Source organism: Setaria viridis, chromosome 2 (genome assembly GCF_005286985.2).
Source record: "Setaria viridis chromosome 2, Setaria_viridis_v4.0, whole genome shotgun sequence".
In the NCBI taxonomy this organism is placed as follows: Eukaryota; Viridiplantae; Streptophyta; class Magnoliopsida; order Poales; family Poaceae; genus Setaria; species Setaria viridis.
Genome location: NC_048264.2, coordinates 33,691,092 through 33,944,785, shown reverse-complemented (window position 1 = coordinate 33,944,785; position 253,694 = coordinate 33,691,092). Strand labels below are relative to the sequence as shown.

At 47.6% G+C, this 253,694-nt stretch overlaps 29 protein-coding genes, 1 long non-coding RNA gene, 2 other non-coding genes and 3 pseudogenes across 44 annotated transcripts; 14 read left to right on the top strand and 21 right to left on the bottom strand.

Moving 5' to 3' along the window:
- Window positions 1–6,613: 6,613 nt before the first annotated feature.
- LOC117844306 (uncharacterized) lies at window positions 6,614–7,114 on the bottom strand. Its single transcript, XM_034725043.1, has one exon. The coding sequence runs from the start codon at window positions 7,112–7,114 to the stop codon at window positions 6,614–6,616; it is 501 nt and encodes a 166-aa protein (XP_034580934.1).
- Window positions 7,115–14,018: 6,904 nt separating this feature from the next.
- On the bottom strand, window positions 14,019–16,409 carry LOC117842470 (aspartyl protease family protein At5g10770). Of its 2 annotated transcripts, none has more exons than XM_034722936.2 (2): window positions 16,021–16,409; window positions 14,019–15,396 (listed from the first exon to the last, which is right to left on the bottom strand). In XM_034722936.2, the coding sequence occupies exons 1-2, from the start codon at window positions 16,220–16,222 to the stop codon at window positions 14,141–14,143; spliced, it is 1,458 nt and encodes a 485-aa protein (XP_034578827.1). In that variant the 5' UTR covers window positions 16,223–16,409; the 3' UTR covers window positions 14,019–14,140. The 2 variants fall into 2 exon arrangements, with proteins under 2 accessions (XP_034578827.1, XP_034578826.1); XM_034722935.2 differs by having other exon boundaries at window positions 14,019–15,399; window positions 16,021–16,408.
- A 555-nt stretch (window positions 16,410–16,964) lies between these two features.
- Window positions 16,965–19,506, bottom strand: LOC117842471 (aspartyl protease family protein At5g10770). The gene is made up of 2 exons (XM_034722937.2): window positions 19,268–19,506; window positions 16,965–18,598 (listed from the first exon to the last, which is right to left on the bottom strand). Exons 1-2 carry the CDS (start codon window positions 19,470–19,472, stop codon window positions 17,349–17,351), a joined length of 1,455 nt encoding a protein of 484 aa, XP_034578828.1. The 5' UTR covers window positions 19,473–19,506; the 3' UTR covers window positions 16,965–17,348.
- An 18,787-nt stretch (window positions 19,507–38,293) lies between these two features.
- LOC117846174 (plant UBX domain-containing protein 10) lies at window positions 38,294–40,317 on the top strand. Its single transcript, XM_034727289.2, has 4 exons — window positions 38,294–39,200; window positions 39,294–39,509; window positions 39,599–39,787; window positions 39,943–40,317. Exons 1-4 carry the CDS (start codon window positions 38,628–38,630, stop codon window positions 40,171–40,173), a joined length of 1,209 nt encoding a protein of 402 aa, XP_034583180.1. The 5' UTR covers window positions 38,294–38,627; the 3' UTR covers window positions 40,174–40,317.
- Window positions 40,318–40,439: 122 nt separating this feature from the next.
- On the top strand, window positions 40,440–42,607 carry LOC117846175 (uncharacterized). Of its 3 annotated transcripts, none has more exons than XM_034727291.2 (5): window positions 40,440–40,831; window positions 40,928–40,964; window positions 41,078–41,199; window positions 41,324–41,387; window positions 42,448–42,607. In XM_034727291.2, the coding sequence occupies exons 1-4, from the start codon at window positions 40,589–40,591 to the stop codon at window positions 41,384–41,386; spliced, it is 465 nt and encodes a 154-aa protein (XP_034583182.1). In that variant the 5' UTR covers window positions 40,440–40,588; the 3' UTR covers window position 41,387; window positions 42,448–42,607. The 3 variants fall into 3 exon arrangements, with proteins under 3 accessions (XP_034583182.1, XP_034583183.1, XP_034583181.1); XM_034727292.1 differs by lacking the exon at window positions 42,448–42,607 and adding an exon at window positions 42,084–42,304; XM_034727290.1 differs by lacking the exon at window positions 42,448–42,607 and adding an exon at window positions 41,802–41,988.
- A 5,315-nt stretch (window positions 42,608–47,922) lies between these two features.
- Window positions 47,923–51,666, top strand: LOC117846105 (probable WRKY transcription factor 2). Its single transcript, XM_034727212.2, has 7 exons — window positions 47,923–48,144; window positions 48,229–48,381; window positions 49,101–49,578; window positions 49,978–50,148; window positions 50,326–50,714; window positions 50,792–50,995; window positions 51,083–51,666. Exons 3-7 carry the CDS (start codon window positions 49,123–49,125, stop codon window positions 51,582–51,584), a joined length of 1,722 nt encoding a protein of 573 aa, XP_034583103.1. The 5' UTR covers window positions 47,923–48,144; window positions 48,229–48,381; window positions 49,101–49,122; the 3' UTR covers window positions 51,585–51,666.
- Window positions 51,667–52,109: 443 nt separating this feature from the next.
- On the bottom strand, window positions 52,110–53,368 carry LOC117846106 (uncharacterized). Its single transcript, XM_034727214.2, has one exon. The coding sequence runs from the start codon at window positions 52,997–52,999 to the stop codon at window positions 52,418–52,420; it is 582 nt and encodes a 193-aa protein (XP_034583105.1). The 5' UTR covers window positions 53,000–53,368; the 3' UTR covers window positions 52,110–52,417.
- Window positions 53,369–54,760: 1,392 nt separating this feature from the next.
- Window positions 54,761–56,125, top strand: LOC117842309 (caffeoyl-CoA O-methyltransferase). The gene is made up of 5 exons (XM_034722705.2): window positions 54,761–54,951; window positions 55,035–55,114; window positions 55,241–55,385; window positions 55,458–55,592; window positions 55,713–56,125. Exons 1-5 carry the CDS (start codon window positions 54,856–54,858, stop codon window positions 55,983–55,985), a joined length of 729 nt encoding a protein of 242 aa, XP_034578596.1. The 5' UTR covers window positions 54,761–54,855; the 3' UTR covers window positions 55,986–56,125.
- A 431-nt stretch (window positions 56,126–56,556) lies between these two features.
- LOC117842308 (WPP domain-interacting protein 2) lies at window positions 56,557–59,818 on the top strand. Its single transcript, XM_034722704.2, has 2 exons — window positions 56,557–57,789; window positions 59,025–59,818. The coding sequence occupies exons 1-2, from the start codon at window positions 56,787–56,789 to the stop codon at window positions 59,669–59,671; spliced, it is 1,650 nt and encodes a 549-aa protein (XP_034578595.1). The 5' UTR covers window positions 56,557–56,786; the 3' UTR covers window positions 59,672–59,818.
- A 479-nt stretch (window positions 59,819–60,297) lies between these two features.
- On the bottom strand, window positions 60,298–60,995 carry LOC117842310 (photosystem I reaction center subunit V, chloroplastic). The gene has a single exon (XM_034722706.2). It carries the CDS (start codon window positions 60,923–60,925, stop codon window positions 60,503–60,505), a length of 423 nt encoding a protein of 140 aa, XP_034578597.1. The 5' UTR covers window positions 60,926–60,995; the 3' UTR covers window positions 60,298–60,502.
- A 509-nt stretch (window positions 60,996–61,504) lies between these two features.
- Window positions 61,505–62,985, bottom strand: LOC117842312 (GPI-anchored protein LLG1). The gene is made up of 3 exons (XM_034722707.2): window positions 62,405–62,985; window positions 62,243–62,305; window positions 61,505–62,136 (listed from the first exon to the last, which is right to left on the bottom strand). Exons 1-3 carry the CDS (start codon window positions 62,484–62,486, stop codon window positions 61,760–61,762), a joined length of 522 nt encoding a protein of 173 aa, XP_034578598.1. The 5' UTR covers window positions 62,487–62,985; the 3' UTR covers window positions 61,505–61,759.
- Window positions 62,986–63,100: 115 nt separating this feature from the next.
- Window positions 63,101–68,433, bottom strand: LOC117842307 (phosphatidylinositol/phosphatidylcholine transfer protein SFH6). Of its 5 annotated transcripts, none has more exons than XR_011897367.1 (16): window positions 68,171–68,418; window positions 67,678–67,830; window positions 67,309–67,585; window positions 67,118–67,217; window positions 66,751–67,017; window positions 66,567–66,644; window positions 66,385–66,486; window positions 66,249–66,298; window positions 66,051–66,150; window positions 65,748–65,849; window positions 65,524–65,637; window positions 65,238–65,397; window positions 64,625–64,977; window positions 64,023–64,106; window positions 63,802–63,926; window positions 63,101–63,358 (listed from the first exon to the last, which is right to left on the bottom strand). XR_011897367.1 is itself a non-coding variant. In XM_072291467.1 (15 exons), the coding sequence occupies exons 2-15, from the start codon at window positions 67,682–67,684 to the stop codon at window positions 63,906–63,908; spliced, it is 1,815 nt and encodes a 604-aa protein (XP_072147568.1). In that variant the 5' UTR covers window positions 67,685–67,830; window positions 68,167–68,417; the 3' UTR covers window positions 63,487–63,905. The 5 variants fall into 5 exon arrangements, 2 of the variants coding, with proteins under 2 accessions (XP_072147568.1, XP_034578594.1); XR_011897368.1 differs by having other exon boundaries at window positions 63,813–63,926; XM_072291467.1 differs by lacking the exon at window positions 63,101–63,358 and having other exon boundaries at window positions 63,487–63,926; window positions 68,167–68,417.
- Window positions 68,434–72,517: 4,084 nt separating this feature from the next.
- LOC117845663 (BURP domain-containing protein 15) lies at window positions 72,518–74,041 on the bottom strand. Its single transcript, XM_034726727.2, has 3 exons — window positions 73,757–74,041; window positions 73,512–73,635; window positions 72,518–73,406 (listed from the first exon to the last, which is right to left on the bottom strand). The coding sequence occupies exons 1-3, from the start codon at window positions 74,000–74,002 to the stop codon at window positions 72,745–72,747; spliced, it is 1,032 nt and encodes a 343-aa protein (XP_034582618.2). The 5' UTR covers window positions 74,003–74,041; the 3' UTR covers window positions 72,518–72,744.
- A 2,680-nt stretch (window positions 74,042–76,721) lies between these two features.
- Window positions 76,722–77,775, bottom strand: LOC117842144 (nuclear transcription factor Y subunit C-6). The gene has a single exon (XM_034722506.2). It carries the CDS (start codon window positions 77,622–77,624, stop codon window positions 77,019–77,021), a length of 606 nt encoding a protein of 201 aa, XP_034578397.1. The 5' UTR covers window positions 77,625–77,775; the 3' UTR covers window positions 76,722–77,018.
- A 5,352-nt stretch (window positions 77,776–83,127) lies between these two features.
- Window positions 83,128–83,921, bottom strand: LOC117842640 (uncharacterized). Its single transcript, XM_034723130.2, has one exon. The coding sequence runs from the start codon at window positions 83,748–83,750 to the stop codon at window positions 83,490–83,492; it is 261 nt and encodes an 86-aa protein (XP_034579021.1). The 5' UTR covers window positions 83,751–83,921; the 3' UTR covers window positions 83,128–83,489.
- A 3,249-nt stretch (window positions 83,922–87,170) lies between these two features.
- LOC117845313 (probable galacturonosyltransferase 4) lies at window positions 87,171–91,812 on the bottom strand. Of its 2 annotated transcripts, none has more exons than XM_034726311.1 (7): window positions 91,665–91,812; window positions 90,537–90,611; window positions 89,985–90,409; window positions 89,380–89,651; window positions 88,901–89,258; window positions 88,031–88,606; window positions 87,171–87,753 (listed from the first exon to the last, which is right to left on the bottom strand). In XM_034726311.1, the coding sequence occupies exons 1-7, from the start codon at window positions 91,795–91,797 to the stop codon at window positions 87,478–87,480; spliced, it is 2,115 nt and encodes a 704-aa protein (XP_034582202.1). In that variant the 5' UTR covers window positions 91,798–91,812; the 3' UTR covers window positions 87,171–87,477. The 2 variants fall into 2 exon arrangements, with proteins under 2 accessions (XP_034582202.1, XP_034582201.1); XM_034726310.2 differs by lacking the exon at window positions 91,665–91,812 and adding an exon at window positions 90,723–90,955.
- Window positions 91,813–93,563: 1,751 nt separating this feature from the next.
- Window positions 93,564–95,799, bottom strand: LOC117845314 (uncharacterized). 3 transcript variants are annotated; one of them, XM_034726312.2, is made up of 2 exons: window positions 95,008–95,799; window positions 93,564–94,321 (listed from the first exon to the last, which is right to left on the bottom strand). In XM_034726312.2, the coding sequence occupies exons 1-2, from the start codon at window positions 95,152–95,154 to the stop codon at window positions 93,875–93,877; spliced, it is 594 nt and encodes a 197-aa protein (XP_034582203.1). In that variant the 5' UTR covers window positions 95,155–95,799; the 3' UTR covers window positions 93,564–93,874. The 3 variants fall into 3 exon arrangements, with proteins under 3 accessions (XP_034582203.1, XP_072147567.1, XP_034582204.1); XM_072291466.1 differs by lacking the exon at window positions 95,008–95,799 and adding an exon at window positions 94,393–94,989; XM_034726313.2 differs by lacking the exon at window positions 95,008–95,799 and adding an exon at window positions 94,542–94,987.
- A 422-nt stretch (window positions 95,800–96,221) lies between these two features.
- Window positions 96,222–99,316, bottom strand: LOC117842385 (pentatricopeptide repeat-containing protein At3g24000, mitochondrial). The gene is made up of 2 exons (XM_034722805.2): window positions 96,947–99,316; window positions 96,222–96,779 (listed from the first exon to the last, which is right to left on the bottom strand). The coding sequence occupies exon 1, from the start codon at window positions 99,066–99,068 to the stop codon at window positions 97,182–97,184; it is 1,887 nt and encodes a 628-aa protein (XP_034578696.1). The 5' UTR covers window positions 99,069–99,316; the 3' UTR covers window positions 96,222–96,779; window positions 96,947–97,181.
- A 20,204-nt stretch (window positions 99,317–119,520) lies between these two features.
- Window positions 119,521–120,132, top strand: LOC140222001 (uncharacterized). The gene has a single exon (XM_072291969.1). It carries the CDS (start codon window positions 119,682–119,684, stop codon window positions 119,880–119,882), a length of 201 nt encoding a protein of 66 aa, XP_072148070.1. The 5' UTR covers window positions 119,521–119,681; the 3' UTR covers window positions 119,883–120,132.
- A 2,451-nt stretch (window positions 120,133–122,583) lies between these two features.
- Window positions 122,584–123,464, top strand: LOC117842789 (BTB/POZ domain-containing protein At1g55760). The gene is made up of 2 exons (XM_072291876.1): window positions 122,584–123,066; window positions 123,390–123,464. Exons 1-2 carry the CDS (start codon window positions 122,584–122,586, stop codon window positions 123,462–123,464), a joined length of 558 nt encoding a protein of 185 aa, XP_072147977.1.
- Window positions 123,465–124,557: 1,093 nt separating this feature from the next.
- On the top strand, window positions 124,558–125,351 carry LOC117846412 (uncharacterized). The gene is made up of 2 exons (XR_004638295.2): window positions 124,558–124,725; window positions 124,878–125,351. It is a non-coding gene; the product is annotated as an uncharacterized lncRNA (long non-coding RNA).
- A 1,646-nt stretch (window positions 125,352–126,997) lies between these two features.
- On the top strand, window positions 126,998–127,618 carry LOC117844301 (BTB/POZ domain-containing protein At1g55760). Its single transcript, XM_034725040.1, has one exon. It carries the CDS (start codon window positions 126,998–127,000, stop codon window positions 127,616–127,618), a length of 621 nt encoding a protein of 206 aa, XP_034580931.1.
- A 1,941-nt stretch (window positions 127,619–129,559) lies between these two features.
- On the top strand, window positions 129,560–132,885 carry LOC117843225 (BTB/POZ domain-containing protein At1g55760). Of its 3 annotated transcripts, XM_034723790.2 has the most exons (5): window positions 129,562–129,864; window positions 130,007–130,115; window positions 130,900–131,046; window positions 131,238–131,317; window positions 132,081–132,885. In XM_034723790.2, exons 4-5 carry the CDS (start codon window positions 131,261–131,263, stop codon window positions 132,717–132,719), a joined length of 696 nt encoding a protein of 231 aa, XP_034579681.1. In that variant the 5' UTR covers window positions 129,562–129,864; window positions 130,007–130,115; window positions 130,900–131,046; window positions 131,238–131,260; the 3' UTR covers window positions 132,720–132,885. The 3 variants fall into 3 exon arrangements, with proteins under 3 accessions (XP_034579684.1, XP_034579681.1, XP_034579679.1); XM_034723793.2 differs by having other exon boundaries at window positions 129,560–129,864; window positions 130,007–131,046; window positions 132,048–132,885; XM_034723788.2 differs by having other exon boundaries at window positions 130,007–131,046.
- A 642-nt stretch (window positions 132,886–133,527) lies between these two features.
- LOC117842089 (subtilisin-like protease SBT5.3) lies at window positions 133,528–141,744 on the bottom strand. Its single transcript, XM_034722438.2, has 9 exons — window positions 141,286–141,744; window positions 140,945–141,158; window positions 140,648–140,815; window positions 139,060–139,177; window positions 135,504–136,038; window positions 135,314–135,411; window positions 134,984–135,229; window positions 134,661–134,775; window positions 133,528–134,556 (listed from the first exon to the last, which is right to left on the bottom strand). Exons 1-9 carry the CDS (start codon window positions 141,388–141,390, stop codon window positions 133,732–133,734), a joined length of 2,424 nt encoding a protein of 807 aa, XP_034578329.1. The 5' UTR covers window positions 141,391–141,744; the 3' UTR covers window positions 133,528–133,731.
- TRNAI-AAU (transfer RNA isoleucine (anticodon AAU)) lies at window positions 134,868–134,941 on the bottom strand. The gene has a single exon. It is a non-coding gene; the product is annotated as a tRNA-Ile (tRNA).
- Window positions 141,745–142,524: 780 nt separating the features above from the next.
- On the bottom strand, window positions 142,525–151,335 carry LOC117844300 (uncharacterized; annotated as a pseudogene).
- A 1,774-nt stretch (window positions 151,336–153,109) lies between these two features.
- LOC117844299 (disease resistance protein RPM1) lies at window positions 153,110–155,860 on the top strand. The gene is made up of 2 exons (XM_072291875.1): window positions 153,110–154,196; window positions 154,431–155,860. The coding sequence occupies exons 1-2, from the start codon at window positions 153,110–153,112 to the stop codon at window positions 155,858–155,860; spliced, it is 2,517 nt and encodes an 838-aa protein (XP_072147976.1).
- Window positions 155,861–166,646: 10,786 nt separating this feature from the next.
- Window positions 166,647–169,925, top strand: LOC117844298 (disease resistance protein RPM1-like; annotated as a pseudogene).
- A 10,506-nt stretch (window positions 169,926–180,431) lies between these two features.
- LOC117844295 (uncharacterized) lies at window positions 180,432–184,421 on the bottom strand. Its single transcript, XM_072291465.1, has 3 exons — window positions 183,874–184,421; window positions 182,676–182,874; window positions 180,432–181,591 (listed from the first exon to the last, which is right to left on the bottom strand). The coding sequence occupies exons 1-3, from the start codon at window positions 184,379–184,381 to the stop codon at window positions 180,652–180,654; spliced, it is 1,647 nt and encodes a 548-aa protein (XP_072147566.1). The 5' UTR covers window positions 184,382–184,421; the 3' UTR covers window positions 180,432–180,651.
- Window positions 184,422–190,535: 6,114 nt separating this feature from the next.
- Window positions 190,536–194,411, bottom strand: LOC117842966 (uncharacterized; annotated as a pseudogene).
- Window positions 194,412–195,791: 1,380 nt separating this feature from the next.
- On the bottom strand, window positions 195,792–198,893 carry LOC117844294 (uncharacterized). Its single transcript, XM_072291874.1, has 3 exons — window positions 198,497–198,893; window positions 197,518–197,716; window positions 195,792–196,761 (listed from the first exon to the last, which is right to left on the bottom strand). The coding sequence occupies exons 1-3, from the start codon at window positions 198,891–198,893 to the stop codon at window positions 195,792–195,794; spliced, it is 1,566 nt and encodes a 521-aa protein (XP_072147975.1).
- Window positions 198,894–207,421: 8,528 nt separating this feature from the next.
- On the bottom strand, window positions 207,422–210,218 carry LOC117844293 (uncharacterized). Its single transcript, XM_034725032.2, has 3 exons — window positions 209,825–210,218; window positions 209,083–209,281; window positions 207,422–208,283 (listed from the first exon to the last, which is right to left on the bottom strand). Exons 1-3 carry the CDS (start codon window positions 210,216–210,218, stop codon window positions 207,422–207,424), a joined length of 1,455 nt encoding a protein of 484 aa, XP_034580923.1.
- A 1,937-nt stretch (window positions 210,219–212,155) lies between these two features.
- Window positions 212,156–213,391, top strand: LOC117844292 (uncharacterized). Its single transcript, XM_072291873.1, has 2 exons — window positions 212,156–212,615; window positions 213,015–213,391. The coding sequence occupies exons 1-2, from the start codon at window positions 212,156–212,158 to the stop codon at window positions 213,386–213,388; spliced, it is 834 nt and encodes a 277-aa protein (XP_072147974.1). The 3' UTR covers window positions 213,389–213,391.
- A 10,878-nt stretch (window positions 213,392–224,269) lies between these two features.
- LOC117842488 (uncharacterized) lies at window positions 224,270–228,236 on the bottom strand. The gene is made up of 2 exons (XM_034722955.2): window positions 225,029–228,236; window positions 224,270–224,934 (listed from the first exon to the last, which is right to left on the bottom strand). The coding sequence occupies exons 1-2, from the start codon at window positions 228,024–228,026 to the stop codon at window positions 224,468–224,470; spliced, it is 3,465 nt and encodes a 1,154-aa protein (XP_034578846.1). The 5' UTR covers window positions 228,027–228,236; the 3' UTR covers window positions 224,270–224,467.
- Window positions 228,237–247,960: 19,724 nt separating this feature from the next.
- Window positions 247,961–248,033, top strand: LOC117846697 (small nucleolar RNA R66). The gene has a single exon (XR_004638423.1). It is a non-coding gene; the product is annotated as a small nucleolar RNA R66 (small nucleolar RNA).
- The last annotated feature ends 5,661 nt before the right edge of the window (window positions 248,034–253,694 follow it).

The window sequence follows — 253,694 nt, the reverse complement described above, 5'->3', positions numbered from 1 at the left end:
CTACAAGCTACATCGTCTATCTGCAGCTATCCATGGATACTGAATAATCTACTAGTGACTGCGTATTTTGTGATTTGCTCGGTTAATTATGATGTAATGATGATCGTGCATGTATGGGTACGTGTGGATGATTGAGTAGCGCACGAGTATATATATTTTTTTATGTATGGTCCCATAGCATGGTCGATTCCGGTGTGAGAGGTAGTCATAAAAAAAGATAGTTATGAAGCAATTTCTGTAGTCTTTGATGACAAATGTGTATCACATATTGCACCTTGATAGTTACGTACTTACATATGAGTGAAAACGGCTTTCAGTTGAGATCACTCCAATGTTCGTCCTACTCTCCTATCACACAAGTATTATGACACAACTAGCCACACAGTTTGGTCGATGAGTGGACGATCAAAACAGAACACGATGAGCGTACATGCTCAAGATGACGTGTAACTACGAAGCACCTAGACGTCATCTAAGCCCTTTCGCACCTTTGGTAAGGGTGTGTTTTGATAATAAATGATAACCGTTCACTTGTGACTAACCTATATGTTTTGAAGCGAATCTATATATTAGTTATCATGTCATGATTTTATTGGAATATGACCCATCAATTTGAATTGGAAAGCGGTATGGAGCTAAAGCGACAAGGCTAAGCACCTTTCCAGTACTAAGTGTCATAAGGAGATGAAGGATACTTAGTGTAGTATAAATTTTTTCTAGTTTGTAGCTCATGGACCATATTATTAAGACGGGTTTCAATGATAGTAGCTTGACCATACAAGGCTAGCCATGAATATAATGCATACTTAGTACTTTCTAGCACTTGGTAGCTCGAACAACACATGGAAGAACTCAAGAAGCAAAGAAATCGATGAAAAACTCAAAGGAGATTGAATTGGATGAGTTGAAAGTTGAAGGACACCGTCGGATGTTCCGACGCCCAATTTTATAGTTGCGTCGGAGCAATTTTCTCAAGCTGGAAATCTGGAGTGAGGCATCAGTTGTTCTGATGCCACCATCGGATGAATTTTTCCATAGCACCGGATGTTCTGATGCTATGTCCAAAAAAACATCGGAGCAAGCATATTTACTTTGCCAACTTCCAGAGAGTTTTGGGCAAAAATGTCTTCAACACTAGATGTTCCGACGACCATCGAATGAATGCGTCAGAGCAAGCATATTTTTTTATTCCTTCCAGAGAGGTTTTGGCCAGAACATCTTCAGCACCGGATGGTCCGACACCTACCTCAAGACCGTGGGACGAAGAATAGGATGAGCTTTTCACTGTTACTTTTCTAACGGTCAAAATCTTTATCTGTGAGAGACCGGATGTTCTGACGTCCCGGGGAGGAAGGACCATTGGAGGAGGATTGAGCGAGGCAGCATGGCATGCATCGGTGATGGCCAGTGCAAAAGCTAGGCGAGATGGGTGAGCTCGTGTGCGGCGGGGCTATCACTGTCAACACGTGTGGCGCGTATGCGCCCGCGGGAGGAAGACGGAGGCACAGTGCCTCGGTGTCATTAGCGAGCGGGTCCCGGCTGGAAGCAGCTGCAGTGCAGATGAATCCGGAAGACGGGCTAGTGGTTGTGGGTTGGGCTGGCTAAGCAGGCCTCCGACCTGGCTTGTTTTCGTAGGCAGAGCGGGCCGGCAGGGTCGCGGTAGCTGGGCCTTGCGGCCTGGCAGACCGTTGGCCTGGTTTGGTTATGCAGGTTGGCCTAGAGAGTCTAGGTGGGTTGGCTGGGCTGGTTAGGGAGGTAGGGCCCAGGTTAGTTTGGTTAGTTAGTTTAGGTTCTAACTTTGAGCCAAATTGACTTCACAATGAAATCCAAAGAGATCAGATCGAAATCCAAATCATTCATGCAAGGTTCATGATTAAATATTTTTAGTGTACAATTTTTATCTACTAGGAATTTGGGAAGGAGAAATTTTAGCCTTAATTTGCAAATTATTTTCTTGGCTCACTCAATCCAAACAATTTTTTTTTGAAATTCACCTTTTTGCTAAAATCAAACATCTTGCAAATTTGCGGGATGTTACAGGACCAATCTAATAGTTGCTGCTTTCACTACAGGATTGAAAGTATCTTCATAATCAATACCGTATCTTTGTTTGAATCCCTTTGCAACAGACCTTATATCTATCAATTGAACCATCTGATGGCCTTATATCTATCAATTGAACCATCTGATTTCTTTTTAATATTATACGCCCATTTGTAATCAATAATATTCTTGCCATGTGTTGCAGAAATTAAATGCCAAGTTTTATTTTAAGCAAATTCGTATACTCACAATCCATAGCTTCTTTCCATTCTTCATTATTAAGAGCTTCAGCTAGATTAGTTGGTTCACCAACTGCTGTTAAGAGGCCATACTTGACAGTGCCATCAGTGTAGGTCTTTAGCTTTCGAATTCCATGTTGAGCCCTTGTTGTCGGACGATGAACAGAGCTTGGAACTGGCTTAGGCATCATGACCACAGGATAGGCCACAGCTCTTGTAGGCAGATCCAATCCGGTAGGTTCCAAACCCAATGCGGATCCTGCAGGAGGAGCAAACGGCCCGGCGCCTGCACTTAGTGCAACAGATGTCCCGACGCCATCATTGCCGCTATCATGAGTAGCAGGATGATGTCCCCCTGATGTTGCGTAGGGATGAGGACGTGTGGCGACAGTCGGGCACCAAACCGGCCGACCGGAGCAGAACGGCCCAGGGAGGATCCCGGAGATGCTCCGTACGTAGGATCGCTGCCCGGCGGCAGAGGATCTTCCTCAGGAGTGCCGTTGGAGCCCTCCTGCATAAAATGATGGTTTGCAGCACTGTTTGAGGCTTCATTTGCACCGAAATTTTCTGCAGAAAACACAGGATCATCAGTAGCATCTGTATGATTATTAGTCACAGGGTGAGGCTGTGACGACTGACCCCAAATCTCTCGAGTTAATCTTAATCCGAGTCCCTTATCCCCGTCTCAGCTTCCCCGAGTTTAAGTACTCAACCTCCAGCCCCGGTTCCGACCCCTGAGAACCGACCCCTCTCCACCGCTTCCCCAGTTCCGACCCCGCCGACCCCAACCCATACCGCCGGATCTTCGAAGTCTCCCAACAGTGTCTCCTTTCAATCTGAGCAGTGGACCAACCGAGACTAACCGGTGGACCCACAAAAATCGTTCCCCCAGATCTCCCGAGGCAGACGCACTCGAGTGGCATGCCCGCTTCAGAGTTCCTCCGCCGGGTGGCTCAACTTCTCCGACCCCCGCCGCTCCGCCCCGTCGCCGGCCGCGACCAGATGGATATCCGTGCCCTCTTCCCCAATCGCAGCGGAAGCTCCTCTGCTACCCTTTCTGCAGCGTCTCACGGCTCGCGCCCATCATCACCTCGCCGGACCCCCGGCTGTGGAGCCCGATGCCTCCCGTCTTTTCCGCCGCCTCTCCACCGTCGCGCCGCCCTGGACCGCGCTACGCGACGATTCCTCCTCCGCCAACCCCGACCCCGGTCGCGACAGCTCCTTTTCCCACCTTGTCAGAGCTACGCCCCGACAGCCTGTTGCTTCGCGCTCGCCCACGCGACTGCAGCCGCCTGTCTTCTCACCTGTGCGCCCTCGCTTCTAGCGCCGTTTCCTCGGTCACATCCATCAGATCCGTCGCACGACGACGCCCGCCTCCGCCAAATCTCAACCACCGGCAAAACCGCGCCACCCTGTCTCTGGTGCCCAATGACCGACGGTGTTATCCCCGAAGTCCTACTCCGCCGCACCGCTGCTCAATCGCCGCCCCAGTAGCGCACTCCATCGCTTCTTCCCGGTCTTCGTGCCGCTCTAACCCTCTTTCCTCCGCGCAGCTATAAAAGGGAATGCCGGAGCCCCACCGGAGTCCCCTTCGCCATCGCTGCCCTCCCACCTTGCTCCCTGTTTCGTGCTCGAGCGCTACCGCCTAAGTCCCTGAGGAACTCTCCTCTCTGCTCCCCGCCCGCCCTTTCCAATCCACCCAGCCGCTTGCTCCTCCGCGCTGCGCAAGAGCTTGCTTGTGGTCCACAAGAAGCACCGCCGTCGCCGGAGCACCACCAAACATCGTCGCCTGCCCAAGTCCTAGTGCTTCCATCCTTCCGCCCAAGTCTGCTCCTTCCCGACCCCAAGCTTCACCTGTGAACCGAAGGTAAGCTGTCGACCCTTTTTCCGCCTCGTCCGACCCCTTCTGTTCGTCCGACCCCTTGTCCGCCTCGTCCGACCTTGTCTGTCCGCCCGACCCATGTTCCATCTCGCCCGACCCTATCCGCTCGACCGACCCCTTCCTCCGTCTCGCCCAACCCTGTCTGTTTCGCCGATCCTTCCTCCGTCTCACCCGAGAGCTCGGCTGTATCCTTTTCCTTGACCCGAGGGTATATGTGTAAAAATCGGACTACTCTGCGTTAAGTCTGAGGACCCCCAGCATATCTATTCCTCTAGTCTAAGGGTCAGATCATAAGTTCCTCCCCATCCGACCCTTATATCTTGATCTCCACCAACCCAAGTATACTTCCCCACCTTTTTCCGTAGCTTTGCTACAAAGTTTCTGGGCAAAAACTCGCAAGCGTTGCTGTTGAAATAATCATCTAAATGCTAACCCCCTGCATTGCATTTCGTGTAGAGTTGCATCTCGCCGACGGCTTCTACAAGCTGTACCCGGCCCCAGAAGACGAAGCTGCAGCAGAGCTCCCGCCTCCAGAAGCCGAAGCCGCCCCCGCAGAAGACCCCTTCCCTTCCTCCTCGCTTGAAGGCAAGCTCCGGAGCATGAATCCTAGTTTCCCAAACTTGCGCATGTCTTCTGTTTCTTGTTTGTGCATTTACGTATAGGAGTTGTTTGAAACCGTAGATGCATGACTTAGTTCCCTGATCTGAACACTAGCTGTTGGACCGAGTAGTGGCTATGCTTAAATAAGGAGCGGTAAAAGTCGAGTGATTTCCTATCACTCGCGAGTTGTAGGAGTTGGTTGGTTCTCCTTCTGTTACAACTATAAGGACGATGGACGGGGCAGGGTTTTGGGTTAACTCTTTGGTGGTCGGCTGATCGCCCCGTCTATCTATGGAACTTGTTAAGGGCCGACAGTGGTGGTGTTCGTGATCAAGTGTTTGAAAGTACTATCCTCATACTTATTATGGGATGAGGAAGCCGAGTACCGGATTGAACCTAGACGTGAGCGGTCGCCCCATTATCCTTGGAACGGAGTTCCCCTACGGCCGCACGTGGTGGCAAGTGTGGTCACAGAACGGCAGAGGCCGGGTCTGTGGAACATTGCACCAAAGGAAATGGGCCCGACATAGGTTAGGGAATTGACGAGGAAGGCCGACACAGGAAGCGACCCTCGGTGGTGCGCGGATGTCGTGAGGATAGGTTCACCATGCATGGTTAAAGAACTCGAATCGATTCGTCTGCCTCTCACAGTTTGAGACTACTTGATCGCTATGCTACACTGAGTAATAATGAAATATGATGATGACATGGTCTTGATGATGTTATATATATACCCTTTGGTTGGTTCTATGTTTGCTTAGAGTAAGTTGCTAACTTAGACCGGATAATGAACTTAGAACCTGAGCTAAAACTTTGAAAATAGGGATCTACATAGCGCTTTTGGCAAACAAAACCCCTCAGCCAAAGAGCCCGGCATGTCTAGAAGTGGTGGAGTAGGTTTACTCCCGGTCGGTTAAGTCTTGTTGAGCTTAGTAGCTCAGCCTTGTTGTGGCTCTTCTTTTTCAGGTGAAGTTGCTGCTCCCGAGTCTTCTTCTGTTGGCACTTGGCCGCCCCAACTCCCTCCGGGTTGGACGGTCGAGTGGGATCCCTCCTCGGACGGCGAGGAGAGGGATCACTGACGTCCTGGCTGGCCTCACCAGGGATGTCCGACCCCGCCGAAGTAGCTTCCGCTTGTTTTTACCTTCTGTTGTTTCCTTTTGAACTTGTAAAACTCTGATGTCTGTTTTGTTGTTAAACTAAATGGTCAAATTGTTTAACTCAGTGGACTTGTTGTATTCTTTGGAACCGCTCACCTTCATGTGAGTTTGCTAACTCGGTCCTGTCAAAGTGGTTAAATCGGATGAAATCCGACGGCATCTCGAGTTAGCACGATTAAGGTCGAGTGTCGCATGTTAGGCGACTTAACCGTGCCTTAATTAGGCTAATCCGAGGTGGATCCGCCACAGAGGTAGTGTTCTATCCCTAGAAAAATTATGTAAGTGCGGTGGAAGGAGAAGGATCTCAGCACGTAGGCAAGCACCAGCATTAGGATTAAGTACATGGAATGGATAGATTGTTTCATCAAAGATAACATCCCTAGAGATGTATATGCGCCCAGTAGCAATGTCAAGGCACTTGAAACCTTTGTGTAGGGTGCTGTAACCCAGAAAACCACAATGTGTGAAATGAAATTCTAGTTTCTGAGAATTATAGGGACGGACGTGAGGCCAACATGCGCATCCAAAAATGCGAAGGGACTTGTAGTTTGGTTGCTCATGGAAAAGAGTTTCCGGAGTTGTTTTGTACTAAAGAAGGGGTGTAGGCATGTGATTTATAAGATAAATAGCAGCAAAGAATGCCTCATCCCAGTATTTGAGGGGCATACCCGCATAAGCAAAGAGAGACAACCCTATCTCCACAATATGCGGGTGCTTACGTTCAGCGGCACCGTTTTGACCTTGGGGTCGGGCTGCAGCACTGTGGGCGTCGGCTCCGTCTCTGGGATTGCGAGATGGTCCTGGTCCACCTTCTGGGCCTCGACGAGCATGGCGGTGGCTTTGGTTGAGCACTCCAGGGCTTCAGCGACCTGTACCACCTCTGTGTCGCACTTGTATGACATCTCAATGTCACCGTAGATGGAGAGGATGCCATTTGGAGCTGGCATCTTGAGGACGAGGTAGGTATGATGCGGAATCGCCATGAACCTTGCGAGCATGGGCCTACCAAAGATGGCGTGGTAGGAGGTCTTGAAGTTGGCCACCTCGAAGGTGAAGTACTCCGTATGGTAGTTTTCAGGCGTGCCAAAGGTGACTGGCAAAACAACTTGGCCGATAGGATAGGATCCTTTGCCGGGCACGATACCGTAGAAGGAGTCTTCACAGGATTGGAGGCGGTCGAAATTGAAGTCCATGTGCTTTAGGGTTACGGTGAAGATGATGTTGAGCCCACTGCCGCCGTCAATTAGCTTTTTGGGGAGGAAAACTCGGTCTATGGTCGGGCAGATCACCAACGGGTAGGACCTGGGATTTGGAATGTGTACCTAGTGATCTTCCCTGGAGAAGGTTATGGGCATCTCTAACCAGCGCAAATATTGAACTGGTCATATGGAGATGAAGTGCACCTCTTGCTAGTGCAGCTTGTGTTTGCGGTTGCTGCAAAACACCTTGGGACCACCTATGATGATGTTGAATTGACAGTTTGGTTGCTGGAACTCCCCGTTCTGGTTGGCGTCTGGGTTTGGCTAGTCACGGTGCTCCTTCCTATGTTGATCATTTTGGTCATCACGTCGGTGGTCATCACGATCGTCGTGGTGGCGGTCGCGATCGTCACGGTCATCACGGCGGCAGTCGCGGCCGTCACGGCGATGGTCACCGCGGTCATCACAGTCATCGCGGCGGCGGTTGTCGCAATGATTGTTGTCCTTGTGGTAGTCATTGTAGCGGGGTCGCTTGTATTCCATCGGGGCGTCGACCTCTTTTTTGAGAACTGTGCAGTCCCAAAGATTGTGACATGTGTCCTTATGGAAGGGGTACGGAGCATTTAGGGTGTCATCAAACTCTTCCCGGAGGAAGGTGGTTGATCTGGCGGGGTCGGCTTCGGCGGTGAGGACCTCGAGGGCCTTTTTTCGAAGTCGGGAGGACTTTGGTCGTGCTTGGTGCTCCTCGTAGGTTGGTTCTTTATGGTTGTCGTTCTGGCGATGCTTGCCGGCTTGGAACTATACTTGCGCCACCTCCTCCGTGTCGGCCTGAACGTTGATGAGCTGCATCATCTACCTGACCGTCTTGGGGGCAGCCTCACATAGCTTGCAGAACATGTTGTGGTTCGACAGGCCGGAGCGGAAGTACCAGATGATGTCATGGTCCTAGACGCCGGCCAGCCTATTACGGTTCTCGAAGAAGCGGTTCACGTACTCTCGGAGAGTTTCGTTCTTCCGCTGGCGGACTTGCCCAAGATTTTCTGTGTTTCCAGGTCGGTTGTAGGTAGCCTGGTAGTTCTGGGTGAAAGCACTAGCGAGCTAACCCCAGGAGTCGATGCTGCTCAGCGGGAATTTCTCTAGCCACAGGAGAGGGGCGGGACCCATCACAACCGGGAAGTAGGTGGCCATCTGGTCATAGGTGCCGTTGGCGGCTTTCACCGCGGTGTTGTACGTTTTGAGCCAGATGGTGGGGTCAGAGCGGCCATCGTACTTTTCGTTGATAGCTGGTTTGAACAAGGCAAGCCACTCAACGGCTCTGAGACGGGGAGTAAAGGCGGCAAAACCATCGATCGCCGTATCGTCATCATCCTCGAGGTTGTACTCGACGGGTGGTGCCCTGGGGTGTCCACCATTGTTGCACCTGAGTGGGACATAGACATCTTCAGGGACGTCGTACATACGGTCGTAGTCGGCATGGTGGCGCATCTCCTTCTTGGCATCAGCGGTCCTCCCGTTCCGCGTCGCGGTTGAGCCTGCTAGGAGCACCGTAGTCATGGTCGTACTTAGCGCGGCGGCGGAGCTCAGCCTCTTCCCGCTCTTGGTGGTGTTTGTTGAGGTCGGCGCGGAGGTCGCGTAATTCTTCGCGGAGGTCATGTTGCCGACCTTGTCTGCCACGGTTCTCGCCATCGCCTCTCCTACCACTACGGTGGTTGTCGTGGTTGTTGAGTTGGTGGGCGTTGTTGGCGGGTGGGTTGGCGGGTTACTCCACCTCATCTTCACGGACGGGCTCCAGCCGACCTCCCGCGTGGTTGCCGTGGTTGCCATGGTTGCCTCAGCGGTGACCGGATCTGTTATGAGCGGATCAACTTTGAGAGTGCTGGGTAGATGTGGATCGGGAGTATGCCGACCGGCTGTGGGCTCGCTCTTTGATCTGGGCGTTGCCGATGCGGATATGTGCTTGGATCCACCGGAGTGACTCCGAGTCTGGAAGGTTTTCTAGGTCAGCGAAGGCAGCCCCCAGATTAGCCTGGGGTGTGGTGAAGACGTTGTGGCCGACCTCCTCGAGGTCAGCTTGTAGATTGCGGGTGCGCATAAGGCGCCTGCGTCTGCCCCGGGTGCCATTCTGGTCGGCGTTGTCACCATCATTGGCGCACGGTGGGTCGACGTTGGTGGTGGGCGGTGGTCGTCGCTGGTCGACGTTGGCGTCGCTAGGCGTCGGCTTGCTCCCGTGGGCACCGTACTGCACGGTTCTGGTTTTTGATGTTACGACCTGCTTCTTGAGAAGTGGTTTCGCTATCCCTGGGTGGATCGTCAGCGGAGACCATGAAGGCTTCGCGATCTAGCGTGGTGGAGTTGCTCTCGTCGTTGCTTCCATAAGGGTTCAGAGTCAGAACGATGCAGGGGATCTGGAACTCACAATAGCCTAGAAACTAGGTGGGTTCGGGTGGGTTTCAGATTGGATTTAAAGAGACTGTGCGAGTTTCACGGAAAATGCGACAGCCGAGTTCCTTAGACCAAAGGGGACGCGGGAAGAACACTGCGTCGACCTTGTTCAGCATAGCACTACCTCGGAGAGATCGATGCACTCAACAATCATGTTGTTGATGCGATCTAGCCCCGCGATCAGGTCGGAGGGCGTAGGTGGGCGGGTCGCAGCAAGGATGTTGGGAATCCTCTCGGAGAGGGAGAGATCGCCGACCTGCTGGGCAAGCAGCGTGATGATTCTCGGGTGAAGATCTTACTCCATCGAAGTAGATTCGATGGATGCTAAGCTGGCAGCGGACGCTGAGTCGATGACGAAGGCGGTGGAGTTAGAGTCTACCCGCATGCTCCCGAAGCGGAGCTGGATTGGATTGGTGAGAAAGTCCTTCATGCTCTCGGGGAAGATGATGCCAGAGCAAGATGCCATCGAGCTCGGTGGGGAGGATCTCACAATCACCCCTACCTGGCACGCCAACTGTCTGGATTTAGTAGCTCGGCAGTCCACCAGGAGGTTATCCAAGTGGTTGATTTGTAGGCAGGGAGGATTGCGAGACCAAGAACTTAAATGTGATCACGAGAACACGAGGGTTTAGATGGGTGCAGGCCTCCGGAGAGTAATACCCTACATTCTGTACTTTGCTGGATTGTATTGCTGGTATGAGTTGTGTTACCCTCAGGAGGCATCCTTGGCTGCCTTATATAAGCTGACGACCTAGGTTTACAAGTTGGTTTGAATCTAATCCTAGTCGGTTGTTACATGGAAAGCAATCTGAGTCAAATTACAAAAAGTATCCGCAATATCCGGGCTGATTTGAATTGTCCGGCCTTCTTGACTTGCGCTCCAAGTATCTTCACGTCCTTGACCCGCACATTCTGGTCGGGCGGGCCCACTTGTTAGGACCGGCCAGTATCCTGGTCGGTGGGAACCCGTGGGATACCCTCACCACACTTTTCTCACTAGTATGTTGTAAGGTAATTAGTAATTGATGTTATGTTTTTAACATGACCTCGAGTTCACATGTTTGTTTATGTGAAATAGTTTAAATATTATTTTTCAGTACTTACACACTTTTCTAAAATTTAATTATATTTCTGGTCTTTTATTGGAATTACTCAAAAATTGAACTACATATGTGGAAAAGGATAACATTAAACTAAAAAAACCATATATATCAATGTATTCATACATTTGGACACCATATGCTAATTTATAAGGAAACATCCAAAATATTTATATACTTTACACTTTAGTTTTCTTAGTCACTTATAATTTCTAAATTTAATAATACTAAAATGTTCTTTGAAAATTCTCAAATTTTGCATGGGACCGAACCGTATGAAACTAATATCACAAAAAGGTACCAAGAAAATCAGATTGAGATAATCATTTTCTTCATTTCGTGTTCATTCAAAGCACATGTTTTAGTCAACCCTATTCTCTCTAGAATGCTTAAAGGTGACTAATAGTTAACTTTACCTATTTCACATGAATTTTTAACAAAATCTTGATTTTATACGTTTAGTTTTCAAAATAATTTAATATGATTTTTAAGCATGTATATTTCTGAAAAATTTACTTTTTTTTTCCTTTTATGGGAAATATTATTTAACATATGATTCACATGTGTTGTAATTTGCAAACTAGAATGTAATTTGGGCTTAGTGCCCAGCAATCTAGGTTTGGGCTGGCCTCTCGGTGCACTCACGCGGCCTGCTCGGCATCAGACTGGCAGACTGCCGCTGCCCATCCGATCCTCTCTCCACCAACGCTGGCTACCTCGGGAGGCGTAGTCCTGGCTGGTCGACGAGCACGAAGGTGAAATTGCAAGAGCGATTCCGAGCTTTGCTACTCTTACGTTGAGGTGATGTGATCTGTCCTTTAGTGATCCCCGTGCTCGTCATTTTTTTTCCCAGACTTGAATTGAATGCTTTCACAGAAAGCAGCAAGTTCAGGAAAAAAATTGAATGTGTTGCTCTCAATTAAACAGCAAGTTCAGTCGAATCGTGTGCTGTTAACTTTTTTTCTTTTTCATACAACGTTGAACTGTGAAAAGCTTTAGTTTCAGGCATTCCGCATCAGGTCCCTTGTGACCCTGAACCGTAAAAACCTACATGTCTGAATTCTGAACAGCAGCATCAGTGCCTACTATACCTTTTTTTTTGTTGCAGCAAGTTAGTTTGTCTTTTTCTCCCCTTACTTTCTCATTGGCAATCTGCAGATTACAAAAAAGATCATATTGGACAAAGAAAGATGGTAAGGGTAGGCCTGTGATGCATCATGTCTTTTTTCCGTTATTTTGTTCCATGTGATCAGTTATCATAAGGGTCTACCTAGCCATTGTTGAGCTTTACAATTTACTGGTACTAGTGTATTAAAGAACTAGATGGAGGAATATTGATGGTGTAAAATGTTAACTTAAACTGAACTATACATGGTCCGGTGATTTGTGTCATAGAAATGTTAACTGAAAATTAACTGCACTGGCCCCAAATTTCTTGATTTTACTAACCTGACCTGAATTCCAAATTCTATACCTCTCTGAATTTCCTGATCTACTTCTCATTGATTGCATCGTTGACAGCACATCACAGCAAGCAGCAGCTAGGACTAGGAGTGATCCTTTCCTCTTGTTCCTTCCATTTCTCAATTTAGTACATGGCTGATCCCAATTTAGCAATAATCACTGCTCGTTTGTTTATTCCACAGCTGATCTCAATTTAGTACGTGATTAGTTTAATCATACCTGAATTAGCTCTTCGGATCCTTTCTACAGCAATGTATCTACAGTATAGCTTTTGCTTGCACTGATTACCCTAGCTTTGGCGTGCTCTCTTTCTTGAGGGAGGGATAAGCTGTCGATTCTCTCACTCATGACAAATTATGTCTTTTCATTTGCAGGGATGGAAAGCTAGTGAATGATGATCAGAAGCAAAATTTGACAAGTCTTTGGTTCATTGTGAGAAATAGGGAATTTTTACATATGAATACTTTTGTTAGAGATGGAATTGTAATATGAATAAACATGAATGCATGCATGTATAGATGGAATTGTATGTATGAATAATGGTATATTTTTATGAATTGGGCTTGAAATTGTATATGAGTCATTTCAATGGACCTGGGCCATACCATTTATTTAATGGATATTGCCAAGCCTGTAAAATTCAGCCCAAAACTTAATGGATCATTAAGAAAAACGTAATGGGCTGAATATAACTGGGCTATAGCCGTATTGTCCAGAATATAAAATGCATATATGAATCTATGTCTCTACACTATTCAACATGCAACAAGGTGTCATTGAACTTGTACTAATATGTCTATATTAGTAGACATGTTTTATAAATATATCTAAGAGATTGTCTCTACATTTCTTAATAAAAACTGAAGCATTACTATACTACGTAACTACATCACTGGACACGTTTTATATACGTGTCTATAAAATTGTATCAATATGTGTAGACATGCATCTGACGTGTCTATGAAATTTCTCTTTCTTTTATAGAAACGCTTAAAAATTTTTGTCTCTATAAGATTTGACACGGTCCATACGAAGACGTTTCTAACCTCATTTATGAAAGCATGCCTACCTTGATATAGAGATGAAATAAAGCATGTTAAACTCTAAATATGGCGTATCCAGGGGTATTCTAGTAGTGTTAAGTCATGCGAGGAACCGGTGGACCACACGCGTGGCGTGACGTGACACAGCTCCTTCCCTAAAAATAGCTATGGGTCTTGTACTTAAACTCCCTACCGCACCCGCCTCATCATCGCAATACAGAAAACAACCAAGCAATCAAAGCAAACCATCGGCCTTGGTCCCACACTCCCATACACCACAACCCAACAGCACCCACCCCCAAGCTAGAGCCAGCAATAATGGCCCGTGCCATGTTCCTCGTTGTGCTCCTCCTCGCTGCTGTCGCGGTGGCGCCGTTCGCGGCAGAGGCGCGCGACGTCGCCGCCGATGTCGAGGGCAGGTCACTGTCCGCCGACGCACCAGCCTCGGATGCGCCCGCCCCGGGACCCGACGCCGCCTCATCCCCATCGGACGCGCCGTCTAGCAGCAGCTCTTCAGACGCGTGACTGCTAAGTCCCTACCATCCAGAGATCTGCAGCGGATTTTTGGCACGATCCGGCGCAACAACTTCTTTCTTAATTCTATGGAATAATGTGCACATGATGATATGTTGGTGCGGCAATGCATCGAATGTTACGGTTGCCTAATTGGAAATTTTCACTTTATTTTTTTACCTTTTATGGTGACAAGTGACAACATTTTTCCCTTTTTTATCAGAAATGAATCAATGACACGTATGATCATTTTCTTATCGGGTCTTTGATAATTTGGTGTTCGGCCGTACGTAGTAGTACCTTCATGATGTCATGGCAATACATTGCGCGGTTCACTGTTCACCACACAAATATTAGTAACAGTGATATTTCTTTACGAAAGCACAACGGGTGATCATTATGAATCATGGCAAAATGTCAGTTGCTGATCACATCCAACGGGTGGTCATTATGAAATGTCAGTTGCAGCCCTTGGCGCCGAACCCGATCCTCTTCTTGTCCACGTCGTAAATTACCGTGAAGGTCTTCTGCTGCGTGTTCCCGAGGATGTTCACGGTCGTCTCGTCCCCCGTGGACGCGAAGCCTAGGCACGTCTGCGACACCGTGGACACAAACAGCAGCCCTCTGGCGTTGAGGCTCACGGTGGTGCCGCCGGCGAACACCAGCGCCGCCGACGGTATCCTCACCCTCGTGTGGCCGGTGAAGTTGTAGCACGTGTCGAGGAGGGACAGCGCAGGCGCCCTCCTGTAGGCGGCCATGGAGCGGACGAAAGCTGATCGCAGGGCGGCGTAGGCCCGCGGGGGCAGTCGGCTGATCACGCTGCCCGTGTCGATTATGGTGCCGCCCGCCGCGAACACGGCCGGCGGGATCTCGAGTTCCCGGCCGGCCACCTTGATGCCGACGAGGTCGAGGTAGTAGGACGACGGCTCGGCGCCATTCACCATCTCCGTGAACTGCGCGTTCGGAGGCGGCGCCGCTCCGCCGAATGCTAGGTACCCCTCGGCGCTCGGCGACGATGGCAGGCAGTAAGAGAAACCCGCGCCGCCGTATCTCGCCGCCACTTGCGAGGGTAACGACACCTTGCCGCGGTTGAGGCCGAAGATCCCGTCGATCTTGTCGTACGGCCCCATGTCGTTGTCGTGGCCGCACCCGAAGACGAAGCCCGGGAGCGCGTGCGACACCGCCAGCGTGAGCGCGTCGCGGACGACGGTGCCGTTGGTGTGCGACTTGTCGGCGTAGGTGATGTCGTACCGGCACTTGTCGTCCGCCGCGCACCTTTGTGCCTCGACTTTTTGGCACTCCCGCGAGCCGCAGGGTACCGCGGAGTGCGTCGACGACTGCGCCGGGTCGTAGAGCGGGTCCTGCTGCTCGTAGCAGCGCGCGCACGGCTTGCACTGAACCCACGACAGGTCGCTGCCGGTGTCGATCTCCACGGACAAGTTCCTCGGCGGCGTGCCGAGGCCGACCGTGGTGATATAGTTGGTGGTGTCGAGAGGTATACCCCAGCGCGCAGGCAGAGACACGGTCTTCGAGTCCGCGACGCGGTCCGCGTCGCTGATGATCGCCGAAGCTCCGGCGATCCTGCGGCGTATGGAGTCGACCCTGTCCTGGTCCCGTTCCAGAATCTCGGCGTGGGACGGCGCGTCGCCGCGAGCGTGCAGCGGTGAGCAGGGGCCGTGCCGGTGCACGACTCTGAGAGCCGACGACTTTGATGCTGCTGCAGGACGGCCATTCAGCCATAAGGCGAGTTTTCTATCATAATTGAATCATAAATAAAGCAGTGAGATTTAGCAATTCCGTTAGCAGCACAAAACTGCATAGAATTTTTTTTCCCCTTTGGCATGGCTCCTATGGGCTCAAGCTCCACCTAACGTGCTACTGTATAATTGTTCATTAGAATTTTTTTTCTCTATCCTCTCCCTCCCTTCATAAAATCACAAGGAGTCGATAAGGGTTCCAGCTCCTCGGGTGCTCCCAGAGCCATTTGGAGCCCGGCCAAAGGAGCCCCGTGGTGCTTCATTGCTCTTTGGCTCCTTACACTTGAAGCAAGGTAACATACAAGAGATGGAAAACTGCTCATTACACTCACTAAAAAAGCATCGGAGAATGTTTGAAAATAATATACCATCAGTCTGTCCATGAGGTAGAGCTCCACGACCCAAGCCCCAAGCTAGATAGTACCTATGGTGTGTTTGGCAACTAATGGGAAGGGGTATGGGACCTAGGGTACCTATGGTCCAATTCTTTATTTTTTTTCCAAAGATAGCGTCCAACTCAATGGAGTAAAAAGTTTCCCAACCGTAAAACACGAGGAGGACCGATGCTTCCTAGTTCCTACCTTTCGCCGCCGTGCAAGCCGTGCTCGGCAGCAGCGAGCTGACGCTCACGACGTGCCACTTTTTCGGCTCGCTGCCCTCGGCCGCCGCCGCCGCCGCCGCGCCGTGGCGGCAAGGCGAGGTGAGAGCGGCTAGCGCGAGAACAGCCGCGATTCCACATCGTCCATGACCATGACGCGCGGAGCACCGCGCGCCAGAAGCCATATCTCCAATGATTTCGAGGAGCCCTGTCGATCTGTGCACGCTCGACGTCCCTGCGCTCGCCGCTTATATAATGCTTGAGCTCAAGTTATTAGTGAGCGAGCACCACCGTAGGGCAAGCACTGGTCAACAAGTCAACATACCTACCACTTACTAGCTTTGAGATTTCTATGACCGCGCCTTCCGCAAGGCGAGAGGCATATATTCTTACTTTTCCAGTGCGATGCGCCTTTTGCTCGCACCACGTATTTAAGCTGATCAAGATGCGAACTTTTCCTCGGATGGATTCATCGAGGAAACGCCGTCGAAGGGTCGGACATCGCCCGAAGACCAACCTTTGCGTGACACGCATTCCTGAAACGACCGGTGGTGGGCAGGTGAGTGCCAACGGTCGGCAGATGTGGGAGCAGGAAGCTTTTGTGCATGCTCGCGCCTCCACCAGGCCACCACCATGGAGGAAAGAGGAGCCTGACAGCCACTGTGAAACGTGCGCCATGATGATATACAATGGAACCTTGGTTGTACTCATATATAGCTATCTAAATTCCCTATACATGGTGTAATCATATTGTTGCAATAAAAGTTTGCAAGTGAATGCCAGGAACATACTATTTGATTGTTTGCATGTGAACAGAACACGTTATCTGTTTGCATTTTCAACATATGAAGAACTTTTTTTTTCTAACTGTTTGCATTTTTTTTCAACTTAATTAAAATGGGGGATTCAAATGGATCACCAACCAAAGAATTAAAAATATCTTTCAATAAAAAGATAGAGAAATGAATTTGTCCATGATAAAAATAGTTTATTTAGATTACAACTTGAAAGGGTGACCTATAGAAACATTCCATATCGATCGTGGGCTAAAATGGCGATCCATGTTTTTTTAGATAAAGGAAAAGGTGTTCCGGCCAAAATGATGATCCATGTGGATCTGTGCTTCAGTGGATCGCCGGCTAAAACGATGATCCATATAGATCGCCAGTGGAGCAAAATGGTCTATATGGATCACGCCCGCCTAATTGGTGATATTTTGCACACATGGCACGTCAAAGCCACTTTCCATTTTTCCCATTTCTGAATCATCACACTACTGCCGGTGATCGTGTAGGAATCACGGCAAAAAATTCAGGCGCAGCCCTTGGCGCCGAATCCGATCCTCCTGTTGACCACGTCGTAGACCACGGCGAACGTCTTCTGCTGCGTATTCCCGAGGATGCCGACGGGCTTGTCGTCGCCGGTGGACGTGAACCCCAGGCACGCCACGCCCGGCTCGTCCGACCCCAGCTTCACCAGGACCCCGCTGACGTCGAGGTTCACCGTGGCGCCGCCGGCGAACACCAGGGCCACCGACGGCACCCGCAGCGTGTCGTGCCCCGTGAAGTTGTAGCACGTGTCCAGGAACGACAGCCCGGGCGCCCTCCTGTACCTCCCCATCATCAGGCGCGCGAACGCCGACCAGAGCGCGGCGAAGGTGCCGTCGGGGAGGATGGTGAGCTGGGTGCCCGAGTCGACCAGCATGCTCGCCGCTGGAACCTTCACCGCCCGTCCGGCGACCTTGACGCCGACGAGACGGACGAAGTACAGCGACGGCAGGTCGCGGCTGGGCACCATCGCCGTGAACTGCGCGTTCTCCGGCGCGGCTCCGCCGAGTGCCAGGTACCCGGTGCCGCTCGACAGCGACGGCAGGCAGTAGGAAAACCCAGGGCCATACCTGCCCGCCGCCTGCGAGGACAGGGACACGCCCCTGCGGCCGAGGCCGATGAGCCCGTCCTCCGTGCCGAATTGCCCGGTGTTATCGCGGCCGCACCCGAAGACGAAGCCCGGGATCGTGTCGGACGGCGCCGCCAGCGTCAGCGTGTCGCGCGCGAGGTCGCCGTCGGTCACCGAGCCGTCGGCGTACGCGACCTCGTACCGGCACCTGTTGCCCGACGACGAGCGGCGCCGTAAGTAGCCGAGTTCTCGGCACTCCCGCGCTCCGCCGGGCACGGCGGAGTACGTCGGCGACTTGGCCGGGTCGAAGAGCGGGTCGTGCTGCTCGTAGCAGTCCTTGCACGGCGTGCACTGCACCCACGACAGGTCGCTGCCGGTGTCGAACTCCAGCGTGAAGTACCTCGCCGGCGTCCCGAGGCCGACCGTGACGACGTAGTTGTTGGTGCCGAGAGATGCAGTGGCCCAGTGCGCCGGCATGTGCACGCCCTTCGAGCCTCCGTTTGCGTCGACGGTGGAGGCGCCGGTGATCCTACGGTGTATGGACTTGGCCCTGTCCCGGTCACGGACCAGGATCTCGACGGGAGACTGCGCGGCGCCGCGTGACTTCGGCGGCGAGCATGGCCCGTGCCGGTGCACGACCTTGAGAGCCGACGTGTTAGATGGCCCTGCAGGGGCGGGAGGAACGAAAATGAGCGTCTATACATGCGAAGTAGGGATGCAAATTTTGTGAATTCACGCAGACGAATTAATCCGGATTTAATTTTAAGAAAAGCGATGAATGAAAATAGTATGAATATGATCTAGCTGGTGATCCAAAACAACCAATTGGATGCCCACTTGCACTTGTATATACATGTACTATACATCTGTACGAGCATATATACAATTCAAGCGTTCCGATTTTAACAGACGGGGTTTGATTCATTTCAAAATTTTCGACTCAAACTATTGTCTTTTCCCGCTTTATGACTCGCTCATCGGTTTTTGTAGAAGCTACAGACAGGCTTAACAATTCTCTGCTCATTCTCAACCTACACGTTGTAACCCTTGTGAACAGCTAGTGTATTTTTTAGATATACTCCATCTGTTCGTATATCAATGATTTCGAGCTAGCCGGCGTCATATGAACAATGGAGAAAGTATGTTTCACCCTGCTACAATATCCAATCATATAACACTCTCCGTTCGTAGCATAAAACGACCTAGGCTACACCTACGTGTCAGCTTCCTTTTGGCTTGGCTTGACACGAAGCTATGCTATCTGGAGTACCCGCTTCTTTGTACAGTAAAGAAACGCAACGAGCGGAAGCAGGGCGGAGTGAGAGTGACCGTACCTTCCGCAGTCGCGCAGACCGTGCTCGGCCGCAGCGAGCTGACGCTCGCGACGTGCCAGTCGCCCCGCCCGCCGCTCTCCTCCGCGCATAGACGGCCGAACAGAGAGGCGAGCGCTGCCGCCGCCGCGAGGACAACCGCGAGGCAGCTTCCATGGGACAGAGCGCACCGCGTCACGAAGGCCATCCCCAATGCCTGTGAGGCCATGTCCGTTCCCTCACGAGATAAAAGACGACGCTGCGTGATCATATATATGTAGCGCCTTGGATAAAGGATGATCACCTTTGTTGTCCTTTTCGTTTGCGGCCAAATTGAAAATAGCAAGGAATATTCTTGCAATTGCATTAGTTAGTGGCACGGCCAAATTAAAGTTTGGTCGCTCCAATATTTTGGTGATCGGTCAGCAGCATGTAATCACACTTTATTGACACGACTTATTGGTCCCGACGAATGGGATCGGGTCGACTTCGATAATGGGGACAAAATGCCGTTTACAGGGGTCGGGAAATCATCAGGCGAGAGACCAACATGTGTGTCACGTTGTTGCGACCGGTGTAGTGGTCTAGTGAGTGATGACTGTACATATACGAAAATTCTCGATGTTGGATGCGTAGTCTGCCCACACTATCCGGGACCATTGCTCGGCGAGCGTTCGCTGCTGCAGGTTAGCAGCGACTGAAGATACTATCCTTCTTCCCTCTCCTATCTTTGTTCTTCCTTCATCTTTCTTCCCTCAAACAGCTCCGGATGACCCCGACCATCCTTAAGGCCGTGGGTGATTGGAGCCCTCAAACTCCGATCCCTAACCCTGTTCCGCCAGCCTCCGCCACCTCCCACGGCCAGCGGCAACCCGCCACCAGCCACTCCGCCCACAACTAAAGGGGGTAATAGATCATGACCCTCATACCTCCTTCACAGTCCAACTCAACCCTATATTTATCTCTACTCCTAATAATTTCCTAAGGGCTTGTTTGGCAGCCCATTTCCCCACCGGGTTCCCGACCTTTTTCCCGTGGAGGAAACCCATGCGGAAAGTTTCCACGAGCTAACTTACCGGTGCCTTTGGAAGCCTGCTAGGCGGGGGAGTCCGGCCCGTCTCAACCTATTTTTCCGCGCGGAATACCTCCCGGCCTCCAGACATCGGGCGCCACCCCCCGTCTCGCCCGTCCCTCGGGCCTCGTCTCGCCCGTCTCCCCCTCCGCCAAAAAGCCGCCGCCGCCACCCCCGTCTCCTCCGCCACCGCTACCTCCAAATCCAGGTTCAAATTATAGTTTGGGAGTTAGGGCTATTAACCCAGCGTGGAAACTCCTACTAGAATCTAGCGAGTTAACATTTCCTTTTGTGTTAGATGTGAATACAGTTGCTATTTCCATCTACTTGGATGGAAACGGGAGCAGCTGCCTAATTATAACCGGTTCCTATGGGATTAGAGTGGAGATCAGCCTTTTAGTACCTTCTCTTTTTGTGTCCTTTTCAGAGAACTAGAAAGGTTTGTTAGATTTTCTTCTTTTGTTTGAAGGATATATGCATCCTTCCCCACAAAGAGATGCTACCTGTGATCTTTGGGATTCTCTGCGAATCCGTGGTAGTTTGGGTATAGCTTAGTAGCTTACGTGTGACGTAGTGGCTTCTTACTGGTGTCGGATCGAGCAAAGGTTAGCTGAGATCATCAAGATAATGAGAGATCTCATAACGAAATGAGTAATCCTGAGATTCTAGTTCTGTTTTCTTTTTCATATTTTGTTTCTTAAAATGATTTGAGATTATTTTTCAATATTGAATGATTAGCTCGGCATTGGTGTTAAAAATATAATTAGACTGTTGCTCTCAGGAGCAAAGCCATGCAACAGGTGTACCTTTATTTGAAATGATTGGATATGTACCATAGATGCACTTAACTATATAGATGGTGATTATAATTTAAAATATGTTGGTTCAGTTGTCAGTATTATATGTCAAATATTGAGTTTTAAACATTACTGCAACTGTAGCTGGTTTGGTACTATATTAATTGGTTGAATCGGTTACATTTAGCTTCTCTAACCTTCATTTATATTTTTTCTGTCCTTAAATCACATCTTTAACAGCAGAACTATAGTTTATGCCATTATCTTTTGTCCTTTCTGATAATTCATGATTTATGAGGTTGTAGCCTTGTATGGAATCTTTTAGGAACCTATTTTTCTAGAGACCTAGGATATATGGTGAAATCCAAGCTGAAAGTTATTAACTGGTTGCTGTTGTTGATTTATTGTTCTATTTGATGGGTTACTATATTGGTTTGTTAGCCTGATTTCTCTTATTACTCTATTTGATGGGTTACTATACACTAGATAATGGGATCTTGGGAGGAGCAAGTTAGGCAGTTCTTGTTAGAGGAGGAGGAAGAGGTTGATGAGCTATTTTTTGTACTTGTTCCTGCCATAATTCTGTACCTATAAGAGAAAATGCCTGTCCACACATTTTCTCTTCCTGATACCAAAAAGGTGAATAAAATCCTTAAAGGACACCCGAGTTGGTGTAAAGTTAAGTTCCAGATGGAGCATGAAATATTTAAAGCCACAACGGATTTTCTTAGAAGAGAGAATTTGCTCCGTGACACACGAGGTGTTGCTGTTGAGGAGCAGCTTGGCATGTTCATGTTTATGTTCTCACACAATACTAGCAATCAAAGGCTACAGAAATCTTTTCAACACAGCGGCGAGATAATCCATAGGAAAATAACATAAGTTTTCAAAATAATTCCTGTCTTAACTTATCGTTTTGTGAGACTTCCAAGTTCATTCCAAACATTAGTCTAGTTTGATTCCAAACATTAGAGGGGTGGCTGGATGACCAACTAGAGTATATCCCAACAGATCAATATGTTGATGTGTCGGAGGGGGACAACAATTATCCAAGTGAGGCGGAGTCAAACGATGGCAGTAATCTAAGAGATCAGATTGCACACCAAATGTGGGCTGCTTATAATAATAATAATAATTAGTCTAGTTTGATTCCTCTAGTTTGTGTATGTTTTGCTTATGTAATCTTTGGAACTTTCTACTACAAACATTATTGTAATAAGTGCCTTTTTTAATGCAATTGTTATCTTTGTACTTGAATTTATTTTTTTGAGGCACCTTGATCTTGCTTATGTTTCTTTGTACTTCATCTTAACATGTTTTGAGAAATGCAGCCATGGCAAGAGAAGCTGATAGGACTGCTTGGAACTCCGCTTATGAGAAAGATTTTGTTGAAATATTACTTGACTACAAAGATAACCCCAAATATAAATGTCAAAATGGTTGGGTATCGGAGGGATGGAGGATTATCACCAGCAAGTTCAATGAGAAGTTTCTCGTAGCTCATTTCTCAAAGAAGCAGGTGCAAAAGAAGGAGAAGGAGCTCAAAACTAATTACAAGTCACTAAGAGATGCTAAAAGAGATAGTGGTAATGGTTGTAATGAATCTTTGTGTATAATACTAAAGGAACCACAAGTATAGGAGAAACTAATTGCAGTAAGCCATTTGGACTCTATATAAATATGCTAAGAAGTAGCTAAGTTATTGTTGTTAACTAATTATCCTTTTCTGTTACATTCAATAGAATCATCCAAGAGTAGCAAAGTTTCACAAAAAGCCATTTCCCCTCTTTTACCAATTGGAAGCACTATATGAAGGTGAAGTTCCCTCACTTGCATAGCTTAATTTATTACTTTCAGTATCAAACAATTTTGTGGTTCTAATATGAGTTCGAATTGTCTCTTGAAAATAGGAAATGTTGCTATAGGAAATCTAAACTTCACATCAACCAAGCAAGTGGATCCACCTTTTACTCTTGCACCTCCTGCTCTTTCTCCTCTTGCTATTCCTCCTCCTACACCTCTTGTTGCTATTGTTGTTCCTCCTCTTGCACCTACTGTTGAAAGAAGTAACTCTGAACAATGCAGCAGTCACTTTGGTGTGAATCCATTTGCTTCGAGTTTCGATGGCCAAGAGACTTCTAGTGCACAAAATGAACGCAATGAAGCTCAAGATTCAAGATAGGAAGAAGGTGGAAGTGGGAGAAAGCGTAAGCAAAGTCACATTGGCTCTGCTCTTGAGGGATATGCGGAGTATAAAGAGAGCCAAACCAACAAAACTTTGCAAACTCTTGAAGAAAGGAAAAGGCGTGAGAAAGAATTTTCAGTTGAGAAGTGTGTTGATCAAGTGGATGCTATTGTCGAATTAACCGATGAGGAGAAGTCATATGCTTTGGATGTCTTTGAGTCTGGCACACACAGGAAGATATTCATTACAACTAAGAATCCTAATGTTCGATTAATGTGGTTAAAGCGAAAAATCAGGTATGTCTCTTTGAATATGCTCAATGTATGATTCATGATTAACTTACTTGTATCATCATGTCTAACCATGTAAAATTTTGCTTTGTGTGAACCTTCTGCTGTTTACATGACTAAATTATTTCACCTTTTTATTTGGTTAATTGCAGACCCCTAATGGGAAGCACTACATGATGGGTGTATATAATTCAAGATTTGAAATGGTTTTATTCATGTAATATAAAACACTATAAGCTATCTGTCATTGCTCATGTAGCCAAACTTTTGTGTCAGATGATTATTAGATTCATAAGTTTAGTCAAACACTATAAGATTTGAAATGATTATAGCCAAACACTATAAACTCATGTAGCCAAACACTATAAGATTTGAAATGATTTTCTAAATTCATAAGTTTAGTCCTTTTGTAGCTTCTATGACAAGGCCATCCTGTTGATGTAATGTTGTCTATCAAGCATGCCTGCTTGTCTGTTTTGAATTATATGTTGAATCTAAGCCTTTAATTGTTAATCTGACTGTAGATCTCTCGTGGACCATACTTCAGTGAGCTAACTACTACACAATCAGAACCAAGTTGGTGTCATTGGGATGGAATGAACCATCTGTGCTATGTTTTTTTATCGATGGGAATAAGGATGTGGCCGGAACTGGCTAAACCATATGTGCTATGTTTCAGTACTGTTTTAGCTAGAGTTTTATAGTATCTAAATATTTGATATACGGTGATGGTGACTGCTGGTGGCGATGTGGTGTCATCTGCCGTGGAGTCATGGAGGTGTTATTGTGAAGCATGTGATCAAATTGTTTTTCTGCTAGACATACATGTTATTATTTATGTGCAACATCCATGCACTAGCTCAAATTTATATAGATTAAAGTGAACCATAATCTAAATTTATGGATGGTGCTGGTGCGGGTTTTTGCTTTTTAGATGTTTCGATGCATTTCTGATTTTTTAAATATTTTTTATTTTTCTCTAATTTTTTCTGAATTTTTGAAGTATTTTTTCTTCAGAGGGAATTTGGCCTCGGGGTTTTTTTTCAAACACCAGCGGGGAGATCCTTCCGGAAAATTGATTTGCCCCACCAGGAAGTTGATTTGCCATCAAAATCTTCAGTGTGGGAATTCTTCCATGGTTTTTTCTACCCTTGCTGCCAAATTAGCCCTAAGGGAGATCTTTTTTTTCCGCGTAACCACTACCCCTTTTCGTCGCCGGTCCGCCCCTCGCTCCGCCCGCTCTTTTTCTTCCTGCGATACGCAGCGCCGGTACGTGGGCCTGCGGAAATCCCGCACGCGAAATTGGCGTCGTCGCTCCGAGCCTCCGACTCTCACGTTGCGTACGGTTTTTCCTCTACTTTCCAAATCGTGTCGTGCGATCTGAACGCCGCCAGGAACCATCGCCATCTCGGCGATCCCTTCCGTGCGTCTCTGATCCCTTCTCCACGGCGGCACATACCTCGCCCTGGCGACTGATCTGCGTGATGTAACCGTCCGTCCGCTCGCCGGCACGTACCTCGCCCTGGCGACTGATCTGCCCGATGTAACCGTCCGTCCGCTCGCCGTCTGCCCGTCCGCCGCGGTCATCCTAGGGAGAAGGTCCGTTGGCTGCCGGCGGGGGCCATCCGTCTGACGTGTCGCAAGATCACCGCCCATCGGCTGCATCGACGAGTACGCCGCCTGTCCTGATTAATCCCTGCTTGCCTGCTGCGATCACCACGCTTGCCTTCCTCGCCATCACGTTGGGCGGCAGCAGCTGCTCGGCAGGGAGTACTCTGTCAGGTAAAAGGTTGTTATTGAATCAGGACAGTTCCCTTTTAGCTATTCTGTATGCTCGTCTTTGATCCGAACACATTTAGTCTGTCACTGCAAGGAGGGCCTGCACAATTGTTTTCCATATTGCTTTGAAATTGTTCATAACGTGTAGTCATCGTGGGAAGATATCAAAATAAGCAGTGATAATAGTTAGACTCCTACTGTACTACACCATCTATTAGCTTCGTTGAATTCATTATTCCCACCTCAATTAAGCTCTGAACAATAAGAGAGCAGTATGCATGCCTTTTATTCTTTGATTTAATGGATTCCATTGGACATATATTTAAAGAAAATGACCTTGGTGAGGTTAAGGCCCTGTCCTGCAAAATGGTGTAAAAATCAGGAGCTTGGCAACTCTATTGACCTTGGTATGTGTCATTAAATTAGTGATCAATTACCTTGGCATTATTTTGCTGAATATCGGTGGCCAAATAGCTGGTATATACGTGTAGTAGCTATTACACAGGTATTAAAGCAGGCCATATATGTTTGCATCTCTGTTGTAGATTGTTTCATATTCAGAGTATTATTCTTGCCATTGACAACACAAAGTTATTATGTGCCCTGTGTTCTGCAGTTGTTGAAACATGCGGTACACGATGGATTCAGCATGAAAAATCTATGTTAGATCTCCTTTTGGGCAACTGCCAACTACAGTTAACCAAGGTAAAATTACAACTCGGTAAATAGTCTGGTTTCAAACTATTATTTTGCCAGAACTGCTGTGAATCCGCACAACAGCAAATTGATCCCCTGAAGCTTCAGAACCTTAACATATACTGAAACTAAAACATAAAAGTTCAGCTACTAAAATTAACGCAAAAACTTGCCGTTGTGCCAGGCAGTTCTATTACTGAAACTGACCTCATTAGTGTTCCATCTAATACAAATAGTGACAGAAATGGAAGACCCACCATATTTCTGCAAGTAGAACTACATACAGCTTTTGTCAGTTTAATAAACCAAAGTACTGTGTGATTATTTGTGCTGCCAATGTCATTCTAGGTCTACAAGATGTTGACCCTAAGGAAGCTAAGAGGCAGAGGGATAGAGAACATTTTGCACGGATGTCATCTGACCAAAAGGAGGAGAGGAACAAGAAGAAACGTGAAATATCTGATGACAAACGGGAGGCGACCAACAAGAAACGTCGTGAAATATCCGATGAAAGACGGGAGGAACTCAACAGGAAGCGTCATGATCAGTATAAGATGAAGAAAGGACGAGAAGACAACAAACAAAATGTGCCATCTAATGATCAAGATGATGTCAATGGGGGGTTACCTATCCATTCATCAGGTAATTTGATCATGTTTCAATTGTGAGTGCATGAACCAGTGTGGACTGTTTGAGCATGTCAGTATTGTTGCTTTACCTTCCTTTATAGTGTTGTAAACGAAATTTGTAGATGTGGAGGTCGGTGAACACAATGACAAACATGATGAAATGCACGATTGGCTCCATAGAAACCATTTGTATGGGCCACCCATCAGTGAGAGCTGCGACCTGTCCAACCAGATACCAGGTACTGTTATACTTTTATTTATTGTGTTTTGTTGGCGTTCACATGGTTAACCCATTCCTATTTTGTGCTTGGCAATGGCTTTATAATTGGGGACGATATTTTTCAGAAGTGTTGGCATATGTTAGTATTCACTGTTATTAGTTGATGAATAATGATCTTTGCGGTGTGTATAACAGGCTCTGGAGACAATGGCGAGATTGTAGACCTCACTGATACAATTCCTCAAGACACTCCAGGTTTTCTACATCTACCTCTTGTTTTCTTCTTTACTAAAGTAGACCACATTTATTCTTATCCATGTACAATATCGCTGCTTCGACTACTTTGTAATTGCCATATTCCGATGATCCAACAGTTGTTGATCCTAAAGAGTGCAGGAGGTTGCAAGCTAGAGCCCTTCGGGTGGCTTTGACTCCCGACCAGAGGGATCTAAATAATCAGCATAGACGTGAAGCATATCACGCAAACAAAAAAGCCAAGGCACAACTGAGTGATCAACAGAGATTGGAGAATAGTAGGGAGAGTAAGAGAAAGTATAAAAGGAATATGAAAGAGTTCCGAGAAAACGTTTTGCATCCGGATTCCATCGCCATGGAGAGCCCGAATCTTACCCTAGGCTTATATTCCCTACTGAAAATGATTCTACAGTTAGGGCTAGCGAGTTGATTATTCCGGAATTCTCACGCACGCCACATAGCTAGTTTTTTACAAGAGTCAACCGCTGTGGATAAGATTCTCACAGCCAATGAAGGAGAGAGAAAAGGGTCGCCGATGAAGCCTTGTTGACCAAGACTAACTGCAATTGATCAGAGTTCCGAAAGCCGATAGAAGATCAGGTGGGCTCAATCCGAAGCGAAATCGACTCCACCAAATAAGGGAAAGCGTGGAGATTTATCTTTAGTAGTTTTAGAAATAGCTGTAATAGTTCATGTCGTATTCGACTAGGATTTTAGCTTGCTCTAGGGTATAAATATAAACCTGTAAGCCTTGTAACGAATAATCATCAATCAATCAATACAACCTTTCGGCACCACGCTGCCAAAACCCTAGGAGTAGGAGTAGAGTAGTTTCGACGAGTTCCTTCCTGCACGCACAACTATATCAGCTTCAATCTCAGGCGAGCTTGTAAGTTCCGTCACTCGATCATTACGGCCTCTATCAGAACTTTCTAAGTTAAGTCTTATATTCTGATATTCGGTTGTGTGACTAGTTATCGAGTTATCTTAGATTGCAAATAGAAATTTCTAGGCTTTGTCTAATATTCTGCTTGTCTTCAACGGTTGCTCACAGTTATCAAACGGCTTAGATCTGGTTAGGTTGTCTCCATCGTCTCCTTGACCTTGTTTAAGCGTTCACCCCTTGTCTGATCGTATCAGCTGGTAGATCTTGCATGCTTTTACTGCTTTATATATGCTAGGTACGATAGATCTTTACTCCTGCTCCTCGTATTGCTAACCATCGGGCATTTGACGTCAGCACGCTACTGTCGAGAGCCGATGCTTTAGTCGGGTCTTATCCATTTCTCTCAGAAGCGTGGTGATGTCATTGAGCCGATAGGGGCACATAAGAGGCCTTGCTACCGTGAGCTAGACTAAGTTAGTGGGCTGAAGTTAATGCCCTCTCACCGTGTTACCTTGTCTAAGTTCAATTACACGATCATGAAATTGATTAGGATTCCATTAGCTTAATTAGCTTGTAAGCGATAGGCAAGAGGTCCTTGTTTGTTATGTTCTAATCTCTTAGGTTAATAGATTGATGTCAATGCCCTCTCATTCGTGTTACCTTGTCTAAGTTTAATTACACTTATCAAGACATTAACTAGATATGTTAGTCTATTTGGTGTGCGCATGGTTAGCAAGGGCTCCTATTATGGCTGTTGCTTTACAATGCTTTATGTTAGCTTGTCGACTCATATAGCCGATGGCACATGCCATTAATACTTTATTTATTTACACTGCATGATTACATTGAATACCTATCTATTGTGGTGTTTATTGCAAAAACGCCTACCATGAGTTCGAAAGGCTTCGCTGCCGATCGGCTCAGGAATTTAATGTTTACCTTGCCAATTTTCATGTCAAATTGACAGGCACGCCTTGCACCACTCGTGAGCCGATTTGGATCCTGCGTGTTGTTCAACGCAGAAGCCTAAGGTCCAAATTATGCGTCAATACGCTCTTGGCACGCCTGATGGGACACAGATCATTAGATATTAAAGCCAATACAAATAGTTGGCTCGTCAAAAGTAGCTTCAATGGATGCTACAACTGATGACATTGAAGGCAAGCTAGGACAAGATTTTACATCGGCTGACCTGCCGGAAGAAATTGACATAGGACAAGGTGATCGACCAAGGTTGACGTTTATAAGTTCCAAGCTGCCTCCTGAGTTCAAGCAAAAATTGATAGCACTGTTAAAGGAATATTGAGATTGTTTTGCTTGGGAATATTATGAGATGCCAGAATTGAGCCGTACCATTGTGGAACATCGACTACCTATCAAACCGGGTTATCAGCCGTTCAAGCAGTCGGCAAGAAGATTCAAGGTAGAGTTGTTTGAAGATATCAAGGTTGAAATCACCCGAATGTATGAAGCTAAGTTTATCAGACCTTGCCGTTATGCGGAGTGGGTTTCAAATATTGTACCCAGTGTCAAGAAAAATGGAAAGTTGAGAGCTTGTGTAGGATTTCGCAATCTGAATAAAGCTACACCGAAGGATGAGTACCCAATGCCAGTTGCAGATACAATGGTTGATGTGGCATTAGATCATAAGATCTTGAGTTTCATGGATGGAAACGTAGGATACAATCAGATATTGATGGTTGCATTTTGATGTCCCGGAGCTCTTGGACTGTATGAGTGGGTGGTCATGACCTTTGGTTTGAAGAATGCTGGTGCGACTTATCAACGGGCTATGAACTATACTTTCCATAGTCTCATTGGTAGGATTGTGGAGATCTACATTTATGATGTGGTAGTGAAATCCAAATCTCTTGATGAGCACTTAGCCGATTTACACGAAACACCTGGTTTTTGCTGTCGCAATGGAAAGATGCATCTATCCACACCAGAAACACCACCTAAGCTCATGAGACTGTGGTCAAGTTTTGATGTTGATGCTCGACACTTTCATGCAAACATTAGGTTTTTCAATGGCCATTTCTCATTCACTTCCCTCTATTGCCACTTAGATCGTATGACCATCAACATGCGGAACAGTGCTGTCTACACATTTCATGCCCATGGCCAAATCTACCACAACATACGATCATTTGGAAAGGAAGAGGGTCCAGAGCTAAGACACCTTGAGCTTGATTTCCACGATGATGATCCATCTCTCGAACATCGATATCGCAAGTGCCGTGAAGAATGCTTACAAAAAGACAAGGAAGTGATAGAGAGATTGGTCAGCATCCTTCGCGGCAACCCCAACTCTAAAAATCTTAGGCCTATGGGGCAGATCTAGCACCTTGAGGATTACCAAATCGCATTGAACGTAGACCAACAGCTAGACCAAAGAACTTATAATGTGCCTACCACGTCTGAGGTGGCCGCCGTTTGGATTGAGGTGGCCGCCGTTTGGATTGAGGGGAGTGAACGTCGTGGTCAATTCGATCATAGTGTTCTCCTCCAAGGAAAGGATAGGTCTATACATGGCATCATATCATACCAGGGGTGCTATGATGCATTGTCATACCCACTATTATTTCCAAGGGGTGAGCTTGGGTGGCACAACAACATCCCAAAAGTAGGTGTGATAATGGACCAAGTAAAGGCCGCAGCAGCAATCCGTGCGGCTCGGGCAGAGGGTGGGGGTGGTGATGATTTAGGTAACGTGACTTGTTTTGATACTTATAACATTGTCTAATATTTATATTTCTATGAGTTGTAAGACTAATTTGTACAATGTTCATGTGCAGGCCAAGCTGGACATAAATGTGTATCTATGTGTGACTACTACTGCTACAAATTCCAGATGCGGTCAGGGATATTTAATCCCATCAATTTTGGCAAGAGTCTCTTCCAACAGTTTGCGGTTGACACATACATAAAGATTGAGATTTCTCATCTAGACTACATCCGAACCCACCAGGATGATTTAAGGGCTAATCTATACCAAGGTCTGGTTGACAACTTACATGCTGGTGAAGGTCGAGGTGATGCTGTTGGGAAGCGGATTGTGCTTTGTACGTCATTCATCAGAGGCCCTCGGGATATGAGGCACCGAGGTATGGTAAACGAGACATCTTCCTCACAATGACATGCAACCCTAATTGGGATGAGATCAAGAACGAACTCTACCCCGGTCAGACAGCACAGGACCGTCCAGATCTTGTCACCCGGGTTTTCAGGGCAAAACTGGAGGAGCTAAAAAATGAGGTTGATGAAAAATGACATCCTTGGGAAGGTTAAGGCCTACGTATATGTTGTGGAATTCCAGAGGAGGGGTCTACCGCATGCTCACTGGCGTGTCCCGAGCAGCATGATCTTCTTATCTCCGCAGAGCTCCTCGACAAGAATAAGTACCCAGAGATGTACAAGATGGTCACAAAGCATATGATACATGACCCTTGCGACTCTCTAAATCCAAATTGTCCTTGCACCAAGGGACACTCTTCATGCAAGAACCGTTACCCGTGCCCTTTTTGTGAGACTACTTCATAGGGAAAGGACTCATACCCCGTTTACAAGCGGAGTGATAATGGTCGCAAGGAATAGATTCAAGGCCATTTGCTGGACAATCAATGGGTCGTCCCTTACAACCCTTACCTACCGTGCACGTTCAACTGTCACATAAATGTCAAGGCATATGAGAGCATCAAATCTGTTAAATACCTGTTCAAGTATATATACAATGGCTACGATCGGGCGTCTGTGGCCATGAGCGAGGGCGACAAGCTTGATGACAAAGGTAATGTTGATGAGATCAAGCAATATAGAGACGCACAGTGGGTGACCCCACCAGAAGCATTGTGAAGGATATACGGCTTTGACTTGAGCAAGAACCATCCTCATGTACAACAGCTACAACTTCATATATACCAGACATGCACATGGTGTCATTCCATCGACGTGAAAAAAATTGAAAAAGTTGTTAAGAGACCAAGTGCTGATGAGTCAATGCTTACAGTGTACTTTGATGCAAATAGGTTGGATGAGAGTGCTCGTAACATCTTGTACTGTGACTTCCCTGAATTTTATACCTGGTAGTCTAATGGTAAATTCTAGCAACGTAGGAAACGTAAAAAAGATGGCTAGGTAGGTAGAGTTGTCTCGACTCATCCTAGTGAGAGGGAACGCTCATTTCTCCATGTCCTCCTTAACCACGTTGTTGGTGCTACCTCATACGAGCATCTGCGGACCGTTGATGGCGTAATTCAACCTACGTTTCATGAAGCTGCTGAGAGAAGGGGCCTTATTGAGGAAGACAACATGTTGGATGAGTGTCTTACCAAAGCTGTTGAATTCGAGATGCCGTCGTCGCTCCAACAACTTTTTGCAACGATATTGGTATTCTGTGAGCCAAGGGATGTGTTCGGACTATGGCAGAAACACATGGATGCAATGTCAGAGGACTACCAGCGCAATAATCCATCCACGGTCCTTGTGCAACAGATGGTTTTGATCGATATTAGAAACATGCTGCAGTCAATGAGCAAAGACATAAAGTCATTCCCTCTTCCTGATGTCGATGAAACATATGATGACACAAGCCATGTTCCTCGGGAGATATTCGAGGAGGCAAGCATCGAGCAGAATATTGATGATGTGGCACTATCTGAGTCCCTTAACAAGGAACAAAGGGTTGCATACGATGAGATCATGTCTGTCATTGGCACCAATCAGGGTGGAATGTTCTTTGTGGATGGACCTGGTGGTACCAGGAAGATTTTTTTATACAAGGCTCTGCTCGCGAATGTCCGAAGTCAGAACAAGCTTGCCGTGGCAACAGCTACATCTGATGTTGCAGCCTCCATAATGCCTGGTGGAAGGACAGCCCACTCGCGCTTCAAGATACCCCTTACCATCGAGGACGGCACTTGTTGTAGCTTTACTAAACAAAGTGCTACCATCAAGCTGCTATGGCAAGCAACTCTGATAATTTGGGATGAGGCATCCATGATGAAGAGGCAAGCAGTAGAGGCGCTGGACAACAGCCTACGTGAGATTATGGATCGACCACAACTACCGTTTGGTGGGAAGACTATTGTCTTCAATGGAGATTTTAGGCAAGTCCTTCCTGTTGTCCAAAAGGGGTCGAGGGCCCAGATAGTCGATGCTTCATTGAGGAGGTTGTACCTTTGGGATTCAATGCATCACCTAAAGTTGGTGCGCAACATGCGGGCGCAGAGCGACCCGTGGTTTGCGGACTATTTGTTGTGTATTGATGGTGGTACAGAGGAGGTTAACGCTGATCGCGATGTATGTCTTCCAGATGAGATCTGTGTCCCATATACCGGTGGTGGTAGCGACCTTGATAGATTGATCAAATGCATATTCCCAAATCTCAACGAGAATTTGTTAAACACAAATTAACTACATCACCACAAGAGTGATATTATCTACACGCAACGATTGGGTGGATGAGATCAACATGAAGATGATAGGTAGATTCCAAGGTGGAGAGGTGGTGTATCACAGTTTTGATGCCGCTATAATGATCCACGTAACTACTACCCATCAAAGTTTCTTAACACTTTGACTCCTAACGGGCTACCTCCACATGCTTTAAAGCTCAAGATTGGATGCCCAGTCATACTTCTTCATCATCGACCCTGCTAACGGACTTTGCAACGGTACAAGGTTGGTGGTTCGAGGTTTCTAAAGAAATACAATCGACGCAGAAATTGTGTTGGGGCAGCATGCTGGAAAGAGAGTTTTCTTGCCTCGTATACCCTTATGCCTCTCCGATGATGAGATGCTCCCATTCCAGTGTAAGAGGAAGCAGTTCCCTATTAGGCTAAGCTTTGCCATGACTGTAAACAAAGCACAAGGGCAAACTATCCTCAACGTCGGCATGTACTTGCGCTATCCAGTCTTTTCACATGGTCAGCTTTATGTTGCTCTATTTAGAGCTACCGCTAGATCAAACGTTAAGGTTCTCACCCTCCCTCCTAATAGGGAGGAGGATGAGGGAAATGATGAAAAGAAGAAGCAAAAAGCCAATAAGAATGCAAAGAACAATGCTAATAAGAATGAGAAGAAAAGGGCAAAGACGGATGAGAAGAAAAGTAATGCAACATAAATTGGCACATTCACAAAGAACATTGTATATAAGGAGGTCCTAACACCATAGAAGAGGTATACACATTTTTCATTTATTTATCTAACGGCTTACATATAGTAGTCTTAAACCACTGATAAATTGTCTTATGAAACTATTTAAATATATTATGTTCTTATCATCTTGTATTGTCGTTGTCTTGTTTAAGATCGACATGGGTACTATCCATGTTGGCGAGGGTACAGTTGGATCACTTTTGGACACTATTGGTATTCTTCTTTCCTATACTGTACTTCCTCCGTTCCAAATTGTAAGTCATTCAAAGAATCTTGGAGAGTCAAAGTATCTTAAGTTTGACCAAATTTATATAATAATATAATAACATTTATGATGTCAACTAAGTATCATTAGATTCTTTATCAATTATATTTTCATAGTATATCTATTTGATGTCATAAATTTTTATTTTTTTTTCTATAATGTTGGTCAAACTTGAAATACTTTGACTCTCCAAGATTCTTAGAATGACTTACAATTTGGAACGGAGGGAGTAGCTTTTTTGTTTTCATATTTTCTTACAGCCAAGCATCTCAATTAGATTAGGTTCACACTTTATTTGTGACTGCATATTATTCTTACAACCGGTTAATGGTTGATTGGGTTCATACTCATGGATACTTTGTTGTACTGAGAAAGCAGCTTCAAAAAGCATTTGTTGTTATCCTTGGCTGCGTGTCAGCTGCTATAGTGATAGCTGAAGCTACTTTGCTTCCAAGTGGTGTTGATTTTCCTCTATTTTCCATTCTTATAAAACCTGTAGGAAAGCAAGAGGTTTTAGTTCAGGTAAGGGACCGAACGCTTCACGAAAAATACTTACAATATGTTTTCTACCCTATGCTCGTTTTGTTTTAATTCATTGTTGTTTATACGCTATTGGTTACTAACATGATTTATCTTTCTTCGAATTATTTTGAAACTGCGAACCGAAAGCGTAAATTTTCCGTGTGGTCTGTTTATCGTTCTCCGTGTATCATTCCTGTACTATTTACATCTCATTTATTTGAAAAAAAATATGGTCTCATTTGAGTTAACTATTTACATGTAATATGTTTGCTTGATTTCGCAATATTATTACCTAATGATATTGTGTATTGCATTATAAATATTCTGTAACACGTGTGCCCTATTTATCATGATATGCATATCGTACCCGTAGCAACATACGAATATTTACCTAATTTAACTAAAAATTATATAGTATTTCAACTCTGATTCTGAGTGAACCTGGTACTTAAATTTACTAAACCTTTGCCACCGCTACCCACGACCCGCCGGCCGCCGCTGGCGCTGCGCTGAAGTCTGAGCGAGATGCGTCTGGACTCCGGAGGAAGACAATGCGCTCGGGGACAGACGTCCGCTCGGGAGGATAAGGTTCCGGTTCCGCCCCTGCTCGTGCGACGCGTGTCCGTTCGTCGCTGCTGGTTTAGCGGCACGCTCTCTAAGATTTTCGCACACTACCAACATTTGTGAAGCCAGGTCCCGTGCCCCCGAAACGGCGCTGCGGAAGACGATGATTGTATATACGTAGCGCCTGGATCGGATGGCTACCTTTGCTGGCGGCCGAATTAGGTAGTGGCACGTACGACCAATAAAGCTTGGTCGCTCGTGAGACGACTGTTCGGGATGAAATCGTCAGGCGAAGACAAACATGTGTGTCACGTTGTTGCGACCGGTGTGGCCTGGTGAGTGATGACTGTATATACGGTTGATGTTGGATGCGTGGCGTGACTCCACTACGAATATGAGACGTAGGAAATTCAAGGAAAGGCATCGACGACTATGGGGCAGTGACTCTGCCACTAGCGGGAATAGTATGGCACATTGTGGAAACGTATGTCATGCATGGCGCTTTGCATTGTCTGCTTGAGATCACGCGGAAACTGGTCACCTGAAGGCAGCGGAAATTTGGCGGCAAGCACCGAGGTCCGCTGCTGCGCGTTCCACCCTGAGCAGGACTCGTCGTGTGTGCAGGTGGAATAAAGGATTGCAGCCGGGTTTCGCGATAATATCCCTGCCGCGCTTCCTTCACGTAGCTAATGCGCAGGAGCTCCTATATGCCTTCCGGAAGATAGGTAAACAACTTATCTTTAAAGTCTATATCAAGCACATGTACAAGATTTTTTTAACATCCATCAACATTTTAAGAAAATCTAACTTAATTGTTACCAACATTTCTTGACTTAGCCAACATTTTTTTATATGTACCAAAAATTCTCTTTAACTTTTTAACGTTCACCAACATTATTGCTGAACAATTTCTCACACACACCCACTTTTTATTTTGCATTCACCAACATTTTTGGCTCAACATTTTTCTGCATTCACTAACTTGTTTGCGTAAAAAATGTAAAAAATGTTGAGGTAGTTCATCTAAAATGTTAAATCGTTGAGCCGTTGTGCGCTTTAGTTATTGGGTTATAAATGTTTAGTTATCGAAATCCGAGTTGACGTCACCAGTCGGATGGGCCCATGCGGTCGGTCGATAGCCGGGCCAGGCACGCATCCGCCATCGGCTGGGCTTTGTCGCTCGGCGACCCAATTAATGTGTGAACTACGAGCTCGCGACCCACCCAGCCGGCTGCCTGCATTTGCGCGGCCCAGATTTGTTGTACTGGTAAATGCAGTGCCTCCTTTACATTCTGTTACCTTCCATTCTTTAATTCAGGTATAAACAGTAACTTCTTACCTGAATTACTTTCCCAGCTTAAGTAAATTCTCAAACCTTCCTCTTGTTAACCGAAGAGAGCATGTTGCTCCAGGATTTTAGCTCCTAGTTAGCCTTTAATCAGCTCCTAAAACACTCTTTGGTTCAGTAACTAAAACTGACTAAAGTCAATAAATGCTATGATAAAAAAACCATGCTGCCTCCTCCATGCTCTTGCTCCTTCTCTGCCTGACGCCTCTTCTTCCCCGCCCCACCCCACGCACACACACCCGCCCCTCCCCTCCCGACCCCGAGCCCTCTCGCTACCCCCCGTCGGCGGCGGCCGGCGCCCTCCTCCCGCCAGCGCCCCTCCCCTCTCTCCTTCCCCCGACCGCCGCCCCCTCCCCTCTTCTTCTTCCCCGGTGCCACCCCCTACCCTCCAATCAAGGCCGTCGCACCCCTCCCCTCCCCTTCTTCCTCGGCTGCCGCCCCCTCCCCTCCTCCCGCTGGTGCCGCCCCCTCCCCTCCAATCCCGGCCGCCGCGCCCCTCCCCTCTCTCCTTCCCCCGACCGCCGCCCCCTCCCCTCTTCTTCTTCCCCGGTGCCACCCCCTACCCTCCAATCAAGGCCGTCGCACCCCTCCCCTCCCCTTCTTCCTCGGCTGCCGCCCCCTCCCCTCCTCCCGCTGGCGCCGCCCCCTCCCCTCCAATCCCGGCCGCCGCGCCCCTCCCCTCTCTCCTTCCCCCGACCGCCGCCCCCTCCCCTCTTCTTCTTCCCCGGTGCCACCCCCTACCCTCCAATCAAGGCCGTCACACCCCTCCCCTCCCCTTCTTCCTCGGCTGCCGCCCCCCTCCCCTCCTCCCGCTGGCGCCGCCCCCTCCCCTCCAATCCCGGCCGCCGCGCCCCTCCCCTCCTCTTCTTCCCCGGCACCGCCGCCCCCTCCCGGTCCTCCCTTTCCCGAATCCGGCGGCGCCCCCTCCCCCCCTTGTAGGCCCTCCATCTCCTGGATCCGGTGGCGCCGCCCCCCTCCCGACCCTCCCTCTCTCAGATCCGGTGGCGACGGACGTGGTGGTGGTGGCGGATGTGGCAGTGGTGGCGGTTGCGGTGTGTAAGGCACGGGGGAGCGTGCAGTCGGGATGTGGGTGCGGGGGTAGTGGTGGTCCAAGATGGGTTTTAGTCGGTTTTAGGAGGGTGCGGAGCTCTTAAAGGAATTGAAGCCTCCTAAAATTTTTTAGTCACTTTTAGTCAATGTGTTTGACTCTTTAGTAACTTTTTAGGAGCTAAAAAATTTAGGTGGTGGAACTAAACATGCCCTTGTTATGCCCTTGTTATGTTGAGTCAAAAGTTCTCACCACTAAATAAATATTTTTCTTAAAAGGAGGGGGAAAAACAAAGGCAGAAGCTCGCCTTCAGTAGGCATCGTAGCTAGCTTCAGGTACACTCAACAGCTTCCTCACCACCACCGGTGTTCGAAAGCAGCAACTCCTACGCGTCTGGCAAGAACCAGATGTTCTTTTGCATCAGAGAACAAGACATAAAGCTCCCAAAGCATCCCGATTTCCCCTCCCTGCCGCTTTAAGAAAAGCAAAGCATAATCCATTCCTTAATAACCCGGTGTCGTGGCCGCCGCCCACTCGATCGAACCAGCTGCAGCGTTGCAGGACGAACAAAATGCACATCAAGCGGATGCTTCCCCAGCACGAGCACACCACCTGACTGATCACAACCCTCGCGGAGGCCGGCAGCGCACATCGCTGGAGAGTCCAGCCATGTCGTCGGGTCCGGCGAGGGGGGCCAGCAGTAGCAGCGCGGGCGAGAGCCTCCGGAACTCCTGCAACGACTTCGCCCGCACCCTGGCGCGGCTGCCGGCCAGCATCATGGAGGGCTTGTCGAGGTCGATCCCTCGCCGCCGGAGCCACCACTACCCGGCCGCTCCCCACCGTCTCCAGCCACCGCCGCAGGCGCCGCCTCCGCTTCTTCCTCCGCCGTTCGTCCCCGAGGAGCTCGTCTTCTTCAGCATGCTCGAGCAGCAGTACGGCGCCCACCACCCGTTCTTCTACGGGTGCCGCTTCGCCGACGCCCTGAGGGCCGCGCGGAGGGAGGGCAAGCTCGTCTTCGTCTACCTCCACGACCCGGCCCACCCCTACACCGAGCCCTTCTGCCGGAGAACGCTCTGCAGCGACGTCGTGGTGGAGTTCCTCGACGCCAACTTCGTGTCCTGGGGAGCCGTCGCCGGCATGGGGGAGGGGCCGGGCATGGTGGCGTCGCTGCAGCCCGGAAGCTTCCCCTTCTGCGCCGTCGTCGCCCCCGTCTCCGACGAAAGCATCGCAGTCCTACAACAGGTATGGATCTCGACATCTGTGGACTGAACCTGTTCTGTGTTTGCAATTGCACTAACAGCTGACAGTGACGGCACCTTATGATCTCTCGTGCAGGTGGAGGGGCCAGTGTCGCCGACAGAGCTTGTGGAAATCTTGCAGCGCACCATTGACGAGCAGGGTGCGGCTTTCAGAGCCTCCTCCAGGCCTGACGAGCAGGCTGCAGCCGTCAGATCAGACAGAACGGCCGAGGAAGAAGAGAGGAGGAGATCCGCTCAACGACTACGACAAGAGCAGGACGCAGCTTACCTCGAGTCGCTTCGCAGGGACCAGGTAGGCGGTCAGCCATGCCAGGCCGAGGTCGATCATAGTGCTCTGAACATTCCCCGGATGAGCTTCTGAACTCTGTTGGTTGGTTGCAGGAGAAAGAAAGATCCCGCAAGAGTCTGCAAGAGGGAGCTGCCAAGCCGAGGGCAGGCAGCCAGCTTCGCCCAAAACATCCTGGCCATGGCCAGGCAGCACGACAACCTACCAAGACGACTCAGAGTCAGATCAGAGCATCCCCTCAGAAGGAACCTGCAGCTTCACAAAGAACTGAACCTAATACCAAGGTATATATGGTAACTGGGATCTTTCACAGACAGTTCTGCATTTGTTTTTTTTTAAGAGAACGTGCCAGTTCTGCATTTGTTTTGAGCTGCATTTTTATGCATACAGATCCTCTGGCATGTGCTGTCTGATATGAACTGTGGGCATTTTTATGCAGATCATGATAAGGTTTCCCAACGGTGAGAGAAGGCAGCAGAGCTTCCGTCACACGGACACCATCAGGGATATCTACAGGTATGTGGACTCCTTGGGCATACCAGGCATCGGAAGCTACCAGCTCGTGAGGAGCTATCCAAGGAAGACGTACGGTCATCAGCAGCTGGGGATGACTATTGGAGACGCAGGTTTCTATCCGAGTGTGGCATTGTACATTGAGCAGCTTCAGTAATCATGCTTCTAATCGTCAAACTGGCATAAATTTCAAGCAAATTATGCGCTGCAAGATCTGAAGATACACATGCAAAAATTTAGATAATTATCTCTGTATACATATTTATTCACTGAAAAGCAGGTAAAAGATGTCCCATATCCATATGTATGTTTGATTCTACAAGTACTTCCTCTGAAGAAAAGTCAGATATTTGCGACTTGGTTGGGCCAACGTTAGTCCAGCCCACATGCCTCCTTAAAAGTACGGCCCGTTAACAACCAGTCCACCCCAATCTGGGCCAGCCCAATTTCGTAGACGTCAGCAAAAGAAAGGAATTGTGGCCAGCATTCCTTCCTTTCCAACTCCGAGACAAAAAGAAGATAAGGAGGCCCACCCGCAGTGATTGTAGTCTGCACCCGCAATCCCAACGGCCATGGCGTTCGCCGGCGTCCTCCGCGCCGGCGTCCTCGCGGTGCCCCCTCCGCTACCCGCCTCCTCGCCGCCGCCATTCTTCGCCACTTCGGCCTATGCCCGTGTACCTCGCCCCACGGCGGCAGCACGCGCCGTACGATACCGGCGACGGGGCCGGCCGAGCCGCGCTGCCGCGGCGATCACCGCGTCGCTCGACCTCACCGAGGACAACGTCCGGCTAGCCCTAGAAGAAGCCAAATCCGAGGCAAGGAATCTGAACTTATTTCCCTTCTCCCCAACCCCCAATCGACATGCCGTTGCAGCCTCAAGCTAATGCCGCCGCTGGTCTTGTGCGCCACAGCTGGGGCAGCTGTTCGACACGTCGGTGGGCATCACAGGTGAAGGCTACCCGGGCCGAGCGCTTAACCTACGTCGCAGTGCCAATTGTATCAAGATCTGATTTGTGAGTGTGACTTCTCCTTTCCGTGGATGGTTCATTGGGTTGTAACAGGGCAAGTTGATCTCGCGGAGTTGGACGGGCCGTTCGTGAAGCTCCGGCTCAAGGGCAAGTTCTGGCACACCCGCGCCACCGTGGTCGCGAGGATCGGCAACTACCTCAAGAACCGCATCCCGGTGAGGATTTCTCAGTTCTGGGTTGCTCTTATTCTTTCTTCAGTCAGTGAGGGCCGGTACAGCAGATGGGGAGGGTGTTAATTAAAGTGTAGCTGGTAATCGATGAGGCCTTTTGTTATGTCAGGAAATCTTGGAGGTGGAGATAGAGGATGAGAAGCAATTGGATGACAGCCCCGCTGCTTTCTGAGGTATCAAATGGTCACAATTCACAATTTATCACTATGTGCCAATTGAGGTCCTAGAGAAAGGAACACACTTTCAGTCTTCAGGATTAGTCCTGAAAAAATGTGAGTGCTATACCTAGTATGGCACTTACACTGTTCAGGAAAAGCGTATCTTAACCATTTTCATTCTTCTGTGACGCTATCAAAACTACGAAACGTGAATACATGAACTCTGCCTTGATTATCATCACTGTGGCACACGTGACGAAAACACTCACCATCTTCAGTGCGAAAACCTGAATTTTGAAAGTGAATTTGAAGGACCAAATGTACTAGACCTGACTGTTTATATTCTTTCGTTAATAGTCACTGTTTCAGCTTCAGGGATTTGCAGTTACCTATACGGTTTGGTTTATACCAGCTACACATTGGTTGCAGATATTCATTATTTGGATGTGCTTATTATAGCATTACGAAGAATATGCATGGTATTGTTGAGGGGACCTACTTTTGGAGAAGTGTAGTGGTTTTCCTTTCTAGGATCATCATCTTGTGTTTGAAAAATGTCTAACAATGATGCACTCCTGCCCCTGATTATATATTTTAGTCATCACTGTCCTGCAAATGATGTGTTTAAGTTGCTGCGATCATCATGTATTTTTTGAAATACCATTTTCATCGGTACGGTCCTGTGTTGATTTTGTCCAGTGATGTGGGCAGACAATTGGCAGGACGAGAATATACCCACAAATATAGTCTACTCGCGGCATTATCTGCCATTTGGTCGGTCAAGCATCACGCTGATTCTGTTTTCATTCCTAATGACATCAATATGCGACATTTCGCTCTTCCTCCCACCTTTTCAGGCTTTCAGCACCTACTCATGTTTATGTTCATGATCCTACTGAAAATAAATGGCATCACATGTTGACCTCCACAAACCCTGTGTGTTAAGTATTTATGTATATGTTGTGGACACAACAGCAAATGTTTTCCCATTGTCTTGAGCACAAAAAAGCCCTGCATTGGGAATCTCGGTTGCCACTTCGCCTCTCACGGTTCAGCATTCTTGTCATATATCCAGGCATCAGGATTCAGGCGAGGGGGGCTACTTGAAGAGTGAATAATTACAACTCCTAGATACTTTCTATCTGAGCTATCCTCTACTTAAGGCACCGTTTGTTCTGGCACGTTTAGTTCCTGGTTTGCATAGAGACCAATGGGAAACCAGCAGCTTTGGTTTTGGTTCGGAGAAGTTGGAATCTGCTGTTATCAAGTACAAGCGGCAGAATGATGTGCCCCCAGACCAGAGTGATGAACCTTTACTTTGTAGCAATGGTGCTGCAGGATGCCGAGCAGCCGAGTGGCGCATTTCGGCGCCGAAGTGACACGTCCGGTCAGTGACGAGGCTGTGCCCACTGGCCACTACTAGTGCTCTGTGCTCACAAGAAACCATGAATGCTACTCCCAGACAAGAAAACCAGGAATGCCCAAACAGATGTCAAATCTGCACGGGTGATTGAAGCCACGTACTACGCTTAATTAAGCTTCCTTCATCGATTCAACACCTTGGACTGAAACTGCTCAGCAAAGGATGGCCTTGACACCACTGCCATGAGCATCAGGAGGTCGGAGATGGTAACACATGACTTGCAACAAAACACGACGCTACTGAAGAGTCTAGTTTCGTACCAACGATCAAACGAATTTCTGAACAGCCTAGCTCAATGGGCAGCAATCCTGAACGCCGAAGTCGAAAAAGCCCCAGCTTGCTTCTCTGACTGCCCGGTTGGGCAACAAGAACGCCGGGTTCACTTGAACGTCTTCACCGCCATGGCGCGGCCAGGCCGCCAGCCATCCTCCCCGGTGCAGAAACATCCCATCCTGGCATTGCGACTCTGACATCTGACAGGCATATGGTACGGACCAGGCGCCCATCTCTGGGCCATGCAGATTCGCCTGCCTCTGCCTGCGAGGTCCAGTCCAGCCCGCCATGATCGCTCTCGGGATCAATGATAACCCTCCCGCTCCGCTGTGCACTGACTCCACTGGTGACTGGACAGGCTCGTTCCAGAGCTCGATGATGCCTCGGGCTCACAGCTAATCATGCGGTTAGTGGTGCGTCCAGAGAAGGAATCTTCGCTTAATAGCGCCCAAATCATCATTATCTTTCCCTCTCTGTTTTTTAATTTTTTTTAGAAAATGGATAAATATCCGGACCGCACGCAGCAAAGTTTTACAAGTTTTATAGTACTCAATTCTTAACTGATTATCACGCAAATAAGATCCGTGCGAGGCAAACCGCATCATTGAGCTGAATTCCTTGCACGGGGAGGAGAGAGAGGATCATTGCTACGGTTGGGCTCTCCCTCTCGTCAGGTTGCTTCTGAACAATTCAGCGCGGGCCCAGTGTGTGGTACTATACTAGTAGACTGCACTAGCACTACTTGTTTAGCCGGCGTAGGCTCGGATTGTCGGCCAGATTAGCGAGGATCCGGTTCCATGCCAGGCCAAAACAAAAGGCCGCGCCGGGAGTAATCAACGAAAGGCGCCACGAGACGCGGCTTTGGTCCTCGCTCCCTCGTTGGATTGGATTGACGGAGAAGCCACACCAAAGATTATTGTAATTTGCAGTAAAGGGCTGTTTGCAAGCTCCTGTTGCATCGAATATTCGAACACTAATTAGAAGGACTACACATGAGCTAATTATAAAACTAATTGCCGAAGTACCAGGCTAATTCGCGAGACGAATCTATTAAGCCTAATTGTTTGGATACTGGACTAAAGTTTAGACCTTGCCACATCGGATGTTCGGACGCTAATAGGAGGACTAAACATGAGCTAATATAAAACTAATTGCAGAAGCCTTGGGGTAATTCGCGAGAAAAATCTATTAAACCTAATTAATCAATCGTTAGCAAATGGTTACTGTAGCACCACATTATGAAAGCATGGACTAATTAGACTTAATAGATTTGTCTCGCGAATTAGCCTCCATTTGTGCAATTAGTTTTATAATTAGCTCATGTTTAGTCCTCCTAGTTAGCATCCGAACATCCGATGTGATCTGCTAAAGTTTATCACGTCGTATCCAAACAGCCTTAGGTAAGAGTCTCGGTGTGAAACGATGATGGCAGCCAAAGACTTTGCCCGCGCATGTGACACCACGTGAGGCGATCCTGCGTTCGCAATTGCTTCCAAAGACCAGAGAGTAGGATCAGGAGCTGCGAGTGGTTCGTTTTGTTATGTTAAATTTCCACTGCTAGTGCTCCATGATTGAGTTGAGGTCATCTCGGCCGTATTCAGTTCCTGTTTATCATGTCAAGTCATCTTCCTTTTGAGTCTTTGACCAAAGGAGGGTTTGCTGCATCATCACCTGTTTTTTGGGCGATGCTTTGCTAACCTAAAGCACGTCATCCTGGGCGGATACCGGAGTTATCAGCCAGGGAGAAAGAAACGCGAGATAACGATCTTTATAGTCAAAAAATGGTTTAGTCAGCTAAGAATTTTTTCCCCGTTATTAGAAGCTTTCTCCAGGTAATTGCGGCTGCCCCATGTGTGCGCTCTCCAACTGGACAGACCAAAGGAAACCGTCGCATCAGGTAATCTTGTGACTTGTGCAAGACACCAACTCGTATGAATCATCCTATCAGATTCAGAAATTGCAGGTCACTAACAAAATATGCACATAGTATGTATGTATGCATGGAGTAAAACAAGCTCTTGACACGAAGTTTCTTCTTATTTCCTGATGCCCGATACGTAGTGGCGTGTTTTCTCTTCTCGCAAGAGGAAATCATATAGCGTGTTCTTGCGCTTCCTAGGATCCATCAAATTGGCGCCTCCGAGGAAGATTAGACGTGGATTACAAGGCCCAATTGTTTAGTTTTGTCGCTCGTGCGCCTGGAATCCGGGTCGCGATTCCAGCAAATCCTTGTTGCCTTGCGCAGGGGGTGCGGGTGCGCGTCGATCGATAGGTGGAACAAAGAAAGAGTCCGAGTCCATGTCCATCTGTCCTCCAGCGCCTCCATGGCTGGCGCCAAAATACTGCACGCCCACTACCAGCAGAAGCATGATGAACCACAGTAATCCACATCCCAACTCCCAACCACCACCCTGTTCTCTATAGGATTTCGCAGTAGCTAGTCCCTCGCATTGCTTTTTTTTTTTTGAACGAACGTCCCTCGCATTGCTAATGATGCAGTCATTGCAAATATTTGCCATATGCGCTGGTAGTAATAAATACTTTTCGAAAAGAGTAATTGTTTTGTCATTGTAATTTAATTGGGTATGGATGGTCATTTCATATTGATCTTCTTTTTGGAACTTGTATTTTGTTGTTTAGTGTGCGCTGTACGCTATGGATAAACATAGTCAAACAGAAGCAGAAGTATGATGAAGTTTCGTGCTATTGTCACCCATTTGGTTATTATAGCTACTGTCAAATAAGAAAATTGGTCAAAATTGAGACGGTAGCTAGTTTGAAATTGGACTATTTTCTATGATATTCCTGCGAAATTGAGCAAGCCCAAGGGTTTTTAAATCATCATCCGAAATCCAATCAGCACTTTCATCTTGTCAGTACGATTTATTCCCTTTTTGCTGTTCTGAACTCTGAGTGACAGGTTGGAGCCCAGGTTCGGTTAGTTCAGTCCAGTTGTGCGCAGTCAGATCACATGAGCTGCAGGCTTTGCACTTTAATTTGCAGCACGGTCAGAGACAAAAAGCGCGAGTCAGTCGAGTCTGCACTCTGCAGGCGGCAGCGCACTTTGCTTGGACATGAATAGTTCCACGCTACAAGCTTCTGATTCAGGTCTCGTGCTGGAGCTGCCCGTTACTTGCCTAGGTGTACATGATATCTGAACATCTGATTCTGTTTCTCTCATCCGAAGTTTGGCAGATGAGCTTTGGGCAGGATTATAGTTCAGCTCCAATAGAATGCTTGGAAACGAATTATAGATGGTCTCAAGGAGATTCCTACATAATTTAGTTTATATGTTCACCGAATGTCATAGAGATTTCACAGGATCTTGTTGGGAAAATACTACAAACTTTTGGGTCACTTGACACAAGTTTCTATTCGTTCTATTCTACTTTCAGCGTTTATGAGTTATGGCCAGCAAAGGTAAGAGTGCAAAGGTCAAACTTTGTCTCCTTGAAGTAAGATTGCATTTTTAAAATTAAGTTCAAATTTTATAAAGCGCTATAGGAAAGTATCCGCTTATCTCCTGCCTGACTGAGTTAGGCTCACTAAATAACAATTTAATCTTTTCCAATTCGGATACATCATCACATTTATCGTGTTTGTCTTTCCAAAACATGACACCTACTCCCTGCTACAAATAAAGTTGCCAATTTCACACCAACCGTGTACTCATGCCAAGAGGCATATTTTCCATGCCAAGAGGAAGGCATGGACCCAAAGAGGGACTTTCCCCACCTAATTTGCTGAAACTTGTCGCGGAATCAAGAGAGTTCCTTTTGCATTTGGACAAAAACATATCTGAAAGGTACCTCCACATTCGCAAGCAGCACAACAACTTCACAAGGGGTTATCCTGCAGAGGCTGCTGATAACTGAGCTTATTTTTCATCGATGCCAACAAAACACGGTTCCTTGGAAGATGACTGTTTTTTGTGCGGTCAAATTTTACAACTTCGTAAGAATTAGCATTGCGCACGCATTTTTTGACAGGATTAGTGATGATGTCGAGCGCAGCTTTCATTTATTTTATTTACAGAGCCATCAAGGGTGATGCTTCCAAAGTAATGTTAGTTATAGATTTTAAATTATTTGCTATATCAGCTCACTTGATTATTACTTCTTTTTCATGAGAACCCGCATACCTTTTTCTGCTAAAAAAAATCATTCCATTGGTTACAATGATTCTTGAGACACATTGCTCCATTCTTTTTTTTTAAAAAAAAACGCAACACCCTAAATATCTTTTTACGAGAAACACCCTAAACATTTTGTTATCTTGATTTTGTCTCCCACGTCTGGCGAGTGACGACGGCGCCGGAGAATCTATTGAGGTGCTCGGAATCGTGGGCAATGACGACGGTCGAGGCAAGTACGCGCTCGTAACGAGGACAAAAATGAGGCAACAATGGTGGTCAAAGGCAATACGAGCTCACAGCTTGGACGAAAGTGAGGCGACGGTGGTATTGCCACAACAAGTCCATAGTTTCGAGTCCTATGACTGTTTTTCAATGATGTCTACTGAAGAGAATGACTGGTTTTCAATGATGTCTACTGAAGGGAAAAAAAACAAACAAACAAAAAACACTACTGGAAATTATACATGCCGCAAAAAATATGTGAACTGTTTCCAACTCCATTGTCCATCGGAAGGTGAGGGGAAAAATTGAGTTTTGAAACTGAAGCCCTACAGGCTACAGAAGATGAGTAGAAGGCTGTAGCCAGTAGAGGACAGCATTTTGCCATTTAGAGCACATCACTGGCACAAGCACAAAGAATCCTCCAAGTCTCCCTTCCCACCTCTTCCGGCCTCCTCGGTCAAACCGCCTTTCTCTCTCCTACTCTTCGCCCCCCCGCCCCCACCCCCCGGCTCTCCCTCTCCCTCCCTCTAAAAAAAAGTAGCGCCCGGAGAACCGAGAGGCTGCAGAAAGAGAGGCGGAAAGAGGCAGCAAAATCTTGCTTTGTTGAGAATTCTTTCCCCTGTTCTTTTAGGGTTCTTGGTTGGTGGAATGGAAGCTCGGCATCTCCATTTGTGCCCCCGAGATCTTCGTCGTTCCCCTCGTGCGTAGCCTTTTGGAAGGTTGGTGAAAGTGCGAGGAACATCGATAAAAAAGGGAACCCACAGAGCTTGGTCCCAATTTTTCGCTCTCCATGTTCTTTGCAGGAGGAATTTCGGTTCACATGATCCGTTCCTGTTCCTGACGGCGTTGTCGCCCTCTATTCCAATCCGCCCACCCTGCTGCTGCTTCGCTTTTTTCGGTGGAGAGAAGAGGAAGCAAATCATTTGGTCTCGGAGAAGTCGTCCTTCCCAGTTCAGGTGCCAGTTGGAATTTCTATCCTGCTTTATTTTGTTGATTGTGCCTTTTTTGTCCATCTATGTTGATGATAAGGGCGGCTAGGTTGGCATCGAATTTTGCGTGTTTCAGAGTTGTTGAGTTTTGATGAGATCGTTTCGGGATCGCAAAGCTTGCGTCTTTGGAGTTTATTTGTTTCTCATTTCAGATGTCTTCTCTCCACGTCGCATCGAAATTGCATCTGTGTTGATTCAGTTGCAGGGACTGAGTGCTCTGTTGGGGAAAGTTTGCAGTTTGGTTTGCAATTCTCTTGCTTGAGCAATAGATTGGATTCTGCATTCTGTATGGAAATTTATGTTTTGGGTTATCGTAAATGAATTTACTGGAAATTTGTAAAGGTTGCCGTTTGTTGCAGTTGATTTTTCAACTCTTCGACTCCTGTATTTGACTTTTGTCATCTCTACAGACTGTTAAGCTGTTTGCCAATGGAGTTTATAGTTGGTCTGTGTACTACTGGTCAATGGTCATATATGAATATGATTTATTTGTTTTTTGTGTTCTGCCTTTGGCTAATTTTTCTGCTGTAGGATCCTGATTGGTTTTCAACATTTGTTTCGCTCAGTATGTAAAATTTGTAAAGAGGGCAAGAGAAGGGGGAAAAAAGAACTTTAGCTCAGTTTCACTATCAAGCAACCTGATATTGCAACAGGACTAATGTGGTATTACATGACAATTATTTCAGTTGAGATAGATTACCGGCACGCATGGCCGGCACAGGCAACCACGGATCGCTCATGGAGGACTGGTTGCCTCCCCCCACACCAAGCCCAAGAACACTAATGTCAAGCTTCCTGAATGAAGAGTTCGGCTCTGGGCCATTCTCTAATCTTTTCAGTGAACATGGCACCAACAAGCCTCATGATCAATGTGAAAAGAGCAGAGAACTTGTGAGTTTGAGTGAGGAGGTGCCTGCTCAAGCTGTCAAAGACAGATTTCAAAAGGGTTTCTCCCTGGAGCCAAGTTTGTTCGGTGCTAATCAGAAATCAAACTCCCATGGTGGTTTGGCGGAGCGCAGGGCTGCGAGAGCAGGTTTCAGTGTTCCGAAAATTGATACTTCTCGAGTTGGTTCATCTGCAGTTATTCGATCACCCGTGTCAATTCCACCTGGTCTTAGTCCAACTACACTTCTTGAGTCTCCTGTTTTTCTTTACAATAAGATGGTATGCAATGTTTCCTTTATTGGTTTGCTTGTGCTCTCAAGATTTATCTATTAGATTGCAATAAGTCATAATTGGAGATAGCATTAAAGACTTGCATTTTCCAGTTTTCAGACATGGGTTTTGTACAGCATATAAGAACATTGATTGGTGTTTACTGTGTAGAACATGGTTTTGTGCAGTATACTTCTGCATGTGACTACAACACTGATTTGCTGCCTAGTGTGCAAAAGCATTGGTATACTAGAAATAGATCTCTGATTGGTGTCTTAGAAGCTTGGCTTCTGTTTTGATTTTATAGCTGCTAATATTAGATCAACACTCGGAACCTCATACCTGTGCTTGCCCTGTTTTGTTTGCCATGCATGTGAATTTAGCTGAATTGGTAATGGTCAATTGCAGGCACAGCCTTCTCCAACTACTGGCACATTGCCATTTTTGATGGCTACGAATGATAAGTCAACAGTACCACCAGCTGCTATCATAACTGAAGATTCTACATTTGATAATGATGTTTTTTCCTTCCAACCCCACTTGGGTTCTAAGCAGCAAAGCTTCTGTACTGCAGAAAAGGTGCTTTTCTTGACTGTTAGTATCTATCAGTATTTTCCATCTTTTTCCCTTGCAATATTATAATACTATTTGGCTTCCTTTTATTGCCAATCTCACCACTAAATTCTCTTTTTTGTTTCTTCAAATAAAAGTATATTTTTATGAATTCATGTGCCTGAAAAAAGTTTCTCTGTACAGGACTACGGTGCTCATTTTCAAAACCAGTCCTTGTCGAATATTCATCGGCAGGAATCCAGTCTTCAGTCAAGCTTTACTGCAGTCAAGGATAACACTAATGCAACAATTGTTAAAGCTAAGGCATCAGACTCCATGTTCGGCAACAGTCACTATTCAGCTGGCCAACAGCAAGATGATGAGACAAACCAAAATGCGCAAAGCGAAGGTGTTGACATTAGAGCAGCTGCTTGTGTTCCTGTATCAACTCACTGTGACGCGTCTCTTATGGAGTCTCAAGATGCAGTTGATGTCTCATCAACGCTATCTAATGAGGAGGATGAGAGGGCAACACATGGCACTGCTTCTATAGAATGTGAGGGTGATGAGGATGAGACTGAATCTAAAAGAAGGTTAATATTGTCCACCACTTAACTACTTAACACGGACTGCATGCAGTTATATTGAGCTCACTGATACTGTTTTTCAGGAAGCTGGATGCATTAGGAACTTCTACTATTACTACTGCTGTTGCGACCCCCACCAGTACCATTGACATGGGAACTGCAGCCTCGAGAGCTGTCCGGGAGCCTAGGGTGGTTGTTCAGACCACAAGTGAGGTCGACATCCTTGACGATGGGTATCGGTGGCGCAAGTATGGTCAGAAGGTCGTTAAAGGCAATCCAAATCCAAGGTCACACTTTCACTACCATTTCTTACTTTATGTGGTATCCTCCATCCCCTGAAATTAGTAACATCATTTCATTTCATTTGTCTGCAGGAGCTACTACAAATGTACACACCCTGGCTGTTCAGTGCGCAAGCATGTAGAGAGAGCATCGCATGATCTGAAGTCAGTCATCACAACTTATGAGGGAAAGCACAACCATGAAGTTCCGGCTGCCAGAAACAGTGGGCAAGCCGGTTCCAGTTCTGCCAACGCTCCATCCGCTTCACAAGGTAGTAGCTCTCACCGTAGGCAAGAACCAGCACAAGCCAGCTTTGCTCATTTCGGTGCTTCCGCTCCTTTCGGCTCCTTCGTTCTCCCACCGAGCAGCCAGTTGGGGCCAGCAACAGGCAATTTCCGCTTCGGGATGGTCCCGCCAGGCATGGCGATTCCGATGCCCTCTCTAGGATCTCTTGCTCCAACAAAGATGGTTGGAAATTCATCAGCTATGCAGGGGTACCCAGGCCTCATGATGCCAGTAGAACCGAAGGCAGAGCCAGCCCCACCAGTTTACCAACAGATGATGAGCAGGCCTCCATTTGGTCATCAGATGTAAATAATAGGAAAGAGAGAAGGGGATAGATTTGCTTCAGCTTGTATACATGATAGTGACGCTGCAACATTGCTTTGTTCTAGTCCGTCCGTCCCCTCCCGCCCCCCCCCCCCCCCCCCCCCCCCCCCCCCCCCCCCCCCCCGCGCATTTCTTTGAAGCAAAAAATGATGAGGATGGTACCCTATCTTCCTGCTGTCGTCGATGGAACTTGGAAATCAATTAATCGAAACTTATGGTTGTGAATACGATCTGCTCAAATTGTTCTGTTAGACTTTTTTTTAGATCATGGAGTTGTGCTGTCAGACTTAGTCCAAGCACCTGAAACAGCAAAGAAAAAATGTGCACACAAACGACTCAGCTGCCGCTGCGTTTTGAAGGCATTTTTGTTTGGATTTGGCAGTCTGGTGCTGGTTCTCATTCTGATGTCAGGATTGACCTTGTTCCTAGATTTAGTCTTGGACTACTGAAGCCTGCCTGAAGACTGTGTTGTCTCCATGGAGGCACAAGTCAGAAGAAAACCCGGACTCGCATGGCTGCTCCATTCGGATAACGGCGACGGCGCGCACGTGTGCAAGCGCCGCCCATTTTGAGCGCGCAGCGTACAACGAATAGGACTTCCAAGTTCCAACAGCCATCTTTATCAAAAAAAGTTCCAACAGCCATGCATGTGTACACACAAGAACTGAAAGCAATCTAGGAATCGATCTCCAGTTAGTTGTAGTTAAGCTCGAATTGCAGCAGCTAAAGTTATTGCCGTCCATTCTGAATCGTGTCCACTGTAAACTCGAGTTAACAGCAGGTAAAAATGGCGGTGTGTGTCATGCCGTGTTTCTGGCTCAGTACGCGGGGGCCCTCGTCACGGAGCCGTCGAACACGACGACCTCGTCGCCGGCGGCCACGCCGTGCCACTGGAATGACCGCGCCTCGTCCATCACGCTCTGCCGGTGGATAAAGAAGTAGGCGCCGCCCCCCGGCAACGGGAACCCGGCCCCGCGCGCGCGCTCCAGCTCCGCCCGCAGCGCCGACACCGCGGCGCGCGCGGCCACGGCCACCTCCACGCGACCCGCGCCGCACCGCGACACCACGGTGACCCGCAGCGGCGGCGGCGCGCCCTCCTCGCCCACGCCCCTCCTCTTGCTCGCGGGTCTGTTGCGCTTCACCTGCCGCTGCTGCCGCGGCCCGTCGGGGACGAGGGCGACGTGGATGACGGAGCCCTCCACGATGCCGTGCCGCTCGATGCCGCCGCCGCCGCCGCCGTCGTCGTCCACGAGCACGTCGCCGTTGTGGAGGAGCGACATGGTGGCGGCGGGCCAGCCTCGGCGGCTCTGCAGCTTCTCCTTGATGTCCTGCACGGTGTCGAAGAAGCCCACCTCCATCTCGAAGGGCTCCTCCCCTGCGCACACGAAGCTCACGTCCATGTCCAGCCTGAGTTACCAATCAAAGGTCCTATCCTGTTAGCAGCAGGGTAGCCGCAGGCCGCAGCCACGGAGATGGCACGGCATATATGCCATGGATGGATCATGGAATGCACTAAGTGTGAACCATGGATTCGTCTGTTCGATCTGTTGGTTGCCCGAAAGAATTTCCAATGAGCACTGGCCTGTGAGCATTGGCCATTGGCCGGCCTTCAGATTGTATTCGCGAACAGATTGCTCCTGCAGATGCCATGCAAAATGAGGTGACTGTGACACTGTCCTCATCTACCCTCACAAGATGGGCATGGCTGCTAGATTGCTTTTCAGCGCTAGTACAGCAGTAATGCAGGAAGAAGCTTCTCATGAGCAGGCTGTGACAGAACACGAGTCCTTCATTTTCAAAGGGGATGTGCCGTTCTTTTTTTTTATGGGATCCAGAGGATAAGTATGGAAAGCTGAAAACAGTTTACGGAGCTCCTATACATCCCGTGGAAAGCTCACGGAACTACGGAAGTCCATTATAGTTATAGCCCAGCCCAGCGCCTAGCAAAACGATCATGCGCATGACTGAAAGCCTAACAAAACATATTTAACTGAAAAAATATTATCAACATTTTTTTTCAAAAAGTTGAACCAACATTTCTACCAACAATTATTTGAAAAAAATTGGGCAAAATACTTCTTTAGAAAAAGTTGAATCCAACATTTTTCAACCTTCTTCTCCGATGGTGCGTGGCCGGCCGGACATGAGCCCGCGCGGGGGCGGGGCATCAAGCGCACGCGCGTGCTGGACTGGCCGCGGAAGCGGGGCCAGTTGCAGCGGCAGTGGGCTCCACGCAGGGGGCGGCTGCGCAGTCTCCTTCGTCGCATGAATTTCAAACATTAAAGGTTGACTTAAAAAAATCTTCAGGGAGATGGATAGGATTTCCGACAGTGTACCCCTTTCGGCCCACGCTAGCTAAAAGCCCATCACATCCACTATGGGCCTACCCAGCCCAACAAGTACAGCGTAGCTTTTCTTTCCTCGACGGTGTCGCCGTGCCGCCGGCTCGCCGCCGCTAGGCAGCTCTCGACGCGCGCTATGGTCGCCGCCGACACCCGGGCGGCGAGGGCGCGAGGCCGTGTGAGAGTCCCGGTCGCCGACGGCGCCGCCCCCGGTCTGCCGTGGCCTCGGGCGACGTATCACGTAAGCAGCGAGAAACGGACCTAACTGGAGGGCCACGGGTTTCAACGGCAATTTTGCGATCAGACTTTTTACAACGACAAATATGAGTTCGAGGATGAAACTAGTGGTATAAACTTACAATTTATTTACCCCCCCCCCCCCCCCGGCGTTGCCTCGTATTAGTGGATTCCTGCCGCTACCGCGTCACTTTCAGTTTTCTAATCTAAAACGAGCATGTGGCGTCACGTACCAATACTTGGGGTGTTTGATAGCACCTGTCACATCGAATATTTGAATACTTATTAGGAGTATTAAATATAGTTTAATTATAAAATTAATTGCACAGATGGAGTCTAATTCACGAGATGAATTTATTGAACCTATTAGTCTATGATTTGAATGGATTAATTAGCCTTATTAGTCTATGATTTGAACGGATTAATTAGCCTTAATAGATTCGTCTCGCGAATTTAGACTCCATCTGTGCAATTAGTTATAATTAGCTCATATTTAGTCCTTCTAATTAATATCCGAACATCCAATATGATCCTGCTAAATTTTAGCACCTCGTATCCAAACACCCTCTTAAATAGAATTTAGGCCACATACTCAAGGGAATCCCCTTGTTGCAAAAAGAGCCAACGGGCTGCCGCTAGCGACAACATCGCCGGCGAGCAAAAGCGGTCGTCATAGGATGCCCGCCACCGGCGCCGGAGAAGGCGGCAAGGCGGCCGCCGGGTCGGCCAGCCTCCACAGCAAGACCCTCCTCAAGAGCGAGCCGCTGTACCAGGTAGTTGATCCATCCGAATCGCCAGCATCGATCCTTCACTCCACGGCGAGACTAACGCCTCCGATCTCACCTCCTCCTTCTAGTACATTCTGGAATCCACCGTGTTCCCTCGGGAGCCCGACTTCCTGCGGGAGCTCCGCGTCGCCACCGCCTCCCACCCCATGTGAGTCACGCCGTCCTCGGATTCGCGACCCGCTCATTCAGTGCCTGCGTTGCAGCGTTGGTGTGTGAGCGCTTCTTGCACGGTAGGTGTTTGATGTTTGTCCCCGCGCGCTGAGACGCGCTGCAGGGCTGTCATGGCGGCGTCGCCGGACGAGGTGCAGCTGTTCGGGCTCCTGCTCGAGATGCTGGGCGCCAGGAACGCCATCGAGGTCGGCGTGTTCACCGGGTACTCGCTGCTCGCCACCGCCCTCGCGCTCCCGGACGACGGCAAGGTTGGTTTGCAAGCCTGCGCCCACAGCATGGGCCTTGCCTGTCGCTGATCAATCTCCGTGCTCGGTGAGCAGATCGTGGCCATCGACGTCACCCGCGAGAGCTACGACCGGGTCGGATCGCCGGTGATCGAGAAGGCCGGCGTGGCGCACAAGATCGACTTCCGCGTCGGGCTCGCGCTGCCGGTGCTGGACCAGATGGTCGCCGAGGTGAGATACTGAGATGAGATCCCTCTTCGTCTCCCTGCGCGCAGAACGCGATCTCTGTGCAAGTGTTCTTGCAGCGCGGAGATGAGATGATGCCGCTGCGTCTGATTTTGGGCTTTGCAGGAGGGGAACAAGGGCGCGTTCGACTTCGCGTTCGTGGACGCGGACAAGGTGAACTTCCTCAACTACCACGAGCGGCTGCTGCAGCTGGTCAGGGTCGGGGGCCTCATCGCCTACGACAACACGCTGTGGGGCGGCTCGGTGGCCGCAACCCCCGACGAGCCGCTCGCCGCCGCCACCAGGGAGTTCAACGCCGCCATCGCCACCGACAGCCGCGTCCACATCTGCCAGCTCGCCATCGCCGACGGGCTCATGCTGTGCCGCCGCGTCGCCTGAATCACCGGCGTCCTGTGCCCGCCCCGAAACCGCTCTGGTCTGCAGTTCTTCACTGGAAAATAATGTCCATTGTTTGGATTTTGTAAAAATAACGAACTGACCGCGAGCGAAATAAACCGCGAATGCGCTTGTGTGTCTCACTCTCATCGTGTTCAATCTATTCGTATAATCTTTGTTCAGCCGGTTGGCCGGCGGGCGCCATGCCGGCGACGCTGGTGTCCGTCCGGTGTCGCATGCCGGCCTGCCTCTTCTTCGAGTCTTTTTAGGGAGACCGAATGGGGTCGCGTAGCACAAATTGCACAATACCCTTTGCTCCTCCTGGGCCGTCAATGAGTGTCTGTAGTTGGGCCCGAAATGAGCTAAGCGGCGCTGGGGTCAACTACTTCATCGAGAGGCCCAAATGGGGCAACAGGCGTCGCGCCGGCGGGCGGCCAGCGCGACCCGGACTCACTCTCTGACATGACGCGGGCTAGATGTACTTTGTAGGGCCCGCCAGCTAGGACGCGGGTCCCACGTAAAAATTCTGGCCACGTACAGCTAACGCCGCGACGATAAGAAGTGGGGAACGAAAAAAATCAATCTTTTCCGGTTTGTTTACCGATACTCTCTGTTTCCTCTCGCCTTCCACTCCCTGGATCTCCCAGCTCCAAGCCCCGGGCCGGAGAATTCCGATCCCGAGAGCCCCCACCACAGGCTGCCACCGATCCCGAGGGCTCGTGCCTCCAGCCCTCCGAAACGGCACCTGATCCAATCCGGCTTCTGAAGCCGCGGCCTCTGGCGCCAATTCCGGCGGCGGGCGGCATGGATTCCGGCGCCAACAGCGTCGGCGAGTCGGTGGGCGAGTCGCCGGCCCCGGCGCCGGAGCCGGAGCCGGAGCCGGAGACGCGGCCGTCCGAACCAGTCACCAAGGGCCGCGGGCTCCGCCGGTGGCGCCGTATCCCGCGCGAGCAGCAGCACCACGAGGGGTCCCCGGCGAGCCCCGGGGCTGTGGGGGCCGGCGTAGGTGCTGGCGCGAACGCGGCTGAGGACTTGGCGGCGCAGCTCCACAAGCGCCGTCTCTTCCCCACCGCCGACGCGCCCAAGGGGAAGGAGGACGCGGCCGTCGAGGAGGTGGAGAGCTCGGTCGCGTCCGTGGAGTCCAGCTTCGTGCCGCTGGTGGCGTCCCCGCCGCCGGCGCCGACTAGGCTCGACCCGAATCTCGGCCACCTGATCGCCACCGCCGGGTTCTCGCTGGGCGCGGGCGGCGCCGACTCGGACAACAGCGACGACCGGACCAGCAAGTTCTCTACTGCCGCCAGCGCGCCGCGCCATGACTTCTCGTCCGGCGGCTTCGGCCGGGACCGCGACAGGCCACGATCCCGAGCCCCCGGCGGCGCTGCTCATGGCAAGAACCTCCGCGCTGCGCGCGGGCGAGGCGCCAGTGCGCGCGCTGCTGCCTCTCCTGTGGAAGGAGAGAATTCGCGCTCCAGTGTTGAGTCCAACCTTCGCAGCTCTAATGCTGCTCATGCGCGGCGATCCAGCGCCGGGATCACCAGCAACGGTGTTCACAAGGTTCTGTTCCCTGATGACCATCAGAGTGACGACGAGGCTCCAAGTGAGGAGGTGAGGTATACCACCGGAGGTTTCTACAAGGAGAACGGGAGTGTAGTTGGGAGATTGGGCAACTGCGATTCCGATGCCAACAATCATATCTTTGATGAAGCGAGTGTCGGCAAGTTCGAGAATGGAGGGACTCATTCAGGTCTTGATCCATATATTGAGTCGATTGCATTGCTTCAGTCAGCACAGGAAGCACTTGAGAACGGTATTGTCAGATTTCTCTCTACCATCTTAACTTTTGAACTTGATATTACTTCAAAGCTTGCCTTTTAGAGCTAATTAAATCGTATTGGAACTCTGCTTTCTGTAGAATTTCTTGTAACTTTGAAGAGATGAATTAATTGTTGTTTGATATGCTTAATGAAAGATGTAATTGTCATCATGGTTCGTTAGTACTTTTGGGCGGACAAGAAGTCCATTTTTCAATTAAGTTAGGGGTTAAGTTCTGCATCTTCAATTTACTTTAAGCTTCATTTGTTTTGCGCTTGCATTTTGAGATTCATTAGTTCAGGTTCGTAATGTGGCCTACTCTATCTGCTGGTATGAAATGAGTAATTGTTGTACTTAATCAATCATTGATTGAAGGGACAACGAATAAAGGAATAGTGCCTGCCGAGGATAATCTTTAGACGAAGTTCACGTCACTCTATGCTTCTTTCATACCTAGCAGTGGTTAATTCAATAATTCAGTACTGTTTGAATGAATTTGCTTTAGCAGAATAGTTTGTCATACCAGGTGTAGGAAGTAAGTTAAATTTCATCCTGCCAAACGGTCCTTGTTTGCTGTTTTTTTTTCTGTATGTAAGATGAATTGGTCCAAGGTGAATCATGCTTTATTCAAAAGCAAATGCAGACTTTTTGCTATTTCGACATATGACAGGCAGCAAGCAGTTAATTAGTGAAATTATCAACCACTTCATTCAATGGCTATGTTATAATTAACTGCCACAATTGTTGACCTGCTCGATTTGTGAGACACCTCTCTTTAATTTACTTGTGCTGTGACATACTGTTCGCTTTAGAATTTTCAGCGGAAGCTGAATAACTGACTTGCTTCATCTCCTACTTCTGAGGAGTGGAGTATTTATTATCTTCAGCTAGCAATTTTTCTGTTTAGCTATTGTTGAAGCCTTTATAACTTTGAAAATCACCTGTGCACACATGGGCAGGTCTCATAAGCAGAGCAAGAATTCATGCTTATTGTGCGTTCTGAGAAATCTAATTTGTGTATGCTAGCTAACCTTTTATTTTTTTTTAAAAAAAAGCTGCTAGCTAACCATATCAGTAATCACGCCACGGTATAATCCATAAGTATATTTTTGATGACCTGCTTAAATCTTCCTTTTATTCTCGTACAAAAGCTTGTTTTTTTTCTCCTAAGAAAATCTTCTTTGCCCCAGCCGAGTGTTTTTCCAATAACAAATTGCTGCTATATTGCAGAGATCCAAAAGTTTGTGGAGATCAGGAAAGAATCTGATGAAAATTCCACAACTCACCACAGTGAAACAGAATGGAGCAGCTCACCCCATCCTGACGAATCTGTAGAAGAACTAAGTGAGAAGATAAAGGTACTTGAGTCCAAACTGGAAGAAGCAACCATGCTCATCAACGAGCAGGATTCAAAAATACTTGAACTGGGTGCACTTAGCCAGAAACAACCACAGGATACTGCGCCATGTAACAACGATCTGTTGTCTCTGCAGTCTGATGTAGACCAACTGTTCTTGGAGAAGATGGAGACAGAGATTCAATGCTTTATCCTTACAAGAGCTTCACAGGATTGGATGCCCCTGACCAAGGATCAATTTGCTCTTTACGAGGCTCAGAAATCCCTGACGGGGGATTACGAATCCTTAGAAACTAAGCTGCGGCACACAGAGAACAGGGCGATGATGCTCGAGGAGATGGTGGATAAACTAGAGTCACAGTGCAAGGAGCTCTCTGAGACTTCAGAAGTCTTGAAGCTGCAGGCCAGAGCAAGCAGAGCCTCCTTGTTCTGCTCCATCCAGTTCGTGCTGCTGTGCATCGCCATGGGGACCCTCCTCGTTCGCTTTCTGCCCTCTTCTCCGGAGATTGTACCTACTTGAGGTTAGAAAATTCGGCCAGTCAGTCTTTGTGTAGACATTGTTAAAATATTGTTTACTGTAATTTATTAGGCATCAATCGCCTTACAATTTTTCGTTTTTGTAACATCAACTCGATTTTGCTAGTAATCACTTTATGAATTTACTGTACTTTTGGGTTCTGGAAATGCTACGTGTGAAGCTTTGCCATGGCTGGCATGATGTTCATGCTGAACATGTACCATACTGTTTTTTTTTTCAACTCATGTAGTTGCACAATATAACTGTGCTATGCGATACACCACATGCTGCGAATGACTCAAGTTAAAAACACATGGGGTACATGCCGTACTGAAAACAAATACACCTCCTGTGGCAATCCTGAAAGAGAAACATAACATAGACAGTCCTGAAGAATTATCTACTGTAAATCCGTAATTTATTGGGCACAGACCCCCTTAACCACTTTCCACTATTGTTATATTGTACTAGTCATTAACATATACATATACATATACTCCCATCTTGCTACTAGTACTTAATTGCAAATCTCTTTTGGTTTTATCTGGATTCTTTTGGTTTTTCTGGACTATGGAAATGCTACTTTTGCTCTTCCCCATGGCTCGTGTTGCTCGCAAGTCATGCCTGGCTGCCATAATCAGAATGTACTCATAACCGAAAGCGAAAAGTAGCTGAATACACAGAGATCGACATAGATGAAGACCAAATTCATGCGGCAATATACACACGCAGTAGCACTACTTGTCCAAATTAACCAATCTTTCCGGCATCAGATACAACGCAGTAACACCAACACGCCGAGCAGATTACAGCAAGAACGAACGCGCCCGTCGCTCAGAAGAAGTTGGGGTCGTATCCGTTGCTGGAGGTGGCGAGGATGTAGTAGGCGACGATGTGGCCGAGCGAGCCCCAGGCGAGGACGTCGACGAGGTTGAACCCCACGGGGTCGTTGGACTTGAGCAGGCCGGCGTACTCCTTGGCCCGCTCGTCGCCGGCGTCGAAGTGCGTCTTGCCGTTCTGCTCGGGGACCTGCTTCGCCACGTTCTCCCGCTGGAAGTTGAAGAAGACGAAGCGGCCCAGGAAGAGCGAGACGCCGGTGCTGAGGCTGATCACCAGCGACGGGCTCAGCTCCGCCCGCGCCGCCACGGACCGCCGCGCCGGCGTGGCCCGGAACGACACGCGCGCCCTGGGCGACGGCGCCAGGCGGAGCCCGGCGACGGACGGCGGGGACAGCACGGCGGCGGTCGAGGTGGCCATGGCTCGCTGCTGCTGGCTCTTGGGGAAGGGCTCTGGGGCTCGTCTCGGTGTCCTTGATCTAACGTGCTGCTTGGTTAATGGAGTTGGGTATAATGGTATATAGCGGGGTGCTGACTTGGCAGATATGGTGGGGGCGCGGGAATGCGAGGTTAGTGGTGGAGAGCCGAGAGCAGGAGGATTTGGTGGCGTGGCCATGGCGTGTGCCCATTGGAGGGCGCCGGATAAGGTATCCGAGCCAGAAACTCCTTTTCTCCGGTAGCTGATGTCACTGTCGTTGCATTTGGTGAGCTACTTGGGTGGCCAGGGAGTCGGGAACGGGTTGAATGCAGTGGGCTGTGCATTTGTGCAGCGCTGCAGTTTATTTGGCTGAGCTTGTTCAGAACTTCAGGGCAAGTAGAAAGTTCAATGTACTGTACAGATGTACGGTATGAACTAGTGGCTACTCAGGCCTACTACCATTTGCAAAAGCTGGAAAAACTCAGCGAAAACAACTAATCCTAATCTATTTGACAAAAAGCAAATAGAGACTAGGTAAATTCGTAAAGTGGCAGCCGTTCTTCAGAAGGGACTGCACTCAAATTGAGCCTAATCAGAACACCCAGTAAAAGTAAATTCAGAGACTGTTACAAAATCTTCACCCTTGACAACAGCGCGTGCTCTACATTTCAACAAATCCTGATACCAGCGCGTCCATTTTCAGAATTCAAGTACACATCATGCAGGCATATAAACTGCAAAACCATTCATGCTGCACCAGCAAGCGGTCAGGAACACGGTCGGTTACACACGGTCACAGGCTCCCTGCCCTGATGCCCACAGCCGCCACCCTGGGTCTCAGCAGGACACCAACAACGACACGGCCAGCGCGGCCGCCAGGGCTGCAGCCGCCGCCGGCGCGGCGCCGGCGACGGCGGCCGCCGCACCGGAGGGCTTCTGGCCGGGCTGCACCTGCGGGGTGTCCTCGGGGCACGACAGGCCCTTGTCGCCCTCGTGGCAGGTGTTGGCGAAGAGGCCCGGCGGGTACTTGCCGTAGAGGTTGATGTAGCTGAACATGGTGGCGGCGCAGGTGGTGGTGACGTCGTTGATGTAGGTGGAGTAGGGGCACGCGAAGTCCTTGAGCGCCCCGCAGCACAGCGCCGGCTGGTACAGCGGGCCCTTGCACCGGCTCGTGATGATCGTGTAGTTGGCGCCCTCGAAGCTCACCGGGCAATCTGCAATCGGGGAGCAACCATTCGCAGCAGAAGCCAGGTCAGACGGCCGGCCGGCACGGATCGAGAACAGAGCCGCCGGAGAGACGCAATGCATGTCCCCTCTCACCTTTCTTTGCCTGCAGCAGGTTCCGGCCGGTGGCGTCGCGCCCGTGCTCCAGCAGCGCGTCACCTGCATCCACGGCGAGACGCCGGGGGGCATTGTTAGTATAGATCAGTCACGAACCCAAGACCAGATCGGCGGCGCCGCCGTAACGGGAATGCGACTGACTCGAGATGAACCCGGCGGCCGCGAAGCCGAGGACGGCGGCGAGCACGGCCGCGCGCAGCGCGACGCCCCTACGGAGACCCATCTCGATCTGGCCACGCCTCCTCCCGATTGGATCGACGGCCCTTCTCCTCCTCCTCCGGCGTGCCCGTCCGTGGAAGAGAAAGCAAGGGAGGGAGAAGCGGAGGAAGGTGTGGCGATGGGCCCGGAGGGCGCGAGGAGGGGGTTAACCGACACGGACGCGCTGGGGTGCAGGGAGGCGGAGGGAGGAAGATGCGGAGGCGCGCGCGGGCCGTGTCCGCTCCAAATGGGCATGCAAGGTTTCAAAAATAGACAGTGGTTTGGACGGTCAGAAACGTTCGCGAAGAAGCTTCTGTGTCCATTGGCGTCAACATAGAAGGTAGCACGGCAACAGCCAACAGCTGTGTCTAACGATGCAAGTGGGTTGGTATTGGGTCAACCAGTGACTGACCCAACTACCCGTCAAGACTATTTATAGGTTTTGGGTTGCACTGACCCAATACGATGACGAAACCAGTTGACCCAATTGTTGTTATTACCCAAAAAGCTGATCGCTGTTATTACTGCCGCCGCTGCATGCAGTACTCGAGCGCCGCTGAATAGTAACCTGCAAGCGCTTGTCCGCGTGCTACCAGTGCACTTGCTGCCACAGTAGCAACTACTTCATGAACAAAGAAAGAACGCCATCTCAAATTTTCAATCTATTGCCAGTAGATTACAGTGGCAAGATTACATGGCATTGGAAGATTACACGTCTATAATATAGATCTGCCAAAAAAAGAAAGATTATGTTGGTGTGACAGTAGTCTAGACTGCTTGCCATGAACTGAAACTTGGAAGTCACAAAGCGAAGCCTGAATCTTTTTTCCATCGCCAGCAGCAGCCGTGCTTCTTCAGACTCAATCTGTATGACGGATTGACGGGTAGCCTCTTCTGCTGCATTAATAAAAACAGTATAAATTAATTAGAGCAAACATCTCACTAGTGCTGCAATAATTCATTGAAGCATTTTACATAGACTCCATTCAGACTCTACTTGGAGGAGTTAAAAGGACAAAAAATGCTAGATTCAGAGCGAATTAGCTCTAGACAAATCAACAGATTGCTGCTGTTGAAATAGATATCCAATTATACAGAACGAACTAATGCTAAAAAAGAGACTATTGCTTCATTTGTTCATTGTAACTCCAATGGTGTCAACTGCTGCACTGCATTTACAGAGAAGGTAGTAGCACGGCAAAAGCTCTGTCATTCGGCTCATTCTTACACCCCATGGAGATCATAGTGTAGCAACAAAATGAGGCTAGTGCTAGCAACTAGTCAACTACAGAAGCTGATTGATCTCATGTGCGTCCAGCCAGCTACATGGCGGGGGTCACCTTTCACGCACAGGGTTGAGAAGAACTGAGTCAAAAATTGGCGCCGGCAGCTTCAGGTTCGTCAGTTAATCCAGACAGCTTACGGCGTAAAGATGATCCTACTTTTATGAACAGCACAATCTCCTCTGCGCAAGTAATCAGAATGGTATGTTCAGTTTCATCAAGCAAGTTGCACCAACAAAGTTAAAAGAAATTAGGATCTAAGTTCATCAGTGAATTACCCTAACAACACTAGCCGACCGGTGCTGCAGAGCTTCCACACTGTCCTCCAATTCCATTTGCTTTGCCACGGCAGCCTCCAACGCCTGATGAGATACAAAGCAGGAGTTAGAGCAGTAACTGCATCTATGTCCGATGAGAGAAATCTCAGCCACGGTATGCGGCCTGATGAGTTCAATAAAATCTCTCTGCAGGCACAAGGTGACTGTAACGCAAGTTCAGGTAAACGAACACATGGTAGGATCAGTTGAGAAAGCTGAAAAGGCACTAGAAGTAAGGAAGCAAAAGCATAACAAGTTGAGGGCCTGTCAGGGATGGTAAATTTCTTGCTAATGGAGCAAGCTGAAAATGTCCGTTCTTCTGAAGCACATGAATTTCAAATGCGCTGCATGACCTATCAATCATACACTAATGTACCAATAAAGACATCATTGCCAACACTATGTGCGGGATCAGAAAGAAAACTAGAAGATTAACAAAGGAAAAGCAATGGGGATTGCTATGCCAGTGAAGTTTTGGCTGGGAATGGATTTTTGACTCATCTAATATTTATGCCATTCATATCCTATAATTCTGCAGAATAACTAGCAGGGGAACAACTTACTGTTTTAGTCCTCTCCAGATCAGCTTCAAGGGATTTTATCCGATCGAAAGCCTGAAACAGTACAAGTTCTTTATCCTTTGGCATATCTGGAGGTTTGCTCATTAGATGATTGCACAGGGACTCGAGCTTTTCAAGGCGTTGTAAAGAAGCACTCATGTCCTCTTCTCTTACAAGTTGAGGCTTTGCTTGCTCTGCGTCAGCACAAGAATGGACATTTTCTAGCATCCTTTCTTGTCTACAGACGAAAAAGTGGAAGAAGGATGATATCCTGATCAAGACTGTGGCCAGTCCTCTAGCAAGATCTTCCAAAGTCCTTACAGCAGATGTACCATGAAGAATAAGAGCAATGTTCCCTGAAATTAGTTATGAGAGGAACAATAATTTGCAAACAAAGTTAGAAATCAACAGCGAATAAAGCGATGGTATGAACAGGATGTAGGCAGAAATGACAAATTCAGATAAGAATTATACTGAGAAACATTTGTTTAAAACAAACGGACAGTCTTTACTGCTCTAAAGGTGAAGAGAAAAGCTGAAACAATATTGACAAGCAATTGTATTTTGGATGGCACAAAACTTATATCACAAAGTAGAAAACAAGAGATAAAGATACCTAAGCAATGTATCCATCCAAAGGTGGAAAAATGTTTCTGACAGATCGATTGAATTGACACCCTCTCCACTTGCTGGGTGCCCTGAGGAGAGCCAGGATTCATATCTAGGAGATGCTTACCATCAGAACTACAAGAGGCTGAAGAATCTGATCCCTTAACCTAAGAAAAACATTTGATACCAAAATCAGCTTACAGAAGGTACCGTTGATTAGCAACGGGGACAAATAAGACAAAGCTTATTTTGGCTAGGTAAACAATGATCCCATAAATTAGCAAGACTCATACTTCTTCGCGAACTGGGGTAAGCAAACTGTGGTCGGTAATCTTCTGAGAAACTGATAAACCAATATCATCAACATCTGACTCAGATTCAGCATTTGATACGTCACTGAGCATGCCCTGCTACCAGAGGAAATAATATGCTTAACATCAGTGTCATCGTGAACTTGATGGTAGTAAGCTCTTTAAAGGTCATAATGGTTTAAGAAACTGGAATTTCAGAACCTTGCCTTCAGGTTTTCTGCCCTTAGGGAAGAGCCACTTCTTTCGTACCCATCAGAAATTTGCTTGGTTTCTCTCATACTACCACCGCCTTCCATACTGTGTATCAGCTACAAATGAGAAGTTCATATTTTGTAAGTCTTGGGACGACCAAACTATTTCGTCGTGAGGATTTGAAATTTGAAACAAAGCATCATTCCCGCCGCACGAAAATATTGTCCCCAAAACATTTCATATGTTGAGCATGCCCAACAATGTATTGAAAAAGCAGGAACCTATATAAGTCATGGTTTACAATTTAGTGGTAGTACCTTCAAAATGGCAGGATCATTCCATGGCCCTTTGTTAGATCCAAGGCAACCACCCTTGTCACTACATGTGCATGAACCACCAAGAAACTCTGGCAATTCACTGCAAAAACAAAAAGATTTTCAAAACGTGGTAGGGCAACTATGCAGTCTTATGAATTTAAACGCAAATATTGCTAGACACAATATGGTGGCACCAACCTTGAGTCAATAACTTCAATTAGCCTGCTCTGGTAGTTTGAACCAAGAACCTGAACAGATGAATAGTAACTAAATTCCTTTTCTGTAGCATGCATAGTCATGAAACATGAATCACCTTGAATGTTATGGAGCTTACATGAATCTTGGAAGAAGTTTTTGGGTCAAGAAATCCTTTAACACTATTCCAGATCAGCTTGAATCCACTGCCAGCATTCACAACATACATCTGATGTAGTGTCTGCAAATTATCTTCACTTAGAAAGCCTGCTCAACCAAAAAACAATATGCCACAGCAAATACATTGAAAGGCAAATATACCTCAGGATAGTAGTCACTGTCTATTCTCTGCATTCGTTGAACAAGCTCCCTTGCAGTTTTTGAGAAATTCTTAAACCCCTGGAACAGCAGGAAGAAACTGAATCGATGACAAATCTGACAGTACTGACAACATAGACATATGAAAACTGAATGTTGCGGCTCAGTCACTGCGCCATTAGCATACCACACCATGGACATCCAATATGGTAGTAGTGGAATCAATGTGTCTCTTGGCTGCTAATGTGCAGGCAGGGAACTTCTCCCTGAATGCCCTCTCGAACTCCTGCACATGGTACTTGATGTACCGGTCCACCGAGGTGATCTGCATGAGCTTGTTAGGATCAACCTTGCCGAGCCTCTCGATGTACACTGGCCGGCCTTCCCGATCGACGCCGTGGTAGCCCTGAGGGTAGTACCGGAGAACGTCATCGAGCTCGTTGAATTCAAAGTCCTGACAGTATTTATCCCAATTATCCATCACGAACAAACCAAAAATCAAAGGGGTTTGGCAACTTGTGAAGTGGAATTGTGACTCTGAAGTCTCTGGTCACCTCCAAGATTGTGTCAGCTCCAAATTCTTTCCTCCATCTCAGCATCTCTGCCCACATTTGCGTTGCCTTCTCGGAATCGAACTTCCTGGCCTTCAGAAACCTGCATTGATCATGACAACAAACAAAGACGAACTTACTAATGGCAGATGAGGAATTGCTAAAATGAGGGTTTCCCCCCTCTTTAATCGAACCTCAGCATCATGTGGTAGTCATCGTGCTTGTAGGGGAGGAGGCCGTGCGCGGCTAGGCGGTCGCGGAACGCGGCGACGGCGCGCTCCTCCTCGGCGTCGCGGACGTCCTCGATGGAGATGGCGGCGGGGAAGCGGAAGTCGGTGACGCGCCGCCTGCCCCGCTTCTTCCGGAGCGCGTGGATGGCCTTCCGCGGCAGCGATCCGATCTTCCGCCGGCGCCGGTCGTCCTCGGAGTTGGGGTCGCACAGCGATATCTCGTGCTCGTCGGCATGGCTCACTGCAGAGCGCAGAGCGCCGCGTCACTTCCACTGCTTCAGCCAGGAAACGCAGGAAAGATGCCAGCTTTACTGAGACGAATCGCGTTGTTACCTGACATTGTGATTCCGCGTCCAATTTGAGATTGCGCGCAGCACCCCGAGCTCTCAAGAGTCGAGATCAAATGGCCAGTCTTGATTCTTCAATGAATGTAGGAGAGGAATGTAGGATTTCTTCCCTATTTTAAAGGGTGCCAACCGGCAAGAACTGCAGAAAAGGCATCTTTTGAAAGCTGGAGGATGTAGAGGAAAAGAACAAATTCCTGCTCAAACTTGCTAAAGAGAGACTTGCATCTGCTAGAAAGAAGCTGTGAACTCTCATCCAAAGAAACAGCAGATGGCTCTACATTTATGCATCAAACTAGGAACTCCCAAAGGAAATATAAGAAACGAGAACTGATGAAAGAAACAGCCCAACTATTTGTTCCAGTACCAGCGTCCCACATATCCGTAGAACCAAATGCAGAACCCAAACACCAAAAAATTCTCATTTCTGGATCCACTCCCCGAGACCCTGATAGTAGGTTAGCAACTGGTGGCGCACCTACCTCCCTAGCTGCCGTGCCGTCTGCTCGCTACCTCCAGGTCGCCGCCGCGGCTCGGCGATCCGGCTCCGGCCTCTCTAAAATCTCTCCGGAGACTGCGAGGGTGAAAGGGCAGCGGCCGCCGATCACAAGGCCACCACTTGTTTATATGTACCCCCACTGTTACGTGGGCGGCGTGCATGCGGCGCGTGCGTACACGGCGCCGCGGTGGCTCGTGTGCACACGCAGGGGCGTACGTGTACGAGGTGGGGCCTCTTCTTCGGCGTCACGTCGGAGCTCGCGCTAGAAAAATGCCTCGCTTGCTTGCGACGGTGGCGCACCGGTCGATCCGTCCTCTCAAGAGCCTCGCGTTCTCGCACGCATGAACTGAAACCGACGCTTGCTCGATCACGGGCGACGGCACGGCACGCCGTCCCACTCCGGTGTCAGAATTGTCTATATGGAGCTGAAGGATGAAAAGACTCGAAGAGCATCGCTGCATCAGACAACGTTGTACTGCTACTGGTATCGTAGGGGGCTTAGGGGCGTTTGGTTCCTTTGCTTATTTTTAAGCAAGTGTCACATCAATGTTTAGATATTAATTAAAAGTATTAAACGTAGGTTATTTACAAAATCCATTACATAAGTGGAGGCTAAACAGCGAGACGAACCTATTAAGCCTAATTAATCCATCATTAGCAAATGTTTACTGTAGCAACACATTGTCAAATCATGGACTAATTAGGCTTAATAGATTCGTCTCGCCGTTTAGCCTCCACTTATGTAATGGATTTTATAAATAGTCTACGTTTAATACTCCTAATTAGTATCTAAACATTGATGTGACACTTGCTTAAAAATAAGCAAATGCAACTAAACCAGGCCTTAAGAACAAATTAAAGCTGCTCGATTAGCAACGTTTTGTTTGCGGTTTCTATCTCTATTTTAAGATGGAATCGGAGACCGAGTGGAAGAGCTTGTCTCTCGATCGGCAGAACCAACTGATTACACTCGGGTACGTATTTAAGTGGAAACCATCTACCCGTGCAACCTTATAAACTATTAATCAAAATCACAAGATGCTAATAAAAAAAATATGGCGGTGAAGAATCAGCATGCGAGAGCGTGAGTTTTCAAAAAAAAAAAAAAACATGCGAGAGCGTGAGCAGCGAGACGACACTCGACAGGCAGCGGCACACCGCCTGCCGCTTCGTCTCGTCGTCGGGGAAGAGACGCGTCGGGCGGTGACCATGCTGGCGCTAGGCACTATAGCATGCTAGCTGACGTGCGACGGAGCGGGGGACTGTGCCGCCGGTGCTTTCCGAGGACGACGACGTGAGCCGTGGGCTGGGCGCGCCTACCGTTCGAGTCAAACTCGCGGCTGCCGAGGGTAATGTTAGTATTAGGCTGAGATCAGCGGTAGGGTGGGGGATTAATTAGGGTCGTCAGGGCTTGGACTGGCGCTGTAACAGGGGTCATCTTTGTCGCGTTACGGCGCGTTGTGGCCTCGTGACCGCACAGTGCACGCGCCGGACTATTCTATTTTACGGTCCTCAGATCTCACGTACCTGGCTACCTGCTCGTGTCCTCGCATCGAAAATGTGCAGCAGTAAAACCGATGCGAGACTTGGGGGCATCAGAGGCGCATGTGACTCCTTGGGTACGAGCGCAGAGCGGCACGTGCTGGCGGGCTGCACTTGCCGGCCGCCCCAGCCCTGCCCAGTGCCCTAGTTGCCAGTGCCCTCGCTCGCATCGCCTTCGCCATCGCGCACCCGCGCGGCATGGGGAGTGGGAACCCTCTTGGCCTCCTGGTTGGTGAGCTTCGTTCGTATCAGGTCCGTGGACAAACAGATGAGCAGGAGGCCTTCCTCTGCTGGACCGTGATGAGCGAGCCTGCTCCCCTGCTGAGGAGGCCTGTCATTGAGGCGCTGCCATGGCTGCTTGTCGTCTTGCCGGTGGATTCACGCGCCGGAGTCAAGGACACCCATCATGGGCCATGGCTGCGGAAAGATGGCTCGGAAGGCTGTGCAGAACGAACGCTCTCTCCAGCGCCTGGCGGTTGCGACTCGCGAGACTTGTGAAAAAGGTCAAACTCGGTCTCGGCATCTTGTGGGTCGTGGCAACAGGCAACTAGTATAGCAGGCATGGGGTTGCCGACCAGTTCTCAATTCAAGCACTATTAAGGCCCGTAAGCCCCACCCCATGTGTTGGCATGGAGCTAACAAACTTACTTGCTTGGGAACTCCCTTAAAGCCATCTGAGCTTTTTTTTTTTACAATTTAGAAGAAGTATAGTATAGTAGACTGCGGGGTGCGATATGATGATAATTGATACTTCCTTCGTATCAAAATATTTATCGCTGTAAATTTGTTTTTCCAACGTTTGATCATTCGTCTTATTCAAAAATTTATTGCAGAAAAAATAAGTTGTACTTTAAAAAAGCTATGATGGTACAGTAAGCCACTACCAAAATAAGTAATATTTACAATTTTTTTTAACAAGATGAATGGCCAAAAGTGGTGATAAAAAAAATCAACAACTCTAAATATTTTGATACGATGCACTCCGTACTACGTACTACGTCTTAAATTGGCCTATCGTCTCACGTATGCAACCGCAAAGTAAAACAAGCATACGAAAAGGAGTAGCCGGTAGGCATGCATGCGTCTCACGGCCCCATTCTCCGTTCCGTCCAAACGTAGCTGCAATAAAGTGATACGGTGTTCGCAACCGCAGCGCGCACAGTACGTACGTACGTACACGTGCTCATCCCGTCGCGGCGTTGCTCGCCACGGTTGCCTCCTTCCCTGGCAGCTTCGTATAATCGTATCGTAGCCGTACCTGTACGGTGCGCGCCAGGGCCCATCCCGAAGCGGCGCAGCAATGGCCATGCGTACACAAGTATACGAAGAACCTGCCGCGCGAGCGGCCGGCACGAGGCCGCGAGCAGCGGCTTTCGGGGCTCACTCACTGCGCGCGCGTGCTTTTCGCTGCGGCGCCCATGCCATGCATGCAGGAGCAGGGCCTGCTTCGGCACGGCTTTTTGCCGGGCCGCCGGGTGCCGTCTGTCTCGTGATGTTCAGAGCTCAGCGCGCCCTGGGCTCTGGGCGCTGGCCGGCCGGTAGGTAGGATCGTGGAGAGTGAAGCGCTTGATTGGACTTGGCATTGCAGGTCTCACGTTATCTTTTCATCAGGCTTAGCAGCGGCCAGCCTCCAGCTCTCTCGTGCGCGCGCGGCCATGTGGGGGCTCGGCTCCGGGTAGGTACGTACTGCACCGCGCCATCGTGCGTGGCTGCGTGCCGAACGAAAGCTCCGTCGTCGTCGTCAATTAATGCAGGCATGCACGCCCGTGGCCGGCCGGCAAAGGGTGTCAAGGTGCCAGCGGAGAGTCACAGATTGAAGACGGGTGTTCACAACCGTGTCCTGGTCGATCGACCACGACGGAATGTGCGCGGCCGGTTTCGGCTATACGAGGTGCGCCTGGACACCACGGGTGGCCTGTCCGTGTATGTATCGCTTCCAAGTATCAAGTTCCGAGGCCCTGTATGTACGTACCAGTACCACGGTCCACGTACTACCTAGTCTACCTGTGATAAGTCTGCAGCTCTAAAAGGCATCCTGTTACTTTCCGATGCATCAGATTTCCTTTTAAAGAGGGGACCTGGCAATTACCAATCTCACCTTTTCCCGGTTATAATAAGTAAAACACAGTGGGCTGTCGTCGCCGGAGGCCCAAGCGGAGATGGACCGGACTCTCAGACATTTCGGTCTAGTTCGCATCCGGGCTAATTTATTTTCAGGCCCACTATTGCATACTACCATTTCGTTTCAGCTGATCTAAAAAAAATCATGGTGAACCAACGCAACATTTCATCCTATGCCAGAGATGATGAGGGTGACACCCTAGAGCTGTAGAGCATCTCTTCCAACAAAGCCCCATCTTATAGCAGTGCAGGAGCCTTACTGGTTTACATTTGACTTGCTACTATTGCTAACATGCAACTATATCAAGCTGTTCCGGATTCGTTTGACAGGCAGCTTTCACAGCCGTTATTTATGGAAATATCGTGAATTCATGATCCTCACGGCCTAGAGCATCTGGGCAACACAAGAAATGGAATGGTTTCATCTTCAACCAACAACGTAATGTACTTCTGTTGAACTCTGTAAAAAGCTTCCTTCAAAAGCACGATTTTGCAGGACCAGTCCAAGGCGGATTTTGTGATATCGTTACCCTTTCGCAGATATCGATTTACTTTTGTATTCTTTTTAGTTCATATACATGCATGATCGGTTGGTTTTAATTGCAAGGGGCTGAAAAACTGCAAGGATACTATCATCACTGTGACTGAGCTCTATCTGTGCGCTCTATTTCTAAAAACTGCATATGCATTTCGTAACTTCGCAAGTAGATGGGCCCTTTATTTTTGACATTCCTCACTCAACGGAGCACATACGCTCGACCAAATTAAACAAAAAAGTAAATCGACAAGCACACTGACACACATACTTTTCCTCAAAATGAGGAAAAAAACCCAACACCGTACAAGTACTAGCAGTGTTGCATCACAAGTTCTAGTTCGTAAAACCAACACGTATTACGCTGAGGAGGGGACCTTCTCGCTCTTCACCAAGAGTATCTGCGCGTCGGGCACGGCATAGCAGACCGCCGCACCCACACCGCCGCCGACGCCGAGCAGACGGGACGCTGCGTGCTCCAGGTTACCATTGGACGCGCCGTCGTCACCGTGGCACACGACCGTCGCGGTCACCGCATCACCGCGCTCTCCGGCAACGTCCACCGCGTACGCCCTCGCCGGGCCGACCCCACGGCACCCGTACACGGCGCCGCCGCCGTCGGGGCGGGCCTCGCCGCGGCACACCACGAAGCTGGACCCCTCGACGGCCCGAACGGCACGGACGGTGTACAGCTCCAGCGGGGGCTGACGAGCCGCCGGCGCCTCCTCGTCATCGCCGGACGCCGCTCGCGGGAGGAGGCCGCGGGGGAACGGCAGGCTCCCGCCGACGCGCACCGCGTCCTCAAGGAAGAACACCGCCGGCGGTGACGCGCGAGCACGGTCATCGTCGCCCGTGGCGGCGTTCCGGGCGCCGACGTGTTCCGGTGCCTTGGCGAAGGTAGCGACGACCAGCTGGTTCCGAGGCGAGGGCGAGGCCCTGTAGTCGTCGTAGTTGAAGTTCATGGGCGGCGGCGGGTCGTCGTCGCGAACGTCAGCGTCTGCGCTTGGAGCTTTGACCACCTCTGCGTGCATATATTTAGTTACTTGTGTTAGTGAGACCGTGAGAGGCGTTGTTGATCATTACAAGACGCACGGTCATAAAACCATGAACATTTTTTCGTGATCACCAGCACTAGGGCGCAGGAGCTCGCGGATGGACTCCGGCATGGGTTCGCCGGGGAGGGCGGCGCGCCAGAAGGCCTCCGGCGACGTCGGCGTCCGAGCGGCATGCGTCAGCTTCCCGGGTGGAGCCTGATCGATGAGGATCAAGGAACAATAAAAAATGAACTCACGAATCTGCCACGAAATAAACTGAAACCAATAATGTGCATGTGCGCGTTTAAGTTCAGAGCTGTGTCTGCTGCATTGTCACCGTGAGGACCGCGGCGGCGACGACGAGAACGAGGAGGAGGCACGCCATGGGAACCGCAGCGAGAAGCGAGAGCCAAGCAAAACCTCTCGCCCTTGAGCTAGGACTTGGTCTGGATGCGTGAGGGAACAACAGCAGCGCGCCAAATTTATAGACGGCTGGAGATGCTGATCGAGAGCGATATGGAACTGATACTTGTCTGGAGAATAAAACCTCGGCGCGAGGACGATGCTGCGGCTGCGAGGGCATTCTTGCGCTCGCGGCCGAGGATGAGAGCGACGCGAAACGGATGCTCGTGTCATGCTCGGATGGATGCGATGCGCGCTCTGTGCGTGCGTGAGATATGGAGGGAGGAGTGCTGCACCGTGCTCTGCCCCTGTCGATCAGAGAAGGAATGAAGCACACGGCGATCGATCGGGTGGACGGCACCGACAAATCGCCTGATGACGGCGCACGGCAGCTGTCAGCTGGGATGATCGGAATATAATCTTTGGTGACGTTCGTTAACGCTGCGCTAGAGAGAGAGACTAGCTTTCGACGAATGGGCCACATATGTTGGCGAAGCCTCCGCGCCTACATTATGGGCCACACGCATTGCCAGTTTGCCACACACGATGGACTTGAGCTCTCTGTAAAGCAGGCTAGCAGCGCTCATGGGCGCGGACGGCCCATCGCGACCGCCACCAGTCATCATCTCCACGTGTTCTTTTTCTCAAAAGAAAAAAAAAACCCACGTGTCCAGCCACTCCGTTCGCCTGGCGTCCGGTGGCCGCGTGCCCGCCGCCGCCTGCGTTGCGCGGCATTGGGCAAGCGCGCCGAGCTGCAGCCTGCAGCAGGGGAGGGGCGAGAGGGCGACGAGGCCCTGTGCCCTCGACCTGGATGGGCTACGAGTTGAGCTACAACTCGTTACTGCAACTGCAAGCATGATTACAGGAGCAAATACGCTTTCTGCTACCCCCGCTTGGCATTAACATTTCTGGAAAATATAACCATGCATACGCACATGCATCACACTGACCTCAGCAATAAAGGAGACCATACAGTCCACACTCCAAGGCAGGGACTGCATCCCCTGTGGCTGTGAGATCATCACCATTCGCATAAGATACTATGCATTGCAAAAACTTGCACGCCCCATGCCCAGGTTCCAAGTATTTGTATGTCAACAAACTCTGGCCAACCAATTGAGCATAAAGACACCAGCAATACACTACATATCCAGCAGTAGCGCAAATAAAACCAAGTCAACCAAGTCGCTCCGTATAATAAAGAGGGAACTATGTTGGCAATAATAGTTACTCCCTCCATCCAAAATTATAGGTCGTTTTAGCTTTATTAGATTCATAGATTTTGTTATGCACTTAAATATACCATATGTCTAGATGCATAATAATATCTATGCATCTAAAAAAGTCAAAACAACCTATAATCTACCTATAATTTGGGACGGGGACGGAGGGAGTAGATCAACACCACACTCAATTATATAACCATCTGAATTTGAAAAATACAAGTGTTTAGTGCTTGTAAGAGTTCCTATTGGTTCTGAATCCAATAATCCAAAGAGCAAGCCAGCTCAAACCAAAATTATCCTAGTACCAAACATGTTGAAATTCAAACTGATGCAAAAAATGAGCAAACTAAACATAGTTACACGCATTTTTCTCTCACTATAAGCACAAGCTAACATGGCATTGATGAAGGCAAAGCTGAAGGCATTTCCAAACATAATGTGGCAGCATCATGATTCAAAATGATGAGATGCATGAAAGAGTCCCAATTGATTCAGAATGCAACAATCCAAAGACCAAGACAGCTCAAGCAAAAATTCTACTAATACCAAACACGTACGATGGTACGGATAAATGATACGGAAATGAGCAGAGTAAAACTAGTCGCATGCAATTCCCAAGGTAAGCACAAGCTAACATGGAATTTCATAAAGGCGAAGCTGAAGACATTTCCAAACATCATATCGCAGCTGCATGATTCCAGTAAAAACAAATGGCTGCATGAAAGTGGAGCCAATTTAACATAAGACACTTCGATGATCAGATGTCCGATATCACCAAGCTCCAGCGGGGCAGAAAGAAAAGCAGAAAGAAAATCTCAACTATCACCAAATGTTTGGACAAAAGAAGTCCCGACAAATATCAAATCTGCATGACGTGTATTGACCAATGCATGTAGACAATACCAACGGCTCCATATGAGCAGCTGTGACGTTGGACTAAATCGGTGGAAGAAGAAAACATATACAAATACTTGTGTTTGATTCGGTGACCAATTGACCAATCAGCTGCCAGGGAGCCACACTTGCACCCCAGTGATCTGGAGTGTGAACAATGAAATACCGAACATTGGAACAATAAACTATTCTTTATGCATAGCTGTACAATTCTCCACTGCAAGCTCCAATAGTTTGCATCCCTTATATTCTACAAGTGCATAACAGGAAATGCATAAAGACTGCATATACACAATCCGCAGTTTAAGGTAATGGCCCTCCAATAAACAGGTCACTAGTCATCACTGCATAACTATTTGATCAATAGGAATAAAGAAATGATGCTTAAGTATAACAGCTTTCCAGAGAAAGCAAATTAAAAGCTTATAGTATCCATTGAAAGACTAGCTTTAAACAAACATGTCAGCAAAAGGAAATCACCTAAAAAGGAAAAAGGTAAAAGAACTAATGCACATTCAATTAACCGGATAAAGACACAAGAAAGAAGCACGTTGACCAATCAAATACATTCACCCATTCAGTTTATCAAAGAATTCCATGACATGCGAAACTGCCATTAGGTACATAACAACAAATCGAAACTTGGAGAACACTCTTCCAAGCTAAAATCATCTAAATATTTAAGCTTGTTAGTATCAAATGGCTAACTAAACATACGACAAACACAATACATCACCTTCATGACACAGCCACATTCAGGTCAGAGTGTCACACAAAAGATGAAGAACAGGAATTGCACAGTAATTACCAGACACCCGCATAATACTTGTTGGATTACAGCATCTGATGAGTTAGGCTTAGACATACACTACCAACCCAATCAAAGGGCGTCCCCCATTACAACAATCTTACCCGGGATTCTAGAATAAAACAGCTCAATTCTTAAGCTCAGGGGGACGCCCATCGATGATCAACAAGTCTTATTACGCGGCAACAACAACAGCAGTAGCAACTACAACAGGCATACAACAACACATTCTGCGCTTAGGAAACCATTAAGAAGGCGATGATGATACATTACTGCTGAGGGACATAGTAGTAGGCAAGCGGGTCGGTAGCAGGCACGCCGGCGGCGGGGCGCGGGATCCCGGCAGCCGCAGCCGCCGCAGCGGCGGCGGCAGCAGCGTCAACGTCCTTGGCGTCGTCGCGCGGCACGATGTCGACGAGGAAGTCGAACACCTCTGTGCGGGCGATGGCGGCAGCAATGTCGGACTTCTGGAGCGTGCGGCGCTTGTTCTCCTCAGCGTGCGCCCAGCCGCGGTGGGTGAGCTCGAGGATGAACATCTCGCAGGCGCGCGCGAACACGACGGGGGCCTCGGCGGCGATCATGCGGACGTCCTCGTCGGCCTTCATGATCTTCTTGATGCGGGCGAGCGGGAGGTTGTGGTTCTTGAAGTCCGTGGTGGCCTCGATCTCGCGGTACTGCTCCGCCCAGAACATCTGCAGCTGCTGCTGCGCAGCGGCCGCCTGCTGGGCAGCGGCTGCGGCGGGCGGCGCGTAGAGCTGCGGAGCGTAGGCGGCGGCTCCGGCGGCCGCGGCGGGAGGGTAAGCCGCTGGAGGGTAGGCAACGGGGGCGCCCATGACTGGGGGAGGCGGAGGGGTGCTGGATTTGGTGGGATCCATGGATTTGGGGGCAAGCTAGGGTTGTGGCCGGTGGGGGAGACGGGGAGGAGGGGATTGGGGACGGAGGAAGACTGGAAGAGGAACGGGATGGAGATGGAGCTACGCTGCGCTACGCAGCTGGTGATTTTTTTGAGGTGGGTTTGGTGATGGATTTGTTATTTCAGTTGGCAAAAAGATTCCTTTACATATTGAGTTACTTCCTCTGATAAACTATCCATTTTCTATTCTTCAAATACCAACAGCTAGTTTCCTCTCTAAAAAATCTACGCTCTCCATCCACTCCAACAGTTTCTCCATTTCGCACTACAGACTCTCCATTTCGCACTCCCCATTTTGCACATTTGGCAAGCCAAACCCGCTTGTCACGTTTGGAGAGTGTGGGAGAGTATTTGACCATCCGGATAGCAACTCTGTTGGATTGTGATTTTTCAGCAAACTTGCTAAATTTTGGCTTGGAGAGGGAGATGGCAAAGCTGTTGGAGTTGCTCTTAAGACAATCGTACTCGGTGTCTAGCTGAGAAATAACAAGAGCATTGTTTTTTTCTCTTTTTTCCGTTTACAGTTCACTTATTTACACGTGTTAAAAAATCCTTAAATAGCACACGGCTAGTAAGGAGGGAGTGGTTGTTGTCTTGCCGTCGGAACCAGCTTAAAAAAAGAGTTAGGATTAGGGTTCTAAGTTTGGGTTCTCACCGAGGGCTATATAACCGCGCGGGTTTAGATGGATTGCCGTTGATGGTGGTAGAAATGATGTCGGTAGAGGATCGAGGGCGGCAAAGTGGGATAATGAAGGTGCTATCGGCTAATAGCGGATGACAATCCGTGTTCGGGATCAGGGGTGAGCAATCGAAGAGGTTAGTATATAGCGGGACGGAGGCGGCGGGGTTGGGTGGCTAGTGAGGTAGCGAGGTCATCGCTAGCCGGAGCTGGTAGTCGAGGTCGTTAGCGAGCAGGGGTGTAGCTAGGATTTGAACATAGGGGAGGCTAAGTGAGCGATACTGATAATGATCATATATAAATGATGGTGTATGCATAAAAGAAATTAAGCTAGTTATTCGTTAACTAGCTTTGAATTAAGCATGCGAAGATAAATAAAATAGCATGTGTTATAATTGGTGATTAAGATTGTGGGAGCGTAGAGTTTGTGATTTCGCAGCCAAGCTGGTGGCTAGTGCTGCATCCTGGATGGCTGCACCAGTGGGTAGCGGACGGTGGCACGGAGTCTGAAGAGCGGATAACTCGAGCACCATCTTTTTTTAGAGGAACTTGAGCAGCAGCCATCTTTTTTTAGAGGAACTTGAGCAGCAGCTAGCGGCGCGAAAAAAGAAAAGAAAACAGAAGCGTCCATCTTGATAGAAGGATGTTGTGCCTCTACTTTGGCTTGGGATAGTCGAATTCTCTTTTGGGCTACGAAATGCAGCAGCAACACGTCACAAAAGTGGCAACCTAATATGTGATTAATAGGAAACTAAGAGGGTCTCCTATGGAAAAGCTGCAGCATAGGGGGCCAGCCCCCCTTCCCCCCTATGGAAAAGCTGCAGCATAGGGGGCCAGCCCCCCTCCCCCCCCCCCACCCCCTTCCCTGTTAGCAAGGAAGCAATAGATAGAGGTAGTGTCGTTGGATAGAGAAGGAGGCGTGCAGAGATGCGTTGAGATAGGCAATTGAGGGCACCTCGGTCGCTAGGATAATGAAGAAAGAAAGAAGAGAAAAGTGGAGGAAGGAAGAAGAGATAAGCGGAAAGGAAAGGAAGGAAGAAAAAATATATATAAAGAAAGAGAAGGGAAAAAATGACGAGAGGAGCCAGCATTAAGTTCGTCATTAATTCATTGTGGTGCATGTGCATCAGGGAGCGATCTCGAGTATTAGGGCCTGTTTGGGAGCACTCCACTCCAAAAAAATCAGCTCCACTCCACCAGCTCCACACTTTCCTAGCTCCACTCCACCAACTTCAAAAAAATATGGAGCTGTTGCACGTGTTTGGCTGATGGCAGTGCTCCAGCTCCAAAAACATGAGCACTTGTTGTGAATGGTCTATTTTACCCTTTGTGAACGGACACACATGTCATACTCTTCTATTTTCTCCTCTCTTCTTCCTCTCTCTCCTCTCCTCTTCTCTTCTACATACTGCGGCATCTGCCAGAAGATGGACATGGGCAGGTACGCCCCGTCGGCGCCCGTGTTGGTGTCGTACATGCCGTGGCGCGCGATGACGCGGCGGCGCTCGACCTCGACCGTCCCGGCGGCGAGCATGGCGGCGTGAGCACGACGAGGCCGACGCCCATGCGCGCCAGCTGCGTGAACCCGCGGTCGTGGCGGGCGGCGCGTCGGGCGGCCGGCGCGCGGGTGGGACGGGGCGGCGGCCGGCGCGCGGGTGGGGCGGGGCGACGGGAGTTTTTGTTTCGCGAACCGGTACTGTGTAACGAGTGGCAATGGTGGGTAAATACCCACCAACTCCACGAGGAGGTTTGTACGGGTTTTTGGAGCACCTCTCGAGGTACTCCCCAAAAAACGTGGATCTACCCCCTGCTCCACCTTTTTCCTGGAGCCGGAGTTGCTAGAGCTAGACGCGTTTGGCTACGAAATTTTCAGAGTTGGTGGAGTGGAGCAATTTTTTGTGGAGTGGAGTGCTCCCAAACACCCCCTTAACTTTCTCCATATGATTATAGATAAGTGAATTTGGACATCTAGAACTTAATGGACATTAGTCATGATATATTATGAAATATAGTAAAAATATAGTTCTAACTTTATATTATGAGACAAATTAACTCGTAAATGAAGAAATAACAAGTTAGAAATAAATAACTAGTACCCATAAAAGCATATGTATCTAATAAGTAAACTCCTGAACTTATATAGCTGCCTGATACTAGAATTTAATATTTATGTGTGATGACCTCATGTTACAAATTTAGTTGCAATTCAAGTGTTTTGTTAATGAACTTTATTTCACGAATAACATCAATTTACTTGTGTGCCAAAGTGGGGAGCAACTTGCGCTCAATAGCCAGATGAGGATATGCTGTACTTGAGTTGAATATTCATATCCATTTAAGTGCTTAAGATGGTATTGTTAGATTAAAATCAGATTATAGAATTAAAGTTAGTCTAAGCGAGTTTAGACATGCACAACCCCCTGTCTTTGTATGCATCGAGACCATGCCAAAACGTAACACTCCAATTGGCTTGTGTTCAATCATAACCATGGGCTCCCAATGTGCTGATCACCCCTATAGACTCATTGTCCTACTTTACTCAAAAGCATATTTAGTGCTTTGTCCTATCACAAATATAAGTTCATCTAGGTATACCTAAATAAAAAATTTCTAAGTTTGGTTAGCTATTTTTATAAATGTATAACTTAAATGAAAAGAGTCATATATTGTAGTAATGTCACTCTTATTCTATCAATTTATATAAAGTGTCAGACATGTTGATGATTAAAATATAAAACATTTTACTTACAAAAATCTAAATGGACATATTTGGGATCAACCTAGATGAAGTAGTTGTCCATCCATACCACTTAGTCCCGCATATGTGAAAGGAAGGAGGGAAAAAGATCTCAAATCAAGTATTGTTAGGCTTACTATCTCAAAAAGGAGATCTCACTCTCATAGTATCACTTGGCGTGGGTCATTCACCGGTTATATTTTTGTAATTCTGACACTGTAGGATTTTGTTTACATTTTTGAAGTGAAATTCCCACATCAAAATTTTCAAATTTATAGTAGATAACTTACATATGTTGTGAAATGATATAAGAGATTATATAAGCTCACATTGAGTTGACTACAGAGATCAGGCTTGTTTGGGTAACTAACACCTAGTTATGGCATATTAAGGTAATATTTAGAATCTGCAATGCACTAGTTAATGTATGCTTTAGAATCCACTAGATATATCTTGCAAGTGGAAGTGATGTATTAGTGTGATGAAACCAAATTGTACTCATCAATCTAAACACCATGGATTTGTGCAACCTACCGAATTCTTGGGTTAGATGATGGTACAATGAACTGAAACCGTAATTATAACCGCATAATTATAACCGCAGTTGCCATTTTTGGACAAGCCACCATTGTTAGCCTCTTGCTACCTACCAAATTATAGGATTATGGACTATCGAACCAAAACCACAACCATAATCTTTGATCTTAATTCACCATTGCCATTTTTGGAGAAGAAGCCATGGCTAGTAGGTAGGAAGTAGTCTTCGAGGAAAATCCTAATGTGAGCACTTCCAATGATTTGATTAATTGCTGGAGTGATGAAAAGGATATTATACGAGTAATAAATTATATGGCACTCTTGTATGCCCCAAGAGAGTGCCAAAACTTGAAATGTTCAAGTGGATCAACATCACTTGTAATATTACCATAGGGTTGTAAGGTAAACTAAAGATTACCGCATAGCTCGTAGCTCCGCCTATCAATTCCAGAAGGGCTGGTTGTGGGGTTTTGAAGGTCTGTGTGTGACCATAGATAGAACCATAGAGGGAGAGGTGTTAGCACTTAGCAGCCACACATGTAGTCAGTTTTAGATGTCTCAATCTATATTGTAAGAATTCATGTATCTAGGCAATACTTCGTGGTAAGCTTAAATGCTTTATCCGTTTTACCAATTTTTTTTTGAAACGGTTTTCTTTTCATAGATGTAATCTTTGAAGGTGGACCACAAACTCAATGCTAATTTTGCCATTGCATTTGTAGCAAAATTTGTTCTCATATTTGTGTTTATTCCACGTACCTTGCACTCTTCCAACATAGCTACACATTTGCTGCTTTGTGCACATTATTAAAATAATGAAGTGTATCGGTGGTTCTTAAACTTGTTCACGGGTATCATTTAGTTCCATAAACTATTAATTCATTGTTTTGGATCCCGAAAACTTGCTAAACGTGCCACTTAATATCCAAAGCTCCCTAATTAGTGTTGATATGTTTACTTGGCATCCAGGAGGCGTTGCTCCTCCCTGCACGGCCGTTGCTCAATTCATTGAAGATGCGGGAGAGAGAATAAATGAGAGACAAAAAAGAGATGGGCCGTTGCCATGTGGGTTGCTAACATGCCTTGTGGCCAGTTAAACATTAATTTTCAAAATTTGGACCTCAAGTGACACACTTAGCAAGTTAAAGGATACCCGGATGTGGAAGTGAAACTAGTTTAGGGACGGAGATGACGTGTTCCAACTAGTTTGAGATACTCTTACAAAAATTTAGAAGAAATTAGATGGTATTGCATATGGAAAAATAGATATCTAAATTCAAGTTGAGAGGACTCAGATTTAGGTGAGTGTAACGTTGGGCCACTTTCTTGTGCAGCCCGCTCCAACAGAGGCCAGTGTTGAGCAAGCGAGATAAGCTTTGGCTTTGCTTGACGACGCAAGCTGCTCAACTCCCAACTAACTCCCGTAAAGTGTGCACTTGAAGACGACGTTTGCCCAACTATCGTCCACAGAGCTTCCCCAAAAAAATCACGCCTAAAAAGCAGTAGGCAAAGTGGACCTCAACATTATATCTCATATATGTAGGTGCTTTTGCAGCTTAAACTGCAGAGAAATGGAGCACGGAGAAATTTACAGAGCATCAAGCTATCAAGCAGATTGAGGAACGCAAAAGGAGAAGCTAAGAACTCAGTTTCTGCAACCCGAGCAAAGATCGAAACAGACCGGCCTCCCTCTTATTGCCTTCACAAAGGGGAGCCTCTTTCTCTGATCATGTCAGCATCCAGAGCAACGCCAATTCGATCGACGCCACTCCACAACACAACACAAGGGCTTGAGCATCGATCGACGACGACATGTACAAGCTCGTCGCGCGCTGATGTTCACAGGAACTACTAGTAGAGGCACGGCTAGGCTACTAGTCGATGCAGGTTCCGCAGATGCCGTAGCCGCCGCTGCACCCTGGCCCCGTGCCGTCGCAGATCCCCGCGGCGCCGACGAACACGGGGCTCCCGCGGCTGCCCCGGCGCCTCCTCCCCCTCCTCATCCCGTCCTCGTCCCCGCCGACCCAGGAGAAGATGATCCACGACACCACGGACAGCCACAGGATGACCGCGCAGTAGACCGCCTCCCCGCCGAGCCCGCCCTCCGATATGCTCAGGAACTGATCCGCCCCCATCTCCGGCCCTTCACTACGAGTGTGTCGTATCCGGGATCGATCCCTATCCGGCCGGTGTGAAGCTGTTGCACCGGGGCATCGGCGCGGCCTTTATAGCCGCCGGTCGGGTCGGGTTGGAGTGACGACGCGATGGCACGATATGCGAGTCGATGAGCCATCCACATCCGCGCGCGCCGCCACGGCGGGAAAACGGTGCCCCATCACGGGAGGAAACGTGCGCCCCTTGCCTTGGCTTTGCCCATTGCTTAGCGCGGAGGAGTTGGCTCGGCGGCAGGGTCGGTTGGCCTGCCCGCGGCCACCTGTGGGTGGGCGGGCGGGGCGTGCTTGGAAGCGGTCAGTTTCCGGCGGCGCCCCGTGGCATATCCTATTGGATTCCATGTCTTGGTAGTGTACGCTCAGTTCGGCCAAGGGATTAACGGGGGGCAAGTGCACTGTTCCGACTTGTGATCCATGTACTGTATTTTTTGGCTGTGGTGTGGTACGCACAAGTTGGCCGAGTCAAGTCGTGGCGTTTTTTTGTTCTTGGAATTGAATACGATCGACGACGACGTGGACGTGGGGGGGGGGGGGGGGGGGGGGGGGGCAATGAAGGCACAATAGGAAAGTGGTTGAGCGACTGGATTAAGCTAAGCAATCATGATTCCTTAGTGCATGCGGTGGCCTGGGTTTTTTTTTTCCTTCGACCGGCGCGCGCGGGCACAGGGGTTGCTTAAGAATTAAGAAAGGATCATGGAAGAAAACGCGGGGGGCGAATCAGCCGATCAAGTAGCAATCGCAGTGACGACTAGTATAAGGAGGTTTATCTGACGAGACGAGGCAGCTAGCGGGTCCGAGGAAATTCGTCGCAGGGCGAGAGCAACCAGCAGACATGTTTGTTTGCATCAGGCGAAGCATTGATGCCCAACGCCTCAACCTTGACTACCGCAGCAGCTTCGCTCTGCAGATGCAGCGAACATGGCGAAAGTGGAGAGCTCATGCCCAACCCCGAGGTCAAGTCAAGCCAGACAGGTGATGTGAGTGAAGCGATGGTAGCATTGGGGACGGTTTTCACTATCGATTTTTTTTTATCTTTATAACAAACTAAAATTCATGTCACATCAAATATTTGAAGACTAATTAGAAGGATTAAATATGAGCTAATTATAAAACTAGTTATACAGATGGAGGCTAATTCGCGAGACCAATCTATTAAGCCTAATTAATCCATCATTAACACATGTTTACTGTAGCATCACATTGTCAAATCATGAAGTAATTAGGCTTAATAGATTCGTCTTGCAAATTAGCCTCCATCTGTACAATTGATTTTGTAATAATCTATATTTAATACTTCTAATTAGTATCTAAACATTCGATGTGATACGAGAATTTTAGGAGGTTCTAAATAACCAAACACCCCTATAGTTAAGTCCTCCTGATGCCGTCGTTGAATATCGAATTGACTATGGATGTTTAGAGGCACACACCCACATCATTCAGTCATAGCAGGGTAGCTTAGGTAAACGTAGAGCCCTACTTCTTCTTCTTAAAAAAAGGTGGTGGGGGGGGGGGGGGGGGGGGTTCATAATGGAAACGGGAAGTGACATGTTGAATCCAAGGTTGTCAAACTGCCCACTGCATCCACCAGAGAGGAAGAGACCATACCAGAACACCACACCAGGTCACCAGTCCGGCAGTCCATCACCACTTCATTCAGCAAGTAGCATGTGCCAGCGTTGCATCTTGGGCTTGGGCCAGGAGAGTGGCATAATGGCCGAATGGGATCAGTTTGGGCCTTTTTCCCGGGTGAAGTGCGGGGGTGTTCACTGTTTCCTGTCCAAAACGGGTTGTCGATTTTTCTAGTCTGAGTGGAGACGATTGAGCTGTTTGGTTAGTGGGACTAAATCCTGTCATGTAGATACTAAATTAGGAGTATTAAATATATGTTAATTATAAAATCAATTGCATAAATGAATAAATTAGTCACGGCTTATACAATTAGTTTTATAATTAGTTTACGTTTAGTTTTTCTAATTGGTATCCAAATATTCGAGGTGACGCGAACTAAAAATTAGTCCATGGATCCAAGTATGATATATAAAAAATATATTTTCAGGTTTTCTAGCAATCTCATTTTTGGTAGATCAGCAGACGCAGCAATTGGTGGCACATATGAGAATGTAATCTTATAAAGTTTCTAGGCGACGAGATAATGATAGTACAAAACATGACTCACTAGAGTTTGTGACTGGATGAAACATAAGCGCTATCCTGACGGGAAAAACTCAGGATAAAAAGTAGAGCAACCACAACACACAAGCACATCATATTAATTGTTGACCATATGAAACAAATAAGATTGACGCGACGGTGGAACAAACTAGGTAAACTATTCCTCACAATAATATGTGTGAGGCAATAGACGAGATCACGAGACTAATTAAGAAAGCTAGCCAGAGGTGCCTATTCACTCTAGCAGCCACAACCCCCGCCGCCGCCGCCGCAGCCACCTCCTCCATGGCCGGCGCTGCACCCGCAGGCCGCGGCAACAGCGCCACCAATCTACGCGGCTGTGTACATGCTCGTGGAGTCAGCCACCGTCCCTGACCTCGCGGTGCCGCGGCTCGCCGGCGGCTTCGCGTTCGTGGCCTGCGCCGGAGCGGGCTTCTTCCTGGGGCGGTCGTCGCCGGAGGTGCGGCCGCAGATGAAGACGGCGAAGGAGACGAGCCAGACGGAGACCACGACCACGCAGAGCCCAAAGAGCCACGACGACCCCAGAGCAGCAGACGCCGCGGCGCTGGACGCAAGGATTCTAGCCATGGGATCTAGAGAACAAGATGAGCAGAGCACGTAATGCACGTATCCAGAACGGTTCTTTGCTTCCATCTCAAGTCGCGGTTAATTTGCAACTCCCAATAACAGACTGATCTTTGCAGATCCAATAATCTAACAAAATACTCCCTTTGTTCAAACACTTATCCGTAAAGTCTCTTCGGTATTGGCCAAGACCCAAACTAGAGTAGCTCTGAGACTCTCTGTGCATGCGTAGTTGTGCTTGTAACATTGAAAGTTTGAAACGAAGTTCAGTGGTAGAGGAACGATTTTTTACCAAAATTTGGCAGTTAGCAACTAGCATACCAAATCATTACCAAAATTGTCAATGAGCACTGGCAAGCTTTGGTACAGAACCAAACAGCTCCGCTGTCAGAACTCAAAACCTTCCACTAACAAAAGTACGAAACTCTCTTTTACCGTAAAATGCTGAAAGTGAAGTTGCTAATCGAGCTGGGGTTGAAGGGGAAGCTGGAGAAGGCACCCCTGCTTCCCTTGGTCATCATTGTTGAAATACAAGATGTCGCATGATATATATCCCGTGGCAATGTACCTCACTACCTCGTGCTGTCGTGGATAAGCACAGATTACACGGTGGATGCAGCAAACTAAAGAGGTGGAAAAGGGAAGCAAACTATATTGTTTGTGATCTTACAGAGCGTTCCACTCATAAAATCAATAATTAACTACTACTACCATATTAGCATTCATAAGTACAAAAATGCAATATGCCTTCGTGGCTCCTAACCGTTTGTATGATCTATGCCTACCACTAACCTGCTTGCACCTTTACATGGGAAGAGATCAGTTAAAAAGAATTAGCGCTCTAGGCAAGTTAAAATACCTAGAGCACAAAGAATTGATCTAAGAAACAGTTGAAAAACGAAAATATAAATCATACACCTCTACTTGCTATTCAGGGATTTATATTGCACTCCCGTAGAAACACTTGATCGAAATCGACATGTCTCGACCAGTACTTGCGGTATTTGGGCAATCCAATCTCAAGCCAGGGTTTCAGATTTCCATTGTAGTGGATGACAGCCGCCCGCCTGATATCCTTTTCGTTGACATTTGGGTTGTACCCAAGCCCCAACTGATGCCAGGAACGATCAAGAGGGAACGTACGGTTCCAGAATGTTACAAGACCAGCAGGGAGTGTGCCTAGCTTCCACAATAGTCTGTTTTCATTCTGCAGAAAAGAGAGTCATGAGTAAAATATAAAAGAAGATAAGGCATATTACACTAAAGAATGGTCAAACCCTACAGAAGTGCACTTGTGTATCAAAATATAGCAGCAAGCCTACTAAGATACTGTCTGCACAAACTTTCGTGAAGTGCTTGATAGCAAATTCTATAGTATGCATTAAATTGTTATTAACAATTTCAGCTCAAGCACTTTAGTGCACATTTTAGAATAGCATGGGAACCGGAAGCATATTTCACATGTAAAGCTCATAAATACTCACCAGCTTTTGCCAGGTATGGTAGACCTCAGTGATGTTTTGCTTTCTCCACTCGGACAAATCAAACATGTTCATGCCATATGCCCAACCGCATGCATGTGGATCAAAATTCTTGGCAATAAGAGGATTTGAGAAGTTGAGGTACTTATCAAACCTATGGAATGTCTCCCTACAAGTCTCAACAGCACCATTAACCTTGCCTTTGAGATCTACCAACCAAAGTGCAGTTAAGTCCCGTTGCACTACAGTATCATCGTCTAGAAATAACACCTTGTTAAGCTTTGGGAAAATCTCAGGAAGATAGAACCTCAGATGATTGAGAATTGATAAGTATTTGGGATTCCGAAACTTAGGATTTTCATCAGGCCTAGCATGCCCATTTCTGAAGTAGTAATCAATCATAAACCGGGATTCCAGCTGTTTCAGGACTGGACTGTAGGTTGAATTTAACCATGTAAACTCTTCAATGTTCTGAACCTGAATAGCAGCTTTACCCAATGGATTAGCCAAGAACCACATTTTCATTGCAGCGTAGTTAAGCCTATCTGTCACAATGTGGAAAACATGGTTTTCTGGTTTCTGCATTCATAGCATTGAAAGATTAGTGGTGAATATGGTTAAATCGACTAGAATGTTCCACACAAAAGAAGTTGATTCTTGACTCATGATAACAAATTAGCCACCTATTTGGCAACTTAATACTCCCTCCGTTCCAAATTGTAGATCGTTTTGACTTTTCTAGGTGCATAGTTTTTGCTATGCACCTAATATAGTGTATGTCTAGATGCATACAAACATCTATGAACCTAGAAAAGCCAAAACGACCTACAATTTGAAACGGAGGGAGTATCATTCAGAGGTCAAGTGGTATACCTTAGCATGAACAAGTGTTGAGTTAACAACCACTGCAGCAGCCAATACATTGTCAGAAAACAAGGCATAGTGATAGAGTTTGGGGTCTTCCAGCTTTTCCGCATATGGAAAATCCTTATTCTTTGGGTTGGTGAAATAATACTCATTTGTAAGCCTCAGTGTAAGGCAATGGAGACCCTTGGGTAGTGATTTAGCTGCTACTTGCGCTAAATAGTTGGCTTGTCTTTTGTTTGATTCGAGTTGCTGCTCTGTTGAGTGAAGGACTGTACGGAGCCTGTTTACAGCACCTGAGCAGCTATCATGAATTTTCCTGACCTTCACCAGTGTCTGCTCCATTGCTCTAATTTTGCTGTGGACACTGTTGAGACAATAGAAAAACAGGTCATAAGTGTTCAGTTACAACAAAAAGTACCAAAACAATCATACACCATCACTAGACATGCCAATTAAAAATCTCAGTACAGTAGAAGAGAATGTACTTTTGAGGTAGCTGCCGGTCGCTAGTCGCATCACCTAGTGCTCGTTGTATATCCCTCATCCGTGCACGGAGCTCCCTTGCAAATCCATGATTGCCTCTAGATGCAACAAATCCAAGATATGTCTTTGCTCTTGTCAACTGGTCCTTGATGATGTGAATTGTTGCATCTGGTGATGTTGTGGACCGACCAGCACTTCTGTTTGCTGTGCTACGAGCAGAATTATTGTTGCTCACCCTTGTTTGATGCTTTCTGGAGGTAGTAGCATCTCTAGTCTGTGCAGGTAATTAGACCTTTAACATTAGATCAAGAAAAACACTGACTGAAAAATAGTGACCGGAATAACAAATAAGAACCGTGATTGTGAATGGTTACATAAGCTAAAGCCTGTTGATAGACCATACAGTATGATATCCATATGAATAACACTAAGCAAGAGCTTTCAAACAAAGTGAAAATGACAATCCACAAACAACATGCTACCTACCATGCCTTTGCATGTAGTTGCTAGGCTCTAGCTAACTTTTAAATGAATGGAGGCAGCAAACGGAAGGGATACTTCCAAGGAAGTGTAAAGAAATAAATTGATTGCCTGCAACAAATTTTACCTCACTAGAAGATGAATTCAGGTTTCCTACAGTGTGCATTCCAGAAACGATGTTCTCCCCTGCTTCATCCGATCCCTCCTTGTGCTCTGCATCAATTGGATGCAGCAACTTTATCCCAACCTCTTCTCCATTCTGCAGTACAGCTTCCTTGCCATCCCTGGGCTCACCAAATCCATCTGCACTTGCCTCACTTCCAACAACCTGCTTGATCACACCACCCTGGCCCAACCGTGCCCTCTCATTCCCCTCAATAACTGGGGCATCTTCCTCATCCGCATTCCGTGTCTCAGACTCCTCCCTCAGTACGCTCGCATCAGGCTTTCCGGGCACACGGCTCCTACTACTCGCTCCCTCAACTGCCTGCCAGTGATCTGTTGCTGATAGCACACGGTTCTTGTGCTCCCCAAGCCTCTCGATGGTCAAATCTAACAAAACGGTGTCAATTGGTGGTTTGAGCGATCCAAAACAGCCAAAATCCGAGAGAGAGAAAATTTCGCTTCGCGAGATAGGGTCCAATCGAGACAGGAAATGGGGGTGGAAGCAGAAACTCACCTTTGGCCAGGGACGCAGCTATCTGCGGCCACACCAGATTGGGCGCGTCCTCCCGATCGAACGCGGCGCTCGCCACTGCGAAAACCAAACGGACAAAAAAAAATGAAAATCCGCACAAATCAAGCACGGAACCTTCCCGCATTGCCGAAACCAGACGCGGAGAGGGGCCAGGGAATGGGGGCGCACCGGTGGAGTCCGGGAGGGGCGCGACCGAGACGGGGGAGCCCCCGTAGAGCACGAGGGGCGCGAGCACCGACGCGAGGAGCAGCAGCAGCACCGCGCCCCGGCACCGCCGCCGCCCCCGCAGCATGGCTTTCGGCGCCAGTGCCGGAGAAACGAGGCCGGCACGCGCCGCCGCCGCCGGTGGGGGTGGGCGGGGGGTGGGGGGCGAGAGAAGGGAGGGAAGGGGGCAGGAGGGGGCGGTCGCTTTCGGGTGGGGGCAGGCGCTTATTTTCGAGGGGCCCTCGACGGGGTTTGGGCGTCGGCTTGCGAGGCCGCGAATTTTCGGGGCCGTGTGGCGAAGGCCGAAGGGTAACGTGCGATCGGTGCCGCCAGGAGCGTGCGTGACACCCATGCGACGCCGACGCGAGATGCCGCCCGTGCCGCAGGGCGCAGGCGCGTGACGACCGCGTCGGTTTGCTGGGGCCTCGCTTTCGGTTTGGCTTTCGCCACGGTGAAACGCAGCAAACTCGCCAATATGTTTACTGGTTTTGGAGTGCAAAAGAGTTACTGGTTAAAAAGGAAACTTAGAAATGCAAGAGAGAAGTAATGCATGCCCTCCAAATCCGAAAGGAAACTATGAATGAGAGATACTTGGGATTACCTGTGTTTGCAGGTAAGAACAGAACTAAGGTGTTTGCATATCTGAAAGAGCGCATCTGGATGTGAATTCAAGGTTGGAAAGAGAAAATGCTGTCCCGGTCTGGCATGGAGGTGTTGATTAAGGCAGTGGTCCAAGCTATACCTACCTTTGCAATGGGGTGTTCTGATATTACCAAAGAAGTGTGCTATTATTGGACGATACTGGTGGAGCAACCAGGATAAAGATAATAAGATGCACCGGATTAGTTGGGACAAGCTGACTGAGCCAAAAGGTAAAGGTAGGCTGGGGTTCAGAGATATACATACTTTTTAATCCTGCAATGTTGGCAAAACAGGGACGACGACTGATACAGGGCCGGACATCTTTATGTGCACAAGGATTGAAAGCCAAAGACTTCCAGAATGGGGATTTGTTTGAGGCCACACCATGCAGGAACATGTCATATAATAAGAGTGAGAAGCGAGTAGGCCGGAGGGGTACAACGTCGTCCTTAGCTAATGAGAATGCAATTTTTATAATAAGTAGTGGAAGCAACTTTAGGGGCTGAAATGTCCAGGGAAAATCAAACATCACCTGTGGCGCTTTGCCCACAATAGTCTGTCTGTGAGGAGGAACTTGGATGCAGCTAGACACCACATGTGTAATGTGTGGTAGGCACACAGAAGATGGAGCCCACCTTGTTGCTCCACTGCAAATTCGTGAGACACTTGTGGAGAGCTCTGTGGCTGGAGGAACAACGCCGCATTCTAGCAGGAAAACAGTCGGCACAGGAAGTGATCAAGCAAATCCTGAGTGTGGAGGAAGGATTGCAGATGAAAGTCATTACCCTGCTATGGCTCTGGTGGCTTGTAAGTGCCCTCGGGGTGCCGACCTATACTGGGATGGTACGCCGAAAGGCGTGGAGGACCTGGTGGCCAGTGATATCGCTGAGCCTTTTGAAAGTAGAAATGCTGTGAAATTTGAATTCATTCTCCTGCCGCATTTGCGTAGTGCCGGACTCAGCAGCGACCTCTTCTTCAGCTACCGTCCGCGTCGCGTTGCGGTTTCGCAGCGATCTGGTAGGCGTGTGGTTGGCCGGTTCTGGTTGGCCCTCCCTCCTCGCGCGCTTCTGCTGCTGGAACACGAGCGCGGCATGAGCGAGGTCGTCGAGCCCGAGCCGCGAGCGCATGGTCCTCGCTCGTTCCGGTTGCCGATAGTACGCGTGCGTGTGGCGTGGTGGTGTACCCTGTGTCTGTGTTGTTGGGTGAGCTCTGAGCAGGATGCAAGCCACGGCCTAGGGATATTTGCATGACGCCACACGCAATCCACTTGCCGTCCCGAGCAAGTATGGCACTCGTGCTTTTCAGGCTGTCTTTGAGAGAGCTGTACTCTCGGCTAATGCTATCTTAATTCTCAAGTACTCCCTTCGTATAATTGTAGATCGTTTTGATTTTTCTAGGTGTATTGTTTTTGCTATGCACCTGTATGTTTAGATGCATACAAACACCTAGAGAATCCAAAACGACCTGTAATTTGAACGGATGGAGCAGCAAATATTAGCGTTTTGGAAAAAGATGCAAACAAACTTCATTCCGTTTGACTGGAGACTCGGAGGAAAGGTTCTCCTGCATGGTTTTTAGCCATCATCCTATTTTGTATCTGAACATAATTACTCTTTGAACAAAAATTATGTATGTGGATGTTCGTGTTCCAAACTAAGATGTTTTAGTTGGCTTACCTTCTTGCTCAATGATGAAACAAATTAAAATGCATTCTTTTGAGAGATATCTATGTCATGGCATTAGGAGGAAATGGCATGACTCATGGCACAAGCCTGGACATTTGACAAATGACTTTTAAAAGTGTACTTAGAGATTCAGAGTCAGCTTTTTGACGCAGATTGCAGAGTGAACTTGAGCAGGTTCCTAGAAAATATGTAGAAAATATGTAAGTAACATTCCTGTTCCACACAGACAACTTTATCCTTTAAATATAGGAACGTATCTGGTGCAAACCATCTACTTTTATTGAATGATTAACCTGGGAAAACAACTTGGTTTGCTTGGAGATTCATCCTTTAGATTCAGAAATGAGCTCATCATCTTTTAAGGTTTTGAGGATAGAGTGAAGGCACGGGAAAGCGTTTTCGGTGGGGTTTGCTAGATAGCAGTGGGACAAGTGTTCTGTGAGCCTATTCTAAAGAAACGAATTGAAGTCCGGATTAATGAAAATCGAAATGCTTTTTTTTTAAAAAAAAGGAAGTTTGTTGAATGAGAACTGTACAAGAAACAGAAGCGACATTGGCAAGAGAAGAATCACCCCATGGCCATATATGGTTTTGAACACGTTCCTGTACTTGAAAAATCCTAATCATCACCACCAGCGGTCCCACACTCCCACAGCGTTGCCTCGCGCCACGTCAGCGTCACGCGGCTGATGATGGGGGCGCCGCGGCGCACTCGATGCACGCGGGGCTCACACCCCCGGCGCGCGTGCGCGGGGGGAGGGCCCGCGCCCGTCCTCCCCCCGTCCACCCTCACGCGGCCGACGAGGCCGGCCCGCGGCGGGACATGAGCGCGGACCGCCAGACCGGGTCCACCTCGCCGTCCGCGGCCGCGGCGAGCCACGCGTCGACGCCGTCGAGGAGCGCGCGCTTGCTGCGCGGCGGTGACACCAGGCGGTCCCCCGGCACGCCGATGGCCGCGGCGCCTCCGTCGACGAGGGAGCGGAAGAAGACGTCCCGCAGCTCCCACCCCGCGCCGCCGGCGCCGGCGCCGGGGGACACGCCAAGCCCACCGCGGCACTTCTGCCACGGGAACCGGAACACCCCGGGGGGCCGCCGCGACGCCTCCCCGGCGTCGTCGTCCGCCCCCAACGCCGCGGCCGCCGCCTCCTCGAACGGGAAGTCCGGCGCGGCATCGGCATCCTCCTCCCGCGCGCGCTTCGCCTTGCGCTCCGGCCGCCGATCCATGCACACACCGCGCTGCATTAGAAAACAATTCAGGATTCAGAGAGCATTCGTGCGTGCGGATCACAGACACGATCGGCTTCCACCTCCCAGCTCAATTTCAAGATCAGCCAGAGTTTTTCTCGATCTTGTATGGAAGGGTATGGAAGGGGCGTGCATGCTGCATGCAGCAGCCACCAACGACTACTGCAATCGATGCAAGAACACGAACCCATGATGAATGGACGCTACGTACCTGATGTGCAATTGATAAAAAGAACAAGAACCCTTGACGAGAAGGAACCGGAGAGCTTGGAGAGAGAGAGGTGGCGTTGTGTTGTGGGTACGAGGAGGAAAAGGGGGTGCCGGTCTGGTCTCGGCGTGTGGGGTCTAGCTAAGAAGGCAGGCGCGGACGGGCGATGGAGCGTTTTGCACGCACGCCACGCCACGCCACAGCAAGGCAAGGCTCGCGGCGCGGCTGGCCGGCCTATATTAACCGAACGGCACAAGGGACGGAGCCAACTGACCTGGAGACCATGTCTCTCTCACTCACTCACTCACTAGCGCACGAGCACTGCATGCATCGATTCATACATACGCATTCTCGTACCACCACCACGCATCCGGCTTAGAGTCGGACTAAAATATTATATGATTTTGAGCTAAATATATATAGAGCTGAGTTGAATTGTAAAGGAGGTACGAGGGTCATGATCCATTACCACGTTAGTCCGGCGCGCGAGGCTCGAGCCACTCACATTTGTAGTAGCGGCAACCGCGAACAGACTACGGCGCGGCGCGGTGATTGCTCGCCAGTTTGCACGCGTGGGGTCGTGCTTTCCGCGCCGCTTGCCTTGGTGGAGCACCATCTCTTTCTTCCCCGGGGGTTCGGGCGGGGGTCAGCACAACAGAGGCCGGAATCGCGCGTGCGCCCGTGCCTCGCCGAAGAAGGAAGGGAGCGACCGGCGACAGCGAGGCGTGCGTGCACGCAGGTACCGGGCGGGGTGCCGCCGCGACCCGGGCGCGCGCGCCGGCCGCCGGGAAGCGGGGGTCATTATTTCCGCGCGCCCAGGATTATTGGCAACAGGACGCGATCGAGTGGCCTGGCAAGTGGCCCAGTGTGGCAACAGGTAGCCCAGCGCGACAGGGGAGATACGGCGACGCGGCTGAGGCCGGCACGCATCACGCGTTTGCATAAGCACGGCCGGTCTTTGCCTCTTGCGTCGCCCTCCTCCCTCAGCTTCCTTTCTGGCCTCCACGGCAAGGGAGAGGCAGGCAGCCAGCGCAACGCCCAGCGGTGCTGTCAGGCAGGCTCTCCTCATCTCCTTGCTTGCATGCATATTGCGTGTGTGCGTGCACGTGGACCTCTTATCTGATCCTTATCACAACCGGTCCGGCACTCCAGTCCAATCACATTCATTCGTTATTTAAAAAAAACTCATTCGAGCGATCCGTTGAGATGGAATCCAGCGTGATTTTAGGATTTGTACCCGGATGTACTCCCTCCATCCCAAATTATAGGTTGTTTTAGATTTTTTTAATTCATAAAATTTGTTATACATTGATGCATAATAATAATATGCATGTATCAAAAAAGTTAAAACAACCTATATTGGGACATTTGGGACAGCCGTACCTACCGAGGTATGCTTCAAGAGCACCTCATGCACAAGGACATTGCTTGTAACTGGCGCCACTTAGGTCGTGGGACGCAACTTCAGAGTGTACGCCACCCCCTGCGCACCTGCGCGTAGAGAAAGAATGCCGATCTGAGGTACCAGCCGGAAGTGTGCGGGGGGATTCAGCGTGGGATCCGAGGAGGTACCTGCGCTTAGCGAAAGAAGTTCCGTGGTCATGACTCATGAACGTCGAACGTGAAAATTAGGACCTCTTGCAGCTTTGTCTGAATGGAAAGTCGAGGTCTGAAGAAAGGTAGTAAAGCTCTCAAGGAGAGTGTCGTGTATATCTGGATGTAATGTAAGCGGCTTTTCTGTTAACTTCACCTACAAAATGCGGGAGCATATATGAAGCTTGTCTCGAATTAAAACTTCAGAGTGCACAATCGCACATCATGAAGCAGCTACATAGCCTACATGCAAAGATCATGAAGTAGTGCAGGTGGGCAACGCCCAACTCCTACAACACAGGAAACCAGGGAGGTATCTTTATCTAATCCTCAAGTTCGATCCTCAGAAGTCACAAAATTCTCTGCTACCATCATCACAGGATCATCTTCTTTTGCATCTCTGGAGGCCTGGAGGAGTTCATACAATACAACCTTCCCCAGTAATGATACCATGACCTTGCTAGTTTCTGAAGGGCTGTGTCCGATTGAAGCGTTATACGCCTGACGAGAAAGTGCTGATTTCCTGATACGCTATCCTACCATCTGCCCAACCTGCAACTGACTTCAGAAGAGCTGTCCAATGAGAACCCAGTTTGGCAGGTTTTACCCAAATAGGCCGCAGGCCCCATAAATAATTCTCCACATAATCTGAAACGCAAATAGTGACATTGTCAGTTGGCGCAATGCAAAAGTAGCAAAACCAACCACCGGTAAGGGATTATGAAATTATAATCATGTCTCTGTTGCAAACACACACCATTTTGCAAGCTTCCTGATTTATAACAATGCAGCAAAATGAAGTCTAGGTAATTTACCTGAAAAAAAGGCTATCCCCGAGTGCGTTTCCAATCAGAGAGTCACAGTTCAGAGGCTGCACCGCCTGAATGCTGGATGAATTTCCATGTTCCTTCCAGGAACCCATATGCCAGTCAGCTGAATTCATGTCTGCCGGATTCACTTCCCACACAATGCATGAAACCATAACCAACGACCCAAATGGATGAATGCATAGCCTGTGTCTCTCTGAACACACATTCAAGAGCATCATAATCACCAGTAATCTCCACAAGAACAAGAACCATTGCTGAAATGGTGGAACCTATTAGTGTCCCTCACAATAATCTCCCTCTCGAAAACTTTGGAGACATACTTGAAAGCAGAGTGGCAATCCCCACATATCCTTATGTTCTTCATGATCCGAATCATTGCCCCTGCAGGCATGTTGATCAGTGCAAATGCAAGTGCAATCTTCTCGCTATGGTACTGCAACTTTGTCTCCCTCTCTTGTTCGTTTATGTGCAGAAGCACATGATCTGGATTGGGGGCATATCCTGCTTTTCTAATCCTCATGTTTATCTCCTCCCACATCCTATATATCTCTGCTGCATTCGGATGGGTATCGTCATCTGCCACAAACATGTGAACTGAATTCTCAATCTCAACCCAACTGCATGCGGGCTCCTTCTTTACACCAGTTGCCTTCATCATCTTTCTCACTCTAGCTGCATCATCCCACTTCCCAGTGGAAGCATATATGTTATACAACAGCACAGGTGAACCAGTATCATCTGGGTCAAGTTCAAAGACATGATCAGCAGCAAATTGCCCAATTTTAGCATTCTTATGCATTCTGCAAGCCCCAAGCAAGGCTCCCCACACAGCAGCTGTTGGTTTCATGGGCATTTTGAAGACATAGACCAAAGCTTCATTCAGTAAACCAGCTCGACCAAGAAGATCAACAAAACTAACATAATGATCGATCTCAGGCTCCACATTGTAGTCCTTCATCATGTCAAAGTAGTGTTTCCCTTCCTTCACCAGGCCTCCATGGCTGCAAGCAGTCAAGATTGAAAGGAATGTTACCTGATTAAGTTGAATGCCACATTTCCTCATCTCCTCAAAATGGGCAACTGCTTGCTTTCCAAGTCCGTACTGTGCATACGCAGTGAGCATCGTGTTCCAAGTAACTAGATCCTTCTGATCCACACGGTCAAACACCTTTCTTGCATCAATCATGCTCCCAGACTTTGCATACATGTTAAGCATTGTGTTTCCCACAAATGCAGTAAGCTTTTCTCCAGACTTAATCATATGTGCATGCACCCACTTCCCCTGCTCAAGTGCACCTATACCAGCAAGGGCAGAGAACACGCTCGAGTACGTAAAATGTGTCGCCTCAAACCCGTTCCTCTGCATCCCTGCAAACGTCATCAATGTGGTCTCTCCTTCACCCTTCCTCGCAAACCCAGAAATCAGTGCGTTCCAAGACACCGCGTTCTTCGAGTCCAGCCGGTCAAACACTGCAACTGCCATGTCCATCTGCTCACACCGCGCATACATGTCCAGAAGTGCGCTCCCCACATAGACATCCTCATCCCAGTTGTACTTCAGAGCAAGCGCGTGTATCTGTTCTCCAACCCCACGATCCCCGCAAGCACCGGCCGCCTTGAGGAGGCTGGCGAACGTGAACCCGTTGGGCTTGGACCGCGCCTTGAGCATGTCGGGGAGCAGACAAATGGCCTCCGCCGGCATGTCGTTCTGCGCGTACCCGGCAGCAAGCGAGGTCCAGGACACCGTGTCCCGGCTCGGCATTCCGTCGAACACGCCGCGCGCGTCCGAGACGGCGCCGCACTTGCAGTACAGGTGGATGAGGGAGTTGAGGAGGAAGGCGTCGACCGCGTAGCGGGAGCGGGACAGGTGCGCGTGGATGGCACGAGCATCGGCGAGGTTCTTGGACTGTGCGCACGCGGTGATGAGGGAGTGGTACAGGCGCGGGGTCGGGGCGAGCTCGCCCGCGTCCAGGAGGTCGAGGGCGCTGAGGCCCGATGGTGCCGGGATGGCGGCGGCGGGAGTGGCGAGGTGGGTGGCGGAGGTGTAGGATTTGCTGGTTCGGCGGGGGAGAAGGTTGCGGAAGAGAAGCGTGTGGTGCTTTCTCATGATTCATGGAGGTGGCGGCGGAGGCGCGGTTGTTTGGGCGGGGAGGCTGAGATGGAACTGGCTCGATCTTCGTGGACCGATGGGGCTGGTTGGGCTTACGTGGTACAGGCCTTATTACGTGGTACCGCAGCTTTCAGATGATGGTTTACTTCTTCGGCTTTCCAAAAAAATCAGCAGAGCGCAAGAGGGATGAATTCTGCCACGGCCCATCGCCGTGTGCCTGCACCAGCACCCTTGGGCCGTGGGGAGACACCCCCAGTCACTCTGACAAGAATAAACGGAAGTCGAAAGCTATGCGATGGGGTCATATCACATATGGATACCATAGTGTGTCCTAACAATGAGATGCCTATTTTCTGCCAGATTATTGGGCTCGTCGAGCTCGATGTGACGATGTGTATAAACACAAAAAGCTCTTCACTTTGTTTCTAGTAGTTTCTACCAACCAACGTCCACGACATAGAACAAACGAAGGCACCAGCTCCATTGTTCCTCTTGCAGCACACCCACCGATTTGTGGTGAACGGTGCTGCTGGGAACTCCAGATTACTTCACCATACAATTCATTTTCGTTTCAAAAAAAAAACATACAATTCATTTTGACACAACATTGCAGCCACAAAAATAACGAGCATCGCCCTAAGATCGTGGGAAATTTCACATTAATTAAAAGGCCGACATTCCGCAACTCAGCATAGCAGGAGAATGTTATATAGTATACGTAAAAAATGTGGGAGAAGCTACGGTTTTCTGGTCTCTCTGAACTAAGATTGCATCTCCCTTGGTAGTTTTTTTTTAAAAAAAAATCCAGAATTTGGTGTTATACTGTTGAGCGCTAGGCAAGCTCTTGACATGTAGTTGTCCACATCACTAGCATTCATGTTCAACGTAGGGGAAGCTTGGCGACAGACAAACAAAATACTTCTACATGCCTACCACTCGTGAAGTTCAATGGGTGGGAAGTGGGATCAGTTCGGCTCCAGATCAACTGAATCAACCGCCCAGATTACACACCAGAGTTTAACATGTCTATGACAATTGACAACACCTTACCACACAGTAGACTACTAGCTATTACTACTACATTAAGCCGACTACAGAAGCCCAACGTCTTGCTTGACAACTACAGTCAGTTAGGCCGAAGGGTAACCGGCAAGGAGCAAAGACAAAGTCGACTAGTCAAGTACAAGGTCCACCTTGCTACCTTGAATCCCAGCTGCGTGACTCCAAAGGCAAAAGATGACAATTAGCCCTGCAATTAGATGAAGAGTGAGGAACTGTCGTTTAATAAATGCAATGTGAAAATTTAGTTTCACAGTGCTATTTACAATCTTCTTCAAATTCTTATTGTAAAAAATGCTTATAGAGCTAGTTGATTGCATCCTAAGATCATGCCATAGTTTTAACAAGTCAATGTTACGCTACATCTTAGATCTTGATCAGACTACTTCAGTCAGCTTATACATTGGACCGACATCATAACCAACATATTCACTTGATATATGTTAAGGCTAGATGATGACCAGTAACTAGGCAAGCAGGAACCCAGTTCAAAATGCACATTGAAATCAACACCAGCAGAAAGATAATAAAACTTCATAACGAGTAGTATTGTCATGGCATGCATCTTGATGTTGTTTATCCTGGTGCAGGTATTGTGTACCCTCAATTTACTTAACTGTATCCTTTTCTTTAGTGAAAAAGCAAGCAAAGCCTTTGCATATTATCGAAAGAAAACCATGAAAGTTGCCAGTAAGCCCTTCCAACCTACAACAACTGTTGCTTGGGTCCACATAAAGCAGGACCTAGGAATCAAAAGCTCAACCGCAGTAAAGCAGAAATAGAATAATGTACTTTACATATATGAATTATCTTGTTAATACTTGTTGCATTTAAATAAATAAAGTAACCATGCTATGTTTTATTATGCTTGCATCACAGACAAATCCAAACTAACTTTACAATACTTGCGGTGGTGTCTAAACTATAAACATTAGACCTAATCCTTTATCATATTACATCCAGCAGGAAGCTGCTGGGACTGTTATTTATGCCATGTGAAACAATTTGAGGAGCTATACTGTAATTCCAGTCATACGGTATAGCAAACATCAGCACCAGCACCTATAGAGCAAACTATACTGTAGCTGTCTGTATATTGAAGCATGTACACCAAACTGTGGTTATACATGAGGCCATCAACAATTCCAAAGCTCTGAAAGATTTGTGAATGCATGATAATTGACAAGCAATCATTATTCCTTACTTCAAAAAAGTTTCCCAGCAAAGGTATGATAGGCTTGTGCATGAATCGTGCGAGATATGTAATGTTAACACATCAATCGCATCAGCCTTGATGTTTGGACACTGACATGATCTCCAAGACACAACTATAATTACTATATATTGTTATAGTAAACTTGTAACACATAGCAAAAGTACTATTACGACACTACTTTGTATTATTTTCAAATTTCCAAACTCAACGCATAAAAATTAATTTGTAAATGGTTGATTTCTGACATCCCAAAAAAGACATATCTGTGACTGGAGGGAGTAAATGTCAAACTTTCAAATCAGATGGAAAGGGCATGTACTTAGTACTTACTGTAAGGTAAGATGGAAAAACATGGCAAATTCCTGAAATATAGTAGAAAACCACAAGCACTAGATCACAACAATGTTGAACAAGTGAGCTCACTGAAAATGGATAGTCTTAAATCAAGCTGTTCATGATGCTACTTCTGGAGCGACTACATGATAAACAATCAGAAAAGCTTCTGCTAACCAATGACCAATGATGGACATGGAGTAGTCTTTGTTTTTTTCAGCATACTTTTTTTTTTTTTGCATTCCAGGTCTTCTTTTGAGGCTTGTTGCTGGTCAGCCACTGTTGGTGGTCAATCTCAAATTATTTAGCTTGTAGATAGATAGTTCGGGTGGTAGTCCTTGAACAGGTTTGACACTTGTACAAAAAAAATGCCCTCTCCGATTGTTTTGTAACTTTCACTTCTTTTTTTTATCTTCTTGTGCTTTATAGATCTTAAATCTGAGCAAGCTTTGTAATCCGGTTGCCTTGGTAATGAATATTGGGACGCTCCGTTGTGGAAAGAACAACATTAGACAAGATTTCAAGCAAAAACAAAAGGGTATACACTAGAGCAAGAAAGAAAGAAAAATGAAGATTCACAAGTTATAAAACACCACCAAGCAACAAGCCAACAAATGACCAAGAAACTATCTAATCAAGAATTACCTTTACGACTAATAAACAATCAAGTGACAGAAAACGTAAACTGCTAAATATTAAGGACAAGATGGAGATGCAAATGACACTACAACATGGCATCTAGTACAATAAGTAGGAGCGCGGAACCATTTACACACCCAAAATAAGCCCTTCATGATATGAATTGAAAGGTACCAATGCATGTAAACAGCAGAGCACAAGCAAAGATGATGAGCCAGCTTACCATTTCATACTGGCAATGACAGTGATGGTGGGTAACCAATGTGCAGGGCTGGAAGTGGGAGGGGAACCAGGGGACTGAAATCATGGTGAATCACCCCTTGGATCGCCTGACGATCCAAAGTCTCGAAATCTAGTAAACAACAATGAACCTCTGGTGCAGAACTTGCATTGTGTGTTAGTACCATCAGTAATTTCCCATCAGCAGCACCTAGCATGTCATACTTATATGAGGGAGAAAGGGGTATTTCTTTCTCTAGCAGCCACTCGCTGGCACAGCCACCATGAGTTTCCCTGCTTGCACTGAAGAGTCGGAGTACGCAGCCTTCAATGTTATTACTGGCCAACATGAACATCCCACGTCTACCTTCCCCTAACTCAACAATGGCAAATCGCTCAAGGTTGTGGGTAGGCGGATTCTTGGCAGGGAAGAACTTCATTTTGTCCATGTCGAGCACAATCAGATTCGGGTGATAGGGGAACTGTGATAGGGACCAGTAGAAACAGCCATATGCGTAATTGCGGTAACGCAGGGACTTGCGCTTAGTCACAGACGGCATAAAAGGGTTCAGATCGCTCCAGCTGGCAGGTGCTACTGCTCGCCACTGCCTGCTGGTAGAAGAGAAGACGAACGCAACCAGCTTAGTTGGGCAGAGAGCCATCCAGATCACGGTGAATGACTCCGGCGCCCCCGCGCTGCCTCCTCCTCCTCCTCGTCAGAGGGAGCGAGGAAGACGTCGCATCTGCGCTCACCATTCACGGAATGCGGCTGCTGGACGGTGGCTGCCAAATCCCCAGGGACAGGGGGAAGAATCACGTAGCGGCGGAACAGGGGGTCGCAGACCGCGAAGTGGTGAAGGTGTCCCGTCGTCGCGGTCGACAACGAAGAGACCGCCGCGCTCGTCCCGCACCATCCAGAATCCCGGTTTGGGGAGGAACGAGAAGTCGAAGTCGGCGGCTTCGGCGAGGGCGCGCCCGGCGGGGGCTGAGGGGTTGGGCGCCTCGGCGGGGTGGAACCCGAAGAACGTGCGGGTGCCGAGGATCGACGGGGGGTGGAGCGCATGCAGGCGGCGAAGGAAGGAGTGGCCGGTGATGACGCGGCGGAACGCGGGGCAGGAAGCACAGGCGCGGCCGAAATCGGCGAGGGTGGGGAGGCGGATCAGGATGTCGGCGAGGGGCAGCTCTCCCGCCGCCGCTGCCGCCGCCATTGCGAATGCGGGGCCGAGCGCGGGTGAGACGCGGCCCGCGTAGGTGTGGGGATTAGGGTTTTGCGAGAGGCGATGCCGTTTCTTCCGTGAGGAGTGAGGTTGCGGGTGAAGAGTGAGTGAGGAGTGAGGTCGCGGGCGGCGCCGCGCACACGCCGGAGTGAGTGTGTGTCCCACGTGTGGGCCGAGCCGCAAGGCCAGCCAATTTCACCTTTTTCTCGTGGGCCGACGCCTCGCAATGCCGAGACGGCGGCGGCGGGCGCGCGCGGTTCAAGTTCCAACTTTCCGGATGATGGCGATTCATGCGACACGGCGGCCTCCGGATATGAAGGTAAACACTGGTGCGGTGGTGCCTCGTTCCATGCGGAGGGGGCTACAGGGAGTGCTGTACTCTGAATGATCGTACATTATCGGTTTGTGTCTCATCCATTTTGTACCTACTATAAAATGTTGATGAATTGCAGTTACCTTACTCGTACGTGAGCATGTGGTCCAAATGTTCTCGTCAAGGACCGGCCCATGGGAGGAAAGGACCTATATCATAGAAGAGGGAAGATATCTTGCAGTTACCGAGCGGAAACCTATATGTCTTACGGAAAGTTTTTCTTCCTCCAGAGCACCCCGGCGCCCCCTGCCCCACCGTCGCCACCCCTGAGCTCGTCGGCCATCGCTGACCTAGCACCTGCGCGCCCCGTCGCCCACGACTCCCTGCCGGCCCTGCAGGAGGGACCACGTGCACGGCAGGCTGCAGGGGCTACCGCCCCTGGCGCGTTGGCCGCTGCCAGCCCCGTGTACCTAACCCCGCACACTTCGTGTCGCCGGTCGTGTGGGCCGCCGTCCCTTGACCGCCCCCTGGCTGCCGGCGCGCCATCGTCCTCTCGCCGGCGCTCTACAGTACGTAAGATAATAAAAATTAGAATATGGATCTTTATTTGAATAATGTTGAACTATGTTTGTGCAAATGTTGAAATAGACAGTGAAATGCTGAATGTTATATTTTCTTAAAAAATATTAATCTTTATTTTAAAAAATGTTGAATCTAGTATTTTTTGGATGTTGGTCTAACTTTTAAAAATGTTGAATCTGGTTTGTTGAATTGTTGAATGTGAAATGTTGATTTGAACTTCTAACTAGGTCTAATCGGCTTTAAATTTATGAGACTTAACTGGCTTCCACGAGCCATATAGGAGAGGCCCCCCCCCCTTCTTGGCGAATGCAACGCAACGCAATGAATTTGGGAGGGAGTTTTTTTTACCTCCATGACCATGTTTGCTTTTGTTTTGTTATGTTGTTTATTATTGGACCTAATATGCTTGCTATTAAACATTTTTTTTATAAAAAATACCCGAAATTAGTTTTTGAATAATGAACAGGAAAGTGGCCGGAGATGAAAAAAATGCTTTCACTCAGGCTTTTGCGCGGTGCGTAAAGATTTATTCGCAAAAAATTCACCCCTACAATACACTGAAGACTGAACCATTTTTCTTTCGTGTGCAAAATTGCAAATGCAAGTCACCAAATGACATGTTCATTTCGTAAGCCTTGAAGATGATGACGCACAGGCCTAGTCGTAGAGAAACCAGACGACCGAGAAAAATAACGAAACCGCGGCCCGTTCGCGAAGGCAAAGGGCACGCATACGCCAACGCGAAAGCGAGGCCGACAGTTTCACGCTGACAGAGCCAAAAGGCACCGGCTGCGCGAGTTGTTTTTGTACATCCGCGGGTGAAGCAGGGGTCAGCGCCGCCATCGCCACCCACGGAACGCTGTCGTCTTCTCTTCGCCTGCATATGGAGCCCGACGCGCATTGCTCCCGTCGCCGGAAAACGTAGCTAGCTGGAACCCAAGAACGACGACACGCGCGACGAGGTAAACCAAGACCACAGGGCGGCAGCGATGGCGCTGTATCTGCGGCTCGCGACCTGCCTAACCGTCGGAGGGCCACGACGGCACGGTGGTGCCGGCGCAAGAACGACCACCACGGCGTACGTGGCGGCGGCGGTCTCCGCGCGTGCTGCCGCCGCTCGGAGCCCCTACGAGGTGCTGCGGGTGGGCGAGGCGGCGCCGGCGGCCGAGGTCAGGGCGGCGTACCGTGCGATGGCGAAGCGCGCGCACCCGGACGCGGGCGGCGGGGGGAACGGGGAGGCGTTCCTGGAGCTCCGGCGGGCGTACGAGACGCTGTCGGACCCCGCGGCGCGCGCGCGGTACGACGCGTCCGTCGTGGCTGGCCGGCTGCGGCTGGCGCGCGAGCGCACGGGCGGCCGGTCTGGCCCGGCGCCGGCTGCCAGGCGAACGTGGGAGACCGATCAGTGCTGGTAGCCGCGCCGCTGCCGCTATGCCAGTTGCTTGCATTTGGCTCGCGAGACGGATGGGAGCATGGGACAATTCGGTGGGCTCTTACTTGCTGCGAAATCCGTCTGTACCGTTTCTTCCAGCCTGATTTTTGGGACCAAATGCTTGTTCGGAACGAGTGCGTTTCGCGGGGATTCTTGAACGGATATTTTGTTTTTTTAAAAAAATAGAACGACCAGTAGTTCAGACAGAGCCCAAGGTTAAGCAAACGAGAGGACGGTTTTGTTTGGGCATCCTTCGGCGTGCGCAGTGCCCCGTATGTCAGCCACCGTACCCTATTCTCGGCTGACCAAGTGATCATTCCACAAGGTAGTAACTACTAACTAGCACCCATCCTTGCATTTTTCTCTCGAATCACACGCAGATGCTCACAAACACGCACACACACTCGCTCCTACCCCTATGAGTACCTCCAAAAGACTGAGCTGGCAAATCCTTGAGATTGACGAAGTCACCACCGGCGCCTCACTATCGACGGGTACGTTGCCTACCACTGAAAGAATAGGACCAATTAAATCCTGAAATAAATTCAGAAAAATACAAACACCAGTGCTGAGTCAAGGACTCGAATCCTGATGGGTAGATTCCACCACAAGAAACCTTACCAGTTGAGCTACGCTGAAATCGCACCCATCCTTGCAGTTTGTGCTTTAACTTTTGTGAGGACACCGATAAACAACACACCCAGGGGCAAAAGGGAACGCGAATCCAGTGGGCAGTCCTTGTAGCTGTGGGTGCATTCGGTTACATCCAAGGAAATTAGCAAAGATGACGCCCCCGCAGCCGATGCTAGAAACTGTCATACAGCTAACCCTCCAAACGGCCGACGCCGACTCGATGTGGTACTAATCTCCAGCACCAAGGGTCGTGCTCCTGGCTCGTGGAAGCCATTTAAGCTTTATGACTTTAAAGCTCATCTGGCTCAAAAAATTTTCACGATCGTGCCTTAGCACGTATGTCATTAAGAGGAGAAGAAAAGTTTGGTTACAAGAACATGCAGCGTCATCTAGGATTGATGACATGCTATCAAACGGAAAATTAAGTAGAGATTACATTTGCACCCTATTGCGACCCAACTACCAGGCTATCAGACGTGTGCTGCTACCCAGGCAGACGCACCTTTTATAATCGTTTGCATCAGTATCATTGCCGTCCTTTCAACCTTATTGAAAGTTCTTGCATTTCTTCCAAGCCAGATGGACCAAGCCACCAAGACGATCAGGGAGTCTAAAGTTTTCCTGGCCATCTTGTCTACACGTTTTCTCGCTGTCAGCCACCAATCTGGAAAGGAGGTTTTCGAAGCTGACGGTGTAAGGTCTTGCCAATTCAGTTTAGATAGAATGAGGTGCCACACTTCCCTGGCATACACATAATTTACCATCAGATGATTTATGGTTTCAGATTCCTGGGCACAAAGAATGCAGGTATCATTATTTTGAAGGTTATGCTTCTTGCGTCTTGAGGCTGTCCAACAACGTCCATGGAGAGCAATCTATATGAAGAATTTGCATTTAGCTGGCGCACGAGTCTTGCAAAGGGTCCTTGCCCTAGGTATCTCATATTGTCCAATGAAAAAGGCATTGTACTCCCTCCGTATACAAATTTGAAGTCGTTCTGGGCGACGCTTCATCGATGCGAAAGGAAGTCGTTCTGGCTTGAGGGGCCGGTTTTTGACGCATTTGCCCTTGGCGACGCTTTGTTTCGCGCGCCCACCGGTTCTCCGTTCAATGCCCAGCACGCTCGCCGCCCGCTTTGCTAATAGCCCAGCACGCTCGCCGCCCACTTCGTCGCTCGCGTGAAGGCAGTAAACACGCGCCGCCCTCGCGCAGGTGTTGCTCGCCTTCGCCCTCGCTTTCTCACACTCGTCCTGGCTTAGTGTTTAGGGTTTGCCATGGAGTTCGGCGGCGCAGGTGGTGCTCGTTGTGGAGTCTGGCGGCACAGGTGCGGAGGAGTCACAGGAGATCGTGCTGGAGTCACTGCGAAGGTCATCACGTCGGAGTCGCTGGAGGTCATCCCGCCGGAGTCGCAGGAACCGGAGGAGGTCGTCATGCCGGACTTGGAGATGGAGGTGGTGCCGGACTCGCAGATGGAGGCGGTGCCGGACTCCATCACGCCGGAGTTGTAGATGGCGCCCGACTCCACCACGCTGAACTCCATTGCGACGGTGGCAGAGGCCGAGTCCATCACGACGGACTCCATGCCGGACTTGCAGATGGCGCCCGACGCCATCGCGACGGACTCCATCATGCCGGATTCCTTGCCGCCGGGCGCTTTTCTTTGCGGTCACTGCGGTCTTGTCCATGAGGACCGCGAAGCATGGAATTGTGCACACTCACGGTTCAGGCCATGCCGTCGCTGCGGTCTCGTCCACGCGGACTACATGAGTGACGCCATTGCCGGTCGTGTTGAGGTGGACTGCGACCTTTTCATCGAGCATTACGGTTGGTTGCTGCCGAGAAAGGATGATGCCAAAGCATCGGTAAGATATGGTTTGATTGTTACATGCAGCAAGAGTAGCACATGCTAAATTTAGTTCTAATTAATTGTTACAAGAGAATGACTCTACTATTTAAGCTAACTAGCATCATTCTAATTTTTTCATGCAGCAAGAGTAGCCTCGGCTTCATGTAGCAATGATGGATCACAAGGGATGCAAGTTGGCAGACGATCTCCTCTTTCCAATGTTTCTTTTTTCATGTGAGGTATATTGAAGTTGTTGCAACCTTTCTTCTTCATAGCTTCCATCAAAACACCTTGTAGTGTTAGAAATATTCGGTTTGCTTTGCGGCTCGAGTACTCCATGAATGCCTACAAAACAAGTGTGCAAGAAATGAATGAATGGGCAAATTTGTTGTGGAAGAAAACATTGAAACATGTGTGAACAATTTGGGCAAATTACCTCTTGCACGGCTGGAACTAGAGCCTCTATTGTTTTTGCATTCTTCTTATATTGAATTGCTTGTATAGCTCGAAAAAAAACCCAAGTCAAGAATGTTGAAATCCGGAGAGTTTGGTGGTTGGCATATTAGGCGAATATCGAATCCTCCTAGCTTAGCGGCCTCACAAAAATCCGGATCATCCAATTTCAAGTGGGAAGGTGCATTGTCCTGTTGAATGAAGATTGGTTTGCCCACATCCTCTCTTGGCCACTTAGCTCGAATGGCAGGCAACACTTGGATGATCATAAAATCTAATCACTTCTCTAGTGATCTAAGTAATGGGCTTCATAACCAAGTCTCCACGGACACGGCCGGTTCTCTCATTACCTCTCTGAGCTGGTTCATAACGAACAAGTGGAAAACAACCAATCCTACCATCAAAAATACAATTCCCATCCCTAAACCTTGGCCGAGCGCAAACACACAAGAACATGAGCCTAGGGATGTAGTTCTTATTCTTACAAGTCCGATGGGGATCATCTTCTTTGGGTAGCAAATAATAGCTTTCAGATTTTTGAGATAGGTAGAACCATTTCTCATCAATGAACACAAAGTCAAACAACTCCTTGAACCTTGGATCATCAAGCAATTCCCTATTAACCATGTCAACACACCATTGTAACCTAGACCTCTTGTTAGCTTGAGTGAGATATGGTTTGATGCTACTAGAGTGGCGCCTAATCAATCCTTTTTTCAAGTACCTTTGAATTTTCCATTTGCTTATGTTTAGTTTGGCGCACACATCCTCTATAGTCATTCTTTCCTTTAGAGGAATGTTACGCAATGCTTCTAAATCAACAGAAATTACTTTACGGCCAACTCTACCCTTCTTTAGACTAGAAATCACAACCGGAACATTGCTTTTAAGCTATGTTTTACCTCGTTTCCAAACACGCTGAACTGACCGAATGTGAAGGCCAAATTGAGCAGCAACAAATGCAGTATCTTTATTGTGTAGTGTAGCATTATTGCTTCTAGTCAACAAAGCTTGGTAAACTTATTGTCGGAGCTTTTCAGTCATATCTTTCCTCCAGTTGGGTTCTTGCTCTTGTTCTTGCACGATGGGGTTGTCCCCAGTAGGTTCTGTTAAAAGAAAACAAGCATTAGTTGTCGGCAACATGTTCTATTTATAGTGAAAAAAAACAAGAACTCTTGGTCGGCAACATGTTCTATTTATAGTGAAAAAAACAAACACATTCTTCTACTAGTCACGGCGTGTTCTATTTATAGTGAAAAAACAAGCACTATTGTTCGGCAACATGTTCTATTTATAGTGAGAAAAACAAGCACATTCATCTATTTGTCACGGCATGTGCATAATAGTAATAGCCACGACATGTGCATATTGTAAATAATATGAAAAAAATAACGTACCAGCGAGATTTTGTAGGTAATTGAAATCGACTGCACCAAATTCATCTAGCGGCAAGTTTAAATCAAATCCTGTAACAATAGTCCTTTTGATATGAGAAACGATTGAGAGGAAGAGATAGCACGGTAGAAAATGGACAAGAGACGAACAAGTAATACCGTTGTCATACTCCAATGGAGGGTCATTGAGATCAAATGCAACATCGCCGTCGTCATCGTCTTCTAATCGAACGTTGAGATCAAACGTAGGAAGGAAATCAGCCATTGTGCCGTAGAGTGGAAGAAGTAGATGAACAAGAGCTAAGCCATGTCGTATAGGATAGGAACAAGCTAAGAAGCAGGCAAGCTAGCTAGGCGTGCAAGGAAGAAGCTAGGCGTGCAAGTAGTAGATGCAAGTGTCGGACTCCAAGCATCGAAGCATCTTAAATAGAATAAGCAGGACTCCAAGCGTTGTACTCGTGTGTGCCAGAATTGAAATGCCGTGAGCGCCAACGAAGCAAACGCGAAAAAATTAGCAGCAAACAAAGAAAATGAGAGCACCAGCGGCCAAAATCAAAGATAACGCGCCCAAACCAGCCTACCGACGTGCCCAAACCATCCCACCCGCACGTGCCCAGTGCCATGCAATTTTTCCACAGACCCATGCAAAATCGTGTTAAAACAAAAAAACGCCAGCCAAGGGAGTCGAACCATGCCCGCAAGCCTCAAGTCCCACCCACCTAACCAGTCCAGCTACGAATCGTTCTCGTCTAGGAGTCACCCACAGACGTATTTAATAAGGGCAAACATGGAAAAATACCACTTAATTAATGACTCCTTGGTAAGCACAATCATGTCCTAAACGACTTTTATTTCCTATATGGAGGGAGTATGCTGACGCTATTGAGAAGATATTGTCTTGAGTCCATTTCCACAACACCTTATCTGGGGTAGCGTCATTAAGCGTGAACGACTGCAGTTTGTTCCAAATGTTTAGTTATTCAAGGAGGACCTGAACTGTTAATGCTCCTATGATGTCTCCGACCCATTTCCTATCTTGCAAGCCTTCGTGTACCGTCCTTTTTTTTTTATGAATTCTAGGGCCAACCGCCTGAAGAAGATATGGAGCAATCTCCGCGATGGAGCGACCTTCAATCCATCTATCTACCCATAAAAGAGTGTTTTTGCCATCACCAACCTAGGTTGAAGTAGAGTAGAAAAACAGCTAGGCGACCTTAGGCTCCAATGAATCAGGCAAATTATGCCATGAACGTGATGTGTCAGTTTTCTTGAGCCACATCCATCACATCCTCAAAGCATAACCCATGAGGCGTAAGTCTGTAACTCCAAGGCCTCCCAAAACAGATGGTTGACAACATTTCATCCAAGCTAGCAGACAGTGGCCCCCCAAAACCATTTTTGTTCCTTTCCATAGGAAAGCTTTCCTGCATCTATCAATCTTCCTGATTGCCCATGGGGAGATGGCGACTGTAATAGCCATGTGAATTGGAATGGCTGACATCTTCACCTTGACTAGAATCGTCCGGCCTGCTTTGCTCATTAACTTTGCCTTCCATGTGGGTAAGCCATCACTGATCTTATCCACTAGGGGCATCAAATCATTCCTTCACAACTTTTTATCTGACAGAGGGATCCCTAAATACCTGCAAGGCAGAGGCTCCAGGCGACCTGGAAAGAAGTTGAGCAACCTGACTGTATGTTCTAGGTCACACTGAATAGGAGAGACAAGGCATTTGTCTAGGTTTGTTTTAAAACCAGATGCTACTCCAAATATGTCCAAAATAACCCCAGCGGCACCTAGGTCCTATTGCATTGGTGCTAGAAATAACATAACATCGTCTGCATATAAATAGGCACGGTCTTGCATGATATTATCCCCTAGTGGCGTTAGGAGACCTTCCCTGTCGGCTAGCCCGATCATGGAGTTTAAAGTTTCCATTGCTAGGACAAAGAGCATTGGTGATAGGGGGTCACCTTGCCTGAGAGATTCTTCTACCTGGGCGCCCGTTGAGGATTATTTTAGTACTCGCCACGGATAAAAGCATGCTGATCCAATTGATCCATCTTCCATCTTCTTGTGAAGCCCATGTGCCGCAACAGACCTAATAAGAAAGTCCTGTATACAAAATCAAAAGCTTTTGAAATGTCTAACTTGAGTAGTGCAGCCGGTGATTTTTTCCTTTGAAGGAGCTTTGCTGATAATTGGACTACCATGAAATTATCATGTATTAGGCAACCTTTTATGAAAGCACTCTGATTATGAGCAGTCAGGTTGTGAAGCTCTAGCGCTAGTCTGTTAGCAAGGACTTTTGTGAACAACTTGGAAAAGCTATGGATCAAACTTATTGGTCGGTAGTCTCCAATAGTGACAGCATCAGGCTTCTTATGAAGTAACACCATGTAGGCTTGGTTGACTAGGTATAGACTATGGCTATCAAGACTCCACAGAGCGTTAATGCTCTCATGATGTTATTTTTAATAATTGGCCGGACAGTCTTGTAGAAAAGTCTCGTAAATACATCGGGTCCAGGCGCTTTGTCTAGTGGCAGCTCTTGGATTGTTTTTCAAACCTCTTCCTCGGAGAAGCAATAATCCATCAATGAAAGATTAGAACATGGGATGCTGAGGTGTTGGAAGTCAAGTGACACCATTGATGTGGTGGTTGATCCAAGGACCTAGTCAAAATGCTGGAAAATAGCCTCAGCTTTAGCTTGTTCATGCACTACATCCAGCTGATCGACCTTGAGGGAATGTATGTGGTTCTTTTTGCTATGATGGCATGCCTGAAGATGAAAAAACTTGGTGTTGGCATCTCCCTCCGCTAAGTAAGTGATTCGTGATCTTTGCCGCATGATTGTTCGGAGTTTGGTTGCCAGGCCGAGACACTTGAGTTTCATCTTGTTACGTAAGGTCCGCTCATGGTGAGCTAGTGCTCTGCTTTCCTGCGCCTCATCAAATCTTAGCACCAGCTCTTTGGCTATTTCTAATTGTAGCCGTACACCCCCAACATGTTTGGCACTCCATTTTTTTAGCGCGGTTGCTGTATTTCGAAGCTTGTAATCTAAGGTGTGAAAGGCATCAGCATGTTACCATGGACAAGTCCAGGCTTGCTCCACAGTCTGCAAGTAACTATCATATTTGGGCCAAATATTTTCGAACCTGAAGTGCTTAAAGGACGCCAAGGCATAGGTCATTTGTAGGAGTAATGGGGCGTGGTCAGAGCATTGAGAGGACATCACACATAGTTTATGGTTGGGGTAGATGGAAATCCACTCCTCAGAAGCAAATACCCTGTCGATGCGTTCCAAAGTTGGGTCTAGCCTCTCATTACTCAAGGTGTATAGGCGACCGTTTAGGTGTAATTCCTGGATCTCCAAATCATCAATACATCTTCTAAAGTGACCCATCAATCGTCGATCTAGCCGTGAGTTGTTCTTGTCCTCGGCCTTGTAGATGAGATTAAAATCCCCACATAGCATCCATGGTCCCGACCTCCCCTGCATGATATCTCGTAATTTAGTTAGGAATCATACTTTTTTCGTTTCAGTCTAGGGACCATAGATATAGGTTAATCACCACATGACATCTCCCGTCGTGTACTGGATTTTTGCTGTCATAGAGAACTCGCCTATCAAAGGGCTAGATATTGACCAAACCTGTTTACGCCAAGCCACCAAAATTCCACCAAATGTGTGCGTTGCAGGAAGAGTCCGGTAGTCAAAGTCATCTTCTAGCAATTCCTTAATTAATAGGTCATTACAGACATCCAGATTAGTCTCTTGCAGCATCACAAGCGAGACACGTTCTGGAGCGACCAAATCATGAACTACATATCTCCTAGCTCTAGCATTAAGGCCTCTGACATCCACACAAGCATGTTTTCATTAATCATCATTACACAATTCTGTGACCAAAGGATGTTAAGCCAGGTAGGGAGGAGCTTGTGGCTCAATCTCCGCTATTGCTGCACTAAACAACAGCCGACCATCACGGATGGGATCATCTAGAGCTTCACATTGGGAGATGGGTAAGGTCGTTTTAAAGGCCTCCTTGAACCACTAAAAGGCCACAACGTCCGGAGGTCCGGTGGATGATGAGATACCCAGCTTCTTCATGAGCACGTTATGTGCTTGGAGCGCTGGCTTGGTCGCTCGGTGTCGCGACTTTTTGGCCAGCCTTTCGCTTCTCCTAATCGCAGGAGTGGAAGGCGGGAGGGGGGGCTTTGCGCCTGGGTGCTGTTCGCTATAAGACAGCCGACGACCTTGCCCTGCAAATGGAGTTTGTTAAGTTAGCCGTAGTGTTTTTTTACCGGCGTGGATGTTTCTAATGGAAAATGGAATGGTAGTGTTTGTGTGGAACCCCTGATAAGGGTCACAAAATTATTTTGTGTTGTGGTGTCAATTCCAGAGACTCGAATCTCATCGAAGCGTACCGCTTCTAGGTTGACTGTCGCTTGATTAGAATCGGGGAGACACGGCGTTGAGGCTTGGGTGCAAGCATCCAGAACAGGAGGGTCAAGAGTGGACTCTCGCAGAGGAGCCTGGACGGTCTCATCTTCTTCCTAGATGGTCTCATCTTCAGGCAACCTCTTGTTCAGCACAAGCCGCTGGCCCTCCTCTATATGTGCTACCTCTAGCTAGCTCAGTGTTGGGATACGAGGTAGGCTACACTAGCGCAAATCAAAATTTCTACCGCGTAAACCAGGAAAACTGCCATATAAGGATCACGGGATTACCACTCGACGCACTACTGGTGCGGAAGATGTAGATTCGCGTCGATGCAGCAAAGTCGATCAACGTAGTCGTACATAGTCGATCACATCGACGTCCAGCAGCTCCTCAGCAACTCGTCCACGTGCAGCAAGATCGTCCTCGTGCCGCAGCTCGTCGTGGCTCGTCAGCGGCTCATCGTGGCTCGTCGGCGGCTCGTCCAAGTGCTGCAGTCGCAACACCTCCAAGGTATCCACACGTGCAGGGAGGAAGCGTCGCAAGCCGGACTGCTAGATCCGTGAGTTGCAACAGGCGAGGGCGTGGGAGGCGCGGCAGATGTGTTTCACCAAAAGGTGTGTACCCTAGGGCGCCCCCACCCCTTTATTTATAGAGGTTCCTAACGGGCCTCTGGGTCTGAGGCCCATTAGTACTTCTAAACCTAATCCAACTCGGATCACATCCGAATTGGGCTTCCAGCCCCTTAAGTGTGTGATCCTATGGGTTCGGATACGTATAGACATGGCCCGAGTACTCCTACTCGGTCCAATAGTCGGTAGCGGCCTCTAGCAAGACGTGCCGACTCCTATACGCACACGAAGATCATATCAGATGAACCATCACAACATTATATACATGCTATTCCCTTTGCCTCACGATATTTGGTCTAGCTTCAAGCCGATCGCTCTTTCTCGATCCTGTGATTCGGAATCCCTTTGTAGGTTAACTCTTAACCGTACGTAGCATGGCCATGCATTTTCGGATCCGATCACTCGAGGGGCACAGAGATATCACTCTCAATCAGAGAGGGACAAATCCCATCTTGATTGACCATGTCTCATAGCATGCTTCTTGACAAACCCGAAAGCTACCTTTATAACTACCCTGTTACGGCGTAGCGTTTGATAGCCCCTAAGTAAGTCGATCCACATCTTGAGTACATGCGACAATCTCAGGTCTAAGGACAAAGCGTATATGTTGTGTAAAGAGAGAACTACTTCTCGTGTTGGGTCAGTCCTAGCACATGTCTCCACATGTGCCCACATTATTAGTTCAACATCTCCATGTCCATGACTTGTGAAACATAGTCATCAACTAATACATGTGCTAGTCTAATATTCATGTGTGTCCTCACATGAAGACCGACTAGGGACAACTTTAGAATAACCATACAAGTAAAGAGTTTCACATACAATTCACATAATTGCAAATCAATTCAAGTAGCCTTTAATGGATATTCAAGGAATACAATATAAATCATGGATACAGATGGAATATCATCATCTCTATGATTGCCTCTAGGGCATACCTCCAACACTCAGGTCGTCAGGACAAGCCGCATTGGGCTGGAAGCACGGATCCGCTTCATGACTCATTAGATCAAGTTCAATTTTGGACCCCTCATTCAGTGACCAGTTCTGTTCATGGTGTTTTAGAATGATTGTGTCCTCATGCATTTTCCATGAGCCCCTCCATGGTTGCAAAGTCACCTCTGTGATCATTGGATCCACTGTGCGCGCGTGTGTGCCACCACCGGAAACAGGGAAGCTGATTGCAGCTGCCTGGGTGTCCTCTGTCCTGCCACCTCCTGTTGTTGTGGTGGCTCAGCGTGTCTGTGCCAGTGTTGAAGGTGTTGGGCCCTTCCTGGCCGCTGGGTGCGCCCAACGACCAAAATGCAGCAGCGTGGGTAGCGACCAAGCAAGATGATTCAACTCTTTCCTTGCAACCATTGCTGCTTTGGAAAAAGGCAGTCCCCAGCTAGGACCCAAGATAGGACCACCTCCTGAACTTTCTATCTCATCTGTGAACCGTGTTCTTTTTGGCCATGGATGCTTCCTATTTCGTTGTGTGAAGCATGGATAGTCCTCATCTTTAGTACTATCATAATTGTCAGGCGGATCATCCGATGAATCACTAGAGACATTCAAGTCTTGGACCTTGACTATTCTGATGATTACTCTGTACCATAGGCCATCATGTTTGGATTAAATGAGTTCATGTGGTTTCAGGAATAAGCCACACTCCACATATGGTGTTGGTGGCTCAAGAATGAATATCAGTTTTTCATTTGGGACAAGGTCCGGGTGAGTGCACCAGGCAGCCAAATACCAGATCGCATTGTTGTCTCCAGCAAATTGTGATGGTGCTTCAACCAGGTTAGAGCAAGCTAAAGCCAAAACAGTCTGTGCCATCTCCAAATCTCGTGCATGTGCCGGGACACCATGTAACTCAACCAGCACTCTAAATCTCATAGAAGACAGACTTGCCCCAGATTAGCGCTGCCACCTTCTCCATATCAACTGGAAAGGCGCCTCTACAGGTAGATGTCAGTGCAGGATGCGTTCAACTATCTCCGGAGTGCGAAATTGGACCAGAAAATCATCTGGTTGCGACCTCTGCACCTCAAAATCTTCTGAACTGAGATTAAGAAATTTCTGAAGAAGTCCCCCAACCTGGAAGATAAAAACCTTTGGGCACACTCCCCCGACCATTGCAACTAGGGCGCAGGTAGACAGCTGTGCTTCTCGGTTATTCAGCTTCTGCGACCTTGGCACCATGCACATTTCAGTTTCTGTTCGGCGCACGGCATGACCAAACGGCCTGGGTGACGCTGGCCTTGGGGAGAGGTTCATGTCCTCCGGACCCGACGATGGTGGTGTGCAGATTGGTGGTGGGGGGCCAATGGGTCCAGTCGACTGAGAGCGTGCAGACCTTGTGGCATCAGAGGAACCGGGCGGGAAGTGTGCCGCGGGCCAGCCTGCTCCCTGCGACGCTCACGGTGGCGACGCACCTCCACCCAACCTTCTTCGGACGGCTCCTCCTTGTTGACATTGGGAGCCTGGCGACCTTGAGTGACCAGAGGTGCTTGCTGCGACCGACCTCGCCGTCCTTGTTCCCTAGAGCGGGCGAATGCTAGGCCCACCCGCCAGGCGTCTGCCATAAATCCGTCGGGGGGTGGAGCAGCGGGATGGGCGGCTGGCGAGAACTCCATAGCCACCGCCTTCCCCTTCCCTTTCCTAAGTGACCTTGACTACGATTCATCCAAAGAGGAAGAAGAGGAGGAGGAGGTGCTGTACCTCAGCCAGTTCGGAGTCCCTCCCGATGGCCCCTCAATTCGCCGCTCGAATGGAAGGGCTAGGGGATTGAGGGGAGGCGATCGGGGTGACCGCATTGCTGAGGGTGTCGTCGTCGATGGTCCCACTGTACCTGGTGCCAGAGGGGAAGAGGGCAGATCTGACTCCTCCGTGCTACCCCTCCCATCTTCAGATCCGGCCGAGCCCATGCGTGTCGGGCGCGGCCCACAGGATGAGGGTGGATGCTGGGGCCAGGAGCGGCGGCCGGCGGGTTGGTGGACGCTGGGGCCTGGCGACTATCGGCGGGGTGCGGGAGCTAGAGAGAGCGCAGCGATACCTTCGAAAGAAACCTTTGCTATGCACTCGCATCATGTGGCTCAAATTGAAATATAATATCAACATTTTAGCATAATATATTCAACATTTTTAAAAAAATTAGACCGATATTTAAGAATAATAGATTCAACATTTCCCGAAGGATGTATCAACATTTGTAGAAAGTTATTGTGTTCAACATTTTTTGTAGTTTATTTCAACATATGAAAAAGAATGAATTCAACATTTTACAAAATAAAGTTCAACATTTTTTAGATGCTAATTTTTTTCTTCTTCTTCCCTGATACAGGCAGCTCGCTAGCCGGCGACGGCACGCGACCGGCGTGCCCGCGGCCAGCAAGAGGCGGCGAGGCTAGGGGCTACTGGGCTGGCGGTGCGCGCCTGCGGCCAGCAAGCGGTGGCGAGGTCAGGGGCGCCGCGGGCGAGCTCGGGACGGTGGCGAGCTGCGGTGGCGGCAACAGCGTGGCCTGAGGTGGCGGCGGGAGCTAGGGTTGGAGGAGAAGAAGAATCCAACGGATGAAAATTGTGCGCACAGATCTGAAACAGTGGAAGTCTCCTGGAAAAAAATCAAAAAACTACTGGAAGCTATATAGGTTTTTCGTGCCATACTGCCATTGGAAATTTGGCAGGAAGGAGCCCGTGCCACGTCCGTGGGCCAAAAACAACTATCCCTAGAAAAGCATACAGAAAGCCCACTTCTCTTCATGAAGGGGGCCCGAAATCGGGAGCCAGGTCGCCATTACGGGCCGTTCTCTTTCCGCCGAGAGGAATCGTCGGCCCGAAGTCTAGCCGCGGCCGCCGAAGCGTCGCCCCCACGGGACGGGAGTACGGGACCGCGTCGTCGTCGTCAGGCGGTCACACTCACACCCCAACAGGCCAACCGGCCGCCAAAGCCAAACCCAACCGATCGGACGGGACGAGCGCACCCGAATCGATTCCCCCCCCACCCCCCACCCCACCTCATCCGACTCGGCGACCCCGCCGCTCCCTTTATAGCCCGCCGGCGCGGCCGGGCACGCACGCCCAGACCAGACCCCCGACCTGACGCGCCCCCGTCCCGAGCGATACCCAGCCAGAAGCCAAAGCGCCTCGCCTTTTCGGAACGCGTGCGCCCCGGCTCTCTCCCCGTCAGGAACAGGGAGGAGGAGAAGGCGAGCGGAGATGTGCTGCTGCCCGAGCAAGGCGTGCTGCATCTGCACGCTCATCATTCTGGTGCTGGTCGCCGTCGGCCTCGTCTTCGGCTTCGGCATCTACACCCGCGGCTTCCACAAGCTGACCAGCAACATCCACCTCGACGACCACCACTCCGCCGGCGGCTCCTTCCGCGCCTACGGCCACTTCGCCCCGCCGCCGCCGTACTAGAGCCTAGAGGGGGCCTGCCTCCCCATCTCCACGAGATCTACTACCCTCGCCGGGCGCCGCCGCCGCCGCCGCCCTCCATGGAGATGGAGTAGTAGTTGGACGACATCCGCCACACCGCACCGCTTGTAAAAAGGAAAGGAATCCTCGGATTTATTTACTCGCAGCAATTCTTTCTTTCTTTTGTTATTCTATCGTTATATTTGTTGTTAAAAAGTGTGAGAAATTCAGGCATAGTGCCATTATCCTGTTCGCTGCTGATTTGTGTCGATTTGTTGCCCTGCACGCGGCGTCAATTTGGGGTCGCGTTCATGAACTGCTGATTTCATTAGTGACCGATTGCCCAGCCGTGAGCTAGCGCGCCGGGCACATGGACGGTCGGAGTTGGTTCCGTTTGGCGATCTGAAACTTGCCTCTAGCCGTCTAGCGTGGTGGCGCCGCTCAAGCCAACCAACATGTGTGGGTTTGGCAGTCGTGGCACGCGAACCCACGAACTGCCACCGCGTCTGCGTGCACAGGAAAATGGAGAGTGCCGTTTACGCCAATCCACCCATGGGCCATGGCCTGAACAACTGCTGCTCCTACTGATGTTGACTGTTGAGTGGAGTCGGTGGGGAATCCAAAAGGCGGTTTCCGTTGGATTGCACGTTCCACTTTACTCCTGTTGCAAACGGTTGCATTTTAATGAGCCTGTTGCTGGTAGCTTGGTACCACGACGGCCCAGCAATTTGCCCAAATGTCTGAAATCACCGCTAACCGTCCGGTCACGGACAGTTTGACATCGCCGGCGCCACTGAATTCTCGCGAGGAACGGGCCGGGTCGCGTCCGTTTCCGTCCGAGTTGTCAATTTCGCTCACGCACGACCCACCGACCAGGAAAGACATCTCGGCCAGCGACGGTCCGAGCAAAGTCTACGGCATGTTTGGATACACCCGTTAAAGTTACTTCCCATTCTATTTTTTCTACACAGAAGCGTGATTTATACGGGAGTTGAAATAGATGTTGATAGTGCCATCGGTATCCTCTGGCGTTGGTCCTGCAAGACTCTCGATTGAGACCAAGTACCAACTTCATCAAAATGGTAAAGAATGTAAGCAATTCCTGCCAGGCTCCTTTTGAACATATAATGAATTTTGGGTTGCTCTTACTACAGAATTTTTAGAAGTATTTTCTTCTGAATACTGCGGCCTGCAGGGCCGGGGTGCTCTAAGAGAACTCTCAGCGAGACAGGGACCGAAGGTGTAGGTGTATCAACTATAGGCCGCTAAGGAGGCTAAAGAAAATTCCAACAATTAGGATCAATATATACCATGCCAAGGGTTTTACATCTTTAATTCTTTATATACTACTACTATGTAGCAGGACCACCAGGATCATGAGATGCCCTTCCAGTTTTTTATCAGATTGATTGACTATAGTTGAGTTTCCTTGATTCAGAATTTCAGATGCAGTAAAGAATTTGGCAAGCACGCGCCGGTTTGGGTCTTCCTTAAATATCGTCAACAGGAGCTGTAACCAATCTGTTCTTACCCGAATCCACGCCGCCATGCATCATCTCATTCTCTTCTTTCCAACTCCTCCCAAACCCTGCCTGCGGAGCTCTCGCCTTACTTGTCCTCCTCTCCGCGACTTGGCGTTCACCGCCACGAAGGATCGACGACGGTCGGCCGATCGCCATGAGCTCATGGAACGACGTGAGCACCGCCGGGCGGTTCGCGCAGTAGGAGGTAGTGCTCGGGCCCAGCGTGCACAGCAAGACGTCGAACCCCTTCACCATGGGAGCCTGGTCATGGTGCACAAACTACATATACCAATGTTCATGACCCTCCTAGATCTCTTGTGCTTTTTGATGAACGCGATCGATATTTCTAGCTAGATATAATAGTGATTGCTTTGCTCTGTCGTCTGAATTATTCTGAATTGTAGGCAGCTATCGGTGCAGCGAGGCTACGCGCACACCAACCTGAGCCTGCTGTCACCGGCGCCGCCGGTTGCCGGCGTGGACCGCGTGGCGGCCGTCTCGTTCCAAAGCTTGCATCACTACAGCTAGATCGCGGTTGCAACCGGGGTCTTATACGGAATATGCACAATTTTGTCTCAGCAAGTTTTGTTATCAAGTTTGTCGACGTCAAACTAAGAAATGATGTAAGAAATTCCTGCCTCTTTCTGAATGTGTGATAGAAACTTTGTGATCAATGAGACAGCATGGCTAACTTACTTTTACAAGATAAATTTGATGCTACTGGATTAATTTCAAAATAATACCATAACATATAATTTTCTATTTATGATTGTATATTTTGCTGGTCATAGTTTCGCCTTCTAGATTCTGTCATCAATATCCTAAACTGTTCATATATATGGTGATCGGGGGAGTATATAATTACTTAATCAATTAAGACGGAAGGGATGAGAGACTGCATCTAGTACGTGTTTTCTAGTGGTGTTATATGCAATGGAAAAAGGGAAAGGTTTCGGACCAATGTGTATTTCAAGGGATTGATGGTAAAATGGTTGCGAATAAGGGACCGAATTAACAATTCTTTTACCAACAAGGGATTTGTAATTTTCTTTCATTTCGTACTATTTTTTTCTTATTATGAATATTTACTTTTATTACAAGATGGTTCTTCAACCTCCCTATGGCCCCCGAACCAAATCAACACGGTGGTGCAGACGTACGCCCAGTTTGGTTTCGCACGCATGCTCAACAATGGCATCTTTAGCGACATCCTTGTGAATGCTGATGGTGGTAGCATCAAGGCCCATCGTGCCGTCCTGGCTGCCCGGTCGCCAGTGTTCATGTGCATGTTCTCGATTGACCTCGAGGAGAAGGAGCAGTGCATAGTGGACATCTCGGACATGTCGCTTGAGGCATGCCGGGCCTTTATCCGTTACATCTACGGCAGCATCCCTGAGGAGGAGTTCCTGGCACACCGGAGCGAGCTCCTCTCTGCCGGTGACAAGTACGACATCGTCGAACTCAAGAATATGTGCGAGATAAGCATGGTTGACGACGCTGACAATGACAACGTGCCGGAGAGGCTACAAATGGCTCATCTATATGGTTTGTCGACGCTCAAGAAGACATGTATGTGGCTGCTCGAGAAGTTCTTGAAGATATACGACGCCCAGGAGGATTTCCGTGAGTTAGTGCATACAGGTGACCCGGATCTCGTAGCTGAGGTCATGCAGAGTTGCAAGGGACAATGTTATCGACTACGATGTTGGCTGCAATGCCACTACCTAGATTGGATCCACCCAGTTCTGAAGAAAGAAGAAGATCACACATAGGCTAATAAGGGGCATCTACTGCTAAAAAACGATTTCTAAGAGCGGGCGAAATCGCCACCTGCACCTACAAAAGAAGTGGGTTATTGTAGCTTCTAATCCGCCCTGCAAATGGCACCTATTTTCAGGGCCGGGCGATCGGGTGACCCGCCCCTAGAAAACACCATTTTCAGGGGCGGGTGATGGGGTGACCTGACCATAGAAAATATCATTTTCAGGGGCGGGTCAACCCATCACCTGCCCCTGGAAATGGCAACCCAAAAAATGATTTCCAAGAGCGGGTGATGACATGACCCGCTCCTAGAAATGGTCCCGTAGAAATAAATTCATAACTTTTTCATATGACCTCGGATGAAGGCAGACACTCTATCAAAATTGCTCAACGAGGCCTAAAACTTTGTAATTGAAATTTTTTTAATTTGAGATTGTTTATTACTTCAAAATATCATTTTAAGTTGTCTAGTTTTGAAATCTAATTTTTTTAATTTCAAATGACTTTGGCACATAAGCTCCGCGTCAAACTTGTAGTGCTCAAGGAGATCTAAAATTTTGAAGTTAACAACTTTTCAATTTAAGATTGTTTAATACTTCAAAATATCATTATAAGCTCTCTAGTTTCGAAATCTAAAACTTTTGAATTTTTTCAAATGACTTCGGCTATACGGAAGCTCTATATCAAACTTGTAGAGCTCGATGACACAAAAACTTTCAAGTTGACAAGCTTTCAATTTAAGATTGTATAATGCTTCAAAATGTATAAGTATGTGTGAGTACGTGTGAATAGTTTAATGGATTTAGTTTTTCAATACAAACTTTTTCAGATCATCTCGGATGAATACAAACTTTATATCAAAATTGTAAAGCTCGACAAGACATAAAACTTTGTACCTGACAACCTTTGTATTTGAGATCATTTAATAGCTCAAAAATATATTTTCAAATAAAAACAAAATTGAGAAATAATTGTAGCGGCGGGTGATGGCGCCACCTCACGCGCCTGGGGCGGGTGACGTCACCCGCACCTAAAAATCATTTCTAGGCGCGGGTGATGGCATGACCCGTCCCTACAAATGATTCCGCGTAAAAAAATTATAACTTTTTCGTACAATCTCGGATGAAAATAAACTTTATATCAAAGTTGTAGAGCTCAACAAGATCTAAAACTTTGTAGTTGACGATTTTTTTATTTAAAATTGTTTAATAGTCCAAAAATATGTTATAAATTTGCCAAAAAAAACACAATGTGCCACATCATGGATCCGCACCATCCAAACCAACCACTCCTATTGGCCAACATTCCTCCGGATACCCTCTCTACCTTATCTCCCTCAGTTCTCTATTTTCTCTCTCACTTCTCTTGTCTCCTGTCTCTGTTTCCTCTCTCACTTCTCTTCTCTGTTTCCTATCTCGGTGGCTCCAAGCAACAGCAGCCGGTGCCTGGCGACCTAGGGGTGCACGGTGTGGAGGCTTGCGGTGGCGCGACAGCCGGTGCACAGGGGCCCACAGCCGGCAGGGCACGTGGCCGGCGCATGAGGCTCGCGGTGCACGGTGTAGGTACTTACTTTTCACGTTACTCTGTTTTGTGCAGGCAACAAATGAGGCGGAGCAAAGGACCAGACATTAGCAATGGGCTAGCTGCATGCGTAGGTAGTTGCATTGCTTCATCTCTAAAAGTCAACTTGAATGTGTGCATGCTTTGCTTGCAGAGAGCCATGGCAAGGAGCTTGCAAGGAGCCAGTCGTACTCGTACGTGGGGCCGTGGCATGCGGCGGTCAGCGCTCGGGGCTCACAGTGGGTGGCGCGGCACACGAGCGCCCGCGGCGGTGGGCGTGGCTGGGGCAGCGCTGCGGTTGGGGCACGGGGCTCACGGTGGCTGGCGCGGCGCACGATTTTGTTTTCCTTTTTTGGTTTTTGGTTTCTTTTTTTTAATCTATTACCAGCATCACCCGCTCCTGAAAAACAGTTTGCAGGGGCGGGTCATGGCGTCACCCGTTCCTGAAGATACTATTTCCAAGGATGGGTGATGACCTTGGAAACGGCTTTACAGGGATGGGCTAGTTACCTGCTCCTGCAAATAACTATTTGTAGCTGCGAAAATTAGGAGTGAGTAGCGCGCTCGTCCCTGCAAATGTCGTTTCAACCGCTTTTGAAAACTGTTTTTTACAGTGACCCTTTGCGCCCTTCCATTTTGCTTGAAGGCTTTATTCGAATCTCAAGCTAAATTCACAATTACATTTGACCACGAGGCCAACACAGGTTGTGCAACCATTCGGAAAAAAAACACACAGGTTGTGCAGAACTGCATCGGCATCATTATATTGACAAGTTTGATGATCAAGAAGCCTCAAAGTGTTCATGGAAAAACATGGAATATTGTGAAAATTTACTGTCAAGAGCGTACTGTAGTGGTGCAGTGTGATCTGATGCGTTTCCAAGATTACATACCCGGCCAGCATATATAGCATGCAAGGTGGCTCGCCACAACTCCTGATTGAAGAGACGAGAATGCAGGACATGCGCGTGTAGCCCTCCTATAGCTGGCGAAGTTGTTCATGATTATACTTATACCGTTGTTTATTATTCAAATTTGATGCCCTGTCTTAAAAAGCTTCTTTTAAGATGTTAATCATGGTTTCAATTCACTATAAATCGTGTGATTGTAATTTACGAATATGCAGTGTGTATGTGTTATTTTCATGCTTTGGGTTTTAGCTTGTCGATAGAGTTCGACCCACCTAAATTTTTTCCCTGACTCCGCCACCGACGATGAGAGGGGCCTGCCTGGCACTGGCAGTCAGGAGGAAGGAGGCGGGGACGGATTGCCTATAGCAGCCTAGTCGTTACAAGTTATGATCTCTCTCAAACTCTTCTTTTCCCCGATTGGTTCCAAGATCTTGTAGTTGGAGAGCCTGATATATAAGAAGCGCACACCGCAAGGGGGCAGGAGACCAGTTGCCCTAATTAGCATGCAGTTCATACAGCACTGCGAACTGTTCACGCAGCTGTCGTCGTAGCAGATCCGCATGAGCTCCACCGCAGCGCTGGGGAACGACGTGAGAGTCGCGGGACGATTCGTGCAATGGGAGCTGATCGGAACCGGCAGCACCATAACGTCCAGCCCGTTCGTGATCGGACCCTTGCCATGGTAATACTTCCGCCGCTGCCGTGCCGATCCATGGATCCGTCCTCTGCGAACTGCGATCCTTCTCGCGTTTCCTTGCAAGGCAGCTGACGAAATAGCTCTCTCTGAATTACGATGAAGGCAGCTGTTGATGCAGAGAAACTACGACGGGCAGAACTGCGTGAGTCTGGTATCGCTGGCGCCGCCGCCGGTTTTCGGCATGGAACGCGTGGCTTCCATCTCCTTCGAGTGTTCATCCTGCGAGAGCAATGGATCGCCGTATGGTAGCCTTGTGCATCAGCCAAGTAGGCTCTTCTCATAGAAAACCTTGAATTTAATACAATTTCCTGTATCGAAAAAAAAGTAGCTGGGCTCTTGTCGTGCAAATTACTAGTGTCCACATTTGCTTTCTTCTTGCTCGAAAGACAACGAAAACGTGTGTTAGCGTGCAGGACTTGATGTGCCGCTAGATCGCGGTTGCTATCGCGGTTATATATGGAACGTAGGGGATTTCGCTTCCGCAAGAATCGAGATCAAGTTTATCGACGTCAAGATGGGAACGGCAAGCAATTCTTGCCTCTCTCTAAGTCTGATAGAAACTTTAAGCATTTTTTCCCCATGTTTTCTTAGGGATATATCTTCTCAAATCTCAATATTTAGGATGGTCCTTCCATCTCTGGCTGGCCCTTTCTCCAACTGAAGACCATGCTGCAGACAGGCGCGCAGTCTGCTTTCGCCCAGATGCTAAACGACGGCATCCTCACCGACATCGTCGTCAACGCCATCGGCGGTAGCATCAGGGCACACCGTGCCGTCCTGGCCGCGCACTCGGCGGTGTTCAGGTGCATGTTCTCGCACGACCTCAGGGAGAAGGAGCAGTCCGCGGTGGACATCTCGGACATGTCTTCCGACGGGTGCCAGGCCTTGATCAGCTACCTCTACGGCACGCTGTCCGAGGAGGAGTTCTTGGCCCACCGGAGCGAGCTCCTCTTCGCCGGCGACAAGTACGGCATCGCCGGACTCAAGGAAACCTGCGAGAAGAGCCTGATCGACGACGTCGACACGGACAACGTGCTCGAGAGGCTGCAGATGGCACACCTGTACGGGCTGTCGGCGCTCAAGAGGACCTGCATGACTATGCTTGTGGAGTTCAAGAGGGTGCACAGGATACCAGAGGATTTCCGCGAGTTCGCGCGGACAGGGGATGGGGATCTCGTAGCCGAGGTCATGGAAAGTTGCAGACGACAAGGTTACTTACCACCTTGGTATGATCTTGAGAGCGCTGGCAGGGTGAAGAACCAGCTTAGTTCCGAAAAAAGAAGATGATCCTGCTTAGCAGGCTGGAATACACTTCTATATTAAGGGGTGTTTGGATACCCAACTTTAACACCCATCGGATGTTTGATACTAATTAGGAGTATTAGATATAGTCTAATTATAAAACTAATTGCACATATTGAGTCTAATTCGCGAGACGAATATATTAAGCCTAATTAGTACATGATTTGATAATATGGTGCTACAGTAACCATTTACTAATGATGGATTAATTAGCCTTAATAGATTCGTCTTGCGAATTAGACTCCATCTGTGCAATTATTGTAATTATCTCATGTTTAATCTTTCTAATTAGCATCCGAATATCTAATATGACCAGTGTAGCACCTCGTATCCAAACATCCTCGACTCTTAGCCTGGACGATCTATGAGGGCCTCGAGTTACTGTAGACGCTTCATAGACACTGACAGATGGGTCCAAGTCGGAACTGTTGCATCTGGAAAGGACGAGAGCTGACGGGAACCCAAAACTCCTCCGCTTCCCAACACAAAGACCCTCACGTTTTCCTTTCTTTCCTCAGATTTTTTACCTTTTCACATGCTCCTCAAATCAGACGACGACCGACGGAGATGAGAGCTGTTCTCGGCAACGACATGGCGCGCGAGTCGGTCTGGCCATCTGGGCAAGGAACAGCAGCCGAGCTGAGGGCGCAGCGGCACCAACCGGTTAGCACATGGCGGCCTTGGCGAGCGCCTGCAGCCCCGGCGAGGACGCAGCGGCCCCGCCAAGCGCCGTCTGAGCGACGACAAGCGGGTGGTGCGGCGACAGAGGAGCCGCATGGATGAACTTGGGCCTGTAGCCCATGCGAAGGCGCGGCCGAGGTGAAGGCGAGGCGGCTCCAACGAGTGCGCGCGGGGCGGTGCTCGAGCCCGCAGCCGCAGTCCAGGAGAGGGCGCAGGCGCGCAGCTGACTCGGCGAAGCCGAAGCGGCGCGTGAGCGACGAGGACTCCGCATCCGACGTATTTTGTTTTCTCTTTTTTTCTTGGCAAAATCTGTGTTCCTATTCTTTTGTTTCCGAATTTATCTTTTCCAATTTTTGTCTCCAATATTTTTCCTTCATTTTTTTGGATTTGAATTTTGAAAATGTTGCTTTTCATAATGTTCTCTAATTTTTTATGCAATTTTTCCGTTGATTTTTTTGTTCGAGTTTTTTATTTTCATTTTCAAAACTTTTACTACTTTACTATACAAAACTTCTTGTAGATCAGGCTAGTTTGTTTGAAGTCTTCGTTGTTTTGGAGGACAACAACGGCTTGCCTCGGCTCAAACTAGATTTATACAATAAAAACTATTGTAGATCAGGCGTTCGATTCTGGATAAAGAAACGGATACGGCCCATATAATTGTTCCTCCCAGGCTCGATTTAAGATGTTGATGTCGCAAAAGTTGATGTCAATGTAGCATCCATATTTTTTTTTGAATATTGCAAATGTTTCTTTTCAAATGTTGTGATGTAATGATTCGCAAATATTTACCAATATTTTGCACAACATGCTCCATGGGATGACGAGAGATGTCTTGCTCGGGTCATAAGGAGGATTTGAATCGTGGTTGCTAGCTCCACTCTACAATGAGCTAGCCAACGCCTTGCATAGCAAGTAGCATGCTCCATCGAGTGCAACGTTTATTGTACGCAACATTGCTCACTCTGTTTTCCCTACTATTTTTTTGATGTTTTGAACATTAATGTCTGAAATTCGCGGACGTTTTTTTTTCCAATGAGCAAGCATGCGTCGTAGGACACGTTAGTTTCCCTCAAGTTAATAGCACATAGCTGCAGTACTTTAGCTTTTTTTTTTTAGCAAAGCTGCAGTGCGGCCGGCCCACCAAAAGTCGTCAAAGCTCCCGCAAGGCCTCAAAACACAGAAAAGGTCTGAATCCAAAAATAAAGGCCCACACTTTCAATATAAAAAAATAGAGGCCCACCAAAATTCAAGGTCTTTTTTTTTATCTCTCGACGCTCGCTCTTGTCGTCGTCGACCGAGCCACAAGATTAGGAACTCCAGAATCCATCCATACCCTAGTCTGCCGCCGAGCGGTGCCGAGTCTGCCTGGGGCCTGCGCCGCGGTTCCAGAACCTGCGGGCTGCGGCTTGGCGACCTAAATAAAGGTGCCGGTGCTGTTTATTAGTTTTGGGGTTCGCTTCAACTGAAGCCCTAGAACCGAACTCTTGAAATATCCACCTCAACTGACGCTGGGTCTACTCTTTATAGCTGCTGCTATAAGATTTCTGGTAAACCAAGGCTCGGTATTTTTTTTTAATATGTTCAGTCTAATTTGCAAAAAGATTTGCTAAATCTTATGGTTTTACCTGTTCGATTTCTCAATACCAAAGTCTCCAGAAAGACTCAATCAAGGTGCATAAATTGCCGCAGATAAGAGATGTCCGGGTGTGATGTAAAAACTGAAGGGCGCTTTGTCCAGTGGGAGGTTAGAAGCTCCGATTACCACAGAGCATCAAATCCCTTTACGACTATGGGGATGGTATTATTGCCCCACTTCTTTTTTTTTTCTAGTAAATTGCAGACTTCTGTAAGTTTAGATGGATCTATCTAACCAATCATGGGTAGCGTCTTTCTTCCCTGTTTTGGTAGTTGGCACTAGGAAAGACCATGCCTTGGAAGTCTGGAACTCAAAATTCTTAAAACGTTTTAGAACTTTCATATTGTCACGTGGTTTCCTCCATCCTCTTTTTGCTATGAAGTGTATGATTGTTCTCTTCATGCAGTAGCTTAGCTTATTGCCAGATGACATTGAATAGCACAAAATTCAGAGATTTCTTGTTTCACTCCCATTTCAAGTCCAATGGTCTGGATGGGAAGGGATTACGCCCATCCTACTTGAATTCAGTGGAATTGGTTCCAATTTTGCCTATCCAAACAAGACCCATGTGTGACTAGTGGCCATGTTTGGTAGAGCTACTAAAGCTGATTCTCTCCTGAATCCAGCAGGAGCTATGCCAAACATTTTTTTTCAGAGAGAAGTGATTTTTTGTTGACTAGGAGCTGAAAAAAGTAGCTTATCCTGATTCTGTGAAGTGATTTTTCATCCTTATTTTAAGAGTTTATGCTATCACTTTCAGCCACAAAATCACTTTGCTTAGAGAATCAGCTCCCATAGAGAATCAGAATCAGATGGAGCTCTACCAAGCAGGCCTATTTATACCACTAGAGATTCAACATCCGTGCTCTTCTCCTGTCCATGGGGTCTTGTGATGAACCGCACCAAAAGGAGACTAACATTTTCTTTATGTTTGTGCTATTCAAAGGCATCTACGGATTAGCAGAAACAATGGGAAAACTTGTGTGAAGCTACATGTACGATCATATTCCACAAGGAATGTGTACCCTATAGTTAATTCAAGATGAGGGTTCGCTCTTTGCCTCCAATCCAGAAATCATAGTTGATCATCCAGGTAGTTTTGTATTCTTTTCTTCTGTTCTTTTGTGCCCTTTCGATTTCATCTTATATTGACATTCGAAAATCAATTTGTTACATCAACAACAATGTTTTCCTTCACCAGTTTTTTCATGTGGACTAAGATTATATATGCAGGAATGTATTCCTTCACCATTTTTCTAACATGGGCTAAGATTATATATGCAGGAATATTTGACTTGCCACTTGGGATGGATGGTTTTGCTTGGACGCTTGATAGCTTTGTTACTGTGAGATTCTCAATTGAGGTAAGTTTCTTGACCTGAAAATTACAAACCAACTTGTAAGAATCTATTACATCCTTTTTGCCATTGTTCCTTGTTGGCACAAGTACATTCTTTTGATTATAAAAGGAATAACGTTTGTTTTGTAACTTTTACATGATTGAGATCCTCTGTACCATATTAATCTGCTGTCATCTAACTTGAACATTCAGACATCTAGTGAGAAAACAGAGACTAAGCTATGTAAAAAGAAGAAGAAGATGAGATCGAGGTCATAACTCTTGAATTTACATTAGATGGACTAGGTTATTGCTTGAAGTTAGAATCAATAGGAAATGAATTTATTTTTTACTTATATTCATAAGTCAATCTCTCTACTAGAATTCTCTCCTGTACTAAAAGCAGTGAGAAAACATTAAAACTTTTACAACTTGCAGAGAAATTCATTATGATTATCAGAGAAACTACAGGTGGAGTTAAGCAGATGAAACTGAACCAAAAGAATAAGCACAAAGCCATCTACTTTCCCACAAATTAATCTGTATTTCCACACTGATGGTTGATGCTTAACCATTGAATCCTCCTCTTGATTCTTAGGGTTATATTCTTGTGTATTTGAACCAGAAAGTTTGCGTGTAACATGTAGTTTAAGAAATGATTGACGTCACATTCCTTTATCTGCAAATTACAAAAAATTTATAATGTTAACAATGTAACCGTGCTTTTTTCTTTTACTTACAAAACCTTGCTTTAGGCATGGTAACATGTCTTTTCAATCACATCACAGGATCATGAACCAACCTCTATTTGGCCTTCCTTCGCAACGAGGTCATCAATTCAGCAGGACACATGTTCTGGGTTCGCTTGCATGCTGCAAAAGAACGTCCCCACCGACATCACCATTACCACCAGCAATGGAAGCATTAGAGCCCACAGTAATGTCTTGTCAGCCTGTTCACCCGTGTTCCAAAGCATGTTCTCACACAATCTCAAGGAGAAGCAGCTCTCTGCAGTCCACATACCTGACATGTCCATCGACGAGTGCCAATGCTTCATCAACTACATGTATGGCAATTTACAAGAAAGAGATTTTATCGCTCATCGTGTTGACCTCCTTGGAGCCGCCGAAAAGTATGATGTTTCCGACCTCAAAGTGGCTTGCGTTGATAGCCTATCTCAGGACATTGACACGGAGAACTTGATCGAGAGGCTTCAGGTGGCGGACTTTTACCAGCTACAGGAGCTCAATAGGAGCTGCATAAGGTTGCCTGTGGACTTCATGAAAGTGTACGAGATTCATGACGATTTTAATGAGTTCATCAAGACAGCAGACACAGATCTTGTCGTGGAAATCTTGCAACATGTTCTTGGCAGCAAGTTAGCCGGGGTTTTCCGAAGATTATTGCTTACCTCTTCTTTATGCTGAAATGTACAGACACTATTCTGAATACACATCGTCGAGGACAAATTTCAAAACATATATCTTGTACTAACAAGCTCTCTTGAAAGTTGAAACAGAATTAGAACAGAGCTATGGACCTGTAAATAACTTTTGTACATCAGATGTCACAAAATAGCTTCGAGTTTCTAAATCCCATGCCAAGTACGAATGGTTACACAAGCACTTCTAGGCTCACTAAGAGTCTAAGATGCTTTTTCTACAAGCTTTTTTTTACTTTTCAGACTCTGCAGCAAATGTTTATTGAATTGTGCTGCATAAAAATAAGTCTTAGAATCTCTAAGTAATAAGAGCAGTATTGAGCAAATAGTAGAAACAACTTTCTTTTTGTATTGATGGCATTACTGTCGCGACAGTGCTCTTAAAATTTTGACAGTTCTGATTTTACACTTGTTCATCTTTTCAATTTTATAAGATATTGCATCGCCGTCAGATCGTCAAAGCTTCTTTTTCAGCCAACGTATGGAAGCAAAGGATCTGTGTTTGCTGCTTTCCAGACCAAGCAGTACCATCATTCTCAGCAAACTCGTTTCCATCTTCCACTGTTACACTCTTGATGACAAGGACACCAATTAGAGAGTCAAATTTAGTCCAATTCCACCGCTCAAACCTTATTGTTGAAATTTTGCAAGATGTTATTGATAATTTTCACTTTCACCTGCATTCTCCTGAACACAAAAATTGTGCTGATAGCCTAATAGACATGTAACTGCTGTACATAAGCCGTTCTCTGAAATCCACGGATCGCCACAAAACGTAATCTTAGAAATTTAACTGAACTCTCGAAAGAAAAGGTAAAAGAACATGACGAGTGCCAGGCAAATCTGAAAATTTTGTACACTTCAGTTTGAACGCACGATTTGTTGTCAGTACATCTTATATTGTCGTCCATCAAGCCATACCTTCTTTGGCCAGGCTTGGTTAGTTGGTTGGTTGCTTATCGCCATGGACGGGCCGACGGGGATCCTAAGAGATCTCGTCAAACTATGGAAAGAGGCTTCTTCTTCTTGCTGTCAACCACCCTCACCACCAGGGGGCTCCTCACGCGGTGCCCGCCGGCTCCGTCCGACCACACCAGCCGCCCGAACACGTACTCCCCCGGCCAGAAGGACCCTTCCCTGGCCCTGAACGTAACTGTGAACTGCTTCTCCTCCCCGGCCGCGGCGAACTCGAGCCGCCTCGGCCGAACGTCCACCTCCACGCCGCGCGGCTCGTGGACCCTCGCGTCGTACGCGGCCGCGCCGGCGCCGACGTTCCTCACCCGCCTTGTGACGGTGTGCGCGGCGCCGGTGGGGGACAGGTGCGGCACCGCGACGGACGGGTAGTTGAGGTCCTCCGGCCTCGGTGCCCGCGCCGGGCAGCTGTAGTGCGTGTGGCCGTCGCCGTCGCCGGCTGTGAACGCGGCGATCGCCGAGGAGTTGTACCCCAGCGCGCAGAGGAAGCCGAGGTAGTCCGTGGCGTCGGCGTCGTAGACGAGGCCCGGGTCCGCGGCGCGGTTGGGCTGCACGTGCCCCGCGCCGTAGCCGAACGGCGTCGCCCGGAGGAACGACGAGTTGCTCATCGGCTTCCTCATGTTGTCCTGCACCCTGGCTGTTGTCATGATCGCCGACTTGATGGCGGCGGGGCTCCAGTCGGGGTGGAGGGCCTTGAGGAGCCCGGCGACGCCGGCGACGTGCGGGCACGACATGGAGGTGCCCGACTCGGCGTTGAAGAGGACGCGGCGTTCGTCGAAGGGGAGACCAGTCGGGCCCGCAAGGCCGGTGAACGCCGCGAGGATGCTGACCCCCGGCGCGGTGATGTCAGGCTGCCAGCAACGAGAAGCGGGTACAGTTAGGATCGTCGGAGGGAAGTACGTTGCATAAGTTTCAGGCTTGGTGACTGATGATCGCAGGGAATTGTTATTTGGACCTTGAGGATCTGAGGCGTGACGGTGTTGGGCCCCTGCGACGAGAAGGCGGCCATGAACGGCGCCGGCTTCGTGTCCAGAGCGGTGTACGGGACGGTGATGTAGCCTGATGCCGACCTGCACAACAGCACGGAGCTCAGGTATTACTACTAGGCCAAATAAATATTTTTTTTAAAAAAAAGGGAAAAAGGATGGATAAAAAAATAAATTGGCCCATGCAGGTCTCGAACCTGCGACCTTCGCGTTATTAGCACGACGCTCTAACCAACTGAGCTAATAGGCCTGTTGATCGATTCACTAAAACGAATTTATAAATTGGTTTTACCTAGTCGAGTTCAGGTAGGCCAACAGAGCTACTCCATCAGTGTAGGTGATGTGCGTGGCCGGGAGCACGTGTGCGTCGGCGATCACCTCGTTCCCGCTCGCCTCATCGTTGGCCAGCACCAGGCCAACTCCGCCGGCGCGGCGAACTGCCTCGCCTTTCTCCACTCGCGCGTTCTTCCCACGGATGCACACGACGATCTTCCCTTTGACCTTCGCCTTGTCCAGAGATCCTTCAATGCACAGTTTCCTGCGGATGTTCAGATGACCGCCATTCAGCCATCAGAAAAATCGTTTCAACTTTGAAAGTTTCAGTTTGGAGGCTCGTGCTTACGCTTGCTTTGCAGTTGCATTGGCTCCCTTTGCTTCTTCCGAGCTGATCAGCTGGTAGTACTTGCTGCCAGGAAGGCGTGTTGGTGAGAGACTTTGGCCCTGTCAAAAACAAATCCTACCTTCCGTCAGATAAAAGCTGGAGCAATCGAAGTCTGAAAGATGAATTTCATCTAGCAGCATCTGCCACTGACTTTGATCCGCTTGTTGTTGTCGAGGACCAGGTACGCTGGGAACTCCCTGTCCACGGTGCTGGCGCCGACGGTGAGCAGCCACGGCGCGGTGTTGGACACGGTGCCGGCGGCGGGCCCGGAGTTCCCCGCCGAGCAGACCACGGTGACGCCGTGCCTGGCGGCGTGGAAGGACCCGATGGCGACGCCGTCCCGGAAGTACTCCGCGGGGGACCCCCCCAGCGAGACGGAGAGCACGTGCACGCCGTCGTGGATGGCCGCGTCGAACGCCGCGACGATGTCGGCGTCGAAGCATTCGCTGCCGTTCACGGGGCGCCAGCACACCTTGTACGCCGCCGCGTGCGCCCGGGGCGCCCCGCCCTTGGCCGTGCCGTTGCCGTAGCCGAAGATGCTGGCCCCCGGGACGAACCGCCCCGCCGCCGTGGAGAGCGTGTGCGTGCCGTGCCCGTCCGTGTCCCGCGTGCTCGCCGGGTTCACCTGATCCTGCCCGACCGTCGCCAGGTACCCCTTGTCGAAGAACCGCGCGCCGATCAGCTTCCTGCACGCAGACGAACACAAGCTAAGCACCATCATTGTGCTACTAACTGACAATCTTTGATGACAGTGCTTAAGGCTAATGGCAGTCAACATTCCAGGACACTGTAGCATGTGACAGGAACAGAGGATTTGGGAGGGAGACAAATGTGATAAGATCATAAGAGTGGATGGTCCATGCTTTGCAGACGACATGCTGTTCTCTGACCTCTGAGAATTCTCTCATGAGCTAGCGCAGCTCATCAGGTTTTTGGCAGAGCTGTCACTATAGATTGTCGAGCTAGCTGCAGTGCTGCACTGCACCACATAATCATAAAACAGACGATGCTTGTGCAGTAGCGCAGCGACCACGAATGGACCCCTGCCCCATCCATCCAGCTCCGTCCAAATGTCTAATTGTACATTTTCAGAGTTTTGTGCGTGGATTACCCCGTCCTCTTGGAGCTTTTCCAAAGACGCAGGCCGTGGCGTCTGCTTGCGACTTGTTGATACCCGAAACCGTGGCGGTGATGCAGCGCTGCTGCTGCAGCGAGGTGCTCAACGGGGGCGCGGGATGACGACGCGCGCGAGGACGAGGCGGATTTGGCACGAAGCGAGCGCGATCCCCGAGAAGAGAGGATGGCCATCCGGTCATGTAATCATGGGAAAGCGCACGGCAAAGAGGTCGAAACCTTTCTGGGGTTGGAGGCAGCTTGGGGCCCTAAATGTTCGCAGAATTATGACAGCAATCTGTGGTGGCGACAGCTCTGCGTGATCGGACCAGCTCTGCGTGCCCTCACATGCGTGACTCCGCAGGGCTACACTGTGCTACAACGAGATGCAAATAAGAATTGAAAGGGAGATGATGGAGCTCGTAGGGTTTTCTTGGACATTTTTGGACCTTGCTGCACGGCACTCGAGTGTTTTTAGACCATCCCACGCTCAGTAACGTGGCCTCCCATGGCGACCCATGAATCATTTAGGGGATGTTTTGTTCCCGCCTTCATTCATCAAAGTCTAACTTGCTGCGGCACCGCAAAAACAGTTAAACATGCTTGGTTAATTAATGAACAGCCACAGCCAAAGGTCTAAGCATTACATTTTGCCGCCACACTTGCGACATCTATTTTGTCCGTCGCAGCCTCAGCATAGCTGGTTACGGCGGGCGACGAAACACGCTCATATAGTACCACTCACCACCATGCTAAACACAATACCTCAATGCCAACTATAACCCCTTCCAACTAGAGCTCACCAAAGTCCAAAACCAGAAGCCATCCATTCTAAACCGCCCTCTCGCCTGTGCTTGTCTATATCGGCTATCTCATTGTTAGACCTGTAGTCATCACCTTTACCATGCTAACAAAATCATATCCGTGCTCTCTTGCCATTGTTACCATCCATAGGCCACCCTCTTTGATTGTTGCCCACCTCCTCCGTCTAATTTGCCCACCTCTTCGTAGCGGACAATCTAAACCTATGCACATTGGGGCTCTGATAACCCCTTCTTGGATGGCTAGTAGTGGCTTTTGAGTGGATTGAGTAATAGGATGTCTAATCAGCTATTGGTTCATTTTCAGCTTTTTTATTCGTTTTCACTTTTTTTAAAGAACCGGTATTTATTGATAACAAGAAAGCAAATTTACAGTCGCCTAGATGAACGGGCTGTTTGGTTCCGTTTGCTTATTTTTAGCACGTGTCACATCGAATGTTTAGATACTAATTAGAAGTATTAAACATAGACTATTTACAAAACCCATTACATAAGTGGAGGCTAAACGGCGAGACGAATCTATTAAGCCTAATTAAGCCTAATTAATCCATCATTAGCAAATATTTACTGTAGCAACATATTGTCAAATTATGGACTAATTAGGCTTAATAGATTCATCTCGCTGTTTAGCCTCCGCTTATGTAGTGGATTTTGTAAATAGTCTACGTTTAATACTTCTAATTAGTATCTAAACATCGATGTGACGGGTGCTTAAAAATAAGCAGGTAAATACCGAAGTCATGCTCAGTCAGAGGCTCAGATCAGGACGGACAAATTCCAACTCCATGCAACGCAAGTGCAAAAGGAAAAATTACAAAAAAATTTAATGAACAACTACCAGTTTTTAATTTAACTGACACTTATTCTGCATATGGCAGGATCGAAGTAACATGCGTCAATGGGTCAACGTGACGTGATGAATAGCTTATACGTGAGGCTGTCCAACTAGGGTAGGGTTTGGTTCCCTTTGCTTATTTTTAGCACGTGTCACATCGAATGTTTAGATGCTAATTAGGGGTATTAAACGTAGACTATTTATAAAATCCATTACATAAGTGGAGGCTAAACGGCGAGATGAATCTATTAAGCCTAATTAATACATCATTAGTAAATGTTTACTGTAGCAACACATTGTCAAATCATGGACTAATTAGGCTTAATAGATTCGTCTCGCCGTTTAGCCTCCACTTATGTAATGGGTTTTGTAAATAGTCTACGTTTAATACTTTTAATTAGTATCTAAACATTCAATGTGACGGATGATTAAAAATAAGTTAGTGAACCAAACCAGACCTAGGTGTCGGCACTCTGCACTTGCTTGTGAGTCGTAACAAAGCGAGTTTGGTAAACTAAACTTATGGGAGTTCAGTAATGACAGTTTGCAGAGCAAGAAGGCTAAACAAAGTCTCTGAAACCGAAGCGGCTCTTTTGTCACATCCTGTGTTAGTTTACTTTCTACAACGCCGCGCTGTATACCAAACCAGGAGAGCAAAGAACATGGGTCAAAGAGACACTGTCATTGCCACACCGCCACGGGTTAGTTAAACTAAAGAAACACGATCAGCGCGGGAGAAACCCACAAGGATAATGGCGTGGACGTTTCTTAATACTGGTGCTAGCTAGAAGGTTGCAGCAGCTACATGTGAGACGAAGGCATACAGGTTAATGAAGCGCACGGCGGCCGATGCAGAGCCACGGCATGGAGCTAGCCATGGAGGGTTGCGATGCGAGCGAAGCAAACAGAGAGAGTGAGAGGGGTAGGGGGGGACAGACCTGTTGCAGCGAACCTGCGCGTCGTCAGAGGCCTGCTGGTCCTGGCAGATTCCCCGCCACCGTGCCGGCGCCGGGCCCATGCCGTCGTCGCTGAAGCTGCCGGCCTCCGGCCACACCCCTGCACAAGCAACAACTTGTTTAATCGACTCGTCGCACGCGGGCATGGCCCCGTGAATACTGTAATGCCCGTCGCCCGCGCGCACGGCACGGCAGCTGAGGAGCTGGTCCTGCCGGCTGCCGCTGCTGGGGACAACGAGACGACGGAGGGAGGGGAGGGAGCACCGGAGCAGCCGAGCTGTGGGGATCGGACTTGACTCCACATGCGGGATTCCCTGCCGCCGTCGTGGCCGTGGCGCCCTGGCGCCCCACGCACGTACGGCAGCCGCAGGCGTCGAAAAGCCCTTTCCATGCTTTGAACAATGAAACATGCACCCTCTCTCTGCCTGCTTTTCGCAGCTCACGAGCGGATCCACGTACTCGTACTCTACCCTTCACTACGACTACGAGTATCTTTGGTACTCCTTTCTGGCAGGAGTTTTTGCTTTGCAAAAAATGATATCGAGATCTAGTCTACTGTTACTGTCTGTCCTACAGTAAAATCCAAGTAGCCTAGGCTCGTTTGCTTCAGCTGCAACAGAGCAGCATGCAGCTCCTCCGAGTCCGAAAAGCCACGATATCCCCGGAGAACGGACTGCCCCAAAACAAAAAGCCGTAAAAACCGCGCCAGGCAGCGGAGCCAGGCAGCCGTTCCCACGGGGGTGCAACGGACAACTCCAATTCCTCTGCGCCGCGCCGCGCTTGGCTCCACCGGCACGAGAACAAAACTCATCGCGAAGCGCACGCAAGCGTTTGCGTCCGCGCAGATTCTGATTGCAGCCGCTGCCCGCGCTCTGCAGCTGCAAGCCTACAGCGCCTCACAAGCCACAGAACGAGCATGCAGCAGAAGCACGGTCAGCTGCGCCCATGTCCCTGCTTCTCCGGATTACACGGGCTGGGCGTCCATCTGGCGCAGCAGAATTTGGACTCGTATTTTGGTCGTAGGGCGATGTTTGATACTTGAGCTCTTGTCACATCAAATGTTCGGATGCTAATTAGAAGTTCGAAATATGAGCTAATTGTAAAACTAATTGCAGAACTGGGTTAATTCGCGAGACGAATCTATTAAGCCTAATTAATCTAACATTAGCAAATGGTTACTGTAGCACCACATTGTCAAATCATGAACTAATTAGACTTAAAGATTCATCTTACAAATTAGCCTCCATCTGTGTAATTAGTTTTGTAATTAGCTTATATTTAATACTCTTAATTAGTATCAAACATCCGATGTGAATTGAGCTAAGTTTAGCTCCTAGTATCCAAATAGAGCTCAGTGTCTTACTAACACACAGCTCTTTTAAGCAGTTAACCTGAAGAGCTAGGATTCTTTGGAAGTGTTCTACTAATCTATATGATATTAGTTGCTGGTTCTGATTAACTTCCAACTCTCGGCCAGTGACAGGCAGGGCGGCGTACGTAGAAAAATGGCGGTAAATCGGTGAAACTCTCAAGAGAGATGGATCGTGTCCAGGAAGTGAGAGCCTCCTACCGGTGTCAAGATTGCCGATAACGACGCCCTCGCCGAACCTCGCCTTGGCCCAGATGGAGCCGGGCCTCACCCGGCCGCCCTCCTCCTCCATCCCGAGGAACTCCCACGACCGCGTCGTGTGCAGCCGGTGCCCCCGGTTCGGGAACACCGAGACGACGCGCGGATGCCCTGCCATTCCAAGCAAAGCAAAACACCCCAAAACAAACGACCGCCGTCACGACGAGATCATCCGCAAGAACAAAGCAAGCAAAGATGACGTTTGAAGCAAAAGGGAAGCCGCGGCGGCGGCGCACGTACTGGAGACCTCCGCCGCCTCGTCCTCTTCCAGCGTCGCGGCGAAGCCGTTGATGTACCGGGTGTAGGAGTAGAAGATGGCGTCCCTCGCCCTGGCCTCGCTGCGGAGGACGGAGCCCAGGAGCTCGTAGTGCGACCTCCTGGCGCGCGCCCGGTTCGACGCCAGCGCCGCGCCGTCGCGGCCATGCGAGTGGCCGCCGAGGTAGACGACGTACGACTGCGAGAGAAAAGGAACCAGCACAGCTTTTCCATCAGCAGGCCGTAACAGTGGCAATCAAACGAGGAAATGAGGAGGGAGTCAGAGCTCAAGGACAGTCACTCTCTCTCTCTCTCTCTCTACTTGCCTTTTTCTCAGCTGAGGCCGGCTGCTGCTGCAGAGCACTAGCGATCAGCAGCAGCGCGAGAGCAAGAAGAGTATGGTGATTTCTCAGGGAAGACGAAGCACACATCTCCCTTTGCGGATGCTCGGACGAGGATGGAGTGGGCAATGGAGGTGAGGATTTGAGATGCTGGTGTTGGACTGCAGAGTGGATGCTGCTTGCTTGGGCACTGTTGGTTTTTTATAGGCAGGCCCAACAAGGATGGCAGAGGCAGTGGCATGGGGGTGGGTCTTGTCCTAACAAAAAGTAGTGGGAGCTTTCTGTTTCCCGAAAAGTCCCTTTTGGATTGGTGAACAAAGCGGCCTGACTTTCGGTTATCTCCCCACCCCTGGGCTGAGATTACGCTGGTAAAAAAGAGAACTTTTCGGAGATTTTCAGCTGGAGATGTGATGATGTCGTCGGACTCGTGAAAAGCACGAGGGGGGCTCATAGTAGAGTTGGACATGCTTATTTCTGCACCATGAATTCTGCAACCCGCTCCATTAGACCGGCGTTTTTTCTTCTTTTTTTAATCAAAGTTCTCTTTTTTGACAGCATTTGTTCGGAGTTTGATGGTTAGTTCAGTTTAAGATGAAGCGTCACATGGAATAGCAATATAGCATGTGCAGGATAACTGAACTGTGTTGTCGCCAAAAAAAAAAAAGATAACTGAACTGTGTGTGTTGGCGGAAGGGAAAGGCGTGTTTGGGTAATCACAAACTGCCAAAAAGCTGGGTTGGATTGGGCTGGTCAACCGAACAGTGTAGTGTAGGGGCCCAACACTTTGCTTGGGTCTCTTGACTTACGTAAGCCCAATATGCTGCTCTTACGCAAGCTCAAAAAAACGTTTTATTTGTCTTGACCTTTTGTGTCATCAGCTGAAGATGTAAATAAAGAACCAAAACCTAGTTTTGTTTTTGTTAACCTTTTTGGTCACCTGGAGTCTGGAGATATAAAGAACCTTCGCATTCGCACTCGAGTACAAGTTTAGCAAATTTCCGAGCACAGATTGTTGTCAGAATATTGGCACACAATGTTGTCACGATCTTTCAAAGCCAAAGTTTTTCCTGCGAGATGGATAAACATTTGCAGGAACATCCAATTCCGTGGCCAAAGTTTTTTTTTGTCAAGGCCACAGTTATTCCAATGCAGTGGCTTTTTCGTAACCTTCAGAGGAAGGAGGATAAAAGAAGTTGTACTGCAGGAACGTCGGACCACTGAGTTTTAAAGTTTAAACGGTGTTGCACTTGCACCCAAGTTGCAAAGAGACACAGCCTTGTAGAGGCCGGTAAGCGCCTTGACCTCCGTGCTCTGCACAAAGTCCGGCTGGTTCGTGAGTCGTGACGGACCTGACCCACGCCCACTTGTGGTCCCTGGTGTCGACGGGGTTCCGCGCCTCGGCTACCTCATCCACGGGGATGTACCCGTAGCTGCCGTTGTTCGGGCCGGGCACGAACCCCGTGTACGTGTACCCGGCCATGGCGCCGTGGATTGCTGAGTGCGCCAGCAGCGTGCAGTACAGTACGGCGCGGATCGTGTACGTCGGGTCGACGTACTTCACCGTGAAGGGCTCCCCGCCTCCCCGGCGTGCTCCTTTGCCCACCACGCGCCCAGCTCCGCCTTCAGCCACGCGCCCACGTCCAGGAACGCCGGGTTCCCGGACTCGTCCTGCGCCTGCGCGCCGGCGGGCCGAGGAATGAGGCGCTGCCCGGCGCCCTCGGCGACGACGACCACGGCGTGGCCTTGAGGCGGCGGTACAGGAACTCGAACAGCCCGCCGGGGCCCCGGAGGTAGAACTCCTCCGGGATGAGCAGCAGACCGGCAGTCGACGTTGCGGCTGCTGAGCGTGGCGTGCAGCTCGATGTGGCCCGAGCTCCGGCCCATGAGCTTCACGAGCCCGACGCCGCTGCGCTCTCGGGCTCCACGTGCGTCGCGCCACCGTATGCGTGAGCTTAACAACATGCCTTCTCAGTGCGGTTTCATCCACGTGACACATCAACAAAAATGATGGATTTCATCCACAGTAAATGACGTGACGCATCAGCAAAAATGATGATATATTAGGGTATTAATAAGGAGAGAGAAGAGATTGATTTTATGGGGATGAAACTCCAAGACTATGAAATGTACTGAAACTGCCATTGAGGGTTACAAAGTTTCATTTCAACTGATTTTGGCCAATATGGTGCATCGTATTTAAAGTCTATGCCTTGTTTATAAAATTATGATATGAAATTGTGCATTGGAGGTATAGTTTCATTCATCAACAAAAATCAAAGTAGATGATGTGGCAGTTTTGAAAACCGTCCCACGAAACCCCTCATTGAGAATGAGCTTATACTCTCCTTCTGTAGACCAATAATAAAGGATAAGCTAAATACTTGGAATCATATGTCCAATTAGTTGATGTCCACTTGTGGGAAGGACAAGATACTTTTAAATAGGGTTTGCATTGGAGTGCACTTTCACAAATAACTCAATATATAAACAAATGCTTCTTCCACCCATTTCAATTCAAGCAAAATGCTTACGGAGCTGAAGCTACTTATCAAGATAAAGATAACTTTTAAGGTACTTAGGCAAAAGTGTTATTTTGATTAAGGACAATTTGACAAAAGGAATTGGCATGACAACCTAAATTGTGTTTTCTATAATAATCATAAAGAGACTAAAACACCTCTTTTTGGCTGACCATTTTTGCTACTACTGTACTCTCTCTGTCCATGAATATAAGCATTTCCAGCAATTTTAGGATAAATTAAGAAACAAGGAGAAAGTCCGTCCCACCCCTATTTAAAACAGTAAAAACATTTCTAATTGCCTTAATTATAGTCACCTTTTGGGCTTTTTTTATAACATTCATAGGTGGTTTAAATTTGCTGCACAATTTACAATAAGTAGGAACACTCTTGATTGGTTTAACTACATAGAATCTCACATGAGTAATTACTGTTTGAGTTTAGTTTGTAGATATACTTATATTTATGGACAAATGAAGATCCATAGAAATGCTTATATTCATGGACGGAGGGAGTAGGTCGTTTTGATTTTTCTGGATATTATGTCTAGATGTATAGTAAAATCTATATATGTAGAAAAGTTAAAACTGATATACAATTTGGAACGGAGAGAGTACCGTGTTTCTTACTGATATTGATTGCCTCGGTATTAAAGGCGCTCTAACTCCAGTGCTGGCGGAGACGAAGACAACAACAGACCGGAGTAAAAGCAACGCAGTGAGTCAAAGTCTTCGTCTTGTTTTTCCATTCTACGGTCTTGCTCTAGCTATACATACATCCTTTTGCATAACTTTAGCTCATTAGGCAGATTGAACCTCCAAACCAAAAGGGACACATAGGCAGTTTATAAAGACTCCTGTAGGTGCACCTCGGAACTTCTCTTCAACTTCTTTTCATTGCCCTAGTTCTTCTATTTTTCCTGTATCAGAGAAATAATGCTATACGATTATATGTAGCAAGCAAGCATGTGGCGCAGTTGAGTTTCACGGTTCTTTGTAGTTCAGAGGAATATCTGGAGGACTGAATCTGTTGCCCCTCTGTTCCAATATCCAAGGGAAGAAACTGGAACTACTAATTGCTTATATTGTTGCTTCTAGTTCAGAGGTACTACTAACAAGTAAAGATTTTTGAAAACTTTTTAAGTATGATTTCTAAGAAAGATTTCATATTTCTAACACTCAACTAGCTATATGTTCCTTGACCCTTAACCGCATGATTATATTATTTGACATGTTGGACCGATGGGTCTAGACTTGATTGTTTTCCGCTGCATTCTTGAATTTATGGATGGGCTTTCTTTTGTTTCAACTTTGAAGAAGTGCTATCCTGGTTTTGTGGTGTTAATAATATTTCTTGATTATCACATCTGGCATGCCTAGACTGCTGGGACATTTGGAATTCTCCTTTCCTTCTTAACAAAGGGAAGTGCTCCTGATATTTTCATTAAAATAAAACAAAACTAATTTAAGTTACGCCTTTAGCTAAATGCAAGAATAAACCATCGGCTAAGTACTTCTTGACCACTTCCATACAGAAGTTAAATTCCTTGTCAAACCTATCAGTCATATGTACGGAAAACTTGTACTGACAAGTTAAAACGACTATTATTGCAGTATAGGGTGAATAAGAAGAAGAATATATGCTCACAAAAGTCCATGAAACCAGCAAAAAACAATGGTCTTGTACTCTTGTTAGCCTATTTTTCGTGCACAAAAGGTTGTAGGCGCTACGGTGCTAGCTGAGCAGGTCAGCGCCGACCGATTTTAATATTTATTATGCCGCAAGAATAAGTCAGCCATTTACTTCAATAATTCTGGTGGGATTTATTCTGCCTTGGAGAACCATTTTTTCCCCCTTGAGATGGAGGACCAATTTTACTCACAAGAAACCGGGAGGGTAGAAAAGCATGGGCTCAGGGCTGTGATGCTGTAGAATTTTGACTTATGATGAGAGGAACAAGTATGGTGATGATTTTAGTATTTTGGAAATCCTGACTTGCTCAATCATATCGGAATGACATCTTGGCAATGACAACATAGTCATTTTTGTATGGTACTTTCAGCAATAACCCCACGCAACGTTTTACGGTGGCGTATGTAAAATTTTCTCGATTAATACAGTAAAAATTTCACCAAGTGGGCACTGTGACGGCATCGTGGAGCCGTTGGATTATTATTTATGGCTGATCCTTGAACAAGAGCTCGCACCAACCAATGAACCAACCCATTTGGAATTTGGGACTCCAGTCTGCGCTACCGCTCGTATTGCTCTTGTAATCTTGTTGGTGGTTCCAACGTCGTTTGGGCTTCTGCACATCTGAGAGGTCCTCATATATCCTTGGCTCATCAGGGCAGAAACACTCCGAGCCTACAACACCGATGAAGCCAAATTGACCAGACATTTAAAGGTGCGATTCTCTCCATTTGCTTCCTTTCTTATTCTTTTTATTTCCCTGTATCAGAGAAATAATGCTACCAATTTATGCATGCAGAAAGAAAGCAACTTATGATGCAGTACAATTGAATCCCAAAGCAGTTCAATGAGACAGGAATGGAATGTACAGCTGCTTTACAGGAATAGAATGATCTCCGTTTGAAGAAAACAAATTGGTACTATTTCTTGCCTGTCCTTTTCGAGGAACAACTGAACAAGACAAATACATTACATATCACCTTCCTTTTCCATCTTCTCTCAAGTTAGTACATGATATCCAACAAACACGTATGTACTCTGTACCTAGAATATGCATGAATCTTAATTCTCAACGAGACCAAGCACAACAACAGAAAGCAGCGGCTATGCTTGCCTCCTCTCCAACTGCCGCCACAAAATCCATGGCGCTGGGCCGCTGTTCGTCGCTCCCCGCTGAATCTGCCACTTCACAGTGGCTCGCCGGGAGGTCCTTAGTTCACCCGGCTGCTCTGTCCCTCCACTTCCTTTTCCTGTAGCTAAAGTTCCATCGTCTTCCTTTGGCCCGGCGTGGAGCGAGCTTTGGCGCCTCTCCACAAAATCGACAAAAACGCGGTGAATTTGAGCAGATATCCTCCCACCTCCAGCTTCTTCGACCTCTTGTGCTCGTGCCATCAATTTGAAAGCTTCTTGCTGTCGAATTGTCGATCCATCGCAAGACCGGCAGGAATTGAGGATCTCGTCTTTGTCACCCACCATTGTTGGCATGCGAGGTTGTGGCCGCGAAACCCGTGACTCGCCTCTGCCGTTGAACCCAGCCTTGCTGCCTGGTCAGCTGATCTGGTCGTTTGATGGAGCCTAGATGCATGGGCAGTGATGGAGACATGGGAGGGAGGCAGCGGCGTAAGAACGGGAGAAGGGTAGACGGGGAGGTGTTGTCGTGGGAGGACAAGAGCATCCGGAGCAGGGTTCTGAATTTCGTTTCCACCCTTTCTTTCTTGGTCTTCATCGAAATCACCAAAATTCAGATTAAAAAGATGGCTTTCGGTGAACCGTACCGAAATTTGGTGAACAGTGATTTTGGTCGCCACCAAAAATCCCGAAATTTTGGGATTGTTTGGTTCTCGCCCACACCCACCACACCAGTACGAGGGCGAACCACACACCCGCCACGCCAATACGAGGGCGAACCAATTTTTTTGGCACAGTATTCGCCCACCCCCAACTCGTCCTCACGTTGGTAAAAAAATGAACTGGCATGGGCGCAAACCATGCAGACTCGTCAATGGCCGGCTCCATCCAAACGTGCTGACCAATAAATTGGTGGGGCGGGCATCGGCCACCATCCAAATAAACCCTTTATTACTGATTGGGAGGCAAAGCCTTCGGGTCGTCATGGCGGAAGTTCAACGCTGGAGCCTCGTGGAGAAATTGCAAAGCATGATTGCGTGAACGTTGGTCAATAGCATCGCAGTCTTCCGCCACTGACCAAGTAGACCTCCGCGGTCCTACTTATCGTACATGCATTTATGGGCTCACCAAAAGGTTTGGACAGTCCTAGATACAGGGCTGGACACTGAGACCTGATAGATATGAAGGCTACGATGCAGGACGGTGTAGTCTACGTGGCAGGACAGGAACTAGTCGAGGATTAGGAAAACTACTCGTAACAATTAGAGTAGGACTCATCTAGTCGAATCAAACTAGTATTCTTGTAAATCAACCAACCTGTAACCCTTCCCCCGGCAATATGAGGCGAGGCAGGGACCTCTCCAAAGCAATTCAATCTAACCAACACACAGGACGTAGGGTATTATGCAATGTAGCGGTCCGAATCTGTCTAAATCGTGTGTCTGAGTTCATCTTCAAGTTCCTAATCTCAGCGAGCCCCACACACTAAACACTACCTCAGGCACCCCCCTCGGTAGGTTGCCGGGTCTAAACACTGACAACTGGCGCACCAGGTAGGAGGTCTCACTAAGAATCCACTAGCGAACTCGATGGCCCAATTCATCATTAAGTCAATCATCATGTTCGAAGCGGGCGTGATGTTCATCTTCGGCTCCTAGGTTTGCGTCGCAGACGGTGCTGGAAACTTTCACCGTCTCATTGCACCGGCTCCGGAGAGGAAGCAACACGCCATGAAGCTCTAGCGTCAAGCTCTGAAGGATCTCGTCGAGAAATTTGACGAATTTTCAATTTCTGACTTAGTCAGAGACTGGGAGGGGGGGACGAGTCCAAGTACAACTCGACTTCTCCCGCCAGTCAGACTAGTTCTCACAAGCAGACGCTTAAATCATCGTGTGAATCAGACTACGATCCAGGTCGATTTCCGTTCGGACTCCAAAACACGGGTGCTATTTACCAAGCTACCCTGTTCAGGTCACAATTCGACATGAATATGATCGAGGACCCCTACTACTACTCGGACCTGGACGAGGAGACCCCTTTATCAGGTCCGCAACAGGGCTTGGTAATCACATCGACTCCACAAGGCAGATTCATCTACTGGCCCAATATGAAACCATCTGCTCTTGCCAAGAACGATGATTCACGCCTTATCGCCTACCTTGATACCCTCCCACACCAGGAGGGAACTCCTGTGTTGTCTATCTACGAAGAAGGCGGCTCCACGGAGGTCATCACGTCAAGTTCGGGAAGCTACTCTCCAAAATGAGAACTCTTCGCTCTCATTGCTGGACAAGAAGGCGAAGATGAAGAGCAACTAGAGAGGAATCCGCGGCATGAACATCACCCGGATGATTACTCGCAGGATGAGCTCACCGCCAACGTTGCTGGAGAGGAGACTGAAGCTCAAAGAACTCGATGACGAGCAAGGAATGCCGCAAGAGCAAAGCGCTACCGCTGCCTTGCAGCAAACTTCCCAATCATGAATTTGGATACCGCGTTTGAAACAGTTCAATTGCGTCAACATTGTACTCCCCTTGCTACCATCGCGTCCATTGATCTTATTACCCATGCAATGCCTCAGGAAAAGTACACTAGACAATTGGCCGAACTGGTAGAGCGCGCGTATGAACAACTTGATCAGCAAAACCCAATACATTCAGTTCCACACACCCCATGCCAGCGTAATCAACATGGCAGTAGCCATAGGCGTACTCCATCCAGACCAAGCCAAACCGGAGGCATCAGACCAAACCAAACTAGAGCAGGGGGTAGTCGGGCAGGACCCTTGGGAGGCTGTGGCCATCGTGAGCCCAACCCAGAGCCTGAATGTATAGTACTTGATCTTCGTAACAAGATCAACACCGGCCGCGATGCCCGTACAATCATTGACGAATGCCGCTGCGAGCAAGAAGTTGAGTACCCAGGAGAGGATTCTGATAGGTTTCCTACCTTCTCAAGACGAGTAAGGAGTACCCAGGCGTAGTTGCTTGATGGTTGGAGACGGCTTCTTTGGCGCGGCTTGTTGGGTCGCAGTGCGATCCTCACCAGCCTTTGTTGCCGCCTCTGCCTCTTGAGTAGTCTGTACGCTGGTAGGGTCCGCCCTAGCAACGAGGGGCTCCGGATCATCTTTAATCTCGATGACCTCCTCGATTGCTGGCAGCTGGTGCTGCTACACGACTTTAGTAGTCGTCCTCTCCCCGACTACCTACAAACCACCAATGCCATATTAAGTGGACATGGTGGTACGGGATTCACTTACTAGTTTTCGATCCTCAAGATCTTGCCCTTTTTCGAAGGTTATTACCAGTGGAGGTACGTCTTCGGTAGTGAGAGGCTTCTTCACCGGACGCTTCCAGCGATGGTCCGCTTCTTCCTTGGCGGTGAAGCTAGCGTAGCCTCCAGATCATCTTCAGCGGCGCGCTTTGATGACCCGGAGGATGACCCAACCTTGTTTGATGGTCGGGCCTTGAGCACAAAGTCCTCAACAGCTTCAGAACTAGAGCTACTAAAGGACTCAATTTCGTCTTCTTCCTTCTCCTCGGCTTCACACTGTACGTTCACAGCCGTATGGACGCGTGGAGCAGCTTCAGTGTCTTCTGATCTGGGAGGAGGAGGAGCGGAATAGTACAAGTGTACATCTTCTTGCACAGGCAGACAAGTCAGTACATCAAAAAATTACAAAAATAAGTACTCGGGGGCTGCGGCCATGGGTACTTATAGTGCTTGGTGGGTTGGCGGCGTAGAACTCCCGCACAATCATCGGGATTTCACTTGCATTTTTTAATAGGCGCCTCAACCGTGCCATGAATTCGTCAACACTGAGCTTCTCCAGTGACATTCTGGACGGGTCATTAACACCAGAGTAGTCAGAACCCTAGGTACACCGAAGTTGCAGGGGCTGAACTCGCCTCTTCATGAAACTGAAGACTACCTCGATTCCTGTTAGCCGTTGTTGCTTGAGTTTTTCTATCCTGTCCAGGAGCTCGGGTAGCTGCAAGCAATCTCTGTGGGAAGGCTCATCTAGCCACCTATTGTTCCAAGTCGGCCGATGGCCTGTCAACTTTGGGAGCTTGGGCTCGTGGTTGCCGATGTAGCACCACCTCTCCTTCCATCCAGAATGCGAGTCAATCAACTTGTAGTCCAAGTAAAAGCCCATCACCTTTTCTCTCATATGGATACCAGCCCCTCCGACTACTTCTGTGTGTTCTCTCTTGGGCTGCGGCTTGACGCGGAAGAATTTGCGGAAGAGTTGGAAGTGTGGCTCAATCCCCAAGAACACTTCGCACAGATGTACAAAGATTGTGGCATGCAAAATGCTATTGGGGTTGAGATACACAAGTTCAATCTTGTAGTAGTTCAGGAGGCCGCGGAAGAAGTTGGAAGTAGGCAAAGCAAGTCCGCGCTTAATAAAATGTGAGAAGATTACCGTCTCATCCATGTATGTCTCCAGCGGCCACGGGTTGCTGAATGCAGATCTCCACTTGAGGACATCTTTCTCCTGGAGGAGGTTGGCCACTACAAGTGTCTTGATGTCCTCTTCCTTGAACGATGATCGCTTCCAGGCACACGCAGGGAATGGCAGCGTGGTTTGATATGTGTTTCCATACTTTAGGGCCAGCAGTTGGATCTCCTTCTTCTTATCCGCCTTCTTCTTCCTGCCTTCCACCGCTTTGGACGCAGTCACTTTCTTCCCCATCCTTGTTGCCACGAGGGTTTTCCTTCGTATACACTTGGGGGCTACGTGGTAGGGGATGGTGGCGCTAGAGCTCGAGGATCGGGCAGCGGCGGCGCTAGGGCTACAGTGCGGAAGTTGAAAGAGCAGATGGCACAGGTAAATTGGAAGGGATGTTTTCCTCTGTATTTATAACCGCAACACAGTAACAGCAGTGGGATTAAGGGAATATTCCGGTTTAATGGTCCGAAGATTTCGCACCTGATTGGCAGTTTTCATTATTTTCGGAAGAGATAAGGTTACTGTTAAAGGATGGTCACGTTGACCGAAGGTTGACCCGTATACCCACAAAACTAGTTGTGTAAAGGCTCGGGGGCTGTGTGTCACGTGCCCATCAGCTAAAATTTTTTTCTCTGGATTTTAAGGATAAAGAGATGCAAATTACAGATTGACCCTCAACTTGATTCTTCGATTCAACCTAAGGCTTGGGGGCTACTCCATATGGAGTGTGACTTTTGTCGTATTTCCATATAAAAATTCAAAATTGAAGATTTAAGATCAAGTTAAATGAGGCTTGAGCATATTCTAGCAGCATGACAGTGCTCGAGTACGTTTGAAGGCGTAACCTGATGGAGTACTCAAAGAGCACCAAAACTAGTCGGAGAAGTCTACAAAAGTACTCGGGACTGCTGCATTTGACTAAAAAGTACTCGGGACCTTGTCGTACATACATGGGCCCACTAGAAAGTTTGGACAGTTCTAGATACAGGGCTGGACACTGAGACGTGTCAGACATGGAGGCTACGATGTAGGACAACGTAGTCTACGTGGCAGGATAGAAAGTAGTCGAGGATTAGGAAAACTACTCGTAGCAATTAGAGTAGGACCCATCTAGTCGAATTCAACTAGTATTCTTGTAAATCAACCGACCTGTAGCCCTGCCTCCGGTAATATAAGGTAAGACTGGGACCCCCTCCAAAGTAATTCAATCCAACCAACACACAGGGCGTAGAGTATTATGCAATCTAGCGGTCCGAACCTATTTAAATCGTGTGCTCGTGTTCACCTTCGAGTTCCTGATCTCGGCAAGCCCTACGTACTAAACACTACCTCGGGCACCCCCTCGGTAGGTTGCTGGGTCTAAACACCGACAGAGGAGGATGTTGGGAGGCGGTGGCGGCGGCGTGGAATAGAAGCGCGTGCATTATGGATGGATTGGAAGAAGAAAGAGTTAGGGTTATTGAGAGAGAAGATCTGGATCATTATTAGTTCAGATTGATCGACAGTCCACAAATTGAGTGCTTTGGGCCTCCAAAACACAGTCCTTTTATGGAAAAGTGAGACTCAACAAAAAAAGAAAAACTCCTACTTTTAATATTATTATCAGGTAGCGATTTCATGGGCCTCTCCTTTCCTCCTAGCATCGTACTTGTCTTAGAAGTGTCATTGTCTCGTCGCTTGACCAACAACCACCACGTAACCTATGATCTACTCCCTCCGTCCCAAATTGCTATTCATTTTAGCTTTTCTAGGTACATAACTTTTATTACATATCTAAACATAAGTATATATTTAGGTGCATATGAAAAGCTATGTATTTAGAAAAGTGAAAATAAATAGTAATTTGGGACGGAGGGAGTATGCGTCATCGTTTCTCCCTCAAATTGTTCACTTGACATCTTCTCTGCCATTACATTACATGCCACACTAGTAATGATTTACTATCCAGTAGAAGTTTTCTTCGGTTACTTTTGTCACTATTACTGCTGATATATTGATGTAAAGTGCAGGAGGAAAAATGGCGGAGATTGCTATTCTTCTTGTCATGAAAAAGATAACCATAGCTCTAGCAGAAGAGACACTAAGGTCCGCTAGACCTTTGCTTGCAAAGAAATCTCAGTCAATAACAGAACTACCGTGTGACATGAAATTGATTAAGAACGAGCTCGAGCTTATTCGTGCTTTTCTTAATGAAATAGACAGGAAAGGTGAGGTCACAGAAACTTGGATAGGACAAGTCCGAAGATTGGCATTTGATATGGAAGACATTGTGGATCAGTTTTTCTATGTAGTCGGCAACAACAATCAGAAAAGATCATGGTGGGATCATGTCAAGAAAATTGTGAAGAAACCTCAATCATTGTTTTCATTGGATGAAATTGCTATTGAAACTAAGAGAATAAATCAAGAGCTTAAGCAACTTTCTGAAAGTAGAGACCGTTGGGCCAAACCATTAGATTGTGGAACTACTACTCCAGTAACAAGCTATGAAACTGAACCGTATCTTCCTGGACATGATTACTCAATCAACGATGATGATCTTGTAGGAACTGATAAAAATAAACAAACCTTGATTGGTGCATTGCATTTTGAAGATCATTTGCTGCGGATCATTGCTGTGTGGGGTATGGGTGGCATAGGAAAAAGTACTCTTGTCAACGATGTGTACAAAAATGAACTATCTAGCTTTGATTGTCATGCATGGGTTTCTATCTCTCACAAATATAAGCTGGAAGATATTTGGAGAAACATGCTGAGTGATCTCCTCAGAAAAGACAAGAAAGAATTTGATGCCGAGAGCATGAACAGTACATATCTAATAGACGAGTTGAAACAGATTATGAGTAACAAGCGGTACTTGGTCATATTAGATGATGTCTGGACGACTGAAGTTATTTTAAAACTCAGGAATATTCTTGTCGATAATGGACTGGGAAGCAGAGTAATAATCACCACAAGAATGGAGGAAGTTGCTTCAATGGCTGAGGATGGTTGCAAGATCAAATTAGAGCCTCTAAATGACCATGATGCATGGGTTCTATTTTGCAGGAAGGCATTTCCAAAAATTCAGAATCATATCTGCCCTCCAGATCTACATCAGTGTGGTAAAGACATAGTGGAGAAATGTGACGGTTTGCCATTAGCCCTCGTGGCGATAGGCAGTATATTGTCCCTGAAAAGGAAGAGTGTTAAAGAGTGGAGACTCTTTTTTAATCAACTTATTTGGGAGCTACATATCAATGAGAACCTAAATCGTGTGGAGAAAATTTTAAATCTAAGCTATAAATACCTACCGCATTACTTGAAAAATTGCTTCCTGTATTGTGCTGTTTTCCCAGAAGATTATCTCATACGCAGAAGAAATTTGACTTGGACGTGGATCGCCGAAGGGTTTATTGAACCAAATGGAGCAAGCAGCTTAGAAGATGTTGCTGATGGTTATGTGGATCAACTTGTCAATCGAAGCATGCTTCAAGTTGCGTCCCGGAACAGCTTTGCTAGAATAAAATGTCTTCGTATGCATGATCTTGTTCGTGAACTAGCCATTTTCCAATCTACAAAAGAGAGTTTTAGTACAAATTATGATGAAAATCATGGGATGATGGTGGATTTTGATTCTCGTCGTTTGTCGGTGCTTCAGTGCAACAAGGGCATCCCATTAAATATATATTCATCCAGGCTTCGTGCGTTCATAACATTTGACACCAGCATGGCATTATCTTCGTGGTACTCTTCTATATTGTCCAAATCGAAGTACCTAGTGGTATTAGACTTGTCAGACTCACCTATTGAAACCGTTCCTGATTCAGTTGGGGAGCTATTTAACCTTAGGTTTTTGTGTCTCAACAACACAAATGTGAAGGAATTGCCTGAATTTATTACAAAGCTTCAAAATTTACAAACATTGAGTCTTGAGTGTACACAATTGCTGAAGTTCCCTCAAGGTATGTCAAAACTGAAGAAATTGCATCACCTACTTTTTTTCAAATTGATAGATGCAACATATAAAAGTTTCAATAATTGGGAATCTATGGAGCCATTTGAAGGCTTGTGGACTTTGAAGGAATTACAGTCTTTGAATGAAATCCGGGCAACTAATGTCTTTGTTGCAAATCTTGGAAATTTATCCCAGCTTAGGGTCCTTAGCATTTCTGATGTAAAGAATAGCCATTGTGCACAACTGTGTGATGCTTTATCAAAGATGCGCCACCTCTCAAGACTAGAAATAAGGACCTGGAACGAAAATGAGCTGCTCCACCTGGACAATTTGGAACTTCCAAATCCTCTTCAAGTGCTTGATTTGTATGGGCGTTTTTCAGAGGGTACTTTTGAATCTCCATTTTTCTTAAATCATGGAAGTGAACTTTATCTAATAAGTCTGAAGTATTGTCAGCTCACAGAGAACCAGTTATCACAGCTCTCTAGATTGTCAAAATTAACTTATTTAGATCTCACTAGGGCGTACACTGGGCAGCAACTACATTTCAATGCTGATTCGTTCCAAAACCTTAAGAAGATTCTTTTGAAGGATTTGCCTCATGTCAATCAAATATGCATATATGATGGAGCTTTGGTAAATCTCGAATATCTTTATATGGATAACCTTCCAGAACTGCAGGACGCCCCTATTGGGGTCGATTTTCTTGCATCCCTCAAAGAGGCATATTGCATCAATATGCACGGACAGCACGGTGCTTTTGCAAGCAATTTTTGGAAGGCAAAGCTAGACCATATCCCGAATGTCTACTCAACAACTGAAGGCAAGTGAAACCTTCTCCTGATGTTGTTAGTTTTTTTTTCAATTAAACAGTGTTGTTAGGCTTTATTTGGCTTTTCAGAACCATGTAATTATTTCTAAATGTGGATATTTATCTTTTGTGGACCTGGATTTCACCATGCAACACTACACGTGACAAGAACTGGTCCTTGATCACTAAATACTAAGGCCAGTCTCAGTGCACAGTTACCAAGACCGGAAACTAGGTAACTGTGCCACTTGAGTGTCATGGGGATGAAACTCCTCTCACATACGATGAAACTCCTTCTCTCTCCTCATAAATACCTTGCCAAGTCAGCAAAATTGGTTATGTGGCATGAAAATTAATACTCATGAAACTCTCCATGAAACTGCCACTGAGAATGGCCTAAATACCATGCTATTTTTTACCCTCACTTGCAGGTGGCTCAAAGTGTATATCAAACACTGCAATTTTTGGATTACGTGTTCCACCAATGGATTTGCATGAAATTCAATGGTTATCATTCTGTATCAGTTTGGGGCTTGATTATTAGCATATTTATCAATTAATAAAAGCTTGACTCCTCTGATCTGTTCCAAACTTTCATATTTATTTCTCCACAGGCTTTTGAATTAGATATTGCATCATGATTCGCAAAAAAAAAAGATATTCCATAATGATTATTGTATTTAGTTTCAGCACAACTGGCAAACTTTCTCTTCCTAGATTTCTCTCAGCAAGATTGCTGCGACTCATTAATCATCACATGGTTTTTTCTTTTTGAACAATTTTTTCACATGGTGTTCTAACCTGAGTATAATTCCATCCTTGCAGATCCACTTTGACACGGATCACACTTTCATGCATGGATGAGACGTCCCTCTGTTGAGCAATGTCAAACAATATGCTGTGTTCCATAACCATGACCTTTTCTTTGATCAGCCAGTTTAAAATAGCGTATGGGTTCAGTATTGCTATATCAGGTTATGTCATTATAACATTCCTGTTTCTGATGTCGACGTTTGATGGTATATTCAGTACTGCTTGAGATAATTAGTGAGACAAGTAACGCATGTAATAATCTTCTATGTAATTGGGACATTGAGTACTGCAGTTACATTGTATGTGAAGACCGCTAAAAGTGACTGTAATCGTGACCCTATGTCAAAGCCGAGAGAAGGTGCACGGTGGTGGTTTGATGCCTGATCCGCGCTGGCACTGAAGACCCAAAGCTGAAATCTGAATCTCACTTTTGGCCCTGTTTAGAATGAGTGAACCCCATAACCTTGCATGAAGCACCATGTCTCTGTTTTCTCTGTTTTGTTCCCTACTACAGAATCTTGTTGTTTCGGGTGCACTTTCCTTCCTGTGAATTTGGTTTCAGGTGGTTAATCAACGTCACGATATATTCAACACATAATTGGTAATTTTCATAGGCACATTTGATGTCAATTGAAGAAACAAATGCCCGAAAAGGTACTGCAGAGGTAGATTGCTGCTCTGCTGAAGTGCTCGAACTGCGACGACCGCTGCCCTTTGTTTTGCATTCCTTTGGCGGATGCATCCTGGAAACAGGTTTCTTGTGCTGTAGGCGCTATGGTTTCTCGCCGTCTCTAGCCACCGAGCGCGGCGGATGTCAGGGCGCCAGCGACGCGGACGGGATCCGACAGTCTGAGTTAGCAATGCACCGGGTGTATTTGGAGGGTGAACCTGCGACGCATGGCGCCGGAGCTAGCGTAGTTCGCCGGTGACAGCACCACCTGACCGGCAGTGTGTCGCCGCCTGCCTGAAACCTGACTTTTAACAAAATTTCTTCTATATTATATCGCGTACGATCCAAATATTTTTGAATTTTTTTAAAATACAGTTTAATAACGATAAGTAGCCGCCAGTATTTGCCGAATGCCACCTAGTTGGTTTGGACTGTCGTCTTTTGGTCTGTTCCCTGATCCCTCCCAAGTCCCACCCCCGCGGCATCTCCTCGCGCCCGCCCGCCGGATGCCGCCGCCGTCCGCCAGTTCGCCTGCCTTCTATCCCGGCGGCGAGTATTGAAAACCCCACCCCACTCCTCTCCCGCTCAATCCCTGATATCGCAACCCTCTACTCCTCTGCAGCTCTGCTAGCGAGCAGCCCCAGTGCTTGGGCGCACAGCGCCGGCGGGGCATGGCGGTTTGGTCCTTAGCGAGCGTGCCTCCATCTCTCTTGGACCGCGGAGGTCGGAGCCTGTGGTTGTCGTGACCACAGCTGCGGCGGCGTCTGGTTGCTCCGACTTGAGAGGCGAGCTCCAAGCTTTAGCACCCTGCGAAGGAGAGGGACAGGAATTGGTTGCCAACTTGGCGACGACAAGGTACCTTTCGATTGCTTCCAGCCAGATTCTAGTCAGTCACCCACCGACCAAGCAACTAATTTTTGGTTCAGACGTGCATAGCCCTTGAAAGTGGTAGGATTGATAGCCGAACTTACCTTGGACTAATTTCTGTGAGCGTTCCTTGAATCTGATCTGAAGTTGACATTGACCAAACCTAATCAGTTTCAGTGGACTAGACCAAATGTTTTCCTCACGCGCTGACGCGCGTGCAATTATTTAGCCTAAATGGAAGGGTCTTTTGCCTATGAGTTTCAGAAGAAAAGGTCAACTATGATGGAATACTTTGCTTACGAGTTAGGTTGTCTACAGATTGTCAAAAAACCATATTTTATCTGCTATATACAAATATGATATCCTTTGCAATCTAAATCCCAGTAAATTTTTAAAATTGCTGAAACTTGGAGTTGATACAACTACAGGCTTGCATCCATCAAATAGTATATAGACAAGCCATTGCACAAATTGTCTATTTTGCTAATTTGTGTGACATTGAAAGCATTTGCAAATGTTTACATTGGCACTAGTTTTATTGAGTAGACCTAGTATCCATCCTACAATAAAAACAGTGTAAGATTCAAAATTTGCCCCCCAAAAACATGTCACTATAGATTCTACATCAAGGACCCCCCTTTATTTAATCCATGTTTCATAAAAAAATATGACATGCAAGCAAATGGGCGCGTGCATCGCTTTGAGTTTAGTATCAAACCGGAGCCATGCATGATGCAGATCAAATCTTTATCTAGAAAAGGTCGCATGGGAACCCTTGATTACCTCGCAAGCAAAACCAGTTCACTTGAATAGTAAGGGGGCAACTAGGTATATTACCTTGAGCACTAATTTGTTTCAAAATTTCTAGAGTAACTTTTTTTTGACAGAGGTAGTATCTGATATTTTGTCCTAACATAAAGGATAATTATTTCTAACATAAAGCTCTTACATTAAGTTTAATAATTCTATCTCATCAAGCGTCTATCTAAGCGTTCTTGCAATTTTTTACGTCCCAGCCGTCTACTCATCTGCTCCTGCTGGTAGCAAGTAGGCACAACGCTTGAGCTTCAATGCCAGCGGGCATGGCGGCTTGGTCCAATGTGAGCGCTCCTTGTCTCTCCTGGACCACGAAGGTCGGAGCCTTGTGCCTGCCGCGATCACAACTGGCTGCTCAGATTTGAGAGGCGAGCTCCAAGCTTTGCCGGTGCAAATAAGAGGAACAGAGATTAGTTGCGACGCAAAAGGCACCTCTAGATTCCTCCCAGCCTTAGTCATGCACACACCGATTAAACACCTAATACGCTCCTCATCGATTTCCCAATCTGGGTTATTTTTATCTTTTACCTTGGATACCAAGTTTCAAAATTGCTGAGCCAAGTGCATTTCATCCATGCACTTGCTCCGCTTACTAGGAAATTTGACTTTGTCGAAGACAACACCCCAAAGGCCAAACAGCACCGAGTAGCAACAATCCTATCCTTCATTTTAAAAACAATGCTCCTCTCTATCAATGAAATAGGCACCATCTCGAACTCATTTCTTCAAAGGAAAAGGAACAAGAGTATTGTTCAAAAGTAGATGATAGGCATCCAGAATAGTATTGCTGTTTTATCATCTTGTTAGAGGCTGCACACGTTTTTTTTCAAAAAATTTAGGCATTCATCAACCACGGCATTTCTCGTTTCTTTCTTGAAGTAATGTTATGCGCACAAAGTTTTAGTTTCTAAACCAGTTTGGATGGAAAAGGTCTTGCAGTTTACACAATCATGGAGCCATCCCACTATTGGCCCGGCTATGGTGTTTCGGGGTTAAATGTGTATAACCTCTGAAAGTGATAGGATTAATGAGATAGGTCCCATCTTAGGCCATTTCCTTTTCTGCATTAATTAGGTCTTCCTTGAATCTGGTTTGAGAAAGTTCTCAATAGCCTAAACGTTGAGTTGACACTGATTATGATAGCAACACAGAGTAATGGAGTGATTATTTATCTTTCTTCTTAAGCAAACAAGGTACTGAATACTGATGTGACCATCAACCCACAGTCTAGGACTCAGCTAGTCAAGTCAACTGGAGTTCGTTTTTTTTATTTCTTTTAGGTACCTTTTGAGGGGAAACCGTGGGGGAGCTGAAAGAAATTTACATGAAGATTACATCAAAAGGTCCATCCATGAGAACATTAAAGATCTAAGTTCCTCATTTGAGCTGTGCAGTTGCCGGATAACTTCCTCCTTCGAAAGGTCTAAGTTCTTGTAGATGATGTATACCTGTAGTAATGAAAAAAGTCATTTACCTCTGAGTTTCAGGGAAAAGGTCAACTTTCTTGGAATTCTTTGTTTACAAGTTGAGCTGTATGTAGTTAGGGAAACCATATTCTATGCTACACACCTAATGTCTTTTATAATCTAAGTCCATGTAATTTGTGAAAATTGATGGAACTTACAGTTGATAATAACGTGATATGGTGATATGGCTAGTTTATTGGGCAAGGAGTACAATAGCAGAAACAGGTGCCTACTCGCCCTCCCTAGGAGGCTCTGAGTTAAGATCTGTTTTTTTGCTTGATCCCTTCCTATGGCGCCTAGGCCCCTATATATTGGGCCAACCAACACACCTTATTTGACAAGGACTCTATCTCTAATTCAAATCTGTTACAAGCCAACAAACCTTATCAGACTAGGATTCTATCCCTTATCAGACTAGGACTTTATCTTAATCCTAATCTGTTACAATTCTTAACCAACCAGGACTCTAAACCTTTTCTAACTGATCTGCCGAGTCCTGATTGGCTGCCCCTTTGTTCCTTCGGTGGAACTTCTTGCTAAAGAAGTTGTCCACAACACTTCCACCCCCCCTGATAGAAAAGCTCATCCTCGAGCTTGAAATCAGGGTAGGTTTCCTTGAACTTGTCCAACAACTCCCATGTCGCATCAGCAGCACCGCGGCCCGCCCATTGCACCAAAAGATCCCAGGAAGTGGCTGTAGGCTTAGTACGCACCACCTTATCCGGAGTAGGAACAGCCCGGCCATGAACAACCGGTGGCAGAGCAACAATCTGATCAGGAAGAGGTCCCTGATGTTTCTTCAGGTAGGCAACATGGAAAACGTCATGGATCCGAGCCTTCAGCGGCAAGCGAAGACGATAGGCCACCTTCCCAATGCGTTCAACCACCTGAAATGGACCATAGAAGCGAGGAGCAAGCTTTTCATTGGTCTTGTCAGTAATACCTGCTGCTGATCGGTGGTGCAGGCGCAACCAGGCCCAATCGCCCACTTCAAATTCCAGCTCCCTGTGAGCTTTATCATGTGTGGCCTTCATATAATCCTGGGCCTGCAGGAGACGTTCCCGTATCTCCGCCAAAAACTCATCACGATGCACAAGCTGCCGGTCCAATGCTACTACACGTGCTAAACCCGGCCGGTAGGACAATAGTGATGGTGGATCACGGCCAAACACCACACGGAAAGGAGTGCATTGCAGGGCAGACTGATAGGAGGTGTTGTAGTAGTACTCAGCCCAAGGCAACCAACGCAGCCAAGCAGCGAAGATAGACCCTGAGAACACGGTTGGTAACTTCATATTGTCCATCTGTCTGCGGCCTGAAAGTGGAGCTGAGGCGCAATTTAACGCCAGCAAGGGTGAAGAGCTCCTTCCACAATGTACTGGTGAAAACAGAATCACGGTCACTGACAATGGAGCACGGAAGACCGTGGAGGCGAACGATGCCATCAAAGAAAGCCTGTGCCACTAATAGGGCGGTGTAGGGATGACCCAATGCGATAAAATGTGCCATCTTGGAGAACCGGTCGACCACCGTAAGAACAACTGATCGGCCGCCCACCTTGGGAAATCCTTCCACAAAATCCATAGCAATGTCGCTCCAAACTGACTGGGGAACATCCAATGGCTGCAGCAACCCAGCTGGATGGAGATGTTCTGTCTTATTTCATTGACAGACAACACAGCCCCGGACATAATCACGAACCAATTTGGGCACATGGGGGCTGTAAAAAGAAGAGCGCAGCCTGTACAGTGTTTTCTGGGTACCTTCATGACTGGCACCATGGGCGGCAGCAAGGAGCTGCAGCCATAGGGCAGAGGAGTCAGGAACAAAAATGCGGCCTTGGTGCATGACGAAGCCATCAATAACAGACCATGTTGCCCCTGCTGTACCCTCTGCAATTTCCTTTTTCTTGGCCTGTACTTCCGGCAAGGACGACGCCTCCTCCTGAAATTCTGCGAACAGGGCAAACTCCAGGCAAGATATGGCGTGGATGCAGCTGGAAAGGTCCTGTTCATCCCTACGAGACAAGGCATCGGCTGCTGCGTTTTGTTTCCCGGGCTTATATTCAACCTGGAAGCTATACCCAAAGAGTTTGCTGACCCATGTATGCTGCGGAATAGTGGACAAGCGCTGATCAAGTAAATGCTTCAAGCTGCAATGATCTGTGCGGATAATAAACTCCCTGACCCAAAGATAGGGTCGCCAATGTCGCACGGCCTGGACCAAACCAATGAGCTCGCGTTCATAAGCCGCAAGCTTAGCATGTTGTGGCACAACTATCCTGTTGAAAAAAGCAATCGGCCCAGCTCCCTGGTGGAGGACAGCGCCAAAACCCGACCCGGAGGCGTTGCAGTCCACAATGAATGGCGCATCAAAATCTGGCAGCTGCAACACTGGTGCTGTCGTGAGGGCTGTCTTAAGGGCCTCGAATGCCGTCGTCGCCTCCGGACTCCACAAAAACGCATCCTTCTTTAGTAACGCTGTCAGAGGAGCAGCAATGACGTCGTAGTTGGCGATGAACCGACGATAGTATCCAGTGAGGTCGAGGAAACCCCACAGCGCCTTGACTGAGCGAGGACGAGGCCAATCTTGGACGACAGAAATCTTGTCAGCATCCATTGCCACAGCGCCGTCGGTGATGATGTGACCCAAATAATGCACCTGGCGTTCCCCGAACACGCACTTGGATCGCTTGAGGACGAGTCTGTGCTCACGCAGCACAGACAACACGGCGCGCACATGCTGTAGGTGCTCAGTGAAGGAGTTGTTGTAGAGCAGGATATCGTTGAAGAAGATGAGAACGCAGCGGCGGAGGAACGGTCGGAGGACGTCATTCATCAATGCCTGGAACGTAGATGGCGCGTTTGTTTGGCCAAATGGCATTACCAGAACTCGAAGTGGTCGTGGTGCGTGCGAAACGCCGTCTTCGCAATATCATCGGGGTGCATCCGGACTTGGTGATAGCCGCTGCGGAGATCGAGCTTGGTGAAGAACCGAGCACCCTTGAGCTCATCCAAGAGCACCTCCACCACCGGAATCAGAAATTTGTCGCGGACGGTCTTGAGGTTGAGTGCGCGGTAGTCAACACAGAAGCGCCACGTGTCATCCGCCTTGCGCACCAACAGCATTGGCAAGGAGAAAGCGGACATGCTAGGACGGATGATCCGTTGCTCGAGCATGGCCTAGCATTGGGCCTCAATCTCATCCTTCAGGAGCTGCGGGTAACGGTAGGGCCGCACCGCCACCGGAGCTGTCGCCGGAAGAAGATGAATGCGATGATCAAAGGCGCGCTACGGCAGCAGCCCTGTCGGCGTGGTGAAAAGTTCCACAAATTCCTCAAGTAGCAGCCCAAGTAGGTCCGATGACTGAGTGGCAGCCAGCTGTAGGGAGGATCGTCCGTTGACCCCAATCCACTTGACGCGATGATCCAGGCGCCAAAATGTCATTGACAGCCATGTGAAGTCCAAAGGATAGGCCCCAAGGTGCGAAGCCAGTCACAACCCAGGACGAGCTCGTAGCCATCGAGCGGGATGACGAACAGGTTGATGGAGAACTCCTCCTGGCCGATGTGGATGACAACGTTCCGGCAAACACCGGAGGCTGGAACGCGGTCGCCGTTGGCGACGCTGACGGTGAGGCCCGGGCAAGCCTCTGGAGTAAGCCCAAGCCGGGCGGCGGTGTCCGTGGCAATGAACAAGTGGGTGGATCCAGAATCCACCAAGGTGGTGAGGTCCACAGCCTGGACGACGGGCGCAAGCTGCAAAGTGGAGCTTGTCTGGACGCCTGTGATGGCATTGAGGGAGATCGTCGGCTCGTCCTCAGCGGACTCCTCCGAGACACCATCGTCGCCGTCTAACCCATCTAGTAAATGCCCTTCATAGAGCATTGCTTGGCGTGCTCACATGAGAATTTCTCCGGGCAATTGAAACAGAGTCCCTCGAGGCGGTGTTGCGCCATTGCTTCTGGTGTCAGACGTGTGAAATGAGCGCCGTGTGAAGCCGCCGGTTTGACAGGAGCGCCTAGAGTCGAGGATGCCACGCTAGAGGCTGTTGGTGTCGCAGGAGGCCGGGGTGGAGTAGTGAAGAATGACCCCGTGCGGCCAGAAGAGCGTGGCATGCGTACCAGGGAGTGGGCGCTGTCGTCGATCACCTGGGAGCGGCGCTCGTAGGCACGGGCCAGTGCCATGGTGTCTTCCAATGTCTCGGGCTTCTGCATCTCCACATCGATGCTCATGGGCTGAAGGAGACCGACTGAGAAGAGGGCGACATGCTGCTGCTCAGAGATGCCCTCGCAGCGTGCCAGGAGGTTGAGGAACTGTTCCTGGTAGTCGTCAACAGAGCCCGTGCGGTGCAGATGGGCCAACTCACCGAGAGGGTTGCTGCGCACCGGAGGGCCAAACCTCTTGTTGACGCTCTCAACGAAAACCGGCCAAGTAGGAACGCCGCGATTCTTCTCCAGCCGATAGTACCACTGTCCGGCGGCGCCCTCCAAGTAGAAGGTCGCCATCCAGACCTTGTGATCTTCTGGCGTGCCCTGCGAGCGAAAAAACTGCTCGCACTTGTGCAGCTAGACCAGGGGGTCTTCAGAGCCGTCGTACTTGGGAAAATGAAGCTTGTGCACAGGCAGCAGCGGCTGCCCATACTTCCCAGTGGTCGCAGATGAGGAAGCATGGGTGTTGAAGCTGCCGTTCTTCTCCAGAACTTGATTCTGGACGTTGCTGATCGAGGTGCCGAGGCGCCCTTGTTCCTGGCGGACAGCATTGAGCTCGCTGTCCAACTTCATGCTGATCTCATTCATCTTGGTGGTCATCCTGGCGACAGCATCATCGAAGACAACCTGAGTGATGAAGGAATCGCCCATTGTTGCGGTGGAAGCGACGGGGCTGGCGGCGCGCAGGGGAGGATGGGGTGTTGGGGTCCGCAACTTGGCGGCAGGGAGAGGCCAAGGAAATTCCCAGCTGATACCAGAGATGATATGGCTAGTTTATTGGGCAAGGAGTACAATAGCAGATCAACAGGTGCCTACTCGCCCTCCTTAGGAGGCTCTGAGTTAAGATCTGTTTTTCTGCTTGATCCCTACCTATGGCGCCTAGGCCCCTATATATTGGGCCAGCCAACACACCTTATTTGACAAGGACTCTATCTCTAATCCAAATCTGTTACAAGCCAACAAACCTTATCAGACTAGGATTCTATCCCTTATCAGACTAGGACTTTATCTCAATCCTAATCTGTTACAATTCTTAACCAACCAGGACTCTAACCTTTTCTAACTGATCTGCCAAGTCCTGATTGGCTGCCCCTTTGTTCCTCCGGTGGAACTTCTTGCCAAAGAAGTTGTCCACAACATAACGTCATCCATATATATAAATGTGTATATATATGTGAAGCATTGAAGCTGGGGCTCCCACTGCACTCTCAATTCTATACTTTCTTTACTATCACAAACTGGTGCTGCACACTTGGAACTTTGCTGACACTCTCTTCCTTTACTTGAATGGACATATTTTTCACATCGACCTGTCTATAGATACAATTCGATCAAATGTGTAAGGTGCAATACTCTCACCTCTTGTCACTTATTTCTTCTTCTCACTAACCAAGAGCCCTACTATTGTTGCTAATTTGCACAGCAATTACAATAGAGCTATAAATGTTACATTTAAATTCATTTGTTCATCACGACAAAATCTGTTGTTCTATTGCAAGGAAATAAGTTACAGCCTTTTTATTTCTTATATTGTTTGGCGCAATTTGAGAGAAAACTCAATGTTTCCATGCCTTTTTATCCTTAACTTACACCTTTTCCTCCATCCCCCCCAGATGAAATCAGTATGGAAGTAGCAGGAGCAGCAGGACTATGTACTGCTGATACACCATCTTTTTGTCCGTAGTCCGTACAATATCTTTTTCCCACCAAGTTCATGTACTCCCAGAATAATGTTTCCCTTTCAACAATTTTCTGCAAGATGCAGGTCAGATCAGATTTCTTAAAAAAAATCAGGTTCCCTTTAACAATTAAAATTTCGCTTATTAGTTAGAATTTCCTATTGTTAAAAAGTTGTATTACTTTTGTAGGTGTGAAGTAAGAGGATGGAATTTGAGCATAAGTTTTAAGTGTTAGTCATTGCAAATATATTGTACTAGCATATTGAAGTCAACTGCACAAAGAGAAATGGTAGAAGTTGCTGTTCTTTTAGTCATAAAAAAATATAGGAATAGTTGTGGCATGTGAAACACTAAAGTTAGGTAAACCCTTGCTTGGAAAGAATTCTGTGTTCCAAATGGCACTTCCAGTTAATATGAAACTGATAAAAGATGAACTTGATATTATTAATGCAGTCCGTAAGGGAATTGACATGAAGGGCTGCAATAGTGAAATCATAGAAACTTGGGTAAGGCAAGTACGAAGATTGGCATATGAGATGGAAGACATTGTGGACCAATTTATGTATGTTGTTGGTGGAGACCAACAGAAAGAGCCATGTGCTTCTTTGAAGAAAATTTTCAAGAAACATCAATCTTTATTTTCACTTGATGAAATTGCTACCAAAGCAGATATAATAAGCAAAGAGGCTATGGAACTTTCAAAAAGATTAGGTCGTTGCGCCCAACCAATAACTGGTATGCATGCTCCAGCAATAAACTATGACAGCGAACAGCAACTATATTATCCTGGACATGATCATTCAACAATCAATGATAATGAACTTGTAGGAATTGATAAAAATAGAGAAATCTTGATCAATTCACTGCATCTGGAAGATCCGTCTCTTCGGATCATTGCTGTTTGGGGTATGGGTGGCCTTGGGAAAAGCACCCTTGCCAATAATGTCTAAAAAATGAAGAGTAATATCCAATTTTAATTGCCACGCATGGGTTTCTGTCTCTCAGTCATATAAGATCAACGATATTTGGAGAAACATGCTGAAAAAAATTCATGGAAATGACAATAAGGCATCTGATGCTGGAAGTATGGAGAGTGCAGAACTTAGAGTGGAACTGACAAAAATTCTGGATAAAAGAGGTACTTGATCATATTGGATGATGTCTGGACGGCTGAAGTTCTTTTTAGAATTAGAGAGGTTCTTGTTGATAATAACCTGGGAAGCAGAGTAATAATCACGACAAGAATTGAGGAAGTAGCTTCAATAGCTGAGGATGGTTGTAAAATCAAGGTGGAGCCTCTAAGGCTAATCCCAATAAAAAGTTTCATATTGATGTTTCCAAAGATAGCCACATAAACAAGAATGAAATGAAATGGTGTTTGAAACTACCCTCTCCAATGCATAATTTCATGGTGTAGTTTCATAGGATCAAAATCGCATTTAATTTCATGACTCATGGAGAGTTGGTATTCATGTACAGTTTGTTTCATCCAGATAAAACTGGTTCCCTCTCTCTCTTCTTTAATTCCATGCCATGTCATCAAAAAATCCTATGTGGCATACTAATTAATGAGAATGAAACCTCACGAAACTCCCCACTAGGAGTAGCCTAAATGACCGTGATGCGTGGCTTTTATTTTGCAGGAAGGCATTTTCAAACTGTATAAATAGTATCTGCCCCCAAGAACTGCATCAGTGTGGTAAAGACGTAGTGGATAAATGTGATGGTTTGCCATTAGCTCTTGTGGCGATAGGGAGTTCATTGTCCCTCAAAACAAGGAGTAATAAAGAATGGAGGCTTTTTTACAATCAACTTATTTTAGAGCTTCACAACAATGAGAACCTAAACCGTGTGGAGAAAATTCTAAATTTAAGCTTTAAGCACCTACCAAACAATTTGAAGAATTGTTTCTAATATTGTGCTATGTTCCCAGAAGACTATCTGATCCACAGAAAAAGACTGACTAGATTGTGGATCGCTGAAGGGTTTATTGAACACAAAGGAGGGTGCAGCTTAGAAGATGTTGGTGAAGTTTATTTGACAGAACTTGTCCAGAGAAGCATGCTTCAGGTTGTAGCCAGGAACAGTTTTAATCAGATACAGTGGCTTTGTATGCATGATCTTGTTCGTGAACTCGCCATTTTCCAATCGAAAAAAGAGAATTTATGTGCAATTTATGATGACACTTATGGGGTGGTGCAGGTGGGATTAGATCCTCGTCGTGTGTCGGTACTCCAGTGCAACAATGATGGCATTCGATCCAGCATAGATCCATCCAGGCTTCGCACCTTGATAGCATTCGACACCTGCATGGCATCATGTTCATGGCATTCTTTTATTCCCCGTGAGTCTAAGTACCTTACAATGTTAGACTTATCAGGTTTGCCCATTGAGAAGATTCCCAATTCAGTTGGGGAGCTAGTCAACCTTAGGCTTTTGTGCCTTGATGAAACCAATGTAAAGGAACTACCAAAATCTATTATAAAACTCCACAATTTGCAAACATTAAGTCTTAAACATACACAATCACTAAAGTTCCCACGAGGATTTTCGAAACTGAAGAAATTGCGTCACCTGCTTGGTTGGAAATTGGTAGATGCAACATATAGAGGTCTCAATAATTGGGAACCTATCGAGCCATTTGAAGGCTTGTGGGGTTTGAAGGAATTGCAATCTTTGAACGAAGTCCGAGCAACTAAAGTCTTCATTGCAAAACTAGGATATTTATCCCAACTAAGGTCTATTTCCATTACTTATGTGAGAAGCAGTCATTGTGCGCAACTGTGCAACTCTTTATCAAAGATGCACCTCCTTACTAGGTTACACATAAGAGCAAGCAACGAACATGAGCTCCTCCTGCTGGAAGATTTGACATTGAAAAACCCTCTTGAAAAGCTAGAATTGGTAGGGCGGTTGTCTGAAGGAACTTTGGAGTCTCCATTTTTCTCTACTCACGGAAATCAACTTCTGCTAATGGAGCTAGCGTGGTGTCAGTTGACAAATAGTCCAGTTGCACAGCTTTCAGAATTGTCAAATTTAACTGAACTACGTCTTACAAGGGCATATATTGGACAACATCTAAACTTCCATGGCAAGCTGTTCCAAAAATTGAAGAAGGTAGTCCTTTGGGATTTGCCGCAGGTCAATCAAATATGCATACACGAGGGAGCTTTGGCCAGCCTTGAATATCTTCACATTGATAGCCTGAAGGAATTGTGGGACATCCCTATTGGTATCAAATTTCTCAATTCTGTCAAAGAGGCATACTTTACGAGGATGCATTCTGAATTTACAAGGAACTTTCAAATGGGAAAGCTAAATCATATTCCGAAGGTCTACTGGTCACAGAAGGCAAGTGGATCACCTTCCGTATTGACTTGGAAAGAAGGGAAAGGCAGCACTGAGGGACCTCGTCTTGAGGGTACCATTTTGGTACTGATTTGTCAGCTCCGGGGAGAAATTCTCATGGTTTGACCTTAACTGGTTGTACCTGGCAATGGTCTTGTTGAAGGCATTATTTGGGGTTCGAGAGATTACTCTCTAGAGTGAAAACCGTTGGTCTGATCTTGACTGATTGGACTATGGCAATGATGGTACTTGTACCATTTCCTTGTTGGAGGCGTTGCTTTTAGAAGTCCAAGTGCTGATATGGTTGTGAACGAAATTGAAGATTAAGTTGTGTGTTGTAGCTTGTTGTGACATGGTATATGATGCTATGTCTTTTTTTTTCTTTTATAGGCTGCGTGCTTGATAGCTATGCAGAGGTCGGAACGATTATAGTATGTTTGTATCACCTTGATGTAACCGTCTAAGAATAATGAAATTTCCTTTATCGAAAAAAGATAGCTTTTCAAAATATATCTTGACTTGATTTTTACTTTTTGTTGGGTCTTCAACAGCTATTGTATGGAATTGATAGAGATCTCCCTAATTAACTATATTCCAGACAGCAGTGCAGCACGTCAGACCAACTCCGAACTGGTCTTAATTTATACGCTCACATTATTTTTTCAAAAAAAACAGAATCAGGAAATGGCACCATTGAGCGTTTGTATAGGATAACTTCATGATTGTTTTCTACTCATCTAGCAAACTTTCTCTATTTTGAATTCCTTAAACATAAATGTTCAAACTGCTGCGATTTGTTCTGAATAAAAGTACAGTCTGACATGGACCATTCTGTCATGCAAGGGTTAAAGTTACTGCTATCAACGAGAGTTCCCAATCTGCTCAGAAAATATCAAAGGATAGTCCTGTTTCTTTGGACATCTGGTACGGAGGTTTCTGTCAATGTAATGTTCCCGTTTCTGTTGCTGATATTTAGTGATAGATAATTATGCAAACGACAAAAGTGATGCATGTCTGAGACCTCAGTTACGTTGTTCGTCGGATGTGACTTGTGAGCGGTACTTTGACGAAGCGAACCAGTTCGGTTTGTCTACATCAGATGTTTAGGGACTCTAGTCGTTTTGGATGGTATGTCAAGACTTGATTTTACATTTTATATTATTCGGGAGAAGGTGATCCTAGCCTGCCGGCGGGCAATGCGGCTGTCCGCTTATGGGTGCACCAGCTGCCTAAGAAGGAATAATTGCAACAAGTAGAAATCAAATCAGTGCATCGACGATTACCTTGTTCAGGTTCACAACAGTCATAGCAGTCGTAATAACGAGATAGGCGTGCAGTTAATCTGTGTCCCGAAAGGCAGCCCCGCTGCAGAAAGAACAGACTTTGTCCTGTCCAGGGTTACATCTTTACGCAGATGGTCCTGAAACGCACAAAAACACATAGGAATTTCTAACATATAGCATATCTCATATCTAGAGAGGTCAAGTTCCTGTACGCAATCAATCCTCTTCGAACAATCGCACAAACATACAGATCTCCGAAGTCCCAACAACGATCCTTCACTGACAGCCATATGTGATCATCCTGTTCAGCCGCTCCTGCTTCTGAACAGATGCTCTATGCTTATTTCAAACGCATCATGGGAACGGCCGTGCAGCGTAGCGAGGTGATTGATCTGCAATCCCTTGGCGTCCAGCAGCTTGATCTGACACACTTAGATGCCCCATTCTCTGAGCAAGAAATCTGGGCCACCATCAAAATGCTGCCCAATGAAAAGTCTCCAGGCCCCGATGGCTTTACTGCAGAATTCTACAAATCGGCTTGGTCAGTGATCAAAGAAGACATCCTGACCACTTTCGATGCCTTCTACAGAGTAGCTTGTGGTCGACTGCACAAACTTAATGGGGCACTCATCACTTTGTTACCCAAGGGACAGCAGCCAAAGTCACCATCAGACTACAGGCCTATTAGTTTGATACATAGTTTTGCTAAGCTTATTGCTAAGCTTTTGGCCAACAGGCTAGCACCTGAACTTGAACACTTAGTGGATGTAAATCAAAGCGCCTTCATTAAGAAGAGATCCATCCATGACAGTTTCAAGTTTGTAGAGCAAGCTGCTAGATCATTACACAAGAACAAAAAAGCCTCTGTGCTGCTCAAGTTGGATATCTCAAAGGCATTTGACACGGTTTGTTGGCCGTTCATGCTGCAGGTCCTGCAAGCCCTGGGTTTTGGGGGAAAATTTCGAGATTGGGTATCTATACTGGTATCAACAGCCACAACAAGGGTATTAGTCAATGGAGTGCCAGGAGGTGTTATTCGCAATATGAGGGGGCTACGGCAGGGGGACCCCCTGTCCCCATGATCTTCATCCTTCTGATGGAGATGTTGCACCGTCTGTTCAAAAGAGCAGTCCAGCAAGGTGTTTTGGCTGCACCGTCCGATCATAGCATACAACACCAATGTTCTTTATATGCAGACGACGTGATCCTTTTTGCTTCACCGACAATTCAGGACATGGTCACAGTTAGGGAAATTTTACTCTTCTTTGGAAATGCATCTGGCCTGCACACCAATTTTCAGAAAAGCTTGGTGGCGCCCATAGCATGCTCTCCACATCATATTGAAGCAATCACTGAAATTTTGCCAGCCAGGGTCTCTGAATTTCCCATTCAATATTTGGGGCTACCATTGAAAGTTGGCAGATTAAGGAAGGCACACTTCCAACTGTTGATCGACCGAGTAACAGCTAGTATGCCCACATGGAAGGCGCTATTGATGAACAAAGCTGGCCGACTGACAACAGTTAGGGTGGTCATGACTTCAATACCTATTCACACACTCATTTCATTGAAAATGCCAGAATGGGTCCTAGAGGAGATTGACAAAAGGCGTCGCGGTTTCCTGTGGACTGGCAAAGAAAAAGCCTTAGGTGCTCACTGTACAATTACCTGGCCAACAGTTTGCAGGCCTACTGACTATGGCGGCTTGGGTCTATTGGACCTCAGGCTGGCGTCCTTCGCCCTCCGTCTACGATGGCTATGGCTGAAGAAGACTGACGCGAACCGGCCTTGGAAGAACCTGCAATTGGAGTTTTCCCGAGACACTGTTCTTCAGCACATGTTCCAGACTTCCATTCAGATACAACTTGGGGACGGCAATCTAGCGCTCTTTTGGCAGGATGCTTGGCTAGGACAATCTTCACCCTCTATTCTGGCACCAGATCTCTGTAACTTGATCGCGCCGTAGGTGAAAAGAACAAGGACGGGCGCACAGGCGTTGCACCAGAAGCAATGGATTCTAGACTTTGCCGGATGCGCTACAGTGCCTACTCTTACACAATATGTTCTTCTCTGGCACAAACTAGCCAATGTTCATCTAATCCAGGGAGTTGAAGACCGAGTCTTGTGGAGATGGGACGCCTTTGGAGTCTATTATGCTCGTTCAGCCTACCGCGACTTCTTTTGTGGAGCCACAAAGTTCGCTGTCGCTAAGCTGATTTGGAAATCATGGGCACCAATGAAAGTGAAATTTTTCATCTGGTTGGCAGTTAAGGAGCGGTTGTGGACGGCTGATAGAAGACATCGACATGGGTTACAGGGAAATGCGGAGTGTACATTCTGTGAACAGGAGCTAGAAACGACAGTGCACTTGCTAGCTGCTTGCCCTTACACAAAGGAGGTTTGGCACATCGTCTCGACAGTGCTGCACATACAGAACACCACCTCACTGTCTGAAACCTCCTTAACGGACTACTGGGTGCATAAGCGGCGAGCCATGAGCAGATCACTAAGAAAAGGGATGGACTCCTTGTTTATGTTGATCTCCTGGACAATTTGGAAACAACGCAACGACAGAAATTTTGGTAGAGCCCCAAAACGAAATCCTCTGCAACTAACTGAGCTAATTCGAGAACAAGCTGCTGATTAGTGTGCGGCAGGAGCCAAACACTTAGCAATGTTCCAATGGCCGCGACAACAGCAGGACGACGCTGAAGCAACGGTACCTTAGTGGTTTCTTACCCTGACCTTTGTGTTTAAACGGATGTAAATAAGTTGCCATGTAAGCTCAAGCTACATTTCAAAACCGTGTGCGTGAGCCCGGTAGGCCCGCGTTGTAACAATTCTACTCATTCTTCTTAATACAAAGGTACGCAGCTCTCCTGCGTATTCTCCAAAAAAGTATCCCTGTAGCATTGCTCCAAGAAGCCAGAAGAATAGCTCAAGCCGGCGAATCCAGGCATCATAGCTCTCAGCCCCTCCAGCCTCTGAACAGATTCCCTGTGACATGGTTCCAAGAAGGCAGAAGAATAGCTCAACCCGGCTGCTCCAGGCATCATTGCTTCCCTCTGCACTTCACACTCCCTCTGCAGGCACTCTCCCGGTGGACCAGCAACACTTCTCTGCTGATAATAAGGCTGGTTCAAGAGTGCTAGCTTCGTCTACTTTGCGGGATCTATGGTGGTAGATTGGCAGGCAGTTTGTCTTCCCCAAGCTCGGATCCATGGAGCACGTGACGGCCTCTCCGGCGTAGAGCTTGGTGGCGAGTGGATGCTCAGAAACCGGATCAGTAGGGTGCGGTGGGCCTCTTCGTCCATGTTCTAGGCTTCCAGCCATGGTCGTCGTCTCGTCGCACCTCCCCGTGCGTCCTCTTTACACCAAGCTAGGCGACGAGGGGAGAAGTGGAGTTGTGGATGGCCGGTCCATATGTTACGGGTAGCTGGACCTACGGTCTGCGGTCACTTGCACAATGTCTCAGGTGGCTGAAAGAAGTACATATTTTATTGTTTATGGATTACTTTTAAAGTACATTGTGGTTGTCCTTACAAAAGAAAAAAAAAGTCTGTTGCCAATTAGTTCTGTCGTGATCAACAGTACTAGAATGAAAATTGAAAATGGAAACACTTTCATAGATAATCTATCTAATTCCATCTGTATCAGCACGTAGGTTTCCTAAACAAAAGGCAAACCTCATATACTGAAGTAAACATAGGAGTACTAAGTCAACTCTATATTTAAGGAATTCACTAAAAATTTTTTTGTTAAGGACTAAAACAAAGTAAAGTATAGGTAATCTACATAAACAATAGCAATAACTTTCTCGTTTCAGGATTCAATCAAACATTAAATACCAGAAAAATATAACAAGATGGTGATCATCCTTGATCATTTTCACTGGGTCCTCGGGTCCTTGGAAGCCAGCATGAGGAAAATTAAAGACAATCCGATCAAACCTTCTGTTCTTCAGGTGTGAAATTTCATTGTTTTCACATCAATGCCATGCAAAATCGTGGTTTCCAGTCTTTTCAGCTCCATTATATTTGACTCTGCATCATTGCACATTTGAACTTGAGTAACAGCACTCCTGCACAAGAGAAATAGGCCACAAAAAATGCAGAGGAAAGAGATAAGCATAGCTGTTTTTGATCACAAAATCACACAAACAATCCCTTTGAGCTTAGGTAATAGACCATGTCAATGCTAAATTTACAATGAAGCAAATATTGAAAGATCACAGTTTTTCCTAAAAAAAACGACAAAAACAGTGGTGCCATATGAAGTTAAAACAGGGCATTTCACTTGATAGCCAAATATAGCGTTCGTTTGGCTGAAAATGCGCAAATTGGACTCTATTTTAATAGATGACATACAATTTGTAGCAGTTAAGGATAACACAACGTGCACATTGGAAGCTTTCCTAACAATTAACTCGAGAGTTGTGTGGACGTTGGTTGGGCTCGCTTCTTCCGTTGCTGTGCTTGCTGCTTGGGAGTTGGGCTTGGGCCTCACACGGCTTTGTTCGAATACATGGTGAGACGGAACGGAAAAAAACGTGTATGAATATTTTTGAAACAGCGCCTTTAGAGCGTCTCCAACAAACTACCCATTTTTTCTCTCCATTTAACTCTATATATAAGTTGGTAAAAAAAATTATCCATATTGAGTTTCTCATTCCAACATACTATCCATTTCTCACTCTACAAATCCCAACAACTAGTTTCCTCTCTAAAAATATACACTATCCATCCACTCCAACAGCCTCTCCATTTCGCACTACAACAGGTTCTCCATTTTGCACTCTCCATTCTAGCAATTACTGCATGTGAAACCTACACTTTGGCAAGGCAAATTAGCTTGCCAAGTTTGGCAAGTGTGCGGGGAAGTTTGGCAAGTCGGATGGGATGGAGAGCCAGATAGCAACTCTGTTGGATCACAATTTTCTTACTGATTTGCTAAATTTTAGCTTGGAGAGTCTGGTAGAGTTGCTCTTAACGCCAAATGATCCTCGCCAAAACAGAGCAGGAGCTGCAGCTAGCCTGGGGCCTCTTGGAGCCCGCGACACCATTCCCCCGCCGCCTTCCTTGACCTGCCCCCAACTCCCCATGTCGACGGCTCGTCCTCGCAGGAGGTTGACCTCATGCGCATGGAGGAGATGGTCGACAAATTGTCGTACTACTAGTACACCGACGCCGACCACGCGCAGCAGCCCTATGCGGCACATAGCCTCTCTGGCGCCGTCTTTGATGCCATGGTGGGCGCGCATGGCCCTACAACTCCACCTTCGAGCTCTCCCCGTCCCGTGCCCGTGCAAGGCAGAGGTGAAGATCAAGATGGAATCCGAGACGCAGATGGAGGTAGGGAAGAGAGACTCCGATGCGGAGATGGCGGGGTGGCAGAAGACGATGGGGGAAATAGTGTATCATCCGGATGGCAGGTTAAAGTTGGAGTTGGAGAGTGATTCAGTGGAGCCGCAGATGTTTGATTTGATACATGATATGAATCTGTTGTTGATTAGCTTTGGAAAGGTAGAGGAAGCTGCGTCGGTGGAGATCCGACAGGAACTGCTGTCGAAAGCCAAGCGGTGGTTGGTGGAGTTTGAAAAGCTGAAGTGGCGAGTGGACCGGAGAAAGAAGATGAAGGAGAAGAACAAGGAGAAGAGGAGCGCGAGAAACTCCGGAGGTGAAGACGAAGGTAGAGTAGTGCAGGAGCTGCTGAATTGCCTAAACAAGATTTCAGTAATGATAAACCAGCAATTGGTGGACTTCACCACCAAGGTGGATTTGGCGATGGGGAATAATTTAAAGGAAGGCCACGCCATGGAGGTGGATTTGGCGATGAGGAATTCAAAGGAAGGCCACGCCATGGAGGTGGATTTGGTGCTGCAGAACTCGAAGGAAGGCTTGAAAGGGGACAGGTCACGGAAAGGAAAAGAAGCGAGAAAGGCGAGAAAGATACAGAAAGGGTTGGCGAAGTACGAAGAGTGGAGGAGGAAGAAGGATGATGAAAAGCGTCATCGGGATCCAGAGGAACTAACAGACCATTACGCCTATGAAGCAAGGTTGTTTGAAAAGAGTTGGAACATATCTATCCGACCGGCTATGGTCGCTTCGAGGACAACACATCTATCCCTTGCAAATGATATACTGTACATTTAATCCCGCGCCACATGGTGGTTTTAAGCACGATACTCTACGGGTATGTTCTGTCAAGGTCGCAGAATTAACAGGAGGTTTACAGTGGCCGCTCAATATGTTCGGTATGGTTGCCCTACGCGACTCATTAGATCACAACCGCAATGTTATCTTCTAACGTGGAAGGGATAACTGTCAAACCCTCACTGATGAGAATCCATATTTAGTACTGACTGGTCCTGTGCGTGGTGTTGTGTTCGGTGATCCTGTGGTCTTGGAGGTTTTGTTGTATGTGAGGGGCACCACTAAGTCTCATGACAAAGAATTAAGCCTGCTAGCTGCTGGTCTCACCAAATTATGTACTCGCCCACAGAATTCGCTTCTGATCGAGGAGCTCGGCCATATTGTTTTCTTTGTGGAAGCTACAATCAGTGTGAAAGTGATTTCTGGCCCACCAGATGGTTTTTATGGCGAGTTTGTTGCTTTTACAGATGTTTTAAAACGTGAAATCTTACTGCATAATTCTGGAGTTGAGGAACTGCATCTTGTTGGTGATGAGATCAGCCTTTCACGGAGTGTGGTTTCTGTTGAAAGCTCTGGAAAGCTGATGGTTTCTGTTAGGGCTTCGGATGGTTCTGTTACCTTAACGTGTACAATGAAATTCAAACCTCTGGAAAAGGGTACAACCACTAGGGTGCTTCATATTCCCAAGTTGTGCCAATTGGAAATCACTGTGGCCTGGTCCCTTTTCTCTTATTCGAAGACTTAGATAGCTATCTGTGTGCAGTTAGTGCTCCAAGGTATGATGTTGAAGGTGCGATGCTTAGTAGGTGGTGCTGAACCTGTTACTGTCGCCTTTTATTTTGTCGTAGCAATTTGTACTGCTACCTATATGATACTAAAACATGTTTGCTGGGGTTGGAAGCTAGATATGATGTCGTCTATCAAAAAAAAAAAAGTAAGTGCGGAATATACCACATTGAGAAATAAAGAAACCACAAGAGAACATATAGAGTACGTGAAATATAGGATACTCACATATTTATTGGATCGTAAAAATATATATATCAACCTTAATCTTTAGACATACAAGTTACTACTACGTACTAGCGCAGGAAATAATTGGCATGATGTAATATACTTTTTTTTTATAACGGACGATGTACTATACTTTGAGATTGGTTTGGATATATCAAATCCTAGTCTTGAGATATCGAGATTGGTTTCGATATATTGAAGGTGACATAAATTGTGAGATGATATATACGCATGTAGCATTGATTGGTTGTGCTTCAGTGAAGCAACAGATACAAGCAGTCCTCTCCTCCTGCTACTCACAAAGAGAAACAGATAGTAACATTCTCTTGCCCATGGCAGCCATCAAGAGCAGCACGAGGAGGATTGTGTGCTTGACAGCTGCTTCTGCTTTGTTCATGGTTCTTTTGACCTCACCATCCTGCCAAGCTGGGAACTGTAGATATCTCTAGCTACTTTTACTTTACCCCGTTGTTTCTTATAGACAGTTTAGGATACTTAAGACCCTATTTGGGAAGGGGGTGTTAAAGTTTAACACCCCACTTTTAACACTTTTAACACTTTCCTATCCAAACACTTGTGTTAAAAGTGAGGTGTTAAAGTTTAACACCCCATTTTTCATAAACACATGGAGGGGGTGTTAAAATTTGCTAAAGGTGTTAAAAGTGGTCCCCCTCTCCACTTTTTCCCAGGTTACCCCTTCTCTCTCCTCCCTCTCTCTCCGCCGGCCATAAATGAGGGGGCAATGGAGTCATTTCCCACCAAAGGTGTTAAAGTTTAACACATCATCCAAACATCCCAATATGTTAAACTTTAGCATTCTATTTGAGAGTGTTAAAACTTTAACACTTGTTAAATTTTAACACAGGGTATCCAAACAGGCTCTTAGTTATAGCCATGTTTGGTTTGTTGCATATGTGCAGGCGGTAGCCGCGTTTGCCCGTTGCTAGTGCCTTGCTTTCAGCCCCCACAATGTTACAAGGGAAGTGCCACATTATTTGTGATGCGTATAACTTCAAGCCCGATGGCGCCTACTGCAACAAAACTGTTACCCCATGGAACTGTAGATCTCTCTACTTTCACTTACTCCTCATTCGTTGTTTCTTATAGACAAGTTTAGAGTACGTACGTACTTAGCCATGTTTCATTTGTTGCATATGCAGGCGGTAGCCGCGTTTGCCCTTGCCCGTCGCTAGTGGCCTGCTTTCAGCCCCAGAGTGTTGACTTCTGTTTACAAGAGAAGTGCCACATTATTTGTGATGTGTATAACTTCAAGTCGGATGGTGCCTACTGCAATAAAACTGTTACTCCATGGAACTGCTGCTGCCCATACCGACGCCATGAAGCCGTGTAGATCAGTGGATGCATCCATCTGTTTTATGCAAAGCCAAATAAACTATTTGCCACCCCGATCCACACAGCCAGTGGCTCACATGTTAGTGAGAGAGGCAACTGAGACCATGTAAAAATGACAAATCAATTAATTTTCGGTCTCCTTTCCTAATAATTCCTTGAGAATTGCATGCAAATCAACAGTGCTGCTCCTGTCATTTTGAGGTACCCATTTCTTTTTGTCAATCACTCCCTACGTTCCAAATTGTAGGTTGTTTTAGCTTTTTTAAGTTCATAGATATTATTATGCATCTAGATATAGTGTATGTCCAGGTGCATAATAATATCTATGAATCTAGAAAAATCAAAACGACCTACAATTTGAAATGGAGGGAGTATGTTTTATGCTACATTTACTGTTTGAGATGATTTTGTAACAGAATTTGATGCGTGTAATGTCGTCCTTAATTAGACTTCAGCTACTTTGTCGGTATGAGAGGTAATTTGGTAAACTGAACCATTTGGCTTTTGTTTGTCAAATGTCAATGCCAAGAAAAAGTGTAATATAGTTGTGGTTTCGGTGCCTGATCCGCGCTGACCACTTCTGGACCTCCTCAGGGGAGGGGATTTTCCATATTCCTCTGCATCAAGCACAAGGTGTCGTTTTATCCCCTTGCTATCTTCTTGCTTCGCAGAGAGAGATGGTTTTCTGTGGCTATTCATCACCTACAAGATTCACACAATTTGTAATTTCCTCGCAAGTAAAAACAAATGACTGAAGAAGTATTATCGCACATGAAAAAAGAACCATTGCATGCAGGTTTACCAGTGCATTACTAATAATAAAGTGAGTTTTGCTACGTTTAATCTGTGCCCCTAAAGGCAGCTCCATTATTGCAAAAACAAGCTCTTGCATCCAGGGTTACTTCCCCTTTACAAAGATAGTGGAATTAGAATTCTTTCTACTTCTGCAATCAGTGTTTGCCACACAAAATGGTCCGACTGTACACAAAACACTAGATCGTTTCTAACATAGGCATATCTCCAGTATGGGAGGACAAGTTCCTCTACTCATCCATCCACTACGCAAATACAAATCGATCTCCAAAGTACTAACGTAGGTCCTTCACTGACAGCCTTATGTGGTCATCTTGTTCAACTGCTCTTACCTCTGAACATCTCTGCGGCATTGTTCCAAGAAGGCAGAAGAATAGTTCAAGCCGGCTGCTCCAGGCATAGTAGCTTTTCTCTGCACTCCACACTCCATCGGCCCCTCCTGCCTCTGAACAGATTCCAAGAAGGCAGAAGAATAGCTCAAGCCTGCTGCTCCAGGCATCATAGCTTTCCTCCGCACTTCATAATCCCTCTGCAGACACCTTTGGTGTTCAAAGTAAGAGCAGCCATCTCCTCCCGGCTGAACAGCAATACTTCCCCGCGGATGCCAAGGCTGCTCCTGTGGTGCAAGGAGATTGGGACATGCAATTCTGCTCATTGATGACGAAATTCTGCCTGGAGCACGCCAGGCATTCAGTGATGGCCCTGCGATGCTGAACATTGGCTGTGGATGAAAAAGAGCCCTCACAATGCCATCCAAGCTTAGTGGAGGACCTGGCTGTTGCCTTTGAGCAAATATGTAAGGCTGCGGAGGTATTGGCATGCGAACTGTGTTAGCTGGTGGAGTAAAATGTAGCCAAGGCCTTGCTTGAACAGGTGGAAGCAGATGAAGTAGCCTTGTGTCAGTTTCCAGTTTGCCAGAAGGACGGACATTGCTTCCACCTAGGAATGAGGTTGAAGTAGCGTTGTTTCCACTCGATTTCTTCCACCTCTTCAAGTCTCCTATTTGAAGCTTGAATGTGCAAGAAGGACCTAGAGGGAATGGTTGGTCGCACCTTGCACCATCTCCTCTCTTGTGGTTGTAACCAGGATAGTCAGTTATTTGGAATTTCTCTTTCTCAAATATAATAAGAGAAGAATCAGAGGCTAACTGCTCAAGATCCCATCTGTCATATGGCCCTCCTGTCTTGTGTCTGACATGGATTTCACCATAAGGTATAAGCAGGTAGAGTGCACTGCAGAAAAAGTCCCTCAACAGCCTCTTGTGTGAACTAAATGTCAAGAGTGGATGGTTAATAAGATGATAAGTAAAAATGGTATTAAGAAGGAAACTAGTTAAATTTGGGGGAAATCAATAAGAAACCATCTGTCAACTACTTAATTACCACTGTTGTACAAAAATAATGTTTGTCATCAGTCCAAATCATATTTGCATATGGAAAGCCTTTAACTAACACATTCCAACAGCAATTTTAGTATAGTAAACTTGCAGATAAGTAACTACAAAAGCCGTTTTAAGTGCTGCAAAAAAGGATATACACACAAAAGTACATGAAACTAACAAAATTCTTAGCTTATTCTTGTCGAGGTAAAATGTCGTGTTGACAACAGACAAGATTGGTGCAACACAATCTCGAGGTAAAACATCTAGGGCCTGTTTGGTAAAGCTCCTCTGGAAGTCATCACTAAGGGAAAGCGATTCTATGATTGAAAGTGATTCCCTAGGATAAAATCCATGTGGGAAATGATAGTAGCGGGAAGTGAATCAAGCATATCTTAGTTTATTTTTGAGAAACCACTTCACAGAATTACTATGGGAATGATTCCCTGCAAACCGATGTTTGACAGAGCTCCCCTGAAATCACCATGGAAGCTGCACCAAGCAAGCTTTTATTACATTTTTTAGGTAATCTAATACATTAGTTACTCTTTTTCATGAAATATATTAGTTACTCTTACTCTATGCATAAGGAGTGTACTTATTTTTTTAAAAGAAAAAGGGGGCATATAACGACCTATAGTCAATTTATAGAAACAAGTTTAGTAGAGATCAGCAGTCCTAGAATGTAAGCTGGAAAAAGAAACAAATTCATTAATAATCTGCCCAACGCCATTTGCATGCATCAGCTCATAGGTTTTCTAAACAAAACGGCATAGCCTCATATACAGATGTAATCTTATGAATACTAAGTCACCTTTACATTTTAGAAATTCACTAAGGAATTGTTTATCAAGAATTAAGACAAATAACAATAGAATTAATCTATATGAAGGATAGAAAGACCATTCGCATTCAGGGATTTAATCCAACATTAATAAAATACCAAAATAAACATAATAAGATGGTGCACATACTTGATCATATGAACCTGGTCCTCACGCCCTCTAAAGCCAGCATGAGGAAAATTAAAGACAATCCGATCGAACCGTTTGTTCTTCAGGTCAGTGTGAAATTTCATTATTTTCACGTCAACACCATGCAAAACCGTGGTTTCCAGACTTTTCAGCTTCATTATGTTTGACTCTGCTTCACTGTACTTGCCTAGCAGCACCTCTGGACAAGAGGAATAGGCCGCAAGAAATGCAGGGGAAATATATAAGTACAACTGCTGCTGATCAGTGATCAAAGAATCACACAGACCATACTGCTCTTTTGACCTTAGGCAAGAGGCCAGTTCAATGCAAAAGGAAATAGGAAACAAGAGAAGCTATCGAGAGGTCACAATTTTCCTAAAGAAACTGACAAACAGTGGCGTGCATGAAGTTAGATCAGGGCATTTCAGTAGATAGCCAAATATCGAGTTCTTTTGGCTGAAAAATGCGCAATCAGACTCTATTTTACTAGATAACACAAACCGGTCAATCACTAGCACTAAGAGACGATGCATCATGTAAATTGGACGTTAATCCTTACAATCAACTTAAGTAAAATCTCATGAAATAGAGTAGCACAAAGCCTATTTTTCAAGAATCAAGAAATCACTAAGATAAGATTCAAGGGAACCACACAAATCCAATGCATATATCAAATCACTTCCAGCTCTATGCAATGGATATTGCCATAGATATTCCACACCACAATGAGAAGGCACCGATTTCAAAAGAAAAACATTGATCTCAACAGGGCAATATGAGAAATCCTTCTCCAACCAACACAAGTATGCTTCCATCAACGGTATTCATTTCCATAACCAGGCGCAAAATACGAAAGAAAAAGGAACCATTATATCACTAGTATAGTAGTATGTAGTGCTAGTAGCAAGGGGAAATTAACTGCAAATTTGCCAAACGCGGCACCTTTACGCGCCAGATGGCCTGTTAACACATTCCCCAGGAATCGCCGAACTAGCATATGGTTTTGTTGTATGCATGAATCCATCCATCGGTTGCTCCACTTATTCCCGTACCAAAGGCACAAAAGGCGCCCAAAAAAGAAAACCATCCCCATTCACCCATCACCAATGCCATGTTATGTACTGGTGCGTAACGGCAAAGACAAGCACCTTTACGCGTCTCGAGAGCAAGCAGAAGCAATCGATCGAAGTTGACGAACCGTAGGTGTCGAGGGACGTGGTGACGATGTTGGTGCCGGAGCGGAACGCGGTGGCCAGCGCCAGCGAGAAGGAGAAGTCCCCGTCCCCAACGAGCAGTATGCTCTGGGTAGAGGAGTAGCACCCCAGCAACTTCCCCCCCTCCTCCTCCTCATCACCCGCATCGCCCTCCTCGTCCTCCGCCTCCGCCGCTGCCGCCGAAACATTCTCCTCCACCTTCCCTTCCACGGCGATCGCCACCGGTACCCCCTCCGATGGCTCCGCCCCCTTCCCCTCTAACTCCAGTTCCCGGACCCCCTCCGCTGGAATCGGCTGATCATCCCCCGCAACCCCCGATGTAGCCTGACCTGCATCGTCCCCCGCGGCGTGCCCGACCGCCGGCGAGGCCACCCCCACCGCCATGCGCGCCTGTGGTCTGGTGGAGGTGGACTGGTGTGCCGGGTCCCGGGTTGGTGCACAGTACAAGACTCGAGTCCAAACTCCAACACTCCAACCACAAATTTCTGACATTTAATGCGTTCGACACGCGGGACCCACATTGCACTTTTCGGTCTTCCCTCTGACCCAAACGTGAAACACGCTTCTTGATTGTTGACAAACTTGACGTGGTGCCGAGAAATTTGAAATTGTGCCATTTTCACGATATGGGTTTTCGGCACATAGGAACTGTTTGGATCCAAGGACTAATTTTTAGGTCTGCACTTTTAGTCCAAAAATTAGCTCTAGTGATCCAAACAGGTGGGCTAAAAGTGTACAAAGAGGCTAAAATTTGGAGCTAATTTTTAGCCCCCAAAGAGATCCTAAAAGCAGCTAAAAGTGAACCTGGACACCCCATACCCCTCGCGACCCTAGGCACGCCCGCACTATCCTCCCCGCACCTGCCCCTCAATCTCATCCGCACCTCCTCCCCCGCACTCTCTTCCTCCCTTCCCGCGTGCTCCTCCCGGCCCCGCCTCCTCCGCCCGACGCCGCCGGCGCCGCATCGTCGGCCCCGCCACCTCTGCTCTGACCCACGGTGCCGCCGCCACTTCCTCCGCCTCCGCATCTGCCCGTCGCCCTCATCCGCATCTCCCTCTTCCGCGTAGGCCGCCGCACACCCCTCGCGCCGCCCCGCCAGATCTCCACCGCTTCCCCCCGTCTCGCCCGAATCCCCCCGCCTCCCCTTCTTCTCACATCGCCGCCGCATCCACCCTCTCCCGCATCGCCGCCGCCGCCCCTCTGGACAGTCACATTCGGTAGATCTACACCGCATCGCCCGACTCCCTCCGCCTCCCCTGCCTCTGACACCCTCCCGCATCGCCGATGCCACCCCTCTGTGCTGAGCTCACCGCCGCCGCACCTCTCGCCAGATCTACATCCCGTCCCCTTCCCTTCGCCACACCAGTCGCCGGAGCACCTCAAACTCCTACATCCGCGCGCCGCCCATGGACGGATTCGGCGACGACGGCACCAGGGACTTCTTCGGCGGCAACTTCGACCTCTTCCCCGGCGACGGCAGTCAGAATCCGGGGTCGGGATCCGTCAGTGGTCCCCGGATTGGCATTGAGGCGCTGGATCTCAACTCGCAGGCAAACGACTGGTCGTCGATGGCGGCGTATCAGGGGATCCTGCAATCCGGCGCACTGGCGGCGTCGGAGAGCACGGGGCCTCATCATTCTCAACCGCGCGGCCGTGGAAGAGGTACCTCTCGCGCTCTCGGTTTACGCGGTTCTCGGAGCTGTGGCGGAGCCGTAGGAGGCCGCGGCGAATGCTCGCCGTCCAGTCGCGGCCGGCGCGGTCGGTTGCCACCGGTTGCCGCCGGCGGTCGTGGTCTGCGTGGACCTTCCTCGGCGGCGCCTGGTCCATCAGTAGGCCGTGGCCGTGCTCGACGTGGTGGACGGCAGGGCAACGACGACGACGACATTGAAGACAACGAAGTGCAAGAAGTGTTTCCAAGCCGTCAGGTATGAGTTCTAAACACATGATCTCAAAGTTGTGAATGGGTGGTCAACTGTTGTTAGATTACAATGAAATGCTTGTGCTTCTGATGCATGTTAGCCATCACTTGAAGTTGATGGTGTAGGAGGTTGCCAGCGCCTGTGCATAAGCTGTGTGTGTGTGTGTGACAGAGACAGAAAAATAGGTGTGGGGGGGGTACATATGATGGATATGGATTTGTAGTTACATTTTTGTTGCTAGACTAACAACGACCTTAGTGTATTACTTAAGAGATAGATTATGCATGTGTACTGGAGTTCTGATGTTATTTTTCTTGTGATGTATATGGTAGAATAAAATGGACAGGGGAAGTTGGACAATAGAGCAGAATAACAACCTGTTGTGTCAATTACTTGTTGAGCAAATTGAGTTGGGTAACTACATTAAAGTTAGTATGACAGCAAGAGGGTACAAGCTTGTCATAGAAAAATATTATTGTGGTTCAGGGCTGAGGCATGATAGGAAACAGATATCTAATAGGATTAGGCAGCTCAAGGGAATGTACCAGTTCATAAAAGACATCCATTCTTACAGTGGTTTAGGCCGTGATGAAAATGGGTGGCCTACTGCAACCTTGGAGTGGTGGGAGACTGCAACAAAGGTACTTGTTGATATATCACATGTGCAGCTAGCAAGGAACAATCTGATTGCAAACTAACTTCAACTACTACATGTGCAGAAACATCCAGAATGGATGAAAATAATGTATGGGCCTCCTGAGTACCTACCAATGCTAGAGCGTATATTTGATGGTGTAGTTGTGGATGGTTCAAGCTCTTTTGTGCCAGGATACACCAATGTAGATGATGAAGAACCTGAAGAGCCAGAGGACCTTGAGGAGCCTGAAGAGTATGAAGATCCTGAGCAACAGATGCCTGAGCAAGAGGTACCTCCTGATTATGTCCATAGTCCTATGAGTACAAGCAGCCGCAAGAGGACCAGTAGTACCAGATCAACAGCTTCAAGTCCAAACAAGAAGACCAAAAGCCCAATGGTCAAGATGATGAAGGATTACATTAGTTTCTCTTCTAAGCAGCAAACTGAAAGGAATCAGGTCATCAAGGAATCCCTCACTTTTAGGGAAGACAAGAAGATGGCTCTGTTGGACATGAAGATTCAGGAGGCTCAGAAGTTGGCTTTGGAGTGTGGTGTTGATGAAACTAGTCCTGAGTACTATGCCATTTTCACGATATGGGTTTTCGACACATAGTACATTTTAAATAGCATTAACCAGTAATACTTGTGATATGATTATTTTGCCTACTTCAATTCATTTCCTTTCTTTTCCAATCTCGTATTCACCGAGAAGCAGGAGCGGACTCAGGTAACAGCTAAAGTGGGGGCTGAGCTCTTCTTCACTTCTTCTCACTCTTTCCCCACCTCTTCTCTTCCTCCTCCTCCTTCTCCTCCTCTCACATTTCTCCTCCCCTAACTATCTTGCTCTGATGGAAGCTACAGCCAGCCCCCCTTGGATCCGCCACTACCGGAAAGCAGAATCGCGAGCAACAGTTCGAGCCAACAGTTGCACAAGTAGCATTCTTCCTGCATCTCCATCTCTGTATATGGAAGCCGTAACAGGAAGGACTGCAAATGCAAGTAGAGAAACCATTGCTCCTGTCGAACGACAAAAGCCTAGCCCTAGGCATGCTAGCGCTAAACAGTAGTATTAGCAAAGCGAGACGGTTACTCTGAGTCCCTGACAAGGCAGCCCCACTGCAGAAACAGATTCGGCCGTCAAGGGTTACATCTTTGAAACAGATACTTGTGGCCAGTCTTTGCCACGAACGCAAGCAAAATGGCACTACCTGTGCACGAAACGTTTGGTCACATGCATCTAACATGCATGTCAGATGTGGAGTTTGTAGAGGTCAAGTTCCTCTATTTGATACATCCTTTTACTAGCAGATGGTTTGTAGAGGCAAGCCACTCCAGCTTCTGAACGTGCAGCAAGGATCTAGCTAGGTTGAATGGTTTGTCACACTTTGTACCACCTCTGAGTCCCTGACAAGGCAGCCCCACTGCAGAAACAGATTCGGCCGTCAAGGGTTACATCTTTGAAACAGATACTTGTGGCCAGTCTTTGCCACGAACGCAAGCAAAATGGCACTACCTGTGCACGAAACGTTTGGTCACATGCATCTAACATGCATGTCAGATGTGGAGTTTGTAGAGGTCAAGTTCCTCTATTTGATACATCCTTTTACTAGCAGATGGTTTGTAGAGGCAAGCCACTCCAGCTTCTGAACGTGCAGCAAGGATCTAGCTAGGTTGAATGGTTTGTCACACTTTGTACCACCTCCCCTCTTTTGATTGTAGCCAGGATAGTCTTCTTTGTGGAAACCAACTTTCTCAATCAGAACAAGAGAAGACTTGGAGGCTAGGCGCTCAAGATCCCATCTGTCGTATGGGTGCCCTGTCTTGTGGCTGATATGGATTTCACCATGGCGCCGAAGCAGATGGCACGCGTTGCGGAAAAAGCCAGACACCAGTTTCTTGTGCAAACTGTAGGTCACAGTGACAGAGCAGATAGTTAATACGTTAGCTAAGAAATCATCTAAAAACAGTTATGTGAGGAAGAGAAGACCTTAAAAAGACAGACAGTTATCTTTCAGAAAACAAGATTAGTGATCAACGGTGGCTAGTGATGATATCCATAGTCATTTGCTTGATTGCTTATGTGCGCATAGGTTTCCGAATGAACTCTGAAATTAAGGACACTAAGACAAATCATCAGTAGCCTTCGTTCTTAGCCAAGGATTTAACCAAACATTAACTGCAGAGAAACATAACAAGATGGTGGAGCCACGTATTTGATCACGTACAGCTCGGTTTCGTGTCCATTGAACCGTGCATGAGGAAAGCTGAAGACAATTCGGTCAAACCGTCTGTTCTTCAGGTCGGTGTGAAGCTTCATTGTTTTTACATCGACGCCATGCAAAACCGCGGCCCCCAATCTTTTCAGCTCCATTACGTTTAACTCTGCTTTTCTGTACTTGGTCGTCAGAAGCTCTGTAAATGCGGAGAAAATAAATGTATATAACTGACGATATCAAATCTCATATACTGCACTACTCAAGGACCAAAATTAGAACAAAGCAAATAAATGAAACCCTACAAATGTCAGCCAAACTTTATGATGTTTTGAACGGTCCACATTTGTGCCAATTTTGAAGTTTTTTCAGCTTTATTTCTCTTCGCTTATGAATTGCAAATTGTATGCTTTTGACTTGCTTCCACCACCTAAATAACCTTCCTAACTTACAAATCAATTGTCAAGTTATATGACCCGTAATGCTTCAACCACTCAGTATGCTCTGAGCAGAGGAGTAATGCTTCAACCACTTCACCCGTTTCTCCATCCTACTACTAATTTCTAGCAACCTCCCTCCGATGGCACCTCGCACCCAGCTGCTCCAGCCCGTGTGCAGTCTACCCAATCTCGAGAGGCTGAGAGTGACGCTTCAGTTCCCAAGCGAGATAAGAAGGGTCGCGGGCTGCTGGCACCACCACAACACTAAAACACAGTACATTCGCAAAAAAAAAAAACACAGTTAGACACGTGTCGCTAAAAGCCTGAAACTAAACAATAACCAATAAACTTTCAGCTGATATAAAGTTATGATAAACCCTTAGTCGTTTAGTCGGTGATTTCTGCTTTTGTTGATTGTTCGTTCATCAGTAGTTCTTTTTCACATTAGATGTTAGGCAGCCGAACAGTCAGTTGATATTTTTCACTGTACGAATCGGACCGTTAATTGGCTTAGGCTTTGCGCGGAAAATCTACCCACGTACGTATAAATACACGCGTGCAATTCTACCATTATAAGTAAATCTGAGAGATTGAACTGATAAATCTTTAAATTGAAAAGTTATCATAAACGCCAACGGTTACAGCGTTCATCACTGGAAAAATAATCTCAGGAATTATAGAAAAATACGAGTTGAGAACTCCAAATCCAAATGGACAGATTGCACTAAAAAGATCTCTCCAATTGAAACGCGTTCAGTTTCCAGCGACATCAAAATTTCTAGCGACCTAAAATCCTCGACAGCAAACCATCTCCTTCCTTGTCTGCTACACGTGCTCTCCCTTCCTCTCAAAACACACCACCGCACTGCCGCCAAATTTTCTTGCACCCGTCCAATCCCCCTTCACAGAATGTTCCCTGCCCCACCGTCCCTCCATCATTCTCACATGCTGCCATTGTGCAGTTCGCTTTAAAAACTGAAAATGGTGATGGAAATTACTAACCAATCGGGTATTATTTTTAGTAAAATGGTTTTGTTTGCGACTTTTGGTTCTACCTGAATACTGAATTTTGGGCCAAAAAAAATTAAGGATCCCTCGTGACTGGTCTTCTTTATTTTCCGGCATCCGAACGCAGCTGAAATGGAATTTTCTGCGTTGTGAGACGAACCCCATGAGCACCTCAACCGGTCATCCACAAGACCATCACAAGCCGACAGTTGTACTGCTCCCACCAAAATCAATAGGAGTTGTGAACTCTCATGATGAAGCAGAATAGCTAGTGCGTACGAGCAGCATTCTCCCAGTTCATGTACGCAGTGCTTCACATCAAAATGCACAGTTGATGGCAATTTAAGTAACGAACGAATGACTGCACAAGTACTGCAGGAAGAAAGCCATTGCAAGTAGAGACCGTTGCCCCATAGAACAAGTGAACGACAGAGGTTTGGTTTCAGGTTTACCATGCATGTAAGGACTCCCTAAAGTGACACTGCTATATTTAATCTACGTCGATCCAGGCAGTTCCATAGCAAAAACAGGCTAGGCTGTCCAGGGTTACATCTTCACGCAGACAATGGTATCAGCGTTCCTTTCGCTGCTTTGCCGCTGTGGTCAGTGTTTGCCACACAAAATGGCCCTACCTATACACAAAACACTTTGTGGTCGTATCTAACATATCATATCTGGGGAGGTCAAGTTCCTGTACTCGAACATCCTCTTCGCAGATACACATAGATCCCCAAAATCACAATGACGATCCTTCAATGAAGGTCCTTCACTGACAACTGTTTGCTATCATCCTGCGCAGCCACTCCTGCCTCTGAACAGACTCCCTGTGGCGATGTTCCAGGAAGGCAGAATAGGTCAAGTTGGTTGATCCAGGCATCACTTGCCTCAACATCTCAAACTCCCTCCGCAGACTCCCTTTGTACTCCCAGGCAAAGCAGCAGTCAGTTGTTCTTACTAGCGGTTCGGCAATGATTCTCTGCCCCTGAGGAGTGAGGAGAGTGGTGCTCGTGATTCTGCCCATCGGTGGAGGAATGGCGGCTGTAGTGCCCAAAGCATTCAGTCGCCCTGGCATGCTGAGCACTGGACAGACAGGGGCCAGTGGATGAAAACAAGGAGCTCTCAGTATGCTACTGAAGTTTAGTGCAAAACCTGATGGTTGCCTTTGAACATCAACATGAGGCAGCAGGGTCATCGGCATGTTCTCTGTGTTAGCTGGTGGAGGAAAATCTAGCCCAGGCAATGCCTCAACAGGTGGAGGTGGATGAGATGGCCTTGTGCTGCCTCCAATGGATGAGACCAATCCAGCCCTTCTCCGATTCTGTTTCTTCCGCTTCTTCAAATCACCAATTCTGAACCTGAATGTGAAACAGGTACCTAGTGGGAAAGATTTGTCACACATTGGACCATCTCCTTTCTTTTGGTTATAGCCAGGATATTGTGCTTTTTGGAAACCAACTTTCTCAACCAAAATAAGAGAAAACTTAGCGGCGATTTGCTCAAGATCCCATTTGTCATACGATGCTCCAGACTTGTGACTAACATGGATTTCGCCACAAGGCCGAAGCAGGTGGCGTGCATTGCAGAAATACCCCCTCACAAGTTTCTTGTGCAAGCTAAAAGGTCAAAGCAGATGGTTAACAAGAATTTAACTAAGAAACACAAGGCTGCAAAATGATGACCCACTAAACATTGAATAGGTTCCTGTATTTTCTAGAAGCAACTGTCATAACAAAAACAACCTTCTCGTCATACCTGTCCATCTTATTTCATATAATCATATGTATAATGTATAGAAATTTTTAATGACAAATTCAGGAACAATTTTGTTATAGTATACATAAATAAGGAAGTAACAAAAGCTACCATTACTGCAAAGAAGATACATACACAAAAGTCAATGCAACCAACAAATTTAGTTTTCATCTTAGTCTTCTTGCAATAGAGGTTGGCACATATGACCTTTCTTGGCTGCATCTTAAGATTTAAAGCAAAAATATTCTTGCTTATGGATCATGGATTAATAAAACACATACAACTTATTCTTGATGTAGCATATGTAAGATGTTTGATATTCTCATCATAAGCATAAAGACTTGAAGTTCATTTAAAAAATAAGTTTCATAGCAGTGACAGATGGTGGCTAAGATGGCGACTGAAAATAGAACAATTTTATTGAGATTCCATCCAATGTCAGTTTTTCCATAGGTGCACTAAACAAAAGAATAAGCCTCCACCTCTTCATACCACAATATAGTCATAGGAATACTAAAATAAAAATTTATGAACCACAAGGGATTCACAAAACAAAATTATGATACAACTAATCCACACAAAGAACAACAATGAGTTTACGGACCAGGATTTAAAAAAGGGTAAAGTGCATAAATAAAATAACAAGATAGCACACATACTTGATCATATGCGCCTCATATTCTTTTCCTTTGAAGCCAGCATGAGGAAAATTATAGACAATACGATCAAACCTTCTGTTTTTCAGGTCAGTGTGAAACTTCATTTTTTGCACATCAATGCCATGCAAAACAGTGCCCCCAATCTCTTCAGATTCATTATATTAGACTCCGCTCTGGAGTACATCTTCTTCAAAGCGTCTGTAGAAGAAGATTGCCAAATGCAAAGGAAAATAGATTAGTATAACTAACAATGATATCAAAATCGCACAGACTATACCCTTGAGCGATAAGTAAGTCAGCTCAATGCTACACGTGTCTGTGCCAAAATCAAACCAAATAAGGAAACTCGGATTTCCTGAGAAAATGGAAAAAGGTGGTGCTTACATCGAGGAAAATGGATAATTTTATTAGGTAGCCTGATGTAGTGTGGGACCCGCATGCGTGTGTGTTCTTTCTTGGCAGAGTGTTATTTCTCTTTTGCTGGATTATTTTCTTTATTTTTCTTTCCAATAGGTCCTAAAGCAATTGCTTTACCAACCTTGATGCAAAGATGCTGTTGATACATTGTGCTGAAGGTGCAATAACATGTGCAACAGGCAGGTTGCTTCAAACAGTTGATCAGGTGTCTACAAGCTGAAGATAACCGCACATTGTAGTCAACCCATTAATCAAACTATGTGAAAGGCAGCCAAAATGATAAGATAGCACGTGTGTTTGCTCTACAGAGGTGTGTTGCTGCAGTACATCTCTAGCAGTACGAAACAATACAAGACATGAATACGACTTCTTTCTTTACAGATAACTTCAGTAGAATCTTGCCAGATAACAAGTAATCTATTTCCAAAGATCAATAACACACTGCAACAGGATTGAAGAGCGTCCCACAAATTGAATGCTTATATCAAATTGCATCTAGCTCCGCCAGAATCATGTTGCAATTGTAATAGCACCTCCATCAGCACAATTTAAAGGCACCCATCATAAGGTAGCCTCGATCTCAACGGAGCAAAACGCATCAAATCCATCTTCACAAAACACCAGATTCGGATCGCCGAATCAGAATATGGTATTTTTTTTCCATGTAGTATTTCTGTATGCAATCAATGCACGAAGAGCCAAGAAATGGCACCACCAAACTAAAGCTAACGCGCACTAGGAACGGCGGCGCCTTTACGAGACACAGGAGAAAGCGGAAGCGATGGAAGGAGGCAAACCGTCGGTGTCGAGCGACGTGGCGACGAGGTTGGCGCCGGAGCCGAAGGCGGTGGCCAGCGCCAGCGAGAAGGAGAAGTTGCCCTCGCCGACGAGCAGTATGCTCTGCGTAGAGGAGTAACACCCCAGCCACTTCTCCCCCTCCTCATCATCATCCTCACTCCCCTCCTCCGCATCCGCCGCCTCCTCCTTGTCTTCCTCGTCCTCTTCCTCCTCCGCATCGTCCCCTTCGACGGCGATTGCCGGCGGCGCCCCCTCCACTAGCACTGCCTTCCCCTTCGCCTCTACCCCCATTCCCGGAACCCCTTCCGCTGGCGCCGCCTCGCCCCCGTCCCCCGCCGCAGCGTTCCCTACCGCCGGCGAGGCCACCCCCACCGCCATGCGCGCTTGTGCTAGTGATTACTAGAGTCGACTCGTTGCCCCGGTGGATTCAAACACGGGTACACGTAGCGAAATGCGACGAAAAAGGTTCACATGGCTGAGGAGGCAGGCTATTGGATTTCGCTCTGACACTCGCCACCCCTGGGCCAGCGGGCCCTGGGGCTCCTGGCTTCTCGAGGAAGGATCATACTATGAATGAAACAAACTTGTAGTACAAATTGTGCCCCTCAAATCAACGATAAGATGAGGATAAAATCGACTCGTATTTGATTCCGAAATTATCGATGAATTCAGTGAGATACGCAATAGTCGCCAGATGAGAATTTCGTTGCCATTTTGCAATTGTTATGAAAAAAAAGTCACAGAACGACGATTTACGTCTCAAAAGGTGTTCTGCAGAGTCGACGAACATTCTTTCAACTCAAATTCTTGTGATGGTATTTTTCCAACTCTGGCTCCTTTGCTAGGAATATTTAACTTTTTATATCACCTTACGGATGGCACACTAATCTCCTGTCACTAACCAGCCGGCCTAATTGAGTCACTGAATGGCATTTAGCCTGTCATTCACTCCGTACACTCCATAGTGATGGCAAAAAACTAATTATTACCCTTAACTGATTGTACTCAGCTAATGAACTCAAACATAAGCCGTTGGGTGTTTGAGAGGATCACATTGGATGTTCAGATGCTAATTAGGAGTACTAAACATGAGCTAATTACAAAACTAATTGTACAAATAAGGGGGTGTTTGTATACAAGGTACTAAACTTTAGGAGGGTCACATCGGATATTCGGACGCTAATTAGGAGGACTAAACATGAGCTAATTATGAAACTAACTGCAAAACCCCTATACTAATTCACGAGATGAATCTATTAAGCCTAATTAATCTATCATTAGCAAATGGTTACTGTAGCACCACATTGTTACATCATGGACTAATTAGGCTTAATAGATTCGTCTCGCGAATTAGACTACATCTGTGCAATTAGTTTTGTAATTAGATTATATTTAATACTTCTAATTAGTATCTAAACATCTGATGTGACATGTCCTAAAGTTTAGGACGCCGAATCCAAACAGGCCTGAAGTCTAATTCGCGAGATGAATCTATTAAGACTAATTAATCCATCATTAGCAAATGGTTACCGTAGCACCACGTTATCAAATCATGGACTAATTAGGTTTAATAGATTCATCTCGCGAATTAGACTCCATCTATGCAATTAGTTTTTTTAATTAGACTATGTTTAATACTCCTAATTAGTATAAACATCCGATGTGACAGGTGGTCGGAGGGTATCTCCCTCGTAAACAAGCTGTCTTTGGCGTGGTCTTTGCGATTGTACTCAGCCATACTTTCATGCAAAATAGGGAACAGGCTAATCAGTTCCCTTCAGACAGCTCCACTTCAAAAGGAGGCTTGACCGCCTAAGTGCCTAGGGCTAGGAGTACAGAAGTAGGAACAGCAACTCGTTTTGCTGCCGTAGTCAGTGTCATGCCACAAAAAATGGCCGTACCTGTACAAGCCTGGAACTGGAACAAAAAAACGCTTGTCGCACCGAAGTTGGCGTAGCTATCTGTTCTGAACGGCCGGCCAGCTCGTCTACTCTGGCGATCTACGCATGCAGCACCAGCAGCAGTAGCAGTCCACAACCCGCCCCAAAACAATGATCCTTCAAGGCCTACCATACCGTGCAATCATCCAGCGCAGCCACTCTCGCTTCTGAACAGACTCCCCGTTCATGTGGTGATGTCCCAAGAAGGCAGAATGGTTCAAGCCGGTTGCTCCAGGCATCACTTGCCTCTGCATTTCGTATTCCCTGGCGGAAAAGTAGTTGTCTCCCCCTAGCTGATCAGGAACAGTTCTCTGTTGATACCAATGCTGCTCATGAGGTGCATGGAGATCGGGGCATGGGATTCGGCTCATTGGTGGAGGAACGCCGCCTGGAGGTGGCAAAGCATTCGGCCATGGCCCTGGTATGCTAACCATTGGATGGAAACTGTCTTGTTGATGAATGTCACCTTGATCGGGCAAAGCATTCGGCCATGGCCCTGGCATGCTAACCATTGGATGAAAACTGACCTGTCGATTAATGCCGTCTGGATTGGGCAAAGCATTCAGCCATGGCCGTGGCATGGTAACCATTGGATGGAAACTGTCATGTTGAGGGAAATATGGTGCTCTCACCATGCCATCAGAGTTCGGTGGAAAACCTGGCTGTGGCCTTTGATCAGCTATGTAAGGCGGCAGGGGCATCAGCATGTTGCCTGTGTTGTCCGGCAGAGGAAAATGTTGCCGATGGATGTTGCTGCATCCAAGGTTTGGGATTGAACCAGCTCTCTGTCCATTCATTTTCTTCAGCTTCTTCAAGTCCCTGATTTGGAATTTGAATGTGGAACAAGCACCTAGATCGAAAGGTTCGTCGCACCTTGCACTATCTCCCCTCTTCTGGTTATAACCGGGGTAGTCTTCCTTTCGAAAAGCAACTTTCTCAACCATAGCAAGAGAAGACCCAGAGGCCAGGTGCTCGAGATCCCATCTGTCATATGGATGCCCTGTCTTGTGGGTAACATGGATTTCACCGTATCGCCGAACAAGGTGGCGTGCATTGAAGAAAAAGCCCCACAACAACTCCTTGTGTAAGCTGAAAGTCACAGCATATGGTTAATTTTTTTTTGCGAATAGATTAAATATGAAAAAAGAAGGACGTAAGATGGCACATTCCAAAAGGGTTTCTGTGTTGTTTAGCTCTAGTATAAGAAACCATCAGCTAACTATTTTATTACCACTGTCATGGAAAGATGAAGCTTCTTGTGAAACCGATCAATCCTACTTATATCCATGGAAAATCTTCTACTGAAAATTAAAGAGTTACTATAAAGTGCTTGAAATAAAGTTATACATGCAAAGGTTTCACCAGCAAAATAATGATCTTAGTTTATTCTTCTATCATTAAGGTTTTCATATTGGATTATTTCTACTGTATCACAAGATGATTCGATCTAAAGCAAAATGTACTCTAGCCGATGGACCATTCAGGACGTCTGTCAACTTATTCTTGAGGTAACATATCCAAGGTATTACTTATTCTTAATGTAACTACAAAGAGCTAAAGTTCATTTCAAAAAACTAGTTCAGCAGTGATCAATGGTGGTACGGTGAAAAAGGAACCAATTTCACTGAGGTTCTACCCAGTGTCATTTATGCCAGGTTTTATATACACAAGTGTGTAACCCTTCATATGCAGATGTAGCCTTAGAAATATTTAATCAAATCTCTTAAGGAGCTCAGTAAGACAAATAATGAGCCCATCCATACGAAGAACATGAACAGCTACCTTAAACCAGGGTTTAATCAAACGGTTACTGCAAAAGAACATAATAATGAGATAGTGACGTACTTCATCATATGCATGTCGTCCTCTTTTCCTTTGAAGCCAGCATGGGGAAAATTAAAGACAATCCGATCAAACCTGCTGTTCTTCAAGTCAGTGTGAAACCTCATTTTTTTCGCATCAACACCATGCAAAACCGTGGCGCCCAATCTTTTCAGCTCCATTATATTTGACTCTGCTTTGCTGTACTTGCCCCTCAGAGCCTCTGCAAACGAGAGTTTCCCACAGGAAATGCAGAAAGAGTAGATAAGTCTATCAGCCCAATGTACAAGAAACAAAAACCATAGTATGACTTAAACTTACAAGGTAATTAAGCACATCAACAAGGCTATATGTGATTTAGAATGAAGCAAATACAAGACTGGGAAACTATTGAAAGATGATAAGTTTTCCTAAAGGAACCGATAAACAGTGGTGATTATGTAGAGTTAAATTATTCCTTTGCAACAAAGTTTAGGTGGCCTGATCGGCTACCATCTTCCTCTCAAAAACTTATTATGTAGAGTTAAATCAGGACAGATTTATTAGATGGCTTTATATGGTGCATTTTCTCTTTCGCTAAATGCTAATCTTCTTGCTGGTTCATTTATGTTTATTTTCATTCAACTGGTCTCCAAACTAATTGCTTGAATTGCTTTATCTTTTTTCTGCCTAAAAAACGTAATGGTGGATATGTTATGCCACAAGCCAGCAATGTGCAATAACCGTATGAAAGCTACAGAGGTGTTGCTTGATTGCTTCAGACGGATGATCATAATCCTCCTTTAACCAACTCAAGCTACGTTTTACAGCAATCGTCAAATTTAGCAGATCATATCCTCTAATGCATCCATCCATTCCTAGTTACATTAACGCACATACCAAAGGCGCAAAAGGTCAAAAAAGGGGATCAGCATTGTTAACTGCTAGTAGAACTATGCTGTAGCGAAGGCACATTTACTTTACCCGCCGCAAGAAGAAACGGAAGCGATCGAAGTAGACAAACCATAGGTGTCGAGGGACGTGGCGACGAGGTTGGCGCCGGAGCCGAACGCGGTGGCCAGCGCCAGCGAGAAGGAGAAGTCCCCGTCGCCGACGATCAGTATGCTCTGCCCGGAGGAGTAATGCCCCAGCCACTTCTCCCCTTCATCCTCCTCCTCCGCCTCGGCCTCCGCCTTCGCCTCCGGCTCCGGCTCCGCCTCCTTCTTGCCCTCGACCTTGTGGGCCTCCTGCTCCCCTTCCACGGTGATCACCGCCGGTGCCCCCTCCAATGGCGCCGCCGCACCCTTCCCCTCTACCTGGACAGCGGGCACCCCATCCTCCGCCTCCGCCTCATTCTTGTCCTCGGCCTTGTGGGCCTCCTCCGCCCTTTCCACGGTGGTCACCGTCGGTGCCCCCTCCATTGGCGGCTCTGCCCCCTTCCCCTCTACCTCAACTGCGGGCAACCCATCAGCTGGCGGCGGCGGCTCCTTCCCAGCAGCCACCAATGGCGCCTCACCCTCCGCCCCTCAGACGAGCTCCGCGGCGGCGGAGTCCCCTTCCTCCGGCACGGCCACCCCCACGCCCACGGCCATGCGTGCGTGCGCGTGCATCGCCGTCGCTGGAGGCGAAATGTTGTGGACTCGAGTCAAGCGACCAACTGGGTGGGGTTCGATCAGCGTCGACGTGTAGCGATAGCCGAGGGGAAAGTTTCCCGGGGCTCCGGGCCTGCATGGCAGGGATCGCCGGGCGCCGCGTTTGGTCTTCGGTTTTCTGGAATCAAGGGCCGGATTATTGGAGAAAAGTAAATGCGGATTCCATGTTAAGGTTCTCATTTGAAAACGCATAGCATTTGGGACTGTTTCGATACCAGGGTTAAATTTTAGCTACGGTCACATCGAACGTTTGGATGCTAATTAGGAGGACTAAATATGAGCTAATTATAAAACTAACTGCCGAACTCGTGGGCTAATCCACGAGACGAATCTATTAAGCCTAATTAATCCATCATTAGCAAATGGTTACTGTAGCACCACATTGTCAAATCATGGACTAATTAGGCTTAATAGATTCGTCTTACGAATTAACCACCATCTGTGTAATTAGTTTTGTAATTAGACTATGTTAATACTCCTAATTAGTATGTAAACATCCGACGATGTGACAGGGCTAAAGTTTAGCTCCCCTAGAGCCAAACACCCCCAAAGTTTTGCATCGTTTGATCTTGACTAATAAAGAGACCTCCATTTTTCACTTAAAGTTAGAACAACAGGTTTCGTGTGTTGTTCGAAATTTGAATAATGATAAGTAGTCCCTCCCTTCCAAATTGTAGTTCGTTTTTTTATTTTATTATGCACCTGGATATAAACTTATTTTTAAATACATAAGTAAAAATTATGAATTTATTTGGCAGGGAATAGTAGGTGTAAGTATTCCAAACATTAGAGTAGAAAAAATTGTCAATATATTGTTACATGAAGTAACAGGCACCGTCATAGAATTCTCATCAATCACACACACCGTACGATTGATATCACCACGTCATCGGACCTCAACTCTCGAGCAAGTGAACACCGCATGGTCGAGAGAGGTGTTTGCGAATTGCGATGGTATGGTCATGTCTTGTTAAGCTATCTTTCTCTATTATGTCACCATATCACACAAAAATTAAGAGTCCGTTTGGCAGGGCTGCGACTGTGACTGAAACAGCTGCGGCTGCTCTAATGAAACAACTCCTCTAGTGAAGCTGAAGCCGTTCTGAAGAGCGTTTGGCAAAACGGCTTCTTCTATATTGTGTTTTTAGGAATGGCTGTGATAAATCAAATGTCATGGATACCCTTGATTATATGGATTGTTTGAATAGATGAATGTAATGCTTAACATTTGTTTATAAATTTGAGTTTATTAGAAATTTTAAAAAAAGGATTATTGTTTAAGCAATAATAAAAAGAATTAGTTTCCTCTTTAATTTTTCTTTTCCTTAATCCGGTCCACGTCCTTCCATTCTTGTTTTCTCTTTCTTTTTTCTGTTCTCCACGCGACCGCAATCCATCCTCATGACTCTTCCTCACCATTCGCTAATTTGAGTTCATTACAAATTATGAATATAAACTAAAGGGATTCGTGCGGCTGTAATTACAAAAGGAGGCATAATCCTTACATGGCATGCAACCATACAAACTAATAATTAAAAAAGTAGCCATGATCCTTACATAGCATGCAACCATATAAGCTAACCGACATGCTCAAGATGATCTAGAAAAGAAGATAGCAAGATCATCTCGAAATTTATCCATGGTTTGATCACCTATTTCCATGTTGGATGTATCTCGAGCATCTTAAGAGACATAGTGCTTCCTATATCTTGAAGGTATAGTGGGCACATAATTGAGATTCCGATCGCATTTGCGGAAATCCTTATCTTGTGCGTGGTTTTTACGAATGAAGTTATGGAGGCACATGGTTGCGGCAACTATCATCATTTGCTTCTCCATGGGGTAACTCGGCATCTTGAGAAGGATTCTCCACTTCATTTTCCACACACCAAAAGAGTACTCTACCACATTACGAATACTTGAATGCAAATGGTTAAAATGTTCTTGCTCACCATTTGGATCAGGACCTCTCCTCCAATCTGGCACATGATACCTTTCACCCTTGTATGGTGCCAAGTATCCAGGTCTATTTGGTACCCGGCATCAACCATATAATACTTTCCTAAACACACATATAAAAAAAATGAAGGTTGTGAGCCGCATGCATTCATGAACAGACATGCGAAAAGATAAGGTAGGTGATCCGACATACCTAGAGGGGGGTGTGGAAAGGTGGCGTGATCATGTCGAAGTGCCTGGAAGAGAATATTAGTATCATGCATAGACCTGGGCTGGCCAATAGATGTATAAGTGAACCTCATGTCGAAATCAACAATACCAAGAACATTTTGTGTTGCTTTGCCACTCCGACCAATGTACCTAATCTGGTCCTCAGGACGTGGTGTCGCTGAAATGTGAGTGCCATCCAAAGCTCCAATGCAATCTTTAAAGTGTGGCATCATCCTACGATCATTACTGATCCTAGGATGTGTAGTAGAGAAATTAGGATCAATTGGCTTTATGTAGTCTGCACTCATAGCCACCATACATATCAATACCTCCTCAAATTTTCTACTAATTGTTTCTGCAGAGTGCTTGAATATACCATGCACACCACTGTTGGAAGTACCTTGCCCACACACAAGTAGGAAAATAGCCAATGATTCCATAGAACTCATATGAAGAAATGATTTTAGTCTATAGTTACCCACTAACAGATCATGCAACTTTGTAAAATAGAGATGCATTCATTCGAAATTGCTTATGACTTTCACTTGGAGTGTTCAGCTTCTCCGTTGTCCAACCGAATCCACTTTGTGCCGGAGTTCTAACAACATTATTGTCATGGTAAGTCATGAAGTACTTGCAAGAAATAAGAGCAGTGGCAAATTGACAATTCTAAGCAGACTGCAACAATCCTAGAGTGTTTTTAACCCATTCATCATGATCAGACATCTCATCATCAGAAGATTCAGATCTGTTCATGATATAAACAACACTCATGAATTTCAAATTACAGATTCAAAGTAGCAATCATATTCAAAGTAGCATACAAAAGATTCAGAGTAACAACACTCATGAAGATTCAAAGTAGCATACATATTTCAAAGTAGCATAGAATTCAATATAGCATAGAAATAGAAACATAATTCAAAGGATACAAGATTGCACAAACTACTTAGCCACATCATTTCTAGTCATCCATTCATACTTCCTATTCAGCCAATCAAATCTCTCCTCAGGAGTATCCAGAGTCATAAGCATCTCTCATTTAGCCCTCTTGGTAAAAACTAGAGATGCAACAAAATGATCATTCGTCGAGGGAAAAGCCCCACAATCCTTGACCAAAGCCATGACATCCTGGATGGAACAACCAGATGTATCCTCCCTCCTTGCAATGGACTCACAAGATGCAGTTGTCCTCTCATTCATCTCCACAATCTTGCCTATTTGTTCCTGAAACCACTGACCTGTACTTATCTTGGGTTTCTTTCCCTTCATGTTACTAGCCCCTCTACCTCTCTTTGAAACTTGCACACTCCTAGGTGTCACCTCCTCTGACTCACTGTAATAATCATTTTCTGCTTCATCTTCATCATCAATAGGAATTGGAGAACTTTCACGAGACAAGTTTGCTAGGGAAGGTGCTATACCACTGGAAGCGGATCAATGTTCATCACCAGTATTCCTGAGGTCTTCAAATATAATGCTTAGTTGTTCTTCATTTTGTAGTCTTTTCAGCTTCAATTTGGCAGAGCCCTTTATATCCTGAAATGCAATAGTCAGATAACAATATTTTTACATATTATAAAACGAAAAATTTGAAACAACTGCAACTTGTAAAATTCTACTTACTTGTGTTGTTTTCTTCCACCAAGCCTCTGACATTACAATATTCTTCCCAGATTCATCCCATCCAATCCCAGTCTCCTTATTTTTCAACTGCTTCCAAATAGCATAATCTTGCTTCGATTTGTCCCATTTATTCTTGAATTGCTTTCTAGTATAGTCAATCCCAGTCCTCTCTTTAAATCTTGCTATCACATTCTTGTACCCGGTCTTACTCAAATGAGTACTTGATCTATTTCCTTTTAAAACTTCATCAGCAAAAATCTCACAAACTATCCTATTGTTCTCATCACACCAATCAGCCAAGCTGTTGCTAACAAAATCAGTTTGATAAGGGAAAAGCATAATTTGGAGGTATAGTGTTCCACTGCTAGCTCAAAGGAGTATAAATGCTAGTTATACAAATATGCTTCTTCAAAGCACAATAGAAACATATTGTTTGCACAATAGCAGTTGCAAGCCATTGAGCAAACTAATCCTGATTTAGCATGGATCCTGAAGGACTTCACTGAATAGCTAATTTGGGTAGATATTCTTGTTCTGTATGCACTGTATGCTCAACTTTAGTAGTCATTTTTGTTCCAATATTAGGATGCATCAGCATACCACCAAATCTTTAACTTGAATGGTTTTGAAAAAATGATATGGAATTATTTATCTATAGTCGAGTCTGTGGGCAATCATTGCTTGCTGGCAGTAATTCATGAGAAAGGAGCTGCACTGTTAAGGCTATATGTACAATGCCAAGCCACCTACTTGTAATTCAAATGCTAAACATGTACTAAGTCTGATGCCAAATTGCCATCCATCAACTCTAAAAGGTTAAAACAACACATGTATCCCATATTTTTATCAAATAGCCGCATATGTTTGAAAACACAGTTCAACAATATTCACATCGAATCTCATTTTATTGATGCAAACATATTTTCTAAATATAAGAAGTTCATGTTGTTTCACTTTTTCTGAACATAAGCTAACAGTTCGTCTACAAACAGTTGTATTCAGTGAAGTCCTTCAGGATCCATGCTAAGTAGTAAGTTGTTCCAGAAACAAGTGAAGTAGTAGCTAATTTGGGTAGATATGCTAAGCAGTAAGCTGTTCCAGAAACAAGTGGAGTGAACAAGACAATCTGGAGGTCAGCTAATTTGGGTAGATAACATAACCTATTCCTCAAAACTCAGTAGGGCTTAAATGCTGACAGTGTATCTGCCAGGATCTGATTTAGCATTGCTATTCAATCTGTGATGCAATGATGCTGAAGGAAATTGTACTAAACACCTGAAGGAAAAGCTGCACTCTCTAACCCAAAATCCAATCTTTTCATGCGGCATTGTACTAAACAACAACACCTCTCAAATCATAGGAACTGCACATAACTATTGCCTGTACCACAGAAATTCCATGCACCATAGCAAGGTAAAGGAAATTGTAAACCATCTAAGCAACCAATAAGCACAGACATAGCTACTATTTCGCCACTGCAGTACCTAGGCTCAAACAAGCATATCATGATCCATTCAGATGATCCATATCAAGATCAAACAAGGAAATCACTTCCCTTGGATCATATGTTCTTACCTTGGATCGGTGAGGTCGACATCCACAGATGCAGGGGCAGGAGCTGTCCTAGCTGTCGGTGGTGGCCTAGGTGCGCGGGTACCTCGTCGGCGAGTTGAGGAGCCCCGAACCGGACCAGAGGTGGCCCGAACCGGCAGCCGCTCATTACCTCCAACCTCCTGTGAAGCTGTCTCCTGTGAAGCGAGTTGAGGATCCGCACGGAACCAATCTGGCCCTAGAGCCGCCGCTACTGCTCCGGCCCACCACTCCAGCCATCCTCCAGGCATGCCTGTGCTTGCGGCCATGGTGGCGCCGGGCCATGCACCAGAGGCCAGGCCCGCCACTGCTGGGGCCATGCCGCCAAAGGCTAGCAGCGCTGATGTGCCTGCACCGGGGACGTCGGGCCACGCGCCAGTGGCCACGCCCGCCGCGGCTGGGACGCCAGGTTGTTGCACCGGCGGCTGGCTCGCTGCGGTTGCTGCACCTCCAGGCCATGCGCCCGCCACCACGCCAGGAGGCACTCCCGCGGCGGCCAAATGGGCGCCCAGGGGACCCGTCGCCGGGCCTCCCAACCACACGAATGGGGCACCGCCAGCCCCTCCGCCGGTCACGAACGGCGCACCGCTAGCCCCTCCGCTGGCCGCATCCTAGAGCCCACCACCGGATCTGCCCCTTTCAGCCTCCGGAGCCCAGTTTCCCGTTGCCGGAGCCGCATCCCACTCATCCATGCCGGCCACCGCCACCAGACCGAGACCGTGAGAAGGAGGAAGGAAAAGAACGGTTCGGGAAGGAGGCGGTGGCAATTTGCATGTAAATTCCGTGAACTTCAGGGCTAGTTTCGTAACATGGGGGGTGCGGATGGAGGGGAAGCCGCGAGAAGCTGGTTTTTCCGGCTTCTCCTCCCTAGTACAAATTGGAAAACAGCTTCATGGGTGCTTCACGAGAGAAGCCATTTTTTGGAAGGGTATTTGGTACGGCTTCTCCAGAAGCCGCCCGAGAAGCCCTACCAAAGGGCCCTAAGAGCAACTCCAAGAGACTGCTAATCTTACCCCCAATACCTTTTTTAGGAAAAAAGAGAGAAAAAATAAACTCCAACAATCCACCTAAACCTTCCACAATTTTGTAGCGACGCTAAAAAACAGTTTGCCATCGCGTATATTTTAGCGTTGATGTTCCTCCCCCAATCCTGATTCTCGCACGCCCGCGCGTCCCTTCCGATAGGCCCAATACGATGACGTGGCCTGTGTTTGAAATATTGGGGGCTATTTATTAGCGATCTGCTGTGGACTGATATGTTTTTGGGGGAAATTTTTTTTAGGAAAACCCCCCAATACATAGTTTTGGGGAAGAATTTTTTAGTATACTCTTGGAGTTGCTATAAGTGGCAAAAAGTCAGCTTTTACTACGGTACATCGGTCGCGGAGTTGTTCGCATGGCACCATGACATCTGGTGCATGCCGTACTATCTGCCACGTAGAAAACTCCAAGTGACAATGGTGCTATTCTATTTTCAGAAAATTGTTTCCGTATGAGTGTCAAAACCGTTTTCATGTAAAAAAACAAACGAGAAAAAAAAAGAATCATCCGCCCACACGCGACAGGCGCGCCGATTGAAACAACCGACGGGAAGGACAGACAATTCAAATTTCACCATTCTCTTGCAACGTTGTCAATGCAAGCTGCTCTCACTCATGAACAGGCCACGAGAGCACATGAGGCAGCCGTGGCGGCAATCGAGCCGGCCGGTGAAGATGAGACAACCGCTGCAGGTCCTCGGCACAGAGATGAGGACAAACCAATCAGTTCAAAGTTCATTTTTTTTAACATCTAAATATTGCAAGGCTTTGTTTGGCACAGCTCCACTACTAAACTCCAGCAACTCCATCAAAAAATTCAGCCAAACACCCCAACTCCAAAACTCCATGGAGTTGCCAGCTCCATGGAGCTGTAGTGCAAATGGAGGTGAAGTTTTGGAGCACCTCTTTTGCTACTCCAGAAACCACTCTTTTGAACCTCCTCGTGGAGTTGGTGGATAATTACCCACCAATGCCACTGGTTACATAGAAAAAACGGTTCGTTCTATTTTCCTCCGAGACTCCACGCACTCGTCTCCACCGGTCTCCACCGCGCTAGCGCCGCCCGTCGCTCCTGCCGCCGGCCGTCGTGGCCCCTCCATCCCGCGCGCTCCGGCCTTGGAGCCCCACCGCCGCCGGCCACACCCCCCGCGGCCCGCCCCAGCCCCGCCGCCGGCCGCCCCCATCGCCGCCCGCCCGAGCCCCGCCGCCGGCCGCACCCACCGCTGCCCGCCCGAGCCCCGCCGCCCGCCCGAGCCCCGCCGCCCGCCCGAGCCCCGCCGCCCGCGCTAGCCCCGCCACCGGCCGCACCACCCACCTGCTGGTGCCTTCCCCTCCTTTTCCTTCGGGTGACCAGTGGGCAACGACAGAGAGAGGAAAAAGAAAGGAGGAGGAGAGGATGACAAGTGGGACCTGAATTGGGGGCAACAATGGCAATTAACACTGAAATTGATTTTTTTTTGGAGCTGAGATTACCCATCTAGCCAAACACCTCATTTTATTTCTGGAGTTTTGGAGTGGAGCTGACTCTACCTAGAGTTTTGGAGTAGTGCAGCTCCACCTAGAGCTGGAGCCATGCCAAACAGGGCCTAACTAACGTGTCCTAAACATCATATATCATGGTACTAGCCTCGTCAATGCTCATTTTCCCCTTTTGTGCTTTGAATCCAGTTTCTTGTGTGAGCTAGAGTCAGAGCAAACGGTTAATAGTAAAATGCACCACCTGTACAAGCCTTAGAACACAGAACACTGATGACTGGTCACACCAGGAGCACAAAACACTGATGGCTGATCACACCGAACGTTGCACGTGTGATTTGGAGAGGCCCAGCTCCTCTATTCTGGAGCTCTACACGTACACCTCCCAAAGACGCTTCACCACATCCCACCAGAAAAAATAACCATCCTTCGGTCCTCCTGAACAAACTCCCAGTCCCTGCGCTGATGTTCCAACAAGGCAGAATGGCTCTCCGCGGGCATCACATGTCCCTGCATTTCATACTCCCTCTGCAGACCCCACTGGTTTTCCCGTGCCAAGTAACACTGATCCCTTCCTGGAGCATCAGCAGTAGGTCTATGTTGATACCAAGGCTTCTCCTGAGGTGCGAGGAGATCAGGACATGGGATTCTGCTCATTGGTGGACAAATGGCACCACCTAGATTGTGCAAAGCATTCACCAATGGCCCTGGGGTTCCGAGCATTGGCCCGGTATTGCCCGGTTGTTGAAAATATGGGTCTCTCACTGTGCCATCAAAGTTCAGTGCAAAATCTGGATGTTGACTTTGAGCAACTCCATCAAGCTCCACAGTTGTCGGCATGTGAACTGCGTTAACTGGTGGAGGAAGACGTTGCCGAGGCCATGCTTCATCAGGTGGAAACAGGTGAAATGGGCCTCTTTCAGTTGCCAGAGCCATGATCCCAACTGAACTAGCCATGTCTCCATTCAGTTTCTTCCAATTCAAGTCTCTGATCCGGAACATGAATGTGAAACAAGTGCCTAGATCGAAAGCTTCGTCGGACCTTGCACTATCTCCTCTCTTTTGGTTATACCCAGGGTAATCTTCCTGTTGGAAAGCAACTTTCTCAACCAGAACAAGAGAAGCCCCGAAGGCTAGGTCCTCAATATCCCATCTGTCGTACGCCCCTCCTGCCTTGTGGCTGATGTGGATTTCACAATAAGGCCGAAGAAGGTGGAGCGCATTGTTGAAGAAGCCCCACACCAGCTCCCTGTGTGAGCTAAAGATCACAGCAGATGGTTAAGAATAAGTTATCTAAGAAACAAATCTTTGTGAAACAACATGGTAAAATTTTTAAAGGTTCATATGTTGTCCAAATGCAATAAGAAACCAGCAACAAACTATTTCCTGACCACTGTAATATGATAGTGAACCTTCTTATTAAACCTATCAATCCTATTTCACAAGAATGTAACAACAAAGAAGGAATGAAGTAGAATACAACAAGGAGCTGCAAAAATGTGATATGCACAACAGCCATGAACCACCAAATAATGCTCTTGCTTTATTCTTCTTGCTTTAAGGTTGCTCAGATGAGATTTTTTTACTGTATCACAAGATCAAAAGCAAAATGACTCCAGCAAATTGACTATGAAGGTCAGGTAAGATCTCTGCCACTTATTATTGAGGCAATATTTCTAAGATATCTACCTATTCATAATGTAAGATATAAGCATAAAAAGCTACAGTTCATTTCAGGAAAAAAAAATAAGTTAAGCAGATCAACGGTGCGGTGCCTAGAATGAAAATGAAAAGAGCAGAACATCTTCGCTAAGAGGCTATACAATGTCTTTTACACGCACAGGTTTTCTAGATAAGCAGCATGTTTTCTGAACAGGAGAGCATAGCCCTTCATATGCAGATGTAGCCTTAGTAACATTTAATCAATTGTGTTTTTAACTCATTTAGGACATACAAAATGATGCAGTAAATCCATTTAAATAACAAGAAAAAATTCCTAATCCAGGGTTTAATTAAACATTAACTGCCAAAAACACACAACATGATTATGCACATACTTGATCATATGCATGTCATCCTCTTTTCCTTTGAAGCCAGCATGAGGAAAATTAAAGACAATTCGATCAAACCTTCTTTTCTTCAAGTCAGGGTGTAACTTCATCTTTTTCGTATCAACACCATGCAACACCGTGGCACTCAATCTTTTCAGATTTGTTATATTTGACTCTGCTTTGCTGTACTTGCTCTTCAGAGTCTCTGAAAAAAAGAGGATTTTTGCAGAGAAAATAGACTATAAAACTATTGAAAGATTAAAATTCCCAAAGAAGTCTTGTCACAGTGTGAAAGAATTAATGCTTCTAAGATGGCAGGATATGGTGTTTTTCCTTGCCTTTTGCTGAATGTTAATGATATCAGTTCCAAAAAAGAATGATTTATCCTGTATCGTCCACGACACAACAGAGGTGCTAAAAATACATAGTAAACGTGGAAATGCTGTGTTTCAAGGTGCTTTAAACCATATGAAAGCAAAATATAGTTCACCCATCTTGAGATAACCATGGTCTTATGGAGCAAGTGCATAAAATTCTTCTTTAACTAACACAAGGTACCACATTTCCCTGGAATCGCCGAACTAGCATATGGAATTCTTGTACCCATCCATCCGTCCATCAATTGCTCCAATCTATTCCCGTATCCAAGGGGCAAAGGGCCAACAAAATGCATTACCATTCGCCCGTATACTAGGGGGGAAGGACGCCTTTGCGTCGCGAGAAGCGGGGGAAGCGATGGTAGACGAACCGTAGGTGTCGAGGGACGTGGCGACGAGGTTGGCGCCGGAGCCGAACGCGGTGGCCAGAGCCAGCGAGAAGGAGAAGTCCCCGTCGCCGACGAGCAGTATGTCCTGCGTGGAGGAGTAATGCCCCAGCCACTTCACCCCCTGCCCCTTCTCCTTCTTCTTCTTCTTCCTCTTCTTCTTATGCTCCTCCTCCTCCTCCTTCTTGTCCTTCCCTCCCGCGGTGACCGCCACCGTTACTCCCTCCACCGGCGGCGCCCCCTTCCCGTCGACCTCGACCGGCGGCGGCACCTCACTCCCAGCGACCTCCAATGGCGGCCCGCCCCCGTCCCCACCCCCGCCGACTCCCGCCTCCGCGACGAGCCCGATCACCACCGGCGCGGCCACCGCCACAGCCATGCGCACCCGTTGCGTCGCCGCCGACGGGAGGCGAAGTGGTGCGGAGGCTCGGTGTGCAGCGTGGAAACCGGGGCGGGTCCCAGAAGCGCCTCGACACGTAGCAAAGCCAAGGGGTTTTCGCCGCCTGCGGTCTCGGGCTGTCCGGGTCCACATGGCAGCGGTGACTCGCCTGCCGCGCGTTTGGTTCTCTTCTCTTCTCATCAAAAGGCTCTGGAAATGCTGCGAGGAAGTTCAACAAACGATACGGCTTCAGCTTCTCAATAAAATTTATAATGTAGTTAAATTCGTCGTTGATTTGCTCTGGAATTTGGAGATTCGCGTCACTTCGGTGATCGATATCTCGATCTCGAAAAAAAAGAGAAAGTCATGATCAATTGGTCATAGACTCGTCGGGAACAGGATCCTCTGCAGTTAGGCAAACTACGTAAGAGGGAGGTAGTTCTTCAATCTACCGTTGCTCAAGCATCCAACGCCTCTCCAGCTTTTGGGCCGTCCTTGCACCTAGTAGCTCCTATCGTGTTCGCTCGTGATCGTGAATGAGAAAAGGAGAAAAGTAGGCGCCGCCGGTGCCGCACCTTGCTCACCGCCGGGTGCTGTGCTGCCTGTGGCCATCTGCTGTCCAAGACAAACAACTCCTTTCAGCATCTGAAACATCTGAATAGGGCGATTTGACTTCAATCTGAGAGTCTCTGAGCCAACATCTGAATCTCGTGGAGGGAGTTGAAGGAGAAGGTGGCGTCGGAGACGCAATTTTGGGACTTGCGCTTGAAGCGGTGGAGCTCTCGATGAGCTAGCTCTTGAGAAGTCCAGCTGCCTGCAGGCGGAAGCGCATGTCCTCAAAGAAGGGGGCGTCGGCAGCGGCATCTCATTCCTCGATGCGCAGCAACTGGTGGCGCGATGGACGGGGACGAGCGACCTGCGGCACCCGGCGGCCGGCGGCGAGCAAGATGCGGCATCGGCGACTGCTATTTGCGAATGGAAATATAGGATAGCGGCTACGAGAGTTAGAACTGTCCAAAAGCTAGAGAGGCGTTGGATGCTTGGGCGACGGTGGATCAAAGAACTACCTCCCTCCTACGTAGTTTGCTTAACTGCAGCCGTGCGACTGTACGAGCCACGCCGGCCTCTACTGTGGCATTGTGCGCGCAGCGTGAGACGTTTCGTCAATTCGGCCTCGGCTCTCGGGCGAGTCGGCAGCGCGGTGATGGCGGACGGCGGCGGTGGTCAGCTCTGGTCATGTCGTGCCAAAAGCTGCTTGCCTGCTCTGCTCCATCCCTCGGCCATGGATGCTCCGTTCCTTAGTCGTGTCATATCGAATATTCGGATGCTAATTAAGAGGATTAAATATGAATTAATGGTAAAACTAATTATATAGGTGCAGGCTAATTCACGAGACGAATATATCAAGCCTAATTAATTCATCATTAGCACATTTTTACTGTAGCATCACATTGTCAAATCGTGGACTAATTAGGTTTAATAGATTCGTCTCGCGAATTAGTCTCCATCTGTGCAATTGGTTTTGTAATTAGTTTATATTTAATACTCCTAATTAGTATCTAAATATTTGATGTGAGAGGAATTTTAGTTTGCACTAAAGATCAAACACCCTTTAAAATAGCTTATTTATTTACCCAACCATCATATAGTTTTCTAAATGCAATTGCGTATGAATATACGGGCTGACTCGTAATAGTTATGAGCTCTCTACTTGGGCTTTTGCTCTCATGGGCCTCCGGCGCGTACTTCACACCGTTTCAGCCCAGGCCGACAAGGCAGCAACGACAATTGTACCTCGCGACCGTTTGGCTTTCAAAATTCAAATCAAACCCAAACGGAAGGCAGGCAGTCGAGCGTGCGCGGAGTCACCTCAGACCTCACCTCACCTCACCTGACCGCCGCGCGGCGAAGAGATCGGCAGAGGAGGAGGCGCGCGCATGTCGAGAGCTTCGCCGGAGGATGTGCTTGTCGCAGCGATCGCTGGTGGGAGCCGAGAGGGGGTATCGCTGCCCGCGGGCATCGTCGCCAATGGGAGGCGGCAGGGCGACCGGGCGGAGGGTGTCCCGGTGATCGACTTGACGGCGGAGGAGGAGAAGGAATGGGTGGGTTCCCCATGCGCGAAGGAAGTGCAAGTGATTGGTTTGACAGCGGCAGGAGAGGAAGAGAAGGAAGGTCAAGGCGTGGATGGCCCACGCGCGGAGGGCGTCCCGGTGATCGACCTGACGGGGGAGAGCAGCGATGAGGAGGAGGGGGAGCAGGAGGTCAAGTGGGTGGGGCACTACTCGTCGACCCAGAGCATCCTGCTCGTCGGCGATGGCGACTTCTCCTTCTCCTTGGCGCTCGCCACCGGATTCGGCTCGGGCGCCAATCTCGTCGCCACTTCTCTCGACTGCTATGGTTTGTTTTCTTTCCTCTATTTTCTCATTATACTCGTGAAATGAGCTGCGGATTACGGTACACCGTACTCATTATCATGACACGTTCGTCAATCTCTAGATTCTTGCAGCACTAATCTTGTTGTGTTAGACTTCGGCCTTCAGGTGCATCGCTAATATTCTGTCTGACACGTAAACTTGAATAGTGCAGAAATTTTGTAGCTCTGATAGATCAAATGAGGAGTATTTCGATAATTTGCTGTGGCCAGCTTCAAGTGCATTGCTAATATTCTGCCTGACGCATAAACTTGAATAGTGCGGAAATTTTGTAGCTCTGATAGATCAAACGAGGAGTATTTTGACAATTTGGTGCGACCATTCATTTTATTTGATTCCTATTGTTTTTCAAAACGATCTTGAGCAGACACCCTGAAGAAGTACAGCGGAGCAGAATCCAATTTGGCGGAGCTGAAAAAGTTGGGAGCAGTAACTTTGCATGGAGTCAATGCAAAAACGATGATACTTCATACTGATCTCAAGATGAGGCGGTTTGATAGGGTTGTTTTCAACTTCCCCCATGCAGGGTTCAAGGGGAAAGAAAACCAACCACATATGATCAAGTATGTAACTTTGTATTGTTTATCTTTGCTGTTTGTTTTATGTAGTTTACAGTTGTATCCTATGATGATGACACATCAAGCAGATAAACTGAGAACTTTTTACTTTTTAGATATTAGCGCCATACTAACCAAAACAATTAGTATACAAATTGGATCTCAGTTTTTCTCCATTTAATGTTGAATTGTCTGTTACAATAGTGCTGCTACTTACTACTGACATAGTTTTTTCTAGAAAATGGATAAATATCTGGCCTCTGCGACCGCACACAACCAAATTTTACAGTATTCAATTCTCAGCACATCAGCTGATCACATAGATAAGTGAAATTGTACGCAAACGACAAGAAGAAATCAAAAGCAAAGTCTATTATTGCTTCTCCATCCATTCTTAGCAAAGATATCTAGGGCCACGATCTCCAATGCCTTGCTTGCCAAACAGATGGTCTCCCTTGCTTCCTCATGCTGCAGTAGTGACCAATATCGCAGCCAATATGCTCCCCTGAAAATAGCTTGTTTTTTTCAAAAACCATATCGTTACGCGTACACCAAATTGCCCACATCAGAACTGCAACCCCAACGAAAATCAAATTTCTATCTTTTTTATTCGTGCTTGTTAATCAATTTCCAAGCATGTACTGTATTGATCTTGGTGGGCTCACATGGTGATTCTATCAACTACGTGGTGATTAAGTTTAATAACAAGTGTGTTGGTCTTACCTTTAGACAAGATGAGCTTTATTTGCTATCACTTGGTGGGAACGTGAATGTCGTAAGCATTGAGAATGTGAATGCCTCTTCGTCTATGAATGTAAGAAATAAGTAGAAAAGAATTAATGACGTATCTTCGAAATTATGGCACTATCGTTTAGATCATATTTCGATGAGAAGAATTGAACGATTAATTAAGGAATCAATTCTTCCACCCTTAGATTTTTTAGATTTAGAGCAATGCATCGATTGCATTAGGGGAAAGTATGTGAAGAAAATTAAGAAAGATGCCAAACGAAGCGCAGGAATTTTAGAAATAATTCACACAGACATTTGTGGTCCATTTCCTGTAGCATCTGTGGATGGTTATGATTCATTTATAACATTCACAAATGATTGTTCATGTTATCGCTATATTTATCCAATTAAGGAACGATCAAAAGCGTTGGATAAATTTAAGATATTTAAGGCTGAAGTAGAAAATTAATATACTTTAAAGATTAAGATAGTACTACGGTCGACATATTCCATATAGCCAAGTTCCTAGACCTTTTGCAAGGTTCTTGCAGGAAAATAACATAGTTGCCCAGTACTCCATATTGGGCGAGCCTCAGCAGAACGGAGTAGCTGAAAGATGCAACCGTACATTAATGGATATGGTGAGAAGTATGATAAGTTACTCCACTTTACCGATTAATTTGTGGATGGAGGCATTAAAAACCGCCATTCACATTCTTAATCAGGTTCCAGTAAGTCAGTGTCTAAAATACCATATGAGTTGTGGATTGGAAGAGAGCCCTCACTGAACTCTTTGCATGTGTGGGGTTGTCTGGCGGAGGCTAAAGTATTTAACCCAGATATTGGGAAACTAGATCTTAGTTGCCATTTCATTAGCTATCCATATAAGTCAAAAGATTATCGTTTCTACTGTCCTAACAGACATACTAAGTTTGTAGAAACGAGACACGCTGTCTTTTTGGAGGACGAGATGATCAGGGGGAGCATGGTAGCCTAAGAAATTAGTCTTGAGGAGAGGTGGGTATACGTACCCACTCCGATGATTTCGTTTTTCTCAATACCCATTGTTGCTGCACCGACAGTGCAGGACACTGTGGTAACAACACCTGTTGTTAGTTCTCCCGTTGCAATAATAAATGAAGATGAGGAACCTGTCCTTCAGGATTCTATAGAACCTGTTGTCACACATGAGGAAGAGCTGCAACAGCCCCACATGGAAGATGTGCCAAATGTTGAGGCCCCTAGAAGGTCTCATAAAGTTAGAAAACCAGGTATTCCTGATGACTACTGTAACAACTCTGCCTTAATTATGTGTAATTAAACTTAAACAAGTCATTAGTCACTAAGCAAGAGAGGTAAAATATCCATTTCGACCCTAAAAAGCTCTTTTTGGAGTTAAATATAAAACTTGAGTTTTATATGCAGACTTCAAATATTGCCCAAATAAGAGTTGTAAAAATTTTAATTTCAAACAACTTTTGTTAATAACACTTTGGCTAATTCGGAGTGGGAGAAGGTCAAAAACAAGGATCAAACCAGGAGTATTTTAAAATCCTACAAACAACCTAAGTCCTGAAATTCTAGTTTTTCCTCAACTTTGCAACCTGTTATCTCACAATTTTATATCTAACCTCAAGTCAAACCTTTAATAAAAGTTGTAGTCCCTTGAGTGTGTTCCAACTTTGTTACACTGACCCAGGTCCAAATCGAAACCGAACCTACTCAAAAACTTGGTCAAAGTCAGGTAAAACAGTCAACTCAGCCGTCGGAGCATTCCAGCTCTAAGTCTGGAAACCATCCAGAGTGCGCCTCTTGGTGAGTTTGTTCCTCCAATTTTTGGAACTAAACTCAAGAAAAGCCCTTAATAGAAGTTGAAGTCCTAAGACCGAAGAACAATTCCTTCAATAGCACCTTGATCTAGTTCAACTCAGAAGCTGTCCAAAATTCGAATCCAAGACAGCCAAATTCCTGAAATTCCACCAAATCGGCTGAAATGTCTAAGTCGGAAATTTCTAGTGTTTGGCAAACTTTGGCTCGAGTTATCTCCAAATCCGTTCAAAATCTGGACAAACACCTTTAATAAAGTTTGAACTTCGAGCATAGGACTACAAGTTTGCTAAAGGGATATTCGAACGTTTAGTTTGAAAATCTTGAATGGAGGACCCCCAAAGTCGATCTTGTGTGTTGCCTGGCCTCGCCTCGACGCCAGCGCGCCCGGGCATGTTCGCCTGCACACCGCCGGCCGCGTGGCCGCCGTCCATCGGCAGCTCGCCAGCGTCCCATCCCCAGCAGGGAAGCAATGGGACGGGAGCCCCGACGCCCAACCAGCGTCGTGACAAGACCCGACGAAGCTCCCCGCTACCCTATCGCCGACCGAGCACATCCCCTGCCCTGCCGGGCATCCACACCCGCCAACCGTAGCTTTGCCCGCTCGTTGGAAAAGCCGCCACGCCGTTGTCATCCCACGCCTCCGCCCGCTCACCCAACAAGAGCCTTGGCACTCCGCCTCACCCGCTCGACAAACCGGATGCCCACGCTACATATCGCCCGTGGCCAACCACGGCGAGATACACCCGGAGCTCCGCTTCCCAGGGCCAATGGCGCCTCCGGCCAATGGCCGTCTCGCCCACGTACCAGCTCTCCCCGGCCTTATCCTCTCGTGCCCGGAGCCCTGCCTCGACCCTCCACCCCACCTCTCCCCTATAAAAGGGCCAAGCATGCCGTCAAGCGCCACCCTTCGCCACCTCCCGCACACCGCGCCCCTGTTTCCACTGCACCGCCGCTAAGGCTCCCGTGGAGATCCCACCTCCACGCCGTCCCACGCTCCGATGACCTCTCCGCTTGCTTCGCCATCCCTCTGCACACGTCCCCGAGCTACTCGTTACCCTCCTGACACCGCCGGTGTGCCGGAACGCCGCCCGCACCGCCACCCGCCAAGCCAAGTCACCGCCGCCACGTTCCGACCCTCGCCGGCCATCTCCGTCGCCCAAACTCTACCAAGTCGAGCTCAGGTGAGCCCCTGCGCGTCCCCGGCCACTTGTTGCCCGGCCCCCACCGGCGAATCGCTGGGGATTTCGCAGCCGCCGCCATGCGCACCCCCGGGGATGACATTGCATCTTCCCCAATCTTTCCATGGGCCTAGGCGCAAAACCTAGGGACCTCTGCGTGAATAAACCGTAGACGTGAGGGGTAGAGTGCAAGTTTGCCTCGGTTATTTGTTTTAAATTAGTAGAAAAAGGTTTAAACTTTGTAAATGCCCAGTAAATCGTAGAAAAATCAGAAAAATGCCAAACCACTTCTGTCTAGTTTCTTACAAAAAATAAGTTTGCCCATGTTACTGTTGTAAATAATATCCTATAGTTTATTCCTTGCTTAGGCCTTTTAAATCATAGTAAATAGAAGAAAAAGGTAAATCCAACTCTGTGGTGTATGTTTCAATGAGTAGAAGTTCAAAAAAATACTTAGTGCCCTGGAATAGAACTTAAAGTTACTGTTTTAACCTTATATTTGAAATCTAGGGTTAAATCTCCCTTTTTGCATAAGTTTTAATCCAAAGTTGAGAAAATATAAAACCACTTGGAGTAGCTCAGTTTTGAGGGGTAGTTTACATAAAAAATATGGTTTGAGGTCAGACTCAGAAAGAAACCCACCTTCCTTGTAAAGCATGTTTAAATAGGAGATAAATAGGGGAAATAGTTTTCCTTCTCCAAAATCACAAAAAATTCACCAAAGCCTCTGTAACACACCTTCAATCTACTGGTAAAATTTCACCCTCAGATTCACTGTAGGTTTGGAGATAAAAATAATTAAGTACATGCTACCTTTGGTGATAATATGCGTTTAATTCTTTTTTTGGTAATCCAATGGCTCCCAAATTTTACAGTAACTTAAAGATGACTTAAGTAAGGTGCTGTAATTTTCTCAGTGCCTTTTGTTGCTGTTTGCTTGAGGAACCACTTTTTGGCTAAGTAATCGGTTAAAGGAATAAAAAAAAGAAATATAAATCCTAATAAGCTAAATAAGTAATTTTGGAACAGATAAAAAAACATTCAGGAGGGAATAACTCTCCAAACACACTTAAGCAATCTCACCTTCTTTATGCAACTCTAAGTTGTCAAAATCTATATATGTACACAACCGCCATCAAAGTCAACCTCAAGTTTAAACCGACCACCATACTTTATGAAGTAAATGGAAGTTAAAACCTTGTTTAGGTGAATGTGGCCTATATACGATTTTCTTCCTACTATTAAACCATGCCTTGCATCGTTTGTGTACGTGCATGAATAAAACTAAACTCTTGCATGTGCATATCATGTAGAAGCTAATATCGCTGACGGAACCTACGAGCTCCACCCCATGCCGGAAGAAGAACCTGCTGCGGAGCTTCATCACTTGGAGGTTGAGCCCGAGCAAGATCAAGACCCCGAGGAACCACTAACTTTTCCTGAAGGCAAGCCCCGGTGCATGAATTCCCTGTTTTAAATTTATGCAAGTTATTGATGCTTATGATTGTGCATTTACATTTGTAGGAATTGATTGAAACCGTAGATGCATGAACTTAGTACCTTGATCTGAATACTAGTTGCTAAGGTTGAGTAGCTGCAATGCTTAATAGGTCTCGGTAAAAGTCGAGTGATTTCCTGTCACTCGCGAGTTATAGGAGTTGAGTGCTTTACTTATGTTGCAACTATAAGGGCGATGGATGGGGTCAGGCTTATGTTCGGTACTTGGTGGGTTTCCCCGTCTGTCTACATGAAATGGACTAAGGTCGAAATGTGTCAGCTTTCATGATCAAGTGTTTGAAAGTACTAATCTCATACCTAGTATGGGATGGGGAAGCCTAGTACCTGATTGAATTGGGGCGTGGCATACTCTCCGGCTGTCCTTGGAACGTCATTCCCATAGTGCATCATGTGGGTGCAAGTGTGGTCATAGTACGACAGAGGCAGGGATTATGGAGAATTGCATGCCAAAGGAAGTTGGCCATGACACGTGCCTAAGGGATCGATAGGGACGGCTAACAAATGAAGCGACCCTTCGTGGTGCGCGGATATCGTGAGATTAGGTTCGCCATGCATGGTTAATAAATTCGAATCGATTCGTCTGCCTCTCATAGTTTGGGACTACTTGATCGCTATTCTGCACTGAGTAAAGATGGAACATGATGATGATATGAATCTTGATGCTTGTTCTTAAATTGTTTAGAAACTATGCTTACTTAATATAAGTTGCTAATCTAGACTGGTTAATGAACGTAGAACTTGAGCTAAAATATTGAAAGTAAGGACCGACTATAGACGCTTTTGGCAAAACAAACCCAAAGCCAAAAAGTCGTGCATGTCTAGGAGCTGGTGACAGTATTTATCACCTGTCAGGTCAGTCTTACTGAGTATTAGTTGCTCAGCCTTGTTGTGGCTTAACTTTTCAGGTAATGTCGATAGTATGGTTGCTGGCACCACTTGGCCTGCCCAGCTCCCTCCGGGCTGGACAGTCGAGTGGGATCCCTCCTCGGACGGCGAGGGCAGGGATCATTGATGTCATGATCGGCTTCGTCATGATATCGTGTGTCGACGTTTAGCTTCCGCTTGTTTTACTTCGTCTTTGTTGAACCTTGCAAACTTGTTTGAATTTTGAAAACTTTGATGTAATAAATTGTTGAACTATATTAATGTGATGGGAATGTTGTAATCTATGTGCCACTCACCTTCATGTGAGCAATGCTTCTTGATCCTGAGTAAGTGGTTTATCGGATGAAATCCGACGGACGACCAAGTTGACTTACTTAAAGTGCATGATCGCGTGTCAGGCGACTTAAGTGCATTTTAGTCAGGTTAATTTGGGGCGGTTCCGCCACAGCTATGAAGTCTATGTTAGTGAAGAAGTTCAAATGGAGGGAGATCCCACCTCATTTGAAGAAACCATGAGAACTCATCGAAATGGCTTGAAGCTATGGAAGATGAAATGAGATCTATGAGTAGCAATAAGGTCTGGGACTTAGAAGAAATTTCTAAAGGAGCCAAGACAATAGGCTGTAAATGGGTCTACAAAACAAAATGTGACTCCAAAGGCAATGTGGAAAGATATAAAGAGCGACTCGTGGCAAAAGGCTTCACGCAAAGAGAAGGAATAGATTATAATGAGATATTTTCTCTAGTCTCTTTTAAGGATTTCTTTAGAATCATAATGGCTTTAGTGGCGCACTATGACTTAGAATTACATTAGATGGATGTAAAGACAACATTTCTCAACAGGGATTTGGATGAAAATGTTTACATGGCACAACTCAAAGATTTTGTAGTGGAAGGAAAAGAACGTATGGGATGCCTCCTGAAAAAATCCATTTACGGATTAAAACAAGCCTCCAAACAGTGGTATTTGAAGTTTTATGAAACAATAAGAAAATTTGGGTTTAATGAGAATAAGGAGGAAAATTGCGTTTATACAAAGTTCAAGAATGGGAAATTCATTTTCCTCATCCTGTATGTAGATGACATCTTACTCGCTAGTAGTGATGTTAATCTACTATTGGAGACGAAGAAGTTTTTGTCCTCGAATTTTGATATGAAAGATCTCGGTGAAGCCTCATTCATTTTAGGAATTGAAATTCACCGAGATAGAAGAAAAGGGGTTTTTAGGATTATCACAAAAGGCATACTTGGAATAGATTCTAAAGAAATATAGTATGCATGCGAGTAAACCTACGCCTGCTCCCATAGTCAAGGGTGATAGATTTGGGAAATTTCAGTATCCCAGGAACCAATACGAGATCGATCAAATGAAAGCGGTTCCGTATGCTTCAGCTGTCGGAAGCTTAATGTATGCTCAAGTATGTACATGCCTCGACTTAGCTTTTGTAACCGGGATACTTGGCAGATATCAGGATAATCCAGGAATAGATCACTGGAGAATGGTAAAGAAGGCATTGCGTTATATGTAAGGCACGAAAGGCCTAATGTTAGTGTACAGAAGAATGATTCCCTAGAAATAGAAGGTTACTCAGATTCAGATTTTGCGGGAGATATAGACGATAGAAAGTCCACGTCAGGTTATGTATTCAGTCTTGCAGGTGGAGCCATTCATGGAAAAGCTCCAAGCAAACCGTCATTGCATCGTCCATGATGTATGCCGAGTTCGTAGCATGTTATGAGGCCACGGGATAGGCAAAATGACTAAAGAAATTTGTACCCAGTTTGAAAGTGGTAGACAACATTCAAAAGCCACTCAAGATGTACTACAACAATGAGCCAGCAGTATTTTATGCTCACAACAATAAATCAAGTGGTGCTGCTAAACACATTGACATCAAGTTTTATGTTGTGAAAGAGAAAATCCAGAATCATACCATTAGTCTAGAGCATATAAGAACAAAGGAAATCCTTGCGGGATCCGCTCACGAAAGGCTTACTGCCCAATATGTTCAGAGAACATTTAGCTGGCATGGGTTTACGGGAAAGCCTATGATCCTTGGATACCAAGGGCGCAGAATAAGGATCTGTTTCAAAATAGAAAGGTGTATTGTAGCTGTTGAATCTAATAGTACGTAACCAACTATTATGACGAGACATGCTCTATACACTGATCTATGATGAAATGAGTGCTAAGTTAAGCTTAAGTATAAGATGAGATCAACGGGGAGACTGTTAGTTGATCTCATCCGACTCGGTTCAACGACCGAGTCGGACTCCTCGATCGCGCCCTGATCGGGGTTGCCCAACCGAACATGGTTGGCGGGCTCCCGTCGCGCAGCGCTATAAAGAGAAAGGTGGAGGCCGGGGCACGCAAGCTAAGGTTCACCGTGCCCACCAAAACTACCTGACAAACCCTAGACCGATCATCCTAGCGCTGAAGCGGCGGGAAGCTCCGCCACCCGCACTCGCCGTCACCGCCGTCGTCACCGCCATGATGAGCTCGTCCTCCAAGCCTGATGGCCGGTGACCCTACTCTCTCTATCTCTCTCGGTTAGCCATGAAACATGTTGTTGTTTATCCTATCCTAAGATTAAGTTAATTACCCTCTAGATTCACATGTAGAGGTCCAAGAAAGTCTATCATTTATCCCCCAGCCGATCAGCTATACTTCAGGTGCTGTTCCTCGGGATCATCCTTGGCATCCTTGGACCTGGGGCAGCTCTAGGTGAGGCTGCACAACTGCACCAGAGCCATGATGTGGCCATCGGGCACAAACTGACTGCAGTCAAGCAAGAGCTGCTCTCTCAACTTGCTCCCTGTAGAGAGCCACGATGCTGAAGTGAATGGCATGTTCTTCAGTGGACCTACCCCTTCCCAGTTAGCAGCTTGCTGATGCTTGTTCCCCTCTTTTGGACAAGTTACGAACAGCGTTGTGGCCATTTGGGTGATGGAATGCAGTCACTTTGCCTGCAGTAATTCTAACTTGCAACTTCGTCTTCCTGGTTTCCGTTGTGTTCTGTTGTTGCACGCGTCCTTGAATGTTGCAAGCGTGTCAGAAGAAAAGCGTCACAACATAATAATTTGCCTGAATTCTGATGTGTTTGCATGTTGCTTATTTGGTCAGCTTTATAGTTCCATGAATTATGAGCAAGGATGGCCACAAAAAAAAAAGGAATAATGAGCAAGAACTTTAGCACTGCATGCATGAGCCTTGCTATTCTTGGGCCTTGCACAGTGCTCGGCATTACACTTCATGGGCCTTGTATTTTTGGGCCAGGCCCGGGACTGAGCCAGTGAGGTCTGCCCGGCGGACTACGGTGTTAGCTTTATCCCAACCACCGGAGAGCGGCGGCGCATCAGCAGCGAGGGTGGCTGCAGACAGCATGAAGCGCGCCAGCGTGGACGCGGGGCACTGGTCTCGACGCATCATTAGCGGCGAGACGACCCCTTCCCCGTCGGCACAGGAGGCGGACGTGCCAACCGCAGCTGAGAGAAGGGAAGCCCCGCGATCAAATCATCAGGCGGGGAATCATTCCAAAAGGATGGCACCTGGACAGTAACCCACTAGCCTGCTGAGCGCCTGATGAGTGCGAGCGCCCAATCATTGGCAGGAGGAGCCCACAACATCCTCTGGGCTTGAATCCAAGACAGCGAGTGACTTAGTAATTGGGGAGTAGTGTGCGCTGTGCTCTGCTCTAATGCGTGTCCTCTGGTCTAGCTAATCCATATGAGCCACTGTGCAGCGACATGGATAGAAGCAGAACGTCACTTGCATGTTGCATCAGTACAGCCAGTGTTGCTCCGGAGGCAAACTCTTGTATTGTTCAGACTGTCCAATAGCCAATTTCATTACTCAATGTTTATGGAACTAATCAATTCCTCTCCAACATTGTTTTTGGATTTAATATAGTCATTTGTCCTAGCGGGCATCAACGTGGCTTGCCACATAACCCACCTCGTCCTCAACCAAAAAAAGTGACCACAAAATAGTGGTTCGCAATTAGCTTCTGTATATTTGTATGGAACACCCATCCATAAGTTGCATGAAGGGTGCACAGGATAGCCTTTGCATGAGCTCACTTAGGTGATGTGGCACGCCAATGTGGATGGTCAGCTAAGATGAGAGATTAGATTGAACCCAAAAATAAAAATTAGAGGACTGAAATGGCCCAAAGTTGGGGGATGAAATTGCGCATTCCGTCAAAAGAAAAGTCTGATTTTTTCTTGGGTAATTCCTCTCGTACTTGACGTTACTCTTGCATTTCATATTTGGTTCTTCTCCAACACCGGCAGTTCCGCACGACGTTAATAGGTTTGGGGTTGGGGTTCATCCAAGCCTGCGAGCTTGGAGGGAAGCCCATTGTGGCAAGTTGTTTTGCCACTCATGATTGCTGAGGACGTGCGGGATCAAGGCAGAGGGGGACGGCCGGGCACGAAGGTCATGGTGATGGGTTAGCGATGGCTTGACGACGATGCCGGCAACCTTGTCGCTCGTAGGGTGGCAGGGGGAGACGAGGAGATGTCAGGGCCACGAGAAGAAATTTCGAGTGCTCGTGGCCCCTAGAATGCCTGAGACCAGAGTGACCGTGTAGATTGATTGACTCATCGCAAATCTCGAATCCATTTCGAAACACAAACACACAATTTTTTTTTTGAAAATTTCAAACCCTTTTCAACGGGAAGGATATTTGACAGGCATTATTGCACAGTCGGTTCCATCTCTGTCCGGGAGGCGCCCGACGTGCCTCTGTACCTCACCACGCTGCAAACTCTGTGATCACTCGTATCGCTATCCATGGCGCCGACTTTTTTTTTTCTTGCCTGCAGAACGTGCATGGCACGCCGCGCGCATTTCAGCCTTTCAGGGAGTGCGAGCTTTTGCACCGCTAATCGACCACATCAACAGATTTTGACACTGGTTGGGGCCAAAAAAAGCTTATACTAAAATCGACATTCTTCAGGTTAATGTACAAGGGCAGATTACACCCAAAGTACAACTTCACCAGGAGTAGTTCATCCTTGGGCCTTGTCTAAATCGACGAACTGTCTTATGGCTTGCTAAGACGCTAATTTTTACTAAAGCTCACTACGCTCGCAAAAATCTTTGCAACCAGTCGTCAGGCAGAGTACTCCGAGACGGCGAACGAGCAGCTCGACGACTGGCCCCTCGAGTGCGCGCCCCGCGCCGGCGACACCGGCACCGCGGGCGGCTGCTGCTGCTGCTGCGGCTTCGCGTCGTCGTCCCCGCCGCCGGCCGTGGGTCGGCGGATCTCCTTGAGCAGCGCCACGACGTCCTTCATCGCGGGCCGGTCGTCGGCGCGGCGCGACACGCAGAGCGCGGCCACGGAGAGCGCCTGCCGCATCTCGTGCGCGTCCGCCTCGGAGGCGCCCGCCCGGAGGCGCGCGTCCAGGAGCTCGGCCGCGTCGCGCCTGGCCTGCACGTGCTCGCGCACCCACTGCACCAGGTGCGCGCCGCCCGGCAGCGTCGGGTCCAGCGGGTGCCGCCCAGTCAGGATCTCCAGCAACACCACACCGAAGCTGTACACGTCGCTCTTCTCGCTGATCCGCTGCATCGACGCGTACTCTGCTTATTTTCACGCAAAAAAACAAAAGAAACAATTTTGTCAGAAAAGAATTCCATGAAACTGTCGTAGAATCACGAATGGAACGATCTCGACCTGGCGCCATGTAGCCGTAGGAGCCGGCGATGCGCGTCTGCTTGCCGGTGTCGAGCTTGGAGCTGGCGGCGGAGAGGACACGGGCGAGGCCGAAGTCGGCGAGGTACGGCTCGTAGGCCGGGCCGAACAGCACGTTCATGGACTTGACGTCACCGTGCAGGATGGCCGGCACGCAGTCGTGGTGGAGGTACGCCACGGCGTGGGCGACGCCGAGCGCGACGTCGAAGCGCGCGCCCCACTCGCCCGCCGGCGGCGCGCCCTTGGCGGCGAGGCCGCCGTGGAGGAGCCCGCTCAGGCTGCCGTTGGGGAGGTAGCCGTAGAACAGCAGCCGGGTGCCGCCGTTCGCGGCCCACCCCAGGAGCCGCACGATGTTGCGGTGCCGGATGGAGCCCAGCGCCGCGATCTCGCTCCGGAACGCCGCCGACGCCGCCTCGTCATCCGGCGACGACCACATCTTCTTCACGGCCAGGGTGTAGCCGCTCGGGGTGTCCACCTTGTACACCACCCCGGAGCTGCCGGTGCCGATCACGTTCGCGGACGTCAGCCCGCGAAGCACGTCGTCCATGGTGATGTCGAGCTTCTGGTACAGCGTCACTTCCCACGTGCCCTCGCCGTGGATGATGCGCCCGCCGCCGCGGCGGTGCGTGCGTGCGAGCATGTACGTGGCGGCCACCAGGAGCAGTGCGCTCACGGCAGCGAGCACGGACATGGCCACCTTCAGCGACGAGATGGCCCCGCGCCGCGAGTATCCGTCGGAGCCGTCGCCGACGAGGAGGTGCCGGTTACCGGCGAGGTCGCTGAGGGGCAGCTTCTGGAAGAACGGGGTGTTCGGGAGCTCGCCGGAGAAGGCGTTGTAGGAGATGTTGAGCGTAACGAGGTTCTGCAGCGCCGCCAGCGGTTCCAAGCTCCCGGAAAGCTCGTTGTGCGACAGGTCCAGGCTGCCGAGCTTGTCAAGTCCGGCGAACTGCGACGGTATCTCCCCCGAGAGCCGGTTGGAGCTGAGGTTAAGGGAAATCTCCAACGACGGTAGCGCCCCGAGCTCCGCCGGGATGCCGCCGGAGAACGCGTTGCCGCCGAGGTCCAGCAGCTGGAGCTTCTCGCACGAACCGAGCTCCGGCGGTATGCCGCCGGTCAGCCGGTTCTTTCCCAGGTACAGCTTCGTCAGCTCCGGCATTGACCCGATGCTGGAGCTCAACGGCCCGGCGAGCTGGTTGTCGGAGACGTCGATGAGCTGGAGACTGCGCGGCAAGGTGTCCGGCAGTGCGCCGGACAGAGCATTCGAGTGCAGGTCGAGGAACTCGAGGCTGGCACACCCCGAAATGGCAGCGGGCACAGGGCCGACGAGGTGGTTCTCGCTCATGTCGAGGAAGTTGAGGTTCTTGAGGCTGCCGATCTCGGCGGGTATCGTACCGGACAGCCGGTTGCCATTGAGCCGGAGGCGGTAGAGGCTGGTGCAGTTGCCGATCTCCGGCGGTATGAACCCGGTCAGCTCGTTGCTCAGCAGCAGCAGCTTCGTCAGGTTCTGGAGCCCGAACAGGTCCTTGGGGATCGGGCCGGTAAGGTTGTTGTACGACAGGTCAATGGCCTGAAGGCTGGGCGCCTCGGCGAGGCTCGCCGGCAAGCCGCCGGTGAGCCGGTTCTTCCACGCGTAGAACAGGGTGAGGTTGCGCAGGCTCGGGAAGTCGAGGCGGATCTCCCCGGACAGCGCGTTGTTGTCGACCTCGATGTCCGTCAGCGACGTGCAGTTGGAGAGCTCCGGCGGGATGACGCCGGTGAGCTGGTTCGTGCTCAGCTGCAGCTGCTGGAGGTTTGGCAGCCCGCCCAAGGTCGCCGGAATGCTCCCGGTAAGGGAATTCAGCGACAGGTCAATGAGCGTGAGCTCCTTGCACTGCCCGAGCTCCGGGGGAATCGCGCCGACGAGCTGGTTCTGCCACAGAAGCAGCGTTTGGAGCTTCTTGAGCTGGCCAATTTGCGGCGGTATCGGTCCGGAGAGAGAATTCTGGTAGAGGTACAGGCTGGTGAGCTCAGTGCAGTTGCCGATGGACTCCGGGATCCGGCCGGAGAGCAGAGTGGTGTAGATGGCAATGGTCTGGATCTTCTTGAGCTGCCCGATCGTGTCCGGGAGGCTCCCGGAGACGCCGGTCTCCGCGAGGCCGAGCATGGTGAGGTCGGTGCAGCCGCCGATCTCCGGCGGCAGAGGTCCCTTCATCCCCTGGTTCCCGCCCGCGCGGAGCACCTGCAGCTTCTTCAGGTTCCCGATGCTCGCTGGGATCGGCCCGCTCAGCTCGTTGTCGTAGAGCGTGAATTGCATCAGGCTGGTGAGGTTGCCGATGGCGTCGGGGATGGCGCCGCGCAGGGAGTTGGTGTTGAGCGCGAGCGACTCGAGCTTCGCGAGCCGGCACAGCTCCGGCGGGATCGCGCCGGTGAGCTGATTCTTGCTGAGGTCAAGGGTGGTCAGCTCGCCGTACCCGCCGATCTCCGCCGGTATCGCGCCGGTGAGGTTCGTGCCGGAGAGCACCAGCGTCCTCAGCGTCGCCGCCAGCGGCTGCAGGTTGGCCGGGAGCGGGCCCTGCAGGTCCACCGAGGTGATGCTCAGCCCGGCGACGCCGCCGCGCGCGTCGCACGACACGCCGAACCACCGGCACGGGGTGGCGTCCGCGGCGCGCCACGACGCCAGCGCGCCGCTCGCCGGGCGCAGCGTGTCCTTCCATCGCAGCAGCGCCTGGCCCTGCTCGTTGACGCAGTGGCACGGCGGCACCAGCAGCAGCAGCAGTGGCAGCAGCGCGCGGGCGAGCGGCACGAGAAGCGCGGGGCTCGGTGCGGCGGCGCGGGACCACGGCGGCATTGGCGGCGGCGGCGCGCGCCTCGGTGGCGAGGCTGAAGAGGCGGGCGGGTGACGTGACTGGGGGAGGCGAGGGGGGCGGCAATGCGGTGGATGGCTCGCTTGGTGAGGTGGCGCCTCTCGCAAGCATTGGGATTGTAGAGGGGGAGACCCCATGAATTGTTTATACAGGGAAAGCACAGGAGATCTGGATCCAACAAATTGAGCCACCAAGCAATGGATACAAAAAAATTCCAAACCGAAGAGCGGATTCTGATTGATTGTTGCAGTGTAGTGTGGTGACAGTGTGCTGCTGCTACTAAGATGAAGAGCAGGCTTGATTGGATCTTGGCCTGAACAATTAAAGATATTTGTACTGTAATTTAGTTTTTAATCAGGAAAGGGATGCTGGATGCAGTTTTACAAGTGAGTGGAAGATAAGAGGAAGGTGATGTGGTTGGCCTCATGATCTGCATATGTTTATCCCCAGTTGGTGTACTTATTACTGCCATGGGCAGCCTCCCTGAATTTTTAATTGCGGCTGCTGGTCTTTGGAGGTGAAAACATCTCTTCTCCCTCCTCGTGTTCTGTGAAATCAGGTTACTGCTAATTCTCTCGGTAACCGGGCTTTTATCCGATGTTCCATGGAAGAGCATTTTGCGTGCAGTGTCAGTTAATTCTTAATCCCTGCTCCTTTGTACCGTTGGCGCAGGAGTTGACAGTGGCTGGCACTGCTGCCTGGCTTTAGGTGTATGTAACCTTCTAAAACGTTTTCTGATGGCAGTGCTATGGGCTGTGACAGAGCTGCTTTACAGTAACCTCTTTGCAGGTACAACTGTTCTTCTGCAGATCTCCTCCTTTACAGCGATAGTATAGTACATACAGCAGTAAAAAGGAGCACATCTTACGTTGCTAATTCAACGTTCCAAGTCCTGGTGTTTACATTTGCTTTTCCATTACCCGTACCATCTTTCCTGCGATTTTTACAGCCATACAGAACTTAATCTTTTCAGAAGTTGCTACTGATAATTGCAAGATATGTAGTCCTTCCGCGTAAATCTCTTTTGCTACTAATTTTAGTTTACACGCTCTGATCAATGAGCGCAAATTACTCTTTCTGTAGCCCAGTTACAGTTGAATCTGTGGATGAAGTTCAGAAAGCATGTTCAGTCACATGCATAAGTTTCTGCAGAAAAGGAGATCACTGTAATACTAGAACTGGCGAAACCTAATTGCTTCCTGTGAACTCATCATGGCATCAGAGAGAGGCCTGCTGGTTAAACAAAAGGGGTAAGACAGAGGGAATAAGAGAGGAATCTTAGGGTGCACATGACAGTAAGTAAAGGGGGTGAAGGTTAGTACAATGCAAAGCATAAAAAAACTTCAGCAACTTACCCATGTGAATAGTTGGCAACCCGCTAGAAAGTAACTGATGTGCGGTGATAAAAATAAAAATTTTGGAGCAAGAACATGTTCTTGCCTTTGAGTGGAAGGGACAATGAGGAATAAGATATTAAGATAACCACCCTATTGTTCCTAGTTAAATCCATGGATCTATCTTAGCTTAGCATCATCACCATGGCTGGTAGATCCCTTTAATTTGTTAAACAACATAATATTTCAACATCAAACTTTCAACTTTTAAAAGAGCGAACGGCAAAGCACCGATCCTTGAAATGAAAATGGCATGTTTTCACACTTGGTGGATACAGTTATTTCATTATTGTTCCTACATCGTGTTTCGATTATTTCACATCAGTTGTCCACCACCTCATTATTTTATTCAAATGAAATATTACGGAAGATGAATGGTTATCCGGTTGCAAGATTTAAATTTGAACTTAAAGAGGGCCTATTTTTGTTATCACTAGTCATGTTGCATTTACATATGACTTGTTACCTTGTGTCAGTAAACTTGTTCTGAATTTCATGTCAACTATGCCCAAAATAACTTATACCAACTCATGTTAATCTACCGTCATTCACGCTAAGTCATGGTTAGAATGTGGCCACATGGGTGATGATGGACAAGCCAGGAGACATGTTAGGTACCACACATGGTTGATGATGTTTGAGTAATACGGGGTGGTGGTAAACATCAAGGGAATATAAGGCTGATTTGGATCCAGATCCCATCAAGGGCCCGGGTTGTAGACAATATGGAGGCAGGGAGCACATGGTTAAGTTTGAAGCGGACTTGTCGCGTTATTGATTAGGATAAACCCTGTACCTTCTTTAAACTGAGCCACAGTTCTTTGACAGCTAATTCTTCCGTTAGTTCTCTGACAGTATGACATTTCTCAGGCCTACCTGCTGCCAAGATCTGATCCTATACATCATGTTCCTTCAGTAAAAAAAAATGCATGTACCATTTTTTTAATAGAATTCTATCGACTTTACGCGATAGATCTGATTGGGGAATAACTATAGGTGCACTGTCGAAAGGTAATTAGAATTGATTGCCGGTTTAAGAACATTCTTCACTGAAAGGTTGAAAGTTGAAACAGTTAAACAATGTTGCAAAGGACACAACTTCCTAGTTCCCAAATCCAGTCATTTTTTGCCTGCAAAGAGCAGGGCAAATGGAAAGCTAGAAGTAGCCGTCAGAATTGTTAGGCATCTAGCCAGCTAAATCGCTATACAGTTACTGGGGTCACATTCTGCAGAATTCACTACTACGTAGCTGGTATATGTAGCTGTTGGTGGTCACTTTCTCCAAAATCAGAACAGTTAAATCACTGCTGCACAGCAAAGAGCTTTTGCAGCGTCTCATAACGTCACTCCTTGCTTGCAAACTGATAGACCGAAACTATCAATCCAGACTGCTAGCAACAATGCTATGCTCGATTAATGGTAAATGAAGCTTCTTCACTGCATCATTTACATTTTAACCACGGTAATTTCTGTCAGATAAGAACATTCTTTCAACAACGAAATGCAATATTTAAGACGGTGTTCGAGGTTCTGTTAACTTCCTTGCAAAGTGTACCTATGAAATGCTACATTACTTGGCCTGATCAAAGCTGGACAGGAATTGATGATTTCGGGGCATCTGTCTGCTGCACTGAGCCTACCTGAACATAGCTTTCCGTGTTCATCTTTCTGGTTAAAATTTAAAAATTAGTAGCATATAGGAAATGAGAGGAACATAGATTCGGTTCAAACTGATGAACAATTAGGCAAATTGCATATGTCTTATAAAGTAGGATGAACGGCTATAAAAGTTTGAGCCCTTACCCTGCATGCATGATAATATAATACAAGATTCAAGTAAATCAAGATATATTTGTCCTAGGATGTGTAAATGAAAGCTGAAGTTGAAGGATCCAATAATTCATAACGAATCTTCATGCCTTTTTGTTATCCCCCTCACGTGTTGTTCACTAGAAATCCTAGAACTGGATATGGATGCAATCATGGCCACACACCATTAGCTTAGCACACTTGGTTTTCATGGTATTTAAATAATCACTCGTTAACATTTGATATAGTTCAATTATTGCAAATCGATAAGCATGCAACTTGTTCACATTTAAATCATCAGAAAGAAACTTCTCACTAAAAACCTTTTTCTTGTAAAATAATGAAAAGTGGATCTATTAGCATTGGCGATGCATTTGTGTTTGGAGGGAGAATGGATGGCTACTACATGACCTACTCTGCTGGTAGTTCTGGCGGCACTACCCCATGTTTGATGTTTTCCCCGGAAGACACGTTGCAAAAGGGTGAGTTGTCGCAAGCTTTGGAGCACACAAAAAGAGCACACCCGTATCACTGCTGCCCGACCTTTCCATGTTTTGCATTGGAAGCTCCGAACTTCATGCATGGAGGAAGCAAGAATTGAGATCCATGGCCACCCTATGCGACTTTGCAAGCTAAGGGATTTCACCAATTATTCTAAGAATTTCGATGTTTTATGTGAAATTCTTGCGTTTTCCAACAGGACCCTGGTTTACATATTGTTTCACTTTCTTTTTTGTCACATCAATGTCTCGTAAGCACATTGTCTAGTGGTTGGAGCTGATATTGCACTCCTTGATTTGAGGGTTTTGTTGTCTTAGGACGCACATACCTGCTTTTCTTCTTGTCTCTAGGCATTATTCTATACAGGGAAAAGAAAGCAACTTGAGGCACCAAGTTGTTAGTGCTCACAAGAGTTTAGGATATGCATTATCTCGATCTTTCTTTTCACCTGCTTACCTCAGAGAAAAGATGTGGAAGATCCGCATGAAGCAAATAATTAAGAAACTAAACACAATAAAAATAGCTTTGCAAACATGTGCAAAGGTTAAATGGATGGAATCTTTGACTAGATGTGCAGCTTGCATGTATGAGTGGGGCTGTTTTGGGGCCAATAATACCAACTTTATGATTGCCACACCAACCTTCGGACGCATTCGTGTGCATCCACATAATTGCATCCCAAATCAGTTTTTGCCATTTTTCAATCAAGATTTGGTACTAATAATTTTGTCATAGACTCATAGGGCCTGTTTGGATACACACTCATAATCTTTAGGACTTCACTTTTAGTCCACTTTTAGGACTTGTGCATCCAAACATATGTCATAAAAGTGCATTCATAATGTTTAGGAGTGTTGTTTTCATTAGGAGGACCAAACCATTATAACAAGTCATTTTTCTCCTAAAAGTGGCCCCCAACCCATCCTTTACCCCTGTTGCCCCTCCCCTTCTCTCTCCACGGCGCTAGAAATGGAGCAGGGATGGAGTAATTAGGGGTACAAAAGTCATTTCCCCTCTAACATCCTAAAGATTATGATTCCATCCAAACAGCTCACTCATAAAGTTTAGGACTACCAATTTCTAGCACCTAAACTTTATGAGTGTCATAAAGTTTATGAGGATGTATCAAACAGGCCCATAGTCAACATATTTTAGTTTTTAGCTTTGGGACTGATTCACCAGAGCAACTCACGTGGACCAAGTTTTGGCCTTCTCTTCAGTTCTGTAGTTTCAGAGAACTAAAACAGATGCACCTGCGAAAAATCTGAATTGAAGAGTTATCCAAGTTTTGGATCTTTAGGACCTCCTAAAATTTATGTCACATCGAATATTCGGAGGCTAATTAGGAGGACTAAATATGAGCTAATTATAAAACTAATTACACAGATGGAGGCTAATTCACGAGACGAATCTATTAAGCCTAATTAATCCATCATTAGCACATGTTTACTGTAGCATCACATTGTCAAATCATGAACTAATTAGGCTTAATAGATTCGTCTCGCAAATTAGTCTCCATCTGTGCAATTGGTTTTATAATTAGTCTATATTTAATACTCCTAATTAGTATCTAGACATTCGATGTGACAGAAATTTTAGGAGGGACTAAAGAAACAAATACCCCGTAAGACTTGTGTAAACGGGAAAAGAGTCATGAACTCATGATCCCATAAATTTCTCCCCAGCTTCACCCATGGCTAGACAAACCCACCAACATGAGCCTTCAATGAAGTTTCTTCCAACCGTCTCAGACTCTATCCTATTCCCTCCCTCCCTGCCCGCTGATTGTGCCATCAGTGTCTGCACCCTCGCAAGAACACAGGAGGCGGCAGCGGCACAGCACAAAAAAGCCTGCGTCGATCAGCCGTCACCCGCGGCCTGCATCACGCAACCACCGCGCACGCCTGCCGCGCCCCACGATGACACCTGCTGACCTGCACCTGCGCGCCTCGGTTTCCTGCAGCCGCAGCGATTTCTTGGAAGGGAGAACGCGCCATGCCCTGCGCCGGGACTCGCCCAGTGATCTGCTGCGGGAACCCGCCGGCGTTTCGGCCATCTGGCGGCAGCAGCCTGAGACGCCAGCGGCCGCAAGCAAACGCAGGGGCCGAAACGGATAGCATGAGACAACGGCAGTAAAGACGCGGCCGGCCGGGCACATTTGTACTTCGCGTCATGGCGATCAGCAGAACCCAATTTTTGTCAGCTCGTCAGTCTGTGAATGTAAGCAAAGGAAGATGTATACCCTGGGGGAACTCTTGATGTAGAATGATTTGGAAAAATGGTGTCAGCGAAAAGAAAAATCATGGATATAAATTCCAATTTGGTAACGTTCTTGGATATAATATAATTCCACACACACTAGTGATGGTGCACGCAGATGGAAGTTGCTAATTTCTTTCGGCAAGAATTAGACAGTAAACTCTGATGTTAGTGCTGCAAACAAGCACCGGATCCATGTCTTGATGAGGTTCAGTGCGGTCGTCATTGTCATGGACTGCCCAGAAATGTCTGCATTCGGAGTCGAAAACCTCTGCGAGATGTGAGCGTATGGATCACATACAGGTAGAGTGTGCAAATTTAGTTTAGGTGATGCACTCGAAAGACAAAAATTGGCGTGACAGCCAATGAAACAAAGCAGTCTCATCGTCCATGGCGTTGCACAAAACATATCATTAATAACATAAAAACACGCACATTTTCTTTTTTTTTAAGGAGGCTACAGCAGGCAAGGAGCCGGCTTGAACATTATATTGATATACGAGTGATGATACAGGATTTGTGAAAGGAGGGATTTGAGGAGCTTAGTTAACTAGGTCGTATTACATAGTAAACTACTCCACAGCAGAAGACGATGTCGATGAGGGGCGTGGCGCACACGATGAGCCCAGAGGGCTAGGTCTGCCCCTACAGTGTGAATGAGCACCAGCGGTGGGATGAAGCTTCATTGGAACACGATGGCATTCCGTCCTTTCCAGATGTTCCAGGTGATGGCAGTGATGATCGTCGAGTGAAGGTTGGCCGGGAGGTCATCCGGTAGCTGCGACATAGTATAGAGTTCACTGATAGAGGTGAGATACAGGGCACAATCCCATCCCAGCGTGTTCCAGACCATTGCTGCGCGAGGACATCGGAGCAGGATGTGCTCCTGGTCCTGTAGGCATTGTAGAATGCGCAGAGAGGTGAATCAACGATGTTCCGGTGGTGTAGTAGAGTAGCCGAGGGGAGTCGTTGGTGGTGGACGAGCCAGAGGAAATGCATACATCGTGGGATGGCAGCATTGTACCAGATGTTGTCTGCAAACAGATCGAGCGGGCGCTGCTCCATACGGTAGTGGTAGAACACGGACGAGGAGAAGGGAATCATGGAAGCACTAATGCCTCGCACGTCTGGAGTCAATGGAGCCAGGTGAATCGCTTGTAGAGCTTGTTGCAGGATGTTTTGTTCAGCCGTTACGGCGGCAGAGATGCGCCGGTGAAGATGCAGAACCTAGGCAATGCCATCCCAAGCATCCGAGACTGTCATGTTGGCGTGTTGGCAGTGGTAGTAGAGCGCAGGGAAGGTCTCCGCCAGGGGCTGAGGACCAATCTAGTGATCCAACTAGAAAGCTATGAACTTGCCATTGCCCAGGTGAACATGGGTGCTCAATCAGAAGTCCGACAGGAGCTGGAGCAAAGAGGACCATACAGGCATGTCGAGGTGGTGGGCGTCACCCAAGTCCCGGCTGGCTTGGGAGCCGTCGAAGCAGTGGAACTAGTGCTGCCAATTGGTCGACGGTTGTTGATGCAATTTGGCGAGGAATTTGGAGAACAACCCCTGGTTTTGGATTGCAAGGTCTTTGACGCCGAGGCTGCCACGTTGCTTATCCCGATAGACCAGCTCCCAAGCAGCTTTACATTGTCCCCCATTGCAGGAAGATTCACATGTCTAAATGAATGCCCGGCGACAGGCGTCGATAGCTTTAATGGTGCCCTTGAGAAGCAGCGTGGAGCACATAGCGTAGACAGCCCGGGCGCCAAGGACAGTGTTGGTAAGAATGGTGCGGCCACTGGGAGTGAGGACCTTTCCACACCAGCCCAGGATGTATCATTCCACAGTAGAGACCAAGGGATGCATCTCTGTGAGCCGTAGCTTGTGAATGGAGAGGGGCAGCCCCAGGTAGGTTTGAGGAAATGTGGCAACAGGGCAACCGAGAGTGGCAGCCATGAGATTAGCTTGTGATGGGGTAACACCAATTGGGACAAAGGTGCTCTTGTCAAAGTTGATGTGCGGGCTAGTAATCAGAGAGAATTCATCCAAGATGGCCTTGAGGTGGAGCAACCAACCATGATCAGCTTTGAGAACAATGAGCGTGTCGTCAACATACTGGAGGACTGGGCACAACAGATCATGCACAAGTAGGTGGTGCAAGTGGCCTTGAGCTGAGGCGGTGATGATCATCTGTTGGAGGAGGTCAGCAACCAAAATGAAGAGATACGGGGATAGTGGATCCCCTGCCGCAAGCCTTTCTTGCACTGAATCCATTTGCCTGCCACACCATTCAACACCACTGCTGATTGGCTTGAGACGTTGAGGAGGTGGATCCACTGTCGCCATAGCGGTGGGAAACCTTTAGTTGCTAGGATGGCTTCCATTGATGTCCAATCAACAGAATCAAAGGCCTTCTAGAAGTCTAGCTTGAGGGTCACAGCCGGGGCGTCGCGCTTGTGGCAACATTGTACAATTTCAGCAGCATATAGGAAATTTTCAGCGATGCATCAACCCTTGAGAAAGCCAGTTTGATCAACATGTACTAGCTGCGACATCAAAGGCTGGATGCGCATTGTCATTCCTTTAGTGCACAGTTTGGTTGCACAATTTTGCAATGAGATGGGACGGTAATCCTTGGGCAAGAGGTAGGAAGGCTTGTTGGCCAGGAGGGCAAGGTATGCCTTGTTGATATGTACTAGGTCAGCAGCCCCATTGTGGAAGTCAGTGAGTAGGCGGAGCAAGTCATCTTTCCTGAGATCCCAATTTGCTTGGTAGAACAATGGTGGGAACCGTCCGAGCCTGGAGCACAGTCCTTACACATGGTTGCAAGGGTAGCCTTGACTTTTGACATTGTGAATGGCTCAACAAGGAGAGCAGCTTGCGTGGGGAGAGCTGGCTGGTGGTGAAGAAACGACCCAAGCCATGCGGGGGAATGCACTGACCTATCTGCCCAAGGAGTTGCTGGTAGAAAGCATGCAAGAGAGCGGCTTTGGACTTATGATCGGTGACGAGGGTGCCGTTCTCCGACTGAAGGACCTTGATCTGGTGGCGGCACCTTTGGACAGTCGCAGTGAGGTGATGGAGTTTGGTGTTGCCATCACCGAGGACATAGGTCTTCACTTTGGCCCGTTGCTGCCAGTAGAGAGCGAGCTGGGTTGCTTGTTCCGGAGCCGCTTCTCTGACCAGGGCGCGAAGAGAGAACTCCGCCGGGTAGAGTGGCCGTACCTCTCCAAGGAGATCCATCATTCCAATCACCAAATTGCAGCTGTGAAGGATGTTGCGCGGTGAGCGCAAGGACCGTTGCCAAGCCTTGAGGTCAGCTTGGCAACGCTTGAGGCTGAGAGTGAGCTTGGCTGTGCTAGAATGTCCGTGGATGCAGTTCCATGCAGCCTGAATGACAACTGAGCATTCTGGAATCTTTGTCCAATGATTGTTGAATCTAAAAATGTTGGATTTGGGGACCTTGGAAGTCGTCGTGAGCAGTAGTTGACAGTGATCAGAAACAGGAGCTGATGCCGAGGTTTCCGTGGAGTCCGACAGTAGGAGGCTCCACTTCGTGCTGACGAGGAAGCGGTCCAGTTTCACCATGATCGGCAGCTCCTGGTGGTTGGACCAAGTGAAGCGGCGGTCAAGGAGCGGCAGCTCTTGCAAGGCCATGCTGTCAATGGCCGTATTGAAAAGGAGGGCTTCATTGTGATCAAAGTTGTCGTTGGAGCGTTCGTTAAGGCAGCGTACTAGGTTGAAGTCACCTAAGAACAACCACGCACCTGTAGCTACAGAATGTAGAGTGATTAGTTCATCTAGGAATCCCAGTTTGTCAGGGCGAGGCAGCGGAAGTAGCGACGTTGGTTCGGAGGGAGCGGCAGGCGAGGTGAGGACGGCGAGCGAGGAGGCAACGGCTTGGCGGGGGAGGAGGTGACGGTGGCGAAGGAGGGGCCAGTTGGGTTTTTTTGGGCAGTGGCGGAGGGAGAAGCGGAAGCGCCAGGTAGGGGAGGGAAGAGGTTCCTGCCCGAAGGAAGCAACATGCCGGTGCATGCATGCAGGGGACAGAGAGCGGATGGCTGCCAGGTGGCGAGGTGGACGGAGGGGAGGGCTCATCTCCAGTAGGTGGAGAACACCGCGAGCATGGAGCGGGGTGCAGACACATGCAGTGCAAAGTCGGCAGGACAGAGCCGATGGGACGGCCACGCCCACATGTCAGGGCCGTGCCCTTGGCAGCCGTAACCGAGGCGGCCTGGGCCGCAGCTGGGCTGTCCGGAACAAAAGAGTCCATGGTAGATCCCGAGCAAAGGATCTCAAGCGAATTTGAACAGGGGATGGAGGTCTGGGAAGAACCTGAGATGGACGCGACCATGGCAAAGGTCCCTAAGGGTGAGGATGAACCGCACAAGTGAGGGCCGCGTGACGGTGACGACGAAGATGGCCGGGGCGACTTGGTTGACCGGTGCAGCGGGAATTGAACCATCCAACCAAAAATTGAGGGTGTTGTGGACCCAAGCCAAGTTGCAGGAGGGGAGGCGAGGATATGGCGAGACCCAGAGGCAAGAGGGAACCAGCAGCAGTGAGGGTGAGAGTACCTGAGCAAAGATAGAGGAGTGGAAATTCCGAAGCACGAAGTCGTGGAAAGCCTCACCCGGGGACAGGCTGGGGCCATCAAGGTCGCAGTCATTCGACCCCTAGGAAGGGGCACGGGGGAGACAAAACCGGAGGAAGAGAGGTCCGGCTGACCGATGGCGTGATGGAGAAGACGGGCGCCACTCGAGGGGAAGGGGCGGTGTCGGCGACGGCGGCGGGATATCGGGTCCGCAGCGCCTGCAACCGCGGGTCTGGAGTCAGCGGCGGGGTTGCTTGGTGGGTTGGTGGCGTCCGCCAGAGGGGCAGACGCGTTGGGAGCTAGGGTCCGATGGACGCGTTCGCCGGACGGGGGCCGCTGGAGTTGCCCGCTGGGGCTTGGCTGGGGAGGGGAGGGTGGGTAGGGGCGGCGCACGGGGCGTCGCCCACGGGGAGGGGATGAGTCTCATCCCCTGAATGAGGTTATCTTAGCCCTACATTTTCACGACATGATGATGTTAATGTGCTGCCCCATAATATTAAATGACCACAAGACACTTCAAACGGAATACAATGCTTAGTTAGAGAGAAAACAAATGAGAATTTGAGCTATGAACATGCCAAATCGTATTGAGAATTTCGTATAAAAGGCAATTGCGGCCAAAACAAGAACAAACGACAGAACCAGCAAACTATAACCGCAAACACAGATAACTTATCACCTTCTATACTCATACCTGATCTGCCTCATGGATCTTCTTGCTTTGCATGGCATCCATTGTCCGCTCCATGTCCCAAATATATGCCAGCTTTGTCAAAATTTTACTCTAATCATAACGAAATGTAGACAACTGCGAACGATTCTGTTTAATTTGTGAGTGCCTCCAGACCATACCACCGCTGGAACAGCCAATCTTTCCATGTTAGCATTCAGCATCCCCATCACCCGCTTTTGCTCGACCCAGTTGAGCTGGTTCTGCAATCCCATGCAAGATTATAGTCATAACTTTAAAATATAGCAGCAACAACAATAACAACATAGCCTTTCAATCCCAAGTAAGTTGGGTAGGCAACTTTAAAATATAGCACACCTAAAAAATGTTGTGCAGGCAAATTTGGTAACTTCAGATGATAAGTTGTAAACTCATATTCTCTGGTGGACGCTCCATCTGCGGATTGATGTCCATGCCAATGCCACGTGCAAGTTTCTGCTAAAATGGGTAGTCAATGATTTTTTTTCTTATCTTCAGAATACAGAAAAGACATATTAGTTACTGAAAGTTAAGCCACTATACAGATATGAAATGCTCCATCGCATAGGCTCTTCCCCACAGATTCTGTAGCAAACATAGCTCTTGCGTCCACCTCACCCACTTCGATTCCCAGTCCTCCCGTCGCTTTGATGTACACACAATACCAACCTAGCTGAATGCATCCAACCGTACAAGTGATTCCACATGCTTATAGGATTGCATGCTTCTGCGCCAGCGTGGGCCGTAATTTAACAGCTTCATCATCTTTCTTTGTTCAATCCTAACGTTCTGGCCGATCAATTCATGGTAATATAAGTTCCTACCATGATCATACACTACAATCTTGCCCCCATGGATGAAATATAATCTTGGAATATTAACTGATGATAACTGAATAATATACTTCTGGCTCCAGCTTTGATCTATCTTGTTATCAAGTGTCCAGATCTGAAGCTTCCCAACAAGCCCTCTGGACACATTGTAACATTCTTGACCTGTAACAACGCACACATTCCCGTCCCTCTGTGATGCAGTACATGCGAGAACAACCACGCGGAGAATCTGGTCAGCTGATCGTTTGGCCAAGCGCGGCTGGCCACACAACACATCTTGCGTCCTGTGCCGATTCACTATGGAGACTGGACACCACCTATTAGCTGAGTGCAGATACACACGGAGGATCTGGGACCAAACGGCGACATGGCTAGCGCAGCCTAACCTACGACCAAATGCATGGCGACCTTCATCCAACGCTCTGGAGTGGTGGGCTACTATCACCACAACACCGGACTCGCCACGCAAGGCTCTACGAAGCCTTATCCTATTAATCATGTGGGAAGTCTGGAAGGAACGGAACGCACGTATTTTCAACCGACACGAAACATCACCGACGACCCTAATGATGAAAATCAAAGATGAGGCCTCAGCTTGGCTCTTGGCGAGGGCCAAAGATCTAGCGATACTTCTATCACGCGAGTAGTTCCCTCTTGGACCCTTTTTCCTTTTTTCTTTTCTTCCCCGATCTGTCGGGGTTTCCCCTGTTTTTTTTTCCTACTCTATCAATGAAATAGGCACCGCCTCGTGCCCGTTCGTTCAAAAAAAAACCACGCGGAGAATTTTCAAGATCAGCATTGTTTGGCAGTTGTATCCATTCGAAACGTTCTCCACTGAGATCAAAGGACACAACTGCACGCCCCCATTTATTTTCCTTTTTTCCATTTAACCAATACATTGCTCCATCAACAATGACAACTCCAGACCTTTCCATGTCGTACAAACTTTGAACTTCCGGAACTCTAATATCTCTCCATTTATCCTCACCAAGTGTGTAAACTTGAATGATATCAAACTTGTCCCCATAAGCGTGCACCTTCTCACAAAGAATGTGTATAACCTTATATTCGTTTGTCACTGCACTAGTAACTCACCTTCCATGTGCCCCATTTTGTCCCGATTTAAAGTTGACCCGGGACAAAAGGTTCACCAACCGGGACTAAAGCTCGGTCACTGGTGGGGGGCTCACCAACCAGGCTCTTTTATCCCGGTTGCAAAGACTAGTGGAAGAAAAAGACCCTGAGAGGCCTTTTATCCCGATTGGAAACACCAACCGGGATAAAAGGGTCTCGACTCTTTTATCCCGGTTTGTAATACCAACCGGGATAAAAGGGGGTCTTTTATCCCGGTTAGTGTTTCCAACCGGGATAAAAGAGTTCTCCACGAGTTAATACAAAAGGATTGCATCCCCTATATAATAAGATGTGCTGTGTAGGTGGGATGGTAAGGAAGCTACACGCGAGGCTGGAGGTTGTGGGTTCGAATCCCACATAGCGCGCACGCGCATATTTTACGTGAAAAATCGTGTGACTTGCCAGGCTTTGCAATATGCAGGCATTTACCAGTTGCAAGGTTGGCAATCTTGATAGTTGATTTATCTGAGTACAACAGAACCAGCCCATTGCAAGAAGCGCATAAAAAATCATCCGGTTCAATAACAGGCACATTCCATCTCGACGGTGCCTTGTCAGAGTGTTCGCTGGAAGCCACACAAGTATCAGTTCAATCATGTCTTCGGGCAACAAGGTTATGCATTGCTTCTTTCTTGCCTGAACCTCCATGGTTTCAGAAGGAGCCAAGGAAGGAGGCGTACTATCATCCGTCTAAGGCTAAGCTACCGAGTCCTGCGAACATGAACTTTACAAAATGATGAGCAATACAAAGATGGAGATAAAGTTATGAATGAGAACGAATAATTCATGTCAATTCCAACTGCACCAAATGGGCTCCAAGCCACCAAACCTCTTCCTATGACTGGCAAAAAAAAAATGTATTACAGTACACAGTGAGTTCGTCCTTTTCCCTTTTCACACTCAACGTTAACATCTGCTCATCCTGCATCGTTTCCCTCTTCCCTTAACTCTGTTTCATCTGACAAGAATGCAACCCTAATTCTTAATCAGTTTGCCTGAATATATGTGCACAAAAGCATACTCCTTCGGTATAAATACTGGATATTTTAATATGGTTTAGTATTTATCTTCAAAAAATAATTGATTTAATATAATAAGGTATACAATGTGTACCTACCACTATTTTGTACAAGAATACATCCTAAAATCAAATACATCTACAGAATTATGAAAATATTGCGAAGACAAATATATGCATATGATTTTCATGTTTCCAAACTAACTATCTATTTTTAAAAGTTACTGACAACCATGTTTTTTTAATCTTACAGCCAAGTTTTCATTTTTCTACTAGAATACATTGTACAACCAAATAAACTTACAGAATGACAAAACTGTTTTTAAAACAAGCCTACATGCGCGACTTTAATGCTTGGAAAACTAGATATAGGTAAGTTATTGCAATGCGAGTTTTAAAAGTTTGACTGAATCCTGTCCAAAACAGTGAAAGGAAACTAATTAACCCTCGCCATGAACTAAAACGGATGAAATCAAAAACCTCCGCAACCGTGGGATTTCTCCAATAAAATTTCACCTGTTTCACCAGGTACAAAGCTCGGGCAGCGGAAGGAGTCGATGGATTAAACTCTCACGGTGGTCTCTCCAATAGGCAAGAGTAACCCTAACCGCCGCTACTCTCGCTACCGCAGCAAGCGAATGCTGCACGAGGGGGGGGGGGGGGGGGGGGGGGGGGGGGTGTTAAGATGAAAAAACACAAGAGGGAAATCAGGGAGACTCACAAACTCATTCACGCGATCGCCACCGGCCCAACGCCTGAAGCAAGCAATGCTTGCTTGCGGGAGAGAGATTTCAGGCCCAACAAAGCCCAAGGGCCTGATGACTCAGTGGGCCTCTGATTTTGCGCACCCTGTCCTGCTACGACTTCTTTTGTTCGTGGTCGGTCCGTCGGATTATCCTGCGTTCCAAAGCACACGACTGACGAGAGTGCAAAGCTGAAGACATAATGGTGCCACAAACTTTTGAGTCCGTCGGATTCGATCTCACGTCCATCTTTTGTTTCTAGGCTCGAGTATGTCGATGTGCCTGTAGATACGAAACCGACATCATTTTTCCAGACTCTGATACGATGACATCTGGTGCCACGAAGTGTTACCTGTCACGCATGCACGGAGGCTGCAAAGCACTACACAGTAAGATAGTAACAAGATATGCAAGAAGACGTGGACAGAGCTCTCCCTATAAAAAGGAGGTTCTGCATTCTTGAAACTGCTTGTCTTCATTTCTTGCAATCTTTTCGCTCCGGAGCAGAACTAAACCTCTTTGGGCATCACAACTGAATCTTTCGCTGATGGAAACACCATCTATTACGGTTAGTTTCTTCCGTCCCTTGCAATCGTTGATAGTTATGTATGGAAAGCGTTGCAGAGTGTGCTTTAGGTACATAGTTAAGATTTTATATCCATGAAAGCATATGGAAAAAAAATCCTTACTTTATAGTAGTATATGTTATAAGCACTTAAGACTTCCTATTCCAAATCTGTCAAGCATAACTTAAGAATGCTATCTTCATGTTAGGCGCCGCAGAATGATGCAAGCAAAGTAATCGCCATCCCTGCTCATGCAGTACTGTGCAAAGGAATTAGAGGAATAGGTGGATCTGGTCCCGTGATAAGAAACATATCACCATGCTTAGAGAAATAGCAGTATGTTGTTTCCTTTGACGTCCCAGTAGTTGCAGAAGAAAGCAGGTTGCAGAAAGTGGTTGGCATTGGAAATTCTCTGTCCGACAACTCTGAAGCCGAATACAGCGCTGTTTACAATGCTCTCATCAATCTATACCGAGAGCATAACTACATTATAGAATATTATAGCTGTATTCGTACCGAAATGTGCAAGTTCAGGCTTCAAGGTTTCACACCTAAATTGGGCGAATGCAGAGAAGCATGCGAGGAAGTTAAAAACCATTTTCTAGATGCACTGGAACAGCTACGAGCAGTCTCTATCATGTTTGCTGATGCAGCAGTCAAGCCAAAGGGGGAAGAAACAAATCCGGATATTTCAGCCACACTCACGAGTTGTTCTGAAGAACTGAAGAAAATAAATGTTGCTGCCAAAGAACAGATGAACAAATTTGATATGCTTATGTCTTCGGAACATGGTGTGCAAGCCTCACCTCTTACTCCAACACGTAACAGTGGAGTTGCATTTGATCGATACTTCGGTAATCAATTTTATCCATGTTACAGCATCGTATTCTCGAACTGTTCCTAACTTTGCAATGTTGCAATCAATTTACAGTATACAATTTCCATCGCAGGTACATGCAGTCAAGAGTAAACATGCTTTGGGTGCAATATTAGACGAAGTTCTAAAAGTATTAGGGTGTCAGAAGCCTATCGTGACAGTAAATGCTGATTGCCGACTATGGGTTCAAAGGGACTATAATCATCAAGAGATCAATTCAGATGATGTAATGGTAACAGGCGTTGGATTAGGAGCGACACGCAGGGATTGCGTTTACGAAACAACTTATGATGCCTTGGTTATGCTAGCAACAAAATTTCATATCGTGATCAAGGACACATATCATGACTCTTATCGCACAATGCACGGCTACGTCAAAGGGAAGCAAAAGCGTCGCTCCAGCAAGGCGACCGGGGGGGGCTCCCTCGCGCCGCCGCGTCCAGGCCCCGCCCCCGTCCTCCTCTCCTCGCCGTCGCCTGAGCAGGCCATTGGAAGCCCGGCGGCCGGCGAGGAAGGCGACGGCGGGGCACCTTCGGCCGGAGCCGACCTCTAGCGCCAGGGTGGGATGACGCTACAGACCTCGAGCTCCGGGCCAGATCTTGTGCCGGCGAGGTCGGATCCGGCGGCCCCCAAGCCGGATCGCACGACGGGTGGATGCGTCGGTGGCCGCTCGTGGGCGTGGCCGGCGGTGGCGGACGCTCGCCGGCCCGGCGACCACTGGTGGCCCAGCGCGGGGCGAGCGGCGGCCGGGGCGTGAGGTGAGGAGGCCGTGCGATGAGGCCGGCGCGGCGGAAGCGAGGTCGCGTGAGGCGGCGGAAGCGCGGCAGACCGGCAAAGAGGACACGCGGCGCATGCGGGATGGGGGCGGCGCAGGCCGTGCGGGCCAGGCAGCCGGCGGCTACGGCGGTGGCAGTGCTGTGAAGCCTGCGGGGACGGCGGCACCAGCGGCGCAACGACCGCAGGGAGGGCAGGTTGTCTCCGGGGCTGGCGGAAGCCGGAGCAGCGTGTCCATGGAGATCGCGGTTGCGGTGGAGAAGCTGAGGAGGAAGGCGCAGAAGGCCGAGAACGTGATGCACCTTGTGTGCTGGCCCGGCGGGCACACCGGCCTGGCGGCGGAGGAGGCGTCGCGCCCCGGCAGGGGCCGCGGCGCCCGTGGAGGACAGTGGACAGTGGCGCGGAGATGGCACCAGCGCGGAGGACAGCGGCGTCGAGGTGATGCCGGTGCGGAGGAGGCGCTGCGCGCGGGGCGGCGCAGAAGTGGCACCAGCGCGGTTGCAATTTCCGAGCGCGGACTCGGCGGTGTGTTGCGGTGGCGGCGAGCCTTTTCCATGGCCTTTATTAGCGTATGCCTTTTCCATAGCCTTCCGTTGCAACACCTGCCTACGAACGACAACCAGAAGAGCTAGTGCTAAACCCCTGCCATATACGAGGGTTGAGTGGTTATACGAAAAATTGGGTAATATAACATGTCAACTCAGGTTTTAATGATATCTTCGTACTCAACCGCCACATGGGTTTTAATGATATCTTTGTACTCAACCGCCGTAAGGTTAGGTTAGTCCCAGTGCAAGATTTTATTGCATTATTTTCAAGGATGTCATATCATCCTATGAGATGTATTCTCATGAATGAAACAGGGAGTCCCAGTGCACAGTTTCATTTCACGATTTCATAGGATGCCCATAACATTTAATTGTGAGGCATGCATTATTTTCAAGGATGTCATATCATCCTATGAGATGTATTCTCATGAATGAAACAGGGAGTCCCAGTGCACAGTTTCATTTCACGATTTCATAGGATGTCCATAACATTTAATTGTGAGGCATGTGATTGGATATGGTTAGATGAAATGAAACTCTATCGCCCCCAATGCAAGTTTCAATAGGTTTCATAGTTTTGGAAACAGTGTATACACAGTTTCATCCTGATGAAACTCCTTCCCCCTCTCACTTCATAACTACCATGCCATGTCATCACATATGCTGATGTGTCACCGTATTTAATGTGCATGAAACCTCTATAAAACTCCCATTGGGATTAGCCTTATACGAAAAATTAGGTAAAGCAAGATAACATGTCAACTTGGTTTTTAATGATATCTTCGTACTCAACCACAAAGCCTTGAGTTAATACTTCCAAGCATTTCACACAGCCTCGAGTTAATACTTTCCGGCATTTCATATAAGGAACTCTGATTTGCCCCATCTCTAGGGTAATTACTAATACTTAGTTGTTTATTTTATATTTCTCATAATCCCAATCCAACTCACGTTAATATACAGCGCGCTCGGTGGGCTTCAGCTGCGGCTGTGGGCTTCTTCCGGCTTGGCTTTTCAGCCCAGCCGTTCGGTGGGCTTCACGGTGAAGCCGTATTCCAACGTCTTCCACCGACGCCGCCTCCCGTCCCCATCCACCTCCCACAGACGCTGCAGCTCTCTCTCGCTCCCTTTCCGCCGCCGCCGCTCCCTCCGCTCCCAAGTTCCGTCGCTTGCGCTTGCTCTCCGCCGCCGGCCGGCCCTCGGCTCGCCCGCGCGCCGCCGCCGTCCCTCCCGCTTGTCCTCGCCCCCTCCGTCGGGCGCGGTCCGTCCGGATCTGCCGCCGCCGCAACTTCCGCTCTGCCGCTCCCTCGCTCGCGCGCGCTCTCCGCCGCCGGCGAGGCGTCGAGTGGCCCTCTCCCTCGCTCTCGGCCGGTCGGGCGACGACGCCGTTCGTCCCGCTGGTCGCCCCCTCCGTCGCTCGGTCCGGATCCACCGCCGCCCGTCCCTCCGGATCCGCCGCCACAGCTTCGACCCGGCGCACCCGCTCCCGCCGCCGGTGGGCCGTCGCGTGCAAGGAAATGTCTCCCACGCCGTCGCCCCCTCCATCCCCTTCGCTCACAGGTATGGCTGCTCCCCCATCGGTATGCCGGTAGTGACTGAATGGTTTCACCTCAATTTGTGGAAGTGATTCCTGTTGTGGTTTGTGACTTGGTCCGGTACTAGATTCCTGTGGATACAAAGACCTACATTAGATCTTGTGACTGCTGTATGATAATGAACTTTGTTATTACTATTAGCTATCTTCTGGTGTGTTTTTTTCCGTTGGTTTTAAGTTATGGTCTTGGTAGGGATTCTGGTTATACTTGCAGTCACTGTTATGTTTTTAGCTCTTAGATGTGCACTCACAGCTTTGAATTTCATTCCCTGCTCTCTCATGTGCAATTGCAGCTTATCTGCTACTAAGTAGCGATTATAGGTTCTATGCATTGCTTACCAGTGCATAGAAATTATCTGCTTTGCTTACTTTTATAGCATTTCAATATGCCTGATGTGCCATGTTCTATGCCAGATGTTCTGTCATTCATATCATCTGGATATTCAGTTTTGCTAGTGCACATCTGTGCTTAGAATAGCATGCTATGTGAAGGTTGTTTTCTTTAAGTATCACCTTCTATTTTAGGCAGATCGCTCATGTAGTGTCTTCTGATTGAGGAAAAAGCAGGGTCTGCTACTTTGGCAGTTTGTGGTGAAATGGATGCTCTGTATCCATGTACCGCCTAGTAGTTGTTCTGCTTAAAATTTGTCGTAATTGAAATCTCGTAGAACATTGATTTCCTTTTGATTTTTATTTGAAATGTTTACTGCTTCATGTTTGAATTGCTGGCTCCTATGATGGCATGGCATCTTTGAGACCTGATCATTCTTATGATGTCAACCATAAGCATATCTTCTGAGGACCCTTTTCATGTTACAGTTTGCGTTTTTTAACTCCCTGTTGACTTGGTCCAAACAGCTATATGCAGTTTAGCTTTGAATATTTTTAGTCGGTTTAGTTTATATGAATTACTTATCTGTTGCCTCGTAACCATCCTCATCGCCTAATATGTGTAATTTTGTTTCAATCTTATATAGGTGAACGTTCCAAAGACCAAGAAGACTTAGTGCAAAAACAAGGAGTGGAGGAAGCACACTCTCCACAAGGTGACTCAGTACAAAAAGGGTAAGGACAGCCTATCTGCCCAGGGAAAGCGTCCATTTTGTAGATGAACATGCTTATGTTCTTACTATGTTAGATTATGTTGACCGTATGATTTTTGTTTTCTCACCTTTCAGGCGACAGATACAAGGCTACTAGGAGGCCAACCGCGAGGAAGATTCAACGGTGCCCACACTAGCATCGTCATCGACTAGGTCCTGCTCCCCCCCCGTGTGCCCGTACAATTTCCACCACAAACGCGCCAAGCCACCTGCTAAGGCAAGTAACATATGCATTAATTTTACATTACTTAGTTGTACGCAGCTCCTGGTTGTCCGTAGCTCGGTGCCATATAATTGCAGCTGCTGTGTACTCAGATGAATAACCGTGCCAGCTGGGATGAGGGCACGACAAAAACTTTGCTGGACTTGTGCATTGCTCAGAAGAACCAGCTCAACTGGAGCGACAAATGCCTCACTAAGTTGGGATGGAGGAATGTGTACTCAGGCTTCAGGGCACAAATTGGGTTGCAATTGGGCAGCAAGCAGCTGCAGAACAAGCTCAACAACTTGAGGAGGGCATTCCTCGGCTGGCTGGCCTTGCAAAACAAATCTGGTTTAGGGCGCGACACACAAACTGGCGGTGTGTCTGCTGATGCCACCTATTGGGAGCAGGACCAACAGGTACGTCCTATGCCAAGCCCCTATGGTTACTCGGCATCTTATTTGTACTGTTATGTTTGTGACCTTGATCATTTACTGTCGCTTAAATATTGCAGGACACCCAGACGAGGTCCCAGTCGAGTTCTGTGAAGCCTCCACCTTTCCTCGATGAGTTATTTGAGTTGTTTGGCCATGAACCCCAAGATAGGGGCACCTTGATGACGGCCAGAGGTATTCGTGAGGCGACACCTAGCATGGGGACTGAGGGCAATGCAGCGGACTTGGAGCAGGACCTCCCCTGCTAGTAGTGCTCGTGCCATGTCGAAACGGCCGATCCGGGAATACTCTGTGGATAGTCCCACAAAAAAAAGAAGTGACAACTTGGAGCAGTACATCAGGGAGCTATCTGAGAGTGTGGCCAAGAGGAGCCTGCTACGTGCAGACCGTACGCATGACCAAATGGTTTGTTGTATGCAGATCTTAAAAGAAGATGGTATACAGGAGGGGTCTCCGCTTCACAACCAGGCTATGTATTTATGTACTAAGAGCACGGAGTATCGGTCGACGTTCATGGAGATGGCAACGAAAGAGGGCCGAATGAGATGGATACAATTCTACTAGGACATGACCAACAAGAAGTGATTGTGCCATGACTGTTAATTGTAGTGATGTGTATATGAGAGTTTGGAAAATAATGTTAGCACTTGTGTTGGAACAGTATTGTTAGCTTCTGTAACATGTCCTGATCGTTGAACCTTTCTATGTTACTGATCGTTGAACCTTTGTTTTTAGTGGTAGATCAATTCCTATAAGTTTTTGATGTCTGTTCTTTGTGTGACGTTCCTATCATTACTATCTGTTATTGATGTCTGTTCTTTGTGTGACGTTCCTATCATTACTGTCTGTTAAGTTTTACATATAAGTTTTGTAGTACTATCTGTTAAGTTTTACCTATAAGTTTTGTAGGTAAGTTCCTTTCAAGTTAAATTCCTTTCAAGTTGGATCAAAACTCTTTGTACCTTCTCTCATTATACAGAACTTTGTTTACCTTGTCTTATTTGTTGTGTTTAACTTTTGAACAGGTACTTCAAGTATGAGTAGTGCAGAGGAACAAAACAATGACACCGGCAGCGACAACAGCTCCGTGTTCGATCTGAAGTGTTTAGGAGGAGCTGCAGCCGCATATGCGGAGCTTCGCAACATTCATCGTCCTGGACGGAACCTGCCAGTTGATCTGCCACGCCTGACGGGACGGCAATGGGTTGAGCTGAACCTCCGGGACAAGCGGCGGTGCTTCGATAATTTTCGTATGTATCCCGACACGTTCCTTCAGTTGCATGACATGTTGGTTAGCAATCATGGGTTGAAAACGTCGCAAGGGGTAGAATCTGTTGAGGCTTTAGCTATGTTCGTGTGGGCGTGTGCGACACAGCAGGCTTGCCATCAAATTAGAGAAAGATTTGACCGGAGTTTGGACACAGTTAGTAGGAAGATGGCGCATGTGGCAAATGTAATGTTTTCATTTGCCCAGATAGTCATCGCTCCGAAGGATCCCGTGTACTCTAAGGTGAATCATAAGCTGACCCAATATGCATCGTTCTTTGATGGGTGCATAGGTGCTCTAGACGGTACGCACATTCCAGTACTGGTCGAGCGTGAGTCCCGTGTGGATTTTCTAAACAGAAAAGGGTGGACGAGCTTCAATGTGTTAGCCATATGCGATATGGACATGCGCTTCACGTATGTAGGAGCGGGGATGGCAGGATCGTGTCACGACATGGTGGTTTTGCGTGACTGTATGGCGGCAAGGACCTACCCACATCCACCTGCAGGTATGGGACTTCACTAAGTCTGCACATGAAGCTGCACTTGCAAAATGTGGTGCACTAATGTTGAATTTTTTTGATTATCTGTAGGCCGATATTATTTGGTCGACTCGGGCTACGCAGTTCGAGAAGGGTATCTGGGGCCATATAGAAATACCAGGTATCACCTGTAGGAGTTTAGCAGAAGGGCGGCGGACACATTGGAGGAGAAATTCAACTTTCACCATTCCAGTCTTCGCAATGTGGTGGAACGCACATTTGGCGTGCTGAAATCCAGGTGGCACATTCTGCGGGAAGTTCCACTATATTCTCGAGAACGGCAAACGAAGCTTGTTATTGCTTGCTTTGCACTCCATAATTATTTGCTGGACCTTGTCAATGAAAGTACTGCAGGTTCGTCCAGGGCGCGAGATCCGGACTATGGGGTGTCCGAATGGGTGGCAGCTAATGCTACTCCTGATATGGCCAGTGTACGAGATTGGATTGCGGCGGGAATCTCTTTGATGTAAATGCTGGGTGTATGTTGTGTACGTTCATGTTGTAATTTGTATGTAACAAATTGTAGTAGGTTGTGTGTACGTTCGTACCCTCCAGTGTGTTGGTTATGTTTGCCGGACAAAATTTAAATGTTGTAGTTCCTTTTACCGTTAGAAATTTAATTTTCAAATGTAGCAGCGCATCCGTAGGGAAAACAGACCGAAAATTGCTAAGGATAAGCTGTCACCGCTCCCTCGCTCCCATCGGTAGGGAAACAATTTATTTTATGTATTCTTAACAACCTTATATTTTTTAATTCTCAACAATTCCCGAATGATTTGTAGTCCCACGCCTGACAATAGTTTCATTCTATAAAAAAGAATAGGCAAATGAGACTTGCTAAATTGTTTGGTGGATAAATTGTTTTGGTAACATGACTAACTAAAGTTTGGAGTTTCAGTGGCCCAAACGACCGTTAGCCACTGGAACAAGCCTCAAGCAGCAGCTAGAAGCTGCGCTGCAGCCGCTGGCAGCAGAAGCCAGCAGCGGCAGCGGCTTCTAGCTCTGCCGAACGGCCTGATACTCTTCAAAGGCTGTTCTCCCTCTTGGGAGAAGTACCACACCTCTTTTAAGATCTTGTCAAGCTGGTGAAGATAACATTGGATTAGAACTTGGGAGATAGAGGTGTCTTGCGGTATACCTAACACATTTTCTATTTTGTAAAACAGTTGAATTTGCAAAACAAGTATTGATATTGAGTGTGCGTATCATGTCTAGCGATAAATCCTTAAGTTATCAAGGTATAATTAAGATATATCAATTAAGGAGTGGCTATCCGTTTTAGCTATATCAATAGTAAAATAATTTGGTCATATATAACTAGATGTAATTTATAAAATGACTTCTACAGGTTGTGTTTGAAATCTGGGATGAATATGATCATAGAGAATAGGTTGGGCTTGCCTTCTTCGAAGCCTTCAGGAAATCTGGGATGAATATGATCAAAGGAATAGGTTGGGCTTGCCTTCTTCGAAGGCTTCAGGTAACTGCTGCTTAAAACTCTCACGCTCCAGGCTCCAGCTCACTGAACTCAACTCCTAGCTCTTCTTCTTCGTCAGCTACGAACTCTCCGTCAGCTAACACTGGCTCTTCTTCTTCGTCAGCTACGAACTCTCCGTCAGCTAACACGCGTAAAACAGAGCAACACAAGCACAAATAAATATAAATTCAAATGAACTCTGAAAATTAGGAAATTAGTATGGATGGATAGGTTTTGAATTTAGAAGGAAGAATCAAGTCGATCGGAGCTTGGATGGATGAGATATGGCGTTTGCTTAGCTGATGGTTTTATTTCGAAAATAAAATGACATAATTAGGAGGATGCTTACGGGCCTTTATTAGCACGTAATAGGCTTGAGGTGGCGTGGTTTTATGGGCTGTAGTGTGGTTTATGTGGGGGCTCAGCTGGTGTAAAAGGATAACACAGGAGAGAGGGGTACGGGAACAGGACGTCGTCCCCTTTCCCAGCGCAGCCATGGCCGCGGCTCGAGCTCACTGGAGCCTTGCCGGAACGGCGCTACCGGCCACCGTTTTCGAATATGAGGGTACGGGTAGAGAGAGGAGTGGATGAGGATTCCGTTCAGGGAGTTCCCAGCATGGGAGAGGAGGTGGAAGGAGGTCGGCCATGGATGGCCATTGTCGCGTCTCTGGAGATCACGATTGGCTCGGTACAGGTAGGGATAAAGGGAAGCGTGGCTTGGAGAATGCATAGTATGGTATGGAGGTGCTTACCGTGGAAGCTATTTAACTAAGGTGGCTTGGTGGAGAAGATCGACGGGTGTCTGTTCTTCGGAGGGAAGAACAGAAAAAACTAGAAATTGGAGAGAGGGAGCTCGGGAATGACGCGGCGGTGGCGGCGTGCGTGACGAGGCAGCAGTGGCGTGGTTGAGGTGGGGGCGCGGCAAGGGGTGGCAGGGCGTGGTCACCTCGCAGGGTCGGGCTGTCGCTCAAGCAGAACGGGGCGAGCACGGCAGGGGGGGGGGGGGGGGGGGGGGGGGGGGGGGCTGGCGTGCGGAGCTTTTGCAAGTTGTGCCAGTGTGAGCTGTTGTTATGTGTTTTCGTGCGTGCTCTAGCTTGTGCAGGTTGAAGGATATAGGAATGGGACGACAAGCTTGCTCAAAGGAGCATACGTGAAGTAAAGGATCAACAGGTTGTCATCTTAGGGAGAGTAGGAAGGTTAATTAGAGAGGAAGTTAAATGTTTGAATTGATTTGGAAAGACGAAAGGATTAAAGGGGGATCTTGGGATGGATTATGGATGGAAAACGAATGGAGCTCGAGAATAGTTTTGCAATATTTAAAATTAGATTTTAAAATAGATTTTGAAGTTTTTAAGTTTGAGTGATTTTTAGACTCGGATTTTTGGGCTGTTACAGCGTCGGAGCAGAAACACGCGCGGG

Bases quoted from the DNA above. Each gene is read 5' to 3' on its own strand.
- LOC117842470 (XM_034722935.2), bottom strand. From the start codon at position 16,222: ATGGCTTCTGGCGCGCGGTGCTCCGCGCGTCATGGTCATGGACGATGT. The intron at 15,400-16,020 runs GTAGGAACTAGG...GCCGTCCTGCAG, and splicing joins GGCTTGCACGGCGGCGAAAG to CAGCATCAAAGTCGTCGGCT.
- LOC117844301 (XM_034725040.1), top strand. From the start codon at position 126,998: ATGCTGCAGACAGGCGCGCAGTCTGCTTTCGCCCAGATGCTAAACGAC.
- LOC117844292 (XM_072291873.1), top strand. From the start codon at position 212,156: ATGTCGAGAGCTTCGCCGGAGGATGTGCTTGTCGCAGCGATCGCTGGT. The intron at 212,616-213,014 runs GTTTGTTTTCTT...AACGATCTTGAG, and splicing joins CACTTCTCTCGACTGCTATG to CAGACACCCTGAAGAAGTAC.
- LOC117844299 (XM_072291875.1), top strand. From the start codon at position 153,110: ATGGCGGAGATTGCTATTCTTCTTGTCATGAAAAAGATAACCATAGCT. The intron at 154,197-154,430 runs GTAAAGACATAG...CTGTTTTCCCAG, and splicing joins TCCAGATCTACATCAGTGTG to AAGATTATCTCATACGCAGA.
- LOC117842308 (XM_034722704.2), top strand. From the start codon at position 56,787: ATGGATTCCGGCGCCAACAGCGTCGGCGAGTCGGTGGGCGAGTCGCCG. The intron at 57,790-59,024 runs GTATTGTCAGAT...GCTATATTGCAG, and splicing joins ACAGGAAGCACTTGAGAACG to AGATCCAAAAGTTTGTGGAG.
- LOC117842309 (XM_034722705.2), top strand. From the start codon at position 54,856: ATGCCCGCCACCGGCGCCGGAGAAGGCGGCAAGGCGGCCGCCGGGTCG. The intron at 55,115-55,240 runs GTGAGTCACGCC...GACGCGCTGCAG, and splicing joins GCCACCGCCTCCCACCCCAT to GGCTGTCATGGCGGCGTCGC. The intron at 55,593-55,712 runs GTGAGATACTGA...TGGGCTTTGCAG, and splicing joins TGGACCAGATGGTCGCCGAG to GAGGGGAACAAGGGCGCGTT.
- LOC117842144 (XM_034722506.2), bottom strand. From the start codon at position 77,624: ATGGATCCCACCAAATCCAGCACCCCTCCGCCTCCCCCAGTCATGGGC.
- LOC117844295 (XM_072291465.1), bottom strand. From the start codon at position 184,381: ATGTCAGAAATTTGTGGTTGGAGTGTTGGAGTTTGGACTCGAGTCTTG. The intron at 182,875-183,873 runs GTTCGTCAACTT...CCTCTTGTCCAG, and splicing joins CACGTCCCTCGACACCTACG to AGGTGCTGCTAGGCAAGTAC. The intron at 181,592-182,675 runs GTATGTGCACCA...CTTGACATTTAG, and splicing joins GACCAGGTTCATATGATCAA to TTCACACAAGAGGCTGTTGA.
- LOC117843225 (XM_034723790.2), top strand. From the start codon at position 131,261: ATGGATGGTTTTGCTTGGACGCTTGATAGCTTTGTTACTGTGAGATTC. The intron at 131,318-132,080 runs GTAAGTTTCTTG...ATCACATCACAG, and splicing joins CTGTGAGATTCTCAATTGAG to GATCATGAACCAACCTCTAT.
- LOC117845663 (XM_034726727.2), bottom strand. From the start codon at position 74,002: ATGCCCTCGCAGCCGCAGCATCGTCCTCGCGCCGAGGTTTTATTCTCC. The intron at 73,636-73,756 runs GTGACAATGCAG...CTCATCGATCAG, and splicing joins TCGCCGCCGCGGTCCTCACG to GCTCCACCCGGGAAGCTGAC. The intron at 73,407-73,511 runs GTGATCACGAAA...ATATGCACGCAG, and splicing joins GCTCCTGCGCCCTAGTGCTG to AGGTGGTCAAAGCTCCAAGC.
- LOC117846105 (XM_034727212.2), top strand. From the start codon at position 49,123: ATGGCCGGCACAGGCAACCACGGATCGCTCATGGAGGACTGGTTGCCT. The intron at 50,149-50,325 runs GTGCTTTTCTTG...TTCTCTGTACAG, and splicing joins GCTTCTGTACTGCAGAAAAG to GACTACGGTGCTCATTTTCA. The intron at 50,996-51,082 runs GTCACACTTTCA...ATTTGTCTGCAG, and splicing joins AAAGGCAATCCAAATCCAAG to GAGCTACTACAAATGTACAC.
- LOC117842640 (XM_034723130.2), bottom strand. From the start codon at position 83,750: ATGGGGGCGGATCAGTTCCTGAGCATATCGGAGGGCGGGCTCGGCGGG.
- LOC117842089 (XM_034722438.2), bottom strand. From the start codon at position 141,390: ATGTGTGCTTCGTCTTCCCTGAGAAATCACCATACTCTTCTTGCTCTC. The intron at 139,178-140,647 runs GTAGGAGGCTCT...TTGCTTGTGCAG, and splicing joins TATCGGCAATCTTGACACCG to GGGTGTGGCCGGAGGCCGGC. The intron at 135,412-135,503 runs GTCAGTGGCAGA...TGTTTTTGACAG, and splicing joins ACAACAACAAGCGGATCAAA to GGCCAAAGTCTCTCACCAAC.
- LOC117844294 (XM_072291874.1), bottom strand. From the start codon at position 198,893: ATGGAGGGGGCACCGACGGTGACCACCGTGGAAAGGGCGGAGGAGGCC. The intron at 197,717-198,496 runs GTTTGTCTACTT...TCTCGTTTGCAG, and splicing joins CACGTCCCTCGACACCTATG to AGGCTCTGAGGGGCAAGTAC. The intron at 196,762-197,517 runs GTACGTCACTAT...TGTGACTTTCAG, and splicing joins GACGACATGCATATGATGAA to CTTACACAAGGAGTTGTTGT.
- LOC117842471 (XM_034722937.2), bottom strand. From the start codon at position 19,472: ATGGCCTCACAGGCATTGGGGATGGCCTTCGTGACGCGGTGCGCTCTG. The intron at 18,599-19,267 runs GTACGGTCACTC...CCGCCCCTGCAG, and splicing joins GGTCTGCGCGACTGCGGAAG to GGCCATCTAACACGTCGGCT.
- LOC117842312 (XM_034722707.2), bottom strand. From the start codon at position 62,486: ATGGGTCTCCGTAGGGGCGTCGCGCTGCGCGCGGCCGTGCTCGCCGCC. The intron at 62,306-62,404 runs GTCAGTCGCATT...CCGTGGATGCAG, and splicing joins GGCCGCCGGGTTCATCTCGA to GTGACGCGCTGCTGGAGCAC. The intron at 62,137-62,242 runs GTGAGAGGGGAC...CCCCGATTGCAG, and splicing joins CCTGCTGCAGGCAAAGAAAG to ATTGCCCGGTGAGCTTCGAG.
- LOC117846174 (XM_034727289.2), top strand. From the start codon at position 38,628: ATGTCGTCGGGTCCGGCGAGGGGGGCCAGCAGTAGCAGCGCGGGCGAG. The intron at 39,201-39,293 runs GTATGGATCTCG...TCTCTCGTGCAG, and splicing joins GCATCGCAGTCCTACAACAG to GTGGAGGGGCCAGTGTCGCC. The intron at 39,788-39,942 runs GTATATATGGTA...ATTTTTATGCAG, and splicing joins GAACTGAACCTAATACCAAG to ATCATGATAAGGTTTCCCAA.
- LOC117845314 (XM_034726312.2), bottom strand. From the start codon at position 95,154: ATGGTGCTCCACCAAGGCAAGCGGCGCGGAAAGCACGACCCCACGCGT. The intron at 94,322-95,007 runs GTAATGGATCAT...TTTCTAATGCAG, and splicing joins TCGCGCGCCGGACTAACGTG to CGCGGTGTGTGCATGGATCG.
- LOC140222001 (XM_072291969.1), top strand. From the start codon at position 119,682: ATGTGCTGCTGCCCGAGCAAGGCGTGCTGCATCTGCACGCTCATCATT.
- LOC117842307 (XM_072291467.1), bottom strand. The intron at 66,151-66,248 runs GTTGGTGCCACC...TTGTTTTTGCAG, and splicing joins ATTGAAGTTATTGACTCAAG to TGAATTGCCAGAGTTTCTTG. The intron at 65,850-66,050 runs GTACTACCACTA...TCTCATTTGTAG, and splicing joins ATGATCCTGCCATTTTGAAG to CTGATACACAGTATGGAAGG.
- LOC117842310 (XM_034722706.2), bottom strand. From the start codon at position 60,925: ATGGCCACCTCGACCGCCGCCGTGCTGTCCCCGCCGTCCGTCGCCGGG.
- LOC117844293 (XM_034725032.2), bottom strand. From the start codon at position 210,218: ATGGCTGTGGCGGTGGCCGCGCCGGTGGTGATCGGGCTCGTCGCGGAG. The intron at 209,282-209,824 runs GTTCGTCTACCA...TCTTTTTTTCAG, and splicing joins CACGTCCCTCGACACCTACG to AGACTCTGAAGAGCAAGTAC. The intron at 208,284-209,082 runs GTATGTGCATAA...TGTGATCTTTAG, and splicing joins GATGACATGCATATGATCAA to CTCACACAGGGAGCTGGTGT.
- LOC117842385 (XM_034722805.2), bottom strand. From the start codon at position 99,068: ATGAGAAAGCACCACACGCTTCTCTTCCGCAACCTTCTCCCCCGCCGA.
- LOC117846175 (XM_034727291.2), top strand. From the start codon at position 40,589: ATGGCGTTCGCCGGCGTCCTCCGCGCCGGCGTCCTCGCGGTGCCCCCT. The intron at 40,965-41,077 runs GTGAAGGCTACC...GGGTTGTAACAG, and splicing joins CACGTCGGTGGGCATCACAG to GGCAAGTTGATCTCGCGGAG. The intron at 41,200-41,323 runs GTGAGGATTTCT...TTGTTATGTCAG, and splicing joins ACCTCAAGAACCGCATCCCG to GAAATCTTGGAGGTGGAGAT.
- LOC117842789 (XM_072291876.1), top strand. From the start codon at position 122,584: ATGCTCAACAATGGCATCTTTAGCGACATCCTTGTGAATGCTGATGGT. The intron at 123,067-123,389 runs GTCATGCAGAGT...TATCATTTTCAG, and splicing joins ACCCGGATCTCGTAGCTGAG to GGGCGGGTCAACCCATCACC.
- LOC117845313 (XM_034726311.1), bottom strand. From the start codon at position 91,797: ATGTTCCTGCATGGTGTGGCCTCAAACAAATCCCCATTCTGGAAGTCT. The intron at 90,612-91,664 runs GTATGTATATCT...TGGTTTTCGCAG, and splicing joins CAACATTGCAGGATTAAAAA to TGGCGAGCGCCGCGTTCGAT. The intron at 87,754-88,030 runs GTGAGTATTTAT...TCTTTTCTGCAG, and splicing joins ACCATACCTGGCAAAAGCTG to AATGAAAACAGACTATTGTG.
- LOC117842488 (XM_034722955.2), bottom strand. From the start codon at position 228,026: ATGGGGTCTCCCCCTCTACAATCCCAATGCTTGCGAGAGGCGCCACCT. The intron at 224,935-225,028 runs GTCGAGATCGTT...GAAAATAAGCAG, and splicing joins CTACGGCTACATGGCGCCAG to AGTACGCGTCGATGCAGCGG.
- LOC117846106 (XM_034727214.2), bottom strand. From the start codon at position 52,999: ATGGACGTGAGCTTCGTGTGCGCAGGGGAGGAGCCCTTCGAGATGGAG.
- LOC117844306 (XM_034725043.1), bottom strand. From the start codon at position 7,114: ATGGACTTCAATTTCGACCGCCTCCAATCCTGTGAAGACTCCTTCTAC.